The sequence below is a fragment of the Hydra viridissima genome, unplaced genomic scaffold (assembly GCF_058129835.1).
Source record: "Hydra viridissima isolate aposymbiotic clone 2 unplaced genomic scaffold, HvirCarnegie_v1 scaffold_7, whole genome shotgun sequence".
NCBI lineage: Eukaryota > Metazoa > Cnidaria > Hydrozoa > Anthoathecata > Hydridae > Hydra > Hydra viridissima.
Window position 1 is genome coordinate 415,769 of NW_028324306.1, and position 288,358 is coordinate 704,126.

The 288,358-nt window shown below is 29.9% G+C and overlaps 13 protein-coding genes, 5 long non-coding RNA genes and 4 pseudogenes across 54 annotated transcripts in view; 6 read left to right on the forward strand and 16 right to left on the reverse strand.

Moving 5' to 3' along the window:
* Nucleotides 1-16,503: 16,503 nt before the first annotated feature.
* On the reverse strand, nt 16,504-18,009 carry LOC149885496 (uncharacterized). The gene has a single exon (XM_090093310.1). It carries the CDS (start codon nt 18,007-18,009, stop codon nt 16,504-16,506), a length of 1,506 nt encoding a protein of 501 aa, XP_089949436.1.
* An 18,586-nt stretch (nt 18,010-36,595) lies between these two features.
* LOC149885497 (uncharacterized) lies at nt 36,596-37,798 on the reverse strand. Its single transcript, XM_090093318.1, has 2 exons — nt 37,495-37,798; nt 36,596-37,416 (listed from the first exon to the last, which is right to left on the reverse strand). The coding sequence occupies exons 1-2, from the start codon at nt 37,796-37,798 to the stop codon at nt 36,596-36,598; spliced, it is 1,125 nt and encodes a 374-aa protein (XP_089949444.1).
* An 11,265-nt stretch (nt 37,799-49,063) lies between these two features.
* LOC149885498 (uncharacterized) lies at nt 49,064-59,240 on the forward strand. 2 transcript variants are annotated; one of them, XR_016454375.1, is made up of 5 exons: nt 49,064-50,886; nt 51,152-51,571; nt 54,302-54,703; nt 56,034-56,501; nt 56,805-59,240. It is a non-coding gene; the product is annotated as an uncharacterized LOC149885498 (long non-coding RNA). The 2 variants fall into 2 exon arrangements; XR_016454376.1 differs by lacking the exons at nt 49,064-50,886; nt 54,302-54,703; nt 56,034-56,501; nt 56,805-59,240 and adding an exon at nt 50,966-51,067 and having other exon boundaries at nt 51,152-51,937.
* LOC149885499 (uncharacterized) lies at nt 57,619-58,993 on the reverse strand (annotated as a pseudogene).
* An 8,165-nt stretch (nt 59,241-67,405) lies between the features above and the next one.
* LOC149885500 (uncharacterized) lies at nt 67,406-70,621 on the reverse strand (annotated as a pseudogene).
* Nucleotides 70,622-71,839: 1,218 nt separating this feature from the next.
* LOC145184471 (voltage-dependent T-type calcium channel subunit alpha-1H-like) lies at nt 71,840-103,787 on the reverse strand. Of its 5 annotated transcripts, none has more exons than XM_090094081.1 (28): nt 103,739-103,787; nt 103,396-103,650; nt 97,569-97,832; nt 96,782-97,024; nt 96,485-96,579; nt 95,869-96,052; nt 95,368-95,713; nt 95,165-95,257; nt 94,082-94,972; nt 93,711-93,862; nt 93,284-93,575; nt 91,393-91,551; nt 90,545-90,747; nt 90,366-90,441; nt 88,827-88,900; nt 88,602-88,725; nt 87,220-87,288; nt 86,228-86,415; nt 86,006-86,132; nt 82,788-82,910; nt 80,787-80,876; nt 80,526-80,703; nt 80,031-80,179; nt 79,808-79,917; nt 78,359-78,557; nt 73,204-73,282; nt 73,002-73,120; nt 71,840-72,907 (listed from the first exon to the last, which is right to left on the reverse strand). In XM_090094081.1, exons 3-28 carry the CDS (start codon nt 97,715-97,717, stop codon nt 72,200-72,202), a joined length of 5,220 nt encoding a protein of 1,739 aa, XP_089950207.1. In that variant the 5' UTR covers nt 97,718-97,832; nt 103,396-103,650; nt 103,739-103,787; the 3' UTR covers nt 71,840-72,199. The 5 variants fall into 5 exon arrangements, 4 of the variants coding, with proteins under 4 accessions (XP_089950207.1, XP_089950208.1, XP_089950209.1 ...); XM_090094082.1 differs by lacking the exon at nt 103,739-103,787 and adding an exon at nt 101,552-101,851 and having other exon boundaries at nt 103,396-103,419; XM_090094083.1 differs by lacking the exons at nt 95,869-96,052; nt 96,485-96,579; nt 96,782-97,024; ... (1 more) ...; nt 103,396-103,650; nt 103,739-103,787 and having other exon boundaries at nt 95,165-95,272; nt 95,368-95,540.
* Nucleotides 103,788-115,594: 11,807 nt separating this feature from the next.
* LOC149885501 (uncharacterized) lies at nt 115,595-131,842 on the forward strand. Of its 6 annotated transcripts, none has more exons than XR_016453977.1 (4): nt 115,595-115,715; nt 123,897-123,956; nt 129,872-129,968; nt 131,499-131,842. It is a non-coding gene; the product is annotated as an uncharacterized LOC149885501 (long non-coding RNA). The 6 variants fall into 6 exon arrangements; XR_016453973.1 differs by lacking the exon at nt 115,595-115,715 and adding an exon at nt 122,793-122,931; XR_016453975.1 differs by lacking the exon at nt 115,595-115,715 and adding an exon at nt 123,109-123,223.
* Nucleotides 121,447-138,766, reverse strand: LOC145183911 (metabotropic glutamate receptor 3-like). Of its 3 annotated transcripts, none has more exons than XM_090092498.1 (7): nt 138,131-138,766; nt 126,035-126,123; nt 125,260-125,369; nt 124,744-125,040; nt 124,222-124,356; nt 123,555-123,966; nt 121,447-123,447 (listed from the first exon to the last, which is right to left on the reverse strand). In XM_090092498.1, exons 2-7 carry the CDS (start codon nt 126,114-126,116, stop codon nt 121,919-121,921), a joined length of 2,565 nt encoding a protein of 854 aa, XP_089948624.1. In that variant the 5' UTR covers nt 126,117-126,123; nt 138,131-138,766; the 3' UTR covers nt 121,447-121,918. The 3 variants fall into 3 exon arrangements, with proteins under 3 accessions (XP_089948624.1, XP_089948622.1, XP_089948623.1); XM_090092496.1 differs by lacking the exon at nt 138,131-138,766 and adding an exon at nt 136,488-136,607; XM_090092497.1 differs by lacking the exon at nt 138,131-138,766 and adding an exon at nt 136,450-136,592.
* A 2,507-nt stretch (nt 138,767-141,273) lies between these two features.
* On the forward strand, nt 141,274-149,387 carry LOC145195408 (uncharacterized). 4 transcript variants are annotated; one of them, XR_016454458.1, is made up of 4 exons: nt 141,274-141,349; nt 141,463-141,559; nt 145,618-147,304; nt 147,418-149,387. It is a non-coding gene; the product is annotated as an uncharacterized LOC145195408 (long non-coding RNA). The 4 variants fall into 4 exon arrangements; XR_016454456.1 differs by lacking the exon at nt 145,618-147,304 and having other exon boundaries at nt 148,735-148,792; nt 148,947-149,197; XR_016454457.1 differs by lacking the exons at nt 145,618-147,304; nt 147,418-149,387 and adding an exon at nt 143,387-143,639.
* Nucleotides 149,388-153,338: 3,951 nt separating this feature from the next.
* On the reverse strand, nt 153,339-156,860 carry LOC145184272 (THO complex subunit 4-A-like). The gene is made up of 6 exons (XM_080059899.2): nt 156,559-156,860; nt 155,738-155,887; nt 154,565-154,712; nt 154,391-154,460; nt 153,652-153,829; nt 153,339-153,536 (listed from the first exon to the last, which is right to left on the reverse strand). Exons 1-6 carry the CDS (start codon nt 156,760-156,762, stop codon nt 153,525-153,527), a joined length of 762 nt encoding a protein of 253 aa, XP_079916025.2. The 5' UTR covers nt 156,763-156,860; the 3' UTR covers nt 153,339-153,524.
* Nucleotides 156,861-157,139: 279 nt separating this feature from the next.
* LOC145183879 (ubiquitin C-terminal hydrolase 7-like) lies at nt 157,140-176,041 on the forward strand. Its single transcript, XM_090093728.1, has 37 exons — nt 157,140-157,481; nt 158,178-158,355; nt 158,540-158,706; nt 161,853-161,917; nt 162,061-162,149; nt 162,377-162,485; nt 163,186-163,274; nt 163,483-163,579; nt 163,838-163,882; nt 163,987-164,022; nt 164,226-164,266; nt 164,469-164,518; nt 164,780-164,862; nt 165,165-165,274; nt 165,365-165,471; nt 166,155-166,210; nt 166,326-166,358; nt 166,855-166,899; nt 166,999-167,065; nt 169,557-169,626; nt 169,747-169,807; nt 171,467-171,537; nt 171,645-171,708; nt 171,814-172,200; nt 172,329-172,382; nt 172,489-172,532; nt 172,611-172,664; nt 172,793-172,892; nt 172,993-173,060; nt 173,476-173,584; nt 173,782-173,859; nt 174,091-174,288; nt 174,400-174,468; nt 174,589-174,636; nt 174,771-174,842; nt 174,954-175,002; nt 175,528-176,041. The coding sequence occupies exons 1-37, from the start codon at nt 157,433-157,435 to the stop codon at nt 175,668-175,670; spliced, it is 3,255 nt and encodes a 1,084-aa protein (XP_089949854.1). The 5' UTR covers nt 157,140-157,432; the 3' UTR covers nt 175,671-176,041.
* A 2,440-nt stretch (nt 176,042-178,481) lies between these two features.
* Nucleotides 178,482-183,280, reverse strand: LOC145183949 (cAMP-dependent protein kinase type I-beta regulatory subunit-like). Of its 2 annotated transcripts, XM_090093729.1 has the most exons (8): nt 183,015-183,280; nt 182,463-182,603; nt 181,863-181,954; nt 181,550-181,658; nt 180,134-180,232; nt 179,645-179,887; nt 179,394-179,475; nt 178,482-179,225 (listed from the first exon to the last, which is right to left on the reverse strand). In XM_090093729.1, exons 1-8 carry the CDS (start codon nt 183,186-183,188, stop codon nt 179,053-179,055), a joined length of 1,113 nt encoding a protein of 370 aa, XP_089949855.1. In that variant the 5' UTR covers nt 183,189-183,280; the 3' UTR covers nt 178,482-179,052. The 2 variants fall into 2 exon arrangements, with proteins under 2 accessions (XP_089949855.1, XP_089949856.1); XM_090093730.1 differs by lacking the exons at nt 181,550-181,658; nt 181,863-181,954; nt 182,463-182,603; nt 183,015-183,280 and adding an exon at nt 181,148-181,194.
* Nucleotides 183,281-192,753: 9,473 nt separating this feature from the next.
* On the reverse strand, nt 192,754-196,376 carry LOC149885502 (uncharacterized). Of its 2 annotated transcripts, none has more exons than XR_016454425.1 (3): nt 196,267-196,376; nt 193,140-193,179; nt 192,754-192,907 (listed from the first exon to the last, which is right to left on the reverse strand). It is a non-coding gene; the product is annotated as an uncharacterized LOC149885502 (long non-coding RNA). The 2 variants fall into 2 exon arrangements; XR_016454424.1 differs by lacking the exon at nt 196,267-196,376 and adding an exon at nt 193,471-193,666.
* Nucleotides 196,377-203,316: 6,940 nt separating this feature from the next.
* On the reverse strand, nt 203,317-206,338 carry LOC145184262 (creatine kinase B-type-like). 2 transcript variants are annotated; one of them, XM_090093381.1, is made up of 8 exons: nt 206,054-206,338; nt 205,475-205,737; nt 204,943-205,089; nt 204,371-204,617; nt 204,135-204,291; nt 203,907-203,967; nt 203,758-203,816; nt 203,317-203,682 (listed from the first exon to the last, which is right to left on the reverse strand). In XM_090093381.1, exons 1-8 carry the CDS (start codon nt 206,260-206,262, stop codon nt 203,563-203,565), a joined length of 1,263 nt encoding a protein of 420 aa, XP_089949507.1. In that variant the 5' UTR covers nt 206,263-206,338; the 3' UTR covers nt 203,317-203,562. The 2 variants fall into 2 exon arrangements, with proteins under 2 accessions (XP_089949507.1, XP_089949508.1); XM_090093382.1 differs by having other exon boundaries at nt 204,943-205,086; nt 206,054-206,336.
* Nucleotides 206,339-212,592: 6,254 nt separating this feature from the next.
* Nucleotides 212,593-214,454, reverse strand: LOC145184693 (E3 SUMO-protein ligase KIAA1586-like; annotated as a pseudogene).
* Nucleotides 214,455-220,790: 6,336 nt separating this feature from the next.
* LOC149885503 (uncharacterized) lies at nt 220,791-225,295 on the reverse strand (annotated as a pseudogene). Its single transcript, XR_016454183.1, has 11 exons — nt 224,976-225,295; nt 224,713-224,793; nt 224,192-224,278; nt 223,875-223,948; nt 223,441-223,530; nt 223,056-223,196; nt 222,721-222,837; nt 222,401-222,573; nt 221,878-221,942; nt 221,505-221,599; nt 220,791-220,984 (listed from the first exon to the last, which is right to left on the reverse strand). The product of XR_016454183.1 is annotated as an uncharacterized LOC149885503 (transcript).
* Nucleotides 225,296-225,743: 448 nt separating this feature from the next.
* LOC149885504 (uncharacterized) lies at nt 225,744-228,241 on the reverse strand. The gene is made up of 2 exons (XM_090093303.1): nt 228,094-228,241; nt 225,744-227,733 (listed from the first exon to the last, which is right to left on the reverse strand). The coding sequence occupies exon 2, from the start codon at nt 227,722-227,724 to the stop codon at nt 227,020-227,022; it is 705 nt and encodes a 234-aa protein (XP_089949429.1). The 5' UTR covers nt 227,725-227,733; nt 228,094-228,241; the 3' UTR covers nt 225,744-227,019.
* Nucleotides 228,242-229,996: 1,755 nt separating this feature from the next.
* LOC145184266 (tissue alpha-L-fucosidase-like) lies at nt 229,997-239,294 on the forward strand. Of its 2 annotated transcripts, none has more exons than XM_090093469.1 (11): nt 229,997-230,221; nt 234,143-234,248; nt 234,559-234,711; nt 234,879-235,017; nt 235,239-235,345; nt 235,534-235,661; nt 235,807-235,940; nt 236,121-236,218; nt 238,244-238,376; nt 238,468-238,638; nt 238,875-239,294. In XM_090093469.1, the coding sequence occupies exons 1-11, from the start codon at nt 230,204-230,206 to the stop codon at nt 239,110-239,112; spliced, it is 1,425 nt and encodes a 474-aa protein (XP_089949595.1). In that variant the 5' UTR covers nt 229,997-230,203; the 3' UTR covers nt 239,113-239,294. The 2 variants fall into 2 exon arrangements, with proteins under 2 accessions (XP_089949595.1, XP_089949594.1); XM_090093468.1 differs by lacking the exon at nt 229,997-230,221 and adding an exon at nt 233,690-234,012.
* A 3,189-nt stretch (nt 239,295-242,483) lies between these two features.
* LOC145184782 (galactosylceramide sulfotransferase-like) lies at nt 242,484-250,460 on the forward strand. Of its 2 annotated transcripts, XM_090094043.1 has the most exons (5): nt 242,484-243,053; nt 243,224-243,310; nt 243,689-243,823; nt 246,378-246,512; nt 249,234-250,460. In XM_090094043.1, exons 1-5 carry the CDS (start codon nt 242,998-243,000, stop codon nt 250,294-250,296), a joined length of 1,476 nt encoding a protein of 491 aa, XP_089950169.1. In that variant the 5' UTR covers nt 242,484-242,997; the 3' UTR covers nt 250,297-250,460. The 2 variants fall into 2 exon arrangements, with proteins under 2 accessions (XP_089950169.1, XP_089950170.1); XM_090094044.1 differs by lacking the exons at nt 242,484-243,053; nt 243,224-243,310; nt 243,689-243,823; nt 246,378-246,512 and adding an exon at nt 247,644-249,021.
* Nucleotides 250,461-250,739: 279 nt separating this feature from the next.
* On the reverse strand, nt 250,740-274,041 carry LOC145200045 (NACHT, LRR and PYD domains-containing protein 14-like). Of its 16 annotated transcripts, XR_016454120.1 has the most exons (8): nt 273,510-274,028; nt 271,023-272,384; nt 269,429-269,485; nt 269,062-269,088; nt 265,528-265,554; nt 265,306-265,347; nt 263,970-264,029; nt 261,912-262,323 (listed from the first exon to the last, which is right to left on the reverse strand). XR_016454120.1 is itself a non-coding variant. In XM_090093053.1 (7 exons), exons 1-7 carry the CDS (start codon nt 273,766-273,768, stop codon nt 250,852-250,854), a joined length of 2,337 nt encoding a protein of 778 aa, XP_089949179.1. In that variant the 5' UTR covers nt 273,769-274,028; the 3' UTR covers nt 250,740-250,851. The 16 variants fall into 16 exon arrangements, 11 of the variants coding, with proteins under 11 accessions (XP_089949179.1, XP_089949177.1, XP_089949180.1 ...); XR_016454119.1 differs by lacking the exon at nt 261,912-262,323 and adding an exon at nt 250,740-251,411 and having other exon boundaries at nt 269,062-269,485; XM_090093053.1 differs by lacking the exons at nt 261,912-262,323; nt 269,429-269,485 and adding an exon at nt 250,740-251,411.
* Nucleotides 274,042-278,158: 4,117 nt separating this feature from the next.
* On the reverse strand, nt 278,159-279,255 carry LOC145191246 (uncharacterized). The gene is made up of 2 exons (XR_016454599.1): nt 278,919-279,255; nt 278,159-278,743 (listed from the first exon to the last, which is right to left on the reverse strand). It is a non-coding gene; the product is annotated as an uncharacterized LOC145191246 (long non-coding RNA).
* A 3,409-nt stretch (nt 279,256-282,664) lies between these two features.
* Nucleotides 282,665-288,358, reverse strand: part of LOC145200046 (disintegrin and metalloproteinase domain-containing protein 10-like) — a 10,752-nt gene continuing 5,058 nt past the window's right edge. The window contains exons 6-15 of the mRNA XM_090093070.1: nt 286,743-286,869; nt 286,266-286,484; nt 285,741-285,904; nt 285,425-285,593; nt 285,109-285,280; nt 284,507-284,614; nt 284,249-284,333; nt 283,913-284,072; nt 283,626-283,820; nt 282,665-283,478 (exon numbers count right to left, since the gene is read on the reverse strand). Of these exons, the coding sequence (XP_089949196.1) occupies nt 283,231-283,478; nt 283,626-283,820; nt 283,913-284,072; nt 284,249-284,333; nt 284,507-284,614; nt 285,109-285,280; nt 285,425-285,593; nt 285,741-285,904; nt 286,266-286,484; nt 286,743-286,869 (1,647 nt within the window). The 3' untranslated portion in view covers nt 282,665-283,230. The remainder of the gene's footprint in view (nt 283,479-283,625; nt 283,821-283,912; nt 284,073-284,248; nt 284,334-284,506; nt 284,615-285,108; nt 285,281-285,424; nt 285,594-285,740; nt 285,905-286,265; nt 286,485-286,742; nt 286,870-288,358) is intronic.

Sequence of the window (288,358 nt, forward strand, 5' to 3'; positions counted from 1 at the left end):
CTAAGATAACTGTCCGATAAAAAGTTTGGAGGGCCAGTCTGAGGAAATCAATCTTTACAGATTAGGGTTGTTTTGAAACAAAATTTGTAAAAATTTTATAAAAATAGTTGCAGAGGCACAAAAAAAAAATCTCTTTCAACAGTTTTCTAAAAGTGTAATAATTTTTGGCGAGAGAAATATTAGTATATTAACACAATGCCAAATCAAACAAAGATTCAAAATTGAAGGTTTGCGTGTTTGCAATTTCTGAAAAAATGTTTAAGACTGCATACTATTTTCCAAGCAGATTGAATATGCCAACTGTACAAGACCTAGATCAATATCAGTGATTCTCGGGTACCACAAGGACTCTACGAATCTTGCAGAACTACTTTGCGTAGGAAACGAGAGGGGAAAGAAGTTGCACTCCCCCCTTTGTTTGATTACAAGTCAATACAAGTGAGATTTGAAACAATAGGCAGGATGTTTCATTGCCTAATCTGCCAAATTGGTCGTTTAAAGCTGCAAGAAAAATATCCTCTTGAAGAGTAAACCACCATTGAGAAAGTAACAAGTGCGCGCTGAAGCACATCCCTTAGCCCTTTAGGAAAAGATTTGCCACACCAATGCTCTCAAATAAAGTACAGGGAGAACCTCCAATCTTTAGCAGCAAATGATGCCAAAGCAGCCGAACAAATTGCATCTCGAGTTATTTCCAATAAAGATTTATGCCCGTAAGGAACTATTCGACTTGCTGAAGCATCCGGTGGGCCCCCACTTTCAATAACCCACTGTAAATACTTATACTTAAATAATTTTTACATATATGTATTGAAAGAAAGTCTTGACTATTAAGAATTGGGACTAGAAAGTTTTCAGGAAACAAATTTTTGACAAGTTTCTAATCTCTTTAAAAACGAATAATTTAAAAGTTTTACCGAATTTGAACCTTAACTTGAATTTTCTAAGAGCAGGTCGACACTTAAGTGATTTCTTTGCCTGCAATGACTTAAAAATCATAGACGGAAAAGAGGATTCTGGTACAGTTCGGGTTGTTCCTCACTGCAATGATTTATCAAGTCTTGTGGATCATGTTATTCAATCTTGAAAAATTTCTGGTGGCTATTTTTTTAAGCTCGGAATTGATGGTGGCAAAGTTTTATCAAGTTTTGTCTACGCATTGTTGATACTGCGTTGAGGGATGAAACAAGCTCACCGCCACAAAAACAGCCTCTCACTCAAAGGACTGGTAAAGATACTGGAGTCAAGAGACAAATTCTTGTTGTGGTATCAGAAGATTTGCCAGAAACTCACTCCAACATTGAACAAATCTGGTCCCTAGTTAATACAAATGGACTTAAACTAATATCGGCTTGTGATATGAAAGTTGTAAATATAATTTGTGGTCTTCAAACCTATTCAAGTATGCACCCTTGCACATGAAGTGACGTCGAATTAAATGTCTTGCCGTATCTGGAAACTTGTAAACACTGGGCTCAATCAATTTTAGCCTCAAGTCTTTTCAGCAATCTGGCGGGGATGTTGTCAATGCAAAGCTGTTCGGCAATGTCATTCGAAAGCCAATCATCCGCGGGCCTGACAATGTTCTGATTTTGGAAACCATCCCTCCGATGGAAATGCATCTCCCCTTAGGAGTTGTCAATCGTCTTTTCTAGATCCTGAAAACTGTTTGGACAGAGTCTGTTAAGTAGCCAGCTGCTCTCCACATTCAATTTTGCCCATATCATGGAGGCCAGTTGGACGGAATCGAATGCAGAAAGCTTCTTAAAAGTGTTAATGTGCTGCAGCAACTTGCTGATATAAACTTGGGTCCCAATATCTTTCACATACTTGAAGAATCTAACACCTAAAATTCACACTGTCTTCTACCACATCAACGATTTCATCAAACGTAAAGGATCTCCCGTGGCGCCCTATATTGAAGAAACTGTCGAAACCGCTCATCAAGTGTACTAAGGCGGGAAACCAGTTTTTTTCTAAAAAAAAAAAAGCCGATAGCTTTAGTTAAATTCGATTGGTTGTTTCGTTAATAACTTATGGATGCCGCAGTAAGCTTCGGTACCAAGAACTTTATAATTTAAGATTATGCAAACCGTATTTAGCGTCAATAATTTCTTTTGTATATATAAGCAACTTTTAAAAAATAGTTCTGTTGCGAATGACGCGTAAGATAATTTATTTAATAAATTTACCGAATACTACAGCCGAGAATATTGAAGAAATAAAACCGAGTAAAATACAACCGAGACTCATTTTTATTACATTTGTCTTTGGCGCAACCAAACCATAACTTATTTATAATTTTTATTACTTTTTATTGAATGCGAATTGCAAAATTTTCACATAAAGTACGTGACAAACCTTTTCACTCAAGCGTTTGTTATAAAAAAAAGCAAAGTATTCTTATTGTAAAACAGAAAAAATTGGGTTTTTTTTAATTTGTGAGTTGCATGGTAACTTGAAAGACTTTGTCACGATGTGGTTATATGTATGAAAGCTTAACTGATTTTCTGAAATTTAATTTAGGCAAAAATGAGCCATGCCTTTGTGCACGAACATGTTTTGGAGTAAATATTGGCTTTATTCTAACCCTAACTCTGTCCTAGAGGTTGCTTATAAAATATATATTTTAATTGCATCAAAAAGTGCATTGAAAAACCTTTCCAACGATACCAAATATGTTGTTTTTTTTTGTGCTTTTGAACAAAATATCAACTAAAGCATAATTGCAGTTTTCGCTGAAAAAAACCTGGTTTCCCGCCTTAGTACATTTAAGTCATCAAGATTTAATCAACATTGGTCAAGGTAAAGGCGAAATAATAATCATCCAGACTACAAAGAAAGATTGCTGTACTGCATAATTGATCTAAACAGTAAGCATCTCTAAAGAACTGCAAGCATAATTTGAGTTATTAGAGATAAGGAGCAGAAAATCAAAGCTTACGGCTTATAATGAACATTTTAACAAAGTTAATCCTTAAATGCTGTTAATTTAAAAATTATGAATTTGATATTACATTTAAAATGGTATTGTAAGGTATTTGTACTCAAAGAGTATACTGAGCTATTTATTAATAATTTTTTTGTCGAGAAAATCAAAAACATTTCTTAAATTTTTATCAGATGCTATTTAATTCTAATATAATGTAAAAAAAAAAGGGTTTGAATTGTTAATTTTATATTAATTTTTTTCACTTAATTTTGAAAGTAAATGTATTTAAGATGGTTTCAAGAGTCAATAAAAATATGTTTACAGAGACGTATTTTTTTTGTTTTTTGTTTTACCAACTGGTAGTCTTTTGACCAGGTTTTTCAATCTTTTTTAGGGTTTATTTGGACTTTCGCAGTAGTTTATACCTCATGAAAAGCCGAAATTATCACGTTATGCATAAGCCAAGTCAAACGACGTTTTAAATGGCAAACCAATATTTTGGTCTATAAAATGAAAACGGTATATGTAGCAATTAAACAATTTTAACAAAAGTTGTTGGTATAACATAGTAGAACACTCATGTAACCATAACTTTTAAAATAATACCGAATATCACAGTAATCGGTAACGTTTTGAGGTATAAGTTGCAAAAAACTAACAAAATTTAAACTAAAGCTACAATAACTCCGTGGCCCGTGAACCAATCCGACTGAGGTTTTATCCAAAGTTTGGTGTGGTTGTAGGCAACATTTGTGCCTCATTTTATCAAATTATATAGAGTGCTTCTCATTTTACAGGTGTTTTTATTGGCGCACAATGAAGTTAAAATTTGACTCAATTTGAACATTTAAGCTATTTTCCGCGGACAAAATAAAATGATTTCAAAGCTTGCATCACAGGGTACCTTGATGTGTACGCTCTCACCCATATAAGTGGAGTTCTTGGGTCAGCTAGGTTGGCATTGTCGTAATCCATGCAAACCGTGAGTTACAGTCACATATTTCTGCACAATGCTTTATTGAACTTTTTTAAGGTTTAATTTTCTCTTTTCCAATTGACAGAATTTTTTTATAAAATGGTATTGATGCTCTCTGTGCTCTCAAGTTACTTAAAATATATTATATCATAAAGCAATCTTTTTAAGACATAAAGCATGGTTTTTATTTAACAAATTACCGCAGCCCCACATAGAGCATCCCGCCATCGGACTCGGCGGGAATCTCATACGAGATTTACGATATTGCGATAGCGATGCATCGTTTTATACGCAAAATTGCGTATTTGGATTATTTTCTATTGTAAAAATACGTGACCAATGGTCTAAATAAAGTACGTTAATTAACCGGAAAAACCTTTATAGAAGTTTTGGAAAAATAGAAACATCGAAATTCTTACGAAGTTTCTCGAGGTACAATATAATTCGATAATTTATCACGAAATTTCACTGTTAATATATCACGAATTATTTCTATTAATACGAGGTATTTGATTAAATTTTGATGGTAAACTGTAAAAAGAGTGAATAAACAGTAAAAACCGAATTTTCGCAAACTCCCCCCGCAATTAAACACTCCATCTCTCTTTCGGAAATTAATTGGAAATTAATTTCCGAAGGAGAGAGAACTAGTTAAGCTGTAAAAGCTGTAATTTGATTAAAGTTTTTATATTTAGTTCCTAAAAACCTATTAGGGATAGCACTTTTACTTACTTTGATGTTAAAAAGTTACTTTTAAGTAAATATTACTTTACATTGTTTAGATTAAGTAATCAAATATATTTACATTTAAAAGTAATTTATTTTTTAAAAAGTAGCATTGTAAAATAATATATTACATGTAAAAATTACGTAGATAAAGTTAATTTTAAAAATACGTAACTTTTACTTGTTAAAGTAATTTATTATTAGTAATAAAAGTAATTAACATAAAAATGTTATTTACTTTTTCTTTGCCTATGTAAATCAATTTAAAAGTAAGTCATGCGAAAGTAATTTACTTTAAACCTTAAAGGACGGCGGGGTATTTTACTACCCGAGAGGAGTTTATTTTTAACTGCCACATTAAAAATTTTTGACTATTTAAACTGCCACTTCAGAACATCTTTTATTATCATTTAAGGAAGTTGTTAGTGTAAAATGTTTTTGTTTTACTAATCAATTGACATTAATATTGTTTGTTGAAAATTTAGTTACGTTAAAGACGGTTGGGGTATTTTTATACCCCATGCAAGTTTTCTCAATTTTTAGTTAGTGAATCAATAAATAGTTATATAAATTATGCTTAGTTTAACACTTGCTTGTGTTTTAGTTATTTTTTAATAGGTATAGGGTATTACTTATCTTTTTTATGAGTAAATTATACCATATATTCATTATATATATATACAATCACTGTAACAACAATAGTGTGCTCATGTTGCATATATTTTGTTTTTATGTCAAAAATATTTATATAATTGATACAAAATAATAATGCCTAAAATGTTTGTTATATATTTTTCACATACTTGGTTTGATAAACACTTAAACTATTTTTTAGAATAAACATAATTAATATAATGAGTCGCCCAAGAAGAAATGCTGCAGTCGAGGCTAATAATATTATTTTTGGTTTAAATGAGTTATCTTCAAGTGATGACTCAGCTGATGAAAACCTTACAGATAATGAAGAAGATAATATTACAGCTAACGATGAATCAGATGCTATCATATCTGATGAAAGTGATGAAGAAGTTGTTCAGGAAAATCACATTTTAGATCAAAGCATGATCTGAAAGAATGGTGAGGAAATTTGGAGTAAACTTCCACGTGTAGATGCTGCTCAGCCACGTGCACACAATATTATTCGACAACCAACTGGCCCAACAAGGTTTGCGGCCAAAGTGTGGATACTGCCTTTAAACTCTTTATAACCCCAGAAATGATTAGAATTATTGTCAACTGCACTAATGCTGAAGCTCATAGAATAAAACTAGAAGGATGGGTTGACACGATGGTAAATGAGCTTCATGAGTTTATTGGAGTTCTCCTCCTAGCAGGAGTCTTCCATTCTAAAAATCAAAGCATAAAAGAACTTTGGAGTAGATTAGATGGCATACCAATATTTTCAGCATCAATGCAAAGAGATCGATTTGTTAGCTTGCGACGATGCATTCGATATGATGAGAGAGAAACAAGAAATCAAAGACGGTTTGAAGACAAATTTGCACCTTTAAGAAATATAATGGAAATGTTTATTACTAAATGTAAGAGCAACTACAATCCAAGTGCATATCTTACTGTCGATGAGTAACTAGCTACATTTAAAGGACGTTGTCCTTTTAAGATGTTTATATAGTATGCGACAAAAGTGTTTACATGTTTTTGAAAAATATTCTTTTTTAAAATAAATGATTGAAATACATGTTTATATATCAATATATATATACCAAAATAAAGGTAATTCATTGTAGTTTCATGTTTTGAGCCTGAATTTAAATGAATGAGAAGTGCTTATAGCAAAAAATTTATTGAAACAAAATGTCGGATGTAAACAGTTTTGTCGCGATTTATGCTATTATTAATTTTAATGCGAAATTAATACTTTGTGTAGCCTCCACGACTTCTAATGACTGCTGCAATTCTCGCAGGCATGCTACCAATCAACTTCTTGCATTCTTCAACAGTTATCGAACTCCAAACATACTCAACTCGTTCCCATAATTCTTGTCGACTGGCTGCTCTTGTTTCATAATTATAAACTCGATTCTTCACAATAGACCAAAGATTCTCGATCGGGTTAAGATCGGGACTTTGCGCAGGCCACTCTAGAATCTTAAATTTCTTTGAATTTAGGAATTCTAATGTAATTTTTGCCTTGTGCTTTGAATCATTGTCTTGCATAAAAAGTGTCGAACGATTTTGCTTTCGCCATCCTCGTAAACTAGGCAAATAGCCATTGTTTAAAATGTCAATATAATGTTTCGCGTCCATTATTCCATCAATTTTTACGATTTTACCAACACCAGACGAAGAGAAACATCCCCAAAACAACAACTTTCCGCCGCCATATTTTACTGTTGGAATAAAGTCACGATCAGAAATTCCTTCTCCAGCTTTTTTCCATACATATGGAATGCCATCAGAGCCAATCAAGTTAATCTTGCTTTCGTCTGTCCAAATCACCTTACTACACTCAGCAAAAGTCCAGTTTTCATACTTCTTTGCAAGTTCCAATCGTTGTTTACGATGCTTCGGTGTTAGTAGTGGTTTCTTGATCTTCTTTTTTGCCTTGAATCCAATTCTCTTGAGTTCTCTCTGCACTGTTCGAGTACTTACCACTGTACCTTGAGCATTATTTAATTGTTTCTTTACATCGTGTGCTGATTTTGCATTATTTGTCATGATTAATCTAGAAATTGTTCTCTGATCTCGAGTAGTGAAAACTTTCTTGCGTCCATTTTTGTTGCATTTCTCCTCTATATCGTTTCGCTTCTTATTTTTATAGACTAAACAATAAGATATATTAAGTTCTCGTCCTGTCTCACGAAGAGACAATCCTGATTTAAGCTTCTGAACAGCTAAATTTCCAATTTCTTTTGACACTTTCTTTATTCTTTCAATTATAATTTTTCTGTTGTTTACATTACGAATTTTAAGTTTAAATAAACCGTTTATTACTAATTGAGATATGTTTTATTTAAACAAATTTAAAATATAGCCACAAAGTATTAATTTCGCATTAAAATTAATAATAGCATAAATCGCGACAAAACTGTTTACATCTGACATTTTGTTTCAATAAATAATTTGCTATAAACACTTCTCATTCATTTAAATTCAGGCTCAAAACGTGAAACTACAATGAATTACCTTTATTTTGGTATATATATATATTGATATATAAACATGTATTTCAATCATTTATTTCAAAAAAGAATATTTTTCAAAAACATGTAAACACTTTTGTCGCATACTGTACCTACTAAGCCAGGAAAGTATGGAATGAAGATATGGATATTATGTGATGCTGAAACCTCTTACTGCATAAACTTGCAACCATATATTGGTAGAGTAAATGGAGTACATGATGTTGGACAAAGTACACAAGTAGTTCTTGAACTAACAGATCACTTAAATGGAAGTGGTAGACACATAACAGCTGATAATTTTTTTACAAACATTCATCTTGCACGGGCATTGCTAGGACGTAAAATGACATATACTGGCACCATTAAAAAAAATAAAGGAGAAATACCAAAAAAGTTCTTGCCAGCCTTACATCGACCAGTTTACACAAGCATTTTTGGTTTTCAAAATGACTCTATAGTTTCTTTTGTACCTAAGAAAAACAAAGCAGTAATATTATTATCAACCTTCCATCACAGTAATGACATCGTTATGGACCATAATGAAAAACCACGTATTATTCTAGATTACAATAAATATAAAGGTGGAGTTGACACGTTAGACCAGGTTGTCAGGTGCTACTCGAGTCGCCGAAAGAGTAACCGATGGCCATTTACAATATTTTGTAATATTTTGGATATTGCAGCATACAATGCTTTGATTTTATTCTTGTCTATTCACCCAAATTATAAAAATGGGGCTTCTTATAGAAGAAGAGAATTTTTAAAAGAAATATCGAAAAGTCTTATTAAAAAATTTTATGCAAATGATCTTCCACCATTAGTTGCAAATAATAATCTTCGCCAAGTAATTGCACAAAATAACCTATTAAATCAAGGTCATCCAATTCAAGAGCAGCACATAAAAAGATGCTATATGTGTCCTCGTGTTCATGACAGAAAAACCCGTCTGCAATGTGGATCATGTAGTCATTCTGTTTGCAAGGCTCATAGCAAAATTGTTTGCAATAGTTACCTTATTTAGAAGATATATTTTGTTTTTATTTAAATAAATTGTATCAAGTGTCACTTTTATTTAAAAAAAAAATTGAGAAATTTGATTTTTCTGTTAAAAGCATGTATTTTTTATTTAAAAAGTTCAACATATTTTGTATAAAAACCTATATTTTCAGTTGGGATAGTTTAATACCCCAGCCGTCCTTAACGTAACTTTTTTTTCCAGTCCTTTTAGGGTTAAAAAGTAATTTAGATTTAGATGGTTTGCAAAATGTAAATAAAATGTAAAAAAAAGGTTTAATCTTTTTATTTTCAGATATTTTACGATGATTTTGTGGTGGTTTGCAAAATTTTGCTGTAATTTTGCGAAAACCTCGTAATTATAGGTAAATACATCGGAAATATCACAATATTATGAGTTTACACTGTAAATACGATTTATTGTGAATTTACGCAAAAATATCTTACGATAATGCGTAAATCTCGAAATTTATCGGAGAGTGCGTGAAATTCTCCCCATCGGCCTCGGACTGCATCGCACCTCCGATGTTATACTATTTCTCACCATCGTATCACATCGGAATCACCTTTATAAACTTTTTCTCATACCGGAATTTACGCATTTACGCACTTTCCGATGGAGGGATGCTCTAGTCCTATATACTGCATTTAAATCGCGCAAATAACTATAATTGCCTCTAAAACAAATTTTTTAAAGCTTTTTATAAAAAAACTAATAAAGCTAATATTACAAAAACTTCAAGGATTTTGATATTTTTTCCGATCTTTAAAGCCTTGTACGATTAAATTTTCATTTGGATCAATCTTGATTGCGCAAAGAATTGCTTCGAGTTTATTATGGCTCATTAAATTAGTTTATAACAATTATTATAACCAAAACTTTCAAGAAAATCTACATAAATGATAAAGCAAGTAATAAACACATGTGACCTCGGTTTCAAACTTTTTTTTTAAAATAAGCATAACCAAAAACTCTTTCATGCATGTCCTTCATATTCTTGTTTTATAACGAAAGCAAAAAAAGAGACAACAAGTAAAAACCCAGATCCTATGCCCGACTTTTGCAGCTAATTAAACAAGCTAGTACAACCGGCTCACCACATTGGATGCAGAAATGTTCCAGGACATTGAGTTTGCTTATGTTTTTATTAAATTAGTAGGTAAAATGTCACTAAGAATTTTAATTGTGAAGCTTTCAAATAAAGCTGGAGCTGGCTCAGCTCGTTAAAACCAAGATTTTAACAATAAATACATGGTCAAATTAGTTGTAAAAGCTTTTCATAAGTCTTGACACAGCTCAGCTGTTTTTGACCATATACACAAGGACGGGTCATATTTTTTTTTTTTAGAGTTGCTAACCTGGCTATGGTCTAAAAAGTTGCTCTAGGTGCTACTTATTGTAAAAAGGCCAAAAACATTTAAAACAACAGGTCTCTTGTACTTGCAACTTTACCGCAAAGATTTACCCTTTAAAGGCTTACAGTTAAAAATATAAGAAATTTATCAAGCACTAAATATGATACAAAGGCCATATCCATGGCTAGCGCAAAGAAATATTTTTTTGGGGGTGTTATATGCATTTTTTGCTTACTATAAAAAAAAACAAAAAAAAAGATTCACCCCCTTAGTTTCGGCCCTTTCAACGAAAAGGGGGTGTTATCGACGTCGAAACAATGGTGGTGGTGTGAGGTTAGCTGTAGTCAAGTCAATCATATCAACGTAAGTCAAAGCATTGGAGTTTAGCTTGATACTTGACTTATCAAATACACGCACAGAAGAACTTCACGAATTTCTTCTCAAATTAATTATTTTTTCACAACAGAAATGTCGCACAGAATTATCATTGTCACAAACATCAGAAAGAAGAATGTTTTCGGAGTGGGCAAAGTAGTTGTTGTTCTGCAACACAGGCTCAAATATTTTCCAATTTCCTGCTCCAAGCTCATGACACTGCTTCAGCAAGTAAAAAAAGTTCTTTGCATTATCAGCGCAAGAAGGATGACTCTTGATATTGAACCATGAAGGAGCGTAAACATTTACTTTAAAGCGTACAATTTTGTATAGTGATGGGGAACAGACTTCTTTTGACAATCTTAAAATTCTGTTGGCTTTTGTCAGCCACCTAGCCTGGTTTAAATTTCCTGGCATTGGGTTCTGTAAAGACCTAATTTCATCACTATTTGTATAGCCTTGCTGCACTGCTAAGCATGCTCTAAGAGGATATTTTTGATCTGTACTTAGATTGTTCTTAACCTCATCATTAATCTCAACCACTTTTCCTAACATAGCTTTAAACTTTGAAATTGGTAACTCCTTGGGTTCAAAGTCTAGCGCACTCATAATTACACCACTGGAACTACTAGGACCTCTTGTACATCCTCCATCAATAGCAGAAATGTATTTCCAAAATGGTAGTTCATTAGCATGCAACAGGCAAACAAGCTATTGCAGTGGTCTTGCAACGCCTTTCTCTAATTTTCGAATCACACCATTTCGTTTGCCTGTTTACTAGACCACTGTTTCTGCCGCCAAAGACCTCTCTGACGTCTAAGTTTTGCAGGATCTATTGCAGTTTTTGCTGACAATAGCTTCACATCTTTTAACACTGCATTCACTACAAGACAAGCATCTCTGTTACTAATCTTGCATCTGTCCAAGGCTTTGCACAACTCTGAATATTGTTTCATGTTTGTGGGTGCTGCAACACCATCATCAGATTCACCACTGGAAATTTCATGATCAAGAACTTCATCACCCATGTTGAAAATGTATGTATAAGTTGAAGTTCTACGTCCTCACCACCATCATCATCAGCATCATCACTCATGTTGTTATAGATATAGTTTAATTTTGTCTCATATTTTATTTTCTGAATGCGCTCAAATTTTAAACGTTTGACTGCTCTCATTTCATTCTTCAGCAACATACCTGCAACATACCTATATCTATAGCACCTATATACAATTTCCTTTTAGTTTTTTGGTCCAACCAGAAAGACCATTCTGTTGGAGGTATATTATGCGACAGTGGACAAATACATTGCGGATTCTCTTGTATACCGCTGTCAACACATTTACAAGTACATATATCAAATACAGTTTGTAATGATTTCAAATAGTCTTGGTAGTTGATGGATGTCTTCCTAGAACTGGGATATTTAGCAAGACCCTTAACTTTATCAATCAATTTCTTTAAACGGTTGACTACACTCTTTGTGTCAGTTACTGGGATACTCGCAGTGTTGTAGATACTTACAACTTCATGTGCTACAGCTGTCACTCTCTTCTGCATACAATCATATTTATTGTGCTTTAAGTAGTAGTCATACAGTCGGTAAACATCACTAAATGTAGGAAGTTGATTTTTTTTTATAACTGCAGGCTGGCCCAGAACTGAGTGTTTAGTCCAAAGTCTTGTGCTGACGGACGCCATTTATTAATACTCAATACAATGGAAACCAACTTCTCCAAAAAATATCAGATGATAATTAGAAAAGATGATTGAAATAAACCCTGTTGTAGCAAAAATCAATAATCACTTTTTAAAAACAATCTAAAATATAAAACCGAACATGTTAAACGCATATATTATCTTAATATAGGGTTTGATGAGGGTAAATTTACAATATGCTAGAATTACTTTTGGTTAAGTTAAGGTTATGTATGATTAATTTATGGTTACTTAGACTTATCTAATATCATTTCATCTACCAGCGGATGTAATATAAACTAAACGTAGTAAACACAAATAAGAGTATGCCTTTATAAAATTGATATGCGTTTTCACATTATTTCCTCATTTTCAACTACAAGTTGCAAGTACTTACTGAGCTTAATATTTAAAAAATCTTATGGTCCCTAGATTTTGGACTAATAGAACAACTTTTTATGCTATAGCCAAAAAAAAAAAAAAGTATGACCCGCCCTAATATACACCACTATCTAGGTATGGTAAGTTTGTTGTTAAAAAAATTTGAAAAGTCATTAAATGTGTTAACCATTTTAAAACAAACGTAATCCATTTAACTCATCCCGCCTTAAAATGACTTAAGGGCCTCTTAAGGGTCCCCTTGTGGTTCAGGGTATTCTAAGGGCGAGTTTTCGCAAACAACTTTTTTATTAAAACTTCAAAATAATAGCTTACAATTCTTCTCAGCATAAAATTAGTATACTTTTGATTATTTTTTAAAATTAGGGTGTGTTTAGGGCAGACCCTAATAAGGGGTGGGTCAGGGCTAAATTCGGGCTTGCCCGATATCGGCTCCAATTTTCTGGAATTTTAAAACTCGGAAAAAAACGATTATACAAAACAATTTTGCACCCTTCAGAAAGAAACTCCGCAAAGCGTATATTGCCGTCGTTTCTTAAAATATTGTACATACAGTGTTTTTTTTATATAAATTATATCCAAAACTTATGTAGAGGAGAGTTTTTTTAATATAACAGAAAATGAAGAATTGAAACATTGTGTTCGCTGCGAGAAAACTGTATGGTTAGAAAATAGATTTGCGTCAAAGATTTTTGTCCATTCATATAGCTTCTAAGTATTGAGAGATATTAATCATGATGACCGTTTTTTATTAGAATTATTTTTAAGAAATTATTCAATATAATAAAGTTATAATTCAATAATAGCAACAAAATATTTGTTTTATAAACTAAAAATGGCTTCAAGAACTGAAAACGTCGTAATCAAGTTGATATTTTTGTAATACAACAATATAAAGAGGTAGCTGGCGCTACTGCAGTTCCCCCCCCCCCCTTTTTTTTTTATTTTTATGATTGATTATGATAGAGAATTTTATGCTGATTCAGAAAAATATAAAAACATGGACCTGAAAATTAACGAATAGTGCTCTAATTCGAAGTCAAAGTTGTAAAAAAATCCCCTTTCAAACCCAAATATTCGCCATTTTTCAAGATTATTTACGAAAATTAGTTACCGTTACTTTACGCAATAAATAGACCTGGTTTCATCAGAATTTTAAAATGTTATACTGAAATTGAATCAATTGAAAATTTCAAAGAAAGATCGAATTTAGAACGTGAGAATGTGGACAAATCGGTAATTAATGATCGTGTCATACAATGGTTAAGCCGTCGTGTTGTATTTTTAAAATTTTAAATTTGAAAAACCTTTGAAAATTAAATTTTGAAAATTTTTCTAATAGGAAAAAATTAAGCAACAAAATTTGTTAATTTAAAAAAACTTAATTTAAAACTCTTAATTTCTTCTTTGAAAGTTTTTTTTTTTTTTTTACATTTTCATATAACCCCCGTTTTAATATATATATTAAATTCGCAAATACCGACGTAATATTAACACTTTCAAATAGTGATAAAGTACCAAGCAACATGGCTCTTCGAAGACTGATAATGAGCGAGTTTGATTCTCTTTCTCTAACAGAAATTGGAGCAAGATTTAAGTATAACTTAGATTGTACTATTCGCTGGTGCAGAACTCATGGTTTACTGGCCGAAAGCATGAACTGTAGTCTATGTGACGTGCCGTGCAAACAGCAAGTAAAAAACAGCACGATTGATCTAGTAATTTGCAGATGTCCCGTTAAGCGCTGTAAAAGAACTTTTAGCATAAAAAAAGGCAGTTTCTTCGAGAAATCACATTTACATTTATGGCAGATTTTAGGTTTGACATACGTTTGGAGTAGAGGCGCAGTAAAAAGTCGTGGGTTTTTATTAAACGATATAAGGCAAGAACTCAACATTTAATCACACCATTGTTGATTGGAATCAATATTGCAGAGACATTTGCGTCGAATATTTCATCAATAACTTTGACCCAATAAGCGGGCCTGGGTGCATTGTTGAAATTGATGAATCCGTTCTGTAGAAGAAAGAACCACGTTGGTCGCATAATTCCGCAGCAGTGGATATTTGGTGGTTACGAACCTGCTACCAAGAAAGGTTTCTTAATTCCAGTGCAAAATCGCGATGCTGCAACATTGCTTCCAATTATTCAACAGTGGATCCTTCCTGGCACTAGTATCTGGAGCGATATGTGGGCAGTTTGCAAGGGCCTTTATATCAACACGGCACAGTTAACCACTCCTACAACTTCGTAGATCCGCAGACCGGAGTGACCACAAATCACGTGGAAGCTATGTGGTCTAGAGCTAAAGCTAAATTTAAATCTATGATGGGTTCAACTAATCGCGAGATGATTGGAGACTACCTATCAGAATTTATGTGGGCACAAAGATTTAACGATCATCGTTTTTTCATTTTTGGGACCAAGTTGCAACAACATATCCTGTGTGATCAGATTCTTATTGTGTGCATAGAGAACATTACTTGCATTTACAATTTATGCTCTAGTAAACCAAAAAAACGGCTATTTTCATAGCCTCAAATTTGTTTATAACATTTTTACAAAGCACTTAGGTTAGGGAGGGTGAAGTTGGACAGTTTTTAATATTTACCACTCGTATTACCTGCTGACAGTTTCTATATTAGTTAAAAAAAAACAGTTCAAATTAATTTCTAAGTCAGGCATTTAGCCTACAAATCCATCGTTGTTAATACGTAGTATATATTACATAAATCATAATTAAATTTTGATTGCAATAACCGCTGGTTTAAATACCGCAGGTTTAACTTGCGCAAATTGCGCAAGATAAACGTACTTTAACGACTTTTCAACGTAAAAACCATGTTGTCCACGTCCGGTTAAATACGATTCAGAATTTTCAACTTGAGCTTATATTCTTTTTTGGTTGTAAAAATTAAAGTTTTAAAAAGGAAATAAAAAATTTGCAACTTCTTCCTTTACCACTATCAAAACACTAGCGCACTTGATGAAAACATTAAAAAAAGCTGACTTATCACTTTAAAAAATGCTAAAAAACATCTTTTGAAACAACTACTGTAAATAAACAACTATAGCAAATAAACTCGATTTACAGTATGCAATAGATATATGGTTGGTTAATTTAAAGACACAATATGCAATATAGGGTTAAATATGACTAACATTTAATCTGGTTATCTCCAAATATTGTCTTGTGAATATTTCTTTGTTTTTAACTGACTAAGGAAGCTCGACTCAACGCCTTTTTTGTAACTTGTTTATATATATTCTTATTAAGAAAACAGCGTTATTTATACTAAATCTGACATAGTTGACAATTATTCGTAACTAAAAATAAGATAATAATTACCAACTTCATACCATATATTAATTACTGTAAAAATACTTGACGTCAACGCGTGGTTTAACAAATGTTTATGACACACTCCCCCAATTTGTAGAGAATATCTACAAATTCTCATCAAAATGTTCATCAAGGGCTGTTATTTTAATAAGTTCCTTAGCCTTTGAGTTCGCCATTCGTGAAGGTCTTTGTTTCAGAGTTTTTGTTTGCTCTGCTGATATATTTTCGCAAGGTTTAGAATCGTTTAGGAATTCCTCGATCTCAGTAGGATCTTGGCAAATTTCCATCGGATAAAGCATCTGAATCGGTCTTTCCACTACTTGATTATTTCCCGTTCTTAATTTAGCACCGCGGATTATATTATCTTCTCCGCGTACAAGTTTCGTTACCATACCAATTTTCCACTCACCTCTATTGTTTTCTTCTCCTTTAAGTAAGAAAATCTCTCCCACTGCTATGTCCTTTTGATTATAGCCTCCTTTGCGCTGATAATTTTCTCGTAATGATCTTAAGTACTCGTTTGTCCACCTTTTCCACGCTAAGTTCTTGCATTTCGTGATATACCGCATTGCTCGTGTAGTCGATTTGTTGTTAAAATCTTCATCATCGTCATCTTCTGCATTTTCGGAAGGGATCGTAATCTTTCTGAAGTTTCTTTAAATTGTTCGGATTTTTCAAATTCGTATTGAGCAATTTTGATCAGCTTCTGCATTGCGTTGTTCCTTTCAGTAGCTGATAGCACACCTCGACATTTTCTTTTACTTTTGAGATTGATAATGATTCTTAAGATCCATGCCATTATTCTTATAACTTTTGGTAGTTGATACTTGTTCATAAGTTCATCAAAGTAGTTAAACGTCTCTGCTGTGGCAAGGTTATGTATTTTTGTTGGATTAACTTCTTTCATTACTTCATCCATTTGTGTATGAACTATATTGGTTGGCCACTCATTCTTTTTGGTAAGCCATGTTGGACCGTTGAACCATATTTGTGGAATTTTTCCATTTTTAATTCCTCTATTTTCAATATCAGCTGGGTTCTGATTGGTTGGACAGTGACGCCAGATAATCCAACTTCGTTTATTGATTTCTTTGACACGATTTGATACAAACTGCTTCCATTTACGATTGTCATTAAGGATCCAATGAAGTGCTACTAAACTATCAAGCCAGCCGTATATTTCCATAACTGGGTATCCTTCAAGTGCCAATTTAACCTTTGTAAGATCACCAAATCCATGGATTTCAATCTTTTTTATTATATAATTCAAAACAGTTATACTTCTTGGTATTGGTGTAAGGTCTGGTAACGTATATTTCCAAAGCATCCATTCCTTTGATAATTCAGGTGAAAGTTTTTTATCCCAAGCAAATTTTAAATCACAAATTTGTCGATATATAAGTTTTGCTGTTAGTGTTATTGGGGAAATCACACCAAGTGGATCAAAAACTCTAGCCAAACTTTCTAAAATTCCTCTTTTGGTTGTGATGTTTGTTTGGCGAGTTGGTCTGCAATCCACTAATAAAGTGTCATCATTTTTGTCCAACAACAAACCAAGAATTTTTGAATAACGTTTATTTTGTTCATTGATGGTAACTTCATGATTGTTCTCTTTTGAATCATTGGTTTCTAATGCAGGAAAATTCGAGTGCCATTTGTGAAGCTGGAATCCTCCCATTTCGAACAGATGAATTGCTGTTTGTTTCAATTTTTCGACACATTCCAGGTCAACTCCCCCAGTGATTATATCATCAACATATATGCCCCTGTTGATTATCTGAATTTCATTCTTTTTATGCGGATAATGCTTTTCATACGTCATTAAATGTTGCTTGATTACTCCCCCAAGAATAAAGGGACTAGATGCACAGCCAAACGGGATTCGAGTAAATCTTAGAGTTATTACTTCTTTACTTTTCAAGTCCGATATCCAATAAAAACGGAAAACATCACGATCTTTAGTATCAACTCTTATTTGTAGGAACGCTTGTTTAATGTCTCCAGTAAGACAAACAGGTTGCAATTTTTTTTTGTAAAATAACATTGACTAGTAAGGGTTGTAATGGAGGACCAATATGTAAACAGTCGTTAAGTGAGGGTGATCCGTACTCTTTAGCTGACGCGTCAAAAACAATCCTTAGCTTGGTTGTTTCGGAGTCGTCTTTTATCACTGCTCGATGAGGCATGTAGAATATTCTCTTGCCAGTTGGTTTGTTTGGTGCATACTCAATTATCCCATCCTTGAGTTGTTCTTGAATAATGGCGTTATATTTTATGAGATCATTTGGTTTCTTTTCCAGTTTTCTAAGTACACTATGCAACCTTGAGATACTCCCATCTTAATAAGATGCTAGTTTTGAATGTTCTACTTTCCATGGTAATCCAGTGTGATAAGAACCAGTCGAGTCTTGTTGTAGCTGTTCTTTAAATTCTTCATATACTTCATTTTGATTCCCTTCGCTTTGATCTTCTAGACCAAGAACATCCAAGCTATATAGTTCTTTATAACAGTCGTTGGTTGACTTTGTAAAATATAAACAGTCCGAGGTGCTTTGTCCTGGTCCCATAACCGTCCACCCAAATATGGTTTCATCTGCAATAGCTTCTCCATCATTTCCAGTCCTGAAACCTTTCAACTTTATTCTTGCAATATCACCAGCACCAATTATAAGATGAATTTTATGATCATCGTAGTCATCTTCATTATGAAAATGCAATCCCTCTAAGTGTTTGAATTTCTTTTTTAGGACGGATATCCTCGGATTTTGTAGCACTGTAAGCACTTTCCTTTCTAGCTTGTAGAGTTTAATATCAAGGCTGTTAATATCAAGGCTATTCACGTAGAGCTTCAATTAGCTGTTCAAAGCCCCATTCCTACCATTTTGGATCTGTTCGAGTAATATCAGCTTTAACAGGACCCAGTTTGTCGAGAGTTTCACGTACCAGTAGTTCTGCTGCTTCCAATTTGTTTAAAGTTTTCAGTGAGTTTATGCTTACATTTAATTTTCTGTAAAAATGATGTATTTGATCTACGTCGGTATTTTTTATGTAGGGAAGATCCATGATATCACGACCATGCTGGCGTATAATTTCAGAAGTGATTCCATATTTTTGATTTAGAATCATTTTCGCTTTTTCATAACCATTTGCATTAAAAGGGAGTCCAGCAAATTCCTCTTTTGGCGTGTTTGATAGTAGTTCACGTAAGTACAATAATTTAGTTACTGGAGGGTAGCTTCTGTTGTCAATTTCTGTGCTGAATTGTTCCCAGAACCGCACCCAATCCAGAATAGTCCCATCAAATTTTGAAATTTGTAGTCTGGGAAGTTTCGCTTTACAATCATTTGTGTGTGCACTGTGCATGCTTTGAGTTGTTTCTTGTTTTTGTTCATTTAGTTCTTCTTTTATACGAGCAATTTCTTCGTGCATTTTCTTCTTTTTCGTAATTTCTCTTTCTATGCGGTTTCTTCCAGCGAGGAAAGAAGTTCGCTTTGCTGTTTAATTAAGTTGTTCTGTTGTTCGTACCAGTTGTCGATTTCTTCATTGTCGGCGTTTTCTTCGTCTCTTTTTAATTCTTCTATGTTTTGGATTAAGTTAAAAGTCTCCGACAGTTTTGCTTTGATGGTTGGTTCTAATCTATCTAGTGTGTGTATATCTTTATTGTTCAATGATATGCGTACTTCCAGGCCAAGTCGCTCAACTTTTGTTAATGTTAGTTCCAATTTCCTTGATAGTGTAACAATTGGATCTTCGCGCTGCTTCGGAGGCATTTTAAATTCTATTGTAATCTTTGATTCCTTACGTCAGTTGATAGTTTGAAGAGTGTTCCGTAGATTCCAGTGTCCTGGCAGGGTCGCCACTTTGTGTTGTGAATATTTCTTTATTTTTAACTGACTAAGGAAGATCGACTCAACGCCTTTTTTGTAACTTGTTTATATATATTCTTATTAAGAAAACAGCGTTATTTATACTAAATCTGACATAGTTGACAATTATTCGTAACTAAAAATAAGATAATAATTACCAACTTCATACCATATATTAATTACTGTAAAAATAATTGACGTCAACGCGTGGTTTAACAAATGTTTATGACAGTCTTTAACACTTCTAGCTTTACCACTTTCTTGTAAATAAAAAAGTTTTTATTGAAATATCAATCAAGTGAAAAGTAATATATCTAATTTTGTTGATATTTTTGGCTTTTATTGTTATGGTGAGGACCCAGCAAACATTTTACGTCCTTAGACGTCCGGTGGACGTCTATGGACGTTGAAGACGTCCTTAGAGGTGCACTGGACGTCTTAGGACGTTCAATGTTTACTGGCGAGAAAGAATTAAATTAAAAACAACGATCGGAAAAAAAGTACACAAAATGACTCGTCAAATCATCTTATAAATAAATGATAAAGCGAAAAGAATTAAGTTAAAAACAATAGCTATGAAAAGACGTACACACAAAGACTTCCCAGCGGGCTCGGGTATGTTCATTGTACATGCATTGTACGTCCGGACGGAACGTTCAATTTTAGATCAGTTTTGGTTCAGATTGGAAATACTGAATGACCTCGAAATTTGAACGTACAATGTTTATTACTGAAAGACTTCCTAATTAGAACGTGCAATTTACGATCTTTCGGACATATTTCCAATAAGATTGTTCATTGTACGTTTTCGTATATACGAAAAAAAACAGACATTGAGTCTATTTGTAACCAAAATACCAAAGTCAAATTAAACCATTCTTTTATTATATTTTATTTATTATGTTTCTATTGTACTATATTTTGGGTAAAGAACCTTACTTGACTTTTCAATTTTTCCTTTTCTTCACATATGTAAAATGAAACACACAAATAAGAATAAATAAAACAACTCATGTGGGATCATAAAGGTTTATTATGGAAAAAATCTTCCTCTCAAACAACTTTACCACCACCACGACCACCACCATCATTTTTGTCAGGAGCACGTTTCAGGACATTGAATGGTGCACTTCATTTATAGTATACTTCGTCATAGAATCTAAAATATAAAACTATTACAATTTTAAATGAAATTCTACTTTTCTTTAAGATCAGAACAAGTTAACTTGCCTAATTATATAAGACATCAAATATATCCACAGGACCGAGCATATCTTTAAAATATGTTTAAGCTTTATGAAATTGTTAATACTTTCTCAAAATTAAGTACACCCTTATTAATAAAACATTCAAAAATGTGAAAATAACGTACCCATAATTACTCTTATAACGTTTATTTTCTTGAAGGCTTTCTTGTGTTTACCCTCCAAGTTGTAACAAGCCATCAACTTGTTGATCAGAAGCCTATTTTATAAATTTTGTTTTAAGATAAAATTTCTTACTGCATTTGGATAAATTTGACTAAAAATTACCAGTTTTTTCATGTCATTTTATTTTTTAAAAATATGATAAAATGTTGATATCAGTAATGTTCATATCAGTATGTCAGGTTGAATAATTATTCAACCTGCTGTTGAGAATGATAACTACGTAATTATGTAATACAAATTACGTAAGTGCGTTCATGTGGAACGCATTATAAAAAACGTGCATAAAAATAGGAAAGAAGGACTTTAAAAGAGATTAGAATTCGCGTTATATTAAAGTTGTATAAAAATATCATTATTGACTTATCTTAAAATAATATATATAATCAAACATATAAAAGGGTTATATTGCTTAAGCGGATCACAACAATTGGCGACGAAGATAAAAACATGGCAAAAGCAATTAATAATTTACCAGGTATAGAACAATTTATTATAAACGAAAATGATACAACAAATATAGATAAACGCTGGGAAATATGGAGAGAAGATTTTGAGCTATATATATTGGCGACAGGAGTTACGCAAGAGGCGCAAAAAAAGGCATTATTGTTGCACTTAGCTGGAAAAGATATAAAAGAAATATACAAAACTCTAAAAGGAAACGATACTGATCAATACAATGCAATGTGTGAAAAACTCGATCAATATTTTAAACCAAAAAAAAACATTACGTATGAACGATATATTTTTAAGAACATAAAACAAAATGAAGAGGAGAGTACTGTGAGCTTTGTTACTCGGTTAAGAAAACAAGCGGAATATTGTGCGTTTTCAGATGTCGCTGAGGCAGTAAAGGATCAATTTATATCGGAATGTCATTCTGTGAAACTCAAGCAAAAACTTCTCAAGGATAGAGAAATAAACATTGATAAATGTGTTGAAATTGGTCGCAACATGGAAATATCAAAACAACAAGCAAAAGAAATGTCAAATAAGAAAACAAATCAATCCACAGAGGAGATTGACGTGGTAGATCATTTAAAAAAATTAACTATTTCCAGAAGACAAAAACAAGCAACAGATTTAAAATCAGGAAGTAATCAAAGTGAAAATATAGGTAAAAGAGAAAATGACTTGCTATGTTTTCGATGTGGCGAAAAATATTTTATTGGACATCAAAAAGAGTGCAAAGCTAATGGGAAAACATGCTATAAATGTCAAAAGAAAAATCATTTAGCCATTTGTTGCAGAAGTTTTTCAAAAACACCTTACAGGACAATACAGCAAGTTAAAGAGATAAATAATAAAAACAAAAGTGAAAGCAGCTCAGAAAATGAATTAGAGGAAGCGCTTGCCCTAACAATTAGTTCAAAACAAAGAGGGCAATCCTATAAAACAAAATCAATAAATGTGCTGGTAGAAAATGTTATAATAAAAATGGTTATTGACTCAGGTTCTAGTGTGAATTTGATTGACAAAAACACTTTTGAAAGGATTAAAAACCACAATCCAAACTTATTACTAAAAAAATCATCAACAGTAATATTTCCCTATGCTTCAACGCCTCTAAAGTTGATAGGTTGTTTAAAGGCTGAAATTGAAACAAAAAACAAAATAACTACCAACAAAATCTATGTTGTAAATAAAAATAATGCTGGAAATATCATGGGAATTGAAACAGCAAAGGAGCTGAATATTTTAAAAATTGATGAAAATGGAAACTTTATGCTCAACAAAGATAATGGTGTAAATACAGTGGCTAAATCAAATGAAACCAAGCAGCACTTTAATTTGTGTAAAAGTATTGATGATGAAATTAAATCTCCACTAAATCAAAAAGATAATAGTTTGCATTATTTTGATGCAAATTGTAAAGTGACTTTGAAATTCAAAAATGATTTGTTAAAGTTGATTGCAGATTATGAAGATATATTCAAAGGACATGGTAAGCTAAAAAACTTTCAATGCAAACTGCATGTAGATGAAAACATACAACGAATTGCACAAAATTTACGTCGCTATCCTTATCACCTTCGAAAAGATATTCGAGCAGAACTAAGGCGTCTTGAAGAGGCTGACATTATTGAAAAGGTTGAAGGACCGCAAGAATGGATTAGTAATTTTGTAATTGTACCAAAAGCAAATAAAACGGTACGATTATGTCTTGATGCTAGAACCATCAACAAAGCAATTAAACGCGAAAGATACCCAATACCTACATTGGATTCCATAATAGATGAGATGTACGGTTCAAAAACATTTGCTAAGTTAGACATGAAAGAAGCTTATACTCAGTTAGAGTTAGATGCCGAGTCCAGAAAGATCACAAATTTTCAAACAGATGAGGGAGTTTATAGACACAAAAGATTAGTATATGGTATTAACAATTCATTCGAGATTTTTCAAAAAACAATGGAACAAAGTTATGGTAAAATAGATGGAGTAAAGTTTATTAGTGATGATATTATAATATATGCATCAAATGAACAAGATTTGTTAAGGAAGTTAGAATTATTGTTTATCAAAACACGTGCATTAGGTTTAAAGCTAAATAAAAAAAAGTGTATTTTTGCTCAAAAGAAGATAAAATTTTTTGGTATTGAAATATTCAAAAATGGTATTAATCCTGATCCAAACAAATTAGAGGCTATCAAGAATGCAAGACCACCAACAACCTTAAGTGAGCTTCGTAGTTTCCTGGGTTTATGCACATATGTGTCAAGATTTATTAAAGACTTTAGTGAAAAAACAACAGCATTACGTGAACTATTAAAAAAAAATACAAAATTTAAGTGGGTCAAAAAACATAATGATGCTTTCAATATGCTTAAACATGAGTTATCAAGTGAATCAGTGTTGGCTTTTTATGATCCGCACAAAGAAGTACAGTTAATTACTGATGCAAGTAATCATGCTATAGGAGGAATACTCTTACAAAAAGAAGGTATTGGAATTAAACCAATCTGCTACATAAGTAGGTCACTGACAGCAGCTGAGTTAAAATATAGCATTACAGAAAAAGAAGCTCTTGCTTTGGTATGGGCAATTGAAAAATTACATTTGTATCTGTATGGAAAAAACTTTAAGGTCGTAGTGGACCACAAACCGCTCAAGTTTATTTTTTCATCCAGTTCTAAAATAAATGCACGCATTACAAGATGGCAAATCAAATTGCAGGCATATGATTTTGACATAATATATAAGAAGGGAGAAGAGAACATTGCAGACTTTATATCCAGAAACTGTATTCCAAATGAGGTACCCAATGAGTCAGATGAAAATGAAGTGGCGGCTTATGTAAACTTTTTAGTGACAAAAATGACACCCAAATCAATATCAATTGAAGATATAAAAATGGAGACAGCAAGAGACATCAGTTTAGTTGCAGTAAAGAATGTATTAGTGTCTGGTAAATGGCATGACAATCCAATACTGGAACCATATCGTAGATTTCAAAATGAGTTAACTGATCATGAGGGGATTATATTAAGAGAAACAAGAATTGTCTTACCAAAGTCTCTTCAAAAAAGAGCTTTACAAATTGCACATGAAGGACATTTAAGTGTTGAAAAATGCAAAGGATTATTGCGTCAAAAAGTGTATTGGACCACTATGAATAGTGATATTGAATCACATATTGAAAAATGTCTTGGATGTCAGGCCAACTCACGCATGCCAGGTCCTGAACCAATTAAAATGTCAATTTTACCAGAACATGTTTGGGATGAATTAGCTATGGATTTATTTGGACCATTACCATCAGGAGAGTATTTATTTGTTATAGAAGATATATATTCCAGATACCCATTTGTTGACATAATGAAAATCACAACAGCACCAAGTATCATAAATAAACTAGAAAGACTGTTTTCTATATTTGGTTATCCTAACAAAATAAGAAGTGACAATGGTCCACCATTTCAAAGTGAGGCTTTAAAATTGTATTTTGAAAATGCTGATATAAAGCATATTAAAATAACACCGCGATACCCGCAAGCAAACGGTATAGTAGAAAGATTCATGCAAGTAATAGCGAAAACAATAAAAACAACTCACTTTATGGGCAGAAACTGGAGAGAGGAACTTCAATGTATGCTTCGAAATTATAGATGTGCTCCTCATGCTATAACCGGAAAACCACCAGCCACAGTGTTATTCAATAGAAACATCAAAAATAAATTTCCTTCAATAATAGTTGAGAAATCACCATACGATAAAGAAGTGAGAGAAAGTCAAAATAAAAAGTATGCAAAAGTAAAAAAATACTTTGATGAGAAACACAACGCAAAGGAGAGATATGATGTTAAAGTAGGAGACCAGGTTCTCGTAAAACGTCATGAACGTGGAGGAAAACTAGATTCAAAATATCTAAACAAGAAATACATAGTTAAAGAAAGAAGGCAAAGTTTAGTTATTGTAGTAGATGAAGAAGGAAACGAGTTGGCGCGTAACATACAATTTATAAAAAAGATTTTTACGAGTATGTTACGAGTTGGCGCGTAACATACAATTTATAAAAAAGATTTTAAAACCTGATGAGTTTATACAAAAGGAAATGCAAGTTAATGATAACGAAAGAACAAAAGCTGATAGAAAATCGTATCCCAAGCGAAATCATAGACCTGTGAAATTTTATCATTAAGTATCAAGATCTACTAATCTGAAAAGAAAAGTCTTTCCCAAACAGGGGGAACTGTTGAGAATGATAACTACGTAATTATGTAATACAAATTACGTAAGTGCGTTCATGTGGAACGCATTATAAAAAACGTGCATAAAAATAGGAAAGAAGGACTTTAAAAGAGATTAGAATTCGCGTTATATTAAAGTTGTATAAAAAATATCATTATTGACTTATCTTAAAATAATATATATAATCAAACATATGAAAGGGTTATATTGCTTAAGCGGATCACAACACCTGCCATATAAATTAACGATAATGCGGAGAGGAGAAAATTTAAAAACAACGACCGGGAGAAGTCTTATACACGATGATTCATCAACCTATCAAGTAAGTAAATGATAAAACGGAAAGAAGAAAAGTTAATAACAACTAGAAAAAGACGTAAACACGAAGACTCATCAACCTGCAATGTAAATAAATGATTACTAGACATCGCAATGGAAAACAACCAAAAACTATAAAAGCTCAAAAAAAAAGAGTTTTTCGAAAGAGGGAAGACGGAGTTTTAAAAAGAAGTAAGAGAGAGTTTTTAAGAGTATTTTTCAGAAGATTTTTAAAGAGAGTATTTTTGTGATTAAAAAATATTGTGATAAACAAGAAGTTTTATAAGTGAACAAACGAGAAAAAGAAGAAGAAATTTTTGATAATCAGAAGAACTAAAGAATTAGATAGAAATCAGAAGAAATATTGGTTAAAAAAGAATAACCAAAAGTTTCAAATAAAGAATATAGAAAAAGAAGAGCGAAAAGAGAAGTAATTTATAAAAACAGTATCGAACACTAGAAGTAGAGTAAGACAGTATTATTTGTATTTTACAAACCTAATGAATAAAAGAGTGCAAACCATTACACACTAATAGAACGTTTATTGAGCTATATTGTATAACAGAATATACTGAGGACGGTAAACACAACCTTAACCCTTTAATGATTAAACCTTGCCCATTTCTTACCAAACTATCCCCAAACCTTGCCCTTTCCTACCAAGTACTCACTACGCCATCAACCTCAATCCCAACCTCATATACCCTTCCACATAAACCTAGAACTCACACCTCCCTATCCCTAATCCCTTACCATTATCACTTTTTATGTACTTAATAAATTTAATAAATGTTGTACTCTGTTATGAATATCATAACATGTATCATATGCCTATATGCAAGCTTTAAATAGTTTTGGCATTTTTGGAAAATTCTGGCCCATTATGCGTTGAGTTGACAGTGCTCTTTCCTGTCTTGTTGCAAAGTGATGTTTAGACAGTCTACAACGGCTTGGGAGAAGAAGACAAGAAAGATGCAAGTAAAATTGAGCATGTTTTGTTGCAAGCCTTTTCTTTGGATGCCTACGCAGCATATGAGTTGTTTACGAAGCGGAAGATCAGCGATGAGGAACGAGCGAACGTCTTTTTTTCTTTCAAGGTTACCAGATGAGGTGGTGCGACTGGAGCTTGTTGTTGGATTGTCGGAAAAAGTTTCTTCAAGATTTAGGGCTGCGTAAGAGACAATTGATGTGATGTTGAAAAAAGTATGGGCCGCTTTGAATCAAAAGAGCGCCAATGAGTTGAATATAACCGCTGCCACCGTTCACCGGAACATTGTGAGAACGAAGTCACTTAAGGGGCTATCCCCCCTTAAAATTTTAAAATTTAAAAAAAAAAAATTGTTTTTAACTATTTTTACCTGTGTATGATTATAAAAATCATCTCAACGTGATAACCCTAGCAACGCACTCGTTAAACTGTATACACCCTACATTTTACCCTAATTCAACCCAAATCTGTGTTATAATTTTCATGTACAAGCTTGAACAGCTTCTTTATAAATTTTTCAAGAACTTTTGTAAAGGTTGTTACATTAAGTAAGACAATTTAAATCAGTTATAGTGTTGTTTTTAAGTGTCTGCGTATCGTTTCACTTGCGTATTCTTATCATGCAAATATAATAGCGGAAAAAAAAAGTACCATCGGGAATAATTAGGACAAAAAATCGGTAAAAAAATTTTATTCGGTATTGTAGTTAGTCTAAATCTCGGTATATACCGAAACTCTCGTCAATCAGATGACACATTTTTTCCGCTATTATATCGGAATGATAACGATACAGAAATGAAACGATACGCAGACCCTTAGTTATTTTATCAGCGTAATTTTATTAGTGAAAATGGGCAAATTTTGTCGAATGAAGCAACGTACACAAACTTACCGTAAAAGGAAAAGATTTATGGGAAATCTTTTAAAAACTACTGAAATAATTGCAACAGCTGTTTAATTTGTAGCAGAACAAACCATGATAAATGCTGCAAGTAAATTGCAAAAAACATCTTTGGCACCAACTGATATTTGTGTATCTTACGATGGTACATGGCACAAACGAGGATTTTCACCACTCTACTGTTAGTGGCAAAGTGTTAGATGTTGAAGTCATGTCTAGGCCTTCAAAAGTTTAATCCAAATGCTTATATACAATGGAGAAATTCCCATGTTTGCAAGTATAAGTCTTTCTATTGATAATCGCCAGTTAAGATTTATTCAATATTTAGGTGATGGAGACGGTAAAAGTTACATAAATGTTAAAAATACATACCCTGATATAGAAATTGAAAAGCTGGAATGCGTTGGACATTACCTAAAGAAAGTTGGAACGCGGCTGCCGAATTTTAAAAAAAGAGAAAAAAGGCCTAGGTGGTAAAGGGCGTCTTACAGATGCGAAATTGATTGCTTACAAAATTTTGTAGGAGTTGCAACCAGAAAAAATGCAGGTAAGCTAAAGGAAATGAAGGCAGGAGTGTTAGCATCGCTATTTGATGTGGCTTCATCAAAAAATAATAGCTTACATTTTCCACACTGCCCTATTTGTTCAGACAGCAGGTGCAAGTACAATGCCGAATAAAACAACAACATAAAAGCCAGGACCGGGTTTACCAATATACTTTATTATGAAAGTGAGATATATATTTGAAGAGTTAAGTGAAGACAGAGAGTTACAAAAGTGTTTGCATGGCGGAATACATAATGCTAATGAATTGTTTAATAGAATGATTTGGGACCGTTTACCGAATCAAACATTTGTCTTACTTACCCAATTAAAAATTGGTGTATATGATGCTGTTGCTTACTTTAATTTTGGAGCAAAAGCATCACTTTATATTTTTAAGGAACTGGCTTTCATATGATTGAAGGATGCAAAGCATTAAATAATGAAAGAAAAAGAAATGATGAAAATCGAAAAGCCCTGATAATAAGTCAAGACGGCAAATATTATGTGCCAAAAAGTTGAAAAAAATGACAAAATAATTGGAAAAGATGGTGGCTTGCATGTATCTGGTGGATTTTGAAAATTTGGATTACTTTTGTACCTATTCTATGAATAAAATATTTCTGTATTTAAAGTTTTTACTTTAATCGTGTTTTTCTCAGAATAGCAATTTGTAGACGCCAATATATTTGGAGAAAGGTATATTTTTTTATGAAATTTTTAAGAAGTGTTGTCCATATTATACTCAATGATATGAATGAAATGAGTTTTATTTAAATTTAAAAAAGGTTTTTGGTCAATAAAATGATAAAAAATTTGACCCTAAACTTCGGTCGTCCTGTTGTGGTAGTGAGAAAAAGATATGAAAAATCAGTTCCACTCATATCATTCCCCTGCCTTATAACAACATTATGGTACAATATGAAAAGGTGGAAATGAGCCAATTTCTTTGTATTTCTGCCAGCGTAAAGTCATGTTTTGATCATTTTAGGGGTATTGGTTACCACGGCGATAATATGGATTTTCAAAAAAAAAAGTTAATGCATTATTCTTAATTTGATATAAGCATGTTACCAATAATCATTTTTTGTAAAAATGCTTAGATTTAAAATCAGAGGGGGTACCCGCTTACTCTATAGTATGCTATAACTATCGAGGGTTAAATTACATTGCGAAGACCTCCGCAGCCCTCAAGAGGAATGTTCGGTGTTTCAAATGCGAAAGGATGGGATATGTGGCGGCAAAATGTACAAAGCAGCAGGAAAACGAGGAGGAGAGTGATAGGTGGGCACTAGTTCGCTCTCGAATACCCGTAGATTAAGCGCAGTTGTGGTCAATTAAATCAAGGTGAATGGTAGAAATGAGAGAGATAATGTCGATAGTGGATGTTCAACAACGATTATTTTTCAAAAACTGGTTTAAACAAACAACTTGAGCGATCGAATGATGTAAAGGTTATAACATTCGGAGTCAAAGTTCAAATAGGTGTTGGAGCGGCAAAGGTTTCCCTTGACAGTGTCTACGCGCGTGATCGGGTTCTAGTGGCAAGTTTCCGACCTTTTAGATTAGATAAAATGTTTGGAATGAGTTCAATATGATTGCTAGGAGGACTTACCATTCTTCCATCAGGTATAGCAAGGTTTGGGGAGAATGTTTGTGTGATGGCAATCGAAGAAAAAACACGACTTGAAATCAAAAAACAGGACCATGATGCAGTGACCGATGGAGTAGACTGGACAGTTAAGTGGAAATGGAAAAACGGGGAAGACCTGAACTTAGCAGTGAATAAAGTAGCTCATTACGCAGTTTCAGAAGACGTTAAGCAAGAGTATGAGAGCGAGTTACGGGAGTGGATAAAGCAAGGATGGTTATTGGAATATTATGAACAAACGATGGGACCGCCATAGGGCTAGCTGCCACTAATGCCTGTGGTTTAACGCAGTAGAAACAAAGTTCGGCCGGTGCTGGGCTGGAGAGAAACCAATAGGTTCATTGAGACGTTCTCAAGAGATTCGGACGTCAGTGCTGAGAAGTTAGGGCAGTGGAGACGGATGGGTAATGGTTCAGCAATTATTGACCAGCAAATACCATATCTTCAGCAGAATGCGGATAAGATACTATAACCGTATCAAACGGTGATGTTTAAGAGAAATGGATTGTTTGACGCGACTTGGCTTTGGACTTAATGTGGCACCGATGATCATGAAATCAGTAGTGAGCGCCATCGTTGAAAAGATGATAATGTGAAAAAAGAGACATCGACATACGTAGATGATATTTTTGTTGATGAGAATGTGGTTAACATGGAATACGTTAGAAAACATTTTTCTCAATATGGTTTGAAAAGTAAGAATGGCGGAAGGATTGATGGTAGTGGGGCACGAGTGTTCGGATTGGCCGTGAAGAATGTTGGCGAGAATTTAATGTGATTTAGAGGCAATCGACTGAAGGAAATTCCGCGAATCTATCGAGGAGGACGGTATTCTCCATTTGTGGGCAGTTTGTCAGTCACTTCGTCGGTGAGAAATTGGTTGAGGGTGGGAGAAAATGACCCTGCCTGTAGAGAATTGGAAGTGCATAGTGATGAGGGTAAAGTATGGGTTGATGCTAGCTTTTTGACATTAACAGTTCTTGTTCAAACTGGAGGAATCATGACTGATGCAACATGACTGCGTAAGGACCGATCTTAAGTTCACATGGCAGAGCTAGATGCCGTACTACGAGGCGTTAAAATGGTTTTGGCATGGAAGCTCAACGAACTCGAGTTGTTCACAGACTCCATATCGGCTTTTCACTGGATTTCTGATGCTGTAACCGGAAAGTATAGACTAAGATCAAAAGCGTCAGCTAAACTGCTTATACGGTGAAGAGTGAACTTGTTCCGGGAGTTGGTTGACGACTATAACTTGGACGTTAACGTAAATCTGATATCGTCAAAGGACAACTCGGTGAAGCGATCAAATATTTACACATCAGAGGCTATTTATTGGTAGAACGTCTAAATTGACAAAGAGGGAGCCAGTCCGATGAGTAAATTGCATAACCATGCCGGCAGGGTCAAAAGATTGGATGGAAAGGCTGAGTTGTTATACATGTGCCTGAAAACTCACGAGCGTGCCATTACACGGGATGTATTGGAGCAAGTGGTCGAAGTGGACGGGTTGCCGCGCCACGTAAAGCACTTTACACCGAGAAACGGAACGCAGTAACTCGAATAAATAATTTGCCAGATTTGGAAATTAAGGTTGGCAGTAATGGTAAAAGTTGCGGAGAAAACAATGAAACCACGCCAGCAAGCGACGATGCGAATCATCTGGAGACTGGCGATGAGGTCCGGAAAACCGAAGTGCCCCTGCGTAGAAGCGATCGAGAACGACGGATACCTCTTAAATTCTCTGAACATTACTGCTCTTTATTGTGGTCATTAAGGATCGGGGAGGGGTGTAAATGCGTGTAAGCAGTTTCCTTGAAAATTTGTAAATAAAGTTTTTTTATGAGCGGTTTTTTATGAGCTTATTTAAGGTGATTTGTAAAGTATATATTAAATGAGAAATATTTGTAGAGAATATTTCTTTGAATGAATAAAAAGAAAGATTTTAAAATTGCAACGTTGTGCTTTCTGCGAGAAAGCTACATAATTTCCCACAAAACCTTTCGTAATATTTTTCCTAAAACAGTTTTTTGCCATTCTTGAGGGATTAATGTTTGCTTATTGCTCATTTTTGATTTGTAAGTTTGAAATTTACGGTTAGAAATTCAGTGGATTTTTATGCTAGGTAGTTGTTATAACAAATTTCTTGGTTTTAGTTACTTTACTTTTGTTATAGTACTCCATAATATTTTAAAACATTTAATAGAATTACCCAAGACCATGATAATGCAAGTTTTTATTATTCTTTTTTACATAGTAAAATAACTCTCACCCAACCAATCTTCTTTGAATGATTGTAAATTAATAATTCTCGAACTATTGAATGAAACGAAATGTAAAGGAAACGTGGAGAAATAGGAACTCATCATTCAAGAAGGTTTAAGAAGTTTATCAAGTGAAGCTTAATTTGGATTTATCAGACAGTTAAACTTAAAAGAATACGAAGAGCAAAGGTAAGATAATGAAAGTAATGAGTATCAACAAGTAGTACAAACAACACCTACAATAAAAATTCCATGATTTCTTTTAGCAAACTAAAAGCTATGAAAATGAGTTGGTCCCATTTTTTTTATTACAATTTAATAATAATTTTGTTAAAATCTGTTCAAATCTATATTGAAAAAATATGACTATTGTTTGATAAACATGATTTTCTACATAATACTTTTTGTTTATTGTCTGGAATGGGGTAGACTATAAATAAAACATAAGTTGTATCAGAAGTGACTATGTCATTTAAATGAATCTCCCTGAAAGTTCCTTTTGCGGTTATGATTCGCAAAAGATGAGAAATGTTAATGAGATGATAAGAAGTGGCTCAGTTGTTCATCCCTGCCACCTAGAAATTAAGGCTACTGTGTATGCTTTCCTAAAAAAACTACTGGCAGTTTTTTTGGGAAATTGTTGATAACTGTGGTAAGAAAACAGATTTTCAACAAACAATTGAGTTTTTTTCCATTAAAGTGGCTTTTCAATCAGAAGAGGGTGAGCTAAACGTGGATTTAGGTTATAATATAAAATGGCCACTTTAACCTAACACAGACTATTATTTGCTCTTCTTATGAAAATTTGATATTAAAGAAAATAAAGTAGGTAAAGTTCTTTAATACAATTCTTACACTCTGTCTATGTCAGATGACTTTGTACAAAAAACACTCTCCATATGGAAAATCCATTTTGTGCTACAGCTTGATTTAAATTTAAACAATATATCAGTAGTACCTTTGCCTATATAAAGTTTTACAACAAAACCTTATCCTGACTACAAATGGATGTTTATACTGGTCGCTATTTTGATGTTTTATGGAAAGTGCTAAATGTCGGATCTAGTATAAATTTCCAAAACTATTGGTATGATCAAGTTTTTATTTCGAAGAATAAAAACACTGTAAACGGTTTTCTCACTAAAGTTTTTTGAAGAAATGGATCCATGTTCTCTAACAAATCTCATGTTGGAAAAGCAAGACTTAGAATGCCTGAAGATAAGTTACTCTGAACATACTACATAATAGTTTTTGTTGATTATTTAAACTACATTGATCAGCTTAATAGAGTAAACACTCATCAAATAAGCTTGCAGTCGCTTGAAATTAAACTTACTCATCAACCCGATCAACATGTTGTTTTGATATCAACTCCCAAAAAAATATTTTCTGGTAAGCTTTATTTTTGTATCTAATGCGTATATGTACAATATGTACAAAAAGTCTGTTGTACAATTGAAAATCTCTTAAAGGTTGTATATTGCTGAGTTTTATAATGGCATTTTCATTTACTGTTCTGTAAAAAAGGCAGAGCTATGTTTTGTGAATAAAATTTTTTTTATCTATTTCTATTTTTTTCCGAAGTTTTTGGGAAAAGGGTGAGATAAAATTTTGTATTATGCAGGTCAATCAATTGAAATAGTTTGGAAATTTCAAAACCAAGGCTATGGCGTTACATCAGTTTCAAAATGGTTTGATTAATCCAATTGGGTTTCAAATTCTTCATCTAGCTCAAGTCCAATCGTATTTCTTGGTGTTGCCTCACATTCTGGTAAACTGTCTCCTTTTGAAACTTATACCGTAAAGCAACTTTTCGATCTTCCTAAATACATACATGGAACCTTTAAGTCATAGTTCAAACAGATTTGTATAATGATGTGTTTGAGAACTACAATGATGATAACATAAAAGACTCGATAAGTTTTTAGTCTTCTGCCGTTGCGTTTTTTATGCTGATTTTAATTGATAATCTTGAAGCATCAAAAAAGTTGAAGATGCTAAAATGTTATCCCTCACACTTCAAAAAACATGACAGTTTTAAAGCAATTTTAACTGTCCGTTTAAGTTGCTTTAAAACTGTCACATTTCTTGATTTACATAATAATAAATCGCAGTCTAATAAATTAAGATTGAATTATAATTGAGCTAAATAATTAAAGTTTCATCTTTTTTAGGATGTTGTTAACGTAACTTTAACATCGCCTCCTGAATTAGCCGTGAATGTGGTATACATAGAAGAAGATGTTGTTGTCAGCGGAGACATTTAAAGTATTATTTACAGTAATTAATATTGGAAATGGTCAAACATTCCAATATTAATTACTGGTGTTGCATTCTTAATAACCTCTAATTTCTTTGGATCAGGATTAACACCATTTTTGGATATTTCAACACCAAAAAATTTCATTTTCTCTTGAGCAAAATACACTTTTTTAAATTTATTTTCAAACCTACTGCACGTGTTTTGATAAACATTAGTTCTAACCTCCTTAATAAATCTTGCTCATCTGATGCATATATTACAATATCATAACTGATAAATTTTATTACATATATTTTACCATTTAAAGAGGTATTTATCATAAAAACCATTATTACAATAATTCAAAATGCTATTATAACAAATAATATTATAACAACTATGCCATACTGAAGGATATTCTTAATAACCCAAAATATCCCAATAATTTTTCCATAAACTTTATTAAAACACTTAATGGTAAACTCTTCATTTCGCTCTTTCTCATAGGCTTTATATTCAGCAGCTGGAAGTCAAGTTTATCTGAGTAACGACGTACTGTATTTTGGTGTACTTGACTCATATCAAAAATACTCGAGTAAGGTTTGTTTTACAGTTCCACAAAGATTGAAGAGAATACGTAGTTGTTGTGTTTTCTGATGTTTTTGGTACTTTGTTTGAGTTTAACATGAAAGAAAACAAAAACAAGCTAATGAAAAATATAAACATTGTGCAACAATATTCCTGATCTCGTATTGCCTCTTAACTTTTCTCTCAATTCAGATGGTATGAGAGGAATTACAACACTAAATTTAAAAAGCGTTTTTATTGCAAATCTTGGTAAAGCAAGTCTATCTCAGACATTTGCAGATGCTGTGTGTTTAGTTAATTCATATAATCAAAGAGAAATCCCTGGTGAGCGCACCCAAAACATTCTATTAAAAAGAGGCCAGTCTTATGAAGTTAAGGTGGTAGTCTACCTTTAAACCTAAATCCTAGAATTTTGTATAAAAAAACCCAACTTTTGGCTGCAATATAAAAAACCTTACAAAACTAAGGAACTTAAATTTAAATTTTCAAATTTGGTTTTGGAACACTGTTTTTTGGTCCGCGGGACCAAAAAAAGGGCATTTACGCTACGATAAATAACTCAAGAACGATTAAAGATACAGTTCTGGATTTTTTTGTACATCATCTAAAAAGGAAGTTGAATTGGCTGAATTAAGGGAAAAAAATATTATTAAAAAGTTTTTAAATGATAATTCAAAATGGCAGCAAGATTTTGACCCAAAATACAGATTTTGATCCCAATTAACTAAAGAACCAAAAAAGTTAAAATAATTTTTTTTAATTCAGCTAATAGATTATATATAAAAGAATCAATATACCAAATGTCAGGTCCATAGCATTTAATTGAGAAAAGTTATTTATCGCACCGTTTCAAAAAACCTTATTTTGAGAAAAACAGAAAAGAAAAATAAAATCCAACTATTTTAGTCTAATTTAAGCCAAAAACTCACAAATTGCATTAACAAAGCATTATTTTTGAAAAAAAAACTGTTTCAAATCATTATTGGCTTTAGAAATGTATTTTTAAAGACTTCAAAGTTTAAAAACCACTTTAAAAACAAGAAAAGAATAAAAATACATAAAGCAATAAATTAGTAAATTGTAAATTAGTAAAACGCTATATATAATAATGTAGAAAAAATTGTATAATAACGTAGAAAAAAATAATTTAAAAAAGACCAGTCTCATATACTATTCCTTCCATTTCTTCATTGGTATCTGCAAATCCTTTACGCTGAGCTCTTTTTTTATTCCGTTTAAGCTTAACTTTCGGAGTAGACTTAAGATTCATATTAGCGACTCTTACAAAATCTTTATTTGTGCAAAACTCTTGCGTAAATTTTCCATTATACATATTTAGCATAGCAAATACATTTAAAACTCCATTTATTCCCTCATTAAAATTTATGATTGCAGATGAGACACGAATTTCTAATGTGTCTCTAGCAACAAAAATATCCTTCGGACATCTTTTCCAAATAATTCCATTTAACGATTCATTGTTGTTTTGTGTTTGCCCATGCAAACACTTACTTAGTAAATCATCATCACTTAAACTAAGAAAAATTGGTTTTATTATGTCTATTACAACAATGGGTAGTCCTGGTTTTTCTTTATACAGGGCTGTACCATTTATTTTATCAGACTGGTATTTACACCAACTTTCAGGGGTTCTTGGACACATTTGGTGGCGACCATCTAATGTAAGTGCATCTGAGCAATTGTGAAGTAATGCACCAATTGCTTTTTTTAACTGGTAAACTGTTCCACCATTACATTGACGTACTGCAATTCCAAAATAATTTTGAAGTTTAATAATTTCTTTTTCGGTAAGACGATTTTTTCCACCAAGTGGTTTCCCATCAGACAATTTTAGTTTATAAGTGGCTTTAAATTTACGAAGTCTGCTACCAACTCTTTTTTGTATGTGTCCAACACATTCTAACTTTTGGACAATAAGATTTTTGTATGGATTACATTTAGCAACATCTAGATAAGATTTTGAGTCACCGTCACCAATATAATAAGCAAAACGTAAATTTCTGTCTGACTCTTATGATTTAAAACATTCAACAATTCCAGCTGCCTCCATTGCGCCTGATGAGCCCTTATGGTTAATGCTACATTCATGTGTACTAAGAAACTCATCATATTCATCAGTGCCTTTTTTTGTTTCCCGTTTATCACATTGATGGCATACTTTAGATTTAATGCGGTAGTCAATGCATTTTCCAGTATAGCTTGAAATTATAGTTACAACACCATTTAAAGAAGAGAATCCTCGCTTTAGCCAGGTGCCATCACATGAAACTGTAATATCTGTCTTGTTCTCACCAAGACCTTGCTTAATCTCAACAGCTGCTTTATTCATAAAGTTTAGAGCAACTTGCTTGTAAGCCACTAATATATTCCTTTGAAAATCATGAAATTTTTTTTTTATGCATTGGTGGAGGTAAATTCATAAAACCACAAAAGGTTGTTAAAGCAGCATACCCCTTTCCTATTTCCCTCATTGCAATAATGGATCTCATATTTACATCCGATTGATATTGCCCACGAGATTCATCATCAATTTCTTGGCTAGTGTAAACCCTTTTACTCCATGAGCAGACTGAGGCTGTACATAAAAACTCTAATAAAACAGACAGTCCTTTCTTTCTTGGTAAATCTGTAGAAAGTTCAATACTCCTCGATTGACATTCAGGGCACATAGCAATTTCATCTATGATACTTTTTAAAACAAAGCTATCCAACATGATGTAACAGTGTGAAAAATTCGATTTGTTATTAGGTAATGAAGTTCGTTTTGTTGATACTGTTGTTGCTTTATGATTTAATAATGTAAGTTTCTTTGATGAAGTTGAAGCATTTAAATTACTTGTTGAAGGTATGTTATTAACAAGACTGTTTTCCGAGTCAATGTTGGGTTCAGGAGCTTTAAAAAAACTTTTGCCATGAAAACGTCGTTTTTTGAAAATTCTTGATCCTCCTGCCTTTCGTCTTTTTCCAGCATCAAGTTTTTTATTTTCCATACTTATTTTTTTTTTTCTAAATTTGAATAATAATCATAATCATCTAACTGAATACACAAGTAGGACTTCTAGCACGAATCAAATAAATTATAGTAAATTAAGAACTATAATAATATATAAATACAAAATATATCTGCCAGCAGCAAAAGCATGCTTCTATTAAATCTTTTCGAATATATTTCAAGTTATACTTTTGGTTAAACTTTAAAACTACGTGTGGATGTCCTGGATTACTTTTAGATGCTTACCAATGATTAAAACAAGTTCAGGTAGGCTTCGTTTTTTAAATTTTTTTAAAGATCCGATTTTAATTTTTTTTTTTTTGAAATCGCAAAATTTATGCGATTTTTATAAAAAAAAATTATACCACCTATATCTAATAATAAAATCATATAAGTTGTAAATATTTTTTTGAAAAACAAATATTACCATCATTTTCTACGTATATGATATTGGGTAAAACAGTACAATTTGAAATTTTGAAAATTTTCATATTTTAAGGTAGACTACCACCTTAAAATGAATATTTCAATTCCTAGAAAAATGGTACCTTACATTTAGCTAGCTTACTACACTGATTACAATAACAATATATTGGAAATAGAAGAAAATAATAATTATTACATTTCAGACATTATGAAAATATTATGATTGATATTGTAAATTTGCTTACTTTTCGTTTTACTGAATCAGGTTATCTAAGAAAGGATTTTTCTTCTGGAGAAACATTAGTGGTAGTTTTGAACTGCAACAATCAAAATGAATATCCGACTTTGAAAAATTTCACTGACGTAGTTTACATACCAAAGTACGAAGAAGAAATTTTCTTAACGCGACTTTATAATGAAATAATTGAAGGAAACTCGTCTGTTTCAAATGTTGTAGAAGCTCTTATACCAGAGTAGATTTATTGCGAAACATTTATTGTCGTAAAGCTTAACACACAAAAAAACGCTGATAAAAATCGTGTTTTCAATCAGTTTCTACGTTTGCTAACTTAAAACCATATCTGAACTATCATAGTTTATGCTGAACTAAATGACGATTCTCGTTTATTAAATGCTTCTTGGTTCGTAAGAGATATTAGCAACAGCATGCGTAAAATAAAGCCATGGAAAGATTTAGTAGTACTCTCTCCAAATAGTTCAGATCCATTTGCAACCAGGTGGTTAAAGCTGAATTCGTTTGATGCCACCGGTAAGCTGCAAAGTGATCAAAAATATTCTCAGATCCACAAACTCCCAGTTACAGAAAAAATATCTGGATTTTATTACGTGTTTGTGTTAGTCGAAATTGAAAATCAAATTAGTGGAAGTAGCGGAGAAACTAACAACCAAATATCATCACAAAGCATATGGTTATCATAGCCTGTATTTCCAATCTGAGATATTTTAACAATTGATGGTTTAATAATGCTTTCAGTTACCACTGGTCTCATAAGTACCATAACTTATAGCGTAAAAAATACATTAGAACCCACATCAGTTTCATCGTAGACTGAAATAGCATATATATCTACTTAAGCCAGTGAAAGTTTTATTCCAATAACTTCTTATAACCATATTGGAGTTTTGTGTACAAATATGAGTTACACAGTGATTGCCTATACCTTATTACTGATCCCTGGTTGGATCTATTTGATCGTGGATTAGCGACTCAGTTGCAAACCCGTGACATACCATTTAACTCCTCTTATGTTGTTCTTTTTCAACTTAGTTTGCCTTTTACAGTCATGTAAAAATTAATTGCATCAAAATCAAAAACAATAAAAATCCAGGAAAATTTAAGTTTTCTTACTCTAATAAAATAAAAACTCGTACACTAATATTTTGTGTGCCCTCCTAGTGCTGCTATCACCTTCTTCACACGATTTGCCATGGAATCTACCCAATTTTTACAAATATTTTGAATTTCTGTGTCTTCAAACCAAATCTGAAGGATAGTGGTGGTAAGCTTAGTTTTAGTTGCGCAGTCATATTTTCGCAGTCTTTTTTTTTTTACAATTGCCCAGAGATTCTCAATTGGATTAAGATCTGGGGAGTTGCCAGGCCATTTAAGTGTTTTAAGATTATTTTTTACCATGAATTTCTTGACTTTTTTGGATGTATGGCATGTGGCTAAATCCTGCTGTATTATTTCGTCTCCATTTGGAAACACTTTTGACATCTCTGGAATAAAATTTGTTAGCAGAACCATACTGCAAGTGTCAGAGTTCATCATGCCAGTAACTGGGTGCAGTGTTCCTGGTCCAAAAGCAATGAAACAACCCCAAAACATCTACCTTTCTTGATACTTGGCATATTGTTCAATATCTCCGGGTCATATAGGCGCCTTGCACTTCAAAATGTGATTCATCCAAAAATAAAACCTGCAATCAATAAATAAACAAGTTAACTGTTATCAAGTCTTTTCAATTTAATAGCTTCAGTTTTTAAAAATAGGATGATTATATAAATATAGCAAATAAAATAGCTGTAAATTTAACAAATATATTTTATCTTACCATTCTCTATTGTTCTTTAGTCCACCTTTTGTCCACAACAGACGCTTCTTTTTCATGACATCTGTAAGTAAAGGTTTTTTGACAAACCTTCTAACAGCTATCAACCTCCTCCGCACAATATTCAAGCAGATATGGATATCATGCGTAGCGTAATCATTCATTAGTTGGTCACTTGTCTTATTTGTATATTTGATACTCTCCAGTATCATATATCGGTTTTCTCTCTTTGAGGTCTTTCGTTTTCGACCACATTTTCCCTTTCTTGACGGTGATAAACTGTCTGTTGCAATGTAATGCTTCTTTACCCGTCCAACTGTAGATTGGTTTATTGTACATAATGTGGCTATCTCCCGTTGAGATTTATCAGAATATTAAAGTAAAGTTAATGTTTTAGATCTTTTTATTAGGTTTAGTTTCGTTCTTTGTTTTAGAACAACCATGATTTGTTAAGCACAGATGAATGCTTTAACTACAAAAAAAAGGGAAATCACGAACATAAAGTATTTAAAACACCAATAGAACTTCAATAAGGCTTGAATGGATTTTTTTTATAAGATGGAATAGAAATCGTATGCACTTTTGAAAAAGCAATCTGAAAATTTAAAGTTTTTTTAAAGCTTTTCTCGTTCTAATAAATTTAATAGATATCATTTCCTTCACTTATAATAAACTCTACTACAACTTCTTAAATAGAATCTAAAACTAATGATATCATAAAAATAATATTCTTTATTTACATTTTTATAAAGAAAGTCATCATTCAATTACTTTCCAGAGTTCTTAAGTTAAGAACATATGTAAACTGCTATAAAAAAAAGAAGTCTCAAACTCACTTTTAAATTAATCATTCTGCAGTCTCAAATGGTTAATTAGAAGTTATATTTTCTGAAGTTTGATACAAGTGTATTGAAAAACAGCGATTTATTTAATTTCCCAAATTTTTCATTTAAATATATTTTCATATAAATATAAGTTTTCCGATAAACTACTTAACCAATTAGCATTCATAAGTAATGACTTACATACGGGTTAGGGTAGTATTATGGTTCGGTTGTATTATATCGTCAAAAATACATATTCATAGTCATCGCGTTGCATCAACCTAATGAGTTCTATTAGGCCTTCAGTCACGTTTGTCCCAGTAGATTTTGTGCTTTTCGATTTGTTAAACTGGCTGCATTAATTATCAACACGGTCTTTGTAGTTAGAAAAACGTTAAACAGGCGCTTGTGTGATTAAACAGTCCTAACTTAAAGTTTAAAACAAGTATTTCCTCAAATGTTGAATATTTCGGTACACATGCAGGTTTGTTGTTGTACACCCTGTTATTTGCCGCCTTCTTTTTTCCCGAAGGATTGCAAACAGACCGGCTGGTCTCTTACGTTACATAAAACATCTTTTTAGTTAAATTGAACACTTAACGAGCTAAGATTTATAGAGTTAGAACAAAAAGTCGTACCTGGACGCCATTTTGATCATTGACAAGTCTTGCGAATTTTGTGACGTCATCGTGTCTACTGTCTCTATAGTGTACCGAAAGAATCAAAATGAGTGTAATTGTCCTGTTAAGGCATTTGTGGCATAGAAACTAAACCATATGGCTTCCCAAAAAAGCTTAAGTAAATCTCTTCTAAACATTTGGTGCCATACAAACTTAACAGAGGTGAAGGGCACAAACATGTACCATAGCTGGAATATTTAATGCGTTAGCAACGTGTACTAACAACGATTTTTAGTTCAGATTAATTATTTTTCTAAACACAGAGACATCACAAATAAAAATCCATGAAAAAGGAACACTATACTCCTTTTATTCATGTTCAATAAAAAAAATTATTGAAAGCCAAAACTGTGTGTGCAGTCAGCATATTTAAAGTCGTGGATACCAGAAAAAAAGGAGAAACTTAGCAGCTTGAAACTTCTGAACATCACAAAAAAAAAAAGCTTCATTTTTGAAGGTAAAAGCAAAAAAAATGTTTGATCAAATAGCATTGTCACTCGACCATTACAAAATGAAATAAAGGAATGAGCGATGAATGCAGAAAACAAGGCTATTCAGCCCTTTTTCTTTATAGTTTTTGGTCGAGCAAAGCTTGGTATTTTATTTACAACCGTAAAGTCTTGGAAAAGCATGCAGCTTTTATTCAAGCTCGTAAAGGGAGAACTGAAATAGAATATGGTATTTTTAAGAGATGCCCTAAATTTGCCATTTAAGAGATGCCCTAAATTTGCCATTCAAAGTGCAAATTTCGCTTTTGTTTTTAAGTGCTCATAATTATCATTACAAAAAATACATTTTAACAATCATGGAAAGTGAATTTGCGGCTTTTACATGATACAAAGTTATTTACAAAAAATTACACGAAGTATCAGTTATAAGATGTTTACAATTGAAATTATTGCAGATTAATTCCATCTCTCCTAACTCGTTAACAATCTCAGTGAAGTTTTTTAATACTTAATTTTCAAAAAATTTTATTTTTCCCTGCTTTATTATATCATAGCCATTAAGCTTAGCTGCTTTAGCCTGAGGAAAGTCCTAGACATTAGAAAATCACCAGCCGAATTTAATTTTTGCTGAGAGTTGAGGCTAACAAACACAACAGAAATTGCTATCCTGTAAGGAACTTGTTAGTTAGTCAGTTAGTCAGTTAGTCAGTTAGTCAGTTAGTCAGTTAGTCAGTTAGTCAGTTAGTCAGTTAGTCAGTTAGTCAGTTAGTCAGTTAGTCAGTTAGTCAGTTAGTCAGTTAGTCAGTTAGTCAGTTAGTCAGTTAGTCAGTTAGTTAGTCAGTTAGTTAGCCAGTTAGTCAGTTAGTCAGTTAGTCAGTTAGTCAGTTAGTCAGTTAGTCAGTTAGTCAGTTAGTCAGTTAGTCAGTTAGTCAGTTAGTCAGTTAGTCAGTTAGTCAGTTAGTCAGTTAGTCAGTTAGTCAGTTAGTCAGTTAGTCAGTTAGTCAGTTAGTTAGTCAGTTAGTTAGCCAGTTAGTCAGTTAGTCAGTTAGTCAGTTAGTCAGTTAGTCAGTTAGTCAGTTAGTCAGTTAGTCAGTTAGTCAGTTAGTCAGTTAGTCAGTTAGTCAGTTAGTCAGTTAGTCAGTTAGTCAGTTACTCAGTTACTCAGTTAGTCAGTTAGTCAGTTAGTCAGTTAGTCAGTTAGTCAGTTAGTAGGTAGGTAGGTAGGTTAGTACTAAATTAGGCAGGTAGGTAGGTATTTAAGTGGGAAGGTGGGTATTTAAGTAGGTAGTTGAGTAGGTGGGTAGGTCAAATGAGGATAGATGACAATAAATGAGGACAATTATTAAAATCTACTTTGTAAAATCTTATTACTTTAATTAAAATTTAGTACTTTGTTAAAATGGCACGTGAACTAACGCTAACCGCAATTTTTTTAAAGCTTTTTTTTTTTTAGGTTGCAGCAACCCATCCAACGTTGCAAAACACTAACTGCTGTGCATATCAAGGTATTGGCCTATTTCTTGACTGCCGCGTTTTATTTACTTCGGGGTTTCGGGACGGGATCATTTAAAAAACAAAATGCAAAAGAATTAGTCCGCCGTAACTTTGTTATCTGTTGGCTTTAGTGCCCGTCGTAAGTTTGACGTGTTTTAGAGTGTTGTTTAGTTCTAACTTTACGTTGTTTTTTTTCTTTAATTTAAATAAGGGGCTGTCTGCGCATGCTATTATTTTTGGTTCTAATTTGTCAACTGTTATAACTTTGATCAGTTGCATTATTTCGATGTGTCTCAAGAATGTGTCAGCTTGGAGTATCTAAGAGTTATCGACAGTGGACATAACCCCTCTCAACGCCGTTAAAGCATGTTCTGGAATATACACGAATTTTGCGTTTTTATGAAAAGGTTATGTTTCACTGTATTTTTTTAGCCCAAATAATTTTTTTTTCTATTTTTTTTTTTTCTCCTAGCAATTTAGTTTGTCTAAAATTAAACAAAGTTAAATTTTTTTTAAATTAATTAAGTTTAGATATAAAAGTTTGCTTTGTAGTTGATGAAACATATTTTGGTATAAAATGGTGCTGCTTTCAATGAAAATAAAACATTAAATTGAGAAAACAACTTTTTCAAACAAGTTTTAAGTTATATGTTTAATTTCTAACCAGTCATATGTCTGCAAACATATTAAAAGGTCGAAAAAAATTAGTTATTTCAAATTTAAAATCTATTTTTTCCACTTTATATGAAAGTTTTTATTAATATGAGTGTGAAGAGCACACAAACTGACATACGACTCGTTTCACTTTTAAAGTTATTCCTCTTAAGGTTTATTTAAAAGTCTAAGCTCAAAATTTAAACATATCTGTAATATGAACCACCCCTATTTTATAATGCCATAAAACTATTTAACTAAAATTCCGGTCTTTAAGTTACCATAGATTAATGTAAACATGTAAAATAGCGGGCAGAATATAAATTTTTAAAACTGAACTTATCATATTGTTTGTAAACAAATGTTGCAGACCGGAAAAAAAATATGTTTGTTACCACCGAGAACAAACAAGACAAAAAAGTTTGAGAACACGCATAAACGGCGTTGAGCTCTAGTTGGTTTGACACGGCGCACTATGCGTCGCGCTGATAGAAAAAAAGGAAATAGCCTTATAACTAGAGAACTATTTAACATTTTGAAGTAATTTTTTTAACAAAGCATCAATTATGAGATATTGTTTGTTTATACATATATTTATAAAAAAAAGTCCGGTCTTTTTTAAAACCGGTTTCATTCCGGTTTTTTAGTTGGTTTATCCGAACTAATTCGATTTTTGATTAAAAAGATATAAAACCGATAGTTTTTGATATTTTAAACTCTAAATCTGATATATCAATTTATCTTTTTAGGGGTTACAGGCATTTTTAGTCTCCAACTTATATTTTCATGTTAAATAAAAAAGGAAATAGCAGAAATATTTTATTATAAATAAAAGTGAAATAAATACTCCAGAAGTTCCATTCCCCTCAAATGCAGAATCAAGGTTCTGATGCTAAAATAGGTTTTTAACAATATGTGGCTATGAGAATAGCCTTTTTTTAAAAGTTGCTTATCAATTACAGCTGCATGGTTTAATGATGCTTCCTTGATTTCTTTTCTTAATATGAACCATTACTCTTTGACTTCCTAAAATTATTTAACAACAAACACTAAAATTTTAAAAAGTTTTGTTATTGTAAAAAATAGTATAGTTTAAGATATAAACTATTTATTATAGAATTTATCTATCAAATTCTAATTTTAACAATTTTACATTCAAGAAAAAACTGTATTCACTGTAATAAATGTATATAATTGAAATATAATTAAAATTTTCATTCTAAACATGTCTCAGCAATCTTTATGTGGAGCAAATTTAATATCTACAACAAGCCTTCAAGAATTGCACTATGCATCACTAAGTAGAAATAGGACTTTAGACACATCTTTGAGGAAAACAAAAACATGGCAAAATTGAGTCAATTTGAGGCCAATTGATGCAACTTTTCCTCAAACATAAAAGTTTGGGATTCTTATGCTTCAACTTTTCTAACAATTAGTTTTTTGTTTTTTTTTCAAGCATAAAAAAACATGCTGTGTTGATTATGTGAAAAGATCTCAAAAGTATCAGATTGGCTACCACCAGCACCTAAAATGTATCATTAATAAAATTAAACGATAACATTAAATATTTAAATTTAAGATATACATAGCTTTCTCCAATATTTACCTTAAGAACAGTTATCAGTTTAATCTTCTTGCAGTATAGCCTTAATACCTCTTGCATTTTGTTTTTCTTACAGTATAGGTACATATCAGATGTCATAAATAATTAGCTGTATCCCTAGTATTTTCAGCAAAAGAAGTTAAACGTGCATGACGTACTCATGCAGTTTTGTTGGCTTTGTTCCTGGCTTCAATGGCACTCTCAGACAAAGAACCTATTGGATACTTAAAATGTTTAATAAAAGAAACGCCATGAACTACCATTCTATGCAAAGACTGTGACATTGGAATGGTTTTTAAAAACTGATCATTAGAAATGAGACCAAACAGACATTAAGATTTCTGCTTGAAAATTTTCACATCCGGTCTTGCTGTTGTACTATTCATATCAATGAGCAGGTCCCTAAATAGTTTCATCATAGTGGTATTCTTCCAGTCACAGATGGATTATTAAAGAATTTTCGTGCAACATTGCCAGTGTTGGATGTACAACTTCCCTTCCTGACAAAAGATACCCTTATTTTTAATTGTATTTTGAATAAGTGCTGGAGTTTTTTTTTTGTTTTCAATAAATTCTTGGCCATTTTTTGCTGCTATTTTTCTTCCTTGTTTCACTGCTGGAAGTTTGCAAGCAGTATTAAAAAAAAACTAACTCCATGCTGAATATCCACAATTGAAGATTTCAATATATTCCAAGTTTCAATATATTTTTGTCTGCATTTTTATCTTTATTCCAAATGGTTTCCAAATTAAACTCCTTAGGACTTGCTTAACATACATGACAGCACTGAGATGCAATATTTTTTAAAGCATTTTTGATACCACAGCATTAAGTGTTTTACCATCATTCATTGTGGTATAAATAGTTGACAAACTTGAATTTATAACAAAAGTATTGTCATGAAGTATAAGTTTACTTTTAATATTCTCTAAAGACAAAATTTCATTTTGTAAATGTTCAAACTTCTCTTGAATAAAACTAGCAGTCTCTTTGGAAAAACAAAACATAAGATGACGGGTTGCATCTGGACTATTTGGATTACAATTTTTCCATAGTATCTTTTTTCCACTTCTAATCTCCAACAGTACAAACACTTTACTATACACAGTGTAATCATTCACACCTTTCTTCATAGTTACTGCATTCTGAAACTCAGATTGGTCACTCTGACCATCACCACCCACTTTGCAAATAACATGTTATCACGTTCCTCCTGTGCTAAAACTTTAATAGAACTATCTTCATACTCCAAAAGATACTCAAACTCTCTAGAAACTGAATGTTTGATCATATTGAAGAGACTATATTTTACTTCAGTTTCTGAATATTTCACCTGCTTTGGAAATGTATGTGTTAAAAGTTGACGATGAGTGAATCAAGCCATTTTGATAATTTATAAAAACCATCGCAAGGTAAAACTGAATCAAATAAAAACTTACCGTATGTTATTGAACTTCGGAATTTTCATTTACTTCACAGAATTTAGTCGGTTTTTAATAAAACTCACAGTAGTAAAAATGATTTTAAAGCATGAGGTCACAAAGGTCGCCTCAATTTTTTTGCATGGCAGTAAAGTCGATTTGCAGTAGCTATATTTTATTTAAAAAAAACGAGGCGACCTCTGTGACCACATGCTTAAATTAATCAATGTTTAAGAAATCAAAAAATCAGCAAAAAAATGCTATTCAAAAACCTTTTTTTTCTATTTCTTGTTTTACATTCAATTAAATACATTATTATTTTAATTTCGCATAAAAATAATATAGAAATTCTACACTTATCATATATTTTGAAAGGATTTTAACAAAAAAGCGAGTTTTTTAAAACCTTAAAAAAACCCTTAAGATGTCAAAAGTTTAAAAAAACTAAAAATGATTTTTTTTTTATAGAGAATTAAAAATTGAATGCAAAAAGAAAAAACTTAAAAAGTTTAAATATGAAAAATCACTAAAAAATATGTACAAAATCCTATTTCCGCCTAGCGATGCATAGTGCGGCGTTCAATGCATCCGTTCGCTTTTTTTCGTTGACGTTTTTTTTTCGTATGTCAATAAACTAATGACCAAGAGAATGTGCACAGAAAAAAATGACAAGGTAAAAGAAAATCCTGAGGGAACTAATTTCTTAAGGTGGTAGTACACCAATAAAAGTGAAAAAAAATTTTTTTTTTATTTTTTTAATTTAACCAATATAATCATCGTAGATTTCGAATTTTTATTTGATTTAATTAAATAAAAAAAGCTTCACATGTTAAAACTTGTTTATAATATATCGGTATAAAATATTTTTTATCTCCCCCCTAGCAACGCTTTGTTTATTCCGTTGTTATGCGTTTCAGAAACAAGTTAAACCATAAAAAAAGCCATGAAATACTTACCTTGTCAACTCTTTTAAGTGCAAAGTTGTAGACTGCAACGACTTCTTGCTAATTAGTTTAGTATGATGGCTTTATCGACGTAATTCGCTTGTTGTTTCAAGCTGCATTCAAACTTTATTATTTATGCTATGATATATCTTTTATCTTTTTAAAATAAAAATAATATGGGTGAATCAAAGAGAAAACAATTATCAAACAGAATATACAATAATAAAAAAGCAAAATTTCGTGGAAACAGATATACAAAGATTTCTTCTTCAGAAACGAAAACTTTATCTTTTGTTAAATCTGCTACACATTCTGCTTCTTCAAAAAAATTGAATATTGCTGATAGAGATTTTCAAAATTTTCAAAGTACAGATTTTAACTTTGTTATGAACTTTAGTCTGTTGGAAAACGTTATATCGCTACTGAAATGCCCGAATTTATGTGAAGATAATGTTTATTTAATGTTTGATTCCTCCGAAAAGTATGGGTTAAGTATTGGTTTAAAAATATGTTGTAACAGTTGCAATTGGAAAACTGATTTTTTTTATCTGCTACATTTTGTAAAAAAAATTAAATCAAACAATAAGAGCCCAGTAAAAGCAAATGTAGTGGACAAAAACCATTTGATATTAACACACGTGTCATTGTGGCTTTTCGTGAAATGGGTAAAGGGTTATCATAATCAGAAAAATTTTGTTGAATAATGAATATGAAGCCACCTATGAACAAAAAAAGCTACAATAAAACTTTATATAAACTGTTAGATGTTTACCAGAGTTTAGTTGACCAGAACATGAAAAATGCTGCTAATGAATTAATCCCTGCAGGTGAAACATCAAGAGACATTATGTGTAGCTTTGATGGTTCATGGCAAAAGCGTGGTTTTACTTCAGATAATGGAGTTGTTTCTGCAATTTCAGTTTAAAGTGGTAAATGTATTGACTTTCAAATAGAAACAAAAACATGTAAATTATGTTAATTGATAAGCTTAAAATAACAGTAGGTTGCAATCTACATAACTTTTGTCTTATAAATGACTCAAAGCGCATTTCTAAAGCAGAAAAACAATGTACAAGTATAGTGAAATAAGGATGCAAGAAACTAAGAGCTATACAAAAAGGTTTTTGTGATCAAAGCGAAACATTAGAAGGTGCAGTTTATGGAAGTGGGGAGTTTTGAACAATTTTTTTTTGTTTTTATTTTTAAATTGAGTTTTTCTCAAAATCATCTTTTATAGCCTGGCGACGGAGATATTTTTCAAACCGATAACCGATTTGATCTGAAATTTGGCATACTTGTTTGTAACACATGTATTTGCAACCTCTACTAGAATTATGTTTACAGCTAATTGTGTTCTGCTTTTGTGAGTGATTTTGTGTTCTCAAATATCACCAAAACTTCCAAATATGACTAAAATGCATATATTTTGACTTTTTTTGCTCAAAATCCAAAACTTTTAGTGTATGTTGTAATTGCATAAGTAAAGGATCACAAGCCAAAATTTCAGTTCATATTTATTTACGGTTGCTGAAAAAACCCTGTAGCCAGTTATTAATTTTTAGGCTTTTGTCTATCAATAATTATGCGCATAATTAATTTTTTTAAATTTTAAAATTTTTTCTTTTATTTTAATCATATTATATATGTTATGCACTATTAAAGATTGAAAAAAAAGTTGAAATACAAGATTTTTTTTTAATGGTATACTACCACCTTAAGGAGCCTTATTCTTTTTTGTTATTTTCCTCGAGCCAATAAATGGTCGCCAATCTGGGCACGTGCGTGTTCACTTTTAATCAAGTTACCCTGGATCCTTTCAAAACCTGGAATTTTGAACATCCACGTGACCTGCGAGGTAACCGAACTGTTTATTCTCACCATAGTCATAAGAAATATATTGTAAAGTTCGCTGCTCATTTTTTAAACCTGTGCAGGGTGAACGGGCCGAATATCAAAGTTCAAGTTAAAACGGCAAAACAATAGGAACGACCCGTGCTTCCAGACTATGTATTTCTTATGACTATGTTCTCACTCAGGTTATTATTTGAAACATTTCAAAGATGGCGTGTAATAGTAATTTGAAATTTACTTTTTTTAATGTGTTCATTTTTTTTTCGCAGATTTTGTTTGCCTTCATGGGTGTTTCTACAGCGTTTAATTATCATGGCGTTGTCGCTGTTCTCTTTCTTTAGCAGTCTCTTTTTGACTCTACAACTGGGCACCCCTTGGTTGACAGTCAATGCACCTTGTCATACAGCTTGACATCCCAAACAGTTTCACTGCAAAATCCCTTCATCCCCGTACTGTATGCTGCCTCATCTTGACTCCCTATAATTCATTTAACACATTGACCCCACAAAACCCCACCATGTATTATTTGTTTCCTTCTGTGGGATCCTCTAATTTTCCTTCTTTTATAAAATAAAAGCTGCTTTTCCTTGTTTGATTCTCATTTAATGTAATATTTTTTGTATGATTTAGTTATTTTCATTAGTTATTCTGGTTTATGATTAATGAAGTTATTTTCATTTTTACACGAGGTATGTTCATTTAATTTTTTCTCAGAGTTTTTGTGTTTTAAATGTCTTTGTTAAAGTTGTATTATATATTTTTTGTGTTTTGTGTGTTTTTTTAGATTTATTTTTTTGAGGTTTTCAATAATTTACTTTTGCAAATAGATGAAATCTGGTTTATTATTATTTATTATGATGTGTTCTAATTATTTTCTACTTTAACTTTCTGATTCAATATAAATCTTTTCACTTTTATTTCAAATTCTTAACTCAATGTTTTTCTAGTTTTTTGCTTTTTTTTTGGATTCTTAAAGCTACAGGAAGCCAAATTGTATAATGTTTACCATTTATTTTATGTGTATTATTTGTTCAATGTAATATTAGCTAGTTTGTGAAGGTGTTACATTAACATTAAGCCAGGGACTTTGTTTGATCACTTGTTTCAAGCATCTTCATTTTTTTTTTTTTTTAATCATTTTAATTTGGCCACTTAGTTTTTGATTGGAACAATTGTTTTCAAGAAAGCATAATTTAATTTGAAAGTATAAAAGGATGTTCTGTTTCCTATATTATTCTGTTACATGTTCCATCTGATTTTTTTGTATTTGCAGATGTTTTAAAGCAGAGAATCTGAACTTTGTTCTCTTTACCATATCTCTTTAGATTTACCAATTTTTTTTTTTCATTCTACAAAATGTTTTTCTAATTCTGTTATTATTTCCTCTTAATTTACAAGTATTGGAAGTAGTGATTATAGTGCATTTACCATATTGGAAGTTATGACTAGGAGTTTTCAAGACTTTTAAGGCACAAATGTTCAACAAAGATTTATGAACAAATGTCTTTTTGTAATGTTGATAAGAATGAGCTTCCAAAGTGACTGAAGAATGGTGTTTTCTGTTTTTTCCATGGTTAAGTAAATAAATACCACTGGTTCATTAAGCCAGTGGTATTTATTCACTTAACCATGGAAAAATGAATGCAGGAGATCATTTATTTCAGAGTCAGTAGTAAATTTGATTATCACAACTAGTAATAATATTCTCTCATTGTCTATGACCATTTCTGGTGTAGATTCCATAATCCTGTTAATGTCAATAGCTAGACCTATTAGTCCATGAATGTAAAAGCTGCTTTTTATAAAACAAATAAAAACTGTGTGCACTGGCAGAATCACTTACAAACCAATCTTGCAAACAGTTTGGTGCAATTCAAAAAGTCTTGGAATTGAAAACAACTAAAACTAATCAGTAGTGAGAAGATTTAGAGAGCCTTGAAACATTTTATGATTGGTTTTTGATTTACTTTTCTTCCAATTCTTCAACCATGACTAATTGTTTAGTTTATATTTAATAAGTAGGCATTATAATAGATTTGATGAAGATTAAGTAAATGAAGAAAAATACCCAAAAAATTTAACTTAATAGGTAATAATATTCATAAATAGTTTGGGAAAAAGTTCTAAGATGCAAAGTGATTAACAGAACTATAAATCTTTTAAGAAAATTTTACTTTAATCAAAGTTGTTAAAATCTTGTCATTACTGTTAGAAAAACTGTTGATGTTCAAGTTTAGGTTAATTTAATGATCCAGAGAATAATGATGCTGGAGCACTTCTGGAAGCTCAACCCAAAGATTATAAATTTTGCATTTTCATTTTTGTTGACAGTTGAAGAAAAAACTATATTAAAGTCATAAAACTCTAATGATGCAAATTAACTGTGGCAAGTTTCATTTCAATATATCTATATTTACTGGTGGCTCAGGCTGAAATGATTTTATATGTAAATTTATCACAGTAAAATGTCAAATAATTCATATTTTAAAAGAATATTTTATCATTCAACTGTGTTCTAGTTTATCATCTTTACTTCTTTTATTTGTTATTTGGCATAAATGCTCTAACATAATCAGAATTATTGTATTAGCACTTTAGCAGCTGTTAGATTAAAAGTTATTAGCCACTCTGTGTATTTCTCTATCTCATCTTAATTAAGAAAAGACTTGTAAGTGATTAAATTTGATTATGTATAAGTGTAACATCTATTTGCAATTTCAATTACCATTGACTGAGTGATAATAGGACTTCTTAAATGTTTATGTTATTGTCATTATAATCTAATCTTTTACATGATTTAAAATGTATTTGTGATGCACAATATATAATTACATATATTTATGTATTACATGTAATTACATACTTTTATCATTTACAAGTAATGGCAAGAAAACACTTTAAGCTGTTGTTAGAGCTGCAACAAAGTCTCTGTTCACTTTTTCATACCTTCATTAACAGTTAATGTAAATTATTATATAGGATCATGTTTGCTGTTGAATTTTCTTGTAAGACCTTAAAAATGTGTTGAAATGAACTTAAATTTAGCAGGTGGTTTACTACTGCTATATAGTTATGATTTAACTGCAACTATGAAAATCACTTTAGTTTGCAAAGCTAGAAATGTTAATAAAGTGCAAATGTTAGCATTTTGCTAGGTTTTTTTATTTTCTTCAATTTTAGAGTAGTTTGTATTAACCAAAAACAAAATTATACCACTTTCCTTCATTTTAAAAAGATATCTTTCATAATCTGCTATCTATAATGGGAATTAGGGTGGGAATGGTGATGCAAAAATGATTTAGTGCCCAAAATGAATTTAATTATTCGTTATTTCAATAGTTTCAAAATACTGAAAATAAATTAAGATAACTCAATAAATTGCACTTCTGGTTTTATATTGGTTATTTATTTGTTACTAGAGCTTTTGGGCAATCACAGAGAATGCACAATATTGCACAGTTGGCTTTTAAATGCAATTACAATTGGAAAGGTGTTAAAGTGAAATGGAAATATATAATTATTTCTGTAAAATTAGAGTTGAAAGACTTAAATCTCTGGTTTACAAAATATCTGCATTTGATGTCATTCAAGATAATAACTACAAAGTGCAAGATCAAGCAATTGTTCATACATTTCAATGCAATCTGTTTGCAACCAATAGAAAAACTTAAATAAGCTTAAAAATATTTTTCAAGTTGATGAAATAAATACTGAAATTTTAGGAAATCATCCTTAAAATATCAGTTTTTATTTTATCATTGAGAATACAGCAAGCTTATGAAAAGACAAAACAAGAAAGTGTTCAAAAGACAGCTGAAAAGGTATATCCTTTTTTTAAAGATAATCAGCTCTTATTGATTAGTAAATGTTTTTGCTTAAGTTGTTATTTTTCTAAAGTTTATTCTAGAAGGAAATAACTACTTAAGTATGTTGCTATGGCTTTAATTGTTTTATGTAAGCAAGCTCATTTATTTTTTACTCTTTATCTCTTTAAGAATGTTCTTTAGCCAGGAAAATTTTTGGATTGGAGTATGCGTAGTAAATATAAAATATTTACTATGCATGCTCCAATCCAAAAATTTTCAAAACTGCAATCCTATAAAAATGTGTACTTATAGATTGTTCAAATATGCTTTAAGACTGGTAAATTTTACATAATTAGAGTAATTTGAGCTTTTTTTGGCACAAAAGGTAAACAAGAAATATTCTTTGGAGAAAAGTTTTCCTATCATTATTTTGTAAACAAATTTGATTTCATCGTTTCAGAGATTTGTGTACAAAAAGAAAGGTTTTATATTTATATTATATATATATATATATATATATATATATATATATATATATATATATATATATATATATATATATATATATATTATATTATATTCCTTGTTTACCATGGCCCAATCATACAAAGATGAAAAATGCATAATTTATTCAAAAAAAACAGGATTTTTTTTACGCAAAAAAATGCAAATTTAATTTTATGCAAAATTTTAACCAAAGAAAATAGTACAAAGCAGTGCAAAAGGCTCATGATTTTTTTCTTTAAATTAAAGATATCTATTTTTGTAAACAAAAAGATTTGTCCTTGAAATTAAATAATTTATAAAATATCAGTGAATATTAAGTGTTTCAATATTTTTGACATTTTTTTAAAAGTAAGAATTGGATGAGAAGCACTTTTTAACTTTATTTAGAATATTTAAAAATGTATCGAACTTGAAGTAGAAACATTTATCAAAATGGTAAGTTTATACTAGAGCAAACTCTGATTGATTGCAAGACATGAAATTGCATGATTGATTGCAAGACATGAAAGACCTAACAATAGGCATCCATCATTCTACAAATCAAGGGGTTGAAAGCTGTAGTACTTACAAAATGAATGAAAAAATTTAGATTGTGATGTTATAAATAGGGAAACAGCATTTTCTGGAAAAATAGTTTTTTATTGCTTCATTTTAGATAACTTAAGCAATTTAATAATCTTACTAATATTTGTTACAATACTGTAAATTGAAAAATAAATTGCATTACTTCCAAATTGGAAAAAAAGAGCAAAAATAAAATTAATAGTATTGTAACTATGGAATAAACCATGTTTTAACTGGCATTAAAAACACCTAATTTGTAAAGTTTGTCATTTAGCAAAAGAATAGCCTCTTCTCCACTAATGGTGGTTATTTCATAAACTGGCAAATTTTAATGCAAGCACACTAAATTTGATCTGTTTTTATGCACTTGATTAAATCTTCATCATTGCATCATATTCTGAATTTTCTCTAAAGTTCAATAAAGTTTCAATGTTCTAGAAATGACAGCTTATTCGTCAGATGAAGACTTAGAAATATAAAAGGGACTAGAACTAGAATAACAAAAGGGACAGATTTGTCAGTTCAATGAAAAGAAGTTTGATAAAAATATTGATGACAAGACTTTCTGTGAATGCTACAGAATTCCTTGACAAGTTGTAGATATACTGAATGATTGTTTAAAGCCTAAAACTTGTTGAAACAATAGTTTATCAGCCTGAGATGAAATCAAAGCTTTTCTACTTTTTTTTTGGGACCAAAAAAATTGAGACTGTCACAAGATTGGTACTGATACTGTACTCAGGTAAAATGTTAGTTATATACTAAAATTTATGTAATAAAATTATGTTTAAAAATTCAAATTTTAAAAAGACTTTTTGATTTGATATTATTGAGCTTGTATAATAAATTTTATAATTGAGTAGTAAGGTTTACTGGCGAGTGCTAGAACTCCCAGCCATTATGATGGCTTAATAAGATAACTCATCAAAAATATTTACTTGGTGAAATCTCTAAGGATATTTTTTTTTATGAAATTTTTAACCATGTATCAAGTAAAATTTATGATCAACTTTTTCTGATATACAAATAATTTTATTTTTTTCAGGATTGTACGCAAGATTTGTGATGTAATCTTTGACCTTAGAAAAAAATACATTAATTGGCCTGAAAATTTTTGTGGACTGACAGAAATTTTTTGACATTGCAAGGATGCTGAGTGTGTGTGGTTGTGTTGATGGCACTCATGTACTGGTAAATTCTACAAGTGCTGATGAAACCTCTTTTGTGAATAGTCACCATCAGGGTTGCAAAAAAACCTGTTTTTTTAAAAAAAGACAAAAACCATTGGTTTTTTTGGTTTAAATAAAGTTTTTATTTTAAAATGTCATATTTAGTAATCCTATTAAGTTAAAAAAAAAAGCATAATGCATTCTATTTGAATAAACTATATTCTTTATCAATATTACTGTTATATTTCATCAAAGTTATTCAATACATCACTGTTTAATGTTCTATATATAAATGCAAGCTTTGCTGCTTTTTCTACCCCCAATTAGTTTCTTAACTTAGAATGAACAAGGCCAAAAGTTGAAAAAATTCTTTTAATTCCTGCACTAGAAGCTGGTGCATTTAATAAACCTTCAATATCCATTATGTTACAATCCACAATTTTTAGAGGTTTCCACCATTCTATTGGTGATACATTCTTTAAAACAGAGTCACTATACAAATAGCTTTTTTCCAATGGAGCAGATTTGGCTTTTAATTTAAATATTATTAGTAACAAATTCTTGAACTCTTTATCTGTGAAATTCATAGCAGCTTCATTTCCATTTTCAGAAAGATTAGATCCAAAATATCTAGGATCTAGTGTGTTTGCTAGGAAATGAGTATCACTGACAGTCTAAAGATATCTAGATTCAATTTTTTTTTTTTTTTTCGTTTGATAAAAATGATAAACTGTTCATCAAATCTTTATAAATTTCAACAGTGTCACTTATTTTTGTTTGATCTCTTTGCAACTTATCTAGAGCTACTGCAATTGGTTTTAATATTTTTAATAAATCTTCTGTGTTTCGCTTTATCTTTATGTCACTTACTTTTTTACCAATCATGGGATGCAACTCTTTATTTTTTTCAAACATTGTGAAAATGATGCTCCAGTTGTTTACATATTTTTCAAGTGAGTCACATACAGAATTCCAGCGAGTTTTAGTAGGAAGTGGCAATTTTTTTCCCCCCCTTTAATTTATAAATTGCTCCAGCTTGATGATTATTTCTTATATATTTTATTATTTGTGTAACATTTTCTATGTTAAGATCATTTGCTAAAAGATTCAGCATATGAGCAGCACACCCATAAGTTATGATAATGTCTCTTCCAGATGACAGTACCTGTCTCATTGATTTCATATTAGCTGCATTGTCAGTCACAAAGCTTTTTACTGTGCATCCAAATTTATGTCTTACAGAATCTATTGCTTCTCTTGCTAATTGTGTAAGATATTCACCAGCATGTGAATGACCAGAAGTGTTGATTGTTTCTACTAAAATGTTAATTTTATCTGTAATTACAGAAATACAAACTATAGGTTCATTATGTACATTACTCCAGCCATCTAAAGACATGGCTACAATTTTCCCATTTAATACATTACATTTTTCAATTTCTTTTGTGTAAACCCTATCTAATATTTCTCCTACAATTTGATTTCTATTAGGTAGAGTGTATCCTGGATGAAGCATATTGATAAATTTTTTAAATTTTTTGTGTTCAACTGTTCTGAAGCTAGAGTTTGTACTGTATAGAAATCTACCAAGTTGCAGATCAAATAAATCTTTCTCTTTGAGGCTTGTTTGTGTGAAAAACTTATCAATTTTCAAATATCTATCAGCTGATGTTGAATTGGGCTGAGACCTTTTCATTTGTTGTTGTGATGTTGATGGTGAGTTACCTTTAAAATGAAATTGCAGTCTATTGAATTATTCTAAGTTAATATGTCTATACGTGATAGTTATTTAAATATATGTTTATGATTTAGGGAAAGTATAAAATTTTAAATGATAATGCAGTAACTTAATTACCTTGAAGAAGTTGTTGATCTTTGACTCCGTAATTTCATGGGGTTGTAATTGCTTGCACTTTTTTATACGTTCATGCATCCTTTGAATTTGACCTTCCATTTCTTTTCTACACGCATTACAAACTGCTCTACACCCCTTTCTTTCTGGAACAGTCACTCGTGTATATTTTAACCAAATCATATCACATTTGCGCCCAGTTTTTTGAGACATTTTTGTGGTATCAATAAATTATGTTAGAATTGCTTATACTTTTGCTAAACATATAAATTTATATATATCGTTAAGAAAACTTCCTGATGAAATAAGTTCATCAGAAAGCAATGCTTCTTGATGAACCTATTGAAGGAGAAACAGCCTGTAGAAGAAAACAAATAAATAAGTGTTATTACTAATTTATTACTGCTATGTTCTATAAGAACACTGAGGACTCAATTCTATGAAAAAACAAAAACAAAAATCATGGATTTAAAAAAAAATATCTATATTGAAGATTAATTATACTTGTGAACATAACCCTGTTTTAATTTCCTGTTGTAAACTCAAATCTTTTTAAAAAAACATTAATTTGGTTTAAACCAACATTTTTGAAATTGGTTTAAACCAATGGTTTAAACCATTTGGTTAAAACCATGCAACCCTGGTCACTATACACATAGCCTAAATATCATGCCAGTTTGCAGAACAAAATTTTAGTTCTTTTATGTTTCACCCAAGGCACCAGGATGTTGGTATGACTCAAGAGTAAGTAGTATCTATTTCATAGATGTAGTGCTGCCTACTTGCTCAAAGTTGTAATGCCCTGCATTAATATAATGTCCATTATGAAATTCCAAAACTTTTTTTATTTTTTTAAATCAGAATAAATTTGTTTTGGCAAAAAATGACATAAAACATAATTTAACCTTATCTTACAACGTGTTTTTATAAAATAAAAAATAACTTTGCTCTACAGCTGCAAATGTCCAACTTACCATTTTGGAAAGTTTAAAGCTTGCTGATTCCAAATATGTCCGGCATGATCTATGTTGTGCCTTTCTTTTGGAGTGATGGAGCCAAATATATCTCCAAAATGGGGGCTTAACATATATCTTATCTGATATTTGAAATCAGAAGGCTTTAAGTTATCCAAAGAAGTATGTTGGACTTCTGTAGCTGCAATATTCCCAAAGTTATGAGCTTTGAAATTGACAACACCTTTTTTTGTCATTTAAACAAAATTTATTAATCTGTATTTCATTTGTTCAGTTTCATTTATTTTGTTCCACTTCACTTGAAGATAATAAACAAAATAGTCGTTTTTGTTGGCGTAAAATTTATTGATTAAGAATTAAAAGTTTCAAAACATTTTTAAATGAAATAATTAAGACTTTGAAATAGTTCAGCCCCAATAGACACCATCTTTCTGCAAAACATGGAGTTGAAAACCTGAGTGTTTTGTTATCACTATTTTTTATTCATCTTTGAATTTACTTCAGCTTTTCAGCCCCTTGTTTTGTAGAGTGACAGATGCTTATTATAGAACATAGATATATGAAATTGAAAATTCTTCAGTAAACTTATATATTTTAAGAAACTGGGCATGCACCAGTTTTATAACACCATTTTACTCTAATATGGCCATAAAAAGTGTTCTAAAATACTAGCATCATTAAGCATAATGAAAGTGATTGTTAATAAGGATCCCAATACAAATTTGGTGAGGGTTCAATCAAGGTGTCACTTTAGAGTCGACATGAATTTTTTTTTTTTTTCATATATTAATTCAATAAATTTTTCTAATTTTCTACAGAGTAATTTACAGGGATTTTTGAAGAAATATTAACATTTTAGGTGTTTCGAGAATCAACCCTTAGGAATGTCTTTGAATCTGGTGAGCGGCCTTTTCCAGGAAGCATGATTTTAGGGGACAGTAACGATCCTTACACTGATTGGCTAATTTGTCGTTTTCTTGGTGCAGTAAACTTAGTTCCAAAACTTGTTCAATGTGCATTTATTCTTCACAACATGTGTATTGCTGTAGGAGATGATGGTGCTGATTTTAAGGAAGATGAACTTGTTCAGGCCAATGTTTAAGAGGCTCCCGTTCCAATGCCACAGAATGAGAACCGTCGTCAGCAAATCCTACAAACTTTTTTGTAATTCCATTACTTAAATAAGTATTAAATAATTCAAATAGGTGCTACGTCTAAATATTGAAAGACTTGTAAGTGAGTACTAGTATTATGTTTCACTTTATAACAACCATTACTGTATGTAATTTTTACTGTATATGGACAACCAAAATGCCAGCGCTAATTTGTAAGTCTCAAATATCGCAATTATCAAAGTTAATTTTGAATTGGCTTTTTATTCAGTTTCTTGTCTTACTTTTTAATGAGCTCAAGCACAAATTAATAAATTATTTAGTGAAAGTTTCAGACTTTTTTATAATATTTTGTCGAGGCTACATATTTTGTAAGCACTGGCGTTACAGCAACAGTTAACTTCATAAAGACTGTTACGTAACATTTTTACTCTATACCGTCGACCGTAACGCCGGTGCTTAATATTTTTTTAGAATTAGAAATATTTTTAATGATTTTTGAAGCTAGTTATGATACATAAAAGATAAAGCAGTATAAAAAAAATGATTGACAATTGTTAGCAATAGTCAAGAATCCAAAGAATCTAGCATTAAAGTAGATTTCCACTTTCTTAAACTCATAATTTCCAAAAAATATTTTTTAACTTCAAGGTAATAACAAATTACTATTCATAATAAATATTAAGAGATAATGAATTACTTTCACGAATTCTTGTAGTCATGGCTTGATAGAAATCAATTTTTTCTTGCAGAAGCTTGAGTTCGAGTTCTTTATGCTTGGCCATGTGCTTAAGTTCCAATTCTATCTGATCATTCCTAAGACTGAGATTTTTATTCTTCTCAAAAATAAAATAGTCGTTTGTAAAAATTGTTCTACTTTTTTTATTTGATGATGTTGCTGCAGGTGGCTTCTTTTCACAAACACCGGATATGCTTGAATGGGGTGTTCCTACGTAGTTGTCGATCGTTGGTTCTCCTACAATGTTAAACAAAAAATTACTGCTGATGTAATGTTATATACATATACTGGTCATCTGCCAGCAATATTGAACAAATAAAAAAAAGCATCAATGATTTAATCTTACCTGCTTCAATGTTGTTGGCTTCATCAAAAGCAAAAGGGATGGAATGGGCCTCAAAAGCTTGACCACAAACCACTTGAGTCTGTGTTTTGCTTGAGGAAGCCTTTGTTCCAATGCTAACAGCAACATTTGGGACATACAGAGCAACAATATCAATAGAGTCTCGTCCAACAATATCAAGAATAATATCCTCTGCATTGGTGAATGTAAAACCTTGGCTTCCAGTCTTCAGTGACTTAACATACTTTTTCACTGTTGCTCGCTTGAAATTGTCGAAGTCTATTCTTTTTAATGTTTTGTGATCAGTTACAACTGCACCAAGGTCCAACAACTCTCTGTGGATGTTCTTCCAGATTTCATCACGTTTTTTGCAATCGATGCCTGGCCTTAGCTTTCCAAACAGAACACTTTTATTGGCATATACAAGTTCAGCTAGTTTTAGTTTCTGATTATATGTCAACATTTATATGGCTGGAAAAACGAAATAAAGACTGGTTTAATTTCAAAATGGGATGCTTTACATTTATCTTATTTTAGGTTTCAAAGATTTTTTTTAAATACATTTTTTCAATTTTGAAATTTAAATAAACAATTTTAACTTTTTGAATGATCTGCCTACTGCTTACTTACTGCTTACTTACTGCCTAATATGGCTTAATGTTAAAGAACCTTTTTCAGCTAAATAATTTGATTGTCCTTGGAAAAATTTATAGTTGGGAAAATTGGTATTATCACATTTTTATGATTTCTATTTGTCCAAACTGTGATTTCTTCTTTACAAATGATAAATTTACAAATTGAAATGCATCTTATATTTTTACGAATGATAAATTTAAGAGCTGGAATATTCCTGTTATTTTTCACAGATTAGAATTTTACAATTACTATCTTAACGAGTAATAAACTTTTAGTATTAATTCTTGACACTATGTTTTATGAAAGCTTAGGTTAGGTTAGTAATAATATGAATAACTAATTCGTAAAATTATAAAAGGTACATTTCAATTTGTAAATTTATCATCCCTAAAGATAAGACACCCTAAGTTTGTTTTGTACAATATTGTACAAAATTTTTTATTATTATTATTATTATTATCATTATTATTATTATTATCATTATTATTATTATTATTATTATTATTATTATTATTATTATTATTATTATTATTATTATTATTATTATTATTATAATTATTGTTATTATTATTATTATTCATCATCATCATCATCATCATCATCATCATCATCATCATCATCATCATCATCATCATCATCATCATTATTGAATTATTATTATTGTTATTCGTAAAATTAGAATTCATAATGTTTTGACTGATCTAAAAAATTCCTGTACTCAGTAGTCGATAGTGTGCAATTAAAAGAATTTAATACAAAATTACATTCAACCATTCAGCATAAAAATTTTCTATATGAAGCAAACCGTAAGTATAATGCCCCCCCCCCTCCCCCTCTTTGAGACAAAAAAAATTTGTAAATGATCAAGATTGTTTAGAACCCTATAGCTATTAATTTGTTAAGTATGTTAAGATAAGATATTTACTAAAACAAAATCTTCAGAAAAGTTAAATGCCGTTTTACTTCTATCCAAAATTAAATTTTTATTTTATCTCGTTGCGATAAAAAAAAAAAAAAGCTTATATAACATTAATTGTTTACCTTGTGTGCCAAAGAAAACTCAAATTTACTCTTTTTACGTAAAAGTTACTAATTTCAAGGAAAATTTGAAAAATCCTTAAAAACGAATTTTTTTAGAATTGCGGTTTTGAAAATTGCGAAATTACGCAAAATGTTAATTTTCGCAAAAACTTTCCGAAATTACGCATTTTTTACGTTTTGTGAAACAAGCTTTGTAGGATTGGGCCCTTGTGTGCCATAAAAGGGTCTACATTTCTTAAATTTGGAGGTGGAAAAATTCGTGTACTCGGTGATATTTAATGTTCAATTTTTATTTGTTAAAACTAAACGTTATTTATGATGATGACAAACAAATTTCGGTTGATGACTAGTTTACTCATTAGCTTTTTATAATGGACGGTTAACCTAATCTCCACTAATTTTGGAAATGCAATACTTTTCTTTGACTCATTTACTCCTTACATTAAAGTTTACACACTTTTTGATAAAAATCAAAAAGTTGCAGTGTTTGAATTGGGGTTCGTCACTCTACAAAACAAGGGGTTGAATGCTAAAGCGTTTTGTAACAAAAAATTTTCATTCATTTTTGTAAATACTACAGCTTCCAAACCTTTATTTTGTGGAGTGATGGACGCCTATTGCTACGGGAAAGGGAAAGGGATGGGAAAATTAATCACACGAGCATACGCAACTTGTAACTTAGTTTTAAAAATTAATCACTGCGCATGCTCATGTGATTAATTTTCCCATCCCTTTCCCTTTCCGGTAGCTAAAACGGATGAGTGGAAACTCACCTTTATATTGCAATCAATCATAAGTTTTCTCTAGTGTAAACTTACCATTTTGATAAATGTTTCTACTTCAACTTCGACGGATTTTTAAATATCTTAAATAAAGATAAAAAGTGCTTCTCACCGAATTCTTACTTTTAGAAAAATGTCAAAAATATTTCTGAAACACTTAATATTCATTGTTATTTTAAAATTTATGTAACTCAACGTTTTACGAGGACAAATCTTTATGTTTACAAAAATAGACATCTGTGGTTTGAAGAAAAAATCACGAACTTTAGCACTGCACTTTGTACAATCATTCTTTGGTTAAATTTTTGCATAATTATACAAAATTTAGAATTTGCAGCATAAATTACGTTAAAAACAGGATTTTTCTTGCGAAAAAAAAATTTCCGTAAACTGCAATCTTATAAGCAAAATTATGCGTAATTTTTGAGTTAACTTTTTGAGTAAATTATGCGTAATTTTGCTTTTAAGATTGCAGTTAACGGAAATTTTTTTTTGCGCAAGAAAAACCCTGTTTTTTTACTTAATTTCTGCTGCAAATTCTAAATTTTGCGTAATATTACAAAATTTTAACCAAAGAACGATTGTGCAAAACTGGTGCAAAGGTTCATGATTTTTTTCAAACCACAGATGTCTATTTTTGGTAGAAAAAAAAAAAAAGCCCTAAAAAAACGTAGAATTACATAATTTTTAAAAATTTGTTTTTCGCAAAATTTTAATTTAAGCAAAACTTTTCTGATTCAAAATACAAAACAGTTGAATAATTTTATAAAAAGAATGAATCTAGAAAAGCTGCAGTTGTGTTTGGTATCACTAAGAGCAACAGAATAAAAATACAGGAAAATAATCAAAAATCTATAAGTGAAAATGATTCCACAAAGTATTTTTTGACTCAAACATTTACAGAGTTAGTAGAAAAAAGGTTGAAAAATATTTCTTTTTTTCGAAAATGAACTATGGCTTCTCATACCACTAAACTAGAATTATGGCATGTAATTATTGTAATGCTTTGAAATAAATACCCTGAACGATGGGTAGAAGTAAAAAAAAAATGCTGGTGTCTCGATGTATAAAAGGTTTCATATAAAGACAAAGCTCTTTTCTTGCGTCAACCAGATAATTCAAGCTTATCAAGAGTCACCACCCAAAGTGATAATGAATTTGAAAACAATTTTTTCACTAATTTACACCTGATGTATATTTAGCTTAGACGAAACTGGCATGACTGTTGTGCAAATACCTAATCTCAAAGTAAGTGTGTTCAAAAACAAGTTGATGAAAATGTAGCCGAAAGTTCTTTTCCACCTGTGTTTATTTCTCCCAGAGCTAGAGTTCGTTAACATGTGCTCACAGGAGGAATTAACAGGTGTGTTGCTTTTGCTAACAGCTTTAGTAGTAGATGAATGCCAAGAGAATTTTTTATAAAAGCGCTTGAATATTTTTTTTATTTTAAAAGGTGTTTTATTTTTAAAAGAAATACAAGAAGGAACATAGGAAACAAGTTTTTACAAATAATAGATAATCATAACAGCTACTACTGTTAATAGTCATAGAATACTTGATGTTGACGGGTACGGGTACGAGTCAAGTATTAATGCCTGTCAAACGACCATTATCTTATAGGGATTGCCTGTACGTACTTGTGTACGATTAGGTACGGGCAGTGCCCGTATGATTACTTGGGGTAACATAAGCACAGTATGAGCAATATCCGTACGGACATTGCCCGTATCTACACGCACACAAGTACGTACGGGCAATGCCCGTTCAATGTGTAATTTGCCCGAATATGCTTGATAGATTTTAAGTGCATTTTCATTATACTCCCCCTTTAAAAAAACCAAATGCGCCGTGCCTATTATTTACCTAAAATGCAGGATAAATGGCTAATGTTTGTCATGGATTTCTTGACTAAGCTTCCGCTATCAAACTATGCAGGAAGCGCATCAATAACTTTTAAGATGATTTTTAAATTAGTTTTACATAATGTTGATAAAGCTGAAATTTGGAACTATTATTGAGAGAGTGTCTTATATTTTATCGTCTACACCAAAGGAGTAAAATTTAAAATATTTTGATAACTACTTCTTTTGTTGTATTTCAAATGTTTTCCAAAATGCCTAAAACTTGCGAAATCAGTGTTGAGGTACGGAAAATGAGGTATAAAAAAATAATAAGGGTTTAAAAAAAATCGCTGAAAAAGAATTTTGTAATAAATTTTAAAGATTTTACTCATTGAGCTTTTTTTGTTTTTACAAAAAACCAACGAAAAAAGTAAAAAACAAGAAAAATCGGAGTGAAAAGTCAAAGAAAAAAATTTCTTCAGCTCAAAGGGTAAAAGAGTAAGAAAAAAAGGGTAAATATTCTTATAGACGCACTGTCAGTTTTTATACTGAAGTCTATGATTTAGTGAAAAATGCTCGAAAATAAGTATTTTTTAATAATTTGTCTGACCCTCGTATGCTGTAATAGCTTCGGGTTTGCATAGGATTAATTAAATATTTTAGTAGATTGGGATTTAATCCATTCCAAGGTCACGGTTTGTAGATTTGTGGTCCTAATATCAATGAAATACCCTATGGAAACCCTTTTAATGGGTGAAAGTGCATGTCATATGGAACACAAAATGAGTGATTTGAAAATCCTGGATTAAAATCCAACAGACTTATTTAGCTTTGAATGTTTTACTACGAAATACCCATGCATTTAGGCTATGAGTAGCCCAAAAAGTTTGTTGAAAAAAATTTTTTTTGCATTTTTTTTACAAAACACAACATATTAGCCTGTAAAATTCAAACCAATATTCTTTAACTAATTTATTTTCTAAGTGAGTTCGTTTTCAAGTTCTGTTACAACCTTGGATTTACATTAATGGATTACAGAGAAAAGGCATGTTCTGAAGAAAATTTTCTTTTCTAAAAGGAGCTCCATTGGTGGAATAGCCTCAAGGACAAACTTGTTATCTTGAAATTCAATCAAAGGCACATGAATGACATTTTTGAATTCCTTCGACTTTCTTGAATCTCCTCCTGCCGGGATGTATTCAGAATGCTGTCTTCTGATCTGGCCAAAAGTCCGAAGTTGTCCACAATTTTCAAGACCTGGAGATGCAGCATCACACCAACAACAAGGGTGTTTGCGACTGTGAGACTGAATGCCACAAAGAATGTTGGCCAGCTTTAGGTCACATGAGACAACCAAAGAACCTGTTTGGCATTTTTCTTTGACTTGAATGAGGTCGAAAATGGCCTTCACATTCTGGTAACTCTCAGGAGTGTTTTGTGACAGTGCTATCAGCATCTGCTGCTTAACACTCGTTTTTTTGGTTGATGCTGGTGCCATCAGCATGATTGTCTTCTGTACTGGGCTGTGTGGAGGAGTCTCATCTTCTTCCAACACAATGTGAGTGAAACTCACTTTCAGAAATGATCCACCACCATCAATCCCGAGTTTTAAAATGGAAGATTCTGATAGTTTTCGTGATGCTTTGAAAATATCACTAAGATTGCTGAGGCTCTGGCAGTGCACAACTTGACAAGTTTGACCATTCTCTGCCAATCATAAGTTGCTGACCATGAACTGTTCATTAAGTTTCTGGCCGGCTTGAGCAAACTTCAAAGGAAAACTTGGCTCCACCAATCTAATTGGGCTGATTTGATTTAGTGCTGAACCTAGTTTTCGCATGCCATTGTTTGAAAGTCCTGTATTTTGCTGAATTTGAACCATGGTTCTTTGAATAGCTGCTGAGCCGATGACGGACCTTTAAAAACAATAAAATAACATCCATTAGGAAAAAAAATATTTATTCTTGCAATGAGAATGATTTAAAGTAAAATTAGGTTGATGAAATAAAATTGAAGCAGGATAATTAATTAAGAGATGAATTTTCAATAAAAGCAGTTGCAATTAGCATTTTAATTAATATAAAAGCATTCTGATTTCTTTTTCTCATAATTATTACAGGTCATAAATTAAATGTTTGTGAATCAACATTTTGAGTGCCTTTAATTTAGCATAATGATACTATGATAATTAACTAGACAATAGAAGTAATTACCTCTCCTCAATGGCAAAAGTTTTCCACAAGGCTGACTGAGTCTAATAGTGCCATTTGGAGATGAGCTTTAGGATACTAAGACTGCTGCAGCCACTTGCTCTGCACCTACGAGATCATCTGTGGCCAATTTTCTCAGGTTTTCATGGCAAGTTCCAATGGTGAAGTTGTGAGGAAGTCCTCGGCCAACAATTGACAAGCACTTTGTGCAGCGCTTTTCAGAACTCTGAGAAATTTGCTTTGGAACTTTTTCCTCGGATTCTTTGACTTTGTCAAACGGATGCTTTTCCTTTCCTTTGATCTTGGCAATTTGGCATAAAAGGCACTCATAAACTGACGAAACTCTGGTTGTAGGTTTGATAGAAATTGACTTGAAGTCAAAAAAGTTTAGGCACATGTTTGATTTTTCCAGCACAAAGTTTTCCAATTTGAGATCTGCATGAAACACAAGTAGCCAAAGGCACTCTTTCATCACTGAAATCTATGTCTGTTTGAATCAGTTGAAGAATTTTCAACTTAGAGTTTTCAGTCAACTCTTAATTACCCTTTTTCATGCATATAACACAAAAAGGTTTTCTGCAATCTTCATGAGTTTTTGCAAATTTAGGCATCTTTAAATTTATTTAAAAAGCGCTCACTGTGTTTACATTTTGCTTTCTTCTTTGAATAATTACTGCCATTTCCCGAAAAAATTACTGGCCGGTAATTTTTTAACCTAGGGGCAAAGTTCGAACTTGAGAATTTCTCATGATACATCGGAACAGCAATAAGATGCATATTTGGATAAAAGCTTTTAAAATAAAAAAGTTTTGTTTTTATGCATTACATTTTATTATATATATATTGTTTAAACAAAGCATGTCTTGTAGCATTTTAAGCACTTAAATAGATCGCATTATGGTATGCAAAAGCTTATAAACTTCTTGACCAAAATTATGCTTTGGATGTTAATGAGGGATTTCAAAACCCTTTATTTTAGGCTCCCATAGGCATGCACTATCACCCCTTAAAAGGATTTTCATAGGGTATTTCATTGATATTAGGACCCCAAATCTACAAACCGTGAGGTGCTTTCACAGTCTCTTTCAGCTCTTATCTTGTGTTCCATTAGCATAAACTGTTACAGTAAGTATGCCCCGGATATTATTGACGGGATTGCAATCTGGACCACAGAATGGTCATTCCATAAATGTGATGTGTTGCTCTTCAAACCACTCCAAAGATCACTTCGAAACATGAGTTGATGCATTATCTTGCTTGAAAATGAACGCATTTCAACTGTTTTGATCAAGAAAGCTAATAAGAACGTCCTCTAGCAGTTCAATGTAGTCACCAGAGATATTATAATTTCGCTCCAAACCGTACAACCCAGCCACAAATTGTTGCATGCAATGTCTGCATGAGAAGTACATGATTATGTTTCAAGAAAGGATCTTGTTGAATAAAATGAACGAAATGGTTTCCAAATGCAGGCATAAAAACTAAATTCTTCTTTGAAACTTGACACTTGCGACTAAGCCTAAACTTTTTCTTCTTCTTTATTTCTTCTTTCATTTATTTCTTTTTTCTTTTATTTATTCATTTCCTTCTTTCTTTCTTTCTTTCTTTTTTTCTTTTTTTCTTTTCTTTTTTATTTATTTGTTTCTTTCTTTATTGGTTTCCTTTATTTATTTCCTTTCTTATTTATTTCTTTCTTTTTTCTTTTCTTTCTTTATTTCCTTCCTTTCTTTCTCTCTTTTTTTCTTTTCTTTTTTCTTTATTTATTTGTTTCTTTCTTTATTGATTTCCTTTCTTTATTGATTTCCTTTTTTTCTTTTATGACGTCAGAGTACACGACAGTAATTTTGTAACGATTTTTATATTTTTGTATCTCATGGCTGATGATTCCCGTATGTTGTTTCTTCGTTATATATATATATATATATATATATATATATATATATATATATATATATATATATATAAAGAGTGGTTAAATTTTAAGGGCCGATGTTAAATTTGAATAAAACACAAATTATTAAGGAATTTATTGTAACATCTTTTTATTATGATAATATGGTATGATTCAATTATGTATGGAATAAAATATCGGCCAAATGGGCGCCGCGACCTCGGCGGCACACCTCCATCCGATGGTGCAAATTTTCGATGACGCTGAGGCATAATTGAGGTTCTATGCCGTAATGTGACGAATTATCTCATCCTTTAGCTCTTGAATTGTTGCTGGCTTATCAACGTACACCTTTTCTTTTAAATACCCCCAAAGAAAGAAGTCCAACGGTGTCAAATTACATGATCTTGGCGGCCAATTGACATCGCCACCATGTGAGATAACACGGCCATTGAATTTTTCGCGCAAAAGAGCCTTTGTTTCGTTAGCTGTGTGGCAAGTGGCACCGTCCTGTTGAAACCACATATCCTCCACATCCTTATGGTCCAATTCGGGCCATAAAAAGTTCGTTATCATCTCACGATAGCGAACACCATTCACAGTAACTGCCAGACCGGCATCATTTTGGAAAAAATATGGTCCGATGATGCCGCCAGCCCATAAACCACACCAAACAGTCACTCTTTGTGGGTGCATTGGTTTTTCGACAATCACTCTCGGATTAACATTCGCCCAAATGCGGCAACTCTGCTTGTTGACGAAGCCACTAAGGTGAAAATGGGCCTCATCACTGAAGATGATTTTCGTCGGAAATTGATCATCGATGGTTGCCTTTTCTAGCCACCATTCTGACCATTGACGACGTTTGAGATGGTCAGTGGGCTTTAGTTCTTGGGTCAACTGCAACTTGTAAGCGTGTAAATGCAAGTCTTTATGCATAATGTTCATCATCGACGAGCGTGAGAGGTGCAATTGTTGGCTACGACGACGAGTTGATGTAGACGGCTCTTCAGCCACACTGTCGCGAACAGTAGCGATATTTTCGGCAGTACGAGCTGTACGAGCATGCGCTGGTCTTTTCACATCTCCTACAGACCCGGTTTGCTCAAATTTATGCACGATTTTTCCGATTGTACGCACATTTGGACGATTAAATTGACCGAAAAACGTGCACGATATGCATTTTGATTTGAACGCCCATTTTCATAATAGGCCTGAATAACTTTAACGCGTTGCTCGATTGTGTAACTTTCCATGGTTCAAATTGAGTCAGTCTGAAATTGAGAAATGACACATTAAATACAGAAAAATAATTTACGTTTAGGTTTGGTTCACATTCAACATCGGCCCTTAAAATTTAACCACCCTTTATATATATATATATATATATATAGTTTTTTTAAATTAGTGGGACTATATCGCAGGAAACTTTTGAGAAATTTTATATTTAAAGCGTTTAGTATGTTTAGTTTTAGAAAATAGATAATACATTTTTAATAAACATACGAATTTATTTACATCATTTATAAAAAGTATAAAAATATAAAAAAAGTTAATTTTATTCATACGACCAACGTCAAAAAATTATATGACGTCATTTCAAAAATTGTGAAACGATTAGAGAGTCACCAGTCTAAATTGCGAAATGATTAAAGAGTTACCAGTCTAAAACAGACTTTAAACTCAATTTTAAACGACAATCTGTCTAATCTCCCGAGAAAACAGTTAACTGGATGAGAATTTAACCATTTTACCAAATTTTACCAAACTTGGCAATTCACGAAAACAATTTGTGGGCGTAATATCATTTTTAGCTAGTAAGCTTTCATTTGTTCTTGCAACTGCTGAGCTTATTGCAGTACAAGTTCATCTTTTGTTTGCACGGTATCTGTTTTAAAGCTGGTTTTCTGATGGGTTTTGTTCGTGTGAGTTTCGATGTTCTTTTTGCTTGGTTTTCTGCTGGTCTCAATTTTATTTTTACAATTAATTTTATTTTCTGTCTCTGAGTTTTCATGCAACAAGTTGTTAATATGCGAGGCTTCGAGTTCTTTGTTTACTAAATTTTTATTTCTGTTAGAAACTTCCTCAAGAGAAACTCGCTTATGAGAAGAATTGTCACTCTTTTCTTTTTTTGTTTGGATGTATCCATCTTCCGCGATCTCTGATTCAGGAAAATTGAAATATACATTGTTATTAGACGTTTTCTGGCATTGCGAAGATAAACCATTTCTTGCATGCAATAATGACGCGCTTTCATTTTCTGCATTCAGCTCGTGGTCTTCTTCAAAAGCCTTACTTTTATTCTGCATCCCGTCTTCATCCCCATCGCACAACCTTGATCTGTTTGTGGTATCATCTTGAGAACTGACCGAAGGTGATTTCCGATAGCTATTTGTTGAACATACCGACTTAGTGTCCTCCAATTGCTTCATAAGAACAGCCACAACAACGTTTACCAACACAAACTGCGAAGTGAGCACGAAGATTGCAAAGTAAATCGGAGATACATATGGAAGAAACGGGCACTTCTCGACACATAATTTCTCATTAATCGTATCCTAAAAAAAGATGTGAGTTATCAAAGAAATTTTTTTACAAGAAAAAAAAAAAAAAAAAAAAAAAATCTTTTTCGTTGCTTTTGTTTTTATCAACCTTAAGTATGCCACTCCAATTATCACCGGTTGAAATTCGGAACAGTGTAAGTAAGGCGTAATCAAAACTTTTAAAGTGTGCGTGACGACCGATACCGTTGCATTCATCTCTGCTGCAGTCTACAAATTATAGAACATTTTAAAAACTTATGATAGTGTGAATGTCAACCGTTCAGTTGTTTAGTTATAAAAAAAAAAATTACCGAGCTTTCCGAATAACTCAATCCCAAGTGCAGCAAATATGAAGAAAATGAGTGCAAATAACATCGATAAGTTACCGACCTAAATACGCAGTAAAATAATTATTTACAAATTATCCACCCAATGACTGATAATATTTTCACCTAATTCTATTGCATAGCAAACTTTTAAATGAGGTCATTAAAAGAAATGCGATCATAACAAATTTTTACTGAAGAAAATCGAATCGATGAGATTGGTGCCAACAACAAAAATATTTTTGTCAAGTTAAGTGATTTTAAAAAATACTTCCATAAAACTTATATATCATAGAATAATTTTTTTTTTTTATAAACAAATGTTAAAGAATAATTTTTTTTTAAAAAATATTATATGAATATAGCTATCCTTTTTTCATACAAAGTTGATTTTTGGTGTAAAAAATTGGTACAAAGTTGATTTTTGGTGTAAAAAATTCAATTAACTTTAGTTAAAATTCACTTATTTTTGCTGAAAAGGTAATATGGAAAATAAAGAAAGAAAAATATGGAAAATAAAGAAAGAAAAATATGGAAAATAAAGAAAGAAAAATATGGAAAATAAAGAAAGAAAATGCTAAAAGGTCAAGTTGAGAATGGAGAAATGCAGAAACCGTGCATGTAATAGCTTGGCCAGGTTTAAATAACTAAAATGAACAGTCAGTCTGGAAGTGTGAGACATGTATTAAGTATCTCCTATCAAAGTCGAAAGAGCCTCTGTTAGCTCAGGATATCCCAACATAACCATGACAAAAGCTTTGAGCTGGTTTATTCCAGTCGGATAAAAGAAACTACTTAATCATTGTTAACTATTATAGCTTGTGGCCTAGGTTTTTCTGCAAGTAAATACTAAGTCAGTAGATATGATACAAGCATTTAAAGAATCATTTTCTAACAAAACCGTTTCAAAGGAAGTAGTTTCAGATGTTACACAATATACTTTGAAGCGATTTCTTCAATTTTTTCAACAGTGACAATTTAAGCACATAACAAATAGTCCACACTATGCATGGTCAAATGACTAAGCAGAAGTTACAATAAAATTGGTAAAATTTATAATAAAGAAATGTTATTTCAAACAAAGCTAATTATAATGGTATCTTAGCATTACATAATGCTCCAATAAAATGTGGTTTATCTCCATTGAAATAATTTTATGGATGTCAACTTAAACAATTTACCCATATTTCTGAGTCAAAGTAAGAAACATTTGAAGACTTTTACAGTTAAAAAGAAAATTCTATCTAAACAATACCTTAATAAAAAGATTGGTGCTTTTGTACTGTACTGTATTTTATTTTGCACTTCTTCAGACAAGGTCAAAGCGTTGCACAGTGACTCAGAACGATCAAAAAACGGTAAAAATTAAATAAAATTTGAAATAAATCGTAAATCAATAATGTTATATATCAAAATAATAATTTTTGGGTCAAAGATTTCAAATTTATTAATAAATTTTTTTTTTATGCGTAGCTTCGACGCGTATAACACGCGCTTATGCGCGTATACGCGCGTTTAAGGTGACTATACGCGTACAAAAATTTTTTTTTTCAAGTTTTAGAATCTTCAAGACAAACACATTATCTTGATATATTACTCTACTTGATATTTTTATAAAAATGGTTTTTAAAGGAGGTTGATACATAGAGAAAAAAAAACTGAATTTATTACATTCATTTTATTATTTACATTACAATTAATTTAATAACTTCATCTGGTAACGGTTTTCCTCGATAGCTCTTATGTTTTCTAAAAGATATGCTTGATACTTTTGGATCTGATCTTACTAGAAGATAGTGCATCTGATTCATCATTGTATTTAACCTTGAAATTTTTGCCGTGTGCTTAAGTCTAGAATTTCTTATCTGTTTATTTAAACTCTCCAGTGCATCTTCCGAATATACCCCGACTGGTAAAGGTAATTTATGTGATATGGAAGAACTATGAAGCAGCAGTTTATGTACAGTGGGAGGCATAACATACCAGTTGTACAAACTCACTATACGTTTAGCTGTTTCAGTGCAGTATAAATCTAATTCATTGATATTAATAGAATATCCACAAGATATGGTTATGAGAATATTATGCAATCTTTCAATTATATCACAATCAACTTTAGTAATTTCAGAAAAAGCTTTACTATTTTTAAATGCTCTTCTGGCAGTATTGCCGTCATTGGTATTTCCAGACCCAGTTTTAGGCATGTCAACATATAAGCTTAACCGTTCCCTGAAGAGTTCCTGAATCTGTTTTTTTTTTAAGTCTACAGATAATTTTTCCTCAATTGTTTTTGGCTTATACTTTTTAATTTCAATTTTATAACTCAAATGAAGAATAAATTCCAAGCATTTTATCCAGCAATGCAAAGCTGAAATTCCAAGCCCCAAGGCTGACTCATTCTCAGTTTTTGCTTTTAATAAATCAATATTGTTCATTTCGTTGGGTTTAGCATTGCAAACATTGCAGGATTGAGTGGATTTTGTCTCTGTAAGTGCATTAACTACTTTATTATCAAACATTGTAAGATCAACTCTATAGCTGATATTAAAGGTCACCTTTCTTCCTGCAATATCAAAAACTTTGCAAAACGTCTTTAAGGTATTTATTTGATTTTTTAGATCTGATTCTTCTTCTCTGGATAAAATTGGACTCTCTTTTTTATATTGTAGATGAAGAGGTCTACAAAAGTGACAACTTGAAGGATTTGCATTTTTCCAAATTTCGCCATCTTTTACTTTGAGCAATAAAGGCACAAAAGCTGTACTAAAAAGATTTTCTTCACTCTTAAGTTCTATACTTGTGATGCTTGTTTCAAAGTATTTCTGTTTATAAACACTTTGGCTTGATGCTCCATCAAAACCAATCTTTCCATATAAAACTCCAAATATTTCGTTACCTTGACCACAATTAGGCATATCAATCATTTCAGTTATTCTACTCACAGTGTGATCTAACATGCTTTGAAGAGTACACTTTGCAGAAATTTCAGAAAAATGTATATTCTCAGGATAACATTTCAATTTTTCCACCAAAATATCGTGCAAGGTAGGATAAATATGTACATTGTGAACAAAAGCTAAGTTTCTGATCATTTGATATTGTTTATCGCTGAGATCAGTGTTCATTTTTAATGCAAGAGCTTCCTCTACACTCATAATGATGGGAAAGGTTTTATCCAAAGTTTTATCAACTTTTTCTATCTCTAAAAGATTTGAGATATTGTTTTTTAAAAAAGAAGCTTTTTTTTTTTCTCCAGCAGCATTTGCACTTTTTGCAGAAGCTAAAAATAGAGCTTCATGATGTTCAGTGGCTAGTTCTTTTATTTTTTTTCTTTTGCTTTGCTCTCCAAGAACATTCCATTGCTTATGGGGCCTTCCAGAACCAAAATGACAATTTTTATTGTTCATAAGGTTTCTTTGAAGCCAACGATTTTCTTTTTGTATAAATGTAATCATAATTTCGTCCACATTGTGTTAGTTTTCTCTTCACCTTTGAAATAAATATAACTAAAGCAACCTTTACTTTATTTAAGTTTTCTTTGCGAATTTCTTCAGTATTTTTATAAATCCTTCCATAATCTTAATTTATCCACTCCTAGTTCACGTATCTTTGGGATAAGATCTAATCTTTTCATTGTTATTGTTTTTAAGAACCATCAATATAATAAAACTAATAAATCAGAAACATTTTAAATTACATTATATATTTTTTTACTTTACACTGTTTAAAATTTTATTTTGTAATGGCTTTAACAATTGTCACATTGTTACATCCTGTAATAACACTATTTTACTAAGTTAACTTTATATTACAGGAAATACTAAAGTTGTTCAGTCAAGCTTTTTCAAACATGTTGTACCTATCAAATAATAAATACTTTTAAAAATGGCGGAAAACGAGGTTTTTAAGTGTTTATCAACATTTTTATTTCTTTAATAACTTCCAATACCGCAGGAGACCGCAGTAATCCCTTTATAATTTAAAAGTAGAAATGTTAATTAACTAGAAAAAATGTATATATTTTTGGAACTCGGTGGAACATTTTTTTAGCTGATATATAAACAGAAAAAATACAATTACTTGCAACCTTTTTTTTAGAAAAGCCTTTAAATTTTAACAAAAAAATTAGACTTTTTTTTACTTTTGAGTAAAGTTGAAATATATAGAGCCAAAAGATTATCTTTAAAATAAATATGCACTTTTATTTAAATTAAAAATACTCTATTTTAGTTAAATAAAAATCTCACATTTTTCAGATTTCTTTGAAAATAATATCAAATTTTTTTACTTCTTTTAACTATAAAATACAAAATAAAAGTTTTATGAAACAATTATTTATACTTTTGAAATAAAAAATTATTGCAATTTAATATTATTTAAAAAAGGGCACTTAACTTATAGAAAAGTTGTGAGGGGTTTATTACCATTTTTTTGCTGTTTTGAGTCACTGTGCGTTGCTACTCAAAATAAAGTAACATGAGTCTCAGTGGTAAATTAATAAAATGAATTGCCCCTAGATCATTTGAAGTAAAATTAAATCATAATGGACATGTCCTCCATCAAAATAGAACTCTTCTTAAAAAGTTGTATGATATATCTGCGCCATGCACAACTCAGGATAAAGATGCATTAATTCATAGGAGTCATAATGATCTTACTTTGAAAGAGCGTAATAGTAATTCAAATATTCCATGAGAGAGAGAACAAGGTAATTCCAGAAGAAAGCAACTTAACTGAAGAGCAAGATGAGGAGCAAATAGTATGAGTCTTTAACCAACTCATTGGTGAAAAATAAAGATTAGAAAATCACTTGGTTATAATGATTTATGAATTAACAATTTTTTGATTTCCTGGCATTTACATTAATTTTGTTTATCTAGGGCATTTATCATATTTATGTACAGATGAATCCATGGCCTCAACTTACATATCAGGGCCATACTTTGAGAGGTTAAACAATGAACATAACACAGCTAAAAACGTTGCTTATTTAATCAATTTACATGCAGAGTAGTTACAATTGCATTTGATTAAAAAACATACAAACAACATATTACATGAGAAAAACACAAAATACAAGAAAAACATTAAACACAGTACATAAAATGAGAACTTTAAAAAATATATAAAAGTTAAATACCTGAGGAATGGCCTTACTGACACAATTTAGAAGCTTTTGTATACCCCGGGCAGCTTTTAAAATCTTAAGAATACGAGCAATTCTCAGTATGCGCATGACACGAATGATTGTTGGGTTTATGGGTAACTTAGAATTTATTTCTTCAAATATAATCCCAATTATTGACAGGAATACAATGACAATATCCAACTGATTCCATCTTTTAAATAAACCATTTAGATATTTTTAAAAAAGATGAAATAAAATACTTTTTATCAACTTATAAGAAAGTAGTGTTATGGTATACCTTTGTAATTTCTAAACGCTACAAAATTATTTGAATCTAAAGCCAAGTTACAGAGGGTGGAACTGCTTATTTTTCATAAAATTAGCAAAAGCACTTTTTTATGGGGAGGAGCCTTTTCTTAAATTTAGTTTACTGAAGGTTTTAGTTTTGTAAACTTAAACTCAGAATATTAAATTTCATATAACGCCTAACAAATGATGTGCTTATGGTTGCTTCTCAAATTACACTTGAAATTAAAAGATATTGTATGCAACAATCAGAAGATTTTCGTTAAAACACAAGGATCATGGATTAAAAACTTTGCTAATTCAAATTTTGTGTTTACAAAAGAATTTTTGCTCAACTTACAATATTTCTTACAATAGTTCCTCCTGCACACCACCACAGTTACAAGTATTAACTTGATATTGGATTTGATATTGCCATGTGTAAAAATTGTGTAGATGAATTAATAAACAAATGCAAACAAGAACTCAAATATTGCAAGTTTTAATACTTTCAAACTTTTGAAATGTATTCAATTGAAGAAACAGACACCTTTGATATGTTTGAAAAATATAAAACAGTAACTAGTTCTTTGAGCAGACAAAAACTAAACTCACCTCATTAAAAAAGAGGATTAATTGATATTTTTATTCACAAATTTCATTTGCTTTTTTTTTAACAGTTAAGACAGTTTTTTATATTTTTTAAAAAATATGTAATAGTGTTCTGAAAATTTAAGAAAAGAATATTTGATAAGAAAAAGTCAAATGTAAATAAAACCCTTGTGTTACAATCTAAAAAAAATTTATTTTGAAGTTTATCATTTTGCTTGTTGTGTCAAAATGTTTCATATTTGCACTAACTGTTTTAAATGGCCAAAATAAAGAATGTGTAGTCGTAAAAGTGAGTTTTTAATCATAAAAATAAAAAATATCTGTTGCTTCAATTTTTTAAGAAAATATTTTGCCTTAAAAAAGTGAACTTTTGCTAATTTTATGAAAAATTAACAGCAATGGTTTATGTAAGTTGGCTCTATTTTGAGTCCTTAATCTTTTAAAAAATTCTCTTGTATTTTTTGATAATAAATAAAATGTTTAAAAATTGAAAACTTTTTGTGAATTTATATATCAAGCGTTTTCAATGTTGAAAACATTTTTAATACAAATAAAATTATTTACCTTTGTTTAAAAAAGAGTCTGGGACCTAGGCCATATATTTTGAGAAGAGCCTCCACAATAAAAATTGAGGTAAAAATGTAATTCATAATCCTCAAAAACAAAGCAAGTTTCTAAAAAAAAAGTAATAATTATAATCATTACAAAAATTTAATAACAAAAAAAAAATTCACATCTTGCTCTTTTAGCAAATTTAAAAAATAAAAAATTTTTCTAACCATCTTACCGCTGGCATATGGTAATACTCCAATGCCATGAAAAGGACATTTAGACCAATTATAATAGCTATTGCAAAATCAAACTTGTAGTGAGAAACAAAGTAGTAGATCTTTTTTCGGAAAAAACAATATTCATTTAAAGTGTGTGGGACTTCATCTAAATGTAAAACACAACAAGAATTACAACTAAATTACAACTATATAAATGTAAAACACAACAAGAATTGCAACAAGATTACAACTATATAAATTACAATTAGAAAAATTAATACAATTTTTTCTCACATATTATAATGTTGCTTATTTTTTAACATAATTTATCTAACACCATCAGATAGTAAACATCAGACAGTAACACACATAATTAATTCAGCAAAAATATAACAATTTCAAAAGACAGTTATAAATGAAACAAAATTCTCAATTTTTAAAATTTTCTTTCCATTAAAATCATTAACAATTAATTGTAAATGTTTTTAGCACCTTTGAAAATTTAAGCTAACCTTTTGTATCAGATAGATCTTCAGAACCTGAAATATCCATTTCTTCCTCTACAATCTCTCTGCACTTTTGAAAATTGTCTATAATCACTCCGACAACCATGTTTATTACAACAAAACCAGCAATCAATAAAAAAGAAACAAAGTAAAGGAATGCCCATGGGTTGTGATTCCTTTGAGGCTGAAATAAATTAACTAAGATGTTATAATTCAAAATAGAGAATATTTTTTAGTCAACGATTTATGCATTACTTGATTGTTTACCTCCTTATCGATGCCAACTGCATCGATTCCATCATACATCAGAGAAACCCAACCATCTTTTGTTGCAAACACAAATAATGAAAATAATGCCTTAAAATAAAAATGAAAAAAGTTAAACACATTCTAAATATACATTTATATTATATTATATTTAAGAATTTCTTTATTTATTCTTTTTTTTTAAAAAAAAGACTTAATGTTATACTTTTTCATTTTGTATTTATATAAGATATGTAAGTCCTCAAAGCCCAGGGCTGTGACATTGAGGTCTGCAGATTTTAACATAAATTTAAATGAAAAAATATTAAACATTTGAAGAGAAACTTAACATTTAAGACCTTTACTTTGTGGCAGTGACCTTTGCCCTTGAGTGTCAATCCCTTGGCTTTAGGTCTTGCTGTAAATTTTTTAAGCTCAGCCTCAATTTTGAGGGGCAAGTATTTTGGTGCTGCAGGATTGTAGATATTTAGATAACTTTAAAGTCTGATATATTAAATATGTAAGTCTAATATATAATAATCTTTTTAATCAACTTTGTATGGCACATTAGTATAGAGATTTTAAAGTTCCATGTAATATTCTTTTTAACCAAATTTGTATGGCATATTAGTATAGAGATTTTAAAGTTCCATCAGTTATTCCAAATCTTCCTGATTTTTGTGGCATTAGCTCACTTATTGTTCACTCTATGAGCACATAGTTACATTACCTTACATTACAACAAGGGTCAGCAACCTATGTCCCACAGGCCAGAAGTGGTTGTTTTATCTAAAGAATGCGTAGTAGTTATCACTATTAACAAACATTATTTCTATAACTGATGTTTATCAAAAAAATTTTAACCATTTATCAATTCTATAGTTGAAACAAAACACTGAAAAAAAAATGGTCTAAAAATCTGGGTTGCTAACCACTGGATAGCACCAAATTAATTGGAAATGAAAACCAAGCATTGACCCAAGTGTTGGTAAATTATCATTTATGCTACAAAGTCCAATAGTTGCTCTTTAATGAAAAATTACTGAGGTGGATGGAACATCAAGTGGTTTTAAAAGTCAATTAGGGCAACAGCATGAAGTTATATATAAAGCAGTCCAAGGAAATTTGATTTCTCTTACAAAAATTAGTAAACAGGTTGTCACATCTGATACATGCAATTCTTCTAGATAGAAACTTTTTGCTCTAACTATTTTAGAGTAATTATTTAATACAGCTTCATTTTTTTTAGATAAAATAGTTCTTCTGTAAGATTTTTTATGAAGTCGTTGATTCTATACAGAGATTCTTTATTTAAACCTTTGTTAATGATTTCTTCATACACAAATATGCAATAGTGTGCAAAACTTGTAATTAAAGCAACAATTTTTTTCTTCTAGGCTTTTTTCTGTCCTGTTAAAGGGATAGCAAAGGGGGCTTTATATGCTTAATTTGTAAGCTTCTATTTTTTAATAAAACTCTTGGCACCAAGGGCACTAGGTTTAATACACTGGCCATTCTCTTGGATCTTACTCCTTGACCCTCAGTCTTGATTAATGCTGGCCTTAAACTTTATTTAACTTTTTTGTGCCCTAGGTACATGGCCGTGGCTTTAACCTTGCAGTGATGGCCTTCACTTAAGTCCTTGGAATTAGTATCTAATTCTTGATATTGGCCTTGAATGCTGCTGCTCATGGTCTTAACTTTGACTATGTTTAAAATCAATATTTTTGCTTATATTTTTACATAATGTTATTTTATGTTTAATACTTTAATATTTCAACAATTCCAACAAAAATCGTATTTTCTAATAATTTCAACTTTTTGTTTCTTCTAATAATTTCAACTTATCATATCTTCTAATAAGAAAGAGTATCCTATAAACATAGACTTTCAAACAACACACACACACACAAATATTAAATATTGAAAAAAGAAAGAAATGAAAGTTTTGTGAAAACATTCACACATTTGCAAAAAATAATTAAAAAAATCTAAAGCAAGAACCCAAGAAGAATATTGAACCTGGAAAAGATTATCGAAATTGTACTTTTTATTCTCCCATGATCCACCATAAAGTTCGCATTCTTTGGAATTCAACACTGGTTTTTCTGCACCTTTACAGTAGTGAAATTTTCCTTTGAATAACTAATAAAAATTTTAAAAGAATTAGTCATAAAATGAGAAAGAAAGAACTCTATTAAATAAGATTTCTATAAAATTTTAACAATATTCATTAATGTTGAATATAGTTAATATTTTACTATTACTATCATTGTTACATAAAAACTGTTTTAAACCTTTCTGAAGAAATACAAACAAATTTAAGAAAACAGGGGTCTATGCTATAAATGTTAAAATGCCTGTAATATGCAAAGATAGCCCATAATTTTCAGCAATTCTAGAATGTGAGGCCATTGTTACAACCATAAGAAATATTATTAAATGTTTCTGTAAGAAGAACATATACTAAATGTTTTTGTTTAAATGAAATGTATTAATGAAGCATATTTGCTTTTAAAATAACTTTACATTTGTGGCCTAAGTTATACAGTAACCATTGTACCACTAGGTCAATTGTGACAGTGCAAGGTTTGCAACTTTAAATCATCCCACTTATCAAATTAGCATTAGGTCTGTCAAAAAGGATTTGGTCCATAAATAAAGTCTGCCACACTTCTAAACATAAAAGGTTTTATTAGTCAAAATAATCACCTTCACTATCATGAATATCTGCCATCTGCCTTTAAATAATCTATGCCTTTAAATAATCTATGCCTTTAAATAATCTATGCCTTTCTCTCTTAAGTGCATCAGTTACTGTTGTGACTTCTTCATCATGTACAGTCTTGCATTGTTGTGGAGCAGAAAGACCTTCATTCAATTTGGTGAAAATGGTTGAGATTTTAGCAGATATTCATAAATGCATTGGAGCTGTTGCACTAGATTAATTTTTTGTCTACTTTTTAATACCTCATGATGAACAATTTCAAATTTGTTATATTGAATATAAGTGCTTGGCATTGGTATTTTATGAGCACCCAACTTTGCTTGCTAATTCTGAGGTGGTCTGCCTTAAGCACCAAACTCAGCATGTCATTATTGATCCAGAATGATTGACATAAATTTGGCTCATTTGCAAACCATGATCTCCAGCAGGAAATTTCGTAAACAATTAGCAATTGATCTGATGAAAGGATAAAGAAAGTATACCGTTGTATGCATTTTTTATACTTAGAACTACTTCACTTGCATTCTGTTCTTTGTGATGAAAAGGTTTGCAAAGGGAAAAATGGTTTTCAAATTTCATTTCAATAATGGAAAAAATTGCATTCTCTTGTCTATTAGTTTGCAGAAAATTCTAAAAATTGGATTGAAATTAATGCATTCATCAGTTGCAGTTATATTTTTAGATTTCTATTCTTCTTTCATGTTTCTGAATGAGCATAGAATTTATGTTGCTTACACAGCATTTAGTTGAGGTTTTACCAAACATTTGGTAGTCAGTTTTCCAAATACTTTTTAAAAAACCTAGTAATCTAGATTACAGGCAAAAAAAAATGAATGCACTCACTATGCCTCCCTCTTTGCCATTAAATCTGTGTTTTATGAACATCCTGGTAGAATTTTATTTTTACTTACATAGGTATGTCGATGATAGATGCTGGAACAAAATCATTTTGACCAAAAACTTGATTGGTACAAAGTCATACCCCTGTGCAAAAATTGCCATTGGATATTTATTGTAGCAAAGGTGAAACTTTGACAAGTTTATGTAAATCATACACGGTCACTTATTGACACAGATGGTTACATTGATGGTTGACATCATGGTTTATGTAGATGGTTTTGCATCTAAATACTTGCTACAAAACTATTTCTCATTTTGAAAGTTCTCAATGATTTTTAGCTGTAGTTAAAAGATTTTTTACTTTAAATTTCTTAATTAAACACCTAAATGTAGTCTGCTGATCATGTTTTCATTATACTGTTCTTGGTATCATTGTTCAAAGTCCAATATGTCATGGTTGTATTTATTGCCTTGAAACTCTGAGTAAGCCCCCATGTTCTCTTTGATATGTCAAGGTGAGCATCAAAGATATGGACTTTAAGACACATTCTGCATTCTATTTGAACATAATTTTTTATGAGCCTGAAACAATAAACCTCTTGATACCATCTAATTTGATAGTCCTATGCAACATCTACTCACTATATCTCTACTCAGTAATAATAACGCTAAAGTAATAGTCTAAAGCTCCAGTACTTTTACACCTTGACAGATATTATAGAAAAGCTCAAGAAAGCTCTCAAATTGTTTAGAACAAATTGTTCCATAACATTCTGGAAGTTTACTCACCACTAAATGTGAATTACAAAAAATTTAACTTAAAAAACTACTTATAATTAAAAACTAGAAAACAAATATATTTTTAAAATGTATTGTACTGACTACAAAACCAAAGGTACTTTAGATCAATCATAATTTTCTAATTATTTATACAGAAAAAAAAATTTAGTTTTTTTAAGTAATGTTATTACCAACACACAATTATCTTTATTTGGTTTAGCAAATTTAAAAAAACGTTTCATAAACTACTGAAAGTCTTCTTTTGTCCAGCTAATTTGGGGCTATACAAAAATTTTTCATACAAAATAAATTTAAAAAAAAATCAAGGAGCTCTACTGTTATTAATAGCCAAGCAAACTGTAAAATAAGCCCCTTATCCTTTTGAAAGCATTGTAAGAGGGATACCACCCGATTTTATGCTACTTGTGGCAAAAGTATTTTTTGGTTTATAACACCAATGTTGTATGGAAATTCTAACCTTAAAGGAAATATGATCAATCATATAACTTTTGAGGTCAGAATTTCCAACAAAACAGAACTTCAGATAAAGTTTCTTAAAATTTAGTTTTTGATTTGTTCTAATCAAAATTTATCATACAAAATTTGAAAAGAAAGCACAAAACTTGAATGCGTTTTGAATATAAAATGTAATGAATGGAATGTAAAACCTAATTGTAAGCAAATGCTTTAATATCAATTTCACATTTTAAAACTATTTTAAACTGTTGAAACAGAAAAGATAGTATGGCTATTTTGTTAGGAAACTAGTAGGTACATTTGCTTTTTTGTAATTTATCAAGTTATAGTGTGTTATTAAAGATTTATTCCCATGATAAATCTTCAAATTTTTATAGAATTGGCCCCTGAATAAACTTATTAAACAAATTTTTACCTGAACTCCAAGAATTCCAAAAATTGTAAAAAAAACGAATGCAACAACAACTAAATTTCCAATAGGGGCCAAAGAGGCAAGTAAGGTTTCAACAACAATCTTTAAACCAGGAGCACGGCTGATCAATCTTAACATTTAAGAAAAAAGCTAGAGCTTCAATTTTATATAATGAAAAAAAAAAGTAATTAACAATGAAAACTAAAGTGTGATTAGATAATTTACCTTAGAGGACGTAAAGTTCTAAATGCTCGTAACACTTTAAGAACACTAAGAATATGGCTGCGCATATGAACTACATAGGTTATGAAAAGATCAACAAGAGATATTATCACAAGAATGAAGTCAATTCTATTCCATCCACTCCGTAAATATGCTGTATTCTCTCCAAAATAAAATCCTTCAGCAAAAATCTAGACAGTATACATGCAAACCATGAATACTAAAAATTGTTCAAAACCTACTTATTGTAATTAATTCCAGTTAAACACTCGCTTAAAAATATACTAATAACACTTATAAATACATTTATAACAGTTTTATTTAAAATATTAATAATAGTAATAATAGCAATAGCAATAATAACAGTAGCAATAAAAATAATAACAATATCAATAACTATGATGATTGATGATGATGATAATTGATGATGATGATGATGATTGATGATGATGATGATGATGATGATGATGATGATGATGATGATGATGATGATGATGATGATGATGATGATGATGATGATGATGATGATGATGATGATGATGATGATGATGATGATGATGATGATGATGATGATGATGATGATGATGATAATATTAATAAACCCTAATAAGTTTTAAAGGTTAAATCTCAGCTCATTTAAAAAAAGAACATTTATTTAAAAAAAACTTTATTTGTAGTTTCATTTTGCTTCCCTACATTCATCAGTTTGTTTCACTCAGTTTTTTGCTAATTCATTTTTTTAATAAAATATTCATTAACAAACATTCATTAAGCTTTCATTAACATATTCTGCCAATCTAAGTTCTATTATTTTTTTTATGAATGCGAATAAAAAAGAATGGGAAGAAATAATCTTTTTGCTTAAGTAGTAAATTTTCTTTACTTTTACTTGAATTCATAAATATTTTTAAAAATTTTCTTTAAAAATTTCGAAATGAGATGTGCATGAATAGTGTGCATTACTTGATTAGACAAATCCAACTTAAAATTTTTACCTTGGTTATCATTTCAACTGTGAAGACAACAGTGAATGCAATATTAGAATAATCAATTATTGCTCTTTCCTAAAAATGAAGACATGTAATAATAATTCATTAAAATTTACAGTAAAAAAAAGCAAAACAAAAAAAAAAGAAAACATTTGATAACATTTTAAAAATAAAAAATAATGGAAATTATATGATAAACTATGTAATAAACATTACATAGTACATCATGTAATAACTAAAATCCACTATGTATTCTTAAGAAAAGAGTACAAGATAAAGAGTAGATGAAAAGCAGTAAATAGTGACTAGTAAATGATGGAGAACATTTCTGCTAACTTGTCTTGGTTACTTAAAAATATCAGTTAGCATCAATAAAACCTTTCCTAAACGCTAGCATAATCAACTCACTTTCTCTTTTTAATGAAAAAGAATTCATAAAGTAAAAAAATAAAAAGACATTTAATTTAGTTGTTTTTTAATAGTCGGTTTCTAAAAGTAATTCTGCTTTTTTAAATTTTAATATATGTTAAAAAATTGTCAAGAGGACAAAAAATGATTATAAACAGCATAAACATTATTATGAATTAAAGTAAACTAAGTTCAAATTAGCAATAAAAAATGTAATTAAGTTCCAATTAATAGAATATTTAAATCATTATTAAAAACAAAAATCAAAGTGTAAAAACAAACTAGTTTTTTTACACTTTGATCTTTTTACTAAAATCTTTACACTTTGAACTTAAATGATAAAATTATCTCAGCTCTAATAGACCTGCAGATGCACACCATGGTAGTGTTTTGCTAATGATAGTACTATAATTAACAGATCATCATCATATCATATTACTTAATTAAAAACTCAATTACAACCAAATTCAGAAAATTTAGCACCTATTTTTAGTGAAAACTGAGTACCTCAATTAAAAAACTCTTCAACTTGTCACTTCATTAAAGAGTAAAGAAAAAAAAAAGGTCAGGTGATTTTAAAGTGTTATGGTCATTTTTTGACCTGATTTAAAGTGTTAAAGTCCCTTCAAACTTTCTTCAGTTTCTGTTATTGTTGTGGCCATACAAAATATTCACCTAGTTTTGTAGTATTTCAAATAATTATGAAATTTTTGGATTATTACATTAAACTGTATACAGTGCTTTAGAAAAACGTTGGATAAGCAAAGAATATTTAAATTCAATGCGTCATACTTAGGAAAATTAGGTCTCTTCAAAAGCTCTAAAACTTTCATTGAAAGACAGTGTTTTTTTTTAAGATTTTTTTGGATTAAGAGGAGCATGAACACCTTAGTATCATAAATGGAATAATAGATTGATAGTTTTCAAAATCTTGACATTACTAGTAAGGAAAAATATTTTTATCAAAGTAAGAAACTCACTTGTGATGTATCTGAAATACTTGGTCGCTCTAATGCCATTATAATACAATTGCAGGCAATAAAAAATAATATAAAGTAGTCAAACCATGGGTGCTTAATGAGATTTCGAACTTTAGCACGATACCTGTAAACAAAATTCAATTATTTTTAATTTGTTTATAACTTTTATGTTTAGTGATGCAATGTGTAAAAAAGTATTAGGATCTCAATAGTAAGAGAGCAAACCTGCATTCTGGTGAGAAAAGATAAAGGGACCATTTCTTTCTTTTCTCAAAGAATCCAAATCTTTTACTTTTAACCTTATTAAAGTATATATAAAAAAAAAATTAGATGAAAAATAACACAATAATAAAATCTAGACAGTAGAATATAATTTATGTAAGAAATACACATGCTAAGCATTTACTTAGTCACAAAAAAATATAGTTTGAAAAAAAGTGGTGAACAACTAGTAAAATTTTTAATAAAGTACTTCAGCTGTATAATATACTTAAATAAAATTTTGTACTACTTGATATTTATCTGAGCCAAAAAATTGTAGAAAAGAAGGTGAATTTTGAATTTTGAATGAGTGCAACATTAGTCATAATTAGTTTAATTTCTCCATTGTTCTCTGTAATTTTAAAGGACATTTGTCAACAGTAAAAATTTTCTTTAGTAAATTAACAACAGATCTTCATAAAATTTCTCTTACAAAACCAAAACAGAAAATGATAAAATTACTACAAAACAGCATGGTTTATTTTATATAATAGTGGTCATGACTTTTTTGCACAAAACAACTTAAGCAAGTAAGGAATAAGTAATGACAACAATGTTACTAATTGTTAAGTTTTATCTGTATTTATAAAATCTCATAGAATTTAAGAATGTGTTATATCAATTTTGTCACTTTGTCGAAATAATATTTTCCATAGAGGGGAAACTAATTACAAAATACACAACAAAACTATAGTTGAGCAGTTTTGACAATTGTAGTTTTATTGTGTATTTTATAGAATAGAAAAATTTAATAAAAAGAATTGAGTTTATTTTTATTGCGTAAGTTTCTGCTGATTTAAATTTAAGTTTATTCTATGTTTTATCAAAATATAAAATGGAAAAACCAGATTTCTCAAAACTTTCTAAAGTTCTTTATGTTTATATTACAAAAATAATTAAAATTCAATGTGTATTTTTTTTGAAATCAAAAAAAGCTAAAACCTCTCCCATGACTTTATAAAGATTTCATAAATAGTGTGACCAATCATCCTTTTTTTGTAAGTTCTGTCCTCCCTCAATTAGTGTAAGTATATTTACAAAGTAAGAATATTTACAATGTAAAATGTTACAAATGTTTTTATAAGGCATATATCATGCTATGGTAAATTATTTTTGCAAGGAATTAAAACATTTACAGTATTTTTTTTCAATTTATTTCTTCTCCATTTTATAAAAAAGTTGGTTGCCATATAAGGAACTAACATTATTTTAAAATGATTTTATGTACCTTCAAATATAGTTGTAAAATAGTGTTTTTATTGTAAAAAAGTTGTTTAACATATCATAAAGAATCAATATTATTTTTAAATAATTTTATGTACCTACAAATAAAGTCATGAAATACTGTTTTAATACTTTTGCTTTAAGTAAACGAGAAGATGTCCATTATAAAAAAGTTATAATTTTGGTAAATGAAACCTAAAAATTAAATTATTTCTAGATAAAAATGATATCATAAAAACATATTTGAAATGAGAAATTGTTTTTCAGAAAAATAATAACCTTTTCGTCATTTTTCTCTTCAATTTCTGGCTCTATTTTCCCGATCTGAGATTCGGATACAAACTTTTTATGATTACTGAAAGATAAAAAACCAATGCTCAGCACCAAAGATGCATGTTTATAAAGCACAGGGCTCCAAAACATTTTTAAAGCATATAACATCAAAGTATCTGGTTAACCTTGCTACTTTATCTTTATAACTCCATTCACTTGAATCTTCTTGGCTGCATATATTTGGTAATGAATAATATTTTATGTTCTTTGAGTTTGGAATGTAAGCTACTTCCTCATTACTTTTAAGTTTTTCAAGCTTTTCTTGCTTTTCATTGTTAAGTGAAAAATCAGCAGAGTTTTGTTTCAAAGGAGAAGATAAAATCCCATCCTATAAAAAAAAAGGTATTTTCAGAATTATTTCAATAAAGTGTAAAGTCATAAATAGTAATTTAATCAATTTTTTAGAAAAAAACTTTTGTATTTAGAATAAATGATGTAATCTTTAACAATTTTTTTTTTCTTTTTAATGCTAACAAGCTAATTGAAAATTTGATTTGAAAATAGAAATTCATTAAATATACAAATTAAATCTAATAAATCATTATGAAATAAAGTAAGATTTAAAGATTATTAACATAAAAATCTAAGGTAATAAAAGTACATTTAGAATTGGAATAAAAATGTCTATTAGTAAATATAAAACTTTTCATTTAAAAAAGGTGATTAGAACTGTAAATTGTTTTACTTCAGCATGCATTATCAATTTTTAGGTAAAATCTCTTTGAAAATCATTTTCAAACAAATCTAGACAAAAAGTCATGCTTTTGTACTCATTACATAAACTAAATAAATATATTCAAAACCAATTCTTCCCTTCTTTTCCCATATCAAAAAAATTATTATCATGCTAATTAGATTGCCACCAATTCTTCATACAACATTCTTATGTACTTGCTGATTAAACTAAATTAAACTATTGTAAATTTATTGATGTAAAAGCAACTCTTTATGTAAACATCATTTAACATATTACTGTTTCTGTTGAGAAACCTTCCACAAGGATTGCAACGAGGAGATTAAACAAAATGTAATTTCCAAGAACCATTATAAAGATAAAGTAAATGGATGCCCATTTTGTTGTTCCACGAACAGCATCATATAAAACTGCATTCCAGTCTTCTTGTGTCAGAACCTAAAGTTTTAAATTTCTTTAAAATTATAAGCTCTTCAAGATAAATTCAATAGCTGTTTGAAATTAACTAGAACTTAAGCTAAAGGGAGAAATTAAAAAAGATTACTCATTCACTCAAGTCATTAATTTTGGGCTAGTGTTAAGTGAAGATGAAGAGAAGACAGAAAGAAAATTTATTTTGATGTATATTTTTAAAACAATGCTTTTTAAATTTTTAAGAAACAGAAATGTTATAAATTTTGAGTAAAAAAAAATCATTTCATTATTATGAAATGATACTTTTTACTCAAAATTAAATATCACTACAACATATCAAACTTAAGGGTTAATTGTTGAAAATTAACCCTTAAGTTGAAAAATAACAAAGTGTAATGAAAAGTAAAGGTAAAGTATAAATAAAGGGTGTTTTTTTTAGAGGTATAGAACTATAAATTGCAATAAAACAACAATGGATTATTCGATTGACAAGAATTTTTTTTTATTAGAAAGATAATCTTGTTGCATTACATTTTAAATATAATTTCTGGCATATGACCCCCACGGCTGGCTCGGATGTAGTCCAATCTGGACGTCCAATTTTCGATGACTTTTTCCAACATTTGTGGCCGTATATCGGCAATAACATGGCGAATGTTGTCTTCCAAATGGTCAAGCGTTTGTGGCTTATCCGCATAGACCAATGACTTTACATAGCCCCACAGAAAGTAGTCTAGCGGTGTTAAATCACAAGATCTTGGAGGCCAATTCACAGGTCGAAAACGTGAAATTAGGCGGTCACCAAACGTGTCTTTCAATAAATCGATTGTGGCACGAGCTGTGTGACATGTTGCGCCGTCTTGTTGAAACCACAGCTCCTGGACATCATGGTTGTTCAATTCAGGAATGAAAAAGTTTGTAATCATGGCTCTATACCTATCACCATTGACTGTAACGTTCTGGCCATCATCATTTTTGAAGAAGTACGGACCAATGATTCCACCAGCCCATAAAGCGCACCAAACAGTCATTTTTTCTGGATGTAACGGTGTTTTGACATACACTTGAGGATTATCTTCACTCCAAATGCGGCAGTTTTGTTTGTTGACGTAACCATTCAACCAGAAGTGCGCTTCATCGCTAAAGAAAATTCACTTATGAAAATCGGGAACAACGGCAATCTCATTTTGGGTCCATTCGACGAATCTACGCCTTGCTTGATGATCGTTTAGCTTCAATTCTTGCACAAGTTGGATTTTGTAAGCACGCATACCAAGATCCTTCCGCAAAATCTTCCATACAGTGGATGGACACAGATCCAATTCCTATGCTCGATGGCGGATAGACTCATTCGGGTCTTCCACAATGCTACGCTCTACAGTAGCAATAGCTTCTTCTGTACGCACCGTACGGCGTCTCTGGGGATGCGAGTTATCAATAAGAGCAAATGTGGTGCGAAAACGTTCCATGGTTAATTGAATTAACTGCTCTGATGGATGATTTTGTCGAGGATAAAATGGACGTAGAGCGCAATATGTATTCCGCACAGAACCATTATTTTCGAAATAAAATTGAACTATTTGCAAGCGTTGTTCAGGCGTGAGTCTATTCATGATGAATTGCCAAACCAAACTGAGAATAAATCACTTGTCACCTGTTAAATCAGTCGCCATCCTGAACAGTAATGCCAACTTAAAGTTCTATACCTCTAAAAAAAACACCCTTTACTATATCAAAAAATTCAATTCCAAAGCACCTGGAAAACAGTTATTAGGGACCACATTAGGTTATCAAAATTGTGTCTAACTGGACCTTCCTCAAATACCATTTTAGCTCCAAACAGATGCATCCCAAGAATTGATGATGTAAATATAAAAATTGCAAGCAAACCAAGAAATGTCATCACACTGTCAAGAGTTGCCAACATAACTTTTACTTGTTTTTGGAGCATAGGCATAAAGCGTATTAACTTAAAGATTCTCATCAAACGAAATGTTCTCAAAACAGAAAATCCACCTCCTTTGCTAGCACCAATAAATTCTACAAGACTAAAACCATAGTTTACTATTTAAACATTTAAAAATATATTTTTTTGCTTGATTTTAACTTTTATTTAGCAACTAAAAATTTTATTTAACTAACCATAAGTTATCATAATTAAGATGTAGAAATTTGAGGTCTACCTGATTATGACAATGGTTCCATCAAATACATTGAACGGATCTTTGATATAAACATAAAAACCATATCCCAAAAGTTTCATCCCACACTCAATTGTAAAAATAGCAGTAAAGATGATGTTTAAAATTTCCAGTGCTGATGTTAACTTTTCAGGCTGATACAAAAGTACAAATATTTAAGAAACATATGGTGACATTAAGTAATACATAATACACAGTAAAAAAGTATAAAAAGTTAATAAATGAGTAAGTGTATAAAAAAGTAAATAAAGATATTACAAATATCTTTACTTACTTTTTAAATACTTATATTTTTATCAACTAAATTTTAAAAAAATCTTATTTACTTTTTAGTTAGGTAAATCAAAACACACCTGCTTATGATGTTCAGATGCCATTGTTAAAGAGTTCAAAAAAATTGCCATCATAATTGCACTTTTAAATATGTTAGACTCACAACAAAATTTTAACTTTTTGCGAACAAGTGACAAGTAATAGCACTTTTTCTTGTCTGAAGTAACTGAGTTGATATTTTCATTCTCATAACAGCCTGAGTTTTTACACTCTTCTGAATGCTCTTCATCAATATCCTCTTCACTAAGACTTTGATCAACAATACTTTGATAGACAGCACTTACAGAATGATCCACAGAAGAATTTAGGTCAATCTTTGAAACAGAAGGAAACATTGAAATGGTAGTCAGTACAGGTGCAGAAGCAATTAATTTAGATTTACCATGACATATAACTACTGCTTTCTCTGGAATAATTAAAGAAGCAGTATTTCTTGGAAGCAGCATTACTTGATTAAATAAACCATCTTCTGTTAAACTTTCAATACATTTTGATGAGTGATGATTATCAACAGGAAGAGGCTCATCATTTTCATCATTTTTAGTCTTTTTATTGAAACTAGAAATACTTGAACAAAGGTGCAAATGATGGTGATGGTGATGATGGTGGTGATGGTGATGAAAATGAACAGGCCCATCCACTAAACTATTTTGAAATTTGGTTTTTTTAGAATTTCTCCAGGCAATAAATCTTCTATGTAGTTTTCTATATTTATTTCGTATATAGTACTTTGTTAAGCTTAAAACTTGCCGATAACATCCACTGTTTTCATTTTCACTCATGGATGTAAAAGTTCCTGGTCTTGATTTTTTTCTTGCTTCTGCCATTAGAGCAGATTCTCTCTGACGAGTTTCTGAGAACTGAGTAGCAACAACAACAAGGCACAGATTTGTCAACAAATACGAACCAATCTGTTAATGATAAACTTTTATAATTTTAAAATATTTATTTGCTCAAACATTTTGATTTTTGTTTTCACTACTGAGCTATCAACTTTAAAAATAAAAATCACAATCCAACATTTGGGTAAAAAATTTGTTAAAAGATCTCATATTACTAAAATATTTAAAAACTAAACTTTAAAGTTTAAAAAAAAGACATACCACAATGAGAGCTAGAAAGTATATCCAAACCCATGAACTATAAGCATCTTGTAAGAAATACATTATTTCAGACCAACCTTCTAACGTTATGGACTAAAATACAAAATACTAAATCAAAAAGCCAAATTAGGCCCAGTGTCAGCTCTATTATCAGTAAAGGGAGATTTGAGATTAATGAATGGCAGAGATTTAAAGAAACTTACTTGAAAAATAGCAATAAAAGCATCATTAACACTGTCAAAAGATATAACATTATGGTGTGGGTTTGAATCACTTGCTTTGCAATGAGTATATAAAAGGCTCCAGTCAATACAACTAGTTTCATTGTTACTATAGGATAGATTTGATAGAACTAAGGGATTATAAATAAAATCTGATAAAGTATTGTTTGTTGCATTTAGCAGTGAATAAAAGTTTAAACTGCATTTATAATCAAATTTTGAAACAAAATGGGAGTTGCAAGAAACTTGACCACTGTTCAATGCAGATGAGCATATTAAATTCCAATCATCTCCTTCTGGCTCAACATAGTATTGCGATAGAGATATACTAAACAAAATATTTGCAATCAAAATATTTTAATATGTTTCTTCGCAATTTCTCTCTCCTTTTAACTACATAACAGAATTTAAATTAATTATAACTTAAACATAATTTTGTAAGCAATAACATTAAATCTAAATTAGATTTTTAAAAAAACATACTTATTTTTTTCTAGGATATTAGTGACATTTGTTGGTAAATCATGAAAACATCGATTTCGAAGAATTCCTTGCCATAGTTGCACTCCAATTATTGCAAAAACAGCAAGAATTAGCATGAAAAGTATAAAAACATTTCCAAGCATTGGTAGAGTATCAAGCAATAGAGTAACAAGGATTCTAATACCTATATAAATATAAATATAAATATAAATATAAATATAAATATATAAATATAAATATATATATATACATATATATATATATATATATATATATATATATATATATATATATATATATATATATATATATATATATATATATATATATATATATATATATATATATATATATATATATATATATATATATATATATATATATAGTTTGTCATTATTAACTGGACATTCTTAGGATAAATTTTAACTTTTTTTAGACTTACATATATTTTTATATAACATTAAACACAATATTAAGAGTTTACCTGATTTAAAAAAAACAATATAATTAGTGTGTGTCTATGTGTGTGTATATTCTACAAAGCTATAATTAAAACATATGCAATTTTAAGATAAAAGTATATTTGACACAATAGTATTCACACAAATAAACTTACTTGGAACACGATTTATAGCACGAAGTGGCCTCAGAACCCGTATAACTCGTATTGAACTTAGAAACTCTCCATCACCATATGCTAACTCAAAGGTGCTAAAGTTTTTTACAAGTGATTTTTAGTAATAAATATTATAAAAGTAATAAATATTATGGAATAACATTATTTAAAGAATATAAAATTTTCTGATACTTAATGTATGTTCATTTAAATGCTTATGAGTTTGTCAGTATGGGTTTTGTATGTCTGTATGTGATGGAATATAAGACTTTATACATCATAGGCAAATGTTCTTACCCAGCTGTAACAATGAATAAATCAAGCCGATTCCAAGTTTCTGATAAATACCCTTGCTTTCCAAATATACCAAATGCAATCATTTTTACTATCATTTCCAATGCAAAATATGCAAAAATACATGTTTCAAAGACTTCAAGAACTCTGCACTTTTGCCTCTCACATTTCGTGTCGTATGGGTCATATAAACCGAGCGTGATGCAGTTCACAAATATTATAGTCATAGTAAACTTCTCCAAATACCTTTAACTAACGTTGAGGAAGTTTGCTTGCATAATTTTTTTTATTGATACCCCATCTTATATCGAATTATGGTTATATTAATTATTTTAAAAACAAAAACTTTAAAAAAAAGTTTACTCCACGTGCGTTTGTTTTTTCTTTGTTGCTATTAATATTTTGTATGATTGGTTTTGATTAGATAAGCAGTTTAATTTTAACGGTTTGCGGAATAAAAGAATGAATTTACGGCAACAAGAGGAGGAAAGTTGCAGCAGGTATTTCAGAAAAAAAATTACTTTCGAAAGGAAAAATATCTTAAAACAGTGTAGAGCTTTAAATTTAGATGGCTTAAGAAGAACCTCTTTATTTAATATTTTTGATAGAGTTGATCATTGAATAATTCATCCTTCTGAGATGAACACAACTTGTCAAATATCATGAAGATGGCACGAAGGAAGAAATGATAGTATAAAATTAAAAAAATAATAAAAGAAAAACTCTTCGGAAAGATAATAAAATATTGTGAAAGAAAGGAGCATCAAAACATAGGCAGCTGAAAGGATACGGGGACAAAGTTATTTTTATTGCAAAGTGTCTAAGTAGTGTTGTTTTTCTTAAACAGTGAAGCGAATAATCTTGATAAAAATCCAACGGATCGAGTTCTATCTCATCCCGCTGTAATTCACACGGTAGCGTATATGTTGAGCTATCCATTTTGCGTTGACTTTTGAAGTCGATCAAATCAATTGCTAACAATGTTTAGATGTCACCATTCCAAAACCTTTAATCTCCATTAAAAATTAAACCAACAAATTTTTTTATGATTTTTCTAAATAAAAGATTCATTAAAAATACAACCATATATCTTTATTATAAGAATTGGCGCTGGTTGATAAATGCAAAAAAAGTATAAAATTATCTAATTATAATTAACATTTATTTAAGCATTTTTAAATAAAAGTATATGAAAACTTTAATGAACTGCAAAACAAATCAACACACAAGTAAACACGAGTTAACGCACAAGTAAACCTGCACAAATGATTTTCAAAAGTTTGGCTAGTAAAAATGTGAATACCCCCAAAAAAAATAATTTTGGAGCTTTTGTAAACAGCTTGCTTCTAACAGTTTCGTATCAGCTATTTAACCGCTTCAGTTTTATTTTTAATTTTATAGATTGCTCTTCAGCCCAAAAATTCAATGCTACATTTTAAAGAAACTAAAAACAATGACGTTTCAGGTGCTTTAAACAAAAACTTCATTTCAAAATCTTATCTTTAAAAACCAGGGTAGATTTTGTATACAAAAATGAATGACGATTTGATGACGCCAACGTTCTCTGAAATAAAATGCTATTTTGGATATTATTTGCACACAATGAAGAAATATGTTCTTGGCTTTCCATAAAAGAAGAACAAAATGATCATGACTGCCATATGTTGCAACGCAGTTGAAGAAATAAAAATATCACACTTTACTCAAAGAAAACATAACACTTACTAGCAGTAAATACTTCATATAAACTTGTTAATCACAATACGTTTTTCAAATTTCTTTTTATTATTATTTTTTTTCTTTGTTTTTTTTTTCTTTTGTCTCTCGTTTTTTTAAATTTCTTACTTTCTTCTAAACAATTCAAAACAAAAAATAAATAAAAAAAAAACCACCACAACCACAATCTTTACTTGTCAACAGCAACTTTTTTTGTTTTGAAATTTTGTAAATTGCTTTTTTTTTTTTTAGTTTAGGTTTTTATTTTTGTTGATTAATTCCCAAAATAGACCCAAAAATAATAATTCCAAATGTTGCGAGTCTTCAAAATATTTTCAACGTTAAAACGAGCGGCATTTCCCAAGAGATAATAATGGAAATTTATAGAAATGAACAATCAGCAACAATCGCTACCAACACTTTCAAACATCAAGTCACTAAGTAAGCTCTCGTTCATTCAAATAGTTAATCAAAAATAAATACCAATGTCGTTCTCTCTCTAATCAGTTTTTCACGTTTGAGTTAGAACAACACAAACGAAGTCCAAAACGAAAAGTCTGTTCGCTTTTTCAGTTCTTCAATAAAAATGAATCTAAAGATTCTTTAATAATTAACTCAATACTTCTTTAAAAAAACGAAAAAAAAATTATAAATGATTGATTTAATTTTTTCGTTTTTTGATAGATGAAAACTATCTTATCCTAATCGATTTTAAATTTAGTTTATTTTAAAAAGTAGAACTTTTAGAAGTAGTTCCCACAGTGTCAGTTACTGATCTGCAGATTCAATTATTCTAAAAAGTGTCGAGATTGTAATAATCTCTATAAAAATGCAGTGAAAGAAATCAAAACTTTGGGAACGAGTTTAACATGAAAGTCGTTCAACTTTAAATTCATTCCTGAATAAAATCTATTCTTCTATGAATAAAAAAACTTAAGAAATTTCCAAAATATAAGTTCCAACAGGTCCCACAATATGAAAAGCATACACACTAAGTCGTCATATGTGCTTTATAAAAATTAACTTTGATTAAAAAAGCATTAAAATGCATGACGTAGGTAAGTTAATTATCATAAAAATAAAAAATTTATATCTTACTAAACTCGAAGTTTTACAAATTGTATGCAATTTTTATTGTAACTCAAGCTTAAACAACTTTAAACGTGATAATAAACTTTAATGCATATCAATATTTTTATTGTTCAATGATTTTTAAAAGGAAATTTACAAATTTATTTTTATAAAAAGTTGTTGTTGTCGATGGCGTTCTCGTCATTGAAAACAACCTCATCATCAATAAATTTTTTGTCACTATGACGATTTTCATTAATTATTATGGGAGTTGTATGATTTTAACAAACTCTTATAACCCTACTTAACCTATTTAACCCTTTAAAGCCTCGCACCATGTTCTTTTAAAGCACTGTATCTTTGTGAAGTTTTTAAGAAGTTTTCTTTGATAAGAATTCAATTAATAATATGAACTTTTATCTCAGCAATAAGGAATAAATTATAAATTCTTATTAAAGGTTTGCATTTAACATTGTAAAGCGTAGAACAAAACACGAGACAAGAGTTGACTTTCAAACTCTAAATGTTTTTAAAGGTAGTATAATTGATTTTAAAGCTAAAACAAGCGTCCTGAAGAGAAGTTTCCAATTTGTAAAACTCTAAAAATCCTCCTACTTGAAAGTAGATTTAAAGCTACAATTTGTTTGAGACAAAGTTGTCGATTCCTCAATAAAATTAATGGCTTTACATCATTTTGTCAGATTCTCTTATCGATATGTCTGAAATTTCAACTTGGAAAACACCAGTTTTAGTACAGAAACTTTTACCATAAATAATAAGAAGCCTCTGACGTTGTTTTTTTTTAAATGACAGTTACGTAATCTGGTAAAACTATTGACAAATTATTGTCTTTGTCATCTCAATTAACAAAAGCAAAACGCGACATTTGTTTTCCTCAACTCCCAGTCTTTGTAATATTTGCATAATGTGACGAAGGAGGATTTTAAGATTCCGCCTTCATCAAAGTAATGACAACCTCCACTTCACTTTTTGGGTGGACTATAAAATTAATATAACCATCTTCACTTATTTTACTTTTTTCACAATTTATTTCGGGACTTTGGTCAATTTGATTAAATCGAAATTTGTTCTCAGCCTGATGCTTTGCTTATAATATCTTGATTTGTTCAATTTCCGATCAAGTGACCAGGGAACGAAATCTCAAGAGTTTTTTTTGTGAAAGATTATTTTATTTGGGAAAAAAAAAGAATGTTTTGACGGAAATAAGACGATTTTTTTTTTTAAACTCGAAGAAAATAAAAACTTACGGCAGTTTCAATACCTTAAATAATAATAATTAAAATATTTATATAAATAATTTTAAAATAATTTCATCGCTACGGCACGCAAGTTGGGTCTTTATTGCTCTAATGTTCTTTTTATAAATATGTATTTATATACGGAAAAAAAAATCAAAGATATTCCATCATAACAACACATAAAACTTGATTTATGACAATTTATCAGTTGCATGTGTTTAAAAAGCACAGCTGTTAACGTGTAATAATTTAAACAACCATTAAAGAAAAATGTCAAGTCTGCAAAAAATGTCTCATGCTGTGTGATTTAAAACTCATCAAAAACAAACAGTGAATTGATCGACTGTTAAGTGATCGACTACTTATCTTGGTTTAATCTAATCTCTCTCATAAAAATACCGAAAATTGAAGAGGGAGGGTGGGGTAATAACATATCGATTAAGGTGATTAGTTTCTAAATTTAAAACTAGATATAACATCTAGTGATAAAAATGGTAACTTGAATAGTTTATACTAAATGCCTCGAATGTTTTTGGGTTTACCAACTGAATAATTTTGTCATCCATCAGCTAAACAATTTATCACAGGTAAAATAAGAAAAAATGAAATGCAAGGTACAAAGCAATAGTTTTGCACAAATCATGCTTTTTCAATTTTCAAACAATAATAGCGCATCAAAATCTGCTTCAACGAAAAATTGCCGCCTAAATTAACTAACGTTTCATACCAAACAAAATTTCCTCAAATTTACCACTTTTCATCTTTTTAACTCTCAAATCTTTTCATGGATACTCTCATTCTTTTTTCTTTTTTACAAAATGCTTTCAGAAAATCTTCATGAAACTTAAAATCAGCGGATTATTTCATTGTATAAACTGTCTTTGATGCAATGTACCTACATCATATCTGATATTTTTAAGATGTTGAACGGTTGTTTCTATAACACTGATTAGATGCGTAAGTTTAATAAAACAAACATCTTTGAGTGGAACTATTTGCCAACATGGTGAAGATCTTTGCTACTTTTCTGTTAAAACAACAAATTTAAAGTTAAGATGAGAAACTTGACAATCAAGGATTATTCTAGAAATACAAGTAGAAGTTTATTTTGTGCATGGTTAACAAAGGTGATAATTGTCCCTTATGTAAATTAGGTACAATCATCACCTTTGTTAATTCAGGTAATCTGTTACTAAACTAAGTGGATTTTCGTTAATATTCTATATATAACCTCTTAGGTCTCAGCCTATATGTTCTGTTGTTCTACCTGGCTAATAAGATAGAGTGTAATTTGCTTTGATGTCATCTGGATTTTTTGTAGATTTTTACGACATGCCTTGACTTTTCAACCAGCGCACCCAACCCCCTCCTTTTTTCTCCTTTTACGTAATGAAAATTTTGTTTATTTTTTATTCATTACGTAATGGTTTCATTTTCATTAACTATAATAACCATCGTATATTTGCGTGTTTATGTATCCACCTACGTTGATATTTTCAAAGAATATTCTAAAATAGTAAATACATAATTTATTCTATTGATTTTTTTTGAAAAAGACAAAAGTTCATCAGCAAATTTTAAAAATACTGAAAATAATAACAATAATTGCGTCACGCAATACACTTCAATATTGAAATTCGTCGACGTTGAAAGTTTGCAATTCGATAAATTTTCAAAAAATGCTACTTGGGGTGACCTGCGACGGTAAAAGTAAACAAAGTGGACTTAATTTAAAAGTATAAAATTCACTCGGACCAAGAAAAAAGTGTTTTATTGCAACAATCGCGGGTGGCTTTATGGTTAATCGCGATTTACCCGCGTTTTTTACCAATTATTAGCCTCATTTACTTGAATTATGTTAATTTAAATATATATATATATATATATATATATATATATATATATATATATATATATATATGATTTGATATTTATGATTTGATGTTTATGATTTGATAAAGAAAAAAAGGAATTCTTTTTAAAACTTTATCAGAGTATCAATCATACCACACAATAAAACTATTTTCAGGGAGTTTTTTTCTGCTTCTCATTTTCGTTAACTTAAGTGTAACATCCAAACCTGAAAAAGTCATTAAAGTAGTTTAAATTAAGACTTTTATATCTTTTATCTATTACAAAATATTTATGGCTTTTAAATCCGTGATTTTTTTTTTTAAAAAAAAACGCTAATTTTTCATCAAAATTTTCTCATATTAACACATTCTTCGTGAAAATAAAAGATGTTCTGGAACTCATGTCCCTTTGGTTTTTTTTTTTTTTTTTTTTTTTTCAAAAAAAGAACTTATCAAGTTTAAAGCTTTTCTATCAACCAGTACCTTTTTTTCTACAAACGAGTCATTTGCTTAAAGTTGCTTAAAACTGTTAGCTACTGGACGCTTCGCAGATGAAAAGCAATATTTTCAAAGCAAGTAAAAGTCCCAACTTTAAAAGAACAGCCAAAACATCAACATTACCAAAGCAACGAATATGCATTTGGTTTACTTTAACATATATCTATAAAAATCAACAAGAGAAAAAAAAAAAAATTTCAGAAAAAAAATCAATTTTTACCGTATTTCTCACTCCGATCCAATCCTACGCCATCAGAAGTGCGGAAATGTACGAACTAAAACGTTTTTACATCGTAATCCAATGTTTTTAGAACTTTGGTTCATTTTTATTCGGTTTTAGCTTTTCGTTTAAAAACCAACTTCTTTTACAAACAATTTTTCTTTTTTTGTTGTTAAACTTTTATTGTTTTCTTTCTTCTTTAACAATGCAAAGTTTTTTTTTATGAAAATTTCAGACAAACCATTTTTAGACAACCTATTTACAATGAATAATTTATATTATCAATACTTAATAAAGTGTAATTTCAATAGATATAAATATATTAAGATGTTTACTTAAATACCGTAAATTTTTTGTTTGCCTTAGTAACGTGTAGCTGGTCATCTTTCGACCGATTAAACTTTTTTTAACTCTATTTATTTAGACAAGAGATCTTCAAGAAGTGAGTTTTGTTTTATGCTTAGTTTCGCGGGTTTTTTCTACATTATTATTTTAACAAATAGATTCGTTTCACTTTTTTTTCTGCGGCACTCAAGTTGTTTATTGTAAGTAAACAACTGGATAATGGAGGTCTGTTAAAAACAAGTTTTAGACCTGAAACATGTTAAAAGAATGTTTTTTTTTTTTTTTTTTTTACCAAGTCAAGCAGAATAAATTTAAAGCGATGTCTTGGTAACGAAATATGAACAACGGCGCAACGGTGAATCAGGGAGAAACTACACAAACTGTTGAAAGGAAGACCATAATTGAAATAAAAAGATTTAATTTAAAAAATTTATATTTAATTCAAAGCTTGTACCTTGTAAACATACAAATAAGTTTCAAATGATAAATTACAAATAGATAAAAACAAGGACTCCCAGGGGTTTTTAGAAACCACTGCTATATAACAGTTTAACATAAAGAAGCTTTGTATATAGCAAAATAATACATTTTTGTAAGAACCCCTCGTAAACTTAATTGTCTTTGGAGTAGAATTAAACATATATACACTGTTTAGCATGATCCCAAACTATTTCCAGTCCGCAATAAATGTAAATCACATGTGTAGCACAATAAGATAATTTTGATATTAAGTTTACTTTTTTCTTATTTATGTTATAAAAGTTGCAATAACATTTTCGTTTTAATAATCAATCGCCTATTTTTTATGTGTAAAGTGTATCATCTTGGATAGAATCACAACCATCATTTGGCTAGAATCACAATCATCATTTTGAATCAATTGTTCTGCTAAAAAGTCAAATTTCAGAGTAGTCTACACAAAAAATATTTTTGTGTTTCAAATGGAAAATTTGTTATTGTGACCAACTTTTACGCTTCTCTATACTAAAAGAAAATATCTTGTCCTCTGCTTTTGTTAAGAAAAAAAATAAACTTTGAAAGAGTTCAATAAAAGTTTTTAACCAAAACTTGTTTCTAAACTCACCCAGCAAACACAACCATACGGAACCATACGGGACCCAAAAGGGATGTCAAACGGGAACCGTCCGGGATTTGGCAGCGGGATCTACTTAAAAACCATATGGGCAGAATAAAAAAAACGAAAAATCTTTCGGCTGCTTTTTTCTTTTCCCCGTATTGATTTGTTTTACTAAACAAATAATATGGATTATATTATATTATATGTTTGAATATGTGGTAAATTTCATTTTTACTTTTCCCCAGATTTGTTTTACTAAACTGCCCTTAGTTCTTAGTAAACTTAATTCTCTAATACATTTTTTCGAATTGTGATTGGCAGTAGTATATGAAAAAAATTAATATTTTACATAAAGTTATATATATATATATATATATATATATATATATATATATATATATATATATATATATATATATATATATATATATATATATATATATATATATAGCTACAGATTTTTTCTTTACAGCTTACATAAATAATAAAAATTTAAATGGTGATTTAATTTATTTCAAATGAAGCAAAGAAACATTGAGTTTTGATATTTATTTATAATGATTGTTTATAAATTACATTTTTTTAGAGTTTATCAACAAACTCTTAAATCTATTAATCAAATCTATTTAAAACAAATCAGTGAGAAATCTGGGGTCAATACGGGGAAAAGGTATTTCGTTTTTTTTTATTCCGTCCAAATGGTTCCCATGTAGATCCCGCGGCCAAATCCCGTATGGTTCCCGTTTGACATCGCAGATGGTTCCTGTTTGGGTCCCGTATGGTTGTGCCTGCTGGGTAAGACTTGCAGCTAAATATTTCTCATTTTCCGACACAAAAAAAAAATATTCTTTCCCTTTAAAGATTTTAAACTTTGCTTTATTTATTTTTTTTTTTTTGTTCTTTCTTTAAAAAAAAAGTCCTAGGATGTAGCAAGTTTTTATATTGTAATGCCCACACTCTTGAAAAAAGTTCCAGTAAGTTTTTCTGGAACCATTTAGGAAATACGTCTGAGAGTTCACTTCAATTAACTCCGGTTAAATGTTCTACGTCAACCCAACCTCAAAAAGATTGTTTTATATCTGGTTTATGTTGCATCAATTTTGTGAATTTCTATTTCTATAATGTGATTAATTTTTTTCGATGATATTTTGGTACATTCTGCAATAAGAAACATTTTGCGTTTTAATGCTCTTTTTATTGTTTTTAGTTACTTCTTACTCGGTTACTTACAGAGATTAAAGTTGTGGGATAGAGTGTTACATAGGTTTACAGTGTCGGGGATTTCTCTTGGTTTCGTGTAATGCTCTATTCCTTTCTTTTATTCCAAATAACAAAAAAAATTTTTTTTTTAGATAACATTACCAATGATAACAAATTCTAAACGTTAAAATATAATAAAACTATTTTTTACTCTTCTTTCTCTTTCTTTAATGGTCCTCTATCTTAGCTCATTTGATTATAAGTCTCCCAACCCTTACATACCCGTCCGTATGTCTCTAATGACTGTAACTCAACTTCCCCTATTCTAACTCTTTCGTAACCTCCTCGTAACCAGACTCACTCTCGGAAAGCCCCTCCTCCTTCCCCTTTTTCATCTTTATATTTTTTGACTTTTTTAATTGGGTTTTTTGTTTTGTGCATATCTGTCTTTTCGTTTTCGCTAATATATAAACATATAGTAAAAAATTTTATAATATTTTATTAAATATCATAAAAAAATTTTTACTAGTGCTTGATGAGGCTTATTCAAGCCTTCATTAATATATCAACCTGATGAACTGGCAACCATGAGCTTCATAATATACTTATTTAAAGTTTTGCCAGGGTATTAATTAATATTGATTATACAGTGAATATTACATTACTCACATATAAATAACTTAATGAACTTCTCATTTCCGATAAACAATACGCAACAAATCGCATGAGGTTATTTTTTTTGGTTACGCGAAAGTGTTGATCAAGACATTGAAATTGAATCCGCTTATCTCCTGTAAGGTTGTTAAAAGAAATTATATGCATTAAGGTTGCTTTAAGAAATTTAAAACTTAATGCAGCATCGCGTACATTTAGAGAACGTTTTGTAGAAGCTAATTTATTAATAAAGAACTGGGCTAACTTAGCTTCTAGTTAGGATTCAGCTATACTCAGAGCCATCGGAATAAGGTGAAAATACTAGACATTTGCCCAGATCCCCGTGCTTAAGGAGGTCCCAGACCGTCGAGCACATAATGGTAATAAAAGGACAGGGTAATGCTTGCGCCTTGAAGACCAGACTGTCGTGCACATAATTGTATTAAAATGACTGGGTAAAACTTTTGCAGTTACTCCCTATTCCAAAGGGATCCTGTGTGGGCATTTTCTACTATGCGATCTGATTTGGTAAAACATTTTGCACCAAACCAACTGTGTAAGCAAACTTCTGCTAAGCCCAAATGTCTTTCTCGAAACTCTGAAACGAGTGATAGCTAGAGAGTACCTCGTGCGCTTCAGAGAGAATGGCTTTCTTGTCAGACTGATGCTTTAGAAATTGCAGAGGACCTAAGCATAAAGAAAAAGCTTCCTAAAAAAAGGACCAGAAGAACACCAAAACATTTTCATTCTGAGTCAGCAGAGGAAGAAACACTGCACAGTCCAGATGTGGCAACTAGAAAAGAATTTTATCACCCTTTAGTGGACATAACTCTCAGAAATCTCAACAATAGATTTGCAAACTGGAATATTTGTATGGACTGCACAGTTTTCTTATCTCCATGGAAAACACGAGACAAAACGTTAAAGAGAAAAACTTTAAGAGGGTATAGAATGCTTGAAAAACAGGTCAAGACATTAAAACAGACTTAGCTTTGGAAGTCAGTACAGCCATCAACACTTTTCCCGACCATGTCACTTCCTGTCCAAAAGGCATGCTGAACTGCATTTTTAGTGAGCAGCTTCTAGAGCTGTACTGTAATCTCAGCATCGCACTACGTTTCCTCCTTACACTTCCAGTCACAATTGCATCGGGAGAAAGAAGCTCCTCTGCTTTAAAATTGATTAACTCACATATGAGATAATCGATTTCATATGAGAGGCTCAGAGGTCTGGCTCTGATTTCAATTAAAGAAATATTTGCAATTTTTGGACAGGAAAGATCTGCCTTTGTCCATGCTAAAGTTCGCAAGCTTCTATAAAACTGGTGCTTGAGAAAAAACAGCTGTGTTCACAGTTGTTGATTAATTTTGGTTAGGTTTGCTTGTGTTAATTTTTCAAATGGAATATGGTCCTGATGTGTATTTTTTAAAACTTTTTTGTTAATCAGTTATTTTCTGAAGCGCTAAATGCTTTGCAAAGCTTGATAGTCACATCATATGGTTCCATAACAATAATTATGTATACTTATAATAATTATATATATCCATATTATATGTTTGTATATGTTGTAAATTTCATTTTCTTTTTGTTTTAAACTGTTTATTTATAAACTTTTTCCTATGTTATAGACTGTTTTTATTTTTTTTATTTATATGAAGCCCATCTTGAGATCGGAGCTGAAAATTAACTCAGGTTATAATTTTTAGTAAGGTTGTAAAAGTTTTTGTTTACAGCTTTGTAAATAATTGTGACTTGTCACTATACAAATAAACAATAGTTTTAAATTTCATCTAAAACTATTGTTTATTTTTATAGAGACATGTTTTGAAACATTTTGCGGCAAAAAACACATAACCTGTAATTTAATAATAGGGATAAAACAACAAAAACGAAATTAGTTGCTGTTTATATTAAAACATTTTTTCAGGACTCTGATTAATTTGTCAGTTCAGAGTATGATGTTGTGCATATAGAGCCCCAGTTGTCCCTTTCATGGTACCTAGAAACATCTCTGGCTAAATTAAGACTATAGTTAATATATTGTCACCTACTGTAGATGGTTAAATTAAACTTAAAACATTTTATGTTATACACTAAACCAAAATTTTTTAACATTTGTCTTAAATAAAATTTTTTCTTCAAATCATTTTTCGGATAATATTTTTTTAAACTAATGTTTAGTAACATTTATTTACAAATGCAAACCAAATGCAAAATACATTTTAAGCAAATTTCATTGCTTGATACTTCATAAATTTTGACTCTATGTTTAATTCAGCACCATTGTTGATAGAGAAAGAAAAAAAAAGTGACATTTCCTGTCAAAAAAAATTACTTCTAGATCAAACATAAACATGCTTAGCTGTCTCTTTTATTCGACATCTGTACAAACTAAGTATAAGTGTTCCTCAAACGTATGATTGGCATGGGATGGGTGTCTACAACATTGTCCTGGGAAATAAATTAAAAATTAGAAAAAACTTAACTCATCTTGCCATCATCAATGAGTAGCTTTGAGCACAGAGCCGGGGCATATGCTTCTGACATTTCAAGTTAAAATCACCAGCTATTACATTCAGGCAAGTCAAGTGCCATCAAAAGCTGGATTGACAGGAATCCAATCAGGTCAATAAGAAAGATAGCAAAAGATTTAAACTTTTCAGAGGCAACAGTGAGAAGAATTGTCAAAAAAAACATTGGCCAGAACTAAAACGTTTCTCCTTACTAAACATTAAAAGGTTCTCACACTTGAACATTCTAAAAGCTCCTTTATATGTTGAAAAAAAAACCGCCACCTGTTTTGTTTTTAGCCGAAAAGTGTTTGACTAATTATCCAGTCACAAAAAGCTCAAATGACGGTTTCATCATCGAGAAGTATGTTGAGGAAGTCGCTAGTACCTTTAGATTTGTCCAAAAGTACTTACATGGTCAGAAATAGGATTATACTAGAAAATATAAGTATTTTTCTTTAATTTTTAGTTTTTTTTATAGTGGACAAACAAAAAAAATTCAGAACAACTGTTTTTACGGTACGAAATTTTTTTAAAACAATTGTCATTTTTTGTGATGCAATCTATTGTTTACTGCAAAAAATTATAAATCTAAAAAGTTACTACGCCACAAAATTTAATATATATTCTCTCCTCTCCCGCTCCCCTCCCCCCCCCCCCCCCCTTTCGTAATAAATTATCTCAAAAATCACCCTAATTCACTCTCTTCCTCCATCTCACAGGCTTTTCTCACCTTCTAGACTTCCCTATAATCTACCTTCTAGTATTTATATGAAAAATATGAGCAAATTATTTTAGTTATAAAGTAACAAAGATTCTTAAACGTGTTATTACACGGTATCATAATGCTGTATATAAGTCAGGTAAATATTCAATATTATATTGTTATAATTATATATGTAGTTAATGGCAGTTAAAGATAATTCTGTTAGAAGTATCTAGCCCACGGCACTTCGCGGATTAAATGGTTAAATTGTAACCATGCCTTTATGGTTGCTTACATGATTACAATATAAAAGTTTGATTATTCTATTGCAATCACAATAAATGGTTAAATTGTATCCATGTGACAATGGTTTCTTATATGGTTTAATATTTTTTTAAGTTTTTAAATAATAAGATGAGTATATTTGTATGTGATTGTTTCTTAAAAATTAAATGAACAATCAAATATATTTTAGTAGAGTAGGTTATATAAATAAACCAATAATTTTTCACGATAGTTGTAATAAAAAAATCAAAATACAATGGTATGCGTATCATTAACTTATCATAAAATGTATTTTCGGTAAATTGCGCATACTTATTAAAACCCCTAGAATACATTACAAACTTAATACAAAGTGATATAAAATAATAAACATCGTAAAATAACTTTTATAGACAATGTAAATAGCAAATCTAACATTGTATTGAATAATAATTTTAAAAAGTTGTAAAGCCAAACACAATGCTTTTAGAAACAAACTTTTCTTGCCTTAACTTTAGCAAAGTCTTTTAGAAATGAATCGGTTTCAATTGTACTCAGAACCTGGTGTTCAATTGCTAATGTGGCCATCCCACTAAGGCGGTCCTGAGAAAGAGTCGATCGAAGGTAATTTTTGATAATTTTCAATTTAGAAAAACCTCATTCTCCACTGGCCACTGGTACGGGGAGGGTGAGCAAAATTCTCAGTGCTACATACACATTGGGAAAGATGTCAAATTGACATCTTTATCAATTGACATCTTTAAAACTTAAAAAAAAAAACGAAAAAAAAAAAAAAACGTTAGTTACGCCAGCGCGGCGCCCCAGAAAAGCTGGCGTCCTATGCAACCGCATAATTCGCATAGCCCTTGCACCGGCCCTGATGGTCAATCAAAAAAGGTAGTGAGCCAGCTCCCTTGTATGTATGTATGTATGTATGTATGTATGTATGTATGTATGTATGTATGTATGTATGTATGTATGTATGTATGTATGTATGTATGTATGTATGTATGTATGTATGTATGTATGTATGTATGTATGTATGTATGTATGTATGTATGTATGTATGTATGTATGTATGTATGTATGTATGTATGTATGTATGTATGTATGTATGTATGTATGTATGTATGTATGTATGTATGTGTGTATGTATGTATGTATGTATTCGCATAGTGGATTTAATGTAAAAAACTTTAAGCAAAAGTAAGTTGTGAGATAATCTAAGAGCAAACTTTAAGTTTTTAAATTTTTTTAGTTTTAAAATGCAAACCTTTGTTTTAAAATATTTTTAAACGGAAACTTTAAGCTAAGCCCAAACTTTAAAGTTTTAAATTTACTTGCTTTTTTGGAATATTTTGGACTCTCAAAGTATTTTCAGATGCGTTTGATCCTAGTTATCGTCTGAAACTATCTTGACCAGATGACAATTGTGAAGATGGTATTTATTTATGTTGCCTTGCCCTACATGTGTTGCCTTGCCCTACGTGTGTTTTCGTTCGTGCAAGTGTGTGCGTGTGCGCGCGCGTGTATCTATTTAATTTATGAATTTTTAGTATTTTATTGTTACTGTTGGTCGTTCTCACTCCTAAAGCACTCAAAAAATATTTTAAAGCTTTTAACACAATTATAATCTTTTATACCAATAATATATTTTACATAAATATATATATTAAATAGTAAATTTTTTCAAAAACCTGTTCTTAAATTCTTTTAAACTCTTGCCGAAAATGTGCAATTTTGTTCCCAAAAATTCATTTTCAAATAAAATTTTTCAAAATTTTGTTCTAAGTACAACAAAAACTAATCGTTTTCCATCTCGACATCAAAACTCTTCTTCTTCTGACTTCGCATCTGAGTCATGCTTCTTTGAATAACCTTAGCCACTTAGCATTTGATTTATTTAAACGTGTCTCTGGTCTCGACTCGTTAGTAAATACAATATTGTTGCGAACCATAAAACTGAAGCATTATCATCTTATTGATCTAAACATTGTATTTCTTGTTGTTATTGCGAAATCAAACTTCAGCTTGGTGACTTTCTTTCTATTGTCTGACTGTCTTCTTTCATGCCGTTGTAAAGCTGCGCCCACCTTGATTTTTAGTTGTCTTGCGTTTTTTATAATTTGATGAGTAATAATATAAATTTTCCGCCGATGTAAATATGTTTACATCGTGGGAAAGTTATAAACTTATTTTTGTAACTTCTTTCGTTACCTTTTCTCACACAACACGTGGTTTTACGCTTTTACTTTTACATCCGTTTGTTTGTCAATTAATTTTAAAAAATATATTGCTCTAAAACCTCTAATACACTTCTACAAGATGAGCTGTTGAAAATTAAGTTAACATGTTAAGTAAATGCTAAAAAACGTTGGAGATCGACAGTTTGTAACATTGGCTCAGCTTCTTAAGTCTAGCGCAATGTCTTTTTTGCAGTTGACTCATAAGAAAGCTGGGTAATCGAGTCCAAACCTGTATTTCAACAAGTATTAAGTATGTTTTTTAAGCTTTTTTTGGCTTCAAATTGTTAGAAAGATAGTAAATATTTTGCCGTATAAAGCAAAAAACCCTTTGTATCTAATTTCTTAATTCTGTTTTTCCAAAAAAAGTTTAATAATGCGCAAACAGAGATTCACAAATAACTCTTGTCGAATTAAAAATTCCACAAATAACATTTTTGCCAAAATATAAGTCGAACGAAATGCAGGCAAGTCTATTTCAAAAATAAAACTCAGTTGCAAAGTGTAAACAAAAATAAAAATAAGTATAATAACTAGAAACATCTACTATCTAGAAAAAATGTACATTTATGATTTATTTGAAAATTATCTACCAAACAAACCGTTTAAAAAAAAACAAAGCGAAGAAAAATTCCTTTTAAAACGTTTTTATTAGTTTTAAGTGTGCGAACAAATAGCCATGAAAACGTGCGTTTTTCTTTTGTTTCAACTTCGAAAGAAAAAAAATTGCATACTTTCTAACAGTAAGGTTTTTTTAAGAGAAGAAATAAACGGGAAAAAAAAATCGGTGACTATTTAAATTTAAAATTTCGCTTATATATTCACGAAATAGGTCTGACTTTTTAACAAGTACATTTTATCACAGTGCTGTTAATTCTAGGCTTAACATCAAAAGATACTGGGCCAAGGCCCAATTTGTAATGGTTTATAGGCCCCTTCTAATTCTGTAGATAGCTCCTTTCTAATTTTTTTGGTTGATAGCACTTTCATTAAACATAGTTGGATTATTACGTGATTGCGTTTTATCAGTGAAATACCATTTGCGATGACCTGTGTTTTTTGTAACATCCTTATTAATCTGAAATATTTATTGCTAATCACTTTTTATGGAATATGTGTAGCCCTTCTTACTGTTATGCCCTGGGCAAACAACTTCAATTCCCCCCCCCCCCCTTTTCTCGGCACTTCTCTTAAGAAACACTAAGAAAATAAACTCATCTTTTGTTGAGGCAATTTCGAGAAAATCGACTTTAAAGAATAGTTAATAGAACATTGTATTACGCATACAGATAACAATGTTACTGTAATAACCTCGTTTTTTACCATTATCACTATCTTCGTTTAAATGTCTCTTTACTTGCGTTGTCTCTTGTTTTTTGCTTCGCTGAGACGAATCACGATTGGTTTCTTTTCAATAAGGTCATGAGTTAAGATAAAAGCTTTTTCTGGAGCTATTAACTGAATTTTGTGTGCTGATTGACACCGAAAGAAAAGTGAATTTTTTAATCATTTTTAAAAAAAAATGGTTGTCTCAATCCAGACTTTTTTTGATTATGCGATCTGTTTGCTTTATTCAATGCAACGTAAAACTTCATTTTGAAGCTGGAACAAAGATTTTTTTTTTTTTTTTTTTTTTACATAAGCATATGCTAACAATGAAAACGTATGTGCCTATTAATCTTCACTTGATATAAAACGATAGATTTCTTTAACCTCTTAAAAATGAAGACATCATAGCCCGTTGTAAGAAATGCAAAACATGTTAGCACTCCACATAAATCAATCTATAAAAAAAGTTTGAGCACTTGACAATCCAAATTACACCAATCGCCATACCTTCTACTAGAAACAATTTTTTTGTTATATTTCTGCAAACTTCTAGAGCAATTTAAAAATGGGGGAATATTAGGAAAAAGTAACCCATTATGATGCATTATAAAACAGGAAAAGCATTCGTAGTTAACAACTTTTGATTCTGGGTGCAGATTATATATATTTAGTATAAAAGTGTAGAAAACTCAAATGAAAGATTTGAATAAAATGAGAAACAACTTTATAGTAAATGACAATTCTTCTTTTTTTTGAGGCGCTTGAAGAATATATGGAAAAAAAAGGTAGAGCAATTCTGTAATTATTAATTTGCTTCAGTATAAAAATTCATGTGATGTATGAATGAAAAAAAAAAGCTTAAATATTCACAACATGCTAACATACAGGTGCCAAAGCATGAATTAAATAGTTTAATGCAATCTTCGAAACATTACAACAAAACAATTACAACCTTGAACAGGAGGTCACCTTAATCACTATATTAGTTTCTAGAACAAAGCGCCAACGTATTTCTTTCTCCCTTTTAGTTTCTTAGTCGTTAGCATTAACAAAAGATATAGCTAAGTCTGACAATATATTTAACAATAAATTTGACAATACTTTACGGACAAAAATTGCTATCTTTAATTAATTATCGAATTTAGTGTCCATCAAAAATCCCAGCTTTTAGATCTCCATACTAAAACATAGAAATATTTTGAAAACTCAAATCATCTTCTTCATCAAATGCTTTCACAAACAGTTTCACCAGCTCTAACACAATCTTTAAGTTTTACTCGACACAAACATATGATGTATTCTATCGAAGAAAAGTGCGAGACAATTGAATCACCAGATGGACCCATGTACAAATGCACGAAAAGTAAATCAATCACACTAATAAATTTTAAAAAACGTTTTTGCAAAAACGACCAGAAATTCAATTATAACTACACTGATAAAATGAAAAAAGTTCATTAAATAAGGTTTGCAACAATTCTGTAACTATCTTATGATTTTTACAAACAAGTCAAGACCAGTGACAAACCGTCAAGACAAATGCTAATCAAAAGCTAACTGGTAAAAACTGTTATAGAGAACCATGGCTAAGGGGTCAAAACAAAAAACACTAAGCGAACTTAAAAAAGTTCATATTTTAAAACAACACCTGATACAAGAAACATCTGTGAACCTTAAAAAAAGGTTGAGAATTTTGCACGACTTTTTCAAAAATTTTATGGAAGATTGATAGAAGATTATATGAGAGGTTTAATAGGTGATTTTTTGGGAGGTTTTTTAAATGAGTTTTTTTTGGGAAAAAGAGAAAAGAAGTTTTGAACGAAGAGGCAAAGAAGTAAAGGGATATTTTTCAAAGAGAAAAAGAAAAAATTTTAAAGTGAGAAAATTTAAAGTGAGTTCTAATAGAGATATTTCGGTCACGAGTCATTAAAAGAATAAACTTGAGTTAAATAACTGAGAGTTTTTGTTCAGTGATGCGAAAAGGACCGTTAGTAAGTATAGTTATCATTTATATTTTGATAGAGAAATTATTATATTATTATTAGTTGTATTAAGATTTTGTTTTAAAGCTTTACGTAGGTATTAAGTGTAAGAAGTCTAGAAGTCTACCGTTACACAAACCATATACAAACCATACAAAAACAATACACAAGCCATAAACACCCACACACCCTAACGTAACCAAGCAAAACGAATAAACATTCCAATTGTCTAAATACTTCCACGCATATAAATCTCCGCCCTCACAAATCGACGCCTTTACACATTTATTTTTTCTATCTCCGCTATCTTAGTTAAAAAGAAAATATAGTACTGCTACCTTTAAGTTTAAGCAACTTCTTGCAAGGACTAAAAGATAGTTGTACCATATTTCTCTCCTTCACAAATCCATAAGGACATTGCAGTTATTTTTGTATTAAACTAAGTTTGGTTGCTTATCCAAAATTTGCACTAACTCTTCATCACGTGAATCTATAGAAGGTATATTTTGCACTACGTAGAAGGTTTCTTTCTTTGACACAAGATGCCAAGATTTCAACATATTGTTTGGAAAAACTTAGATTCCTTATTAAATCACTTAGCTGTTCTTGGTTAAATAATACTGGTTGCTAAGAAACACATACGGAATCACCTTCGTTCTCAGTAACTCCAATGCTATGAAATCTTTTTAAATGATGATTAAACAGGGGTATCAGGCAGCTCCTTAAATACAGGAATAATAAAGTTTTAACTGCGAGGTTTAAATTGCTGAGATTTGGGTTTTTGATTTTGCTTTGATTTTGTTTTTTTGATATTATTCCCATGTACACACATTGAACAATGAGGGAGCCTGGACTCGTCTTTATCTCCAAGTTTAATTCCGAAATACGCTAAACAGGCGTTTTCAATGAGTACTATTATTGGTTTTCTGTAGCTTTGTAATTATATTCAAAAAGAGTCCGGGTGATTCCAGCACGATCTGCACGATCTGCACGATCTGCAAGATTTTTAGTAAAACAAAAACATCACGATGTTTTTGTTTTTACTAAAAATAGAAACACGTGTATGAAGAATAACTTTAATTTAAAAAACCTTTAAATAAGCTCTCATTTTTAACCACGTCATATCAGATTGGTTGTATGACAAAAAAAGTTTTTAATATGCAGTTTTATTTCTTTCTGTTATTAAGCCTTATCTCCTTTTATACTTCAAACTTCTTTAAACCTGCGTCATGGATTTTTTTTTCTTTTCATAAAGCCTTGATGTGTGATTTATCTTTTTATAAAGCCTTGATGTGTGAAGTTTACTGTACACCGAAAAAACTGCAACTAATCAAAGAAAATGAATATGAGTTTCTTATTCAGCGTCCCAAAAAATACAAATAAACAGCTTTTAAAAAATACAAATAAACACTTTTAAGTTTAAATATTTTCTTTAAAATTTGACTTTAGAAGTTAAATGGCTCGCAATATGAAAATAAATTTTCTTTTATGTAGATCAGTTAGGTTTGTACCGACAGAACCCAGTGGGCACAGAAACGTTTTGCAAACGTTTAGTAAACGTTTAATGGTCGGTTGAACGTCGAATATATTGATAAAACGTTTTAAAAACGTTTGATAAACGTTTTAATAAGACTTTTTTTTATTACTTTTGCGGGACCAAAGACAAACCTTTAAAAAACGCTTTTTGAAAACTGTAAAACGCCTAACTGCGCATGCGTATTATTAGACAAAATTGAACAACAAAGATAAGCATATAAGCAAAGGTAATTTTTAGCATATAAGCAAAGGTAAGCATATAAGCAAAGTTAATTTTTGAGGTTTCTCACACACACACACACACACGCACACACACACACAGATATATATATATATATATATATATATATATATATATATATATATATATATATATATATATATATATATATATATATATATATATATATATATATATATATATATATATATATATATATATATATTATGTATGTATGTATGTATGTATGTATGTATGTATGTATGTATGTATGTATGTATGTATGTATGTATGTATGTATGTATGTATGTATGTATGTATGTATGTATGTATGTATGTATGTATGTATATACTAATCTGCCATAACTAAAGTTAAACCACCATCCTCAAATATAAGCAATAAGGAAGCAATTGTAGTTACACAGAAATAGTCAAAACCTATTACAAGGTAAGTTTGAATTATAAAAAAAAAATTTTTTTAATTTTTATTTTTAATGTATGTAGCTATTTCTAGGAGGACTGTTCTACTCCAGCTAGAAACAGTTTTACAACCTATGTACAAGTAAAAACACTTTTTTTCCATAATGACATTCATAGGATAATATTTCTATAAAATTATTGAGCAATTACATGTTTTTAGCTAAGTAAAAATTCTTTATTACGCAGTATCAATTATTGAAGATTTAAAATTTAAAAAATGACTGTAAATTTAGTAGACTTTTTAGACTATTTAGATTATAGTAGACTATTTAGTTGACAAAAAATAATCTTCTTTTTTTGCATTTGTTTGAATGTAATGATTTGGCATATCACATTTGTTTGCACATAAGAGAAGCAAGTCCATATATTACAGTATAAAAAGTTGTTGAATATAAATTTGTCAAAAAAAGGGTTAATTGTTATTTTTCTGTTTTTTATTCAACATTTTATTTTGATTAAGTTAAAAAATATTTATGTGTTTTTAATAAGTTAAAGATAATATATTTTTAATTTTTTTTTACAATTTAAAAAAGACTACCTAAAAAGCTGGAATTTAAGACTTTTAAAGTAATAACATTTTTTATTTTTTTCAAAATTAAACTTTTTCAAGTTTTGTAATTAATTATAATTACTTTTGTAAAATTATTAATATAATGTTTAAAGTGTGATTTTTCCCTCAATAAATTACTTTTATAAATGTGTGTATATGTAACACCCTTTACACGAGCAAGTTAAACGAAGTTTATAAAAAATTTATGTAGAATTTTTTGTTGTTACTGTTAAAGTTTCAAAAACAATAAAATATAGTTTGGTGTATAAGTTGATAGGAAATCATTTAAATTGAGCTCCTAATAGGATGCATGAAATATAATGAAAAAAAAAATAGAGTACAGAACATGGATGTTTCCTATGGACACAGGAATGTTTGATGTTTGCCCAAGTAACAATTTTATAATTAAATCCTTAAAAAAACATTTTAAAAACTTCTGAAATGAATAATAATTTTTACTTCACATACAATTTTTGCAGGACCTATAAAAATGGTTTCACAACCCTTATCTTACAAACTGTAATCATGGTATTACACATGTGTACGCTTTACAAGAACATGGAATGCCTTCATATAAATGCTCTACAAGTTTTTTTAATAAAACTTTTTTCAATATAACTGGTGTACACTTTATGATTTTTTATATGGCCATATAAAATTATTTTTATATAATATTATAATATTACTAAAGTAAATTATTATAGTAGAATTATTAATCTATGAATTTGTATTAGGTATTATATAGCTATAATAAAGTACATAGATAACTGCGTAGCCTATATAGTTCTTTTGTGATTGTTGTATTTTGATATAAATGTATATATATATATATACACTCACACTAGAGTGCTATTAGGTGTACTTTTTCTACTTTAACGGTTTTTTTTCGACCGAAAACAACAATTACCATCAAATGTTAAATTTAAATAAAAAAGAAATTAATTTAGAAGATTAGAAACAGTTTAAAAACTATAAGTAAATTGATGCTTATTGTGCACTTATATATATATGTATATATATATATATATATATATATATATATATATATATATATATATATATATATATATATATATATATATATATATATATATATATATATATATATATATATATATATATATATAAGCAGTTTCTTTGTTTTTTTATTGTTTAATGTATGAAATTTTACATTTTTAGTTTTTGTTATACACATTTTATTATAAAAAGTATTTAAATAAAATTATTCAATTTTAACAATTAAGTGCATTTCTATTAATTTCTAATTTTTATATTTTTTACTGTTATAGATATAATGTAATACTAAGATTTTTGTGCATATGTTCTCAGTAATGAGTAGCAAAGAAATAGTTGCAAGAAAACAATCTCAACCAAATTCAAGTTATTTTTAAAGAGCATTTTTTAAAATATAATTAATTTTTTTAAATGAAACTACATATATATATATATATATATATATATATATATATATATATATATATATATATATATATATATATATATATATATGTAGTTTTTCGTGAGACCCTTAAAAAACGTTCAAAAAACGTTTTTAGGAAAACGTCCGGTCACCGTTTCATATGAACGTTCAAAAAACCATTAAAAAACGTTTTCGTGAGACGCCTAGAAAACGTTCAAAAAACGTTTTTAGGAAAACGTCCGGTCACCGTTTCATATAAACGTTCAAAAAACCATTAAAAAACGTTTCACGGGACCTTTAAAAAACGTTTGCAAAACGTTCTTGTGCCCACTGGGAATGTAGATAACTAAAATTTTAAAGCTTTGGTGTACTTAAGCTTCTGAAAAATATATTAAATGGATTTGTTCAGCATTAACGGGCTGATATGATTGAAAAGTAATTATTTTATTGAAAGTATTAAACAAAAAAAAAACTCCCATGGGCAGTAATTGATGTATAGCCCACCAATATAGATTATCAGCATCGAAATACATAATCCAAATATTGTGAATTGAAGCCATCAGTTTTCAAGTATATATCGTGGTAATCACCATGCGTTTAGCACTTGAATACATTCCAAATATTTTGCCCATGTGTGCTTCGCAGAGCTTAATTAAGCTCTGCAAAAGTGCTAATTAAGCACTGAAAACCGAAAAACACGACCACAAAAAGTTGCATGCTATACCGTTATGAGAAATCCATGATAATAATGTTTCAACGAGGAAACTTTTTGAATGAAAAGAAAGAAATGTTTCCAAATGCAAACATGAAAAAAATTTCTTCTTTCGCTATTTGACATTGGCGACCTAAACTCTTTCTTTCTTTCAGAGCACACACACATCTATTTTTATAGATATATAGATATACATGTGTATACTCTTACACACACACACATACACACACCAGGTGTTTCTGCCATCTACACTGCAGCTGTTGTCAGCAGTATTATTTTCGTTAACGAAAACGAAATAAAAGCGAAAATAAAACATTTTCGTTCAACGAAAACGAACTAAAAACGAAGGCATTTTTAAAAAACGGAATCGAAATAAGAAATTAAACTTTATGTAAAAAGACGAAATAAAAACGAAAAAGGTTTTTTTTTATTATTATTAGAAAAGATAGTTTAAGATAATCTTCATACTATTTGGGATACCACATGTAGTACTTACAAATAAGTAAGAAGTCTAAAGTATTATTATCAAAATTTTTTTGCGGTAAATTTTTAGCTAAAAACCTAAGCAAAATATTTCAAAAACATAAGTTAGGCCCAGTGATAATTTCGTTTTATGATTTTAAATCAGCACCTATAACAAAGATGTTATGAAAACTAAAATGTTTGAGCGGTAGATGACAGTTCTAGTAGAAAATAATCTTCTAAACAAAACGTCAGAAAGATCTTCTTTTACGACAATATGATTCGCGAAATTTCTTAAAATTTAAAGAATGTCTATCTCTTTAAAATTGATTTGAAAAAAAACAAAAAAAAACAATGATGTTCCTTGACCATCTCTCATCGTCCGGGCGTTTATTGATCATGAACATGTAGACAATAAATAATTACAGTATAGTTATAAAGTATTGTAACCTGCATAACCGTAATCGTATACTACAAAGAGCGGCTAAATATACAAAAAAATATACAAAATGAATCGCCCTTAAAGACAAGATTAGTTAAAATTTGATGATGAGAGAGCTCAAAAAACTTCATGAGACAGCTCAAAAGTTCATAAAATCTAACTAATCATGAGAATCATGCTGAACTCTATAAACAAAGCTACAAATATAAACATTTTACAAAATTCTCTGTTTTTCAAACAAACAAAAAAAAAAAAAAAAAAACGAACTAAAATCAAAAAAAAAAAAGGTAGTTTTTTTCAACATTTTCACAGGCGAGTCTTAATCTTTCCCTGAGAAAAAAGATCATCTCGAATCATTTCGAATCCTTAAGAAACTGATGAGTAAATCAGTTATTTTATCTCTAAATGATGAGATTCATTAGAGTGACTGAATGACCACATTTGTTGGTTATTTAAATCCTCATCAGACGGTCTGGGGCATAACAGCAGCCTCACCTTTTGTCCAAACAAACCAAAAAGCGTTACATACCCTATGATAATACAGAGAGCGCTAATTATATACTCTCTGAAAAACAATCCCTTATCCTGACTAAGGTAGTAGGTTGGTAGAAATACAGCCCATATTACACATGTGATATATAATGTAACGCCTATAAACTTTGCCTCATTGTAGTTTTTAGGAAAATGTCGTGTTTTAAATGCAAGAATAGTACAAAAAATCATAAAGACAACGCTTAAAGAAAGATTGATTAACATCGACACAGCGCTAGCATCGCCGGTGCACTGAACAGTTATGAATTCTCTTTTCGGTAAGATAATAAAATCAGGTGCAGGAGTTTTTGATGCAAACCACACGCTGGCAAGTAGAATTTGAACACAAACAATCCCAAGGACGACAAAAATCTGTGACTGTGGACTTATTAATGCTGGCCGAGAGACAGACGTTTTTGCATGCACAAAAATTCTGTATATTCGACTAGCCCGAAGGAACAAAGGTGCGTAGCACATTAGAAAAGCCATACCCGGTAGAGCACCTCTAAAAACACATGCTAGCATTGATGGTCGAATAACGTATGCAACAGGGCAGAAAAATAGCATTGCTAAACCGATTAGGATCATGTAACACAAATCCCGTCCAGAGCATCGCACGATGCGATTGCCATTGAAATAAATAAACAAACCAGTAACAAACAAAACTAATCCTAGACCAATCACAATCAGTATAACATAGATAACCAACAGTTTATCAACATTTGCACCAGTTAAAGAAGCGACTATTTCTGGCAACGCTTTACACTTATTAAACTCTACCATTTCTGTTCTGTCGCATGGAATACAAGAGTCATTTACTGAAATACTGTTTGTTGGGCATTTTTGACAATTCCAGCAACACTTTGATTTTAGTAAGTTAATATCTTTAATTCTGATGTAACCCATAGGACAAGGATCACTGCACAGCACTAACGGTACTAAATTATGGCGATCAACGGAATCATTTACGAAAATAAAGTTTGGATGAGCATTTTTAAGAACATCTTCAGGTAGTGTAAACAAACTTGGTCTACGTAACTCCCAACTTGCGCGAAGAATATTCTCATATTTACCATCATTAAATACAAACTGATGAATGTGATACTTTATTGTTCTGTTAATTCTAGGAAATGGAGTTTTAAAATCGTCTAACATACCATCACTGTAAGACATTTTGTTGAGCATGCTGTGAATATGATGAGAATAACTTTTACGATCTAAGGCATTTATTATACAAGTGGTTTTATTTTTCATCCAGTCTCTAGATTCATCACAAACACGCCTAATAAAAAGTTCAAGTGCATCAGCAATAGCATATACAGCATAAATGACGGTATGCACTGGAGTTTGTGGATAATAACCCAATTCTTCAGAAAACTGTTCGTCTCCTATGCAGAAGAAACACCAGTGTAAAATACTTAAGAATATTAAGCTACTTATTTTAAAGCTCACACTAATTAAATCAACAACTAAATGTAAACATCATAAATCTTACCTGTGCATGGCTTCTCTGCTATTTTATTTCCTGGTAGTGTGCAATTGAAAAATGATTCCCAAACCATCTTAAACACTTCATCAGAATCTTTATTTGGTCTCAGATTTAAGTAATATTCTTTAAATCCTGGTATGTGATCATAAGCAATGTCAAGACTCAATGTTCCATTTAGTATGTCTTCTTTTCCTTTGGTGATTTCAACAAAACTAGTACATCCATAAATACAAAATATAGCCAGGTGATTGTGATAACCATGAGTTTTTATAATTGAAAAAATCCCAGATGTATCGTTCTTGTTAGTAAACAAAATAAGTCCTTTTAGACGGTTTTTTTTTTTTTCAGGATCATCTGCAAAAAGTTTCTCAAACGCAACTGCATAATCTGATTTAGAGGCCCCAGATGGTAAGTCAATCTAAAAATACAGTTAGTTTTCAGTTTGACTTAGCAAAATATTTGATTATATAAAAATACTTTGTTTAACTAATATAATTTAAACAATTTAAGCTATTCATACTATTCAATACCCTTTTGTTGCTTTTTTCATACAAAGTTTACAACTTTAACTTATATGAAATTCAATTAAAATAGCTTTCATTTTCACATGGCCTTAAGACAGTTAATGAAGAAAAAATTGCAGTCAATGCTTTATAACCAAGTAAAAATGAACCTGAATAGCAAGGCAGACGCCTATTGCTGATAACTTTGTGATAAAATGTCGTGAGTCATCTTGTCCATCATGACCATAAGAGCTGATCACAACTACATAGTTCCATTTTAATGATTTTAACATATCCAGAGCAACCTGAAGTTTATACAACAAATACATGTTGACATGTGTTTTAAAAAAATACATGTTAACATGTGCAGATAAAATTTTCAGGATGTTAAATGTTTTCAAACAAGGTTATTTTTTTCAGTGTTGTTTTTTTAAACATTTATTGATGTTTATTTAAGAACAATACATGTCACAGACTTGAAGGAATGGATTTTTTAAATAAGGGGTGTGAATTGAAAAATGAAATTTGTCAAGTATGAGAGCTGGAGGAATTGGTGATTAAAAATTAAATCAAGAATAAAGACATGACTAAAGTCTGCATTATCTTTCTTCAAATATTAGAAAAATAGATAAGTGATTAGTAGATATATATTTCTTTAGAAATACAAAAATACAAAAAACATTTTGAAATACCTGAATTCGAAATTTACCAGATGAAACGGTCCTCAACATATTTTCTGCTTTATGATCAATTTCATCAAAATCACTATGTGTTGCGCTGTAACTGATTGCAATTTGACTAAATGTGCCTGTTAATATGCTTGCCAAAAAAGAGGCTTCTGCAGAGTATGGACCAATTAAGAAAGGAATTCTGTCCATAAATGTTTTTAAAATTTTTGTCTGGACATGTGAGTTAGCATTAACATCAAACACTTCGCTAATGGCAAGTTTGTAGCCATGTAAAAAATTTTTTCCATTTGCATTATTAACCTAAAACAATTTAAAAAGTTAAACATTAACTTGAATACTAGTACAAGCAATCTACAAACACCTTAAATGCAAGTTGTTTTGTGAGTTAATTTAATGATGATGCACTAACTGTATAAGTAATATATTGTCACCTGCTGTAGATGGTTCAATTAAATTCAAAACATTTTATGTCATACACTAAACCAAAATTTAATAACACTTTTGAAAATGTAAACCAACCACTTTAATAGCAAATTTCAGTGCTTGATACATCATAAATCCTGACTGCATGTTTAATTCCTCACCATTACTGATAGAAAAGATACCATTAAGATAGAAAGTGCCATTTCCTGTCAAAATACAAAGAAAAAATTATAATTTTAATTCTTTAGCTGATCAATAAGTAACTAAAATTGAAAGATAAAGAACAAAACTGAATGAAAGATGGTTGTTTAAGTAAATTTAATCAATCTTTTGATCTGAAGGAATTTTCTCATCTAAATAGAATAACAATTTTGTACAATTATTATCCTCATGTTATTAGTATGAGATAAAGCTATATTTTGTTTTGTGAGTAATTTTAATGATAATCACTAATTGCTTTAGGTTGATAATGCAAATGGTGCTCATAATTTACAGATTATTTTATAGCCCTAGCTAAGATATTACATAAAAATAACTTTCTATTTTATTAAAAATGTAAAAAACAACTATTATTCAATCTGATAATTTACCTGAACAATGTTCTACCTCTAATAAGAAGTTTTAATGTTGTTTGAAGATATTAATTTTCAAAATAACATAGTGTCTATGTAAAAAATATGAGCAAATATATTTAATAATTTTGTTTAATTAAGTTACAGTTTACTATTTCCATTTACAAGCCATGTATCTAATCAATTACTTTCATACATAGTCAAGCTACATTACATACTTTATAAAAACGTTATAATAAAGCTAATACAATTGTTATAATATACAATATATCAAAAAATTTGCTATTAATTTAAGATACCTTTTACTATATTCCATTTCTGAGTAGAAACTGGATATAAAGATAGGATCACAAACAAGATCAACAACTTTAAAAACTTCATCTTTTCACTAAATATATTTATAATTGCCTATATAGGTAATGTATTATTACATTCAACTTATATACATAAAATTTATGTATGTATGTATGTATGCATGCATGCATGCATGTATGTATGTATGTATGTATTTATGCATACATGTATGCTTGTATATAATTACTTGCATAGATAAATATATACATAATGGTAAGTTCTTTTTTTTAAGTCTGTATTTAAATTTCTTAGATTTTTTGCACATACTATTTATTTGTTTACTAAACTAACTACCATATTATCATAAAACTGTTGAATTTTCTCTAAATATAGCATATTAAACAGGTGGCATAAGTTATTTAATTTTTAATCAATCTAAATTTATCTGGATGAGGAAGCATTGCATTCCAACTTGTAGCTTATTGCTATTAAGAAAAAGAAAATGTTGTTGGAAACAACTACAGGCAGGGATGATGGATATCTGACACTGGTGAGTATCAAAAATTCAAAAAGAGACAAGTGACGAACTGATTAATGATTTAGCTACACAATATACATTTATACTCAAGTACAATGTGGAGGAAGTTGTTAGTTGCTGGAAGTTCTGCCTAAAAATCTTTTAAGAGACAGTTACTAACAAATTTTATAAAGAAGAAGCATCTTTTGTGGGCAAAGGAAACAAAAAGCTGGAGAAAAATACAATGAAGAAAGGTGAGATACAGTGTATAGCTCTTACTTATATACAGTATTTGAAAGTATAACCTATAACTTTAATGGCTATGACGCTAACTAAGTGAAGAATTGACTAGATACTAACCATCAAATTAGTTATTTATCAATTGCAGGTAATATTCTTAGATGAGTCATATTTTGGAGTACAAGGTCAATGATTCCACTTTGTTGCTCTGTTAGCAAGCCAATATGAACTAGAGACATTGAATAGCATGTTAAGCATCCTGAAAAAAACATGCTTCTATACTGCTTACATGACCTGGTAACTCCTTAGATATCAATTCAATTAAGAATATATGGGGAATAGTGAAGAGGAGCCTGCAAAAACTATCCTTCAAAACTGTTTTCAGGACTTAGAAATCTGAAAAGTTTGTGAAACTTTAGATTCCATATCAAAAAGTGTGTAGGTTGCCTTAACAACACAAGAAGGACACATAAAGTACAAGAGTAGAGGAAAAGTTGTTTTTTTTTCTCATATTTCTAACTTTGATGCAATTAATTTGCACAAGACTTACAATTTAAGGTGAAAAACTTCTTTTTGTTTGTATGAAAAAATTGAAACCTGGAGATTTTGATTTTGAACATCAAATAATTTTTAATCATGGAAAAAAAAGGAAAGACAATATTTTCCTTATTCAATTAAATTGTACTCTGATTGCTAAATTCCTTTTTTTAAAATTAGTCTAAATAAGTTGTTGTTCTCACAAAACATGAGCAGGAAATGGATAGACGAGTGCTTTTTTTAAAAAAATAAAATGTTCAATGGAATCAAATTTTTCAAAAAACAAACCTCTTCAAGTTATGCTTGAAGTTGTGTGTGTTTTTCAATATTTTATGATTATCTTTTGATTATTTTTTCTAGTTTGTTTACAGATTTTTATAATTTCTTTTTACAAAATTTTATTTTAATAATTGGGCGATGTTGTAACAATGGATTTAGTTAGAATTATTGAGATTTTTTTTTTAATTAAAAAACTTTAACAACAGCTAACATAATATTTAATAACAGCTAGTGGAAGTACAGAAATTTTAATCAGAACCAAAAATAACTCCATAACTTTCCAGCAGATTATATCCTATATTATACAGTCTATAGTTTCCTACTCAAGATAAGAAAAAAATAATTTTAAGGTGCTAGAGATAGTCATTTGATTTTCGGTGTTAATTCTAGTTTCCCTGTTTCAGAATAAAAGAAAGCCATAATACAATTGTAAAAATGTTTTTTTCTGTTTTGTTTTTGAGTTCAAATTGTCAATGTTTTTATGCTTTGATTCAGCAATAGTGCGTCGAAATTTTAACATTCAATTCCGTTTTGTATCTTTTCTCTGTTACCTTAATGTCTTGGTGAAATTAGTCCCCCTAATTATTGCTAAAATGACCTAAGATTTCTGGAAATGTCTAAACTGTGAAGAAATTGATACTTATTCTTGCACCAGGTCATTGAATCTTTCTTAAAACGCTATTTACAATCAGTTTGCAATTCTTCAATTTTACTTTTTTGAGTAAAAAGAGGCCATGTGACTTATTCTTGAAACTTGAAAAGTTTCAGATCCTTTTTGAATGTAACATCATCTAAAAGCTTTTAAAAACTTTTTGATTGATTCCACTTTAATGAAGATATGTCATTAACATTTTATTTGGTACCAATGATAAAATCTCTTTCTCCAACCATCAAATATTCATTCCCTAACTGGCCATTTTGATTTCAATGGTACTTTGTATCTTTGATATCTCAACAAATGGTAGTAATATAATTTAAGTTCTTATAAGTTAATTTATATAAGTAAATTATAAGTCATTTTATAATATTAGTATTTAATTAGTAGTTAATTACAATATAAGTGTAAATAAATTTATGTAAGTTAAGTTAATATAATTTATATAATTTAAGCTCATACTTACAACTTTGTTTATATTTAAAATGTTTATTTATTTTATTTTTTTTTAACTAAGTTAGTAGTTTTCTTTTAGTGTCATTGAGTGTCTGATGAAAATTGGACAATACATATTTACAATATTCAACAATCCAAGTTAATTGCTTTGTTAACAGTTGGTAACAAACAATTTAAATTTATTATTAATTTTCTCTATTCTAATCTAAATTAATTAATAAATTTAAATCTAAATCAGCAATATAAAGTTGACCACTCAACTTTGAGAGAACATTTTTGTAGAAAACTAGCTCATCCTTTTCATCAAACAATTCTTCATCTCTTTTGCAATAAAGGGATTTTTGTTCTTGGTTGCAGGATGTTTAGACGATTAAAAAATAACAGTCAGTTGCATGTTGATGAGATTTCCTAATAATCATAAGAGTACCAAATTTCATGGGTTTAATTGTTCTAAATGTCCAACGTGTGGTGCAAATGTTGAAGCCAACATTTAAAAATATTTCAAGGGGATCTGGATTTATCTTGATCATCTAGTTTCATTTCAATGTGTGTGTATTAAGCTTTTGTGTTAGAAATTCATTAATAGGTCTTACTATCTATATGCTAAAATTCACCACATAAACAACAAAAGTGGCTAGGTTAGTTACTACATCTTCTCTATGACATTTAATTTTTACTGAAATTAACAAAGCAACATGAATCTATAAATTGAATGAAAATTGGCCAAATGCAAAAAATCAATAAATCAGAAAAAATAGTTAGCGAGTTGACAGTAGATTTCTAAAATCTTTAATTTAATGTAAACAAAATAAAAATTGAAAGCTTCATAACCTAATACTTATTTTAAGTTTTAGTTTTGAGAAAAATAATCCTAAACATAATCTGTTGTAAAAGCTTTTGTAGTTTAATATCTGAAGGAAAACATCACACATTTGATTTAAATATGATAACTTATATTTTGATAATGGACAGAAATTAATGTGTAATCTTTTGTAATAAGCTGTGAGCTTTATTCATTATGCAAAAATGTTTTTGGCCACATGCAATGTCTTCATTTTTTCTTACTTTTGAAATAACCAAGTAATCAAATTTGCATTTGTTATAATCTAATTGTTTTCTTTAAAATATAAACAACTGTTAGTAAAATTATTGTTTTAGACTCTAGGACATCCATGACGTACCATTTTGATGGAAAAAAATACTTGGCTAACCAATAGTATGACATCTTGCTTTACACCAATATGATGACTTACAGGTAATGATATAATAGCTGAGAATAACTACTATATATATTCCTCAAGAAACTATTTTGGCAGGTGGTCATACCAGTGTTCAGGGTCTAGAAATTATATTTTTTTAAATCAACCATGTTCATTTGCTGGGGAATTTTGTTTCAAAAGCTAAAATCAGTTGATAAATATGGTGATTTTCAGTTTCTTTTATTTTTTATGACAATAAACTGAAAACAAATAAGGTATGATTCTGAAAAACTGTGAAAATAGTTTCAAGTTTTATTTTCTAATTATGAAACGTAAATTACCATTTAAGTTTTATTGAAAAATGCAATTCTATCGATGTCTACAGTCTCAATGCTTTTTTATTGGTAGTTTATTTGGTATATTATTAGAAGTTTTTTTACTGCTTCAGTCAAAAACACAGTTATGAATCGACTTTCCATAATTTAGATGGGCTGGATTGTTTTTGTATCTTTTTTCGAATTTAAATAAATACGTTATACGTTGCTATAGTTATACGTTGCTTTACAATACGTTGCTAGCTCAATGAATCATCCAAGTGATGCTTTCTTTCTTTTGAGGTGTGAAACTATTAAAATAAGGCATGTGGCTTAGGAGTGATGTACTGAATGACATAGAGAAGAGCTCGTTAATTTTTTACTCGGGGAAGTTTTGTCTAAAGATACTCCAAAATATCTGGAAACAACAATATTGAATTTCCTGAGTGTTTTAACTTCTAAAACTTGAAGAGCTCTAATTCTTTCAGCCATTTGTTGAAAGACATTAACATTTTGAAAAAAGCTTGTGCCAATTGTTTCCTCCATAATGAGCACCATTTTTGGTTGCTTCTTAATTTGAAAAATTTTGGGTTGATCTTTAGATTGTAGTCAGACTGATTGTATTTGCTGAAATAGATGATTGTTTCAGACGTCAGACGAAGCTCCATCGGGAAATAATGTTAATGACCAATTTTAATCCAGGCATTTTCAGGGAACAGAAGCAAACAGCATTGTTAAATGACTTTTGAAATGATCTTGAGCTTCCTGTGAATCTGACTACACTAACTCAAGAATCTTTTGGTGTTGATTCCAATTGTACTGCTACTCTCCTTTCCTCTCTGAACAACAGAGAGGGCTGAAACATTTTTTGAAGAGAAAGCTTTTCAAACTATGGACAAACGTACGTTAAATATTGTCATTTTGATAATTTGTTGAGTTTTCAATTTTACGTTTGTCAATGGCTGGAAAAAACATAAAGTTTTATGAGAATATAGTGGACCATTCAAATCTCATAGTGATGATATTTTAAAAATTGCTTTATATTTAAAACCTGAATACATCTCACTTTCAAGAAATAAGCTTTTTAAATCTTGAGCACTTATAAAATCAACCCCCCAAATACGGTTTCTTGGAAACGCGTTTTATGCTAGTAGACATTCTTAACACTTTGTCCCGTTATCAATATGTTTTCAAATTGTAACAGATGAATTGTGGTGATTGTAAAATATTATTTTCGTAATTTTTATTTGAACAAAAAGTTATTATTTTTAGGATAAACTCAAAATTGGAATAACGAAAAGAACTCGAAGAACGAAAAATAAAACTGCGGACGACAACACAACCAAATGTTTTGAAACTATTGCTCACTTCTCAGTTAAGGGAAATCCAAGTAAAAGATGTCTGAGTTGTCTTAATGTTAAATATCAATACAAAGATGTCTTAATGTTCAAATATCAACACAAGCTGTTGGAAATGAAAGCAAGCGGTTATCATGGGCATATTTCATGTAGAAAACCCTTGGTCAGTACGACAGATGAAATTTATATAATGTTAAAAATCATAAAAATAACCCGCGATCATTTTTGAATAAAGTAATTTGGTCAGATGAAAGCAAATTAGAGGTATTTCCTTCAAAACGTCGTGCCCAAGCTAGGTACAGCACTTGAGCTAAATATGTAACTCAACATGCCCCAATATTTTTCAAAATTTTATATATTCGATTGTATAAATTATCTTTCAAATTTATATTACTCGAATAAGATTTTTTATTGAAATCGCCTGTAAGCTCTGTAATAACTCAGTATATACTTTTACAAATTGTTATGAACCAGAGAATCATGTGATCACTCTTAACTTTAATCTAATGTGATTGGTTATTTTTCTAAAAAAAGCTAAGAATTAACATCTAAGTCTTTCCTTTGTTATTCATCCTGTTCGTAGTGAAATCTATTCAAATCCTACAGCACTAAAATTGTAAGAATTAAATGAAAATGAAAAAATTGATCTCATGGGCTGCCAGAAAACCTAGACCATAACTTAACTGAACTTGTCACGGATCTTGATTTTCTCAGAATAATAGCAGAACTCCAGACTGAAAAACACCCTAGTTTCATCATTTCTTTATACATAATAGGAGTTGAATGTTGGATTTTTTCTACAAGGATTAATTTTGCTCTAGCATCATGAAGTGATGATAGTGTTTTGCTAACCAAAACTTTTCAAATGAACTCAACTTATTTACAACCTCATCAAAACTAAGCTTCAAAGCCTACTAACCAATAGTTCTTATTGTATGTTTACTCCATATTGTTTCCGCCAGTACAACAGTGTTACGTCTCAAAAATTATCATTTTTAAATGTGTTTGTGAACAATAAGGACATGACCTTTTCCAGTGCAACACTGCAATACATCAGAATAATTTGTCTTTCGTGGCTTTTTAACATGTGTTTAATTATGGCCCTTTGTTTCAAAGACATTCTTTGGGTTTTAAAACTTAAACGGCTTTTTTCACAAAATGTCTAGTTTTTAGATGACAAAACGTTGAACTGGGCAGCGATATGATGGAAACTTACAAAAACATGAAGATTACTTTAAATGAGATAAACCAGCAGATTACAGGGTGCAGTGGCGATTCGCGGACTGTTTCTTAATGGTAGACTTTTAGAGTCAAAAATAGACATTTCTGAGTAATATTTACAAAAAAAAAAAGGTTCGAGATAAATGCCTTACACATCTTAAGATTCCACTGGATCTCCATTTTTTTTCAATGACAGCCTCTAGACGTGGACTGAAGGCCTGACAAGTACAGATGAAGTATTTAATTGACAAAGAGTTTTAAGCTCTTGTAATAGATTGAGAGACCTGAGACTTGAGTTGGGCTTTTTGCTTGCCTCGCTTTCCACAGCAATCCATACTGATTAATCAAGTAGATTCAAATTTGAGCTGGAAGGAAGGTTATACTGTTGAAACACATAGTTCCTATCTGGGAAGGTCTTCTTGAGCCATGCTACCATATGCTTTTTTAAAAGGCTGATATAAATCTCTGTATTCACTTTTTCTTTCTGTTTAATATAGGTAGGTAGACAATTTTCATTATTTGAAGCAACAAAAACTAGCATTATTATTGACTGATGATGGTTTGTATGACATACAGGTGTGGGATCGTCACTTTTTTGATGACCCAGTGATCGATAAATAGCTTCTCATCTGAGAAGATTTTGACCATTGATGGGCTGTAGTTCTTTAAACGATATAGAAACTTTTTTAATCGCTCTAAATCTCATACCTTTGAGTCTTTCTATAAAAAGTTGACTGGTAGGCGAGACAACTCCACTCCAGATATTCTAATCATTTCACTTGAAGAAATACTTGCGTATGTCAAATTAAATTAGTCCGCGAATCGCTTCCTTACCCTCTAAATGGGTTTTAAATTGCACGAGTGGATATTCCAATTTTTATTAAAGAGAAAAAATTCAGATAAAAACTAAAAAATATATATTTTGTTTGCTATCCTTCCTAAAAAGTGAAAGATAAAAATCATCAATTGTAAAAAATTACTTTTTAGATAAGCAGGCATTTTGTTTTTCACTTTCTCCTTGTTTCATTTATTGTTTTTTTGAAGATTGGAAAACAAATAAAAGTAAAAGCTGTCAATGAGCATGTTATTGTTAAGGTTCGTGAGCGTACGTGTATCGTACGTGTATCTTACGCGTATCGTAAGTGTATGTATATTGTGTTTTCGCGAAGAAAATAAAAATTCATAAAATAAAAAAAGAATTTTACAAAAATTAATTGACAAAGAATAATAGTTGATTTATCACGCTCCATATTCTTATTTTCAGTTTTATTTATTATTATCTAGTTTTATTTTCAGTTTTATTTAGTTTTTAGCGCTTTTTTTTTTTTTTTTTTTTGGATAAGAGTTAAAATACAAACTGACAATATAAAAGTTTGTTAAAAAATAAAAAAATTTTATTTTCGTTATCATCTATCTTCATCGATAGATTCTCCACCTAATTCTATCTTCTATTTTTAAAATTGGAAATTTCGTGCTTCTTATAGATATTCCCATAATCGGTGGCAAATCTTGTGCTATCAATTCTTGTGCTATCGATTCTTGTACTATCGATTCTTGTGCTATCGATTCTTGTGCTAGCCGATAATTTTCTTCTTGACTTAAAAAATCCTTTAAATGGTCTGTTGTAGGTGGCTCAGGTAATTTAGGTGACCAGGTCGTTAAATGATTCTTGCATGTATGAAAAGGACCATAATTTTGTTGAAAAATCAAAGTCTTAGCGACAATTCTTAATTCAGTTGAGTTTTCTTGAAGAAGTTGTTCTTCTTCTACTCACTAAATAACAAACTCTTTCTCAAGCAAAATATCAAACTTCATCCATGTTTTCATAGTGATATGCATTTTTTTTTTTTTTAATTAATGCATGCGCCTGGTTGACAGCGCACAACATTCATTTCTTTATCCTAAAAATCGTAAATTTGGTTTATCAGTCCGCAAAATATTTCGCTCTTTTTAATATTCATGTGCACATGCAAGTCATTTTCAATTATAGATTGCCTCAAGGAATTCTTTTTGCTTTTTTGTTTTTTTTTTGTTTGTTTTTTTTTTAAAGTAAAACGCCTCATAATCGGGTTTTTACAGTAAAACGCCTCTTAATCGGATTTTCACTGATATTACTCACATTTAATTCTCACGTCTTTTTTTCAGTTTGCAGATTAATTTTTGTTGTTGCTGTAAACAGTCAATCATGCCGCTGGTTAGAACAATGAAGCCAATCTTTAGTGCTGGTGGTTGAATTCGGTCGACAGTTTTTTTTTGTCTGATAGTTTACCAGTTTGTTTCTTTCTATCGCAAAGCTTACTGGGAGAAAAATTTTGTAAACGATTTTGCGTTCAGTATGTCCTTCTTTGAGTAACGTGCAAATGGTGGTTTTCAATGTTTATTTGCTTTCCCTTTGCATTTCGTAAACTTCAGTTATTACACACAAAAAAATACAAAATAAGTTTTCCTTTTTTAGTTTTTACTCAGTGAATTTCAAAAGAAGAAAAATGTTTTAGAAGAGCTTGGAGTTTTATTTATGAAACTAAAAGACATTTAATGAAATACTAACAATTAATAGTTCAGTCAGAAACTAAATTTTATTTACTGTAAATTGAACTTTATTTTCAAACATTCGATGGTGAAAATATCTCGTTTCTTTTGGATTCACTCCGTACGGTTTCATATGAATTAGCCTAATAGTTTTGGTTTATAAATTTTATATTTTATTTTATAGTTTTTAGATTTTAGCTTTAAAAACACATAAGAACCAATCAAAACATCATCGCAAACCATCAGACAACCAATCGAAGCATACTTTTTTAAAATGATAATAAAATATAAATACAAAAACAAAACAAAGATTCAAATTTTCAGAGGCAACAGGTGCAGCATTTAGATTCTAGGTGTTGTTTTTCCCCCTCTGCTAACTTTAACTTTGATACTCAGTGCTCTTCCAATTTATTACAGTTTAATTAAACACAATATCGAATATAAATGTTCTTTTTCCTCGCAATTGTAAAAAAAGTCGAGAATAACATAAAATATGCTTTGTGGGACATTATATTTCCTTTTTTTTTTTTTTATTGGTGCTATCTTTCTTCCCTTTTTTTTTTTTTATTTTTATTTTTGAGGTTGTTCTTTTTTTTTTTTTCGTTTTTGGAAATTTACTTCAAAATATAAATCATAAAACAGGGGTCTGGTGATGAGGTAGGAATATTTGAGAAAAATCATAGAAAAAGTAGGAATATTTGAGACAAATCGAGGATTTTTTTTCAGTTAATTACTCTTCTTTCATACAATGGTTTGAAAAACACCTTTAGGAAAACTGATTTTTTAGATGTTTATTGCTTCAGGAAAGCTTTTTTAAGAAGAATGAGTTTTGATAGAATATCAGCTAAAAACGTTCACTTTTTTTTCTTATGTCCTTTTTTATGTCATATAGTAACACACAAAATGTAATGTCGTTAAATTTTGTAGTTTTATGTAAAAATGAAAACAAGAAAATTAAAATGCAAGATTAGAACTTCCATAAGATAATCTTCTTCATTTTCAATAGGAAATAACGACCGGGAAGATTTGTACGGCATCAAATTCGAGTTTAAAAGACAACAACAAAAAAATTTTATCTAATGGAGATAAATAAATAAAACAAAAGAAAAAATTACCAGAATTTTATTTCACAAATAAAAACTCCAACGTTTACCTCAACTGTAACATAGTTGGAAAAAAAATCTTAAACGCTATTTTTATTGCGAGTGTACGATTACATGTTCATACGCCGCTGTTGTTTTTTTGAAAATTAATGAAAGGTTTGGAATGAATTGAGTCGATAAGTAGCATAAGGCTTCCATTACATATTAAGATATGTCATTCATGCTGATATTAATATATGCATAGAGTTTTAGAAATAAGCATTGGTTGATGTCATTACTCGATTCCTATACACTGACGTAACGCTTTTTTAGTGTGTGCGTGACGTGAAATCAAAAAACCCTTTTTTTGATTTATTTCCCTGCCCCACTTACCCCTTCCGGTTATAAAATGGAAGCTCGGTGAAATAAAACTCAGGTCTGTTTTTTTTTAAGAGTTTTGTTTTCATTATCTTAAAGCATGTGAAAAATTTTTTATCACTGATTTTAAAATAGTTCATTTAAAGAGCGGTTTTCTATACGAACCTTTTTTTTATCTTACAGATTTCCCGTGTTTTAAAGAGATGTTTCAACAGCAATATTTTTAAAGTCAGGTTCTTTAAATTATTCCCTGTTCCAAGATAATTTTTAGGTAAAAATACCCAAAAAAAAAAAAAAAAAAAAAAAATTCCATCAAGCGTGAAAAAAGTTTTCATTATTTTGAAAATCTACGAGAAAAAAAACTTAAATTATCAACTTGATAAAATTTTAATCAACGCTGCGAAACTTCTTTTGTATATCTTAATATGAGGTTATCCTACATTTGCATCCTATTCTAGTTTTAAAAAAAACATCGATTAAAAATTTGTACGACGATAAGCACCAAAAAATGAAAATGATCAATTGATGTTAAAGAGCCAACAAAGAGTTGTGAAACTTAAAACCTCAAACTTTATGCAATTACTTTGAAATTGTGGGCAACTCGTTTACAATAAAAAGCCGGATGAATACGGTAAAGACAAACAAGCAGATCAATGCCTTTCAATAAACGTTGCGGTTTATCGGAGATTTTGAGTTTTGATTTTATAATTATTATATATTGTAGTTTTAAAATAACATTATTAATATTACTAACAAATCTATTTACATTATCTATTATTTATTTTTTTTAATGCTCTTTTATTAATCACTATTATAATTGCTTTAATAATTTAAAATGCGCGATGGATGCTACGCGTCCATAAATACGCGATGGATGCTACACGTTCATAAATAGCAATACAATACCGAAAAACACGTTGCACTAACTTGATAAGAAAAACTTTAAAAAATGAAAATTGTTTAGCGGCCCAAAAAATCTGAGAAGCGTTTCATTTGTCAATAGCGATAACCAAACCCTTAATTGAAGAAAGCAAAATAGAAAGAAGCTGCACATGACTAAGTGTAAGTTATGCATATACATAATTTACAATAAATCTGATACAAATATTTTTGCTTATTTATAATTACAATGTTTCTTTGATGATTCAGAAACAGCAATTATAATTGAATAAAACATGAGACAAAACAATTGAGACAAACTGATTTTGCAAAACATGAAACACGCTGCGCTACCCTCGCAACCCCCCCTTCCCCACTACACACCTTATTTTTTTAAAAAAGTTTGGTATATAAAAAAGTAAACAAAATTCGAAAGAAATATCAAACAATTATTTACCTGCTTCGTTATTCTCTTTTCTTTCCCGCACCGTCTTTAAATTTTTACGCTAAAATTTCTTCATAAAAAATGTTTTACTCCGCTTTTCGTTTCTGCAACAAAAAACCGTTTTATAAAATTTCTTCGTAAATATCGAAGAGTGCAGTAAATGCGTCCCTAAAAGTAATCTTCTGACCTTTGGTGAAGAGTTATTAAATTATAAAAAGATGTCAAGAAGCATTTTTTTTTTTTTTTGCACTGGTATTATCTTTTTAATGTCGAGATTTTTAACGCAATATCTTGAATAAAGAAATTAAAGTTGAAATATTTTAAATTAATTTTGAAATTGTTCGTATGTGAAATAAAATGTTTGCATATTTATTTGCTAACCAAGTGGATCATGCACACGGATAAATGTTGTTTCGGCACAAATCTTTTTACGGGTACTCAAAAAAATGTTCTCAGCTTAAACTTTAGTTTGAAAAGAACGCGGACCGGTTGTATTTGCTTTAATATTTCTCAACGAACCTGAAAAATTCAAACATCTGAAATATTTGGTTTAAAATGTTTCTTCATTTCATAAATAAAATTAAAAACCTAAACTTCACCAGAAGACACAACTTTGTCAAACTTCTATTTATGAATTTTAAAATCAACAAATACAAGCCACACCTGGCATCATGCGCATAAGTTTCTGTTCCATAACTTAATTATTTAACACTGAGTTGAAATTATTTTAAATTATTCGAAAGTATGTGAAGTTATTTAAAATTCTTCACCATAAATTTTTGAGATTCTGAGCAAATTTGAAATGTAAAGCTTGAGACTCATTTGCTAATTATAAGAAAATTTCAGAATATAAAAATCTGTGTAATCGAATGACATTGTAAAAAAATAATAAAAATAAAGAATAAAAATGAAGAAAACATAAAATTTTGTTAAAAATTCGACTAATTCGTGCACAAGTCTGCAAAACGGCATTATATTATATATGATAATGATAATGATAATAATAATAATAATAATAATAATAATAATAATAATAATAATAATAATAATAATAATAATAATAATAATAATAATAATAATAATAATAATAATAATAATAATAATAATAATAATAATAATAATAATAATAATAGTAATAATAATAATAATAATAATAGTAATAATAATAATAATAGTAATAATAATAATAATAATAATAATAATAATAATAATAATAATAATAATAATAATAATAATAATAATAATAGTAATAATAATAATAATAGTAATAATAATAATAATAATAATAATAATAATAATAATAATAATAATAATAATAATAATAATAATAATAATAATATTAATAATAATAATAATAGTAATAATAATAATAGTAATAATAATAATAATAATAATAATAATAATTATAATAATAATAATATTAATAATAATAATAATAGTAATAATAATAATAGTAATAATAATAATAATAAGAATAATAATAAGAAGAATAATAATAATAATAATAATAATAATAATAATAATAATAATAATAATAGTAGTAGTAGTAGTAATAAAAATAATAATAATAGTAATAATGCGTTAGATGTATTTTGGACCCAACTTTAAAAGAGGGGTACGGTTACCAATAAAATATACTTTAAGAGCTTGTTAAATTATAAAGTTGTTCAACAAATTTTAGGAGAAGCGCTCTTAGCAATTCAATGGAACATGAGCAAGATTGACTTTTCTTTCAATCAAATATTTTCCAAAAAATTAGCTTGAATGTTCCTTTAATATTTAATGATGGTAAGTCTTTAGAGATTATTTTAAATTTTGTTATAAATAAATGAATATGGCGAGCAAAGTTTGCTTTATTTTAAACATTCAAATATTCGCGCTTTTTACACATAATATTAATTCAAGGGTTCGCAGATTGCGCATATTGCGTTACACTTGTGTCACGTGATCAAGTTTAAACAAATTCAGACAAATTTTGTGCTATGCAGCATTTACGCTTGAAATATTAGAACAGTTCAAAATTCATACTCGGGTAGTAAATAACTCTTGGAAGATAATTATCTATAGATTTCGTTCGTCTGGTTTAGAATAATGATTTCAGTTTACATTACAGGAAAACTAGGTTGGCCTGTAAACAAAATGTAAATACGTTTTAAATCTATCAACCGTTAAAATGGATCATTGATCTTAAAAGAATAGATCGTAAGCCAATGCGGTACATTCCAGCATCAGTCCATATAGGTTTCATATAGGTCAATGAAGCAAATGAAAAACATTTTTTGAGGAATGGAAATTTCTACTTCTTCAAATACATTTTATTTAAATGTCATTTTTTATTGTTACCTCCAAAAAGTTTTGTTGTGTCATGTAAAAATCAAAACACAATTGTTTGTTTAGAGAATTCTCAAAAATTACACTAAAATTTTTTTCTTTTTTTTCAACTTAATTTTTTGTTGGAGGATCAAAGAACTTTATTACCTACTGTTGCGATCACGTGTTGCGATCACGTGTTATAAAATATCAAATCGACTTCCTTAAAAACCACCGTCGGAGGAAATCCCAAGTGATTGACGATGTAAAGTAAGGCTCAAGTTAAACATTCGGAGTAAGCTATGCATCAATAAGGTTTGCATATATCCTTGTTTTTCTGCCTTCAGATATTTTCTTAATCTAGTATTCCATTAAAAGCAATGATTTTAAAGGTCCAACATTCATCGTTTCTCACTTTCAGAAATCGATCATCAGGATCATCATCAGGATGAGGAAATTTTATATCTAAGGATAATTATAGATTTACATTTTAAAATTTTTTCGTTTCCTTTCGTTACGTTTGAAACTTTTATTTAAATGCTGCAGCCATAAGTTTGTAAAGAGGGCTTCAAACTTGCCTACAAAATTACCCACTCATTAAATTTCATTGACAAAAATATCAAGTAGCAGAAACGTTTTTATTTTGATAGTTTAATTGAACTCTTAATGGATTTAGGTCACCTGCTCGCATGCACCATTAAGTTCGTTAGAGTAATTGATTTTTGACTTTACAAACAAACATCTTTTTACAAAAAAATACAAAGTGTCAGGTAACAAGCTGTAATTGGTGAATCAGTGGAATATTTAATACGTTTTAAAATTGCTACTTGGGGAGGGGAGGGGGTGGCTTTGCTGATAAAACACCGATGAAAAATCAGAGCTGAGTCATCAGTTGTTACATAAAATTTGCATATATTTGTGGTAAGCATTGGTTTTAATGCAGATTTAAAACATGTTAAATCAACTCTAAAGAACTGATTAAGTTTTGAAACTGAACCAATTTGTTCAATACAATTTTTTTAAAATCCTTTCAGAAAAAAATGTTTCCAGATCTAAAGGAACATGATCATGACCACCCTGACAATAGAACGTTCATCCATGAAAAATACAACCAGGATATTTTACAAAAAGGTAACCATCAGTCCACTAAACTTATTTTGTTTAAAATTGAAAGTTTGATTGGTTTCTGGGTTTCTTTGATCGGTTTTAATTTCGTTTAGTGGTTTTTATAGATGATATGTGAATTGGGACATTTATAAGAGGAAAATGCGACTATACATGTTCTGTATAAAGAAAATTTACTGTTAATTAAACTTTTATATATAATTTTTTATAAATTTAAGATGTTATTTAGATTATTGGATTTAAATTTAAGTTATACTGGCTTTTGGGGTGACGTGGGGTAACGTTGATCTATGTCACAGTTTTACCTTAGAGTCTGAAAATACTAAAAAAGGAAATCTATGATTGAAATTCTGAGATGCCATATCAAAGTGGATGATTAAGAATTAAAAAACAACTTAAAATTGATAAATTCTTATTCAACATTTGAAAAAACAGCGAACGAAACACACAAAATTTTTTTATACAGTCTTTTAAATATTTATACGTGCATGCATTCATTTATTCATGTATATATACACATACATACTAACATCTTCATCGTATTCTATAACTCTATTTGACAGAGCGACCATAAGAATCTCCTCTGCATCAGCCACAAACGGATATTATTCAACCTTGTTTATGAGCAGATTTTTTTTTTTTTTTTTTTCAGTATTGCGTAACCATGAAAATCAATTAATTCTTCTCCACTTCTGGTAATGTCAAGGTGCAGAATTACTTGCTGCAATTTCTTGGTGATTTCCATATATCCTTAAAAATTTCTCTTCGCAAATTTTACTTAGGATTCGCCTCAAGATTCTGTCTCTATTGTGAAAAATGATCAAAAAGCCACAGCAAATTATTAAATTCCCATTCAAACAATACGTTGTTTTTATATATTATATAAAAAAAACAGCAATCATTAACCGATCATTATATATGTTGATTGAAATATTGTTTAAATAGGAAATCAGACATTTTATTCAAAAAAATTTAACATTACTCGGATGTTAAAAACGTTTGCATTCCTCAGAAATGGATTTTAGATCTTTTCCTCTTTAAGTTTGACACAGCTCTTTAAGTTTGACACAGCTCTTTAAGTTTGACACAGCTCTTTAAGTTTAACACTCTTTAAGTTTGACACAGTTCTTTAAGTTTGACACTCTTTATGTTTGACACAGCTTTGATCGTATTGTATATTAGGTGACTTCTATGAACATCATGCACTGTCTTCTAATCATTTCATTCCACAACTGGTATAGTGTTTGAAATTAGATATAATATTTGGCTTAATCATATGTATTTTCTAACTGAAGCACCTATGCCTTTCAGATGTTAGTTTGAACTAAAAAAAAAATGTTTCTATTTGTTTCTTCATTGCTATATCTTACTTTTTTTATTTTCCCGTAATTACAATCCATTTAGTTTCGCAATTCAACAATACCATTGTTGAATCGCAAAACAAAATTAGGATTGAGGACAAATCTACTGTAGTTGACGTGACAACATGCAGTTGGTGTCATGAAACATAAGACGAATAAAAAAAGTTATTTGAGATATTTATTGGATTAAAATTTTTAGTGATGATGTAAAAGATACGCCAGAGAAAAAAATGATGCCCTTTTAGAAAAAGAACCTCCGGTTGCCTACAGAAGTAAGAGAGAAATTCTTAATACCAGATAATGAGGCAAACGAAATGACACCATTTAATCTATTTTGAAATGTTTAGAAGTGATAATTTGATGGAAAATACGGTAAAAAACAAAAAAAAAAAAAAAAAAAAAAAAAAAAAAACAAGATAGTAACGAAAGGAAACGAAAGAATTTCAAAATATAAATCTATAATTATCCTTAGATATAAACTTTCCTCATCCTGATGATGATCTTGATAATGATCCTGATGATGATCCTGATGATCGATTTCTAAAAGTGAGAAACGATGAATGTTGTTTTTAACGGAACACTCGATGAAGAAAATATCTGAAGGCAGAAAAACAAGGATATAGAATGCTAGGATATTTTTATGTTAGGAACGGTTCTAACACAAGTTAAAATTTTCAGCAAGAATCCAAAGTATGTTAAAAGAATTTTGAATAAAATTTGATTGTTGGGTGTTATTTGTATTATATGATATTAGTTGCGTTAAGAATTTCTTCTTGAAGCTTGGTCTGGTAATTATGTTGGGCGCATTACTGACCTACACACCTCCTTTTAATGTTCTTACTTTACTTAAAACTCTGTACTTCACATCAATATATTGTACTCGGCTCAAATTGATCATTAAACAATTAAACCTATAGAGTTGTATGAAAAAAAAAAACACTCACAAGAAAAATTGTTTTTCGCAATAAATTGTAAGGAAAATAAGTTAAAAGCAGCAATTTGGATAAGGCGTCACATAAGAACGTACAACGGGAGACTTATTTATCCTGCCACATAAATAAATAATAAGTAGACATAGGAAAAAAAAACAAACACTAATTAAGGAAATTAGAAAACTTTAAGAAGCACAAAAATGGATATGGAGATATATATTCTCTCACTTTTTAAGGGAGAGTATATATATATATATATATATATATATATATATATATATATATATATATATATATATATATATATATATATATATATACATACATATATATATACATATATATATATATATATATATATATATATATATATATATATATATATATATATATTAACTGTGAAAAGCAACTTTAAATCATTTTATAAGTTTGGTCATAAAGAGAGAAAGGTATTTAGAAATGAGCAAATCGATAGCGTTGTGGTCAAGCGCAGGATTCGCAATCGGGTATATTATCTGAAAATATATCAACTGAAAATGCCAAAGAGAAATATTTATTTATAATTTTATTGATTTAAACCGAGAAAGACCTTCACAAGGGGAAAAAAAAAACCTGTCTAAGAGGCAATAAGTAATCCTTTTGATTAAATCTTTTATAAGTACCTCTGCATCATTTTTTAATGATAATGACAATGATGATTGTAATGGCATTGACGGTGATCATGATAATCGTGATGATGATTATTATTGTGATGGTGATTGTTATAATAATTATGATTGAAATGATCAAAATCGCAATAATGATCATGATGATGATCATGATAACAATCATAGTATTAACGTGATGATGATTATCATGATAGTGATGATTATGATAATGATCGTCATAATAATCATCCAAATGATTTTGTTCTAAATGACTTAATTAAGTAGTTATTTAATGTTATGAAACCATAAAATATTACTTGTAATGTTATGAAACCATAAAATATTACTTATTACTTGTTACTCTTCAGGGACCTTTTTTGACCAAATGTTCTGCTTTCTCACAGTTTTACATAGACACAATATTTTTGATTGATAGTAGTGCCGTTCGACTCCAAGTACGTAAAATCTTCGTACTTTTTAATAAGTAGATGCTTACAAGGGTTCAGATTCCCACCATCATGCAGTCGAGCAGAGAGTAATCATATCGAATTACTTTTAAAAACTGCATTATCAACCTTAAAAGGTTGCTTTTTTCGATTTTTTATCGAAAACGTTGTTTTCCTAAAAAAATTTAATCTAATTTTTCAATGACTTTCCAATCTAAAAAAAAACTTTCTTTCATTGCAAGTTTTTATCTTCTTATTATTTTTAACTTTATCCTAAAGTTATTCATACCAATGAATTTTTTTTGGGAAGAGCTAACGAATCTTTGTATCGTGTCCGAGATAACAGCTGAAGAAAAAGCTTGCTTACCCCACAAGTTTACAACTTGTGGGGTAAGCAAGCTTTTACGTCAAACGTTTTTTGATAAACAGCTTTTATGTCAGCTGATAGCTTTAAACCGATCGCTTTCATCAGATGGAGCGGTACGCAGAAGGGGAGTATTTTACAACGCTCAGCTAAACTTCATGGCGTGGATTAACTTCAATGAACATCTGCGTCTAATGTTTTGCAGTGATGAATCAAATATCGAATCTTACAAAATGTAAGAGCCTGTGCACATGCGCGATATAAAGTTGCTCGTGGTAGTTGATAAACACTTTTAAAAACGTTTTTCTTTGCAGATTTCAATCAGTTATGAACGAATTTGAAACAATTTTGTTGGAAAATCAGTTAACATTTGCTGAGCATTGTGATTACGGATACTTGTTGCCGTATCCGAGTGATATCGGAAGTGCATTACGAGTCGAGGTGTCAGTAAATTTCTTAAGAACAATCAGGGTAAATATGCTCGTTTTTAAATTACAAAATGATTTTTTAACTGTTAATAAAAAGTACATAAAAATGAAAAATAAAAAGAGAAAATTTACTGGTACCAGACGAATGATGGCATAATTACAAATATCGATAAATGATATTAGTAATTATGCCATTTCATTTCACATTTAATAGCACGAGGATTTCAATGAGGTGGCAAAAAACTTACGCTTGCATCTCGGAGCAAAGGATTGAGGTGATCTTTAAGTTCACTTTATTCGGATATTTGTCATAAACATTCCGTCCTTTTTAAATCACCATTTAGTACAAAATAAGCATCAGCGTTACCGCACCGGCGGTAAAAAAATTTCGGTAAAATGCGGTAAAAGCGTTATTACGCATTTTTACGCTTTCTTATTAAAGAAGTGTAAGAAGTAAAGAAGTGTATAAAAATGCGTAAAAACGGTAAAACTGCGTAAAAGCGGTAAAAATAGGTAATTCCTGTAAATTGTGGTAAAAGTTAGTAAAAGTGGTAATTATTATGGTAAAATAGCGTAAAAAAATTACTCTGTTTTTTCTGTATGTCTATTTGGAATTATTTTACCAAGCTTGTCAGAGAAGAGGATAACATCTCTGGCTCTGGCAGGAAGCCAGGATTTGCTGAGTGTAATATGTGCAAAAAAGTGAATAAGATAGCACCAGTGATTCTAAGTAATCGCAGCATGATTGAAGTTGCACAATTTCTGAGAAGTGAGGCAGGACAGAAAAGTGTGGAATCTGCTTTCAATATTAAACTGATTGTGAACAACGAGAAATGATTGGAAAATTATTCAATTTTGATAAACTTCCATTGGTATTAGAATTAAATGAAAGCAAAAAGTAAACTATTCCCCAAAAAATTTTTTTTTGATAGCTTGATTGCAATCTGTATCATTCGTTTTGATTTTTCATGGATGTATAGTTGGTAGAAAAAGATACTCCTATTTTGTATTGCAATGAAATTGAAGAGCTTGTAGTAATGGTATTTCATCACAGAAGTCAAGGAACAAATGATGTTGATATCAAATTAGGTGTAGATGGAGGGCACGGAGTCCTTAAAACTACTTTGCCCTTAAAACCAGAGTAAGAAAATATTAAAATTCCAGAGAAACTGAGCAAGTGTGACGGATATGCGTGCAAAGATTTTAAAGATTCAAGTGTCTACAAAACTATGATATTGGCCATTATGCCTTCATTTAACGAAAAATACCATAATTTGCGATTAATTTTGGATAAGTTGAATATTTCATCCTTTGATTACACTGTATCAGAAGATCTAAAGGTTTTGCTTCAATTGGTTGGAAAACAAACTGCAACATTAAAGCACCTTTGTCCGTATTGGATGAGTTCACTAGTTTGTTACCCAATATCTGTCTAAAATAAACATCTGCAGAGTGTCCTACCAAGAGCAGCATCGTTTGGAAGGCAATGTTTGCAGTAAGTTGCTAACATAGAAAGCTTTGAAAGGTTTTTTAGGAGTCTAGTCTTGGAGTTTCCGTTGCCAAATACATTAAGGTACTTAGAGATTTTGAAAAAATAGTCCATGGTTGTTTTGGAAAATCATTAAGCTCCACATATATTAAAGATTTAGAGGAGTTCTCTAAGAGCTATACAGCTATTCACGAAAGTTTAAATCAAATGGCAAGTTATTTGTATGGCGCGGACAAAAAATCACACAGACGTTCAAATAGGCAAAATACTTAACATTTCTGAATATTGCGTTAGAAAAACCATCAAAACCTGGGAACTTACCAAGGACGTCTCCGACATGCCGCGTACTGGGAGACCATCCAAACTCAGCAACCGTAACAAAAGTGGTATACTCAGAATGAGCAGAGAAAACCCCAGACTCAGCTACAAAAAGCTATCATAAATCTTCAACGAGTCAAAAGATAATCCAAAAGTTAGCAGAGAGCTCGTAAGACGAACATTGTTGGACAAAGGTATTGAAATGTACTTAGCTGCTAGAAAACCTATTCTTTCAATCACGGATAAACGCAAACGACAAGTGTGGTCAAAAGAAAGGCTGGACTGGTCTGTAGAACAGTGGACTAAAGTTATTTGGAGTGATGAAGCTAATTTTCAAGTTGTAAACCGCAAGGGAATGAATCAAATGTCAAATGATTTGCAACTGAGAAATATTCAGACAGGTTTTTGCAACTTTGTTGACAAGGCGGTGGAGGTTCGGTTGACATCTGGAGATGTTTTTCTCACAAAGGTATAGGCTTCTGTGAGCTGTACGAAGGCCGAATTAATCAATACACCTACAAGAACACATTGGAAACGTGTTTAGTTCCATCAATCAGACACTTGTATGGCAGAAGCAAGCAATTCATCTTTCAACAAGACGGGGCTTCAGCTCATACAGCACACTCAATCAAAGAATATTTTTTTAAAAAAAAAGTTCAATGTGATGCCCTGGTGCCCTAGATCACTAGATCTCAACCCAATCGAAAATATTTGGTCTTGGATCGACAATCAACTGACATACCATGAAATTCAATCAACTCAGCATTTAAAGCAACTTTTGAATGATTACTGGCTGAAGGTACCTCGCATGATGTGCATGAAATTAGTTGAATCAATGCATAAGCGAGTTTATCTTTGCTATAAAAACAAAGGAGGACACTTCAAATATTAATTTGGCCTTTTTTTTCATTTTTTGTTCGAATGTTGCAATTCGTTTAAACTTTTGTGCTTATTATTTTTCCTATAAGATTTTTTGTAATAGCTTTTTTCTAACTAAATATTAAAATTTTTATAACATGTTCATATTCATTTTAAAGCTAATTACTTTTTCTTTAATAAATAAAAAAAATTAAGTCGATATCATTTTACAGTTTTTCTTTATTAAACAAAAACCAAACATACTTGATAAAAATTCTTCAATCGTTTAAACTTTCGTGAATAGCTATAGAAATCTAAGGGCTTTAATTCCTTTGAAGGTACACATACTTGAGCAACATATAATTGAATTCATTGACATGAAAGGTGGAAACTTCGGTATGATAAATAACTTTTAAATTTGATAAAAACGATATATAATATAACTAATTAAATACTCTAATTCGACAGTTGAATCGTAAAATTTGTATAAATTACGACAAATATTTGTTAAATAAACTTGTATTTCCTTGGTACTTCTTATATTCTATAGGCTTAGGTTACTGGACCGAACAAGCTCTCAAATCCATTCATCAGGATTTCAATCAGTTTTGGCGAATGAGAAAAGTTGGAGAGCTCAGCCCAAACTATATTGAGGCGCTAAAAAACGCAGTTGTTTCTTACAACTACAACCACTATTAAAGTATCTTTCTATTTGCAGGAATAAAGTTTGCAAAAATTAAAATATTAAACCTCCTATGAAAAACGTTTGGTATGATTTTGAAATGCAAAATATCAATCATAATCTAACCGTAAGGACCAAAATTTTTTTACTTTTTTTGCGGTAATAAATGAATATAGCAAACCCTACTTGACCCCTAATAGGGCCCCTCCCCAGGGTATGGTTCCTAAAAACCCTTTTCAATTTTTTTTTGGTGTATATTAAACTAGATCAAAATCCATCGACAGATTTCAAATTATATATAAAAAAAAATTTTGTTTAAAAATTAAGACCATTTAAAGTCATTTCAAGGGGTAATTGGAGGTAATTTCAAGCTTCGCATGGTTATAAATCTTAAACGAAAAGAGATTTTTTTTGATGAAATTTGAGAGCTGTTAATGTATTTCAATCTAGTTTATAATAGAACAAAAAAAAAACAACTACTTATGATTAAAGGAAAAGTAGTTAAAGGGGGCAGTTAGGGGTCGGTGCGGGGTTGATTTAGCTCTAATTACCCTAATTTTTTGCAAGCCACCCTCATACGACACCAGTATCAACGTGCTAGAAATTTGAGTACGCCCCATGTCTCTTAGTTACCTATCTTGAACAACAAAACTCCTGAGCACTCCCCTATAATATATGATTTCTCCCCAAGCCCCCACTAAAAAAAGTTGTCTTTTACATTTTTTGAATGAGGAAATGTTTTTTGATGATAATCAAAAAAATTGTGGGGATGTGTTGCAAGGTCTTAGAGCATGTTCCTAAGCAGCGTGGACATATGAAATATCTGACGATTAATTTTTTATCAATAATTTGATTGTTTAAAACTGTAAATTTAATATTTACCAATAGAAATACAAAAAGCAATTTAAAATATATTTTTTTAGTTTTTCGGTAATCAACAAAAAAAAGTGCTAAAATGTGATAAAAACGGTAAAACGTGATAAAAACGGTAAAACGTGATAAAAACGGTAAAACGTGATAAAAACGGTAAAACGTGATAAAAACGGTAAAATGTGATAAAAACGGTAAAACGTGATAAAAACGGTAAAACGTGATAAAAACGGTAAAACGTGATAAAAACGGTAAAACGTGATAAATGCAGTAAATTTGTGCATACCGTATTTTTACGCGAAATTACCGCGGTTATTACGCATTTTTACGTTTTTTACGCAGATTTACGAATTTATATGCAAATTTATGCATTTTACGCAAGTTTACCACTGATCTCAATAATAACTGGATAGCGCAACTCCGAGCAAAACTTCTTATTTTTTGACGCCAAAATCGCCATTTGGGGAAAGCCCCAAAAATTTTAATCCCGTAAGCTTTAAGTTCTGTTTTTCGGCTTATCGCTTTATCGCTTTATCGCACATATCAGATTTCATTGTTCTGGGGCTTTCCAATATGGCGATTTTGGCGTGAATTTTGATATTAGAGATGCGCTATCCAGTTATTATAGAGATCAATGTTTTTACGCCAAGTTTTGTGTGCTTAACGACTATTATGCGACAACCTCATCAATATCTATTTTATCAAGAATGGCCTTTTCACAATCTAAAATTAATTTAATCGCTCAAAAGCCATTAAGAACATAAGGCTGGGTGAATAAAAATGAGCAATTGCTTTTACTCAGTAATTGGTCAGCTTTACGTGAATAAAAACTTCAGCAGTTTTCCTCATACTTTTATTTACGTAAAGGAAAGCTATTTACTCAGTAATTGCTCAATTTTACGTGAATAAAAATTTAAGAAAAGATGTTGAAGTTTTTATTCACGTAAAGCTGACAAATTACTGAGTAAAAGCAATTGCTCATTTTTATTCACCCGGCCTATTGTCTTTACAAAACTTTTACTCATCGTTGCCATCATTGGAATTTACGGATAATTCTGGTTGACAAAAAAAAAACAAAAAAACAATCGTGACAGCTTGCTTGAATAAAAAACCTGCTTGCGGTTCATATTTCGCAAACACGTCAATAGCATTCGTTGGTGTCGACTGCTACTGATTGATGTTACATATTCGGGGGGGGGGGGGGGACTGTTGACAGCAATGATATATTATATACACTAGATGTCTAATTTCGATCCGAAAAGTGAAGCCGTGAAAGCCATTTTTAATTCGGGCAAAAAGCTTATCTACCTATATGACATTTTAAAAGTTAACATTAAAATATTCATGAGCTGCGTATGGTTGTTCTAAAAGATATATGAAAGGAAGTGACATTTTTTCACAGTTTTCCAGTTCTTAACTAAGAATTTTCCAAAAAGTGGACAATCGCATTAAAACGTGAGAAGTTTACTACATTAAAGCACTCGGTTCTTTGCAGCAATTACTTTTTTTACTTATTTAAGTCATTATTAAAACGAGTTTTCAAAGTATCTTTAAGTTATTGAGAAATTTAGATGCTCTCAACATTCATTTTTACTTTTATTTCGCACGTCAGATATAGCTCTTGCCCTTATTACAAATGGCGGATTAAATTTGTAAACAAAAAAAGCGGCTTCACTTTTCGTCCAATAAAATCCCGCAAGTTAGACATTTAGTATATATAATATATCATTGGTTGACAGTTCTTAAACGTTAAGTACCGATCTTTTGGACGTATATCGAAGGTTTCAAAAGTTAAGGGCCGTTATGGACCTGAATTTCAGATTTGAACGTCAAAAGCACATATCCAGTTATTATTGATGTTTAGTTCGTTGTTTTTTTTATTGTTGCGCTTATTCCAGGTTATAGTAAATTTAGATTTTTCTCTTATTTTTTTTCTATAACAAACTGTAATATACTTTAATATTTTTAATATATTTACAATTTTAAATACATTGGCAATTTTAAATATATTAAAAATTTGCCTCCATGAGCCTTAAAAAATGTTCCTAATTTTTGTAGTGGTGATTTAGAAAAATCCATTTTTGATCAACGAATGTCATTTCTTGACATTCTTTTGTATAAAGTTTTACAACCTAAAAGTTGAGAAACAACGAGAAACTCATAAAAGCTATAAATTACTTTATCAAACTTATAGAATAGTAAAAGAAAGAAAAAGAATTTAAGTATCATAATCCTTTCATAACATAAAAATCAACAAGGAAACATTTAAATAAAAGATAAAAATGCGAACTCTTGTTAGTTGAGTATTTTGTTACTCTTCCCTTTTTTTCCGCCATTAGGAAAGTAATATTTGAAATGCTGCTTGCCAATTTTTTAGAGTAACAAACGTTTGAACTTATTAGCCTCTTAAAAATTGGACAAAACAAGGATACCCAATTTCATTCGCATTACTTTAAAGTTAGCACATTTTTTCGTCAACAGTAGTATGTAAACAATCTAATGTACGCTCTAATTGAGAGCAATGATGGGTATACACTCGTGGTAGGTTCTTAAATTTAACTACCACGCCGCTTACTTTAGGAAACTGCTACAATTCAAAACCACTTACTGGTTGATACAACAGGTGTTTTTGAATGATACTTAAAGTTCCTCGGTCGACGGGTCTTTTTTACTTCGATAGTAAAGCGTAGCTTCATCCTTCGCAGTCGGTAACTTTAAGAGTTGTCTGGGAAATTATACCCGCTTTTGAGATTTTTTGGGCCAAATATACCGATGTGATCCACTTTCAGACTGGATTAGCAATCAAACAGAACACAGGTGCGAAGTTGGTCACGTGTTACCCTTTGTTATTGAGGCACTTACTTTCAATCTGCTCTGAAGTTTACAGATAGTTTTAAAATTTATATCAAGTATTGTTGCAAATAAGATCACTCATATCTGTTTCAATTTGCCAATAGTTTAGCCAATCTGTTACATGTAGGTAAACAGAAAAGATATGCTATAGTGTATATTTAAATATTATGAAACCGTTTTTTTAAATAAAGCCGTATACAACCTTTAATGTCATTATTGCTTTAAGTTAACTGAACTCCTATTTATATTTGGGTATGTATCAAAGATTGGCTAATCACTGTTACCGATTGATTTAAGAAAATTTAAACTGCGTTTAAAAACCTTGTTGATAAAAAAGATAATTATATCCTATTGGTATGTTAAAGAAAAAATATAAAAAAGTTCAGGTTCATCAGAAGGAAAATTAAATCCATTAAAAAACTTCAACAGTTAAAAAATGAGGCTTTTTATGACAAAAACTATAAAAGAAAAGTTACCAGGATTAAATGTTTATAAGTAATTTAAAAAATATTTTCACAAGTCAAGAAAAGACGCAAGAAAAAGAGGACTATTTCTCATTTAAAATGACAAGTCTTAAAATAAACCAATTTATGAAGAATTTCATTGACATATTAACATAACATCTCAAGAAAATGATACTAGCTGGTTAGGTTGGTTAAAAACAGATTATCTTCAATCACATAGGACAGGTTTATTTACAGTAGATACCAATGATGCCACGAATTATAATTCAGCCTGAAAAATTATGAAAAAAATAAAAAAGGCCTCGTAATAAAAACAAGTAAAAGATTTTAAAACATCAAAAGAAAAAAAAAAACAAAAAAAAAAAAAAAAAATTAATGTGACATACCTTTTCTACTATATAGCTATCTAATTCCTTGTCAAGTTGGTCTTTGCTAGGTGGAGCTTCACGCCCACCTCTACCCCGTCGCCCTCTTCCACCTCCACCTCCACCCCTATTTATTGCACCAGATCGAAAGTTGCCACGTCTATTTTGCTGAAAGTTGCCACGAAAGCCACCGCCACGTCTAAATAAAAAACTTAGTATTTTCCAATGAAAAAGAACATGCACACTTTATATTTGGACAACTTAATATAATTATATAATAATACTGAATATGCATGAATTTTCATAAGCAAAACAAGTTATTTTTACATGCAAAATAGAAACATTCCAACAATAACATCATGCAACTTGATGAACACGTTGTTTTAAAAGCGATTAAAACTTTGAATTTGTGTGAGCAAGTGGGAATCATGTAGACAAAGTGCTATCCCAGTGAGAGCAGAAAATCTTTGCTTTAGGTCATTGAGTTAGAAAACAAATAACGTCTTACCATTTATTACAAAATGTTACAAAAGCTTGGTTGAGCGAGCTAATGGAGACGGAACTTGCCAACTCCATAAACCACTGCTTCCCGAAGCAAATAGCACGTTTCGTTTAATATGAAGCATAGAATCTTACAACAGGTTTAATGTTAGTTTCACAAATTTCCATGTGAAAGCTATTGGAATAGGTTCAACAGCTGCGATGGCATTTTGCCACATAAAAAACACCTATAATGACTGTGTTTGCCAGTCAAATTTACCTTCCCGGGCTTGTAAAAGGTTTTTCAAATGATGCTCCTGTTGTAACTGCCACAATTTTCATTGGACGACCTTTATAAAATTATTTTAAAGATAAAATCACTCAAATATATAAAAAAAAAAAAAAAAAAAAAAAAAAAAAAAAAAAAAAGAATATCAAATAATAAGTAATTTACCATCCAGAGGCACATCATTATATGTTTTAAGTGCCTTTAAAGCGTCTGGTTTTCGCTCAAAAAAAACATCAGCTGTACCATGGGACCTTCCTGATTCATCGTAGTTAATTCGCACTTTTTTTAAATTTCCAAACTCACTGAAGAGTTCCTTAAAAGCCAATGATATTTTTATTTCATAAATGTATAGAAAGTATTTAACAAGATATCTAACCATAAAAGTACAACTAATGATATAATGGCATAAAAATTGTTAGCTGTTTATACATTTTGTTATACATTTAAAGAGCTTTTTTATTTAATAATAAAAGTATTTATTTGCAACAGCTTGGCCACGGCTCTTAAAATGTTTTGAGAACATTTCAAAACCATTTGCCAAGCCGTGGGCAAGTTGTCGCAACTAAATATTGTATGTGTGGTCAAGATTAGAGTGCGATTGCACGCCTTTACCGATCAAGCCTGATTTAAAGAGCTTTTTTTTCTTAATTATTTCATTATCAAATTACAAAAGAATCTTAAGAAATACGTATTTATTTCTTGATAACGTTATTTATATATACAGATTTCAGGTGCTTTAATGCTATTTTGATAACCTCATAAAATCATAAAATATTTATTAGAGGTAATAAGAAAACAACAAAAAACTTTTTTAAACTAAATCTTGAAAAATATGCATTTAGCATTAAACTAATTCAATATTTTAATAAGTAAAAAATTTGGTATTTTTTAAAAAACACTTTAAATAAAAAATGGTTAGTAGCATGACTATTTTTTTTATTAATGAGAAAAGGTTTTTTTTTTAAAAAAAAAAACTCAAGGAAGATGAAAATTCAAATAATTAACTTCAATTTTTAAACTGGGAGCTGGATATTTAGTAACTATTTAGTAAAATCTTTATTCTTAAATGCAGTAAATGCTGTAAAAGTAGGGAAATTTACAATTGCTAATTCCATTACAAATTAAAAATGAAATAGAATCTGCAACAAATTATAGAAATGAAAGTTCTGAAGTTTATTTTATGAGCCTAGAAGAATTGTTTTGTTTACAAATGAAATTACTGATCCTTTCCCAAAACAGACATTAAAACCATTACAATTCTTGAGTTAAGTTTTAATAATTTAGTTAAGTACAAAACTTTTGAAAACAAGTTATTGTTTTTATTAAAAAAAAACTTACTCTAATATCAGATTCAGTCACACCAAAGTCAAGATTTGATATTTGTAAATGTGAACCTGTTGAAAGATCAGAAGAGCCACCGGTTGGTCTTCCACGTGAAGATGAGCCATCAAACATGTCATGTTCCCAACGTTCAGGAATAGACTTTGGCTGAAAAAGAGTTGTTATTAAATTTGTTCTGTTTTGTTTGTTTTTTTTACATCATAAAAACTTTGGTATTTATATGCTCAGTTTTATATAAACTTAAAAAGGTACCTAAAATCATGTAGTATTTAGAGTTTAAACTTAACTAAAGTATAAGAATATCATATCTGATAGTAATATTTACTGAACATTTTACAGGTAAGTTACAATCAAATCTTTTTTTCCCTTTTTCAATCCAATAAATTATGATTAAAAAAAAATTGTAAAATTATCTTATTTATAAGTAATGGTCTAACTATCTTAAAAGGATATGAGAGTTTTCTCATTCACAAAAATTAAGGTATTATGAAAATTATTATGATTATCATTTTTACAAAAAGAAACATTAAAGTTAGAGCTAAGCTTTAAGTCCTTCAAAATCATAAATTTAATTGTACTCTCATCTTGTTGACTGAATATACATAGCAAACTATCTGTAAAAAAAACCCTAACTGGATAATCTTTATAGTAACAATTTACAGAAGATTTCTATCTTACTTTTCAAAACACATCAAAAGAACTAATTTACTTTAGAAAGAACTAATTGATAATTTGAGATAGGAGAGCATTTTTAGTAAAATGCTTATTAAATTAAATTTGATTCATATTAAAAAAAAAAAGATGACAGAAACACTTACTCGACTATATGGAGCAGTTCTTACACGGCCACCACGAGAATTCCTCATAGGACCACCGCCGCCACCATTACCTCCAGCTCCAGCACGACGACTTGTACCACCACGACCACCTCTTAGTCCTCTTCCTCTACCTCTTCCACCTCTTGATTTTTTATTGGATGCAATTATTTCATCCAAAGATAGATCTACTTTATCAGCCACCATCGCAGAATATTTAATTTCCTTCTTAAAGAAATGGAAGACGACAGCGTACTGTACCAAAGCGAATGAAGAGAATGATTAGTTGCGTCAACTTGGCAAGAAAAAAAGAAAAAAGTTCACTAGGCTGGTTAAAGGCTTTTTGAAAATAGGCGGTTTTAACTAATATTTAAAAATATGGTTATAACTTCAACATCCTTACTTTTAAATAAAATCAAGTACTCATATCAACCATAATCAAAAATTATTATTAATAATTTGATAAAAAATTTAATGAAATGAAAGATAATTTTAAAGACTTTTGTAAGACCAAATCAAGTTTCTGAAAAAAAAATCAAGGCTAGTTAAAACTGGAAATGAATGTTAAAGCGCATGCGTTATTCGCAATGAAAAATGGTAGATAAGATGCGGTGTTGGCTAATGTAATGTAAATGAAAAACTCTTCCAATATTTGTCAGTAACAAGAAATGCAATTACTCGACTTCTTTTTTTTATTGAAGGCAACTCATATCCAACCGCATTTTAGCGGATTCTTTTTAAATTGGGTTTTGTAGCCAGTAAAAACGCGCAGGTGCTAACAAACACACTGGGTGCCTCAAATAGTCTTCATCAACAGCAAAATTCTATTGTTGGTAGTCTAAAAAGACTTGGTAAATCAGCGAAGTCTGTACGTAAGATGAAAGAAAAAGATGATGAAAGTGAAGACAACTCTACGTTGATTCCTGGTAAATTTAAGCTAAAGTGTAGATTTGCTTTCTATATTACTGCTAGACTTTAAATAACTGCGTAATGTTAATAAATATTTTCCCTAGATTTTTAATAATATTGTGTTATATACAAGAAATTCTTTAAAAAATCTCTTCAAGAGGTTTATGCAATCCTGAATTTAAATAATAGTGTTGATGTTCTTTTTTGTTTATGTTATTAAATTTGCAAGATAAAATTGTAATTTCTATCTTTGTATGCTGGCCTGCTTCTAATCTCTCTATATGTATTTGTTTGTGCGTCTTTCCATGCTTGTATTTTGGTTATCTCTGTTTTTCATAACTAGGTAAGTTTAAAATCAAGTCCAATTTTTTTTAACAACATAAACAAAAAACATTTTTTAAAAAGCTTTTAAATCTATATTTTTGATATATGTTGTATAATATATATTTATTTATGTGAGATACATGAGTGTATATTTAAAGCAAAAAAAAATGTTTTTAGCTCATTAAAATAAGACAATCATAGTCAAACTATTTGGATTGTTATTGTTAATGAAACTAAGAATTAAATATTATAAAAAAATTTTGTTGAATGGTTTTTTTATATATTTATTTTTATATATTCCAATCCACCTGCCTTTATTTTAAATACTTCATTTTAATTTTTATATAAAGCGATATTCAAAATATTTTTGTTTTTTGTTTTTGATATAGGCGCTATTGAATCTGCACAAGGAAATGATACTACTATTGAAAATAATAAAGATGTAGAAATGAAAGAAGTCGAGGATCATTGCCGAGCAGAAGGTCTCATTAGATTTGAAGTTCACAATGTCAGTAAAATTAAAGAAACTGTGCTTAGTGAACCTGAAATGATTCGAAATCTACCTTGGTAAGATTTTATTTTAAAAAGAGAGCTACTAAAGTTACATTTAGTTAATAAATTAACCTGAGTGTGGTTAGTTTTTTAAGTTGCTAAAATGTCTAAAAATCTGGTATAAAACATGTGAATGTTATAAAATAAAAAGTTTCATAGTAATTTTTTGAGACATGTTTTCACCTCTAAAACTCTTTAGGCGAATTATGCTTATGCCTCGATACAATACAAATCAAAACAATGAGCGTTTGAAAAGTGCTGGAATATTTGTTCAATGTGATCCTGATAGTGAAGTAACGTCATGGTCTTGTCAAGCACATGCAAAAATAACATTGAAATCGCACAAAGGAGAAGATTTAACTAAAAGTAAGTTTCTTATTACTTCACCTTAGGTATTTTATTTTATTTTGTAATTTAATTTGAAAAGTCAGATGGAATTTTATGAAGTTTATTGTTTTCTAGTTACTTTTGCCTTTGTTAAAGTAAACAGATAAATTAGATTCATTTATATGACAATTTAGGTAGTTAATGCTCACTTTTTATAAAGGATTGGAGCACAACATCCACACAAAGTTTATATTATTTTTGCCTTGTTTCAAAATTACTATATGTAACACTCTATATATATATATATTTATTAAGCTTAGAGTTTCTAGTTTTCAAAAAACACAAAAAGAATTTGTATTAAATATTTAAAATTGAAGGTGAACAAAAAAAATGAAGATGAGCAGCAAAACATGAATTTTGGAAAAACATACATGGTAATACAATTCCAAGCTAAAAATATACCAAGAACAACAATTTATGACATAAGTAAACATGCTGAAAACAAATTTGGATATGAAAGAAAGGCTGGAAATGGTCATTTAGCTGTAAAAATGCTAAAAAGTTAGATTACCAAGCTAAAAACCATTTTTGATCATCATGATGGTAAGGCAAGTAGCTTGTAAATTCAGTATTTTGCAATCATATGTGAATAAATTACTTAAAAATAAACCTACTATCAAATGCTATAAAAAACAAAAAATTCTGAAGTGAGTTGATCAAATGATACAAAAGAAACCAAACATGCTGCAATAGACTTTACCAAAATTACCAGGACTTTGAATGGATCATTAATGATGAATTGTATTTCACTTTAGATCATAGTTCAATTAATGGAAAAACCATTTTTTACTCAAGTAATAATCTGTTCACTCCATCAAATCTTAAGTACAGTCAAAAAGAAAAGTTTACAGAAAAATTACTAGTCTAAATTGCAATTATGTCCAAAGATATCTCTAAACTGTATTTTCGAGAATTTGGCAATGTTATCAACCAATTTATATACTTGGAGCATTGTATTCAAAAGAGACTCATCCCGTTTATAGAAGAGCATCATTATAGTGACAAATTTGTGTTCTGGCCAGATCTTGTATCTCATTTTGCTAAATGAAATTAAAATTGAAATTGTACAAAAACAAAGATAATCCTCCAAATTTACCAGAATTCAGGCCAATTAAAAATTTTTGGTTACTTAAAGGACTTTGTACAAGAATAATTGAAAAGCAAAAACACTCCAACAACTGAAAGAAAAAATTAAGTATTGTTTGATCAAAAGCAAAAGTGCTCAGGCAATAAATTCTTCTTTTTTCTGATGCATTTATAATCATATCTTAATCCCATATACAACTTTCACTATCCATCAGGCTTGTATACTTGGTATCAGTCACTTGAAAATGGACACCTTGTTTAGGAGTGTTTCCATGAAAGATAACATAATTCTGGAAATTATGATGGTCATCTTGTAGCTGCTTTACTTTTAAGTGAAACTTGCAAGCTGAATGATATCATCTAGAGATAATGCTACCAAAAGCAATTTGATAATGCTTTTGGTAGTATAATCAAAATTATTAAAAAGTCATTCTGCTGGTTCATCTGTTAAAACTGGTTGAAAATTCTTACAATCAATAAATTCCAAGTGCTTTTAAATCATTTACAGAGCAAAGTTTCAGGACCAGATGCATCACTTGTTGTCCTGATTGCAGCACCAACCACTAACTCATTATTTGAAAGCAACAACCCAAGAATGCTAAATCTCAGCCAAATTTTTGCTCAATTATACAGTTAGCATCTGAACGTGAACTAGTGTTAGACACTGTAGTGTCAAAGCCTAACACTACAGCTTAATAACACTCTGCTTAAAATATCCAACACTATTCATATTAGTAATGAAATGCGTAAAAGTGGATGCAACTTCATTCAAAATATAGGTGGCATTTCTGGATGACTTTTTTTCATTTGTATGCAGACGACAGTCTTGACAGTTGCTGTATTGTTTAACATGCTCTCTTTGAGATTGTAGCACTGGTCCAAACACTTACAAATGCAAGAGGATCAAAATCTTTTTCAGCACTAGGTAATGGCAAGAAATCAGATTTAAGTGCAACCTGGTTGGTCAATGTTTCTACATCTGCTTGTAGTTGTGCATTGAAATTCAGCATGTGAATTTCAATGCACAATCAGCAGTCGAGCAGAATTGCAGTTTAGGGGTTCAAGCCAAGTTTGAACCATGTTCACAGCTCTCATCAACCCTGATTGGTCTTTTTACTACAAGAAGATCCTTCTCTTCTGGAATGGTGATCAGTGTAAGAGTATCTTTTTGAGCTATATCAAGCAGGTTGTAGAATTGTTCTACAAAGAATGCTGTTTACTGTAAACCCAAATTTCAGCTTTACTCTGCTTTAATAACAGGTTTGAAATGGCGCCAAGTGTGCTGGCTGCATTACAAAATTTGTTTTTAAAACACAAAAATTAGTAAAGAACATTGCAAATCAATTGCCACGTTATTTGCTGTATTTTTGTTGTTTTTAGTTACAGAAGAAATTTATCAGCAACAATTTTTTCAATTGTTATTTGTTTAACAAATTGATTCGGCAAAACCTTCTTCAATTGATTTACACAGTTAACTCAGAGTTTTCTTCACTCTGCTGTTATTTGATTGTAAATCCTCTTAGCAAGGTTGTAATGGTCTTTTGAGATATCTGATATCTTTTGAATATTACTGTTTTTCTATTTTTCTAATGTTTTGTACTGTGCTTGTTTCATAAGGCAGAAAAATGCTATATCATAAATCAAGTCATGAATTGAAGCAGGTGGCAAGTACAACATGTTGTTAAAAGATATTTTACAAATGTTATTTACATTTTTGGCAATTTTTAATGACAAATGAGAGCTCAAATTGTCCCCAGTCATCAATTTTTTTTCTCAAATAAGATAAGATAACAATGCTAAAGGTATAAAGCAGAGATTAAATACAGCAATTTAAAACACCCAGAACTACCCAGATTAAACCTTTTTTTTTTTTTTGTGCTAGGGTTTTTAAGCTCTGTTTAAGACCCTTTTAGGCTCACCAAACTTTCCCACAACTTTTTTAGCAGCTCAGACTGCTTGTTATAGACTTTTTTGCTATATTAAGTTTTTCTTTTGGTCAGTTTTCGTTTAGGTAATATTATTTTGTTATGTTTTTTTAGAAATCTCTCATTTATTTTTTGCAAAGGAAAATGATTGGGGTTACAGCTCCTTTATATCATGGAATGTAAGATTTCAGTTTGATTAAGTTTTAAATAATCCCATGGTTTTATTCATTTTTGTTGTATATTTTGAAGATTTACAAAAGTAGTTCTGCTTTGAAGTTTTCCATTTTGATTCTATCTTTCTTTTTTGTGAATTAACCAATAGGATTTGATTGATACTCACAAAGGATATTGCAAAAATGATGTCATTGTTCTAGAAGCTTTTGTTCAAGCAGAAGCTCCTCATGGTGTCTTGTAAGTAATTTTCAATCTCCTTAATATTATCTTAATAACTTATGCTCACAGATAACGCATAGATTTCTTTTTTTTTTTTTTTTTTTTTTTGCAAGTTTGAAAGATTTCTTAAATTCAAAGAAAATTTTAAAAGTTCTTTAAAGTTTTCTATTCAAACTCCAAAGTCCAACAACAAAGTAGTTTTTTTTTGTGTTCTTCATGCTCTTTTTTAGTATATTTATTTTTAGTTGGGATTCGAAAAAGCTAACAGGATATGTTGGATTAAAAAACCAAGGTGCAACATGCTATATGAACTCACTCCTGCAAACCTTGTTTTTCACAAATCAGTTGCGCAAGGTATCAGTTTAAATTTTGTTTGTATTTGAATTTTTTTTATGACTGCATATAGTAAAAAAGCTTTAGATTCTGCATTATATTTGCTATAATTTTAGTGTTGAATTTAAATTCTGTATTAAATGCTCAAATGTCTTAATTTTTACATTAAAGAGAAAATAATTAGCTTTTTACTTTTAAATTTATTAATAGAGGTTGTTATGAAATTAAAATTTTTTTTTTTTGTTTTTTTTTGTTTTTGTTATACTCTTATAATAATTTGATAGGAAAAATCAAATTATTTAGAAACAGTTTGAATTTCGGCACCGCTCTTAGAATTGCTTTAATGCATAATTTTAAATTAAAAAAAGTTTTACTTTAACAATGTGACCATCAGTAAAAAAAAATTCTGGTAATTTACAAATCCACTCATTAAGCATTTATTAAGTGCACTCGATAAAAAATATGCAACAAAACAAATTCACTCATTTTTCTTCATATACATGTATGTGTGGATTTTTGCAAGTACTTTTGTTACTTAAAACATATTTTAGAATGTTTATATCAACAAATGTTGTTCATTTAAACCTTAAATGATGCTTAAACATCTTCAACACAAATCATAGAAAGCTGAAAAGTTATGTTAAAAGCAATATCAAGATAATAAGTAAACAAGTTTGTTATTTAAATAAAAACATTTTATATAAACCATGTTTTGTTTTAGGCCGTGTACCAAATGCCTACAGAAAATGATGATATCAACAAAAGTGTGGCACTTGCATTACAAAGAGTATTTTATGATCTCCAACACAGGTTTTTTTTAGGTTCTTCTTAACATTTTGTAATTTTCTTCTATTTTGAAACAAAAAGGGAGTTTGTGATTTTTTAAGCTGCGAATTCACTAAATTTGTGTGCTTAATTCTAAAACTTAACGTCATTTTTACATGTCTTGCATGTTGTATTTTCTTTTTACATGGTGTCAATGTGGCATGTTTAATTTATTGCTTGTTTTTTTGTACAGTGATAAACCTGTTGCTACCAAAAAGCTAACTAAATCATTTGGTTGGGAAACATTAGATAGTTTCATGCAGCATGATGCCCAAGAGTTATGTAGAGTGGTATGTATTTGTATTTAACAAGTGCGTGCTTATGTTCAAACTGCAAATTTTTTTTTACTTTGCTATGATCAATGAAACAGTAAAATATTTATTAAAGTTAGTAGTATTAAGGAGATGTAATATTGTTACTTAAGTAATATTAAGGAGATGTAATATTTTTACTTATGTAATATTAAGGAGATTGGATTCCTTCTTACTTTATTTTTAAGAGAGTTTATATTTAAACTATTATATTACAGATTTAAATCTGTTTTCTAGCTTCTTGATAATATGGAAATGAAAATGAAATCTACTGTTGTTGAGGTTGTTATTATGTTCAAATGCTTTATGTGACGACTTGTCTTTTGCTTTAAAAATCTAAACTGTTTAGATTGGTTGTGATTTTTTTTTTTTTCATTTATTGTTAGGGCATCATTCCAAAGCTTTTGGAAGGAAAAATGAATGTATGAATATAATACTTGATAAAAATATTGTTCTTCACTTTTCCACCCTTTTTTTTTCTTTTTTTTTTTAAGTTTTAATAAGACAAAATTTAATTAGAATAAGACCTGTTCAGGTTTTTAATTTATTTTAGCACTCATTTATATACCATATATCACAGCATATTTATTCTAGCTAAAAAAATAGTCTTATTACTTTGGTTTAGTCATATATTCAATGCTCTAATGTTGACTACTATTCATCAAGGTGATATTTTTTTAATGTTCTTAAATCTTTTTTAATGTTTGTAAAATTTGTTATCGCTTTACAATGTTTTATTATTATAAAATTTATTTTCATAAAATGTATCATTTGTTTTTTTACTTCTCTTGAGTTCAGTGCACTCTTTAACTCTTAAAACTCTATTTTTACTAAAATTTTTATCTAAAAAATTTCTGTTTTAACTTAGAGAAGAGCCATTCTATGACATTCAACTGAACATTAAAGGAAAAACAGATGGTAAGTTGTATCTTTCTTTAAAGATTATCAAATTTTCTTAAAATTCTGCATTTATAATTCATTTTTAGGTTAATATAGACAGATTTGAACAGAGTAGTAGAATGGTTTAGAGTACATCAATCCATCTAAATTTATATTTTTTTTATTTAATGTTTTTAATATATTTATTTCTTTAAATTTTACTCATTTTTTAAATTTCACGAAAAACTGATAAAAATATATAATTAAATAAGTTAAAATATGATCTAATTTTATTTTCAGTTATTGATTCATTTACGGAATACATTAAAGCCGAAATGCTTGATGGGGATAATAAGTATGATGCTGGTCAACATGGATTACAGGTCTAATACTATAAGTTTCTTTTTTTTTTTTCCTTTTTTATTCTTTGTATGGCTCTAGTAACTTTCTCTATTCACAAAACTTGCTCTTGTTTCAATCTCTTGTATATATAGGCAACATGTTGTTAAAGATTGAAGACTTGCAGTTATTGATAATTTTAATTTAAAAAAAAATTTTGTATTGTTTTTGTATCATACATAAACAATATTAAAAGCGAAATTGTTACAAAAGCTTTCATTTATAAGCTGATTAGTATTGAATTTTGGGTAATTTTTGTTTGCACCAAATTAAATTTATTTTTTAGGATGCAAAAAAAGGTGTGATTTTCAGGCACTTTCCTCCTGTCCTTCATTTGCATTTGCTGCGCTTTCAATATGACCCTCAAACAGATACTAACTATAAAATAAATGATAGGTAAATGTTTTTATAATGCTTATGTTCAATTCTCATAGTTATTACTTTTTTAGTGATCAATAACCTAATTTTTGTTTAATTCATTGGTAGGTATGCGTTTCCAGAATCTTTAAATCTTGAAAAGTTTCTTGAACCTGAATTCCGAGCAAATGCACCACCTCCAATATACACATTGCATGCAGTCCTTGTTCATAGTGGTAAATATTTTTTCTTAACCGTCCATAATAGAGTTTTTATTAATTTTGTTTATAACAATGTTTTCACAATTCTGTTATTAATATTTTTAATAATTTTATACGCACTTAAATGCACTGACTCCATTATACATGTTGTTTAATTTTTAAGCCCATAAGAGTATAGAACTCTTAAGAGCTCTGCATGCAATCATGCTGGGATGAAAGTGTTTAAAAAAATTTTAATCAACTTTTTTTTTTGAGAAGTAGTCAACAGAAAGCATTTGATTGTTTAATTTCTTTTCATGTGATGTTATTTCACTTATAAAATACGAAAGAATTTGAAATAATTTGTTAAATGTAATTTTAAAGTTTATTGGAGTGTTTTTGCAATTTTTTCATATTTTTATATGTAAATGAAAAGTGAAGGAAAATTTTTTTCATATTTTTATATGTAAATGAAAAATGTAAATGAAAGTGATAGGTAGCAGAAAAAGGGAAACCTCATAACAGTATTTAAAGTTTATTTGGAACTAGAAAAATAATAAAAATAAATTGATATCTAATGATTGCTTTTTCATAAATTTTTTTGTTTGATAAATAAAAATAATTTCGATAAATAGCTATTGAAGTATGATTAATTGTTAAATTATAATTAACAATTAAGTAACAGTGAATAAATTTTTATACTTTGTCTTTTTTATCAGGTGACAATCATGGTGGCCATTATGTTGTTTACATCAATCCTCGTGGTGATGGAAAGGTGCAGTCTTTTGGAAATTAGAACATTCTTTTAAATGATTGTTACTATATTACATCAATAATTTTATTGTTGTCATTTGTTTTTTATTTTTATAGTAATTTTATTTCTAATTTAGTGGTACAAATTTGATGATGATGTGGTTTCCCAGGTTTGTTTGTTTATTTGGTTTTTGGTTTTATTAAAATATTTAGCAATGTTTTTGATGCACATAAGTTGATGATATTTCCTTTATCCATTTAAATGTTAAATGCCATTAAGATACATCACATTAAATTAAGCAGAATCAACTTAAGTGACAATATTCGGAGTTAAATTTTGTTATTATTGAACATATTTAGAAGAGTAAAGGATTAGTGAATGAATGAAAAGGCAAGTGAAGATACTAAGGTTGATAATTTAAAATTGTAAGAAATTGTTGAAATTATTAAGTAGTTGTACTAAAAGTCTCTAAGCAGCATTAGTATCATAAGATTTCCAATTTTGCTATAAGTGGAAAAATTCAATCCTCGTATAGCTTTTGGAATTGTGGAAAAGCAAAATTTTACATAGGCAATATAACCAATAGAGTTATAACTCATCTTTGCAGAATGGCTATCTAACTCAACTTTATAGAATGTTTACTTTTTGTTTTCCTAATTTTTTAGGCAACAAAAAAGGAAGCTATTGAAAACAATTTTGGGGGTTTTGAGGTTTTAATTTATTTGTTGTTAATTATAATGTAATAGATTACTTATTAATTTTTTAAAGTTTTCTTGTCTTCAAATGTTGTCTTACGTTTTTAAATTAAGGATGATGTAGTACTGCGTCATTGCACAAATGCATACATGTTGTCTTACTTGAGAACATCTGACTTGAGTGAGTTTTTAGTTTTGTATGTTGTCTTAACAAAAAATATTTTTCCAGAAGCTTTAATGTATTATGTAAAAATGCTTGAATGTGTGTTTAAATAAGTATTTGTGTAAATTTGCTTAAACAGAAAAGTATCTTAGTATAATTATTTATCTTACATTAAATTGATGACTCTTTTTGATTATAAATATAATTCAATTTTCTAGCAATATTAGATAAGTGCAATTGTCTAACAAAAATTAACTTAAAAAGTGTTTACTGAGAATATGAAATTAAACCTTTGCATGAAAATTATGGTTATAAAACATGTCAAAAGTTTTATTAACCCTCTATCCGGCACATTATGGTCAGAAACAAACTTTCAAATGACATAAAAGATTCACCAAGAGTGGGCAGGCTCCCAAAGCTTAATTCTAGGGATCAAAGCTTATTGTATCGAAGGGTAAGGAAAGATCCCAAAATTAGCAACCGAGAACTGTCAGTTGAGTTTAGTAATAAGGCTGGTTACATTAGTGTTAGTTATAGCACAGTTAGGTGTCTTAATAAAAAAGTACTGATTGTTATGTTGCTGTCAGAAAACTGCTTTTAAGGGTGAGAGATAGGATTAAAAGATATAAGTGGTGTAAGGAAAGACTTCACTGGTCAGTATAAGATTGGTCTAAGGTTATCTTTAGTGATGAATCAAATTTTGAGGTGGTTAATTGTAAATCAAGATTTACTTTTAAAAGCCTCAGAGAAGTATAAGGAAAGATTTTGTGTACCAAGAGTATAAGGCAGTGGTGGTTTGATAGGTGTATGGGGATGCGTTTTTCATCAGGGGATAGGATTTCAAAATATTTATACAGGAAAAATGAACCAGTAGAATTACAAAGAGACCTTGGAAAATAAGCTTTTACCTACTGCTAGATCATTTTTCGGAAGGCGTAAAAATCGGATCTTCCAACAGGATGGGGCAATCGCACATACTACAATCTTGGTGAAAGAGATTGCAGTATGTGCCGTTGCCCCATTTCAAAGGCAACATATTACACTTATGCCATGGTCAGCACAATTTCTAGATCTGAACCTAATCAAAAATATTTGGTCATGGATGGACAAAAAATTATCAAGAGAGAATGTGGAAAGCGTTGTGCAATTGAAACTTGCACTGGAAAAAATCTGGAAAAAAATATTCATCTGATTGAATCTATGCCAAAATGTATTCAAACCTGCATAAAAGCATGTGGTGGTCATTCAAAATAGTAAATTAAAGCCTGACCTTATATTTTTTTATTATAGTTTTTTGACCTGATTTTCTTTTTTCATTGATTTTGGTACCAAAATAAAATTTTTTTTTTTAATTTTTTATTTTGGTTATACAATGTATTCCAAATAAAAATGTTTAAAAAAATCTCCCTTTTTTTTTTTTTTTCTTTTTTTTTTATAAAATGCATAGAAATAATTTAATCACTAAAAAAATTTTTAAAATTGATCTTTTATTTTTGAAAACCTCTCATATATATTTAGGCATAAATAAATATTCATAAAAAATCTGAGTAAACAGACTTAGAGGCCAATTAAAGGGAATTTTATTAAACTTTGCACTTTCACAAATATAAGAAGTTTCATAAAAAAGTTTCATAAAAGTGAATCAATCGGCCTGGGTAGACAATCTTTTTATACATAAAGAAGATTTTGATATCTTAAACCAAGGTTCTGAGGTCAGATTATTGTTGTCAATTACGTGGCCTCAATTTATATTTGAGTGAGTTCTCAAACAACCCTCTTCCCTTGTTTTTATTCCCCATTTCATGCCAAGAAAATAACAACAGTATTATATACAACAACAATATTTTTAAGCCACATGTATATATATATATTTCTAAATCAATTTCAAGCTCTGTCTCATTCCCGCATTCATCTGATTCCACTGAGTCTGATAACTCAGAATCAGAATCCTGTTCGATTACGTAGTTCAAGTACGTAATTGTTTCTTGTGCAGTAAAATTTCAAATTCTGTAAGTTTTATAGATGGAAACCAGAGAAGTTATAAAGCAAAAATGGTTATTTAAATACCTTGATACAACAATGTGTGCTCATTTGCAACAAATGAATTAGGAGGTCTATCTAACAATATTTTATGTTCATTTTGGTTTATAATCACACTGATACAAAACACTTCAATCTTTTAGTAGATATCAATTTTAAATATTTAAACATCAGCTTAAGTTTTCCTATATGCAAAGATGAGCATCAAATTTACTAAAACTTACCAAAAACAGCACTTCTCTCATAAACTGCCAAAAAAAGAAAGATTTAAAATACTTATTTCAAAACACCTAATGTTGTGGATAAGTTTTGTAACCAAAATGTTTATTAACAGATCATTTGTTGTAAATATGCAACACAAAAAAAGGTTAAATTTAAGTTTATTTTGATTTGCTGCAGCAAAACAAGTAAATCCTTGTTTCCATTTTGGATAGAAGTTATTTTTAAATATCTTTACATTTTTTTTTAGAGAACATTTTGATGGATGTGGGTGAAGATTGCATTCCTGATCATTTGGAGAACAAATTCTGTGAAGAAAAGTAATTTCTCAGCAGTTCATTCTAATAAATGTTGAATAGAATATGTTTTTGAGGTTTATCTCTAACCACCAATAAAATATTCTGAGGTTGTCAAAGTATTTTATTTATTTTTTCACTTAGGCGACTGGAAGTTCAAAGGCGTAAAGAAAGAAGTGAAGCACACTTATACATGGATGTACATGTGTGTTGGTTTTGTTTTTTATTGTATTATAGTCTGTTGACTTTTTTATTAAATTAAATATGATGATGATCATTATCAAGATAATCTTCATCATCATGGTGATAAAAAAGATGACATAATGATAAATGTGAGGTTTGATGATAAGGATGAAGATTGGTGATAAAGATAGATAAGTATAAGGATGAGGATTGATCATAATTGATGATGCTGATGATTGATGAGATGCATAAGGAGTTTTAACTAAAATTTCCTCTGAGATAAAAGGCTTCAATGAAAATTGTTTTTAAAAAGTCAAATCTTTTTAAAAAACCCAAGTTGCAAAACTTCAATTTTTTTTAAAAAAAAAAGTTTTGCCTTAAATTTACTCTGTTTAATTATAGTATAATTAAAGATGATACACGAAAATGTCCTTAAAACTCTTTTTATGAAACTTTTCAAAGAAAGTTTTGATAAAAAAATGTTCTCAAAGTAATTTGACTTGCTTTGAGTCACTTTTAATGCACTGTCTTTAAATCTGCAAACTGTTTGTCTCTATCAGGTTGGGATCTTTCAAAAAGCATAACTGAAGTTTTTAAAAAATGCACACAGTATTTACATATCTTTCTTACCAGTTATGTAAGCTTGAATTCCTATTGTTATAATTTGCAGTAGACCTTTGTTGGTTAATGGAGTGTGGTGTATTGCAGTGAAAATGATGCTGTTTTGTTAAACTAATGTTGACTGCCAGGTTACATTTTTATGTCTGAAATGCATACAACTGGTATTCCACACCTTTACATAATTTTCTTGTCTGCTGTTGTTCTCCCATTTTACATAGGAAGCAACAAAAAATTAAAATACCCCCTCTGCGCACCCACAAGAATTGCAATCCCATTTAGGTCTTGGATCGAAATAAAGTTCATTAGCTTTCTTTAACAATGGTTTGAAGGTTTTCTGGTGAATACAGTTTGTAAAATATCTGCAAATCTAACAGTAAAGATCAACCAAAATTCAACAACTTTTAGAAGCCATATTTTAAATATCTGATGTAATTAATATTAACAGATTTCAAATTTGAAATAACTGCAGAAAATTGACCTAACACTTATCCTAATATAAGAAAGAAATTTGTTGTTAGTCAGTGTCATCTTAAGTTATTGTATCATGGATTTCATAAAACCATAAGTGTTATCATTCAACAAACTGAATAAAATGGGGTTTTTGTTCAGAAATTTTTTGAATAATAGTTTTTATTGTAAAATTAGTGTGACAATGTCATTTTAATTCCAATTATATTTTTCAGATTTAAATTGATTTAAACTGTTGAAATATGGTGTTTAGATTAGCTTTCTACATCCCCATTCACTTCCTATAATTTTTCTATAAATTTTTTTGTTTTAATGAAAAGCACTTGTATAATACTTCAGTTTTTGTAGAAGTTTTCAAGTCTTTCGATATTTATGCAAAAACAAAGTCAAAAAGTAAAAAAAAAAGAAACAGTTTTCTCTTTATGAAAATTTATTTTTTGTTTGAATGCTCTTTCCTTGAGGAGGTTTCTTCTTCAAGGAGTTCAAATAAAAGATATGAATGCTGTTCAACTTCAGTTTTGCTTCACCTTGTAGATCAAAGTTGGAAAAATTATTAACATAATAATGTTGAAGATTCTATGGTGATCTTTAGATTTTAACTGAAGATTCGTTTTACAAGTGGTCAGGAAATGATCTTTTTGACTTGGATAATCATAAAACTGTGTAAGACATTTTTTGTGTCTTTTTTTCTTTTTTTCTTTTTTTTTTTTTCTTTCAATCTTCTTAGAGTATGCTTCATTCATTTCATTTTCTTGATGTGAAAATTTTAGGAACTTCAAAATACAAAAAAAGGAGAAGTTGCGTGATGCAACCAAAATTATTGCTGAGGCGTTTGTATGTGTTTTGATTTTTTTTAAGAACTCTTAGTAACTTAAAAACAAGTTAAAAATGCTGTTTTTTTAAAAATTTTAAATTAAATAATATATACAACTTGCACAGGGTTACACAGCTTCTCAGTGTCGTTTATGGCCAATTCAAAAACGTGCTAATAGTACAACACGCCCTGCTATGGTAGAGGTGCGTAACGAAGACAAGCGTCGTTTTGAGACTCCTGATGACATTGAATTATTTTATGCAAATGACCAGGACCCGCTAATGTTAGCTTTTTTAGAAATGCTTCCGCCTGATAGTGGTTGCACTAGTCTTCCTGACTTTGATTCTTCTAATGAAATTATTTTATTTTTTAAATACTATAATCCAAGATACAAAACAATGTCATATTGTGGTCACCATTATGTTAATCTTCAGTCTACACCATCCTCTTTGTTTCCTATATTATGTGAGCGTGCTGGCTTGCCACAAGGCACTAAACTTCTTTTTTATGAGGTAACTTATTTTTTCTAATTATATATTAAACAATGAAGTACATTGCCTTGCTTTGTTATAATTGTTGGTCAAAAATCTAATAGGAAACATACTTATAATGTGTAATGTTTAATGTTTTGATTGTTAAGGAGTTAAAAGCAGGCCAAACAGAATGTACTGAAACAGACAAGAGATTTGATGAGGTATCTTTTCTTTTTATTTTAGGATTTTATGATATTTTTAGCTATTCGACTGAGTCTCTAAAACTACACATACAAATTTTAAGTGTTTTTTGTTTTGTTTTATTAGGTGGTGCATGATTTGATGGATGGTGATATTATATGCTTTCAAGCGTAAGTGTGCCTCTTACAGCTTCTTGTGTGTTTTTAAAGAATATATCATTTTAAAATATTTTTTTAAAATGCTTTTAGAGTGGAACAAGATTTGTCCATTTATGAATTGCCAACACCTGTAGAGTATTTTAAGTATGCTTTTTAAAATTTATTTGAATATGGGAGTTAAGATAATCAATTAGTTCTTTAAAGTTGTTGATTTTGATTAATTTTTAAGTAGAGACTTATTTTTTCTAAAAAATGAGTTGTTATGTGTTTAGAGATCTCCTTCACCAAGTCCAAATCTTATTCTGTGATAAAAACAGCACTTCAGATAATGGCTTTATAGAAACTCTGAATCTCAAGATGAATTATACTCAAGTAATTTTTATTTATTTTTTTTTTCAACTGTTTTAAGCTGAACTGACTTTTCTTGTTTCCCTTATTCAAATTTTTTTTTTTTTTTTTTTAAATTTTATAGATTGCAAAAGCTGCTGCTTCAACACTTGGAGTTGACCCACTAAAAATACAATTTTTTAAACCACAAATGTATGCTACTTGTTTTGTTTGGTTACTTTCAATATATGTAATAATAGGTATTAAAATATGCATAATAATAGATATTAAAATTTAAATGCTCATAATTGAAAATTAACTTTGTGATTTCTTTTTATTAAAATGAAAATTTGTCGAAATGTTGAGCAAAATCCTCAAATTTTTGTAAACAAAAATAGTAATTAAAGACCAGACTCCAAAACTGAATAATAAAAGTTTATATTTTTAAAAAGCCTTTTGTACTTCTGATTATCTTATGATAAAAATGTAAAGGTTTGTTGGTTGATTCTGTTGAATCATTAAACCTGCTATTAGTGTTGACTTATCTAAGAGTTAGTAAGTTTGTGTGATTAAGTTGAAGACGATATTTTGAAATTTGATATTTTTCTATGATTTAAAATAATTTTAGTTATAGAGATCATCCAGGAAACCCTGTTAAATGTTCATTTGATGGACATTTAAAAGATCTGGTTACAAGTGGTGGTAGGAAGGGCCCAAAAAAAATTTATTACCAAGTAGTAGGTTATTTATAATGCATATTAGTTTTTGTTATATAAAATTTAATCTTGTGGCCATTATAAAACTTTTACATTATTTTGTGACATTTTCTTCATTAATATAAAACTCACTGATTGGTGATCATGATGATTTGTGATGATTTATGAAAACATTTGTAAAACTTTTGATGAATATGGTTTTGTTTTGTTGGTTTCAGTTAACTATGCCAGTCAGTGAACTAGAGAACAAAGTACAGTTTAAATGTTCGTTTATAAATGCAGAGTTGAAAGGCGAAGTATGTTATTCTTTATTTTGTTTTGCGTTAGTTTAAACTCTTGATTTTTAAAAAGTGTATTTTATATTGTAATAAAAGTATACTATTTTATTAAATACAATATTTTTGCAATAGCAAAAATATTGTTTTAAAAAAGCATCAAACATAGACAGGTGGTAAGCTATGTTCTCATTTTTAATATACAAAAAGCCACATTTAAGCAAAATAAAGATCAGTACCCATTGTTTTTAGAAGGAACTTGTAGTTCTTGTAGATAAGAATGGTTGTGTACAGAATCTGCTGACAGAGGCTGCTAAAATTGTTGAAACTATCGACACAAACACTTTGCGTTTGGTCGAGATATCAGCGAGTAAAATTCAAAGGATCGTACCACCTACTACATTATTGGATTGTTTGGTCCAACAGAGTCAAAAGAATTATCGTGTAGAGGTATTATATGTGTAAAAAAAAAAAAAGTTCTAATGCAAGTGACGTTTGAAAGTTATTAATCCCTATTTGAACATATGAAGAAGGATTTTTAGTTTTCAATCCTTGTTACAGGAAATTCCCAAGGAAGAACTGTTAGATGACAGTCGTTCACTTCTTGTACCTGTAATGCATTTTCAAAAGGTATATTGAATGAGTGTAAACATAACATTTTACTAGTTGTCATATTTGCTATTTGAACTGAATATAAATTGTTTTTAAGCTGAGTTTTTTTTCTGTAACCTTTTTTTGTTAAATGCTTAGGAGGCGTACACATCATTTGGGACTCCATTTTATATCAAAATAACTGAGGTTAGGATTTAAATTTTTAATGTCTTTTTTCATTGAACATTAATTCTTTGAACGAATTTGTTTTGTTTTAAGAGACTTATTTTTGGAATACAAACTTTTTTCCCATGTAATAATATAAGTGCATTGCTTTTTAGGGGGAGACAATAGGCTCTCTACAAGATCGCGTTCGAAAGAAAATAAACATGCCAGAAAAAGAATTTGATAAAGTAGACTAATATTATTTTAGTTTTATCAATAGTATATTTCCACAATTTCAATTTTTTATGTAACATTTTAAAAAACTTTTCGCTCGAAAAAAATGACTTTCTGATTTTTAGATGAAATTCTCACTCGTAAAGATGGGCAAAGTTACCTATTTCCCTGAAGGTTTGTTTATCTTGATTCTATTTATATTTCCCTAAAAGTTTGTTTGTCTTGATGCACTGCACATGTTCTACTGTTTGTATGATGAGTTCTTTTCAATGTGTATTTCTTGAGTTTAATTATATAAATATATTGATTGCAGTAGCAATCAATATATTTATATAATTAAACTCAAATCAAAATGAATGTTGCGGTGGTATCTTAAATTGGTTCTTATAATCGTTGTTTCGTTTTATTTTGCAATTAAATACGATGACGTAACAACGCGCGTATTCTAAAAGTTATAACTAGTTATTTTTAAGTTTGTCTCAAAACAACAGTTTTTCTAATGTCGAAACAGGTCTTGCAAGCAACTATACACTAAAAAAAAAATCTTTTTTTTTTTTTTTGCTGTAATTTGAATTTTGTTGTTTTGTTTTGTTTTTTAAGTTTTAAAGTTATATTTAATTTGTTTTTAGGATGGAAAATTTTCACATTAAGTTTTTGTTAACGTTAAATTTTTATCGATAGCTTTTGCAATCTTTCTAGATCCTTCTATGTGTTTAACGCTGTCGGATTTTCAAAGTAACTCTTCCAATCAACTAAACTGGCTCGGCCTTGACCATGTAAATAAAGCCCCGAAGCGAACGCGGTATGCTTACACTGAAAAAGCTATCAAAATACTAAACTAAGTTTTTAAGTGGTATGCTGTCAGGATTTAGGCTCTCCTGTTAAAGGATGCAGGTGATAGTTTAGGTCTTAAGACTGCATGCAACAGACGAAGTTAGACCTTTGTAAAAAAAAAAAGTCAATATGTTAAATTGTTAGACGTTGATGCTATAAACGTTTATCGCACGAAATTGAAACGATTTGTTGCGCATCGTAGTTTTCTATGGCTGCTTATTTTATATTTAAAAAAAAAAAAGAACTTGTTTAAAAACAAAAAACATAACCTTTAAGTTATCGAAAGGTTTTAATTTATAAAATGTATTTAGAAAGTATAAAACACCTTAGGAATATGCAAATGTAATTGCGACTGAAATGATTACATAATTTCGAACTCGTTGATGATTTTTAAATCGGTTTACCGGTTTTGTGTGTTTCATTCACAATAATTCTTCGTATTTTTTAAATGTGTAGTAAAACGAGTTCCTACTTTTTTTTTTATGTGTGTGGTTTTTGTTCTTCAATGATCATGGCATCGTTTTGTGTGTTTTTTGTATATCAGTTAGATATTAAATTTATTGTTTACCTTTCTTTTCTTCGCCAGGTGAATTTTTTGCAAATGAGAGCAAAACGGTTTTCAGGCCTGTTCTTTTAAAGTTAATTGCAGTTTTTCAATTATTAGTTTGCAATAAATATGTGCGTATTAATCGAATAATAATAATCAAGTTGGTAGTGGCAATGACAGAATTTACCCCAAGCTTTTTGGCTTCGGAAACCTTTTCGAAGACGAAAATGAATTTGACCTTTTTATACAGGCTCGGCCATCTATACTCCTTACCTTTTCTAGAAGACTAGAGATTTTAGTCTTTTTGACCAGATTTTGTCTGCTCTATAATTAGTTTTAAATGTTGGGGAAATATCTTTGTACTTAACCGGCTCCAGTTTACTTGCAATACTTAATTACGATCATGCTACAGTGGTAGGCATTCAACTGAAATAGGTTGCCAAAAATATTGTTGAATTGATGTGGATACGACACCTTAAGATAGACCCATCGTGGGCTTTGTAAGGGAAGGGCAAATGTTCAACTACCCCTTCCCTTGAATTAAAAAAACAAATCACCCCTAATCACTTTCTGTCTTAGTCTTACATTCTTCGATTATATTTTCTATTTAATAAAATCACATCGTAAATCAATGACTATACAAGTTGTATATCATAGACAGTATAGAATTTTATTCATCATCAGCACTATTAGAATTCTCATTTACATCTAATTCTAAATTTTCGTCAACATCAACATTTAAATATAATTCTTTTGAGTCATTAACTTTATCTGATTTCATGTACTGCTAACGAATTTTTAAATTTATCTGGTGAGCTCAAAGGTTTCCTGCTTTTCAATCTTCTCGTTAATGAGATTGAACTAGTCAGGGGGTCTGAAGCTCAAATGTATAGTATAAAATAATAGCTTAACTAAAAAAACCTAAAATAAGTTTCTTTACTTTTTTTCTCCAAGTAAAACCAAGTGAATTAATTATGATAATTTTGCCAGTATGTTTTAATACTTTGTGAATTGAAGCAGAGACTTTGAACCAAACATCCCTTTAACAGTTTCTTTTCTGGTTATGGGTTTCTTTTCAGCACTCACTTTGATCACTTGGGTCTTTGCAATTGATTGCAATTAGAATGCTATGTAACCTGGTAAAGATTTTCTCATCAATTTTAAAAAGGTGAAAAATTGATCTTTTTTTTTTCTTTTTTTTCAATTTTCTTTTTAACTTTTGATATCGCTTCTTTGAAAACCTTTTTCCTTGAAAGAACTTTTTTTATGCTCGGCTCGATTAAAAATTTGTCTCATCGACATTGTAAAAAGTATCTGGAAGATCAAGGATATAAAGCAAACCTTTTTGCTTTTCTAAAAAGCTTGAAAATGCTTTATAAAAGTCTCTTGACTCAGCTGGCTAGAATCATAACTACTGCTCTACTAATAGATTAAGGCCGACTGATTAGGTTTTTTCGGAAACGTTTTTGGAAAGCAACCTTTAGAGAAAGAACTTCATGTTTCTTATACTTTTGGGATACAGTGGCAATTGTTGTTTCTTCTTCAAAACTGTCGCGACTTTTCATGGTTACACTACTAACTCCATGACAACAGTATAAATTCATTTAAATTACTTCAATCAAAAATTTTTATGCAAATAATAAATTTTGTTGTTAAAATACCGCAAAATTTAAAAGATTCATTGTTTCCATTGCTTTAAAGTCGCTTATTACTTGAATTACCAATATAAACCCCCATTGACAAATCAAGAATGTTAAAGACAATTTTGTTTTCTCAAGTATTGTCATCTTGTAAAATAATATCTTTAAAATGTTGAAAAAAATGATAATCTTGATTAATCGCAAATTTCGTTTAATGGTTCAGATCTCGTAATGAAGTCCTGCGAGCATCTTAAAACAGACATTTTTAACAAAAATTGAATCGGGTAAAATCTATCGTCATGTCACGCCATTCAACATGAAACTCTCCCAGTGAAAATTTATGTCATTAAAAAATTATTTTTAACTTTAATGTGTATTCACGTGTTGAGAACTTTAAAGTATTACGTTGATGTAAAAGTGAAAAACCCGACGATCTGACAAAGTGGAATTGAAGATCGGTTGTATTATGCACTTCATTAAATATTCTTTTATGGATGCATAGTAGAAAGTCCGAACTGGTTTGATATTTAGGCAACATGTACAGAATTCATTTACATTTTACAATGCATGGTAGTTGGAAGTTCCATCGTGCTTCCTTTTAACGCGTAGACATTTTTTAATGCGTAGTCATATTTCTAAACTGTTGGATGGATATGTATTTCTAGCGCCAAAAATTAATACACAAAAAAATCTAACTACAATATTTTAACACGGAGTTTAAAATATTACATTAAAAATCTCTGTAAAGATTTATAAAGTTTTCTTTATCTTGTAAAGAGATTTCAAAATGTTAAAGTTATAGAAATCACAAGATTTTTAACACCAATAAAATAAAAGTGAAGGTAAAATGAATAAAAATAAAAAATTTAAAAAAAATTAAATTAACGATTCGTGTTGCCATAGGTTACACTGAGTTTGAAATAAAACGACTTTTTTTACAGTGCTGTACAATATACATTCATCACTTGGAATAAAATAAACCATGTCTATACTTTTATTTATAAATAGCTACAATCAGTTACTGTACATATTTTAAGAATTCAAAAAAGCAAATAATATAACCCTGCACACTCGATTAGCCAAACTCCCAGCTTATAAGTAGCAAGTTAAACGAGGTTTCCTCTTTTAAAAAAACATTTAAGATATAAACCGACTCCACGTGAATGAACAATACACACGATAAATAACCACAAAAAGTACCCATTACACAACTAAAGAGACGAAACTGTTGTATTGCTGAATGTTTCTTCGTAAGATATCTGTGCAAGGACCTAAAACACGCTCAAAGCGTTCTCTATCTAACTTCACGCATTTAATTGCTCCACGCGCTACAACCGTGGCGGCCCTCGGACGATTAAGAACCAGCGCGATTTCACCTAAAACATTAATTGTAACAAATATTAATACATAAGCATGTCCTTACTAAAAATGAAAACATTGACAACTCATTCACAAACACACAGATTGAAAATATGCGGTAACAGGTTTTTTAAACGCAGAGTTAATTTTAACTAAATGATTAAAAGAATGAGAAAAAGCCTCACCAAAGTAATCTGACACACCCAATCGACTAACTTCAATTGGCTCTTCATTTGGATTTCTACGCTGAAGCACAGATGCTTGACCCTGGCAATCACAAGAAACAAGTTTAAAGGAAAAAAAACTTTTTGTTGTGTAAAACAAAATATAAAAATTTTTTTCTCAGTAAATTAAAAAAAAAAAAAAAAAAAAGTAGAAATGAAAAGAAAAATACAACAGCAACACAAATTTTATATTTGAAAGAAACAATCCCTACTTCTGCAATAATATAGAAGTCATCTCCTGGTTCACCTTGAACAACTATTTCATCTCCATCATTAAAACTGCAAGGTTCTAATGCATCACAAATTGTTAGACGTTCCCATTTATCTAGAGACTCTAAGATTGAAACCTTCTCTAAGAACTGCTCATACATTTTTCGCTTCCTCATGGTACTACCCATAAGAATTCGGCGGTATGTCACACGATCTATTGCCCACAACTTTACATCAGTTTTTGCCTAAAAATGGCAAACACAAATTTGACATAATAAAATTTGACAACCATAAAAGAACATTTAGTTGAAACAAATAGTAATTTATAAAAAACCATTGTTTATAAAAAAAATCTAAAATATAGCAGAGTCATTACATACATACATACATACATACATACATACATACATACATACATACATACATACATACATACATACATACATACATACATACATACATACATAACAAATAAAATTTTATAAAATTACTTTCACTGTAGCTGCTCTTGGTGTTCCATAAATTAAAGCTAACTCTCCAAAACTTCCACCAGCACTGATTGATACCATCAACTGTTCATTCACAAACACCTAAAAAAACATATTATTAAAATCTAAATTGGTTTTATAACACTAGATAAAATCATTTAGTTTAATCTAAAGTACAGCACTTTCTTTTCACATTTTCATTTAAAAATCACAAAAAAGTTCTCCTAAAATTTTAGCAGAAAAAAAAAATACAAATGTTGACACAGAATATTACTATTTTGTGCTATTTTATTTGTAAAAAGCTAAAAAAAGAAATTCTCTACAAAGTAAGTACCTCTATATATAGTGAAAAGATTTCTATTCTAATGAAGTTTAGAAAACTGAATCTACATACTTAAATTCAACAAATATAATATTTAGTTTACTGATAAGTACTAAATAAATGTAAAAAAATTAACAAAATAGAAATACATTGACCTATGAAGCGAAATTCTTATTTTTAGTCATTACTAACTGTTTTTTGCATTTATGTACATATCTCAACAAAAGGCCAAACAATTCTATCAAGTTTTAGTTAAGTTACTTTTTTAAATTCGTAATGTAAAATATAAAAACAATATTAAAATGCTTCGAAATACTAAAAATTCTCAAGTATGTTGAAAAAAAAAAAAAAAAAAAAAAAAGATAATAGGACAGTTGTACATTTAGTTGACCTAAAAACAGAAAATTAACTTTTGTTAAATGCATCATATTTAAAAATTTATTGTAAAAAAACAAAAATAGTATATATATTTTTTTAACATACTTTCTGTAACAATTTTTGGCTGTGAGTAAATAGTTTCTAAGAATGAGAACTATTTTCATATATCTCATTTAAATAAAATTGACAATTACTGCATTAAGAAAGTGGATTATTAAGGCAAACCTTCTTTATAAAATGCATTTAAAAAAGTGGAGTTATAATATGCAAAAAAGTGGAGCTTATACTATGCAAAAAACAAGAGGAACAAGGATTACCCTTAAAAATGTTGTGACATCTGCACAAGAAAATTTTTTATGCTTTCATTATAAAACTAAATAATGAATTTTTCAGTCTATTAACTCAATACATTTTTTTTCTCCTTCAATTATTCAGTTTATGAAAACACAATCATAGCTTTTATTTGGCCAATCAGTTGAAGCTAAGAATTTTAATTTTCACAAATCCTTCTCATACTTCATATTAGCAACATTTGTGTTTTTACATTTGTAATTGTGTTTTTACATACTTCAAAAGAAAAAAAAATGAATTTAACAAGCAATTAGCAATTTCAAAAAACTCCTCTAACAACTTTATTGCTTGAATTTATATAGATTATAAATAACAGTAATTAAAAAGATATGTGACATATAGAAATAGTGATTAGAAAATAATTATACTTCGGCTTCTCCAGTGTCAATAAAATAAAAGTTATCTCCTTCATCTCCTTGCAAAATTATAACTTCACCAGCAGAGTGCTTAACCATGAACATGGCATCAAATATATCACTAAAAATATTAAATACTACCAAAAATTAAAATTAAAAAAAAAACAACCTTTAATAAATAATTAAAGCAATAGACGTTTAACAATGGTTCACTCAGAAATTCAGAAAAATACTTACATTTAACATATAATAAAAATCGCACATACAAGTAATGTAAATTAATAAGTTCATATCAAAATAGGTTGCATATCCAAAAGTCAAATACCTTCTTTCAGAGTCATCGAGATGGCAGAACAAAATATTTTTCTCAATGGCTTTTGACAATGCAGCCATTGTTTTATAGTCTTTTGGTATCACCTAAACAAAAGCATGATTGTATTTGATTGAATTTGTATTAATAAGTCCATTGTATATGTGTATATATATATATATATATATATATATATATATATATATATATATATATATATATATATATATATATATATATATATATATATATATATATACATGAGATTTAATTTTCATACATGCATTTATATATACAACAGATTATAGTAATAAAAAAAATTGATTTAATTTGCAGTAGCTTTGAAACTTTGTAAAGTTCATCAAGAATCATTTTATGTTTATTAAATATACTCATAAGTCCATAAATCTAAAACATATGGTAAAAATTAAAGCATTTTTTTCCTGCAACATCCACTTCAAAGTATTTACATTTAAAAAAAACTTTGAGAATGTGCTATGTTTTAATCTATACAAGCTTTTTTGTACTTGCATGTCACTTCAAGAAATTTAAACATAATACATATTTAATTTGTTATTTTTTTATTTTAACACATTTTTTTGAAAAATATATAACCTTTTTGACATAAGATGCTGCATCTTCTTCAGAAATAACTGCAGCACTAACTGCTCCTCTTCTTCTCTTTGTAGTACAAGAAAGAGGTGGGGGCTCAGAAGGAAGAATTTCAGGTTCGTGCTGAGGAGTTTGAAGAGCTTCCTTTAAAACATATAAACAAGTATTAAGACAATCAGCTGCATACAAAAGTTAAAAAGTTACAATATTTAAAAGGAAACTCAATTGTTTAAAAAAAATCTTTTTAAATATCAATTTCAACAAAAACAAAATTCCTTAATACATATTTCTTTACTAAACATGACATACAAACTAAAAAGAGAGATGAACATAAATAAATGAAATTGGAGTGGCAGCTTCACATTATACATGCCATATGAAAAATAGCAAGTATTTGAAATGGTTAATAACTGTGCATTTCAAGCTTTAAAATGAAAACTATATATCTCTTATATCTTAATACTGTAAAGGTGTCAAGTACAAAGTATTATAGACCTTAATTCTTGTACAGATACAGGTAGTAGTAGGTCATGATTTGGCACATAACAACCTCACCTTTTCAAGTTTATCAAAATGATCGCGTAAAAATCTATATGGATTTTCAGGTTTATTTATACACAGCTCAACAATAGCATCTTTTAAAACCATTTGAATTTTGTGCTTTTTTACATACTCCTCGCATTCTTGTATCATTTCGGCATCACCTTCTTGATCGGACGCCATTTTCATGCTTAAATGATTATATAAACTTCAAAACAAGAACACTATTTCCCGATCTCGGAATATTATCTTAATAACTTATCCAATCAAAATTGTCGACAACTTTATCTACAAAGAGCAGATGTTCGAGAAACCCAGGGTTGTAATTCGCCTTGTTGCTAGGCGAGTTTTGCTTCTTCCGTTTTTATAAGATAAAGGTACATCCGTTCCCTCCTTTATATAATTACATTATAAAAATATTTTTTTAATGATATGTCAAATGTATTATTGTATATATATCTTATGTTTGAAACATTTGTGTGAGTCAAAAAAGAATATAAGTTTTATGAATAAGTGTTTTAGGTATCAATAAGAAATAAGAAAACTGTAGAGACACAAGCTAGATCTAACATATTTCAACAATAACAAACGTTTTTTTGTAAAAAACCATTATTATCAGAGTGGGGAAATTTTATGCGACCTTTTTTTGTTCCTTGATTTGAGCAAATGTTGCAACGTTATCGCAGTTTCTGCTTATCCCAGTATCGAAAACGGTAGCCTTTAAATACCAACAACTTTTGAAATTCTTCTGCAATTCTGAGAAAAGTAAAATAACACTTCTGGGAATGAACGCAAAGAATTTAATTTAAGCCTAAATCCTGAGGGGTAAACTTTAAAATCTCCAATCTCCAAGTTATAATCAGTAACATTTTTGAAAATTGATTTGAAACATTTTAAACACTTTTTTTAAATAAAAAATGAGCTGATGCGTTTCATCACACAACTTCATTACGTGCTATAATTCCTAGATCGATACCAGAGAACAACAAGAAAAACGAAGGTTTTCTAGATAAGTTAGTAAAGTTATAAAAATCTGCGCAACAAAAAGCCGTGCACGGATTTTCAGGAGAAAAAGTATTTAACAAAAAAATGTCTTAACTGACATGCGTGAAAGTTTTAAGTGTTTTTTCTTATCTTTTTTTTTTTTTTTTTTTTTTAGTAAACTAAATGCTAGAAGTTTTATTAGAGAGGAGATCTCGATGATCTTGAGCATCAAAACGATGTCATCGTTTATAAGATTTTTATCAAATTTCATCATAAATTGTCTATGCAGTTAGTTACTTTATTTGAAGTTTCATGATAGAACTGGTTCTTCGTGAGAATTTACACGAAGCTTCTTATTAGGATTCGTTCTTCGTGAGAATTTCGATAAAAATAAAAAATTAATAAAATATGAAAATGTACATAAAAATAACTTAATTTCTTTTAAAACTGTTTTCTGTGATGACCACTTCATTTTTTCACACAAATATTTAGGCATCGCCGTTTAGTTTTCAGGTTTTTAACAAATAATAACAAAATAGCGACAAGCTTTTTTCTAAATGAATAAAATGTTTTAAATTCTTTGTATGTTGTATTTGAAGTATTTTATATATTCAGACATACAGAGCTACAAGATTCCAGAAAGAAAAAAAGCCATACCAAACATCATAGTGTTACATTGTTTCAACACTTCAAGTCGTTGGGCAAAATTCTTAATCGACTAAATCTTTGAACTTATTTTTAAAACAAGCTTTAAATAAGAAGTTTATGTATGAATCTAAACTTGCCACACTAAAAGCGTTGCTGATTTAAAACTCATATGGAGTTTTTTTTTAAAAAAAACAAACTTTAGAAAAGTCGATTTATCTTAAAAGACCAGTATAGAAATTAGCTATTCTTGGTTATTTTTCTTTAAAAACCGATAAACCAAACGCTTATGCTTTTAAATAACTTTCAGAGTTGAAAGTGAGTTGAAAAACATTAGTACTTAATTATAAGGTAAGGTAATATATTTTGAAATATATTTAAATATATTTTAAACCTATTTTGAAATTTTTTTGATCACGAAAAAATATTGAGAACACTTGCAGCTTTCCAAGATCCATCATGTAAAAAACGCTTTAAGCGGGGCCAAAATAAGGGCCGATTGGGCCTGAGGTTGGAAATTTGGCGTGCATCTTAATAACAAGTTCTTAGCCCTAATGCATTAATTTGGAAAATATTTTACAATATGTAGTTAGCGTTGCTTTAAAAAGAGTTACCTTTAAGCAAAAGATTAGAATTGAAAATAAAGCAAACGAAGAAATCTATACAATAAGCTGCCAAATTATTAATATTATTGCAGTTATTTTTTTAACAGTACGCTTTTTTAACGAGATTTCAGACTTTGTACTCGCTAGCTTTTCCAGTAAGTTCTTCAAACACAAAATCTAAACGAAGTTGCTGAAAATTTAAGCATTTTATGTAATTTTTAAACTCGTGTCTGACGCTTGCCCGTTTTTTTTGCATTAAGACTTAATCATAACTGAGTAATTTTAACTGTCTCAAGCAGCAAAGTTCATTTATAAACAACTATATTCTCCACTCGCCTTGCCACTCAATCAACACCCTCCACCTCTCCTTGCAGCTTTTTGAGGATATGCTTAAAAGAAATGCTTCAATTAGGAATCGATTTTTCATTTGAATCGATAAGACGATAACCGATATATCGATAACCGATATTTTTCATTTGAACCTAAAGTCTTAAACCAAAGGAAAAGCTGAATGTTTGCTGGAAGTATCAGTATAATCCAAAGCAGAAACCTGAGCTGATGGATACTAGAAATATCAAAAATAGTTGATACAATATCTATCTTAAGGATACATTTGAAGCATCTTTAAGAAAATGTTACCTTAAATGCCTTACATACTAAATCATAAGTTTCATTCAATTTGTTTATATTTAATTACTAACAACTTTATTCTGACTGAAAAATTTAATTAGCGTAATACTAATTCTAGATAAGGAATCAGTATTAAGGATGTTCTCTAACTTGAATTCAGAACATGGGTAAAGTTATTTCAGTGTGATGCCAATAGCAAGTTCGTAATAGGGGTGTGGCTACCGATTTTGCAGTGAGAGCTAGAAGGGTCCCAAGATGTGTTAGCAAAAAATCGTGAGATGTTTTCTACCTATTAGTAAAATTAAAGAATAAAACTAAGTTGATGCTTGATTTAAAAATTCATAAGCTTACTTTAACAAGACTGAAAAAAATTATTGTTCGTACTTCTAAGTCATATTGATAAAAGTCCAGCCCTAATGCAATGAATAATAAAATACTCTTCCAAGGTTTTAAATTTTCTTTTTTTTAAGCGCTTGAAAGTGATTGAAAAGTGATGAAAATAAACTGTTTAATCGATCGTCTTAAAATCTATTGATTGTTGCTTTTGTTATTTTCAAAAATACTTTATTTATGAGTGTTTTCGTTTATTTTCAGAAAAAGAACCCCCCAAGAAATTTTGATACAGGGTCCACTCAGAACTTCGATGCTCCACTGTGGCAAATTCATGTTCTTTTTATTCACCAAAGGCAAGGCCCACTGTGCCCATCTGAAACTGCCACGGGAAATCTTGGTTTATTCTAAATTTCTTTGTTAAGTTATAATTCTTGGGTTTATGGAAAAATGTTTTAAACCCATTTTTAAAAATCTAAACTTTTAAAGATCTTTTTTTAGATAAATTAATTTATTCTATAACCTTTTGTAACATGATGATGCAAGGAGGATGTAGTAGCAATCAGAGCACTTACCTCTAGGCCAAAGGTCACCTATTTATATCTCCTCTTTTTATTTTTTTTAAGTGTCCAGTTTTAAACAAAAGGTAACCTTTCAACATTAAAAAGAATCTTTTAGGCTAGAAATTTTGACCTTGTCTTTGGTTTAAGTTAATATTGTAGATATAAAAACATTAATATATTTTTAAACAATTATTAATAACCTGTATTTAGGCAGATATTTAATGCATAAATATAGTGCAAAGTATAACATTTTTAAAAACATACTTTTAAAAAGGGCTGTGACCAATAAAGAGTTTAAAACATAACTCTGTATACAATAAAACTAATGAATAAAAAAAAAAAGGAAAAAGGAAAACTATGATAAAGTTTGTATTATAAAAAACTAATAATACTATAAAAAGAATTTAATAAATAAAGACTAATTTGTTTGTTCCAAACTCAATCAAACTTTTCTTTAGCTTTTTTTTGCTCCAAACAACACTTGCATTGCTTCCACACTTGATAGTGGTAGTGATAAGCACCTTCTCCAGCCTGTTCGGCATATACACCAAGAACATACTGGCTATGTTGAAGAAAGGGAACAAGATGAAATTTCTTATCGCATTGAAAACAAATAATCAAGAGCTTGGCCTTGAAATCCTCCACTAGTAAGTCTACCATAAGAAGAAATAGCAAGAAAATTAAAAGTGACTTTCACAGAGCTGAAATATTTTTATATTCAAAAGACAGCGCTGCCCTTTGTATTTCACGGAGCTGTGAAATTAAACTAGAGTCAATCCTATAAAATTTTTACGATTAATGTAAAAAATTGTTTTACGAAAACTTTTTTTACAAAAATTTAAAATTTTCGTAACCATGAGAATCACAGAAATCTTATAAATCACAGAATCTTATAAAAGAAAAGTTAATTTTTGGTTTTACGATATAAAAAAATTTCCGTAGAATTATTGGTTATAGACTCATTTGTGGTTTAAAAGTGATAGATGCCTGTGAATTTTAAACAAATATTTTGTGATATTTTCGATGAAAATATTTTTTTGTGCTGTTGCAATAAAAATTTTCAAAACTAAATATTTTTTCACTTAACATTTATTTTATCAATAAAATTTATTTAATCCATTCATTCATGATAAAATTTATTTAATCCATTCATTCATGATAACTTTATCAAATGTGATGTTGATTTTGGTCTGGAGCAGAAACTTTTAAAAGTAAATGGCTCAGTGCAAAAATTTGACTTTGTTACCGTTTTTTTTGCCAACTTTTCTATAATTTTGAAATTTTTGTTGCAGCACTCATAGGCTCCAGAAAATTTTTTTTTAATAAAATAATTATTCCTTTTTAAACTTCGAAGTTCTTTGTTTATCGAAATGTTATACGGATTTCTATGAAGTTTTTTTGAAGTGTACGGATCGCTTTTTTACGGTTGAAAATCTAAATAAAAACGTTTTCGTACCGTGGTGTGACCTAACAAAGTCCTATGCTTTAAGAAAGTCCTAATTTAAGAAATGACAAATTTCTTATACATAAAATAAACATTTAGAGAAATAAATTTAGTTATTTTATCTAATTAGATATCTAGTTAAAACAACAAAGTTATTTTCCGCAAATTTTTATTTTATATATATGAAATTTGCCATTTCTTAAATTAGGGCTTTTTTAAAGCATAGGACTTTGCCAGATCTCACACCACGGTAAGTGACGAAAAAAAAACCGTTAAATATATTTTAAAGGATTGCCTGTTGCGAAAGTTTGAATTTTTCCTAATACCTTTTTTTTTTTTTTTTTTTTTATTTATTTTTTTATTTTATTAATTACAAAAAATTAATATTTTATGGGATTGACCCCAAGCTTGCACTGCCCGTGTACGTCACGGAATCCAACGAGAAGCGTTTAAAAAGCTTTTCCGTCAAATGCTTTAATTAAATTCCGTGCTAGAATTTCGTGTGCCCAAAAAACGCCTTTGAATTCTTAATCACTGCGTTCTAAAAAAATGACAGAAAATGCTTTACTGTTGGCAAGAAAAATTATTGCAAATCATCGTTAAGCTTAGTTTTAATCATTTTTTAGATTTGTGTGCGTGTTTTAACTTTGAAATCAGGAAACTCGTATTAATTGATAAGTGTTAAGAAAATATTGGTTATGCAATTTTAAGTTTGTAAAACAGCAAGAAAAAATTATAACCACAAGTTATGTTCTGACACGTCGAAACATTTAAATTTGAATATGTATTTTTATCTTTATTTTAATTTTTAAAATTATTACTTGATTGCAGATGGTTTATTTTAATGGTTTATTCATTTCTTCCTCCTGAAAATAAAGAAAAAAACTGCACGAAAAGAATTGTTATCTTATAAATGTTTTCAAGTAAGGCGTGCGTTTTTTTAAAAAACTGTGTGTTTGAATTTGGATTTAGTAATAAACCAGCTAGGCGTACTAATGGCGTAAAACTGCAAGCTGTGAATTTTTGTGAATGACCACGCTCATTTTTTCACCTCTCGTTTTCTGGTCATTATTCAAGATCGGTTATCAAAGTGATTTTGAAGAACATGCAAAAGACCACGTTAAACCAAAAACACGTAAAAATGACACAACGATCGCTAGAAAATTTAAAGTTTGAATTGGCAAGGTATTTTTTTATGTATATAAAAGCTGGTATGCAGTTTTTTCACAAGATGTTTTTGGTTTCAGAGAGTTTATTTTTATCAGATGGTCATAAAGCTGAAGTATGGATTCGCTTGTGGGCAAAAATAAGATCATGATAAAATGACAATTATCATTTTACGAACTACGCATGACAACTTTTTCCTTGGATTGTGTTTCTCGATACAATATTTTTTTTCAATGCCAATTTTTCGCGGTTTTTAAACTGGTTTTTGGAATGAATAAGCGGAATTGAACCTTATCGTTTAAAATTAATACTTCGATCGTCCGTGGATGAGAAAATATGACATCACGAGCGTTTTAATACTTGCTTTCATTCGAGGATAAAATATTTTTACGATTATACACGAGACATTTTAACGATTATACACGTGACACCCTGCTTTGATGAATTTCTACTGTTAAGATGAATTCTCAGTGAAATACTTTTTTAATATCCGATCTCCACGTTAAAATAAACTGTATTTTCATTCAATGACAACTTTTTTTTTGCTTCTATGAATTTCTTGATGAAATATTTTTCAATCGTCCACGATTGAGTTGTTGAACAACTTTGAAACTCGTTTTTGAAAAGATTTGAGTTTATTAGAATGAACAAGATTCAATATCGAGCGAGATGAGTTTCAAGAAATTTTTTTTCTTCATTCACCTGGACTCTTGCGTCAATAAATTTCTCAATGAAATATTTTTCCAATATCATTAACTCACCATCATCAAAAAAAATTGATTCTAATGGAATGAGTAATTAGGATCCGATATAGTCTGAGATTAATGCTTCGATCGTCCTTGCACAAGAAAATAAGTCCCCGGCGGTATTCCGACTCCGACATTATAAAAAACGTCAAGGAAAAGTTTGCGCAAGCAATTATTAAATTTGGAATATTCACATAAGAAAATGGCTGATACAACTGTCATAATGTAGGTTACTTTCGAAGTTTGAGTTTTATTGTAGCCACTCAACAAAGTGGTCCAGGTAGCCGTCACTGCCACGGAGCATTTTCCATAGATTTAAGATCACCCTCCTCCAGTTGTCATGAATGTACACCAATCGTTCGACCTGCGATGGGTCAAGGCTCTGTCTTTGACTAGTAACAATCTTTTGACTAATAACAACGTTGGTGAGACAAAAATATCTGTGGTTGGTTATCTTTCGGCGTTGCACTACAGTTTATCTGCAGATCAACTTTAATTTATTTTCACTTTGATGATTAATCTCACACTTTAAAACATCGAAGGATTTCAAATGCGCTATTTCAAGTCCGTTCGGGTTTTTCGGTTCGATTATTCGAATTTAATTAAGTAGCAACTCGATATTGACCAGTTGTTTAATAGGCATTTTATTAGCGAAGCAAAAATTAAAATTTTTATATTAATACTTAATTTTACTTGGTGGTACCGTGTTAGTCAAATGAATACCGCCGGGGCTTACTAGAAAATAGGATTTTATGAACGTTTGTTGATCACGTTTTAATAGACTTTTTTGTTGTTGCTGCTTCGATAAAAGATTTCTTCAGTGCTGTCATCATGAACTTTTGTTGAACACGTGATTTTTTGTTGAACACGTGATTTTTTTTATGAAAGATAAAACATTTTCATGAACATTAAGACGAGAAAACATGTTTTCCTGCTTCGAAGAATTTCTTCACGAAATATTTGGCATAAAGTCTTCGGAATTTACCAATATTTTTTTATTACATAATAATGTAGTTTCCATCACGCTTTATGACATTTTTACCTTAATCATACAAACGTTTTAGTTCCATTTTAAATCGATCAGCTGGTAGTGACCTTAATCACTGCAGCGTGGCCTCCTTAATTTCTTCTTCACACATAAAATCGTGTTAAACACGTTGATCGATTTGAAAGGGAACTAAAACGTTTGTATGATTATTGTTAAGATGCCATGACATGTGATGGAGATTACTTTGCAAGGAAATAACACGCTTTCTAATGTTATTAAAATGTAAATATAATATTGCCAAAAAATAGCAAACGCTTTTCCAATGCCCGATCGTTTTTCTTGGGTACACGCTGGGAATCTCTCGTTTTTACAACATTCGCTACAAACTGTCGGTGGTGATGAAAAACCAGTTTTGGAGTTACATGCTTCAGGAAATCGTTAGAAAATAAAAAGATGTTATCCAATCAATCTTATCAAATGTTCTTCATTACGATCCAGCAGAGCAAGACGTGTTTCAAAGAATATTGTTAATGAGAAAGAATATTCGAAAGCAATAAAAAAAAATTTTTTACTGGAAATTTTTTTTTGAAAATGGTTTTGATATTATTATTTGTTAAGTAATGATCTATAAGGAAAATATTTTAAACAATATATAATTAGAAATTAATATTGTACAATACATATGTTTTGTATTTTTATTGAAAATTAAGATTTGAATTATCTTTTTAAAGATATAGAAGTATGGTAAAAAATATTCGCTTGTGAAGCAATTGCGGTTATATGCAGTGAGTTGTCACTTCCCGAATAGATTTAGTAGAAAGCGATATAAATTGAATTAAAGTTTTCTTTATCTAAAAAAATGTTTTTAACTTTGATTATTTGCTTGAACAAAAAGAAAGTGTTGCCTGCGTAACGTCCTCCTCTGTCTATTCTCTATCATTAACACCAAACGTTTCTTAAGTAACTTTTGAAACTTGTGTTTATGAGAAATAATTCGGTATTCAATAGAAATAAAACTTTACGAGTTAGGTTTATTTCTAACTAGAAGCTAAAGAAGTTAGCTAGACTTTTTTCAATCATTCGTATAAGGATTTTTATCGCCGAGATTTTATTAAGATTTTTGATTTCTAATTAGAGTTCAGATTAAGAAAGTTAATGAATTAAATTCAAACGTGACGACGGTAGAATTGCGTCAAAATTGTAACGGAAAGTAAAAAATTGTTTAAATAACAGATTAAGTTTTATTGTTGACGCTCTGTCTCAGATATTATTTGTAAGCTCCCTCTCTATTGTAAAGGTTTTTATCAAATTGGGTTGTGCATAAGGACTGGCAGTCTCGTATTTAATATCAACTGGCTGTTTCATATTTAATGTCAAATACTTTCCGTTGCTGTGTGCTTGATTAAATTTTTTCCAGTTCTAATATTCCAGTGGAATCCTCGAGGTTTATTTATTTAAGTCATAAAAGCTGGTTTTAGAAACTACGAAAATAAACTTAAAGATCGTTTGCGTCTATCGATATTTAACGCTCAATAAAAGTGTTGCTATAAAGGTCACTTTACGCAACACAAATCTTTTTCTTTCTTAAGACTTAGTCTCTAAGCAAATAAAGAATGAAAATAAATATCTGATAATATTTAATAATACTCTCCTAATTTATCTAAAATGAACAGCACCTCTCTCGCAAGTTTAGATAATTTCTTTTGTTCGTGAACTTTTTCTTTATAAAAGTTGTTGTTCTTTAAACATAAAATTACTTTTAAACTTTTATTTGAACCGTTCGGTGCCGAAAATCGATTAACTCAACTAAACAAAAAGTTAAGAAATGCAATCAAATAATGTTTATTGCTTTTTAAAATTCCTTTCATAATATAAAAAAAATGTCATCATTTAATTGAATTAATCTTTATTTTTCAGGAAAGTCATTATAAATATAAAATGTTTTGACTTTTAAGTGCTTTGAAACTTAAATTTAAGATTTTTCAAAAAGAACTTAATTTGTGCTCTGAACTACTCAATTAGTGCGACATATTCTTACCAAATATTCTCCTATTTTCTACGTCAAGTGGGTTGTTTACCTAACAGAAAAAAATATATAAATAGGAAAACCTAATTTATTGTAAACTACAAACAATATATATTTATTATGTATAAATATATTTATAGTAATATATCAATAACTATATTTCTTAGAAATCGATCCAAAAAATTTAAATTATAAAACCATATATATATATATATATATATATATATATATATATATATATATATATATATATATATATATATATATATATATATATATATATATATATATATATATATATATACACATACATACATATACATACATATACATACACACACACCTAATTAAGTGGTTAGTTTGTCAAATTATTTTTCCTTTTAAAATGAGGAAATTTGTGAATTTAAATCTTTGCAGAATGAGAATGAGATTATATCTCACATTATATCTCATAAATTATCTCACATTAAATCTCACAATATATTTGTGAAACTCATCATGCATTGAACCAAGTTTTAAGTATTATGCTAGTTAGAAGGTGTTACTACGATTTTGTATTTTTGTTTTTAAAAAAATTGCAACACATGATGTAAATAAACAAATCAGTGCGATTTCGTTGTAACCTATATTAATCAGTAGTTTATGATTTATTTATACATCTCCCCTGACATCTCCCTGACTGGGAGTTGCATTATTTATATTATTTGCTTAGATTTCTTCTGTTTGTTTTTAGAGCGGCGAACTCATCGCACCACGAAAATTCTTTTTTTATGGGTAAAATAAGAAATGCTTTAAACTCAATAAGAAAAATCTCTTTTTTAGAATGAATTAAAAAGAAACCCTACGTCTTTCGAACGGCCTAAGCTAAAAATAAACAAAGCTAAATGCACTATTACTTTTAATAAAACTGAATAAAAAAATTTTTTCTAATGAACTCGCTTCAATAAATTTCATTTATAAGTCTTCATGCTATAATTGCTGATATTATTGTTAAAATAGAAAGGGAACACCTTTTTGATGAAAATAAAAAAAACTGAATTTAATCGACAACTTGTTTATAGAAATTTTTTTTCTCACGGCAACTTTAGGTTTGTTGCACGTGACTAATCGCGATATTATTTTTCACTTTTAGAAGGGGGATTGCAAGGTCTTCGCGATTAATCAAAACAAAACAAAAAACGCACTTTAAATTTAACAATAGTACTGATTGAGCTACATTTCTTCTTAAAAAGTCAAAGAGGAAAATAAAATGGTAAGAAGTTCCTATAATGAGATTTGACAAACTTCTAAATAATTTTCAAAGTATTTTGAGATTAAATGACGTTGCTGAAAAACAGGTGGGGAAGAAGACATAACCTCTAATGGTTTTCAGGTCCCCTCCCCCAGTTCTCGCGTTTGTATTTATTTACAACTGGAAAACATGAGCATTGTAAATACAGTTGCCCCATTATGTTTAGACGCCCGCATACATTCATAAAATATTGATTTTTATGGTAAAATTAAAATTGAGATTTTTTTTTTTTTTATTGATCAGCAAAACTTAACAATCATTCATTTGAGTGAACAGTTAATGATCGATTGAATTAAAATATAAATGATTAATTTGACTTGAACAATGGTACCAAGTTTTTTGCAATCAATTAAAAATGATTAACCGTTTTAATCATTTTGTCTAAGAGGTATAATAATTTTAACTATCACGAGCCAGAAAGTATAAACGTTTTTATCATAAAAAATCATTTTCACCATTTCCGATTACAATAAATTATTTTTATTTCAAAAAAATCATAAAAGTTGGATTTATTTCTAAATCTTTTAAGAATATACATAAATAATGAGGTAATAATGAAGTAATAGCTCAATACATGTTGAAACAAACATGGTCAATAAAATCAATCCATCAATAATCAAGCATGTTTTTTTTTTCTTTATGGCTGTCAAGTGGGTTGACCAATATTGTTAGGCTGTATGGTGATTTCACGTGTTTTTTGGATTCATTCTGGGGAAGTCTAATTAAAGTTGAATAAAAACAAGGCTCTGAATCAGGGATTGCATCCTGGCTCTCCAAGGGAACATCATCTTTATTTAACTATTACTTTACTTTAACCAGGCTGCTTCGAATGTTGTAGCTTTTGCTAATGAAAATCATTTTCTCAGGTGTTTCTGGTTTTAAATTATAAATGCTTGCTGTAGAAAAAGCCCTTTCAGACTGAAGTTAGAGGTATAGCCAAACTCCTCTAGCTATTTTTGCCAGCGGTGGAATTTTTCTTTATCTCTCTACCATTCCAAAACTTTTTTGTATGCCAAACTTTGGCATACACACATACTCATTAAACACGACTCAATATCCATTTCAAGAAAAGATTGACTTCAATGGACCTTTAAAGTATCATTTAGCAATTCAGCCATGTTTTCTTCACAAGGATCACCACTTGACGATTTTTGGATATGCTGTGTTGTTATCTCTATAGATATCTCTATAGTTGTTATCTCTATAGTTTTTCCATTTCTGAATTCTTGAGTTAATTCGTGTTTTCCTATCAGCTCGTTAAAAAGTTCTTCCTTGATATTTTTAGGTAAAATTGCTCTTTTTACAAAAGCATTAAATAAATGTCCTAAAGCGGGCTGGGAGTTTTTCTAGGAACTTTTCAATAAGAAGAGAAATTGACTTCGTCAGAAGGTTTTTGTACGCGCTTTTGTCAGAATCATTTTTACTTTTTTACAAACTTACTATCTTAGCAGTCTAGTTGGCTACAGTTGTTTTAATCCTACATTCTGGCTATGACTGCGGCAACTAATAGATGCTTATGTTGTACCGAAGGTCAGTATTTGGTAGAAGATGATTCATATTTAAAACACTTTTTTAAAGATATATACTACGAATTCTGTACTGTTATTTCATATTTATGCGGTATAGCGTTTGTAATAATTCTAAATATATTTTTAAAAAATAAATTGCATATTTACTCAAAAATGATTAAGTTTTATTCGCATTTTTTTAAATTGAAGATATATTAATACAAATTTTAAACTAGAACCAAACAAGGTTTTGAGCAATCGAAAAAAAAAAAAAAAAATAAACTAACCAAATAAGATTACTTAGCAACGATATTTTTAAAAAAATCTTTGAAAAATTTACCAGCAACTCCTTCAGGTTGGAATTATTTTGTTATTTACTTTCTTCCGACGTTTATAATCTCGCATTATAAACATCGGAGAAATGTTTTTGATTATTTTCTAAAAGCAAAGATTACTTCAAGCTTTAACATTACTTTTAAATTAATTACTTATATTTAAAATAATTAGTATTTAAAAAGTATACAGAAAAAATATAAAAAAAACAAACTGTATTTTAGAAGAATTCTATACCGTTCAAATATAATAACTCATTTTAACTCAACGTTTAAAATGAAAGATAGAATGCAACAACTCTAACCTGACGAGCTATCTAAATTAAAATCTGTCTGATGGATTCAAATTTTAATTAAATATTTCGAAATCTTTTTGTCTTGCATTTCTACTTCAATTATGTTACTAAGTAACATTTAATACTATTGCTTTTTAACTTAAACCAAGCATCAATCATCTTAACCTAAAATATCCGACATTTTTTCGAACAAGAGCCCTTACAGCCTAAACTAGTCTCACATGAATTGTCAACAACAAGTCATTTTTATTTAGTTGTTTTTTTAAAAATACACTCCCTTTGAAATATACCTAGATAAATAAAGGCTGCATAAAATATAAGAGACGTTATCTAATAAACATTTGTAAACAAAGATCACTTTAAAATGTTTAAAGGAAAAAAAGTGATTAGAAAACAAAAAGTGATTTATGTCAGAACATGCAGTGGAAAATCTAAAAAATTCATTTAGGGACGACAGGATGTGGACAATTTTGTGTATGTGTGAGACTTAATGAAAACATTTTCTCCTTTTTAATTTCATTAGTTAACAGATTTAGACAAAAAAAAAAAACAAAAACAAGGTATTTTAGTTTGTGTTTAATAACTGCATGTTTGTTCTGGACATCGGCAAAAGGAAAAGTCTCTTTTTATGCTTTCAAATCAAAACACAAGAAACAAAACTTTTGCAGTTGAATAATTTTGCGAAGCATAGTTCGCGAATAGCCTTTATTTTACGATTCACTGCTTAAGAACCACTGCATTATGTTTGTCCAAAAATGCGATACGAATTTCCAAAAGCTTTTTATTATATATTTTTACAACTTAATAAATGAATTTAGATTTGTGACTCTCGAATTTATCTTCTCAGATAAAAAAAAGAGAAAAGAAAACTATTACCAGTTGTTCATTCGTTTTTGATGGAGTATAGAATTGACGAAGAAGAACTTTTCGACATGAGTTCCAAGGTGTCACTAAACAGTTCAGCAAAATACTGACACTTTGCATTTTCATAACAATATTTTATGCTAACGGAATACTTGTTACAAATAAACTTTGGTAACCCAAAGCTGATTATTGCGAAGTTGCAATGAAACCAGGGCTGTTGGAGCTCATTTTGCCTGGAGTCAGAGTCGGAGTCGGAAAAATTGTACCGACTCCGACTCCGGTTTAAAAAAAATCTTTCAAAATTTCATAATTTCCATAAGGATTTTATAGATGTTATTCATTAAAATACTTTATGTTCTGTCAGTCTAAAGCACAAGTATCAAACTCCAGCCCTCCAGTTGTTACAAAACTACTAGTCCCAGGATGCTCTGAAAGCTGTAGGATATCCAGACACAATCGGAATTGTAGTTTGCAACAACTGGAGGACAAAGAGTTTGACGTGTTATTTTTAGGCCTTTAAAACAGTGATAAGCAATGGGTATTTTGCTGCTTATCACTGAGAATCATAAATCACCTCACTTGCGCTCTCCTCTACCTTCCCTTAAACTAGATAACTTCATGATCCACCAACTCCCGACTTAAATTGTCTGGCACTGTGCTACATATTCTTAGTAGAAAGCTAGGCGTGCCACCACCAAGCACCAAAGAGCTGCTCCACAAACAGAAAGACTGTAAGTATTCAGTTAACTTTGTTTCTCTGGAGAGAGAGAGCATTAGAAAATTAGTGATTGAAGAAGCTGTTAAACAAAAAGATGAACTTAATGAATCTCTCAAGGGACGCTTTGTGTTTCTTAACATAGTGAACTATTTTGAAATCAATGTCTAATTTTTTAAAAAAAAAAATGAAGTAGTTACCAAGACATTGGCAGTAAAAGACACCAAAGCTAATCACACCAGCGAATTTCTTCAGGTCTTAGTAAAAAAGATTCTTAAAGAATATGAACTTAAAGAAGCACAAGTTTTTTTCTGTCCAACTGACAAATTTTTAAACATGATTTTGACAAATTCATAATGTTTGTAGCGACTGCATAAGAGTTTATTGCATAACAAGAGTTAAGAAAAGTTTTTTGTTTAGAAATTGTTTTCTGATAAATATTGTTTAAAGCACTAAGCGTTTGGATTATTTGTATCATAGTGATGAAATAGCCGATGTGAACATTTTACTACAGTATATGTGTTGTTACAAATTGGTTACTTATGAAGGAGTCGGAGTCGGAGTCGGGAGTCGGAGTCGGTCCATGATAAAATCAAGGAGTCGGAGTCGGAGTAAGAACAGAAGCTCACTGACTCCGCAGCCCTGATTGAAACAGCTTTAAAACAATTCAATAAATGAAATAACAAAATCAAAATATTACTAAGAAAAAATAACAATAAGTTTATCATTATTAAGTATCTTAGTTACTCAAGCCATTGTGAACAAAGCCGTGCTGAATATGCCATTATGAACCAGCCATAATGAAGAAAACCGTGTTTAAAGTTTATTGGTTCTTTTATATCAAACTGTTTTATATCAAATTGAAATTAAAAAACTAAAAATAAGGTAAGCCTTTTACAATAACAGTGGGTCTGGTTTCGTTGAAATAAACGGCTCAACTAGTGTTCAACCTAAACAAAATGTCCAGTATAAAAAAATTAAAACAATCGATTGGAGTAATGTGGATTTAGGCATGTGTTACCAAAAGATTCTGTCTCGTATTTTAAAACATCGCGAAAAACGTTTTCCAATTTTTTGACATTATTTTAGAATAGCAGCTTTAAACCAACACAGATAAAAACAGCCTGTCACAAAGATTCTTTGTAAAAAACTCAATTGAACCTAAAACTAATTGCCGGATTCTTAATGCAGATGTTTGAATTTCTTGCTTTCTTCACTCGTTAAACAAAACATACAAAAATTTCCTGAAAAATTCCGCTGCGCCGATTTATCTGTTCGCAGTTTCAAAAAAAAAGAGAAATCTTAAAACCGAACCTCACACGCTCACTATTCCCATGACCAAAAAACAAATCAATATAGTACAAATGACTTATTTCAGAGTTTTACTTAAGACAATCAGAAACCGCTTCTTTAGCGCCAATCAGAATGCTGGTTTAAGTCGTGGTAAAGTGTAAAAATGTCATCAAAATGTGCTATATTTCAGAACGTTAAAGCTTAAACATAAACTGGTAACACTCTTACTTAAAGTAAATAAATTCTGTTTAGTAAAGAAATTTAACAACAACAACAACAACAACAACAACAACAACAACAGCAACAATAATAATAGTAATAATTATGATGATAATAATAATAATAATAATAATAATAATAATAATAATAATAATAATAATAATAATAATAATAATAATAATAATAATAATAATAATAATAATAATAATAATAATAATAATAATAATAATAATAATAATAATAATAATAATAATAATAATAATAATAATAATAATAATAATAATAATGATAATAATAATAATAATAATAATAATAATAATAATAATAATAATAATAATAATAATAATAATAATAATAATAATAATAATAATAATAATAATAATAATAATGATAATAATAATAATAATAATAATAATAATAATAATAATAATAATAATAATAATAATAATAATAATAATAATAATAATAATAATAATAACAATAATAATAATAACAATAATAATAACAATAATAATAATAACAATAATAATAATAATAATAATAATAATAATAATAATAATAATAATAATAATAATAGTAATAATAATAATAATAATAATGATAATGATGATGATAATAATAATAATAATAATAATAATAATAATAATAATAATAATAATAATAATAATAATAATAATAATAATAATAATAATAATAATAATAATAATAATAATAATAATAATAATAATAATAATAATAATAATAATAGTAATAATAATAATAACAATAATAATAATAATAATAATAATAATAATAATAATAATAATAATAATAATAATAATAATAATAGTAATAATAATAATAATAGTAATAATAATAATAATAATAATAATAACCATAATAATAATAATAATAACAATAATAATAATAACAATAATAATAATAATAATAATAACAACAACAATAATAATAATAATAATAATAACAACAACAATAATAATAATAATAATAATAATAATAATAATAATAATAATAATAATAATAATAATAATAATAATAATAATAGTAATAACAATAATAAAAAAAATAATAGTAATAACAATAATAATAATAAAAATAATGATGATAATTATTATTATTAAGATATTTTGTTAAAAAGAATCTTATGCTTTCATTAATCTTCTGTTAAAATAAATTTTAGTGACCATTAAATCTTTCTCACCATTAAAATTTTAGTAACCATAAAATCTTTCAATTTCGAAATGTGAAAGTTCGAAAACAAGACAGTGAAAAGTTCGAAAGTTCGAAAAGCAACTTTAAATTTGGTAAACTTTGTCCTTAAGCATGAAAAATATCTGGAAAAGAACAAATTGATAGCGTTTTGTACAAGCCTAGGATTTGTATTTGGGTAGATTCAACAGGGAATCGCTGGAATCCGTAATCAGATAAAGACAACAGAGAATAGCTGGAATGTTTCAAACAGGTCGTTACCAAAAACAACAAAGTTTACACTGCAAACGAAAACTGTGCAGATTTAATAGGCAGTAAGTAATCTTTTTGATTAAATGTTTTATATCGCTAATACACGTGCGTAATACACGTGCGTATGGTCATCTCATGAAAAAATAAATTTTGCTTTTTTAGCAGCAAATGAATGTTATCGTCAAAATTTTTATCTGTTTTAAAAGTTAAGAATAAAATATTTAATCATGAGATCAAAAAGCTATTCTTCCAACAACTAAATTTAAAAAGTTATGTTTGCTCTGATATTGTCTTTATTGTTTAATTGTTTGTAGATCTTTGATGACTCGTCATTTGACGAAAGAAACGTACTACAAGTTATACAACCTTTAAACTCCGTTTGGTTTCACAATTAATCAAGTCATTCAAATTGTCTTAAAAAACCCTGAAAAAAGTAATTGTGGGATATTAGCCGGCGACGAAAACTTTCTTTCGTCGCCGGCAAATATCCCGCAATTATTTTTGTTATTAGCGATCGCCATGGAGGATTCACCCACAGTTACGGAATTTCAAGAAAACCCTTTAGAACTCATTCAGATGAAGGTTGTTCTTTCTGAATTATATCTGCATCATTTTTTAATGATAATGCCAATGATGATTGTGATGGTATCGACGGTGATCATGATATCATGATGATGATGATTGCTATGATGGTGATCGTTATAATGATTATAATTTTGATGATCAAAATCGCAATGATGATCACGATGGTGATCATGATAATAATCATAGTATTAACGTGATAATGATTATCATGATAGTGATGGTTATGATAATGATCGTCATAATCGCCATCAAAATGATTTTGTTCTAATCACTTAACTAAATAGTTGTTTAATCTTAAAATATGATTAAAATATTTATGAAACCTTAAAATATTACTCGTAAAACTCTTTAGGGACCTTTTTTGACCAAAAGCTCTGCTTTCTTTCAGTTTAACAAGTACAATTTTTTTGATTGATAGTCGCGTCGTTCGACTTCATGTACGTAAAATCTTTTTTGATGACTTTGCAATTTAAAAAAAGACTTTTATTGCAAGTTTGTATCTTTTCATAGGTTTTTTAGGTAACCGTGTTCACTGCTACTTTCCTCCTTCCCAACTCGCTTTGTTTGTTTTTGTGGGTGGGCATACATGGTAGACCTTAAAATCTAAATTTCATTTTTTTTTATTCCTAATTATTTGCCAAAGAATTAAATAAAAAAATTTTTATGCATTTTAAAGGCAAATATCGTTATATATGTGACTACCACCTGAGTGTCGACTCAGTTATTTTCACTTTAGCGCTTTACTGCTTTTTGTGTTTCACTTTACAATAAATTAACTTCAATTAGTAATAATTACAATAAAATATCAATAATATCGATCTCTTTCGTCATATCTCATTAAAGAAAGCAAAATAATGTATTTCAACTTATTTTGATAATATCGCTTTGAAACGATAACAGACGCTTAGTTTAAAGGATAAAGGGAGAATCAGTGACATTTTTTTCATTATCACTGATTTATTTCTTCAAAAGAACACTTTTTTTACTTACATAAACGTGAGTGAGAATAATGTTGGGAGTTCGATAATCAGTATTTTAAGTTGGCATGTTTGAAAACTGTCCTTGGTCCCCGAATATATAAGTATCAATCAGTAGCAGTCGACACCAACGAATGCTATTGATGTGTTTGCGAAATATGAACCGCAAGCAGGTTTTTTATTCAAGCAAGCTGTCATGACTGTTTTTAATATTTTTTTTTGTCAACCAGAATTATCCGTAAATTCCAATGATGGCAACGATTAATATAAGTTTTGCAAAGACTATGTTCTCAATGACTTTTGAGCGATTAAATTAATTTTAGATTGTGAAAAGGCCGTTCTTGATTAAATAGATATTGATGAGGTTGTCGCATAATAGTCGTTAAGCACACAAAACAAGGCGTAGAAAGCATAAACTTTGTTTGCAGTTAATAAAATTTTTTTTAGTCAAAAAATTGCTCAAAGTTTGTTTTTGCAATTAAACTGAAACTAAGGTTTTGTACTAAATGGTTATTTAAAAAGGGCGGATTGCTTTTGACAAATAAAACGTCACTCTTTGTTTAGGAACCTGTTTGAAACGGGATTGAAACAATTTTCTCTTAATTAGCCATAAAATTTACGAAATTTTTTTTCAGAATGATTACAACATTTCATGCATAATGAAATTTATTTTAAAACAAGGTTAAATTTTCTAAGCTGACAAGTTTTAAGATGTTTTTCAATTCCTCGATAGATAAATACTGGGGTCGTCCCTACGCACAGCTACTGCTTCTCTAAACATTTTAACTTCTGTTTTAAAATGAAATTTAGGCATCATAACATCTCAGTGATTAAAACTCAAAGAAAACCGATTAACTTTTCAGAACGAAAATGTAGAAAGAAATGATAAAGACGTCATCGATCAAAAATGCTTCTGTAAGACCGTACGTCAGAGAGCGAAATGCCATCTTCCAACTTCTTTTCGATTTCGCACAGCTTGTTTACAGCGTCAGCGACTTGGTGGAGCAACTCAGCCTAAAAATGAAACAGTGTTTTTTAAAAAAATGTTGGTGCTCTGTACCGGTTGCGTTTGCTGGATACTCTTATTACCTCCGTGAATCCAAGACGATCTTTGTTGTAAACGTCTACCCATCCTCTTTTCAATGCATCTGTACAAATAAAAAAACGTCTTGATTTTAAGTAAAATATCAACAACATTGTGAACCATAGAATACGAATATGGCAGACGTAAAGATTACCTCGATCCTCTGCTCCGAGATGCAAGCGTAAGTTTATTGCCACCTCATTGAAACTCTCGTGCTAATAAAAGTGAAATGAAATGTGTGCATTTATCAATATTTGTAATTATGCCGTCACTCGTCTGGAACCAGTAAGTTTTCTCTTATTATTTTTCATTTTTATGAACTTTTTTTTAACAGTTAAAAAATGTTCAAATGATTTTGTAATTTACAAACGAGCATATTTACCCTGATTGTTCTTGGGAGATTTACCGACACCGCGACTCGTAATGCACTTCCTATACCACTCGGGCAAGGCAACAAGTATCCGTAATCGCAATGCTCAGCAAACGTTAACTGATTTTCCAACAAAATTGTTTCAAATTCGTTCATAACTGATTGAAATCTGCAAAGAAAAACGTTTTTAAAAGTGTTTATCAACTACTACGAGCAACTTTATATCGCGCATGTGCACAGGCTCTTACTTTTTGTAAGATTCAATGATATTTGATTCATCGCTGCAAAACATTAGACGCAGATGTTCATTGAAGTTAATCCACGCCATGAAGTTTAGTTGAGCGTTGTAAAATACTCCCCTTCCGCGTGCCGGTCCATCTGATGACAGCGATCTGTTAATGGCTATCATGGAGGCCGTTTGCAACTTGCTGGGTAAGCAAGCTTTTACGTCAGCTGTTATCTCGGACAAACTGACGTAATTTCCTGCATAACATCCTGAAAAAATTTGTTTAACTTTAAATGAAACATCGTTTAATTTAAAAATTTAAACGTAAACTAGTTTTAGCAGCGAAAAAAAAAGTGAAAGTCACAATGCAAAGATTCGTTAGCTCTTTCCTAGAGAAATTCTTAGCTAATAATAACAAAATTAGCTAAAAATAAAAAAATTCATAGGTATGAATAACATTAGGATACAGTAATAAAAAGAATAAAATTGCAATAAAAATAAGTCTTTTTTTTTAGATTGGAAAGTCATCAAAAAATTAGATTAAATTTTTTTCTTGGAAAACAACGTTTTCGATTAATAAAAGAAAAAAACAACCTTTTAAGGATAATAACGCAGTTTTTAAAAGTAACTCGATATGACTACTCTCTGCTCGACTGCATGATGGTGGGAATCTGAACCCTTGTAAGCATCTGCTTATTAAAAAGTACGAAGATTTTACGTACTTGGAGTCGAACGGCACTACTATCAATCAAAAATATCGTATTTATGTTAAACTGAAAGAAAGCAGAACATTTGGTCAAAAAGGTCCCTAAAGAGTTTTACAAGTGATATTTTAAGGTTCATAATATTAAATAAGTATTTCGTTAAGTAATTAGAACAAAATCATTTTGATGACAATTATGACGATCATTATCATGATCGTCATAATCATGATAATCATCACGTCGTAAATATTATGATTATTATCATGATCATTATTGTGATTTTGGTCATTACAATTATAATCATAACAAAGATCACCATCATAACAATTATCATCATTATGATATCATGATCATCGTCAATGTCATCACAATCATTGTCATGATCATTAAAAAAGATGGAAATGTACTCCAAAAAGAAAAACCTTCATTTGAAAGAGTTCTAAGAGGTTTTGTTTTTATGCCGTAACTGCGGGTGAATCCTCCATGGCGATCGCTAATCACAGGATCAAAAAGTGACGAAAAATGATCATAGCAAAATTCGTCACCGGCAATAATGCCACAACTATTTCTTTCATGGTTCTCCAAGCCAATTTGAATGGCTTGATCAATTGTGAAACCAAACGGAGTTTTAACGTTGTATAACTGAGAGTACGTTTCTTTCGTCAAATGACGAGCCATCAAAGATCTACAAACAATCAAACAATTAAGACAATATTATATATTTATTATATATAATGTTATATGTAATATAACATATAAATCAAAATATATAACCATAGTATCAGAACAAATAAAACTTTTAAAATTTGGTTGTTGGAAGAACTTTTTGATTTCATGATTAAATATTTAACTTTTAAACTTTTAAACATAAAAAAAATTGACAATAAAGCTCATTTGCCTATTGCTTCGAAAAAACAAAAGTTTTTTTTTATGAAATGACCATACGCACGTGTATTACGCACGTGTGTTAGCGACACAAAGCATTTAATTAAAAGTATTACTTATTGCCACTTAAATCTGGATAGTTTTCGTTTGCTGGGTAAAAGGTTTTGTTTTTCGTAACGACGACCTTTTCGACACATTTTGGCGATTCCGTGTCTTTATCAGTTTCAATGGTGACATCTCTTCGGCATTTTCGATTTAAATATTTGCAGGTCATGTAACCTAAAACGAATCCTGCGCTGGACCACAACGCTATCGATTTGATCATTGCAAAAATCTTTCTCACTTTAAGACAAAATTCATCAAATGATTTTAAGTTGCAATTCGAACTTACACTGTTAAAATAAAATTTGACGTCATCGAAATATCATATTTTTCACATTTCGAAATTAAAAGATTTTGAAGTGATTGCTAAAATTCAGTTTAACTGAAAATTAATGAAAATATAAGATTTTTAAAAAAATCTCAATTATTTTTATCACTATTCTTACTAATATTGCTAATATTATAATTATTGTTATTATTATTATTGTCAATATCATTATTTGTATTATTATTATAGTTATTATTATTTTTATTATTATTATTATTATTAATATTGTTATTATTGTTGTTAATATCATTATTATTATTATTGCTAATACTATTATTTTTTTTTGTTAGTATCATTGTTATTATTACTATTTTTATTAATATTATTATTTTTGTTAATATTATTATTTTTATTAATATTATTATTTTTGTTAATATTATTATTTTTATTAATATTATTATTTTTATTGTTATTACTTTTATTGTTATTATTATTATTGTTATTATTATTATTATTATTATTATTGTTTTTATTATTATTATTGTTATCCCTATTATTACTATTATTATTATTATTATTATTATTATTATTATTATTATTATTATTATTATTATTATTATTATTATTATTATTATTATTATTATTATTATTATTATTATTATTGTTATTGTTATTATTGTTATTATTTTTATTGTTATTATTATTATTATTATTACTAATATTTTTATTATTATTATTATTGTTATTGTTATTATTGTTATTATTATTATTGTTATTACTATTATTATTATTATTGTTAATACTATTATTATTTTTTTGTTAATATTATTATTACTATTATTATTATAATTATTATTGTTCTTATTGTTATTATTATTATTTTTATTGTTCTTCTTATTAGTATTACTTTTATTGTTTTTGTTATTATATCAATCTTTTTTTTAATAATTATTACAATATATATATATATATATATATATATATATATATATATATATATATATATATATATATATATATATATATATATATATATATATATATATATATATATATGTATATATTTTGCCAATAAACAATTAATTTTAACTAATTTGAAAATAATAATAAATTAATCTTTTTTAAAATGTCTAATATCCGAATAATTACATGTCTCGCTCTTACGTTTCTAATATTGTCAGCGTTTTGTTGATCAAGCAACCCAAAATTTCAAGTGAGTTTCTTTACAAAATAGAACTTATATACTTTTTATGTAAGAGCGTTACTAGTTTATGTTTAAGCTTTGACGTTCTGGAATATAACCTATTTTGATAACATTTTTACACTTTGCCACGGCTAAATTTCAAATTAATATAGAAGAAGCAATACGTAGCAAACTTTAAACACGGCCTTGTTCATACCCAGCCGGCACAATAACGTCTAAAAGACGTATTTAAGAGGTATTTTTTTGGTTATTAAAATGTCGCCGTAGGCGTCTAAAACGTGAGACGGTAAGACGCCTTTTTACAGATATCTGAAAGAGGTATTTTGATTGCGTCTTTTAGACCTCGAAGCTGGTGATCGGCCGAAAATCGGTTCGGTACCGGTTCCGGTTTCGGATATATTTAAGATTTCGTTTCCGACCGAATTTTCGTTTCAAAATGCTACGGAATAAGATATCATAAGCTTTATTTAGCATTATAGCGCTATTATCATTTTGATAAAGATGATTTAAATAATTTTTTTTTTAATTAAGTGTTAATTCTGAGAGTAAATGGAAGTAGGACTTTGCTTTGTTTGAAAATTTATTATTTTTCTTGTTTAAATTCATTGTAAATTAATGTCCTTATCTTGTTTTTTCCATTATTAGTTGAAAGACAATATTTTTGTTATGCGTATAATTTTTTTATAAATAGATATATATTAAATATTAAAACTAACAATGTAATCTATAAAGTATTAAAATATTCGTTATTTCTATTGAACCAACTCACTGTTATCATGAAATCCAATATTGCCAACCTAGCTGACCCAAGAATGCCACTTATATGGGGTGATAGTGTACACATCCCAGGGTCACCTGGTGCAAATTTTGAAATCTTTTAGGTACGTCTGCGGGAAAAAAGTGACTTTGAAGTTACAAAAATGGAAAAAATTTACCTTCTTTTTTGACATAGCAAAACCGCTATAAAATCCATACTATTAATCATAGACCAATAAAATTTGGTGGCAATGTAGCCTATGCCAATACCAAGATTTGGGTTAAATTTTATCCCAATCCCTGCAGTATAACAAAAGTTATGGTAGTTTTAGTGTTGATTTTTTGTTGATTTTTTCACTTCCAGTGCAAAACTTTACTAATTACTGCTTATTACAAGCCCCCAGGCCATAATGTGGGTAACACATGTGCTCTAGTTGAATATACCAACAACATTGTAAAATAAGGATTTTGATGTTCTTATCAAAATTTTTGGTTTCGGGAGTCAAAACTGTTGTTCTTGAATGAGCCCTATTTACACCATATGGACCTTTTTCTATATAAAACCTTATATGACAGTACTATTAGTGCCCCATAAGCTTTCTTTTAACTAAACTACTACCTTAGAAGTTAGTTGAGACATTTTAACAGGTTTTTTGATGAAAATTATAAAAAATCTTGACATTTTTTACTCTAGTAAAATGGCGCTTATTCTACACATGGATTTAGCCCTGAGGATTTGTGAGCAAAGCAAAGAAATGTGTTGAAAACCTTTTGCATGTGATTTTTAACTGGTCAACATGTATTGTGTGTTGAAAAACCCATTTCATACATAAAATCAGCTAAAAATGCCTAGAATTTCCTTAGTGTTTTGTTTTCAAAATCATTATCAAATGTACAAATTGTAAAGTTCAATAAATTTACACTAACAGTGAATTAATTTCTAAAATTTATTTAACTCTATTCTTTTCTTGTGATATCTTCACACTCTTTAACTTATTTGACATGACATTTAAAGCACTGGTCAGCTTACTATTCTCAAAATGAACATTTTTTCTACTCCATCATAAGATGTGCTTAAATTTAGTTTCAAAGTTTTAAGTGTTTTAATTTTAGTCTTGTTCCATTTTTGTTTTTACAATGATTAGAATAATAAAAGGGTTTTGCATAAGAGGAATTAACAATATCAACCCATCATCAGTTGAATAAGAGCGTACATGATTAATTTGATTTTTGCTTTGATTTTGTACGCTGTGACGTACATATCGTAAAAAGTTAAAATCATAACATGACTTTGTTTTTGTGGCACTGAACTGAAACGTTTGCAGAAATATCTAAAATTATTAAACCTTTCACTTGAAAATCGTTATTTGTGGTAAAAAATTTTATTTTTCATTTTTTATAATATACAAATTGTTAGGCTGAAGTAATTGGATTGATTTAGGTAAATATGTAGCTCTAAATATAGCAATATGTTATTTATTTGAAATACACCTACCTCAAGGTGACGTATATGTTATTGTATTAAATTCACATTATCAAAGATGGCAGGATTCTAAAGATTATCATTATCTTGAACTCCAATCAAAATAAATCTAGGCATCTCTCATGATGATATTATAGAGAATCCTATAGTAATGTTAATAATGAAATAACATTGCCAGAATTCTTAATCTTTGTCTATCATATTCTTCAATTTCATATTATAGTTCAATTTGTTTAGGTACACAGCTACAATCCACTGACTCCTTAAGATGCCAAATCTGGCAAGAAACCATGAGCAGAACAGAAAGTGTATCTGCATGCTCTGCCTTCAAAAATGTGGCCGACAGATGACTGCTTTTCAGGCTGAACGAGTTTGTCGTATTTACCAGACAAATCTTGATGGGTGTGACTCTTGTGTGCGTCAAGGTCTTTGTGAATCATGCAGAATTGCCTTAAGACGAAAAGAGGAAGAAAAGGATGTTGCTTTGCCAAAGTTGTTTGATTTCAAATCTATCCGAGTCAGAGCTAAAACACGTAGTCATGCGTGTGACTGCTTGATTTGCAAAATGGACAGTCTAGGTTTCCAGAAAAAGCTGAACCTAATGAAAAAATGAAAGTGAATCAAATACCAGCTGTGAGATGCAGTAACTACCTCAGCCTATTAGGTAAGGGATTTCCACATCATTGTTCTCAGTTAAAGTTCAGGGAAAATATACAAAAATTGGCTTCATTAGATCCCAAAGATGCAGAACAGATAGCATACAATGTGATTGAAAATAAAGTAGCATCTCCAAAAGCCACAATTCGTTTAGCAAAAGCATCTGGAGGTCATCCACTCCCTGTTACTCCAGGTACAATGTCAGCAAAAGTTAGTTATAATATTATAACTTTGTAAGTGATTAATTATAAAATGATTGTTTTTGTAATTTTTGTTTGCTAAAGGTAATATATGCAAATTTTCTATAGGGTCAAGTGCAGCAAGATCACATTCTGCCACATCAACATTGACAACCCAAAACCTCATCAATGTACAAATTAACACTGGCCTCTCCAAGAATGGGATCAAAAAATTAGTGAAAACTGTTCATCAGTCATCAGACAAGAAGATGGCTGAGCCCAACTTTTATGCCAATTTTCAAATGGCTGGTCAACAACTGAAGGAGTTTTTTACTTTTACAGACTTAAAAACCACAGATTCCAAAGGTTGTGACACAACCCATGATGTTGTTCATTGCAAAGATTTGTCTGTTCTGGTTAGTCAAGTCATTCAATCTAGAAAAACTTCAGGTGGCTACTTTGTCAAATTAGGTATTGATGGAGGGAAAGGTTTCCTCAAGTTTTGTGTCAGTGTTATTGAGAGTTCCACAGAACAAGATAAATCGAACTCACCACCTCAAAATCAACTTTTGAGTTCCAGAGCGGCAAAACAACAAGTGTGAAAAGACAAATTCTTGTAGCAGTCTCTGAAGATTTGCCAGAAACTCATTCTAATATTCAAAAGGTCTGGTCATTCATCAATGCAGATGCTCTGAAGTTGATTATTGCGTGTGACATGAAAGTTGCCAACATTATTTGTTGACTTCAAACACACTCAAGCATGCACCCTTGTTGTTGGTGTGATATTGACTCAAAGAACCTTGCTTGCAGAGGCAGTTTAAGAACACTTGGCTCAGTCAAAAGAAATCTCAAGTCTTTTGAAAAATCGGGTGGAATGTTGGCCAAGGCCAAAAGGTTTGGCAATTTTGTTCACAAGTCAATTATCAATGGACCTAAAGATACACTGATTCTAGACATCATTCCACCAATGGAGTTACACCTTCTTTTGGACACAGTCACTCAGCTCTTCAAAATTCTCAAAACTGTGTGGTCTGATGCTGAAAAGTGGCCAGCCATGCTTCACATTCACCAAAGCCCGTATTATGGCGGACACTTTGAAGGCAATGAATGAAGAAAGTTGTTGAAAAATGTTGATGTTTTACAATGTCTTGCTGAAGAAACTTCCAACACCCAAGTTCTTGCTATCATTAGAGCTTTCAAAAAGTTTAATTTGGTTGTGAATTCATGCTTTGGAAATGTACTAGAAAAGGATTTTTCTGTCAAGATTGATCAATTTAAAGCTACATATTTGGCAATCCAACTTGGAACCATCACGCCCAAAATCCACACAGTATTCCATCACATCAAGGATTTTGTAAACATAAAACAATTGCCCTTAGGACAATTCAGTGAACAGGCTGTTGAGACTGCACATCAAGATTTTCACCAGCATTGGTCAAGATACAAAAGAGATAAAACCCACCCTGAATACAAAGAAAAGCTGTTCGGTTTTCTTGTGGATTTGAATAGTAAACACCTTTAGAAAATAATGAAAAGTTTTCATCCGTTCAGTTTCATTTTAATGGATTAATTTTACTTGTTAGAAGAGAATTTAAGCTCATAAGAATCCCATTATAATGAATTATGGTCAATTTCAAATAAAATATTTAAAACTTGTCCCAATCTTATGACAAACTTTAATGCCGATTGAGAATAGTAAGCTGACCAGTGCTTTAAATGCCATGTCAAATAAGTTAAAGAGTGTGAAGATATCACAAGAAAAGAATAGAGTTGAATAAATTTTAGAAATTAATTCACTGTTAGTCAGTGCTCGAAGTGGGAAAAAAAAGGTAGCGGGATGGTTTTTAATATTTTCTAATCACCATCCCACGTATCCTAAAATTATTGATTTCGTATTTTGTGTAGATTAAATAAAGGAATTATAAATCCCTAGAGTATTCCTATAGTAAAAAACCTATATTAAAAAAACAACTCGAGGTCCGTTATATTCTTAAGAGGCAGTCACCGTAAAATATTGAGTTGAGTTTCACATCAAACGTCATTAAGCAATCAAAAAACAATGGTATATTTAAACATTTTATTTTTAAACAAGTCTTATTTTTTTGTATTTACCAATTTTTAAATAATTGAAAAAAAAATTCGGTCAGAATATCTTCCAAAATATATCACTTTCATTTATAGACTTTAATGCCGGCGCTTCACAATTCCTAAAATTAGCATCGCGATGTCCTTTCCCAAACCACTTAATGACATAATCCTTTGGATCGAAATGCGTAATTGGTGGACCTACTAATGAAATGAACATTAAACTCGACACAGTTTTTATTAATAAAGAGTTTCGCAAGGAAGATAAGATTATATTCATAGTAGAAAAAGAACGCTCACATTCAGCTGTTGAAACAATCAAGGCATTTATAACAGTTCTCAGAGGCTGAAGATCATTAGGGGTTTTATTACAGTCACCAGTGGAAATGTATTCACAAAACCCTTGGACTGCCGTAATTTCACAAATATTTAACGTTTTTGCTAATTGTCTAATATCGTTATCTCCAAAGCATGGATCTTGGTCTGCAAACCATTGTGGCTTATCAAAAGTTTGTAAATTTTTTATTAAATTATCGTATTTTTGTTTGTTTGGATCATTTTCTTTGTCTTTTAAAGATTTATGCGCAGCTCTAGTTGTAAACATTCTAGAATCAGAAATTTCACTTAGTTTACTAAAAAATTCATTTTGATTAATTTTAGAAACTTTTCCGATCTGTAGTTTGACGCCTTTAAATTCAAACTTTTCTGCTGCAAGCTGCATTTGCGAATAATATTCACCTGAATTATTTCTCATTGATTGAAATATATGGTATTTTAAGGTGATAAGCCGATGTGCATCAGGTAAAGAAGTTTGCCTCTCTTGTAATTTTTTAGAATGATGTTCTAGTTCTATTAAAGCATCTAGCATTAGTCCCATGTTAAGTATGAAATTGATATCACATAATTTATTTTTAAGACCTGCATATTGGGCTCTATCTCCTCCATTACGCCTAAAATCCAATGAAGATTCATGAAAGTGTTGATACAATGCTGCATAATTATTCCAAACAGCCATCAGAGATCGAGCGCTAGACAACACCCATCTAGTCCCTAGAATTCGTCCAATGGAATTTAGTTTTACACTTAAAGCCATAGCAACAGTTTCCAGCTCTTTTTTGTTTTTAGGAGATGCACTGTAAATGGAATATAATTTATCAAAAAAGCTTTTCATGTGACAAATTGGTAAGATATCGCACACAACATCATTTACTGCTAACTCTAATCGGTGATTGCTACAATGCCATAAAATCAAATTAGGAAACTGATTCAAAAGTAACTGGGCCACGCCTGCCTTTTTGCCAAGCATATTAGAAGCACCATCTTATGCAAAAGACACCCAATTACGTAATAAAAAATTTTTGTCAAAACCAAAATCGTGTAAAGCACATATAAAAGAGTTTGCAATAGACGAGGCTTCTGTATTTCTTAATTCGATAAGATCAAAATAAATACTATTGACAATATTTATTTCTGGAATGTTCACTCTCAAGCAGATTGGCAGAGCAGACTTTTTGCTCATCGTGGTAGATTCATCTATCATAAACCCTACTTTACTATCGTTATAAAGAATATATTTTACAAGCTTAGTGCGCATTTCATTTGCAATGTCATAAACAATATTAGCGCATGCGTGATCAGATTGTAAAATACGTCCCATGTCTAAACCATTTTCTACCTGTAATAATATTAGTTCTTTCAAATCAGAAAATGGACGATTCCTTTTTGCAATGTGATAAACAGTGCGAAATATGCGGTAGGTAGTTTTGTGCTGATTGATCTGCATTTTTGAACTAAACATCTCTATGGTGTTTTTTTTGGACTGAGAAATAATTTTACAAGCTTTTTCGTGTGCAACTGATAGTTTATGGCTTGAAAGCTTTTTCCTCATTGATTGTTGTTTTTTTTCTTTTGTTTCGCCATACTCCTTAACGTTGCCAAGCATCCACTCGCTAGCCAATTTTATTCCTTGAGATTTTTATAATAAGTAAATTTTTTTTAAATCATAGCATTTAATGTTGAGTAAATCTACTATGTACTATATTTTATTTCACCAAAAAAAAACTCTAATGATACTTTAACGAAAAAAAAAGCCAATGTCGCTTTTTGTTGTTTGGTAACTTTTTATTTAAAATACAAAAGAAAAGACGCAATGTTTTATAATTATCGATTTAGTTTTTGAACTTTCTACCGCAAATTTTTAAATAACAGCTGAGACTTTAGTTCATAAAATTCGCATATTGCCGCAAACTTTAAAATTGTTTTTACAAGTTTATTTATAGGAGGAAAATAAAATAAAATTTCCATTAACTTATTATGTACCAGGATGGCATCCCACCCCAAAATATGCATTAAAAAAGGAGTGGGATGGTTTTCAACATTTAAAAAGGTAACGGGATGGCATCCCGCCCCATCCCGCCTCACTTCGAGCACTGCTGTTAGTGTAAATTTATTGAACTTTACAATTTGTACATTTGATAATGATTTTGAAAACAAAACACTAAGGAAATTCTAGGCATTTTTAGCTGATTTTATGTATGAAATGGGTTTTTCAACACACAATACATGTTGACCAGTTAAAAATCACATGCAAAAGGTTTTCAACACATTTCTTTGCTTTGCTCACAAATCCTCAGGGCTAAATCCATGTGTAGAATAAGCGCCATTTTACTAGAGTAAAAAATGTCAAGATTTTTTATAATTTTCATCAAAAAACCTGTTAAAATGTCTCAACTAACTTCTAAGGTAGTAGTTTAGTTAAAAGAAAGCTTATGGGGCACTAATAGTACTGTCATATAAGGTTTTATATAGAAAAAGGTCCATATGGTGTAAATAGGGCTCATTCAAGAACAACAGTTTTGACTCCCGAAACCAAAAATTTTGATAAGAACATCAAAATCCTTATTTTACAATGTTGTTGGTATATTCAACTAGAGCACATGTGTTACCCACATTATGGCCTGGGGGCTTGTAATAAGCAGTAATTAGTAAAGTTTTGCACTGGAAGTGAAAAAATCAACAAAAAATCAACACTAAAACTACCATAACTTTTGTTATACTGCAGGGATTGGGATAAAATTTAACCCAAATCTTGGTATTGGCATAGGCTACATTGCCACCAAATTTTATTGGTCTATGATTAATAGTATGGATTTTATAGCGGTTTTGCTATGTCAAAAAAGAAGGTAAATTTTTTCCATTTTTGTAACTTCAAAGTCACTTTTTTCCCGCAGACGTACCTAAAAGATTTCAAAATTTGCACCAGGTGACCCTGGGATGTGTACACTATCACCCCATATAAGTGGCATTCTTGGGTCAGCTAGGTTGGCAATATTGGATTTCATGATAACAGTGAACTCTTTGTAAGTCTAGCGCTACGGCTTTTAATTGCATTCACACGAGAATTTCTCCTTGCGAAACTAATATCATTGGGAATTGTGCTGTTGAAATCGTTAATATTTGTCAAAAGAGGAAATCTTTGATGATTGTCAAAAGGGAATTTTTTGTCTAGCAATTGTTACATATCTTAACAATGAATGCTTATCAATTTTATTTTTAACATTTGTTCTTGACTCAAAACTGCAACATTGAAAACCTGTCTGATGCTTCACTCTAATAAAATGGATTCAAAAAGAAAAACTAGTTTAGTTTGCAAATACTTCATAATTGAAGCAAACAATCCAAGAATGGTTCAGTGCAAAATCTGCAACGGCAAAGTTTCCAGAGGATCTGAAGACCGAAAAAAACAAGGATTGTTTGGACTCACGTCACACTTGATAAAACATCATCCTGACATCAAACTTACGCCAGAAAGTTCAGGAAATCCAAAAGCAAATAAAAAACCTGAACTAAATTTAAACAAAAGAAAGATAGTTCCAATCTTCAACATCGAAAAAACAAAGAACTGACATGTTAAAATCTACAATTCCAAACGTGCCGGTCCATCTGATGACAGCGATCGGTTTATGGCTATCATGGAGGCCGTTTGCAACTTGCAGGGTAAGCAAACTTTTACGTCAGCTGTTATCTCGGACAAACTGACGTAATTTCCTGCATAACATTCTGAAAGCTTTATTTAACTTTAAATGAAACATCGTTTAATTTAAAAATTTAAACGTAAACTAGTTTTAGCAGCGAAAAAAAAAGTGAAAGTCACGATGCAAAGATTCCTTAGCTCTTTCCTAGAGAAATTCTTCGCTAATAATAACATTAGGATACAGTTACAAATTATAAAAAGATAAAAACTTGCAATGAAAGTAAGTTTTTTTTTTAGATTGGAAAGTCATCAAAAAATTAGATGAATTTTTTTTCTTTGGAAAACAACGTTTTCGATTAAAACACGAAAAAAGCAACCTTTTAAGGATAATAACGCAGTTTTTAAAAATAATACGAAAAAAGTACGAAGATTTTACGTACTTAAAGTCGAACAGCACAACTATCAATCAAAAAAATCGTGTCTATGTAAAACTGTCAGAACTGTAAAAAAAGTTCCCTAATAAGTTATAAGAGTAATATTTTATGGTTTCACAATATCAAATAACTATTTAATTAAGCCATTTAGAACAAAATCATTTTGATGACAATTATGACGATCATTATCATGATCATCACTATCATGATAATCACCATCACGTTAATATTATGATTATTATCATGATAATTATTGTGATTTTGGTAATTACAATTATAACACTGGTAAACAGCTGTTTTGGTGCCAGGATATTTTTATCTGATTCTATATGAATTTCATGCCCTGAATTCAGATATAACATTAGTTTTTTTCTAGGAGCTCTAGTTTTTGAGATATAACGGTTTAATCATTTACATGATATACTAACATTAGTTGAATCAATGTAACATAATTAAATGTTTAAAATTATTTTTATTAAAAATATTTCCACTTTTTATATACAAATATTCACAAAAATGTTGAGCTGTAACAATAATTATATTATTATAACAATAAATTAATGAACATTTAAAATTTTTTTTCTCTTTGCCATCCTTGAATACATTTTGGAGCAGTCTTTTTCCAAACTCCTACAGTAATCTGCCATCATATGCATATCACATCTTCCTTGATAGCGATTTTTTAGGGTTTTAATGTCCTGATGAAATCTTTCCCCTTGTTCTTCACTGAAGTCACCCAAATTTTTAGGAAAACATTCCAAGTGGCTGTGTAAATAGTGCACCTTGATGCTCATGTTACACCCCAGAGATTCAAAACTGTTGAGCATTTCATTTACCACTTCCATATAATTTTCTGATTTGTGATTGCCAAGAAAATTTTCTATTACTGCTACAAATGAAGTCTAAGCTTTAAGTTCAACCTCATTCATTGATTGTAAGAAGGTAGTATCATTAATTAGTTGTCTTATTTGTGGGCCATCAAATATTCCTGCTTTTATTTTTTCTATACTCAACTAAGGCATATTTTCTACTAAATTCAAAAAACATGATCCATTTTTATCTAAAGCTTTCACAAACTGCTTCATTAGACCTAGCTTGATGTGCAGTGGAGGAAATATTACTTTTTCTCTGTCAACTAGAGGTTCATTAGAGATATTGTTTTTCCCAACGTCCATGCTTTCTCTGTTTGGCCGATATCTTTTTATCCAGTGGTTTGATCTATCTCTGCTATCCCAAAGACACAAAAAGCAAGGAAACTTGGTGTAACCACTTTGCTGTCCAAGTAGAAAATTTACCATTTTTAAATCCACACATATGACCTAATGATGCTCATGGTATTTTATCTTTTCCAACAACAAAGATATTGTGTTATAGTTCTCTTTCATTTTTGTTGAATGGGCTATTGGCATTGAGTCTAATTTGTTCCCATTATGTAGAAGAATCCATTTTAAACTGAGCTTTGAGCTGCCAATAAACAAACGCCAATCATGTGGAAAATATTCTGTTAAACCCATTTTTCCCAGAAGTCCTCTTATTTTGTGACAATATACAAGATAGTTTTCTTGAGAGAAGAAAGGTAAAAGATTCTTTTCTCTCGTACGGTTATAAGTAATTTTCGTTCCTCTTTCCAGCAAGTTTTTGTTATTCAATTTGGAAGCAAGTAATTCAGAAGCTGCTTTTGACAAGTTGAGGTTTCTAACCAAATTATTTAATTCTTCCTGTCTGAAACGTTGAGGTACTGATGAAATTCCTTCATAATCACCATCCCCTTCATTTAAATTGTTATCAGAATACCGATCAGATGAACAATGTCCATCTTCGAGTTCTGGTAGTTGGTGAAACGTTGGTATTGGCACTTCATGTGAATGAGGACTCGGGCTTCTAGCAGAAGGTGGATCGGGATAAGTCCACTTGCTACGGTTATTTCGATTTATTCCAGTAACATTTACCATGCAAAAATAACAGTCATCAACGTGATTTTTGAGTTCTCTCCACACCATCGGGATACCAAATTTCAAATTCTTTCTTTTTCCGGTAGTCCACTGTCGTAAATGTTCGGTACTTGTTTTACAAACCTGGTGGGGCACCCAGTTTTTATTTTGGTCACCAAGTTTAACACCGAAGTAGCCGAGGTAAGCTTTTTTTTATAAAATTCCTAAGAGTTTTTTGGTTTTCCTTGAATGTGTATTCGCCACATATATAGCAAAAACTGTCAGGATTATTTAAACAGCTTCTTCTACCTGAACTTATTTTATTTTATTTCTGAAAATCCCAAACATAACATTAAAAAAACTATGTTTCTACTTCAGAACTCAACTGCTTCAGAACTAATAAAGTATTAGTTTGCCGCCAAACGATAAAAAACAATACAATATGGAGTGTGAACCGAAAGTTAAAAGTAAACTTATCTAAAAAAGTAGAGCTGCTATAAAAAAACTGATTTCATATTTGAATTCAACATACCAAATATAACTAAAATCAGTTTTCAAATTCTTGGCACCAAAAAAAAATTTTTTTTCTGTTAACCAGTGTAATCATTATAACAATCATAATAATGATCATCATCACGATCATCGTCAATGACATCACAATCATCATTATCATCATCATTAAAAAAATGATGCAGATGTACTTTAGAAAGAACAACCTTCATCTGAATGAGTTTTAAAAGGTTTTCTTGAAATGATGTAAATGCAGGTGAACCCTCCATGGCGATCGCTAATAACAGGATCAAAAAGTGACGAAAAATGATTCAAAAAAATTTTCGTCGCCGGCTACTATCCCGCAACTATTTTATTCAGGTTTCTTTAAGCCAATTTGAATGGTTTAGAGAGCCCTGAAAAATTGTTGCGGGAGTATTGCGGAGTATTGAGATGGTATAACTGAGAGTACGTTTCTTTCGTCAGATGACGAGCCATCAAAGATCTACAAACAATGAAACAATCAAAACAATATTATGTATATTACATATAACGTTACATATAATAACATATATAATACAATATATATATATATATATATATATATATATATATATATATATATATATATATATATATATATATATATATATATATATATATATATATATATATAACAATAATATTAGAACAAACATAGCTTTTAAAATTTAGTTGTGGGAAGAACAACTTTTTGATCTCATGATTAAATATTTAGTTCTGAAACTTTTAAATATATAAAAATATTGACGATAAATCTCGTTTGCCTATTGCTACTAAAAAACAATAATATTTTTTCATGAGATGAACATACTCACGTGTATCAGCGATAGAAAACATATCAAAAAGATTACTTATTGCCTCTTAGGTCAGGGTAGCTTTCGTTTGTAGTGTAAACGTCATTTTTTTTTGCGACAACCTGTTCCAAACAATCCACCCAGCAAACACACGAACGTCAGAAGGACGTCGCGAGGACGTCCTACTCTGACGGTCTGTTTATAGTCGCAAAGTGTAATCCCGCTTGACGTCAATTAAAGACGTCGTAATGACGTCGCGTTTGTGACTATAAACCGACCGTCTAGATGTAGATGTGAAAATTAACTTAAATAACATTAATGTTTTTATTTAAAAGAAGCAAACAAACTGCTTTTTCTTAGGTCTAATATGTTGTAAAAAAAAATTTATACTAGCATTGCATGGAGTGATTATTTTATCTCAGAAAGATCCAATTTCGGGGAAATAAAAGACAAGAATAAAGATAAAAATTCTATTTCAACAAAAAAAACCTTTATTATAAAAGAACATAAAGGTTCATTTCTTGATCTTTAATTGTTTTCATTTCGTTGATTTTTCTTACCACCTTTTCGCAAAGGAGCGTGTTTCAAAATAACACCAATGCTATTTTCGACATCTTTTTCTGTATATTTTTTCGACTTCGCAACAGTTGCTAAAAAAAGAAAAAAAAAATTAAACTTTTTTTTAAATAATAATTTTATAACCTGTTTTTATATATCTTAAAACTAGTTGGCATAAAGAATTATTTCCAAGTTTGTTATACGTCTAGGCTTTAGCCACAAAGCTCGCCATTTGGAATCAAATTTAGACAAACTGAATTGCCATTATGCAGCTATTACCTATATGAGTGATTGTCTCCTACGACCATTTTATATATAATCTTAAATCGGATGTCCACTCAAAAACCAGCAGACACCCTGTATATTTTTCTAATTTTAACTAATACTGTTTTTTCAAAAATTAAAAAGAAATATTTTTTTATTGTAAAATGGCTAAATAAAAATAAATCTATCTATTTACCTACCTCTGTCTGCTGCGTCAAATTTTAACAATGCATTATTTTCCATATTTTAGAATTGAAATAAAGTGTTATGCAATTTTTCTGTAATTTGTAATAATAATTTAACTTAGTAATAAATAATCTAGTTTTGACATAAATATAAATAACTTACCAACTATTAACTTCATTGTATTTGTTTTTCGAAAAGACAGCTTATTCAACTTCCCATTCAAATTGTATTCGCTCATGACGCCATTTGACATAACCCTCAAAAGTAACACATGTGATTTATTACCTCAAACAAATGAACTTAAAAAAACAATCATCAAAAATGGGGAAGATTTCCAGGGCCCAAAATAAAGATATTTTAATATTTTCTTTTATAAATTTCCCCAGACTAAAGGTACAATTAATGATTCTTGTGGGGGCCATGGTAATATTATATGGTAATACAATAATAATTATCAATCATTTCTATATGGCAAAAACTATATTTTTTAAATATATGAAAAAAATCAAAAATAAGATATCTGTAACCAACTTACTTGTTCATAATATTCCTAACATATTCATGGCATGTTGCTCCCCCACAGTTTTCAAAGCGACTAAGCTAAACAAAAACAAAGTAGAAGTTTCTTAGTGTTTATAAATTTATCTGCAAATAACACGCAGCCCGAGTGCTTATTTATTCTAACTTTATTTTTAAATGTTGGGAGAAAATATTAAATGACCTTCTAAAGGTAGCAATACATTTGAAACTTTAATAATAACTATCTAAAATGTTATTTGAAAATAAATACAAATTTACTAAATATTTATAAGCAAAAAAACTATTTAAAATAAAAAAAAGTTAAAAAACTATTTTATTTTATCTTTCAGATATTAACTTTGAAACATTCTTTTAACATTTTAAAAGGGAGTTAGAATAAATAAGTACTCAGGTCACGAACAGTTCTAATTATTTAGTTGCTCTGGGATTTTAAAAAAAAGACAATTTTCAAATTTGTGGACATAGTATTTAAATGAAAAGCAATAAAAATGATTTTCTGAAACAAAATTGAAACTCACAAAGCACATTTTTTTATCATTTTCACTTAGAGTTTCATCAAACTCTTTAAATTTTTCGATTTCAGTAAATTGTTCAATAAAGAAAGGTGAATCATCCTTTTCATATCGCTGACCAAGTGACTTAATCATTTCTTTTAAAACGATAAAGTTCTCAAAAACTTTTGATTGGAATCCTAAAATATAATAACTTGTTTAGCCTACTTTGAGATTCCAAATTATTATTGTTAAATAGTATCCATGTTGATTAATGTCAACCATTTCACATAATTATTTAGAGAAACTTCATTAGAAAAAAAGATCCAAACAAAAAACATACTTACTTTGAAATGATGCAACAGATATACTCATAGTATCTGTATTATTATTCAAAAGGACCTGATTCCTTACAGGTGACAACAGTTTAGGGCTACTTCTACTACTGAAATCCACTGGTGATGCTAAAAATATTTGATGATATGGATTTTTAAAGTCAACTTTATATAATATTACTTAAATTGGGCTCAAAAGATTCAAGATGTACTTCGAAAGTTATCAAAATTGTCATATGAAAAAAAATTTAGCACAAAAACTAGCATAAAACAAGTTTAAACGACATATTTAGAAATAATCAAAGATGGAAAGTATACTAATAAAATGTGCTCTACGCAAAACATACGTAATTGATGTGATCTACGAATTAAAGCATCCTCTAATACCAACTTCCTTTTCTTTTTATCTGGGGAACTGCATTTAGGATCCTCCACTATCAACTTCCTTTTGCTTATATCTGGGGAACTGGATTTAGGAATGTTGAACTCTATCAGTAAATATATCATTAATGACTTTTGTTTATTATTAAAGGAATTTATTACCATAAACTGTTAATTATAAAAAACAATAATAAATAATCGATATCTGGAACTAAAAATATAAAAAGATATTTTTATTAGTATTTACATATTACTTATCATTACTCCAATATATCAATGAAATGATATAAATATCCTGTAGATTAGAGCAGAAATTAAATAAGTTAAAATAAAAAAGTTTTGTTTCTTTACCTTTTCTGCTAGTTTTTCTTTTATCTGGTAAATGTGGTGGAGGTGGCGTTGTAATGTAACTTTTATGACCAGGCACTTTAGGTTCTAAAACTAAAGAAAGTAATTAACCAGGCCAAATACATGAAAATGTACCAAACACATAACTTAGCATGATTTAAAATTTTCTGATAATTCAATTGTTTTCTAAAAACTGCTTCCTACAAAAATATTCTCTTGTAAACTATATGGTAACTAAATTTATTAAAGTGTAAACATTTATTGTTTTTTATTTGATACTTCCTTTATTAAAACTCTGCTGAAAACTTAATTTATAAAGACTTTTTTGCAACAAATATTTATTATAATTTTTAAAAATAGTATTGCTTATTAAAATAGTAACTCGTATCAGCCATCCTGTACTATATTTTAAAAGTAAAAAAAAACAACACATTTACCTTCTTTGTTATTTGTAGGTGAGTTACAATCATCTGTGAAAGTAAAAATAAATTCTCACAAGTATGGAGGTCATCTGATATAAAAACTAAGTAAACATAGCATCAACAAAGTAATACACGTTGCATCCTTGCATTTGTTCAGTAACTTTTTTTTTAATGTCATGAATACATTTTAAAAAAATATGAATAATGATATACATTTCAGAAAAATTCTTCTCAAAAAATGCATCTATATGCATTTTTTGATAAGAATTTGTATGCAGATTTGTATGCAGCTAAAATGAAGTAAGTAGAAATAAAATAATGTTTATTTTTACCTTTATGGCTGTTCCTTCTTTTAACTGATGAATGTGGAAGAGATGGTATTTTTATTTTATATTTATAACCAGTAACTTTATTAGGCTCTAAAATTAGAGATTGTAATAATTCAATTTGTATACTTACATACAAAAAAAAAAAAAGAATAGTAAAATAAAAAATTAACTGTTAAGATAAATACACAAAAACACATCAACATAACAGTTTTATTGCTAAAATAAATACCAAAAACAGCAAAATTTGAATTTTTTGGACAAGACAATTTTTTTTTTCAAAATAGCCACCTAGATTTTCTCTTAAACTTTTTGGGAACTAGATGTACTTAACTGTTAACATTAGAACTAGAAGTTCTTTGATAATTATCAATTTTAATTTAATGATTTTAGAAACTCAATTCACAATGTAATTTAATAAGGCTCTTATAGAATACCTAATTATTTGAGAAGAAAAAAAGAAAAGTATTCAACTTGTTTCAGTTATCCTAAACTACAGTTCATAAGTCACAAAAATACAAATTTACCATGTTTATATTTTGGAGGTGAGTTACTATCATCTGCATCTGTGGTAGTAAAGTTGAAATCTTCACAAGTATGACGATCATCTTAAAAGAAAAATGAAATAATATCATCAAAAAAGTAATGCATCATTTTTTACATTTAATTTGCATAGCTTAGGAAACAAAAAAAAAATAAATTAAATACTGCTAAATTAAATGTCTTCTCAAAAAATAAGTACAATATAAATCTTATCAAATACAATTAAAACATAGAATATGAGTCTTACTTGAACTACATTTTAGTTTAACAAGATCAAATTTCAACCAATTTTTGTTAGGGGATCTACCTTCTGATAAAGCTCTTAATGCATTAATTTTAACAGGCCATCTAACAATTTCACCCTGAACCCATTTAGTAAGGATAGTACCTTCCTCCTCCTCGTCCCCTTCCATCCAAACTGCTCTTGTCCATTTAAACTCTTCAGCTTGGCTCATACTAGTTAAATCAAAGCTAAATATATAATTCCTGAACTGCAGGGGCCTGTTGGGGCCAGGTGAAGCTCCTTAGCCATGACAAAATAATGCTTTTAGGACTGAGAAGAAACAACTGAAGAGAAAAGACTGAGAAGAAAAACTCTGATATAAAACGTCTGTTGTGTCACAACAATAAAAAAGGTAACGGAAATATAATGTGGGGCCAGATATTATGTTATAGTTATTTATATAACTATCAAATATCTAGCCACAATATTCAGCAACATTAAAACCAATAAATTTACTGAAACAAATTATTAGTGTGACATCAAACTAACTGTTTGCTTCTTATGTTATCTAAATATAGAGACTAAAAAAATATTAAATACCATTCATAATCAAAACTTATACTTAGACTTAAATTCCTTGCTAAAATTTTAAATGCAAAAAGCCATGCATATGCATAATATATCAGATACATTTTTATATAGCAATTTATACATTTTAGAGATTATCAGATTATTCTATTAGTACATGTCTAAAATAAAATCCAAGAAGATAAAAATCAGAATAAACAATTATTAAATAAGAAATTTTTAAATACTTTCATAATCCAAAATTTAAAAAAAATTTAAAAGTAATAATACAGGCAAATAGATACACAAATAAAATAAATGTGCATAATCTAGAATCGATGCAAGAGTGGAAAAATAGCATGCCCACGCTGTTCAGGAATACAAACACATTTATTTATCAAATTCTTTCTTTCTAAAACTTTAGATTTATAGTTCTTGTTTAAGTTATTAATTAAGTATATGTTGAATAACTTCGACTCTGCAGGTTCTATATAAACATTTTGCATGTTACAGGGTTTGAACACTTTACACTGTATTTTATCTTGTACAATTCTGTCAACAATTGCCACATCTCCATTTTGTAACATAAAACATCCATCTTTTAAGTTAGGGGAAATCTTATTTACATTTTTTTTTTTTGGTAAAGACATGAGTACATTGTCATACTCGTGTTCCCGCTTACATACTTGTATGATAGGGCTTTTTGCATTGCGTACTTCTTTTTTAAGTCGTTGCATGTGATTCTCGTATGGGAAGCAACAAATATCATTTAAAGAGCACTTGTGATTTCAACATCTTCCACTAAATGTAATAAATTATGTACATTATACACAACAAAACATTCACCATACAAACTTGGTGATTTGCTAACAAAATAATTTATTAGCTCTCTAGCATAGTTGATATACTGAGAACGTATATCAATGTTATCTGTAAGTAAAATGGAAATGGCAATGCTTAATGAGAGAAAATGTTTATACTGTTCATTTGACAAAACTCTTTTTAAAACTACAGGTCCGGTGTACAACAAAAAGAAGCGAAACTCTGTAGCTTTCCATCTGTCAACATCATTTACTTGCCTTGGTTGCCTTGCAAATTCAGTAGGCAAACACCCATTTAAAGCACCATGCAGGTTCGATAAGTGAGTCCTTTGCTGCATGGAAATGCGTCCTTTTTTTCCACTTTTCAAAAATCTAATTAATCTCCTCACAACACCGAGACAAACTAAGTGCATATAGTCTAAAACAAATGCTTTGATGCATGAAATTCCAGCCTCTACTAAAGGTGTTTGATCTTTTTGATGATTGGGATAGCCGAAGTTATTAAAAACCAATTCATCTCTTTTAACCATATTTTCTTCTGGAAGAAATACTACACGGCCATTGACATATGTACCAACAATTTCACATCGCTCGCATGAGTTGAATCCTGAGTGAAGCACAATTGACTTCATAAAAGCTCTGGCTGGAGCATCACAGAGAAAAGAACTTATGGAAACAAATTATTTTTTTTTATTGAAGATTAATCCATTGGTATGCAAGTCTTTATAGTCATTCAAAAAATCATACAAAAAATTATTTAAAGAATTGGGCTTACTGACACCACAAAACATTGAACAAATGAATATATCACTAGTAGAAAACTGGCATAATATTGGCCATAATTGGCAACTTGAAGATTTAAACAATGGAAGTCCATCAACATTAACATTCAATTTAATTTCAGTGCACTCTGGAATTTGAGAAAGAACTTTCAAAATTCCATTTCTCAAACCAAAATTGACATAATCTCCTCCACATTTTGAAACAACAGATGTTTGACGAGGTGTGTGCAGCAATGTCCGGTAATCTTTGGGAACCTGCAAGCCTTCACCTTGTAAAATCTCCAAAATCTCATTTATTGATGCAGAGGACCATTGATGCTTAATTGCACATATAGCAAGTTTCTCCTTTAATGACAATGATTTACTTTCAACTATATCAGAATTTGATAAGGAACTCTCATCAGAAGATCTAATTGGGTCATCGTCTTTATAAGTAGTGCTTTTAATTTCATCAAAACTAAGTTTGTTTTTTGAAGAGCACAGTATTGGATTTAAAGAAGATATTTTTTCATTAAACACATTTGCATCATCATCACTACTATAAACTAACATTTCTTGTAACTTTTTTTTCCTTTTTCTATACTGCTTCATATATTGTGCCATTCTTTAAAACTAAAAATCAAAAGAGCAATTAAAACAAATTCTCCAATAAGTTATTTCCTTATTATAAATGTTTAGTTGTTTAGTTCCAATTAATGTTTAGTTCCTTAAGTAAGGCCTTACTTGCGCAAAGTCTTTGCACAAGTACAGAACTAAACATTAATTGGAACTAAACAACAAAATTTAACTAAACATTTATAATTCTTCTTTGCCAAAGAAGAAGCCTCCCATGATTTTTTAAAAATCAATATAATTATATCGATTTTAAAAAAAATCAAGAGAGGTTTCTTCCTTGCACAAGTAAGGGACTAAACATTTACTACAAATCTGAATAATGGAATCCGAACAAAAATCACAAACACACAAACAAACCTTATAAACCTAGGATGGATTGGTCTTTGATAAAGCCCTTTTAACTAAAAGTGATAATTAAATTTAAACTAAAATCTTTAAAGATTTGTTCTATACTACCTCAAGGTTATATATATGCGGCTTAATTAATCCGCATGGCAAATTCTATATAGATTTGTAAGAATCGGACGTCTAAGGAACGTCTTTTTGAGGTCAGATTTTGACGTCGCAGCAAGGTCAGACTTTTGACTGTCACATTTAAGTTGCGTTTTGGTCATTTGACCGACCGACCATTATAGGACGTCAAGCGGACGTCCCCCTGACGTCTTGTGTTTGCTGGGCAGCGATTCCTTGTCTTTCTCGGTTTCAATTATAATTTTTAGAAATGAACAAATCGATAGCGTTTTGGAGGCTATCGATTTAATCATTTCTTAATATCTTTCTCACTTTATGAAAAAAATTTATCAAAGGGTTTCAAGTTGCTTTTCGAACTTTCGAACTTTCGAAATTTTCACTGTCCTGTTTTCGAACAATCATATTTCGAAATTGAAAGATTTTGAAATGGTCACTAAAACTTATTTTTACTGAGAATAAATCAAAGTATAAGATTCTTATTAACAAAATGTCACAATAATAATAATAATAAAAATAATAATAATAATAATAATAATAATAATAATAATAATAATAATAATAATAATAATAATAATAATAATAATAATAATAATAATAATAATAATAATAATAATAATAATAATAATAACAATAATAATAATAACAATAATAATAATAATAACAATAAAAATAATAATAATAAAAATAATAATAATAATAATAATAATAATAATAATAATAATAATAATAATAAAAATAATAACAATAATAATAATAATAATAATAATAATAATAATAATAATAAAAAGAATAATAACAATAATAGCATTTAAAAAAAAATGTTTATAAAAAAGATTATAATAGTTGTTAAGCACTGTTTTTATCTTCAGTTTATAATTGATAATAACGTACAAACATCTATATCGGTTATTTGAAATAAATCGAATATCATAATTGCTATTTAAGACCTACAAAGTTATGAGACTCTAGAAAAAATTTGCGATACCTCCACACGCATTTTTTTTTTTTTTTTTTTTTTTTTGTTTCAACCTTTCAAGACATTGTACAGAACTTCAATTCAATTAAGCCCGTTAAAAATACTTTTCAAAAATAAATTACGTACGAGTAAATTTTAATAATCTTCAGAAAATTCAATTTTTATTTGAAACTGAATTAAAAATTTGTTCTTTATTCGTTATTATTCTTTACTATTCGTTACAAACGCAAAAACTAAGAGCGATGCTTGATGGCTGTCAATCCATATAAACTAAAAACTTCTTACTTCTTAACCAATATTTGAAAAAATGCGTTCGTTAAAATCAATTCTATCAGAATAGCGAGAAAAACCTGTTATTACCAAGTTTTAGGGGGTGTCGCGTTTACGTGTACGCCTTGAATTTAAATTTTGATGAAATTTTCATCATAATTTATCATAAATATTAGAATTAAAAAAAGTAAACGAAATAAAAGTGGTTTCTTGTATCTTTAGTAAAAAGTTTTAGGAGAAAAATCAATGTTGTCCGGTTCGATTTTTAAATAATATCCAGTTAGATTTTTGAAAGCGTATCAACATGATTTTTACATCTTGAGTCTTTAAAGGCTTTTCTCTATTTATTTTAACTCAATCGTTAATAATTTCAATCGTTAAAGCCTAAAGATCGAAAAGAGTATTTCGATAGAATAAGGATATAATTTAGATGAAGACATAGATACTATGCAGAACTATGTATATTGATGAATACATATATTATGCAGAACTATGAAACAAACCTGTTTAAATAATCATTCAAGCATTACTAAGTTTTGTTTTAAATGAACACGGCAACTTTTTGAACCCAAAAAATAGTATTGCTGTAAATATAATTTAAACCATTCTGCACTCAATCAGCATGCTCTCTACACATAGAAACCACCGATGAAGAGCCTAAAACTGTATAGAAACCACTATCAATAGTTGATCAAAGTTTCATCATAAACACGATCAGTTTACTTCACTCAATGTTGCGGATATTCGGAAATGAACTTCGTCACCACGGTAACGATTTTTTTTACAAATCATTTGTTGTGTTTAAATAATTTGTGCACAAAAAATGAGGGCAGAAAAAAATCAAAATGAAAATAAAGAAGAACTTTAAAAATGACTATATATTGTGTGCAATTTATATATATGTACACTATTATTTCTTTCCACTGTAGATCTTAAACAATTTTTAATAAGCTTATATTTACTAAAACTTCATTTGGAAGATGCCCCACCATCATAAACGCCATCATAAACGCCATCATAAACGCCATCATAAACGCCATCATAAACGCCATCATAAACGCAATCATAAACACCATCATTAACGCTTTTATCAAAAATCGTTTCACTTTATTATTCTCTTATTTGAAAAGTCCCCTTCAATTCAAATTTGGATAGTAAAATAATTCGGTTTTTTTTATTCTCATCGCTAAATTGACCAATGAGATTAACTTATTTTGAATTTGAAGAGGAGGAGGAAAGTATGAGGTTAAAACATCTTTTGCTTTTACCAAAGCAACGCGAACAGGAAGCTGAGATTGAAAAAATTCCAGATTTGACCATTTGTTTAAAGTCAGATATCTGAAAAAATTTATAGTTTTTTTTGATGATTTTTTTTTTTTTTTTAAATAAGGTAAATTATTTTGTTGAATTTAATTTTAAATTTTGACTCGATTTCAAGTTTGATTCTTTTTTAATTACACCTGCATTCGACATAACATATGGGGCAAGATGACGAGCGTTTTGAAAAGCACTTTTATCTTCGTCAGCAACTGTTTAAATAAGTAAAACATTATCAAAAAGTGAAAAAGATTATTTATGTGTCACTTAAGTATCAAAAAAAAACCTTATGAAAATTGAAAATATCCTGGAAAATACTCATTAGCCAATGTTACCTCAAATTGTTATCTTACCCCGTATGCGGGGCAAGATGGCAACTTTAAAGAAAGTAAATTCTATGATGCCATTGCCTTCTCCAATAACACGGTATTATAAATTCTGTTTGATAAGATAGTAGTATAAATGGTTATGTAATTTTTAAAACAACTATCTTATATATAAAAAAATGTCTACTAATCAGTTCATAGCCAATTTCAACACAAAAAAATGAATTAAATATCAAACATCTCTTGTTTTCTCAGCTAAATATTGCTTTTACAACTAAAATTTTCATACTAAAGGTCAATGTTAAGTTTCTAGTGAAAATTTGCTCTAAATTTTGGGAAAAACTGCATTAAACAATCACTTTTCAGGGCTTTTTCACTTTTTCATTGAGTGGATTTAATGTTTCGAATTTTATTGTATAACCTAATATAAATCTAATATATATTGTAATATATAAAAAGTGTAATATAATCCCAGTATGATATAAAACTTCTTCCAAATGATTTATAGACCAAACCAAAAATTAATTTGCTTAAGCATTGTTAAGATGCACATCCATTTTAAGGCACCTGTTATCAATAATTACGCTACCAGTAATTTTCAACCGGTCAATTCTATCGACGAAATGTAATTTTTTTAACCGGCCAACTCTACTTAGCGAAGTATAATATTTACAAAATTTGGGATTTCGCAATTCAAGAGATCACATTTCTATTTACATTATATACTACTTTTAAGCATTAAAAACTTGGATATAAACACAGGTGGTACTGGCACATTTTATGTGTAAATCTATTGTTTTGTTTTGACTTTGAGTAAAATAAATATGATCCCGCCCTGCAGATTAGAAAATATAATTTATGCATTTACTTGGTTTATTGTCAATTTATTTGATGATATCCTAACGTGCTAAAAAAAACCGAGAAAGTTTTTTTAATTCAACTGTCTTCCAAAATGACTGTTTTACTAGTTGAAATTCAACGGGAAAACGTTTTTAATTAAAACTCACTTGAAGAATAACTTTTTTCTACTTAAGTATATGAAGGACTCAAATGATAATTCAACAATAATTCTCGATAATTCAACGATAACTCAACGATAATTCAACGATAATTCAACGATAATTCAACGATAATTCAAATGATAATTCTCCGAGAAAACTCAGTTAAGTAGTAATTAAACATAGCGGAGAAAAATCAATTAAAAGGAAAATAGCATATAAAATGTAAGTATGCTTAAAACTTATTACAGTTTTCCGTCAATTTTTATATTTTATAATTTGTGATAATATTGTGTACGTATATACTAATTTAATTTATTGTTGAAATGTAATTATAAAAGATGGCTCAGCTATTGTGTCCACAAACCGCGTCACACCAACATTCCGCAGTTGTTGGAGATCATCAACATAATGAGCGGCGGGTACAAATCTTTTACCATCGTAATAAAACTGAAACTACGGGATTGACACCCTCTCGATCCTCTCAATCAATCCTACGATGCGTTTGTTTTGTACAATCCACCGCAAGTTTAGTAATCAAACTACAGGTTGTTAACCAAGCAGAACAAATAATACAATTATGAATTGAGGGAAAAAAATATCGACAACCAACCGTTAAGTTCAATTTTTCAAAAGAAAAGTGCATTTAGAGCACCTAGGAGAATTTCAAAATAACTTTAGGAAAGGTGGTAAAAAAAAAATGTTAAAACTAAAAAATAAGTTCAAATAATGTAAGTTTGATTAAAATTATTTAGATTTCAAACTGTAGATAATGATTTTACTAATTTTTAGTTATGACCACCTTTGTTTTTAATAAAACCTTTGAGCCTTTTACTTACACTTTTGTAAAGATTTAAAATAAATGTGTTGGGAATATTGTACCATTCTTCTTGTAGAATGCTCCTCATTCTACAAGAAGAATGCTCATATAAGTTCCTTGGAAACGTTTTCACCATCTTTCTGTCTAAGTAATTCCAAATATGTTCGGTTATGTTCATATCTGAAATCTGAGGGGGCCATAGGATGGTTTGAAGCGCCCCCTTTCGTTTTCAGATTTGAGAAACATTTATTTCTGTTATCTAATTTGCAAGTGTATTTAGGATCATCATGCTGCTGTAGAATAAAGTCATTCCCAATTATTTGTCGTCCCGAAGGCAGAACATGATTTTGTAAAATATTTTTCCCCTGTGAGTTTTTCCTGTATTCTGATAATATCCCCTTCTACTTTAACTGAAACGCATTCCCTAGCTTAATATTTTCCCCATCATGTTTCACTGTTGACCTTAGACAAGGCTCCATTAATGCTTCTCTTTTTTTCTTCTACTTACATACTTACGTCTATTCATTCCAAATAGTTAAAAAAATTGGTTCGTTTCTTGTTTTTTTGTTTTGTACAAAGATCATAGCTCAGTACATGGATTCAAAATAGTTCAGCTGAGAAAACAAGATTTAAATCCTATTGCTTTTCATTTTTTTGGTTTTTGTTATTACTTAGCAACGAAAAGTTCTATTTTTCGCGTTGTTTAAAAACTAGATTAAACATTTTTTATGTTTATTTAAGTTCTTTTTGCTCTCTTGATTCTCATGTATCGCTCATGCATTACAAAGAAAATAGAAATAAAAGTTCAATGGTTCAAGAGATTGGGAAGAGATTGGCTATAACTTTCAATAAATCAGCAAGTTTTGGTGAATTTTGCAATTTCTGTTAAAGCCTAAAAACTTGAAATATATTTTGACACCGAATAAGAGTAATATGGCGATTTGGCCGACAATAGACTCATTATAAAACAACTATTAATAAATTAAATTTAATGACTTCCCAAAGCTATAAAAAGTCGATAATTAAAATAAAAACTTACTTTCATATAAATATTGAAGGGGTAGAGCAAAAATGTGGTTGCTTCAACTTTTAGTGATGGTGAGTAATGTAATAATAAATTACATAAGATTGCAATGCATAGAATTCTGCATATTAAAAAAATAAGCGTGTATTCTTTAAGTAAAAAAAAATATGTGTGTTTTTAAAACGGAAATTTTTAATTTTCTAGAGTCTCTTGTTAACGTGCTTTGTAATGGTTAAGAGTGGAGCAGACACCAACTTCAACAGTGAGGCTGCAGAAACAGTTGTATTAGCAGATGAAAGAGACAAAATAGGTTAAAATTATTAATTTCCCTAAAGCATGCTGCCAATCATCAAAAGAGATAAAAGGTGTTTAAAAAATTACAACAGAGCATTTTCTGTTAATGGCCATCTAATCAAGACGGTTTTAGTGATAAACGGCAATAAAATAGTTATTTGCTGTTCCTGAACTTGTAAAATTGACAGCCTGTAAAATTGACGACTCTTTCAAAAAACATTTCTTAAAAGCCGAAATTTTATGGACATCTTTTTCCTTGTAGAAATATGTTAAGATAATATCCTCAAAATTATGTTCAAAGTTTTTATTTTCGTTTTTTTTCCCAGTAAAACCTAAAAAATTTGAACCACGTTGGCATTCGCTTGATCAAAGAAAACTCCCAACGTGGTATGACGATGCAAAATTCGGAATCTTCATTCATTGGGGAGTATATTCTGTAACTGCATTCAAATCAGAATGGTTCTGGTGGCACTGGAAAGGTTTGTGCAGATGTTCAAAGTATTAGGTTTCTTGTTTTGTTAAACACTCCTATTTTTTTTCTTTTTATAAATTGAAATTAAAATTTATAGTTCCCAGATCCCAAATAACTCTAAGACAAGAAGTGCTTTTTTAAGATGTTTTTTAATCGTCATCTTGTATTTCCCAGGAGAAAATAAACGCGAATATAGTGCATACATGCGCAACAATTTTCCTTCTCAATCGTATCAAGACCTTGCACCTAAACTCACCGGAAGTAATTTTAATGCAGACGAATGGGCTGAGCTTGTCCAGGATTCTGGTGCTAAGTAATTTCTATTTTTGCAAATAATTTTCTAAATTGATATTAAACTATGATTAGTTAATTAACTTTTGCTAATAAACTCCGAATATCTTGCAAAAAAATTGTTAATAATTTGAAGAGTTAAAAAACAAGTCTCCCGCAAGTTTTTATTTGTTATATTTGTTGTAGTTGTTATAGTTGTTATACTTGTTATATTTTTTATAATTGTTATAATTTGTTTTATAGATACTTTGTATTTACGAGTAAACACCACGAAGGTTTCACTCACTGGAAATCAGATGAGTCATGGAACTGGAATTCAGTTGACATTGGTCCAAAAAGAGATGTTTTAGGTCAGATTTCATTTTAATTTTCAATGCTAACAAAATTAATTTATCAATTTTAAGTTTGGTATTTAAAAAAAAAAAAAATTTCAACGTTGCATTACAAATGGTCGTTTTGTTGTTCTTTCTCTGAAAATCGTCTAAAAAAATTTTCATCTCATGGGTTACAACGATTTTCTAAATTTTCTCTCTTTTAGATGAACTGAAGAGAGCCTTCAGTAACACAAACGTAACGTTTGGATTGTACTATTCCTTATATGAGTGGTTTAACCCCTGGTATAATCAGGATAAAAAAAACGACTTTAAAAGTCAAGAGTTTGTAAAGGTGAGTAACGACGCGAACGATTAACGTGTACATAGGAAAGAATTGAAAACGGTGTAAATGACAATGATATTTCTGTAACTATGTATTGTTTTTATGGCAAAAGATAAAAATGATGAAAATTAGCGAATTAGATTCTTATTTCTAGAGAAAGATTAAGCCTCAGCTTTACGATTTGGTCCGTAAGTATGAGCCTCTTTACATTTGGTCTGATGGAGATTGGGAGGCAAAGAGTGATTACTGGAACAGCACCAATTTTCTCGCATGGTTATACAATGAAAGGTATTTTCCAGTATCAGCTGAAAGTTACTTAGGTGTTCTCTTATGTCTATTTGTTGTTTCGCTTGTTTTTTTAGTTTTGTAATGTCGTTTCATTTGGTCGTTTTTTTCTTATTATCGTTTTGATTTGTTTTGTATTTTCGATTGTCGTGAAAACGTTTTATCAATGATGCTGATTTTTAGCCCCGTAAAAGACGACGTAGTTGTGAATGATCGCTGGGGAAAAGATGCAAATTGTATCCATGGTGATATTAAAACATGTAAAGATCGATACAATCCAGGTAAATTCTTTAAGAATAAAATGGAGAAAAATTGAATTCATTTTTTATCTGATACAAAAAAGCTAACATATTCTACATTTGCTGAATGTATAGCATAAAAGCTAACATATTCTGCACTCGCTGAATGTATAAAGAAAGAAAGGTTTTCGGTTTCTTAATTCAAAAGTTTAGTAAAGCTCTCTTAATAATTTTTTAAGCAACTTAGGTCCCAGATTTTTATGAAAATCTACAAAACGGCACGAAATGTAACCTTTTTTTGAGTACGATATTATCCAGTAGGCACTGGACATCCTTAAACGTCTTTAGACGTCCACCGGACGTCTAAGGACGTCCAATGCCTACTACGTATTAGCATATTAAAAAACTGCTGAATATGTTTTTAATGAAATGGAAACTTCTAACTCTTTAGAATCTATGAAGTCTGAGAAAATACAGTTTTTGTTTTCTCAGACTAGCCTGAGAAAACACAAGATGAGTTTTCTCATTTGAAACAAAGCAAGAGTTTCCGATTGATGTTTGGTGGAATTTGTCATCCAACGTAATTGATGCAGGGCACCAGGCATTTGGGTTGCGTACCTTCTTTCAAAATCAACAGCAGAAGCTGCCAGAAACAGATACTCACAAAAAACTTCTTTTGTGTAGTTGATTTGACAGAGGTCTGTAATGAGTTCTTTCAATTTTTTGGCCCATCGATCATCTAAGACTGACGTTGTTTTGCTTATGGAGGTTAATTTTGGAACATTTATCACGGAATTTTTTAAATATGAGAAAAACTGGTGTAGTAGAAGGCCATCCTAGACGGAAAATAAAGGCATCCGCCAATAGCACTTCAAATATTTGGTGATGGCAAGCCATCCATAGAAGTTCTAGCCGATGGATGACTCGAGAGAGTTTACCTGTATCAGAAGTCAATTTTGTAACCGCTAGCTTTGTGCTATAACCATTTACTGAAGTTGGACTGATAGTAAGCTTGCTTTGATTTTTTCTGCATCACTTTTCGGCTTTGATGCATTAAATGTAAATTCACTGTCATCATCGGACTGTTGTTCACTAACTGATGTGTCATTGACCTCTGTAGCTGATGATTTTCTTACGATTTTCTTTAGCAGCGGCAGCATTAATATAATTGATTAATCTGCATTTCCGTTCAGTAGATCGCTTTTCTTTTTTAAAAAGTGTCATGTCTACACAACCGATCTGCTAGTTCATAATTCTTGCTGCATCATTAACAATTTCTTGTCCTCTTCATTTGATATCATCTGATTGGAATTGGCGTGGCTAACGTCATACAGTTTATTGATTTTTTCAGTATACAGTTGTAAATACTTTTCATTATTTCTAGACGTGTTAATCCGACTTGTTCGCCATAAAATTCTTTAATCATCTTTATGACGTGATATTTCTATATAACGGATAATCTCATTTTGTATTTAATGGAAGGACTTAGGAAAGTTTTTCTGTTGGTGATGAAACACAAAGATTTTCACAACCAGGAAGACGGGGGTCTTAACTCCGGGTAAATTTGGATTCTGAAACTTTTTTTGCAAATTGATTTAAAAACTTTTTAACGTATAAAGCATTATAATGTATTCTTCGTAGATTAAGTAATTTACTAGTTTTTTAATTGTTTTTCAGTGTGTTTACTCATTTACGTGACTCTATTCATTATCACTAAGTTACTAATTATGCAATAATAATCTAGCCTGTTTATAATTTATGCATTAAACCAAACCACTTTAAATATTGAATGTAAATTATAACGAACTTTTAGAAAGTTTTATTCATAACCCACCTTTCATCCAAAATCTATGATTAATTTTTCTAAAAATTAAAAAAAACTTTAAATGCCTGTAAACTCGTGGCTTTTAGCAGTTGCATGGTCACTTGACATATGAAGCATTAGTATAACTACTGCAAACTTAGTTGTAAATTGATTTTACCAAAGCCAGGAATTTTGTCGCATAGCTTTAAAGATTTTTATAAAAATGTTTAGACTGAGATTTTGATTTATATATGCATCAATAGGTAAAAAGTTGCCTTTCAAATGGGAGAACGCCATGACCATTGACAAACTATCATGGGGTTACAGACAAGAAGCCAAGCTTGACAGCTACATTAGTACGAGTAAACTTATTGAAAACCTCATTGAGACGGTGAGGTATGTTAGTTACAAAGTAATTGTTTTTTATTGCTCGAGAGAGATATTTTACAATTACCAACTCCATTTTTACAACAAATATTTTCTTTAGTTGTGGTGGAAACTTACTTCTTAATGTTGGACCAACCGCAGATGGTCGAATTACTCCAATTTACGAAGAACGGCTTCGTGATATTGGCAAATGGCTACGAGTAAATGGGGAAGCAATCTATGGAACTAGACCATGGCGAGTCCAAAAAGAGCCGCATAGCTGGAAAGTTTGGTAGGAGTTGCTTACTAAAATTTTAAACAAAAAACTACTTCTTTTTATCGAGAGTTTTTTATACCGAAAATTTTTTTTTATGTAAAATGTTCAGTTAGTGAAAATCGGTGAGAAATATCGATTTCTCTAACTTAACGTTTGTGCGTTATACATTTACTGTATAAAATCATTATACACAATTCGCCTTCGAAACACTATTGTATTGTTTATATTATTCTTTCGATGTCATTATATAGGTATACTGAAAAATCCGATCGAGTGTATGCACTAATGTGTGGCTGGCCGAAATCAAAATACCTCCACTTAGGGTCACCAGAAACAAATTCATTAACAAGTGTAAAACTACTAGGTCATCCAGGTGATGTAAGCTGGACGAAATTACACCAGGGAATTCAAATAGACTTGTACCAAATTCCTAGAACTAGTTCTTCAGATGAATTTGCGTGGGCGTTTGTTTTAGAAAACGTTAAATAGCAAAACCTTTTGGAAAGAAACTTTTTTACTTAAGACTGGTAACTAACCGTAGACTGGTAACTAACCGTAAGACGCTGAATAATAATGACCCTTGTGTTACATTGAGTATTGAAGTGTAAGTGGTTTGAATAGCGCTTCCATTTATTGTATAAATATTAATCAAAGAAATTTTACTTTTTTTATTATTTCCTAATAAAATTGAATATCTATCCCCTTAATACCAGATCTTCCTATTTATCCCCTTAATACCAGATCTATCCCCTATCTATCTTCCTATTTATCCCCTTAATACCAGATCTATCCCCTTTCTATCTTCCTATTTATCCCCTTAATACCAGATCTATCCCCTTAATACCAGATCCCCTTAATACCTGTCTTCATACCACTCTACTCAATGCAAAACCTCTTATTGGTGTATTAATCTAGTTTCTAAAAAGAAAAAAGCATGTAACAAGATCTTGGATTCCAAAATGATTGGATCCTTTCATTCTAAAATCTAAAACTAATCGCGACAAAAAAAAAGTTATTTGCATTAAAAAGTGTTCATCGGTGTTTAAAACGTCATAAAAAACTATAAAAAAATAGTTATTATGACATTTTAAACACATTTTGGCTGTTTTGAAAATATCGATCTTTATTGAAATAAATAAACAAGACATTACTTGACCGTACCAAAACGAATTCCCGCAGTGCTGTGCACAGACTTTTTGCTAGTGTTCATGCTTGTGGGCAGAAAATTGCTCTTCATTCCAGCGAGCACACAAGAATCATTGTTTAATCACCGCAAGTGATCTTAAACCAAGGTTCAATCCAAAGAAGTCATTGGCCCTTCATTTTGATGGTTGATGATGGAATTAACTGGCGATAAAAAAATGACCGTTTTCCAATTGTGCAGGACAATCAGGTATTGTCGTTCTTGTCTCAACTGCCCACCATCGCTCCAGCTAATAGTCTGAGACTTCTGCATCAATGAATGGCTGATTCATTAATTCAAACTGATCCAGAAAAATCAATAACCAACCAAGGCGATATGAAGGCTGACGAAATAGTATGCACTCTGCGGGCAACATATGACGCTGCAAAGTATTGCCATGATAAAGGAGTACCGTTGCCAAATTGGCTAAAAATGACGAGTAAATAGTTTCTTTTACAAGTTATTGCTGAGCATCGAAAGCTTTTTCCAGAAAATAACCAGGTAGCTGTACTTCATGGATTTTCTGCATCTACAACCATATCATTTGCAGAATGACTGGTATCGTGTTTGCAAGAATTGAAAGGTATTAGTATAGTTAGACATCAGCTAAAAACTTTGATTTATTTAACTTTTAGTTAAAAATAAAGGTAATGGTTGTGACAACTTGATATTTTGTGAGAAGTAAATCTGCGACAAAAACAGCAGCCATGTAGTGGCTGATGGCTATATTTTAATTAAAAACCTGTTACCTAAAAATTACGCTTTCGCGAAAAAATTTAATTTTTCTGTAAGCTTGAACACACCGTAAGTGTCAACTGAACTCAATAAATTTTTAATCAATTCTTTCATTTAAAATGGAGATTTGATTGAGAGGGTGAAAGGTTTAAAATACCAAAGTTGAAGTTTACGTGTCAACCGTGGTTATGACAAAACTTTTATAGTGCGCTTTCGACTGCAACATCGTGCACTCATTCGTTAGCTTTTTCCTAAAATCTTATATTAATTAACTTAGTTTGTAACTCAGTTTTTTTATATTGTTTCTAATTGAGATATGGAAATTTTGTCCATAATGGTATTCATAATGAATAAGTAAACATAATGATTATTAGCGTAGCCAACGGCAAAATGGCGACATCGAAATAATGTTGAATTTAAATGAAATCTTTTTTTGTTCTTATTTAAGTTATATTGATGTTGACCGTAACATATACAATACAATCAAGGGGCTGCAGTTTGTGGCTGCAATAAGTTGGAAAAGAACAAAATGATACACCGTTTTCTTCGAAGAAGTTTAAAGCTTCTATTGAGAGGTGAGTTGAGAGGTGAAGTGAGAGGTGGGGTGAGAGGTGGAGTGAGAGGTGGGGTGAGAGGTGGGGTGAGAGGTGGAGTGAGAGGTGGGAGTAATGATTGTGTAATAGTAACAAGACAGGCCTTTCTTTTGAGCTTTTCATAAATTTTCATAATTTACATAAAAAATTTTCATAAATTTTCATCTATACATAAAAAAAAGTTTAATCTTACCGGTCTAGATTTCATGTAATCTCGTATTTGCTTGGATTCTTCTTGTTGTTTTTTTCCAGTATCGGGACAGGTTTTTGCAAGAATGTTAAAGTCTTTTGTTGTCTTTCGAATAGGTCTTCCTTTTGTTAAAATAGCATCAACAGCATTTTTTATAACATTTTGAGGAGTTTTAGACCTGTGTGTTTTTCTTTTGTAATTACGTATGTCTGTAGGTCTTCACGATTATATAATGTGAATTTAGCGAATTTAAGATTAATATGAATAGGAGTAAGTTGGCACATGTTGCTAATTATCCCCGCGATCATTGTTCCAAGTAACCCCAAAGATATTGGTTCACAAAACGGCCTACAGATGGCCAAAAACACGAAATATTGAAAAATACAAAATATGACAGGCTGCATCTATTCGATGTGCTTTTTTAAAATTGAAAAAGTAATGCAGTTACAATTAGTAAAAAAAACAAAAAAAAAATGGCTTTAATTTCTATGCGCGTGCGCTAACTGCGTTGATGCTATATCGAAAGATGAATTATTTAGGTAAGAAGGTTCCATTTAGGTTCTAAAAATTTCTGTTGAAAAAACTCTAAAGATAAACACAGTGTACCAACTTTCCTCTGAAACTAATCAACCCCGGTCTCCCCTATCAAAAAATATTTTTGTTATTATCTAGATTTTTTGCTTGTTATTTTTTTTTTTTTTTTTTTTTTTCCCGCATGGTAAAATATTTATCAACAAATAATGGCATTAAGAAGTTTTATCATTTTTACAAAGTGCATGTAGAAAAATCTTTATATAGGAAATGGCTATTTTAAAAAATTAAAGAAAAAAAAAAAAAAAAGCGTACAAAGCTTTAAAATAGATTTCCGCTTTATTTTCTTACAAAGTTTCTTAACAATTTTACCAATTTTTAGCTCGAACATTCTCTATGAAAAAGTTGCGGAAAACGGAAGTACAAAGTTGCATAAAAACAAAACAAAGTCAACAACATCATCCAGGTCCCAGAAAGTCAAAACAATGATAATAATAAGCGATAGTACAGTCTTATATTTTGTCAAATAAAAGCCAATCCAAGATTAAGCTACCGTCAATCAACCCCCGTCAACGAAAAAAGTGAAAAAAGTGTTTCTTCAAAAAAAAAAACTTAAAAAAAGTGAATTTTTTTACTTCAGAAATGTAAAGATAAACATCAAGAAATTCAGTAAGAACTATTAACGTTAAATGACTCATAAGCTGATTGTAAATTGGTAGCAATTTTAATCATGCGTTAAATCCGAAAAAATGAGTTGAACGCTTACTAATTACATGAGCTTGAGTTAAGTTAATAAATTGTGTTGATGTGCTGGGTGACCGAATTTGTAATAAATTTGTCAGATGCGCAAGTATTTGCAGAAATAAGGTAAAAAAAAGGTTATCTAAGAAAACACACATGTAACGAAATTTGACCATATTTAAAAAAATTCAATTGCAAGCGGCTAATACATGTACATTTATTTACTTCAATCAAATTCTGTAGTGATATATGAACTAAACGTCATAGTTAGCAACTACACAACGCAGTATAAAAAGATTTCAGCTTTGAATTTAAAATTAAAACAGAACTAAAGTCGTGAGATATCATAAAATGTAAACAGCAACAAAACAACTTAAACAGCTCGACAAAGCAACTTAAAAATGTCCTGTCAAGCCTTATTATGCGCTATATGGAGAAATAGAAAACAGAGGATTCGGTAAGATCGCATTTTTTTAACGCTGCGTTAAATTGCACAGACTGGAAGATCGTTTGATGCTATTGATTACAAATGATCTATTTGTCATCATTTATTTTTTTAAATATTTAAAATAAAGAAATAGTGAAATAAAGAAGAGGTTTATAATCTATATTTTTTACTCTGTGTAGGATATATTTGGCAATATTAACTTTTTGGTGCATCACTATTTCGATCATCTACAGCCGAGTAAATTCTCTTACTGACTATCTAAACAGGTATCAAATGCTTCTCAGTTGATCGAATTTTCTCAGCCTAAAATAAGTGACTAATTTGGTGGGATTTAAACTGTGAGTTAGAGAACCTAGTTAAGACTTTACCCTCTCTGTAACGGGAAAGGAGGGGGATGGATGGGTAAATTGGGATATTTAGTCTGAATTAGACTCATCTATTTAAAAATTGGTGTTTAGGACATCAAAAGTATTTTGGCTTAAAACTACTTTCAAAATAAGAAATAAACTTTGGGTAGATTTGTCCGACCCGTTACAGACCGAAAAAGCATATACGTTTTTGCATAAATAGTTGCGGAATTTTTGAGGAATTTTTGTGAGTTTTTTGTTCAATTATTATTCACGTTTACGGTTTTTTCATTTAAGAGATCAAAATGAAAATCAGGTTTTTGAACAAAAGCTTGAGGAAAAAAACATTGCTGGAAATCAGGGTGTTGAAGATTTAACAATTTTAAAAACAGACGCTTACTTGATCTCCGCAAGAGTATCTATAAAGGATAGGTAGGTAAACACAATAAAATTCTCCAATATTAATTGTAACTCTATTAATTTTGGTAGATTTACTCAACCCGGTGTAGCGGGAATTAAGACCCCAGGAGCTTAGAAAGTCTTGGTTTCCCGGTAAATTTTGACATCGCGGTTCATAATTTCCCGGGAAATTATGATCAAAGCGGTAAATTAAGACTCTAAAAAGTATGATTCACAAGTCACAAATGAAAAATTTACAAAGAAGTTATTCTATTATAAATTAAAGTCGATTCGAACGCGAAAGCACGTGAAAATATTAATTGAAAAAATAAACATATAAATATTTAGATATATAGCTTGCGTCAAATAAGCACCCGCGTGCTGCATCATGGTGAAGATAAGAAGGCATTTTGATTTTGATAAAATAGAAGAATACCTTAGAAATAAAGCATAACCTGCACGGGATGATGGATTTAAATCCAATTTTCGAAGAGCAAGAAATTTTTACGAAAAGAAAGATGGCAATTTTTTTAGTAAGAAAAGAATGGTTATCAAAGACTAAGAACGTCAAATGGAGATTATCAGAGACGTGCACCGAGGTATCGGAAATTCTGAACACATTAAGGCAATGGTTTTACATGGATGAAAAAATACTACGTATGACAAGATTTCCCAAAGATTTTTCTGGCATAATATTTCTGCTGACATCAGTGAATATGTTAAAAGAGTTGCGAACAGCGCCAAAAACAAGGTGACCTAAAGTCTCCGAAAGTAGAGTTGAAGTCAATACCAGTACCATTAAATGTTATGAAACAAGTTGGAGCGACATCGATGGTAACTTTATGTCATCGTTTTGATTGACTATTTTTCAAAATTGTCGGAAGCGAAACCAACCAAGGACAAGTCAGCTCAAACTGCTCAATTTTTGTACAAACTGATGTGTTGGTCAACATTTTTCTAATTATTCTCCATTCGTGATGATGTATAATCGTGAGCCAGTTTTGCTTACTGGTGTGAAGCATAACCTAGACAAAGATAAAAGCAATGAACGAGAACATAGCGAAGGAGATGGATAGGAAAAATAACCACTTAATCTCGACTTTTTTATGTCATTTTTTCATCAGGAACTAAAGTCCAAACAACAACTGCAGATAATGCAGTTGTAAATATTAAAGCAACCCAGAAATAACAAAAACGAGATTAAAAGCGAGATTAGAAGCTAGATTATGATCATAGATAATTTTTGAAAAGGGAAAATAAGGTGGATGATGTTGTGTTATTGAAAAACAACAAACGATTTGATCGGAAGGGTAGATAATTTTTACAAAGATGGCTCGGTCCTTACACTGCTGTGCAGTTGAGTCTTCATGGCTCAAGAATGAACTGCATGAACTCACAGAGGCAGATAGGGAAATCACAGAGGCAGATAGGGAAAATTCTAAAAAGGAAAGATGGCTGGTTGAACGGTAACCTTATGGGCGCTGGACAAAAGTTAATTTGAAAGGCTCTAGGTAGCCTTTAAACCTACCAATCGGTATTAAACCTAATACCGATTTCGTAAATATTTTTGAAATCGCTCTTTCAACATTTTGTGAAAAAAGGCAACCTTGAAGTAACATTTGCCGTTGATAAGCATACCAAAAGTTTCAATTGTTGTGTCTTTGCTCGAGGAAACCGCTGATGTTTCAAGAAACCAAATTTTTTGATTGATAAACAATTGTTTAAGTGTTTTGATTCAAAAAAAAGATTTTTCATTTTTATAATTTACTTTGGTGCTTACTTTAGTTCAATTTTTTGTTTCGTGATGCTTATAATTTATTTTTTTCTTTTTCATGGAGACTTTTTTCATGGATATTTTTCAGAAAACTCCAACAAGTGTTTTTACATGTTTTTTGTTTTTTCATTTTTTACAAAATTGTAAACTTGAAATTTTCTGTGTTCCATAAAGGTTCTGTAGTAATGTGACTTGATTTCATTTTGTATATTTTTTCCATGTTTTTAGTACTTTTTTTTTTTTTTGTATTTCCTTTGAGTTAAGTTTCAAATGTTTATGAAAGAAAATATTTGCTTTGAATTCAAAATAAGAAAAACGCCGAGTGCAATTTATTTGTCCTTTGTTGAAAAAAAAGCAACTTTAAAAAAAGCTTTAAAGAAAAGCAACATTCCATTCCATTCAACACCCCAACTGTGCTATATTAATATAGTTATCTGGTTATCAATTTGAAAAAATATCCCTTACAAAATTTTCGCTATTGGAAAGTGTTCCGCCGAACTTTTTGGGTGTTCTATAGAAGTTCTAATTCCCTGGGAAATTTCGGCATGCAGCGAAATGATCTTTCAATTTAAAGAGATTATTGGAGTCTTAATTTAACGATTCACTTTTGATTTCTTAGTAAAGTTAAACTCAAAAGGTTCTTATCTTCCGGCAAAACTAGACTCAAGAGTCTTAATTTCGCGGGAACTATTTTGTTCAAGTCCAGCGAGATAAAGTTTAAACATTTTTTGCATAAATAAAACTGACAAATAAAATTTTTATGAGTTTTTTTGTTCAACCATTATTCACATATTTGTTTTTTTTTCATTTAAGTGATCAATATGAAAATGAGGTTCTTGAACCAAAGCTTGGGGAAAAAGACGTTGCTGGAAATCAGATTGTTAAAGATTCAACTATTTTAAAAACAGACGCTTACGTGATCTCCACAAGAGAATCTGAAAAAGATAGGTAGGTAAACACAATAGAGCTTAAACTGTTCCAATATTAGTTGTAAATGTAATACAGTAAATTAACGAAGAGATTTAACAATAAATTCTTAATGCAAGTAATAACAAATTTACTAACCACAAGGCAACATTCCAAAATATGCATAGGGGTCTTAAATGTTTTGGTGCACAACTAAACGTATTTTGAGGAGGGAAAATCATAAAAATTATACACATCATCTTTAAATTTAACTTGATTCAAACATGTGATGTATCTTAACGATGAAAAGAGCGAGACAGCCAAAGCACCATGTGGACACATGTACAATTACATGAAAAGTAAATCAGTCTCACCATTAAAGTTTAAAACTGTCCCAAAGTTAATTATAAATGTAAAATGCTGTAGATTGATTTATGACGCGAAAAAATTCTTACAAGAAAAATTTATGCTACTTTTTCTTGTAAAAACTTTTTGGCGTCAGATGTTTACGATCATGGAATGTGACTGGCACTAAAACCACGTTGTAGTAGCTGGTCTAAAAAATTGTGCTATGGAAAGAAGCGATATCTTTCGAACCGTACGAATCGTAATTTTGAGTATCATACAGTGAAGTTGTTAGAGGGCACTGATGGAATAATAAACTGTTCAAAATCCGTCCGTCCACGCGTCGTAAGAACGCCACAAGCCATTAGGACGATGAATGCTCGAATTGACCAAAAACCATTGTGGAATCATAGAGTCTTGTCGCGGGAGATAAACATCAAAGCAATACTAATGGTGTGCTTGTATTTAACTGATACTTTTCTTTTTTTTCTCGCCCGCTTTTCAAAGGGGAGGAACACTCAGAGTCGAACATGTAAATATTTAGATATATAGCTTGTCTTTTTCATCTGATGAGCAAAAAAACCGTGCACCAAAACATTTAACACTACTAGATATAAAGTATTAAACTTTCTATATTTTGTCGTATTGTGAGTAATTCATCAATATACCAGGGAAAAAAGTTTTAAAGCTTGATGAGATTACAGATTTTACCATAAAAATCAATTAAAAAAGGATTGCATTGTTAAATCTATCATCGGCCGATACTCTCGTAGGTTTATTTATTTCCGTTTTCAATTTGCTTTACTTCTGACCTTATTAAATTGATAGATTCTTTCTAAAGCATAAATTTTATGCGGCGACATATGGTTGAAGATGGAGGAGAGTTCTCCTACGTAACAGTTTTTCACTCATCAATATTGTGATGCATTTGCAAGGGTATCGTTGAAATGCTAAGTAATTTTGCGTCGGTGTAATGTTCTTCAAAGGTTTCTGTTTGTATCTTTTTTTTTGTTGATCTTTTGCAGCCCCATTTTATAATACTATAACTAATGCTTCTGTATAAAACGGTACAATTTTGCAAATTTTGTAAATACTTTTGATTTTAAATATTCGTCTACGATCACAAACTCAAAGAGAATAGTGCAATTTTTAGGAATTTTGAAGAGAGAATGCAGAATAATTTTGCTAAATTGTACATATATCCTTTCACTCCAGAATGCTTGTCCTACATTGAAGTGCAGGAGACCGCTAATAGCTTACTCTCTAGACTTTTTCCAGAAAATCCAAATAAACTGAAATTTAATTAAGAAGTGCCTGGTTCAGAAAATCTAAGTCTAGACGAGAGTCCACTTTTTTAAAGACGACCTATAGGAAACAGTTAAGATTTCCGCCAAAAAAACAACTAAAATTCAGACGTAAAGTTCAAAGGAAATGTTGGTGTATAAACCAACCGGAAATAAAACTGCAAATCTTAAACACAAAAAAGAGACCATCTTCCTCAATTAATCTAAAGTTCAAAATGTTTGAGTACTTGTCATCTATTTAGATTTAGTTTTTTTGTCCTTGATTTTATTGTTTTGAATGTCAATGTGGTTTAAGTAGGTGACTGTTTACACTAAAAAAATCAAAACCTTTTTTCAAACAAAGTTTCTGTTTTTTGTTCATAAATTGATGGCCTTAATTGAGCGATTGCCATAAATAGATGATCATAAGTAGCAAGTTTTGTTTCTTACAAGTATGGAACGCTTTTTCTTTTGGATGACATAGCAAATATTTTCTAATAATCTATTTAATTTTTTAGGATTACTTTTTTTTCTTTGACACTACACTTTCTAAGAAAACTCGATTTCGTTGTTTTTAACTCGCAGTTGAATGATTAAAAGTGGTTTGCATAATAAAGTTAGCTTGAAATGTGCTTGTAGCATTTCATCTTGCTGTGTGATTGATAAGTGGAGTTGTTCGATTTAATACTATATTAAGGAAGTTCAAGATATTAATACTGCATGGTGATATTTAATGTTGCTAACTCAAGGGTTGCTTTTAAAAACGAGTTGCAGAAGTCTCACAGTGAAAGAGACGTCCAGCAAGTCATTTGTACGTGTAACGCAACAATACGCGGACGAAATATTGAGAATATAAGGGATGAGATTAAGAAAATATACAAATACTTTTATTATCAGTTTAAAAGTGTAAAATAAAAACAAAGGTAATTTGTACCATAAATACATTCTTAGATAGTTAAATAACACAATAATTTAATTAGTTTTTTTACTTAATTACACATAATTACATAAATTACATATAATTACATAAATACTTAATTACTTGATTGTTTAAACTTAGATCTTAAAATTCAGTGAAATAATTTTTTCATTTTTTTCCTTTTAAAACTAATAAAATTAAAAAAATTTTATTTAGACTTGATGCCATCCAACTGACGAATCTACAAACAATGGTAAATAACCTGCCCTATAACATAATTTTTCTGAAAACGCACGAAACAGGGTCTTCTGCAGTGACTAACGTAATGCAAAGATTCGCAAAAACAAAAAGTCTTAAAGCAGCTCTTCCCCGTTGTGATCATGGATTTTGTTATCCAAAAAAATTTGACAATACACTCTTGTATCTTCACACAGAATCAAATTCTTATAACATTTTATTTAATCATGCTGTTTTTCATAAAGAGAATATGCTAAAAATAATGGAGAGCAAAAAAGCCACGAAGATAATTACAATTATTAGAGAACCGTACTCGCAGTTTGATTCTATTGTTCAAAATATCGATTTTATAAATTTTTTCAAACTCAACGCTAACGCTTCTTTATTAGACAGTTTTTTTAAAGACTCAGATGAAATCCTAAAAAACTTTATACAATCTTCTAGGCCTTCAGAAGAAATGAGTGAGGCATATTTTTTGTCCAAAAACCCCAATGCTTTTGATATGGGTTTTAACGTATGGAACGAAAGCCCTGAGTATATAAAAGAGGTATTAGATTCCATAAAGCAAGACTTCCATCTTGTTATGATAATGGAGCACATGGAAGAGTCATTAGTACTATTAAAAAATGAGCTTCGATGTAAATTAGAAGATGTCGTTTTCTATTTACATAACGAAAGAAAAGAAAAAAACGCAGCTGATAGTCAGAGAATGAGAAAAAGAGTTTCAAGTTGGAACAAGATGGATGCTACTATCTACAGTTATTTTAACAAAACATTTTGGGACAAGATCAAAAACCTTGATGCGAGTTTTCACAGCGATGTGAAAAAGCTACGTGAGTACAATCAACATTTAACCGATCACTGCAAGTTATCTAAAATGACGGAACTCTCAGTTTCGTTAATGCGAGAGTATCAAAAAAAAACCGGAACAACTTTTTGTTTTGATTTTTTAGCGGAAGATTTATTGTTTACAAATCGGTTCAAAAATACGTTGCTATGGGAAAAGATGTCTGCTAATGCAACTCAAAATAAGCTTATCTAAGATTTTATTGTCTCATTAGAAATTAGATGCATAATTTCTTAAGCAGATAACTAAATAAAATATTGAAAACTTGATTGACGTGTAAACCAAAAATCCAATGAAAGTTTACATTTAAATAAAAGATGTCACAGCATTATCTAACACAAATATAATAATCGCCATTATTGAATTTTTTTTTTCTGAGTTTTATAAAGAAAATTAAAGTAAGAATAAGGCAGAGTTCAGTGTCCAATTGGAGCATTCAATTTTTTAAAATGGTTACACGAAGTCGATTCTTTTTAAATGAAAGCTTTTTTAGGATTTCCATGTCAATTAAAACATTAATTTTAGGACATTGATTCTTTGCTCTTTTTATCAACATCAAAAACGATTTAATTAGAGAGATCTCTATTTCAGTTATTATAATAACTGAAATGGAGGTTAAACTGAAATTAAAAAGCATATTTTCTTCACTTTATACTCAAATTGAAAATATGCCATAAATAAAAAGATGTTAATTATAATTTTAATATAAATTTTTTTTTTTTTACAAAACAACATCAAACAAAATTTCTTTCAATTTCTCAGTTCATTTATTTCGTTTTCTAAACTATTGGTGTCCTGAAAATGTTTTCCGCGGTACATTATTTTCAATCTCTCAATATTTAAACAAGAACGAATCCATCGACAAATGTCTTCGATAAACTCGGTTCGGTCGTGAAGGCGAAGATCTAGTTGTTTACAAAGTTGAAACCATGGAATGACGTAACATTTAAAATCAACTTTAGAAACGTAACTTCCGTCGATCAATATCCATATTCGTTCAACAGAATGAATCGGTGTCCATCCTTCGATAATAAGTGGCCACCAAAAGATGACATCACAAACGTTTGTTAAACAAGTAACGAATAGTTCTTTCTCGGCAGAAGATAAAGAATTTTTAAGAACTCGCAACTGATTCAACTTCATTCCCGCTTGAATAAATTTCTCGTAGAAATATTTTTGTTGCTCAATTTTTAACGGATTTCCATCGCAAATTTCAAGCGCCCACCATCGATCTTCCATCATTCTCTTCAATCCGTCGGTGACGGTTGCTTGCGCTTCATAGAAGCAATCCACGAAAAATTCATCAAATCCTAAACAGCAAAGAGAAAAAAAATAAATAAATAAGAAAAATTTTTTCATCAACATCTACATAATGAGTGGCGGATAGTGTAAAGACAGTCATTTTTTATATTTTCCTCATAAATTTTTAATAAAACATCCGATTGATCATCAAATTTTCAGGGATTATAGCTTAATGCGTCATATCTTTTTTCAACAAGTTTTTAGGTTTTTTCTAAAATTTAATTCAAAAAATATTTTTTTGAAAAGTGCGCCGGAAAGTTTAAGGAATGTAGTCGTCACCTCTGCAATTATTGTTTTTTACAATCTAATTATTTTGTGATTTATTATTATTATTACTATTATTTATATTATTATTATTATTATTATTATTATTTTTATTATTATTATTATTATTATTATTATTATTATTATTATTATTATTATTATTATTATTATTATTATTATTATTATTATTATTATTATTATTATTATTATTATTATTATTATTATTATTATCATCATTATTAATACCTTTTTTTAAAAATTTAACTGAAGTTTAAGATTTTTATTACTTAAATACAAATATTAAATGGGTAAAGCAAGAAATTATTTCTCCAGTGAAAAAGTTCATATTATTGGGGCCATTTTAAATAAATATCGTAAGACGGCGAGAACTAAGAACAAACGACGATCAGGCATCCAAGAATAACAAGTGAAAGAGAAGATGTTCGTGAAACCATGTTGTAATAATCCAAGGAAGAATGCTGTCGAATACGGAAATGTCAAAGAACTATAGTGTAAAATGTTCTGTTACATCAACGAGAGAACGACTTGAGAGTGTAAAACTGTTTGACCAATAATTTTCAACGGATTAAAGAAATCATAGGGTTCGGTGAAGAACCGTAAAGTCCGAATAAAGTTTATAAAAGAACATTTAAATTGGACTCCACAGCACAGCGGTGGTCAAAAGTTTTATGGAGTGACGAACCAAGTTCATGATCTTCCGTTCAGATGATATTAGGTATATTCGTCATTCGTCTAATGGAGAAAAGCTAGATAAGAAGCTATGAGAGAGTAAGCACTTACAATATCTGTATCGAAATGGAATATATTGATAAGTTTTTTTATTTTCATAACACCTGAGTTATTCAACTTAGTTTTTTTTTTATTATTTTTTTTTTAACGTCATTACAAAGAAATATGAAGATTTTCTTGAGTTTTTAAAATTGCTACCACGTTTGTCGTTCACCAGGTGAAAGATTCAATTCTAAGTATTAACTGCCAACTGTTGTGGCGGTGGTAATATAATGGTGTAGCACATAATGGTGTAGGGATGTTTTACTCGAGATGGAATCACTCCTATTCATCGTATTATTGGAGCTATGGATCAGTATGGATACAAGGACACTATTGAGAAGGTAATTCTGATACATGCAAAAGCTAAGAGACGAGGATGATGAGGATGGATTCAGTGATATTTTGATTAACGTGAAGTAAAATTAGAAGTAAAAATAATTAATTTCGTTAATGCGAATAAAAATTTTAAATTAGGATATATCTGAAGAACGAAAACTGAAATAGAATTGAATATAAGCATTAAAAAACGAAAATAGGAATAGAATTAGGAATTATTACCGAACGAAAACTATTAAATATTTAAAAAATTTCGATACACTAATTAGTTTTTTTTGACAATTAATTTACAAGTTTTACATACTTGCTTTAAAATTGGCGCACATGTTTGACCATAACGATGATATTTGGAATGATTTTAGAATGTATAAATGGACCACAAAACTGGTCACGTGCTTGTCATAACGTTAAGTATAAATTCAATGCGTTCAATCTTTTGTTGTAAAATAAAATAAACATCTAAAGATTCTTAAGAGTTGCAAATCAATCAGTAACAGAATAATGAGTTTATCTAGGTTGTTGGCTGGTAGGAAGCGTGACAGTCCTGTATGGAAATTCTTCGTTTACGATGAAAAAACTGACAAATCCACGTGTCTAGTACAGGACGTAAATAATGAGAGTGCGTGTGGCGCATCTCTTGCCGGAAAAAATTCCAGTAGCTTGGTAGCGCACATTCAGAGAATACATAAATAGAGCTTCCCGCCATCGAAAATTGCGTAAATGCGTAAATTCCGATGTGATACCGTTCCTCACCATCGTATCACATCGGAGGTGCGATGTACTCCGAGGCCGATGCGGAGAATTTCACGCACTCTCCGATATATTTCGAGATTTACGCATCGTCGTACGATATTTTCGCGTAATTTCACAACAAATCGTATTTACAGTGTAAACTCGTAATATTGTGGTATTTCCGATGTATTTATCTATAATTACGAGGTTTTCGCAAAATTACAGCAAAATTTTGCAAGCCACTACAAACCGTCGTAAAATATCAAAAAATAAAAAGATTAAGGGTGGAATGCAAGAACCGAACTTGAGTCAAGTTCGACTTGAAATCTCAAGTTCGACTTCGTCAAGTCAGACTTGAAAAATTGACTTGAGCGAATGCGTAAACAAGACTTGAAAATTTCAAGTTCGTGCTTGAGAAAGTCGAACTTGAAAAATAGTCGAGGCGTTGAATTTAGGGCGTTTATCGGAAAATGCACTTCGCAACCAATAGCGGTAATGGATTTTTTTTACGGGAAAAACCTTTTACTGAAACAAATTCCGTGTAATGATATTTGTATAATATACGATTAAATAAAAAGTTAATGACAGTAAAAAAAAAAAAGTTCTTGCTATGTATTTTACATCAGAAAAATAAATTCATCTTGGCACTTTCAGTTCCAAATCCTAAGTTGTTGGTAAACAACGGTTGGTCATATGTACCACTTAAGTGATCAAGACAATTTCTCTTGATTTCTCCATTTTAACAGATTCCATTTGAATTAAAATACATGGAAATGTTCTAGAAAATGCAGAATCTTATTTTGACGCTTTTTGGGGATGATACTATACAACAATGTTTTTTTATTTATCTTTTTACTAATACTTTAATGAAAATAATGGTTTTTTTTAAAAATACTGAGAAAATTACTTTAAACAAAATTAGTTTTCTCAATACTAATACTACATAATACTATGTGTGTATATATATATATATATATATATATATATATATATATATATATATATATATACCATTTACATATGTAAGTATACCATTTACATATGTAAGTCAATAGAGATCACATATGGAGACAGGTCTTCTGAAATTATTGGGCAACTTATAGAAACAGAAAAGAAAACTTTTAAAAACTATTGATAGCATCTTGCTCATTAACACATGAAAAAGAACAAAGTTTAACGTTAAACAAAAATCTCTTAATAAAAAAAAATACAAAAAAGCAATATAATGAAATTCATGATCTTGATAAAGAACTAATGCAAAAACAAATAGAAATAGATGATATAAAAAAAAACTCTCTCCAGAAAAAGCAACAATACAAACAAAACTTTGTGAAAATTTTCACAGTTAAAATTTTCACAAAGTTTTAAAAAAGCAACACAACAGAATTATTCTATGTGAGGATTATTATTTTCTAACAATATCAGATCCAAATTGTTTTTGGAATGTTTTAATTTATCACTTTTTTTTTTTAGTGAAATTGTTTTTTTCATATATAATACTATTTTGAAATATAAAATGTAATTCTTTTGAAATAATATGTAGTATAAATATTTGAAAATAATGTTTTTGCTATTAGACCCTTTATCCATTATCAGACACAAATTTTTTTTAAAAAAAATAAGTCTGAAATTTGACTTTTGCTTTGTTTCTGCAAAAATATCTTTAGTGAATGCTTTAGCACCACATTCTTCATTGCTATTTTGTATTTCTTTGCCTCCATGTTGTTTTCTCGCAGCGAACACAACGTTTCAGTTCTACATTTTCTTTTCTCCTTAATAACTCCCCCCTTTACAAAAAGTTTTCCTTCAATTTATACTATACAAAGAACCTCAAATATGCTCATAAAATAAACCGCTTAAACTATATTTACAACATATCAAATAAACTACGTCAATCAAATCCGCCGTAAATAGTTTCTTCACGCAATTCAATTACACTCCACAATAATCATTTTGTAGAAGGGCAATGTTGTGAAGCGCAAAACAGGATATTATTATAGCTATGGAATTTTGCAGTTTTGTTCCTAAGGGAATGTTAATGCAAGGGATTGTTTTTTTTTGATATACCAAAACAATATTCAACAACAACATTCAACATGTGTGTACTTCTCAAGTTGTAATTGTATCTGATTTTATTTTCATTTTTGGGTTAGAAAAAGGTGTCATTAAATATTGTTTATAAGGATAGCCAGAATCACCTGAAACATGAACATGTTGGCGAGCTTCTAAAACTTGTTTAATAGCTGAGTTAGCAAAAACAAATGAATCCTGAACAATTCCAGGCCATTGAACACAAGCAGATAAAATTTCATTTGAAGCACCTGCAATGACCTGGCAATTAAAAAAAAAATCCCTTTTTGTTTCAATAAATTTCTGCGCTTTCTCCACAAGGAATTATTATAGGAAGATGTGTTCATTAATTGCTTCTATACATCCTGGGAATCCTTGAATTTGGTAAAATCTAAATAATGGTTGATAAATATAAATATTTTCTTTATCTAAGAAAAGTTTGAAGTTTGTATGAAATAGCAAAATCAGATATCCATGAAAACTTATAATCACTTTTGCTGAATTATCAAAGAATCAGCTTCTGTTGGAAACTTTATGTACTGATATCTTTTGTTAGCCATTTGAATTGAAATGTTCTAAACCACTGGACAAACAGTTGAGTTTCAGCTCTTCCAAATCTCCTATTATTCTCTAAAAGAGTTTATTTATTGTTATAATCATTTGTTGGTATAAAATGTTGTTATTTAAAAACGTAATGTAAAATCTACAATAAGAAGGTGCCATTTTCTGATACCGTTTTTTGAATATCTACTCACTTGGAATGAACCAGTAGCATAAAACCGAAATGCAATAGCCAGTTGTTGTACAGTTGAAAGAGGGCACCCTCGATTGTTAACATTGTTGTTAATAATGTCATTAGCTAATATTAAAAAGGTTTTTATTGGAAAATCTGTAGCACCTTTTAAATTCTATACCGTGGTAAACTTCTAAAGGATTAGCTCTGTCAATAATAAACCTTGGTATGTGACTTGGCATATTTCTTCTTCTTCTTCTTCTAAAATTCAGCTCATACCGATTCATTTTTGAACATTTAAAAAAAAGTTTTTTTTAATACTTCATGTAATTGTAACTACTTCTCATGAACTCTCTTTTACTCCTTTTACACGTATCACCTCTTTGTATAACTGCAACTATTTATTACTAAATGGAATTTACTTTTATACTGTATCACAAAAATGTGCCTTAATCAACAGCCTTTTATAATGCTAGGATGTTCGACATTTCAAAAAGCTAATAAACATTTCTAATGGCATCAAAATATGACATGTTGAATCATTACATACGAGTTACAGGATGTTTTAAAAGACACACGTTTTCGCAATGTTAATATTCAGTTTTCTGTAATGAATTCATTTAAAAATATACTTTCACAATGTAACCTTCTAAATTAATTAGGTCAATATGCCCAAGTAACTACTTTTGCTTGTTAAAAACTCATTTTCATACTTGCAAAGGTTGTAATAAGTTATATAGTAATAGTAAAGTTTTGTTACGCATCAGCAAAATGATAATGGCGGTCTGTTTTTTTTTTCAAGTTTGGTTTCAAGATTGGTCTGGAGCAGACTTGAAAAAATGACTTGAAAATTCAAAAATTCTCGTTTTTCAAGTCTGACTTCAGTTCAAGTTCGCTTCTTGCATTCCGTTCAAGTCAGACTTGAGATTTGAAGTCTGACTTGAAATTTCAAGTTGGGTTCTTGCATTCGGAAGGAATTTTTGCTCTCTCAAGTCTGGTTTGAAGTCAGACTTGAAAAAGGTCTATTTTTAGCGGTTTTCAAGTCTGACTTGAGTTGAAGTTCGCTTTGTGCATTCGCTCAAGTCGCACTTTAGGTTTGAAGTTCGACTTCAAATTTGAAGTTCGGTTCTTGCATTCCACCCTTAATCATGTAAGCATGCGCAGTGATTAATTTTCAAAATTAAATTACAAATTGCGCATGCTCATGTGATTAATTTTCCCATCCCTTTCCCTTTCCCGTAGCTAAAACGGATGAGTGGAAACTCACCTTTACTTTTAAATTGATTTACATAGACAAAGAAAAAGTAAATAACATTTTTATGTTAATTACTTTTACTAGTAATAATAAATTACTTTAACAAGTAAAAGTTACACATTTTTAAAATTAACTTTATGTAAGTTATTTTTACATGTAATTATTTTACTATGCTACTTTTTAAAAAACGAATTATATAATTTTACTATGCTACTTTTTAAAAAATGAATTACTTTTAAATGTAAATATATTTGATAATTTAATCTAAGTTATGGTAAAGTAATATTTGTTTAAAAGTAACTTTTTAACATCAAAGTAAATAAAAGTGCCATCCCTCGTAGGTTTGTAGGAACTAAATATAAAAACTTTAATCAAATTACAGCTTTTACAGTTTTTCGTCATTCGGAAATTAATTTCCAATTAATTTCCGATGGAGTGTTTAATTGTGGAGGGAATTTGCGAAAATCTAAATCGGTTTTTACAGTTAATTCACACTTTTTTTTTTAGATTACCATCGCAATTTAATCAAATACCTCGTATTATTAGAAATACTTCGTATTTACAGTGAAATCTCGTGATAAATCATCGAATTACATCGTACCTCGAGAAACCTCGTAAGAATTTCGATGTTTTTATTTTTCCAAAATTTCTATAAAGGTTTTTCCGATAAATTACCGTACTTTATTTTGACCATCGGTCGCGTATTTTTACGATGGAAAAAAATCCAAATTCGCACTTTTGCGTATAAACCAATGGATCGCTATCGTAAATCTCGTAAATCTCGTACGAGATTCGCGCCGAGTCCGATGGCGGGATGCTCTATACATAAAGACACACAAAAATGTTACACGGATGAAAAGAAAAACGAAATGCAGAAAAAATATTTTTGAAACGTAAAATTGATGACATCAATTCTACATCTTCCCGAAATAGTAGAAAGACAAAAACTCAGACAATAAGAGAGTGCTTTGAACACCGAATCACCGCGTGGGCAACGGAATCAAATGAATATTAAGTGCGTCAGGATAGCGTGATTGAAATGATTGTTAATACCAGCTATCCAATGGTTTTGCTAGATCAGCCGTCGTTTCGAAAGATGATAAAAACGCTTGACACAAAATTTAAATTGCCAGGTAATAATTAACACAACTAAATTTTTAAATTATTGTTTTAAATTCATTCAATGCTAAACAATTTTTAAATGTTTACCTGTAATTATAGTATCATTAATGTAACACTATAGTAACTAACTACACAAACTGATGTGCATTAAATTTTAACTGATTTAAATTTTATGTTGCAGGGTCGGCAACACTGAACAAGCGGATAAACAAGCGCTTTCTTCTACAATCTGCACAACTGAAAGACTTGATAAATCGTACACGCAAAGTAACAATTTGTCTTGATGGTTGGACGAAGAATGGTCTCACAGCATCGTTCCTTGGAATATCTGCTTGTTTCTATGACACCACCATTGATAAAGCCCGACATGCTTTCCTAAATTTGATGGAACTCCAACATCCCCCACGGGTGAGATGCTTGCCGAATGTTTAAAGAAATATCTTGACCAGTGGGGTATTAGAGAAAATCAAGTTATGTTGATTGTTTCAGACAACGGGTCTAATATGGTTAAAGCTATCAGGCTCTTACATGAAGTGCATGCAGCTAAGAAATCAGACGAATCTGAATCTTATGAGTTTGAATCTGACGAGTTTGAACATGAAACTGATGAGGAAGAGATCTAGTCTCAGTCAGAATAAACTAATTTATTTCTGCCAGATCCTTTTCCATATCGTCGAATGCCCTGTATGGCTCACACACTCCAGCTTCTCATAAAACCAGTTTATGAACATTATAGTGCAACCATCTTAGAAACGAGACAAGTTGTATCAAGAATTAGGAAATCAAGTGTGGCAATTGAGAAACTTATTGACAAGTGTGGGAAGTCTGTGATAACTGACTGCACCTCAAGATGAAACAGTACATATCAGATGATTGACTGGCTGTTGAAAATAAAGACATCGGTGAATGAAGTTCTTACAGAAATTGGTACATATCATTTTATTATTTATGTTATTAGTGTATATAAAATGTTTTCGGAATTTTATTAAATCTACAAAATTGTGTCTTACCTTATTTAAACTAAAAAAAAGAAAATAGCAATAAATTGTAAGAATTTCATTAGTCATTATCATTAAGAAACAATACAGGGTGTATAGTCTTTAAATTAGGTTTACTAATAACACGGAAATACTTTACCCTGCCTTTTAAATCACATCACAACAGCATGGAAAAAAGAGACGTATATCAATGACAATTATTAGTTATTACAATTGTTATTAGTAAACTTTAATTACAGATGGTTTACTTAAATTTAGGAATCGACACATTCAAAGCAAGTGAATGGGTTCGTCTTCAAAACATTTCTTCACTTTTGGAACCCTTTGCAGTACAAACAGATATCCTTCAGACCGATGCCCAGTCTCTTTCACAGGTTCTACCATCTATACTCAATTTGGAATGCCATTTGCAAGAATATCCTACCAACAAGTCTTTGACAGCGAATCTTCTTATAGATCTACGTCAACGGTTTCAATCAATTCTGCAGCCGGACTCAGATACGTTTAATCCTCTTCCGTCTGTTACATGTTTGTTAGATCCAACCGTTGCTGTCTTTATCCTCACACTGGAAATGGGCACCTTGCTCCATGCAGCAAAGATGTATATAATAAAAGTTTGTGGAGTAGAACAAGAATTACAAGCTGCTGCTGAGTCAAATGGATCTGAATGTGAGTTTGCTGCCATAAAGCGCTTTAAGTTCTTGTCAAATAAAATCTTTACAAAAGAAGGAAAAATTTATAACCAAGACAATCTCACTGTTGCAAGTCAACTGTCAAGGTATTTGGTAGACATAGCCGGTGATGTAGCGCTGCCAAGCAAGAACCTGCTCTTTTGGAAACAAAACAAAAGCAAGTATAGCAAGATTGCAATTTAGGCTGAAGATTTACTGTCCGCCCCAGCATCATAGGCGTTTGTAGAAAGGATATTTTCACTTTGTGGAATTTTAACCGTTGGTCGCCGCAATCGAATGAAAAAAATCATTAGAGATGAGAATTTTTACGAAACTGAACAAAAACTTGTAATTATAATTCAACCAGATGTTTTCTTTCAATTTCGAAAAAAAAATCTTATTATAACTCAATTGAATGATTGAATGACTATTTTATGACTATTTGTGTGGTTATTTAGATGTTTATTACTAAGTTAAAAAATTGTTGAAATATTTTTCTTGAAATTTATGCATTACATTATTTCTTGAAATAATGATAGGGGAGACCGGGGCTAGTTGTCAGCAGGGGTAAGTTGACGAATTGCGTTTATCTGCAGAGTCTTTTATCAAAAAGTATCAGAAATTTCAGGGAACTTTCCTAATTGACAATTTCATCTTGAGTCCTATGAATAAAACTACTACAAATATTCCAGTCACAATTGATTTACTATTATCAGTCAGGTTGTTTTAGTAGTTGTCGTTTTTCAGGATCTTTAGGCAGCTTTGAAAAGCTTTTGGGTTTGAAATATTATTCAATATTTCTATGAGCTAGTAGCAGTTAGTAGTTTGAATATGAAGCCAAAACAACACCCCACCTTTGTTCCTGGTAACAAATCCCCTAAAAAAATTTTTTGTAAAAAATAATCATTTTAGTTCTTATTTCTTATTTATTGGCAAAACTGCATCATCAACAGCCTACAATTTTGCAGCAGTAGTTGTTGTGCTCATGACATTTGGCAACTGTATAGGTGCAACAAGAGACAAATTAGGCAATTCACTATATTGCTGACAGATTTCCAATGACTCAGCTTCATTAGTGAGCAAAGCTGCGTCAAAAGCTTCATCGTTAAAAATAAGGTCATTTATTGGGTAAAAACCAGAGCATCTTTTCATTGGCAAAATTTTTACAGGGGAAGCTGGAAAACAAAAATATCTTTATAAAATTAATTTTTTTTTAAATTTTTATTTCTAAGAATATTTAAAAAATTTATTTTTACAAAAAAAATATTTTTGAATTTATTTTTTACAAAAAATTTTTTTAGGGGATTTTGTTACCAGGAACAAAGGTGGGGTGTTGTTTTGGCTTCATATTCAAACTACTAACTGCTACTAGCTCATAGAAATATTAAATAATTTTTATACATTTTTACTCAATAATACGTTAATAATCTTTTTTATAGCTTGCGCCAACTTACCCCGGGGTGGGGCAAGTTTTTCTTTTTTTAAGGCCTCGGAAGGAGCCATAAGATTTTTTTTTTTAAAATGAATGCAACTAGTACAAGTTACCCAAATTCATACACTTCAAGACTACACTTTAATTTTTTCAAAAAAATGTGCCGTTAGGACTACTAATTGCTGTAAAATTTGATAGAAGTAAAATATGAACTGATTTAGTAACTGAAATAAGAACTAAAATGATTAAAATCATAAGAACTGAACAGAAATTAATTTCATCAGAACTGATTCAAAAGAAGTAAAACTAAAATTATAAATTAAATCAATGCTACATGAACGAAGTAAAAATGGAAATTGAAATTATATTTAGAACTTAAATATCACTGGATGGATTCTTTATCGAGACAAAAATCCAAACTATACATCAGATTCCATCAAATCTTGATTGATCGCAACAAAATTCGAGTTATTGATTAGCCAATCCAAAGTCCTGATTTCAATCCGATTGAGAATCTAAGGGAACACGTTTACAGGCAGTTAACTAATCGAAAACCAACAAAATGCGAATAAATTACTCAAAATGATCCAAGAAGAATGGCAAAAAATTCTACTCGATGTACTCATCAAATTAGTAGACTTAAAGCATCGCAGATGCTAAGCAGTGATTAATTTTAAGGATTACCCTGCAAAGTACTGAGATAACAGCATCATTTGAAAAAAATTCTTTTAATTTTTTGTCCGTAACTTAATAAAAATAGGAGATAAAATCAAGTCCCCTTAAACTTTCTGGCGCACTGCTTTTTAATAAAATACTTTTTTGCTTTTTATTTTTAGATACGTCACATATTAAGCCATGATTCCTGAAAATTAGGTGATAATCAGATGTTTTATTAAAAAGTTACAGGAAAGATTAAAAAAATGAAAGTGGCTTAATCTTTCCGGTCCTTAAACTGTACAAAAATCATTTTTAATCATGAAAAACGTTTTTCATGATTAAAAGCAAAAAAGTATTTTATTAAAAAGCAAGTATCGTAGATTTAAAAAAAAAAAAAAAAAAAAAAAAAGCTTTCAGAGAAATTATTTTCAAATTATTATAAAACAAAGTGCTATAAGTTTAAACCAGATTAATTAAGGGATTTTTGAGATAAAGAAATGGATAAGAAAAACTCGTTTTGGACAAATAATGCATATATAAAGCAAGCAACTTCAAATTAAACCAAAGTGAACTGCAATCTTAAAACAAGCATCCATAAGAAATCTAGCAGTAATGCAATTATATACCAACTATGAAAGGGAACTGGTCCTTAAGATCATGTCTATCAAACCCTCGGTGCTTCGTTCGTGAAAAAACTACTCGACTTGAGACACATTGAGAACACACATGTGATGAAATACTCCAGCAGAAGCAATGAGCAATTAAGTATGATAGCTTACATCAAATGTGTCTTTAGTCAGACGTCAATTATACATTTTAAAGAATTGGAAGATTGTCAAAAAAGCTAATCCATGAAAAATCGATGTTCGAAATAAGAAAAATCGCTCGTGAGACCGGCATCAATGGTGAATCAGTTTGTCAAGCCATCCCAATTCCAAAAACTTCAATTGCTTACCGATAAAAACAACTGCGGCTCTAAAAATGCCTCCAACAACTTGGTTAGGCCATAAACCAGCGGTGGTGGCGTGTCTTATTCACAATGAGAAACTGTTCATTGTGGAACAAGTTCACATCCGCCAAAATGAGAATCTGGTGCCGGCACAAAACCCATCGTCAAACACCGCCAAAAGCCCCAGTTCATCATGGTCTGAGGGTGGAATCCAATGAGCTATGATGAGTGTAGTCGATTTTGGACCTATGCTAAGACCCACACAAATTTAGAGGAAGCAATCCTTGCACCTTAAATGGGATCAAAACACATTTGAGGTTCTTGATCGTCACTTAAGGTACTCATTTCGAAACCACTTAAATACATTGTCACCAAAGGTCCGTATCATTATTATTCATTGCTGTGGTAAACTTGTTTCTTTATTTATTTTGTTTTACATTAAAAAATGTTTCAGCCAGTAATTTTTTTGTTACCCTGTATTATTATGAATTAGAACTGTAATGATTATGATCACGAAATCAACCGAAAGAAAAAAAAATCTTAATAAAACTAAACCTTGTAAAATTGCAGGCTTTCTAAAAACTGATCTTGTCATGCAGTAAAATTGATTCAAGCCTTAAAAAAAAAAAACAATTTTCATAAATTTTCATAAATTATTTTCCGTTGGGAATGTTTAAACGTGTGAAAATTCTTGTAACAAATTCACAATTAAAGCTACATATGAACCATGGTATGTATTTGCATCATGGTATATGTATGAACCATGGGATGTAAATGATTCAGAAAAAACTAAAGGAACAGTTGTAAATAGTAAATTAAAAAAAACTAAAGCCAAGGCTCAGCAGTGCACATATGACCCTGAAGTTTTCCATGGGTTACACTAAACACACACAAGAAACTAAATATAATTTTTTTTTTTTTTTTTTTTTTTGAACGACCCAACGGAAACACGTATTATGAATTAAAGCAAAAATTTAAGAAAAACTTGAAGAAAAATCATTAAAAAAGACAAATTTTGGACAGAAATTCTAAAAAATTCTAAAAAAAAAAACATTTGCTATGCAAAAATACATAAATATATAAAAAGATATACTTTATGAATATAAAAAACGAATTTCGAGAAACTTTAAAAAAATAAATCCAGATGCTTTTTTTGTTGGCCATTTTCTTGTTTAGATTTTAGATGCATCATCACCAACATTTGTTAATTATATAGTTGCTTCACTTAGACACTCACACGCACATGTATATTAATATATATTAATATATATAAATATATATTAATGTATATTAATATAATGTATATAAATACTGAATAGTTTTTTATTCAATTGAAGTTAAAACTATTTAAATATTGTCTTTTTTTTATGATTAGCAAAACTTGTTAAATTAGCTACAAGATGATGATGAATAGATGATGTATCCCTTTATAAAAATTTGCAAACTTGAACATAACTTAAATAACAATGTGCGTTTGTAAAGTAAAGATACATTTCTTCAAAGCCTGAAATTTAGTTTAGACACATTTTGATTTTATGTAAAAAAATGTTAAACTTTAATTTACTTTTAACAAAATATTATTGAGTAAAACCTTTATTCACTATTTTTTATCTATCAGGATTTGCCAACTCCAATTTTTTTTATTAAAAAAAAATTGAGCTGACAAATCCTGATAAATAAAAGTAGTGAATTAAACTGTAAAAATGTGTTAAAATGCTGTACCAGACAAAGTACAGTGGTAAATATTTGGTTTACTAATAATGAATAGCCCAGAAGTTGAGCTGCCAAAACTAATACAACTATTTAAATGTATATTTATATATTTGTATTAACACAGAAATAATTTTGATAGTGAAAGTGAATAAACAACATAAACTTAAAAAAGACAAACCTTGGAATCCAATTATCCTTCTAAAATACAAGCCTATTAGCCCTAAATTTAGAACAAGAATTTTTCTATAATATCCTCATTAAATTTTATAATTAAGAAATATACTACCCTCATGAATTAATAGTAAAAATGTAAAATTAGGAGAAAAGATCTTTAAATGAAAATTCTAAAGTTAAAAGATTTTACTTATGTAAAGATATAACACAAAAATAAACAGCAGACCAGAATATGATCGCATTCTTTGTGAATCTAAAAAAAAAAAAATCTCTGTTTTTCTTCTTCTTTTCTAAACACTAAATGTTTACAATGAATACATCTTCATAAAATATTCTTGTGTATTCAATGCTAACATTTAATTTTCAGAAAAGTATGAAATATATTCTTATACAGCTATTCACGAAAGTTTAAACGATTGCAGAGTTTTTGTCGATTATGTTTGCTATTTGTTTAATAAAAAAAAACCAAAAAGTGATATCGAATTAATTGTTTTTATTCATTGAAGAAAAAGTAATTACCATTAAAATAAATATGAGCATATTATAAAAATTTTAATATTTAGTTAGAAAAAAACAATTACAAAAAATCTTATAGGAAAAATAATAAGCACAAAAGATTAAACGAATTGCAACATTCGAACAAAAAATGAAAAAAAAAAAGCAAAATTAATATTTAAAGTGTCCTCCTTTGTTTTTATAGCAAAGATAAACTCGTTTATGCATTAATTCAACTAATTTCATGCACATCATGCGAGGTACCTTCAGCTAGTACTCATTCAAAAGTTGCTTCAAATCCTCAGTTGATTGAATTTCATGGTATGTCAGTTGATTGTTGATCCAAGATTGAAAGAATAGGTTTTCTAGTAGCTATGTACGTTCCAATACCTTTGTCCAACAATGTCCGTCTTACGAGCTCTCTGCTAACTTTTGGATTATCTTTTGACTCGTTAAAGATTTATGATTAGCTTTTTGTAGCTGAGTCTGGGGTTTTCTCTGCTCATTCTGAATATACCACTTTTGTCACAGTTGCTGAGTTTATATGGTCTCCCAGTACGCGGCATGTCGGAGACGTCATTGGTTAGTTCCCAGGTTTTGATAGTTTTTCGAACCCAAGATTCAAAAACGTGAAGTATTTTGCCTATTTGAACGTTTATGTGATTTTTTGTCCTCGCCATACAAATAACTTGCCACTTGATCTCATTTGAAACTGATTTTCAACCCATTTGCACGCAATTGAAAATAATTTGAAATTTACAATATTTAAAGTTAATTTTTAATGAATTAAAAGCTGCCTGATGATGTTGTGATGAATTTTTTGATTGTAAACTACTCATTTTAACTTTATTTAAAAATAAAAAAGTTTTCGCACCGGATTTATCAATTAATTACCAAATTATTGATCCTAAATAAAATCGTTTAAACTTTTGTGACACCACTTAATTTGCATCACCCACCTTTTCATGAAATTTCTGAATAAACACTCATGAGTGGAAACCTACTTTTTTTTTATTCTATTAACAAGTAACCTATTTACCAAATTGGAAAAAAAAATTATTTTGATATCTATTTCCGTTAGATTTTTATTCAAGAAAAACCAAAGGTTAGATCTTCAAGTTCTGTAATCGTTTAAACTTTTGTGAATAGCTGTATTATCATCCCAGCAAGTACAACCATACGAGACCTAAATGGGAACTATCTGGGATGTCGAACGGGAACTGTACAGGATTTGGCCACAGGATCTACATGGGAACCATATGGGCAAATAAAAAAAACAAAAAATCTTTCAGCTGATTTTTTCTTTTCTCCGTACTGACTCCAGATTTCTCACAGATATGTTTTAAATAGATCTAATTTATGGTTTTTTTTTCTAAATTTGGTTATTTATAATTTATATGTTTAAGGTTTTGTTAACAAACTCTAAAAAAATATAATTAATTATTATGTAAAAACATTAAAATTTTAATATTTACTTGTTTCATTTAATATGCTAGGCACAAAAGTTTAATCGAGATGATAACTTTAATCAAACTTTTCAGAGTTTTTTCAACTAAAAAAAATAAGGAAAATGAATTTAATCAATTTTTTTTATTTTTAAAAGAACAATCAATCAGCTAAACAATAACCATTAATAAGAAAAGATAGTTTTAAAAAATGATTTAAAAAAATTGATTAATTATGTAATCATTAAATGAGTTGCATAAAATTTTAATCGAGTTAAGGTTTAGAACATAAAAAATTTTAAAAAAATACAAATTTAATGTTTAAAGTATCCTCCTTTGGCTCATTCAGAAGTTGCTTCAAATGCTCAGTTTAAAGTGTCCTCGTTTAAAGTCCCCTCCTTTGGCTCATTCAGAAGTTGCTTCAAATGCTCAGTTGATAGAATTTGATGTTTTTACCAATTGAGTGTCACTCCATGAGCAAATAATAATAATAATAATCTCAAATTTCTCCCAGATGTGTTTTAAATAGATTAGATCTATTTAAAAGACATCCAGAAGAAATCTGGGATCAATACAGGGAAAAGAAGAAAGCAGCCGAAAGATTTTTTTGTTTTTTTTAATTTTGCTCATGAGGTTCCTGTGTAGATCCCTTAGCCAAATTCCATACAGTTCCCATTTGTTCCCATTTAGGTTGTGTTTGCTGGGATAACACAGAACCATCTAATTTTAAATAATCTTAACATAGAACCATCTATTTTTACATAATCTTAACATAGAACCATCTATTCTTATATAAACATAACACAGAACCACTGTACATATCCTATACTAGAATGTCTCAAATCTACTTTTCAACTTTTACTTGATTTTATCTTTAACTCTTATAAAACTATTTTACACAAACAATTTTATGATTTACACTTTAAATACTCTATTTTTATATTCAAATGAAAAATCAAATGAAACTTTTGGTCAATATGAAAACTGTTTTTGTGAAACTCGGTGAAAATTAGAAGCTCACATAATGTAGAGATTTTCTCAAGTATCAAACATTCATCAAACAGCAAAAATCAGTGGTCTTTTCTAATAAACTTTTTTTGAACTTCTAAATCCCAGCCAAACCAAGAAATTTCAATAAGACAGAACATATGATATTTGTTCAATGCTATTTGGATAAGTTGTGGTCAGTATTTTACATCTTAATTTCAATTTCAAATAGATAAAGAAAATTACAAGGAAAAATAAAACTGCAAAACTTTTTCTTAAAAAGGGCCTGGACTATAGGACCCAAACTGATGCTTTTAATCCAGGTGGATACTCAAAACTTAGGAGAGAGTAATTAACTCTTTAAAGTGGGGTTTTTTTTATATGAAACCCCCTAAATCTCTAAGATTGACAGTGATTTTCTATTAAGTCAGTTGTGACCACAACTTAGGTTATTGATGAATTAAATGTGGATATATTTGCCAATAAAGAAAGATTTATAGAAATTAAATATTCTATTGCTACCCTCTATATTTGTAAAAAAAACCTTTTAGCTTTGGACCTTCTGAATGAAAATAAAAACATGTGTATGTTGAAAGTTTTGAGAGGCAATTATCAATGAAAACAAATAAATATTATTTGCCAATCAATAAAGAAAATTGTCATTGCTTGGCTTACTGATACCTAAAAAAGTTAATGATAATAAATGCTCCTTATAATTTTTTGAACTACTTTTTTAAATTTAGTGATTAGCAGACTGTCAACGATACCTATTTACATTTTAGACTGAACTAGAACTCTAACTAATAATCTGATAATGAGAAGAAAGATCATACCGGTATTTGATTGCTTTTTTAATGAATCTAAAAAGAAAACAGCTTTTTTGAGATTCTCTTCATCTATTGTTCAATGCTTGAAAAATCAGTGAATTTGTTTTCAAAAGCTGAGAATAAAGTCATCATAAACTGACATGTAAAATAGTAACATGAGAACAAATAGTACAGGGTTTGTGCAAACTCCAATAACCAACTTATTCAAATCTGAATCTTCATTTGTATTTAATTCCTGAATTTCTCATGTAAGGAAAAGATTAACAAATTATTATCTGTATAAACAAAAGAAAAGAGAGAAAAAAACAAAAAGAAAAGAAAAAACAACCAATAAAAACAATAGTTTCACACAAGAGTGGGTAACCAGATTAACCTGTTATACTTTAATAATCTTCTTCCAAAATCTTGTCTCCTTGCAGTCATACAAAATCTAAACAGAAACCTTCACTATTTAATCTGTTTGCAGAAGCACCAGTTTAAAGTCCTCCATGATTGATGTGCAGACCCGATGTCATTAAGTTGATGTAAAGATTCTCTCTTCTTTTTTTTTTTTTTTTTTTTTATTATTATTACTTCTTCAAAGAGTTTATGATTTACTCTAGGATCATCCATTAAAAGTAAAATGTGAACTGAAATGTGCCAGCTTCTTTGAAATTGTTGTATTGAAGAATGTCCAAACTCTCAGAATGCTTTAAATGCTTTTTCCTAGGTGAATTGGGAGCAAGAGCTTATATGTGAATACTTGAAAGGTTAAAAGTTTTTTTGGCATCGCTTGTATCTTGCATCATATTTTGTGTTGTTTTTTTAACCCACCTAGACAATTCTGGTTTATTTAACCAATCATCTAAAAAGTAAAACTGCTCTTTTTCTTTCATTTTGTTTGATGAATGTGAAATAAAATTTTTAATGCAGAAAATTTTTTTAAGTTTCATAGCAACAAAACTTTAAAGTTTGTTTTTATACCAGTTGTTGACTTTTTTTAAATTAATAACTTTAAAATTTTTTCCGAATTTTAACATTCATAAAAGAAATGTTTATTTCCTATAGGATTATAATTGACTGAAAAATTTATTTAGCAAACTCTGAATAATAAAATGAAGTCCATTTAAATGATTCTTCTTTTCAGCTCAATATTAACATTATGAATAAGAGAGCTTTTTGGTCTTCCAATCAGTATTATCTAAGTTTAAAAAAAAATCTGTGTATGTATAAAAAAACATTACTTTTCCAAATAGTCTGGGACTCAAGCTATCCAATGAGTATGAGTCCTAGACTATTTGACATGCCATGCCATAATTTCAAATACTTTTATGATCAAAGTTTGTAGAAGAATTAAACAAAAAAAACTTGAAAAAATTAAACTTTTTATTGAAGAGGCAAAAAATTCTTGAGTTTTCCTGGTTTTCTGTAAACTTTTCAAAAACATCCCTAGTTTCAAGGTTCCATGAGAGCTATGTAGTAGAAAGAACATTTGCCAATGAAGCAAAGTTTAAAACGTGCTTCTAATAAATAATATTAGAAACACATTTTAATAAGTTTTAATGATATAAGTCCTTTAATCACTTTCAATATGGTAATATATTGAAAATAATTAACGGACTTAAATTATTTAAAATCATTCTAAATATTGTAATAATAATTAAGATTATAAATATTAGAATATTTTAGAATACTTTCAATATTTTGGTACTTAAGTGTCAAAAAGAAGAGTAAATGAAAAAAAAAGAAAGTAACTATAAAGTCAACAATTTTTTTCATTTAATTATAAAAATCACCTTTTTTTTAATCTAATATAGCACTCTAACTAACATAAAATACAAACTTTATGAGACAAACAATAAAAAGATTGATTGAACTTAAATGTTTTTATAAAATACACAATAGAACTTTTAAAATATGTAAGAAATACTTAAAAATATAAAATACAAAATAGTTAAAAATGTAAAATACAAAATACGTAAACTTACATATATTTTCCAACCATTTGTAAACATCAATTTCTGAGTTTGGGTTTAACAAATCAATAAAAATAGGATCAGCTTTGTACAATCCACATACCATTGGTAAACAACTTCTGAGATGTTTGTTCTCCCACACCTCTTTAAATGTATCAACGCCATTTAGAAAAATATGAACTGCACTGCAGAACTCCATCAAAGAGAGGTGATAAAACTGATACATTTTACCTCTCTGTGTTTCAAAACCTTCAATGAAACATTGTGATTCAAATATTTTTAGATCTTTATCTATATTTAAACTTTTAAATTTTTTTTTACTTAGTATTGCTTTTCCATCTTTTAAGTAATTATATGACAACTTGCATATATTCCTAATGTAGTCTTTAGTTTTAAGCGATTTTATAAACTTGTACAATACATTTACTTTAGAAGCTTTTTGAGCATGACGTTGCAAAAAATATAAGAATACTATTGCATATAACTGTGTTATAGTTTGAAATGAAATATTGTTTGATTCAGGACTGGAAGAGACTAGGATTGAACAAATCACTGATAAAAAAAAAGGCACTGAAGCCATTGTTTTTGCAATTCTTGATTTTTCAAGAAACTCTTTTACAATCCTTTGATCTGCTTTAGACTTCAAAAATTTACAAATATAGTTTTCAATACTGTCATTACTAAAACCCATGATTTGAACAAACTTAATTTCTCTATGAATTTTGTTCTTTTTTCTGTAAGCCATAACAGCCCCAACTCTACCAGCAACCACACATTTCTTGGTACTCAGTATTTGCTCTAAAGCAATAACTATAGGATGAACGCTGGGGTTATTATCCTCATCACTATTTAGCAAATCATCTAAATAAACAAACTCTTCCAAACCATCCACTACAAACAAAGTGGATTTATTTGCAAGAATTTCCTTATCATTTAACACATCTTTATAAAATTCTTGAAGAAGAGAGTTAACAGTCTTTAACTGTTTATATTGATTCAACCTTCTGCATTCAAGGTAAAAAACATAGTCATAAGTATTCCATATCAAATCATTTGCCCAATCAAGAACACACTTTTGAAGAAAGCATGTTTTACCTATACCAGCACCACCAGCAATCAAAAGTAAGTCAAAATCTGTTGAAAGTACTCTATTACAATTAACAAAGTTTTGTTTAATTGATGAATACTTTTGGATATAGTAATTTTTTTCATCAAAACAAATAACATCACTTGCAATTTCATTAGCATCAACCATGTTCAACTCAATGAAGTTCTCTGTTTGATTTACAGCTGCCGGATAAGAGCAATTATGAAGAAGTTGCTCTCTATTCTTGTACAAAGAAAGATATAGTTTCTTCAGTGATTTAGACATATCTGAAAAAAAAAAAAAAAAAAAAATCAAAGCATGAAAAACAGTAACTATGATGCTAACATGTATTTAAGCAATTAAATTTATTTCAAGTGTTTCTAAGTTTAAAATGTTAAATTCTATTTTTAGTACGCAAAATTAATACTTTTTATTTAATATACCACAGATATATAGAATACTATAGTATATAAATATGTATAATAATCCTTAAATTACCTTTAGGCCTACAAAAAGACATAGATTATAGGCAGTTTTCCTCAAAATTAAAAACCTAATTCTTAAAAAAGCTAATTTTAAAACCTAAAAATTAAAAAGCTTGTTGCTAAATAAAATACATTTTAAGCTATAAACAAGCTATGTCAAGTTACTGTAAGTAAATAACTTCAAGTAATTATAACTCAAGTTACAAATCACTTCAACTTATTGATTGCTTTACTACAAAGTTCATGCATAAAAACTATGTACATATGCTATGCTAAAAGAGCTGCATGACTTCTCTCTAATAAAAATGAAATGAAGAAAGTATATAGCCGAGAATCAATTATATTTTACTGTGATATAAACTAGCCATCGCAGCAATAATTCGATCCTCATTACATTAACTTATTTAGATTCATACTTTTAAATTCATACTTTTAAATTATTATATATTATAAATTTACTTACTGGCTTCTTATTTTCAGAAATTAAATGCAAAAACTAGTTAGTGATGTTAAGTAGCCCTTAAGCCAATTAATCAGAAATAACAGGAAGTCATCAAATCATGTCAAACTACGATTAATACAACTTGATGTAAGTTAATTAAAACTATTCACAGCTAAGGTCTTTCTTGTCAGAAATTCAAAATTATGTTAATTAACTGATCATTCTTTAAATTACAATCATCTTAATTCAATTAACTTTTTTGATTAAAAAAAAAAAAAGAAGAAACACAGCTTTCAAAAAAAACACATATTGGTCAAATATATAAATTTGAAATTCAATTAGTCAGTATATTTTTTGCAGATCTAATTAAAAATGGTAGACTGGTGAATCTTAATTGTTTAGTTATTGCTTTTCAGACTTAGTCATGTTCTTACAAATATTACAAGTTCAATAAGGAATAGAAAAGAAAGAATGTGCTAACTAACCAAATCCCAAATCTTTAAGCAAGTCATTTCTTGGCATTTTCTTTAATGATTCCTCAATAAGATTCATGTAATCAACAGGATGGTGGTGATAAAGTTTCATAAGAAACCTTTCCATTTTAAACTTTTCTTCCGTTATATCAGGATCATAGTCAATTTCATCAATAATGCTATCCACATCTCTTAAATGAGTCATCCGTGCAAATCTTTTCCATTCAGAAGACACCTTTTCTACCAGAACATTTATCGTATTTTGATTCATTTATTTGACAAATGTGATTGTTTTACTTTTTACACTGAACAAAACTTAAGACGTGTGAAAACTTCTTTCAATCTTTTTTTAATAGAAATATATACACAATGACCCCACTGGTTAAGTTATTCCGTGTTTTTCTTTTGTTTTTTCTTTTTCTTATTTAGGGCATTGCATTTTATCAGTGAATCACTATTTGCAATGACCTGTGTTTTTTGTAACACTCTTATTAACAGAAAATATATATTGATTTCCAAATTTTTTCCGAGAAACAGTGTACTTAGGAACCAATCACTTAACAGTTTTTTTAGGGCCGTTTCGGTATTACCCGAATTTAAATATTCGGGTAATACCGAAAGCTATAAATTAATCGTTTTTTTTTTAATCGGGTAATACCCAATTGTCTTTAATACCCCATGCTTGATACCCGTAGAAAATACTCATAGAAATACCCGAAGAAGAAAAAATACAACTCAATTCATTTATTTCATTGAACTTCAAATAACAAAAAAAATTGAAATATGAATATTTGCACTGAAGGAGTTCAAATTTCAGCATAAGCAAAATTAAAAGTAGCCTGGCCATTTTAAATCTGAAATTTCATCCAGTAATTTACTGTTCTCTTTCATGAACACTAGCTGCTCCATTTTGCTTAAACTTAAATTTGTTCTCCTTACGGTGCAAATGTTCCCTGCATTTGAAAACACTCTTTCAGAAGTGTGAGATGATGACAATGCAGGCAAATGCTTGCCAGGCAGATTCTAGCTGGGATAGCTAGAATCTGCCTGGCAAGCATTTGCCTGCATTGACCCTCCAAAAGTCCAAATTGTCCACTGTTTTTTCGGCTGGTGCATCTCCAAGGTATTTATCTACCTCTTTTATTACGTTTTCTTTTGCAGCTGATTTCCTTCCTTTGTACGTATATGTTGCTCCATACCTTCGTGTGAGGTGACTGTCCAACAAAGTAGCCATCAAACTGTCGGCATCCAAAAAGTCTGCGGCCTTTTTGTTTTGGGATGAGGTTTCAGGTGGTGTGGGTTGTAGTGTGGGGTCTCTGTCAACAAGGTCCTTCAGAGTGTTCACAAGGGTGATCCTCGCAAGGTCAAAATGGTCTAGTCTTTCTGTCATTGCTCCTTTTGCTTGGGGATCTAAGAAATGGGCCACAGTGTACTCTATCTGTACACTTCTACAATGTGGGAATCTTCTATCGATCTCCTCAAAAATTAGTTTGTAACTTCTTGAATTACTTCTCGGGTAATTTGATTAGGGGAGGGCGGGGCTAGTTAAGCAATTCTTACTAAATCTAATAGATCTCTTGAACGGTGCGTCGGTATTTACATCATTTTTTCACTATTAGAAAGATAATTTTATCTGCTAAAAGTTGCTTAAGAAAAAAAAAGATTTTAATTTTTATCTGTTTACATAAAATAAAAGTTTGTTGTTTCAAAAACTTGTAATATATGACAAAAGTATTTTAATAATAAACATTTCATTTGTAAAATAAGTTGTATGATATGTGTGTGTGTGTGTCATACAACTTATTTTACAAATGAAATGTTTATGTGTGGAAAAATATATATAATTTATATTAATAAATTATATAATTTATATTAATTTAATTTACTTTTTTTACATTAGATGACATTATTTTGTAAGAAATTTTTTTGATAAAATTGTATATTATAAGAAATTCGCTGTGTCCTTACTAGAATTTATTTGTGATCCGCCAGCTTTGTCTTTTTTAAAATCCTTAAAGAGCTATACTGGTTGCAATTCTTGTGAAAAATGTCAAATAAAAGGTAGGTGTAGTGACAACTGTAATTTCTGTAATGACAACGAAGCTATCTGTATAATTCTAAGTATAATTGAAAGTTAAATAAATGGGTAAAATATCAACACTTAAGTGATGCCAGACAAATGTTTTTTAAGAATCTAAAAGAAAAATAGCAAAAAATTTTTTTTACTTTTTTGGTCCAAAATCGAAAAAGTGCCTGTGCATCTCACTTGACGGTGTTCCAACAATAATTTGATGCGCATTGTATTACCATTATATATACCTATCTTTCGTCCATTAGATGTTTTGTCATTTGGTGCGTAGTTGTTAGATAATTTAGTTGCCTAGCTTGCCCCTATGCTTAACTTGCCCCGCCCTACCCTAACCTACCTTATTTTAGTTAGGTTAGGGTAGGGCGGGGCTCGGGTAGTTTAAAACGGGTAATACCAGACCCGAAGGCTTGGATATCGGGTAACTAAAGTTAAAATTTCGCGTCTACGGGTACACGCGGGTAATCGGGTTGGGTTTTTGCTCCCTAAGTTTTTTGCGTTACAATTATAAGAAAACGAAACAATTCACTTTCAATATACCGTGGTGTGACCTAACAAAGTCCTATGCTTTAAGAAAGCCCTAATTTAAGAAATAATAAAATTTCCTATATGTAAGATAAACACTTGGGGAAAATGACTATTTTAATTAGATATTTAGTTAGTTAAAATAATTAAATTTTTTTCTTTAAAAGTTTATTTCATATATACGAAATTTGTTATTTTTTAAATTAGGGCTTTCTTAAAGCATTGGACTTTGTTAGGTCACACCACAGTAGTTTACATTCAAACTTTAAAATTAATTGCAGTCCTGTAAAAACAAAATATTTACAAAATTTAATTTTTTCTTTTTTTAAGTTTCTTTATTGCATATTTGGCTTTTATAATGCATGTAACAAATTGGCAAAACATCTTGTTAACTTGTTCTGCATAATGCTAGGGTTGTACAATATTCTTTTCTACTTTTGTTGTTAGAGTTTTTATGCTTTTGTAAAAAGTATAAAATTTCTATGACGTAATTTTATGGGTAACGAACCAATAAATTGAATCATTTTTAATTGATATCACCAGAAGCCAAGAATTCATTGTTTATTAGTTAATTTTCAAAGGTTCTCAAACTTTTACCCCATTTCCTGAGACTTATTTCACAAAGCAGCAAAAAAAAATTTTTTATCATGATTTCTTTACTACTTTTTACTAAACTTGTTATTAGTTCTGGTTTTAGGCTTCAGTATTGGAAATAGCAATTCTATATGTAAATCTCTACAAATTTTCACTTTCAAATTGGTTTTTAGAAATTTATACTTAAACTTTGTAGATTGTGGCAGAAAAACAACATAAAAGTTTGGCAGATGAAATCTGCTTTGTTTATAGTTATAATATCAGTCTCAAAACTCTGCATAGCATATAGAATGTACTTTAGAATACCCTTTGGTGACCAAGATAAGCCTTGAGCCCCTTACATATTAAGGGGAAGCTGTTGATCTAGTCTAGAAGGATTATTAAGAGACACAAAAAGAACTCTAAACTTTTATTCCCATAATATGAAGAGAACCAAGAAACCACTTTAATGATTGCTACTTTTGCGTGATTGATATTGTAAAGTACATGAAGGTTAGAAGAAGACACCCTCTTCAGTATCCGAACATTTTGTCTTCTATAGCGCCGGTTCCTCACAACTCTAACCTACCAATACCACAGCCTCAGATCAGTTTTACTTCATAATTTAAACCAATTCTGTCATTACCTTAGGCACACGCTTTGCAAAAGAAAGAAGACAACAAAAATGTTTAAAAAGTTACTCGACAAACTATCAAGGTGCTTAATTTTTTGTTTGCCCACAGGGTGGACACACAAAATGCTCATGTTTTCTTGTTGTATGGGATAGCAGGGCAAATGATGAATATTACCATAAAGTTTAGCGGTCGCCGAGGAGGGAACTATAGATAGGAAAGTTTAATTATCAGACTGCAAGTTAAGATGACATTGTAATCAGAAACTGTTGGATGAGAAAGGAGCGAAATTAAAAGGAAGGCTATTTATGGAATCACAAAGATCCGAGCTATAAAAACGTTGTGAAAAAGCTTATTCAAAGCTAAAATAACATGGGTTTAATTTATACAACTTTTTAAAAAAAGTCATGCTAAAATAGATAATGATAACACAGGGCTGCGTTTAAAAAAAAAATTTCTGTTCCTGGGGGTTTCTTAGGTAATTCCTAATGAAATTGGCCTCCTAAACCCGAATATCACATTCATTTTGCTCAATTAGGTCAGGTTATTGAAACAACTGTCATAGGCATAAGAAGTAAGGGTATTTGTGTACCCCCCTTGCATCCAAAGTAGAAAGCACACAGCATGAAAAGAAAAGATTTATTAATAGAAAATCAAATCTTAGTAAGTTGAAATATATTTCAATTTCTTTCTAAAAAATTACTCACAGGTGTTAAAGTATTTTCAAAGGAAAGCTTTATGTTGATAAGAAAACTAATAAGTATTTTACGTTAAGGTCACCACATGTTAGCCAATTGCGGTTGGAGTATTTGATTAAATCAATCAATATTTTCATGTTCTTGTAGCTTTCTGTCAACTGAACTGAATGTCCAATAGGTACAGATGCCATATTATTGCCAATGTCTAGGAGTACTGCCTTTAGGCTTCTGCTAAAGGAATCAATAAAGAGCCTCCGTTTTCTTGGTTGTAAGGAACGCCAAGTGCCTCTATTAAGCCTTTTACATCATTGCAATATGCCAACGAGCTAGAAAAATCAACTTCAAAGAACCTTTGAAACTTTTCTTCTCTGTTTCTATACCAATTCAAGATAGTTTCTTTGGAGACGAGAACCAAGAAGTTCTATACCAATTCAAGGTAGTTTCTTTGAAGACGGGAACCAAGAAGTTGTGCATTCTCTTTAGAAAGACCAAGATCTCTGGTCAAGTCATTTAATTGACTTTGAGTGAGTGGTCTTGGCAAAGTCATGTTAGACATTGGTTCATATGTCACAGATATGTCAGTGTCTTCCACTTTTACACGTTCCATACCTTCTTCTAGTTCGCCTTTCTCAGGTGGAGAAGGAACTGGAACTCCTGGACCATGTGGTACTGGCTTAATGGCAGAAGGAATATCAGGATAGACCACCATGTGTTTGTTTTTCTTATTGACACCTGAAAAAACTCACACATTTATTTTCAGATTTTTATCCACATTTCTATAAAATTTAAAGAATTTTTTTGTTGAATTTCAACACAATTTTTGTAAACGATTCAAACTTCATTAGACTATAAAAAAATTAATATGTTTGGATTAGTTAAATATTTTTTTTTTAAGAAATTATCTTACCTTAAAGATTGGTCACACAAAAATAGCAGTCTATAATATGGTCCTTCCCTTCTCTCCATACCATCGGTACACCAAATGACATACAGTTTGCTGTGCCCTCATTCCAACGCGTTAAGGCTATGACACAGGTTTTGCAGCATATATGTGAGACAAAGCTTTTGTCTTGATTCCCAAGCCTAATTCCGAAATATGCACTGTAAAGGGACTTTACTAACGTAGTTATGGTGCATTGCTGATCACTAAAAATTACCTTCCCACACACATAGCAGAATCTCTCGGGACTGGTTTTACATTTTCTCTTCATTTTTATGAAATAAATTTTATTTATCTTATATATTAGCCTGTAAAAAAATTGACAATGATTAATAAAACTTTATAAATATACTTTAGATGCTGTTTATAGATATGTTAATAAACAACTGTCACCTGGGTATTGCAATAAAATGGACACTCAGCTGTTATATGCGGTATACAGCCCTAAGTCTGTGTCTTAAAAACTAGACCTGATTGACAAATTTGAATCCTAGATTCGGATTTAGAAGGCAATTTTCATTGAGAATCACCTAAGAAAACCCTAGGAACATTTTTGACGCAGACCAGTATAATTAGCAAAACTTAAAAAGCTAAAAATTGCATAACTAGACGGGCTGCTGCCTGAATTAAACGTTTGAAGTTACAACTTCTGTACATAATAACGAACAATAGTTTACTGTTGACATTCATCACGAAAAGATCATATTTTGACTCTATAATTCATGAGTTAGGAATTAGTTATCATAATTTACTTAAGACTATTTTACTTGAGTTAATTGACGGAAGGTCTAAACTATGAAAGTATTGACAAACTTGAAATGATAAACACCAAGAAAACTCAGTATTTGCATGTAAATTCAAATCTAAATTGCAAAAACATTCAAGAACCTGTTATAAAGAAATAACATTCAACAGAAAATAAACCTGGATAAACAAATAACATTTAACAGAATAGATGTTAGAGCAGGTCCAGGTAGAAAGAACAATGGGCTGGGAAGATCACCCAGTTGCAAGTGGATCAACTGGGAAGAACTAACCGAAAGAAGCAGATGATCTTAGGTAATTATAAATCAAATGAATCCAAATCAGTTTAAAAAGTGGTTTACTCACTTAAATATTATTATGTTTAAGGTCTAAGCGAAGTTGGCTTAACGACCTCATTATATAAGAACAGGACTCTGATACAGTATCAACTCATTAGTTTCTTGGACAGCTCAAGTTTAAAATATAAATATTTTTAAAGAATTCTTCTAAAATATTTCAGATGGTATGGAAACTACTGACAAACTTGTGCTGTCAAAGAAATAAAATTCAATACTGGAAGCAGCCGAGACCTATAATATTAACAAACCAACTTTAGAAAAGCATTTAAATGCTCGTCAATTGTTACAACGACACAGGTTTTGCAGCATATATGTGAGACAAAGCTTTTGTCTTGATTCCCAAGCCTAATTCCGAAATATGCACTGTAAAGGGACTTTACTAACGTAGTTATGGTGCATTGCTGATCATTAAAAGTTACCTGACGTTGTTCCTATGTTGCTGTAACTGCAACATAGGAACAACGTCATTATTTGGCAAACTTTGCAGTGGCATGCTGGCTAGTGTGGCTGCATTACTTGTAGATGTGCATGAACCTATTAAAATAGCTTCTGTGCTTGCAATTTTATGCAATCCTTCTTGGTTAAAACGGCGCTGCAGTTCTGCAACTGAGTGATCAATGACTTTGAAGTGAACTTTCAGATAATATCTGTAGTTAATTGTTCTACATTACGGCTTTGAGCTCCATGCAAGAAACGAGCAGGAGCATTAACTGTGGAACTACGCTGTGCCTTAGGCAGCTTGAGATTCAGTGTAGTAGCTTTCTCGATGGCCTTCCTGTGTAATTCTGAAGCAAATTCATCACTACGCAAGTCTTGAAGTTGAGCCAGAAGGAGTTGAACACATTTTTCAGCGACTGATGCACTCAGTGATGGGCTCTGTAAAGCTTTGGCTACCAATTCAAATTTGGAAAACAGAGCATCGCATAATAGGACTCCATAAAAGGTTTGTGCCTTAGAAACTTGTTTGGCTAAGCCTGAGATTTTAGCCCTTGCATTAACACGTACTGACCTGTCGCCTGCTAGCTGAGACAATGTTTCATAAACTTCTCCATAAGTTGTCATAATTCTACTAATGGCTTTTGCCCTAATGCACCATCGAGTTGGACATAAGATGACCAAGTTCAAAACAACATCATCTGAACCATCATCTGAGGGATGGGGGGGCAGAAGATACCCCTGCCCCCGGTGCAGAAATGTTGGGTGGGCAGTTGCCCAACCTGCACCCTGTGTTCCAGCGTCTATGTCCATAACATAATGACTAAACAAGAAAACTTAAAATGGAGGAAGCTAGCACTTTTATTGGTATCTGTTATTTGTCTTGGAGGGAGATGATGATTTATCTATTGAAACGAAGAAAAGTATCTTGAACCGAGTATTGAGTAAAATATTCCTTTACTTCTGAAAGTACAGAACTAGCCAAACTAGTTAATGAGAAGATAACTATGTTGGCAAGAAAGACATTGAAAGTTGGGTGATAAAGATCTGTCTAATAACACTTAATTCCAAGATTTCTTCAAAATGCTTAGAAACTTTATAGTGGTCAACGATGGAGCGGAACGGAACATAAAGTTAACCCAAGACTTTGTTACTGCTACAAGAGAAGATCACTTTCAAAAATGTACTTTTTGTTTCACGGAAAAACCGAAATGTTTTTCCAAATTAAATGACCGAAGAAAAGTTGAATAAATCTTAAAGTTATTCTGTTATAAGGTTGTTAAAAATGCAAAGGTTAATTTCAAAATAGAAAAATTTTTCGCATTTCACACAGACACTAAAGGGAGGAGAGTGGAAGGGAGCAGTGAGTTATCCATGCTTTACTAATTTTTTGGGGTGGGTGTCCATTGTGGAGAGTTAAAGTAGAGCATACGACTTTAACTTTGTTTTTTTTTAAAAAAGTTTTTAGTTTTAATACAGCTATGCATACTTAAAAATGAAAACGTCAAAGCCGAAGTTTACATCTATCACTTCAAATCATCCCACAAACCTCAGGGTTAATTTCTGAGCCTAATTTTTTTTAAGTTGATATTCTGGACACTCAAGTATACAACCGTAACACATGTTACATTCTTATGAGGATGACGTAAAAATAAAAAATTTTTTAGAAGCAACTGAATAACCTTAACCGTTACACTATGCCTAAATAATAAACAATATATCAACTTAGATTACTAATACTTTATGCTATAGTTAAGATTGCAACATCAACCGAAAAGTAACCAAATTGTAAAAAATTCGAAATCAAACTATATGATCATAAAGATTTGTCCATTTGTAATGAAGCAAATGACAGTAAGTACCTTAAATATGAATTTTGTTTCTAAACGAATTTCCCATTGAAAATTGAGCAACTAGCTTCGCAGATACTATCCTCAGGATACCAGATATCATCTTTAGGAAGAATGGTTTTGATTTAATTGTTATAAAAGTCACCAAAAACTATTTCTAAAGAAAAATTACGAAATTGGAATTTCAACCGTCTCTCAGGTTTTTAATCTCCCAGGATAATTAAGTAAACACTTTGTAAGGCTTTAAAATTACTCTTCGCTTTGATTGCAAAATGTTTTACAATAAAAAACAAAGAATAATTAAGAGAAAAAAAAAACAATTAACTTTTTCCCCTAGAATATTTTAGCACCAAATGAAAAATATCAAACATTTAAGATTTACATAAATTTACAACAGGATCGCAAACAAAATAAAATGGCGAATAAAATATTGATAACAAGTTTGCTACTAAAAGTCGTTATTCTTTAAATTTCCTAGAGAACGCACATCATCTGCCATTTACAAAACTTAAACAGACTAAGCTCACTTTAATGAAACATAATAAATAATCTGGACACGATAACATAGATAAACCTTGTTTAAAAAAAACATAACAAAAAATGAATACAACAAAAAATGACTGGAAAAGAGATGAAAAGAATTATTACGCATGAAATAAAAAAGACGCTCCTAAAAATTATAGCAACTGGTTAAAAAATGTTAAAGCGCTTTAGGGCTTGTCAATGTATGCTTTGCAAATGTATAAAGTTGGATAATTATAAAACGTTAAAAAAAATAACGCACAGTGTTGTTGAAAATATCTGGAAAGTTGAGGAATGTGAATATGCTTGTTAGTTTAAACCTCTTATCTCGACAACTCCCGTTTAATCTATGATGTGTTATCTTTAAAGTCACATCATTTCAACTGATTCATTGTAGCGAGGAGGTCTATTTTTATCACGCACAGCTGTATTGTAACCAGGTAAAGAGTCTTCAGCGTTGTTTGGAGGTCCGCGATGCCTTGGTTGACTACTCTCGGCAGGAGGGGCAGAAGGTGGGTTACGGCGCCTCGACAAGCTTCTGGGTAGAGTCATTTGACGAGCAGGCGGTTTATTAGGATTGCTACTAGGTGTGTGGACGCTGCAGCATGCTATAAAACCTAAAAAAAAAAAAAAAAAAAAAAAAAAAGGTTTAACAAAAAAGAATGCAGTTACAAATATGCTTTGAGTATTACGAATGCTCAGATCGTTTAAAGTTAAATTTTCTTTTTTTTAGCAAAAAGGCATTTTTAAATGCTTGTTATTACCTGCCATAAACAACACCAAACCTAACCCAATCAGCACACAGGCCCACCAGTATGTTTTCATCCAATCAAGTATAGTGTCAAACGTTTGTGAACTAAACAGCCACTTTTTTAATCTCGATAGAGGGCCCTCAGCATCAACTTTTCGACATTTATTCAGAATATCACAATACCCAGAGTACTTGTTACAGGGGGAGCCTGAAATATAAACCTGTGTTCTAAAACATATCAACATTATGGACAAAATTCAATGCGTTGTATAGCAAACTTGTTTTTAAAAATCTTTGTACCAGGAGCAAGCAGTTTTCTGCCAGAGGTTTCTTTCAATGACTTGCATGTAGAACTATCATTCTTATATTGACAGCAGACATCACAGAGCTCTTCCTCATTTGTACATTGACACTCGTTTGTTTTATTATTTTCTATCAGACATAATGAGCCAGTGCATTCCTTAAACAACAAACAATAAACGTCCGATTGACTAAAAAGCTATTATGGGTAAATGCAAACGGCAAGTTGTCATGCATGTCCCCGTTTGTGTATATTAATTCAAATAAACCGATTTTAAAAAACAAACCAAATAAAAAAACAACAAACAAACAAAAAAAAGCAATCCTAAAACTTACACCGTTGATGCAAACACGAGTGTTGTTATTGCATAATTCCTTATCATTAACAGGCTGAGGAGTGGGGCATGTGTAGTTTGTTTCACTAAGTCTTATTAAGGAACACTACTTCTTATTAACAGGACAAAAAAAGATATTGCATATTTCCATTGGTGTCATCAACACTGTCAGCATTTTTTATAGTTCTATCCTGTAAGTGAAAATGCTTTCCAAATACTACAACACTAACAGAAAACAAAGTGAAGTTTGAAAAGATACAGGCAAAATGAGGCTTGTGCACAGTCAGTTTTTGACAGACATGGTCTTTTTGTTGATGTTGGAAATGGTGAGCAAGTGTCTGGATTGCAGCAAAAACCAAGAGAAGGGCTGTAAAAAAATCAAGTTATCTAAGAAAAATATGAGCAAACATCTTCAACTTCAGATGGAGTTTATTTAAAAGGAACTTTGTAGTACCTTGAATATATCTATACACATGCTATATGCTATTATTACATCTTATATGTTATTATTGCATGTTATATGTTATTATTGCATGCATGCATATGCTGTAATATGACATTTAAGGAAAAACAAATGATTGTTGAATTTTTAACTTTCTTGTGAACAAGAGGATGAGAAGATTTTCATTAAAAAATCTTTCTTTAGTGCACTATAGATCACCTCAAAAATTTTTGGATTTCATACATTTTATTGGGGGATAAAAACTTATTTCATCTTAAAAAAAAAAACAAGCTCTCTTTGATAATCATATCGCCTAAATTGAAAATATGACAAACCTACTCAAGTAAGAACAAAAAGGATAACAAGCAAACAGAAAAACTTGTTATACAAAGGTTAACCAGCAAATTAAATGGAGATACCTGCACTTTATTCCCTTCACAGCATTTGCCCTATCAGAAAATTTGCAGCCTGTTTTGCCATCAGATGGTGTGCAACATGTATCATTTTTGCAAGAATCGTCGCCTAAATAACCGCAATCGCACTCTTCTCCTGCTTCAACAACACGATTTCCACAGATAGGAGCACCTTGTTCTACAAAAGTAGTAATCAAATGAACTGCATTGCAATGTTTCAGAACAAAAAGCTGAAAAAAATCAACACCAAGTGAACAGCACTAAGTAAACAAAACATTTAGTGCAAAAGAAAGTCAATTTGACACCCTCAATTATTACATACCCTTAAAGCACTTTGCAGACTTTGCATTCAAGACAGGCCATATGTAATTTCGACTGCATGTTGAAAAGTCAATGTTGTTTGGCTCTGATCCTGATGTTGCTCTGGGAAACATTATGAAATTTCCACCACTCCCACCTGGTGAACATTCTCCAGCTGTTGCTGGATCATGCTAGTATATAGCACAATAGAAAGAAAGTCAATATAAAAACCTGTACACATAATTGCTACACCATAAAAGTTACAGATTGCTAAAAAGAATACGCAAATAAAAGTTTTATTATTCTCTACCATAAACAAAATGAAACGACAAACAAACCTGTGAACCGAAATTGTGCCCAATCTCATGAGCTAATGTAATGTCAGTCACTTTTAGAGCAACAGTTTTCCCATAATTTAGATTTGTTAGAATGCCAGAATTTAGACTCTTCATCACTGAATTAATCATTTGATACTTGTCACAAATTCCACCAGCTCCACCCGCTAAAAAGTTACAACAACTTAAAAATGGAAACAGCTAAGAAACTAACCATGTCAATATTAGCAAAACAACTTATAAAATTGAAGTTTTTACCCATCAAAAAAACCATTTCACCAGATTTATACCTAGCTACTTTTTTGCTTACATGATTATTGTTTATGATATTTTAAGAACATTCTGACTTTTTCTATAAACTATAATCAAATCAATAAAAAACTGCTATGTAAATAAATCAGAAATTAGTATTTGTAAAAACATCTCCATTAAAATATTCATTTTCATAAAAATACTTTTTTTACAAAAACAAATGATTCAATAATACCTTTAGTTATAAAAAAAAAAACAATTTAGAGAAACACTCACTGTCCCCAATCCAAGCCAGACCCAAGACACCATCTGAGAACTCTCGATGAGAAAACACATACGATAGACAAAATTCATCGTGGTTATCTAAAGAAGCAAGATCTAAAAACTTCTCAACACCAATGTTTGGATCTGCAAACTTGCATCTAGTCTCTGTAGAACTTGAAGTACACCCATCCTTCGACATAACAGCTATCTTCTGAATTTTAAGTGTGTATCCTGAAAATCAAAGTTTGTCCTAATATCAACTCCAATCGATATACAATTAACTTTGACATTTTTTTTTTTATGATCAGTAGAGTACATAGTTCATTTCATTTTGTGTAAATTTAATTCTAACAAACTGTTTACAATAACGTATGGATATTGCTGTATAATTTATCTCCTTGATCTAAAATCTTGAAAAAGCAAGCAAATCAATCTCCCAATACCATACAAAATATTATAATTGAACAACTCATTTGTAAGTCACTTTACCTTCAGAGTTCCCATCTTTATTAAAGTCTGTCTTTGAGTAAATATGGCTGACAGACACCAGGTGTTGTGTCATAATATACATTGCACGCTCATCAGAACCAGCATGATCTCGGAAAGTCCAATCAGCCTAGAAAAATCCAACGCATGTAATAACATTTGTAGTTGTAGTAGTAGTAGTAGTAGTAGTAGTAGTAGTAGTAGTAGTAGTAGTAGTAGTAGTAGTAGTAAAAGTAGTAGTAGTAGTAGTAGTAGTAGTAGTAGTAGTAGTAGTAGTAGTAGTAGTAGTAGTAGTAGTAGTAGTAGTAGTAGTAGTAGTAGTAGTAGTAGCAGTAGTAATAGTAATAGTAGCAGTATTAGTAGTAGTAATAGTAGCAGTAGTAGTAGCGGCAGCACCAGTAGTAATATTAGTTGTTGTTGTTGTTGTTGTTGTTGTAGTATTAGTAGTTATAATATTAGTAGTTGTATTAGTATTAAAGGGTGGCACAAAAACTTTTACACAATAAAAAATTCAGCTTCATTTCATTAATGAAAGCGTCTCTGTAAACAGTGATTATTATATTTAATTTTACAAGTTTATAAAGAAGCCATGAGTAATAAAAATTTTATTCCCTGTAACTAAAAATGCAATTTCGATGCAAGACGGTGCAAAGTCCCATACATCAAAAACTGCTATGGAATAGAATAATAGGAACCTCACAAATGTTTGGAGAAATTGGCCAGGAAACTCTCCAGACCAAAATCCTCTGGAAAATTCCAGGTCTTATTTAAAGGATAAGATATATAAAGAACCTGGAGTTCAAACAAAAGACCAGCTAATTCCCAGGATTAAAAATGAATGGGAGAACATACCTGCTCAATATATCCAAAACTGGTGTGAAAGTTTTTGTCTGAGAATTTTTGACTGCTTAGTGATGAAAATTTTCAGAGTTTTTATTTCAAGACACAAGTGTGTAGAAACTTTTGCAGCACCTTGTAGTAGCAGTTTGTACCCAGAATCAACGTTTTGTGACCATTTAAATTATGTGTATTGCCCCATATTTACAGTCTGCGTCCTCATGTTACCAAGATGCTTTTTAACTTGTTTGTTTGAAGCGTAATTATTGTACACAAATTTTAAATTTGTGTACTATAATTATTTAAAACAATAGTGCTGAAAAAAATTTTATTTTCAGTTTTCAATTTTGTAAAACATTTATGCACTCCTGCAAGACTCTTTGTTCTGCATTTTCTTTGGTTCACTACTAATAATGGATTTTACATTTTTTAAAAATATTTTAATAGAGTTTTATTTTAACTTTTTATGTGTTTTTATAAACAAGGTTCTGGTTTAAATGCTGTTACCTAGGCTGGAGGATCTTTACAGCAACTATATTAAGTCTAGATTATGTATGAATAGTATAATAAATGTTCTTTCTTTTTATGTATGTGTGTTTGTATATTTCATTTTTTATAAGCTTTTCTTATTCTCTATGAAATATATTAATATATAGTCGTATTTAAGTTTCTTAAAATTTTTTGATTATCCCTGTCTTCCCTATTTCTTGTAAATTTTTTTAAAATTTTTTAAATTTTTTTTATCTTATTGTTAATAAACACATTAAAAAAGTGAAACTATT

Excerpts from the sequence above, each read along its gene's own strand:
- LOC149885496 (XM_090093310.1), bottom strand. The coding sequence starts at position 18,009 with ATGTTATTTTACAAAAAAAAATTGCAACCTGTTTGTCTTACTGGAGAC.
- LOC149885497 (XM_090093318.1), bottom strand. The coding sequence starts at position 37,798 with ATGAATAAAGCAGCTGTTGAGATTAAGCAAGGTCTTGGTGAGAACAAG. Across the intron at positions 37,417-37,494 it reads GGCAGCTGGAATTGTTGAAT|ATGTTGCTAAATGTAATCCA; the intron begins GTTTTAAATCAT and ends AATCTTATCTAG.
- LOC145184471 (XM_090094081.1), bottom strand. The coding sequence starts at position 97,717 with ATGGATAGCTCAACATATACGCTACCGTGTGAATTACAGCGGGATGAG. Across the intron at positions 90,442-90,544 it reads TATAAAGATAAAGTAGCAAG|TAATCATAAAAAGTTTGTAT; the intron begins GTTAACCAGATA and ends TTTATCTTTCAG. Across the intron at positions 80,877-82,787 it reads ATTTCGATAATCTTTTCCAG|GCATTATTTTCATTATTTGT; the intron begins GTTCAATATTCT and ends TTTTATTTTAAG.
- LOC145183911 (XM_090092496.1), bottom strand. Across the intron at positions 123,967-124,221 it reads GCGTCTGCCTTGCTATTCAG|ATTGACTTACCATCTGGGGC; the intron begins GTTCATTTTTAC and ends CTGTATTTTTAG. Across the intron at positions 123,448-123,554 it reads AGCAGAGAAGCCATGCACAG|GAGACGAACAGTTTTCTGAA; the intron begins GTAAGATTTATG and ends TCTTCTGCATAG.
- LOC145184272 (XM_080059899.2), bottom strand. The coding sequence starts at position 156,762 with ATGGTGGCTGATAAAGTAGATCTATCTTTGGATGAAATAATTGCATCC. Across the intron at positions 155,888-156,558 it reads GAACTGCTCCATATAGTCGA|CCAAAGTCTATTCCTGAACG; the intron begins GTAAGTGTTTCT and ends ACTCTTTTTCAG. Across the intron at positions 153,830-154,390 it reads CCTTTTACAAGCCCGGGAAG|ACGTGGCGGTGGCTTTCGTG; the intron begins GTAAATTTGACT and ends TTTTTTATTTAG.
- LOC145183879 (XM_090093728.1), top strand. The coding sequence starts at position 157,433 with ATGAAAGAAAAAGATGATGAAAGTGAAGACAACTCTACGTTGATTCCT. Across the intron at positions 164,863-165,164 it reads CTGGTCAACATGGATTACAG|GATGCAAAAAAAGGTGTGAT; the intron begins GTCTAATACTAT and ends TTTATTTTTTAG. Across the intron at positions 175,003-175,527 it reads AGTTACCTATTTCCCTGAAG|ATCCTTCTATGTGTTTAACG; the intron begins GTTTGTTTATCT and ends CAATCTTTCTAG.
- LOC145183949 (XM_090093729.1), bottom strand. The coding sequence starts at position 183,188 with ATGAAAATGGCGTCCGATCAAGAAGGTGATGCCGAAATGATACAAGAA. Across the intron at positions 182,604-183,014 it reads ATTTTGATAAACTTGAAAAG|GAAGCTCTTCAAACTCCTCA; the intron begins GTGAGGTTGTTA and ends TATGTTTTAAAG. Across the intron at positions 179,476-179,644 it reads ACTTCTATATTATTGCAGAA|GGTCAAGCATCTGTGCTTCA; the intron begins GTAGGGATTGTT and ends TGTGATTGCCAG.
- LOC145184262 (XM_090093381.1), bottom strand. The coding sequence starts at position 206,262 with ATGATCAAATCGATAGCGTTGTGGTCCAGCGCAGGATTCGTTTTAGGT. Across the intron at positions 205,738-206,053 it reads CCAGATTTAAGTGGCAATAA|ATCTTTGATGGCTCGTCATT; the intron begins GTAATACTTTTA and ends GATTGTTTGTAG. Across the intron at positions 204,292-204,370 it reads ATCATTGAATCTTACAAAAA|ATTTCAATCAGTTATGAACG; the intron begins GTAAGAGCCTGT and ends TTTTCTTTGCAG.
- LOC149885504 (XM_090093303.1), bottom strand. The coding sequence starts at position 227,724 with ATGGCACAATATATGAAGCAGTATAGAAAAAGGAAAAAAAAGTTACAA.
- LOC145184266 (XM_090093468.1), top strand. The coding sequence starts at position 233,986 with ATGTGGTTGCTTCAACTTTTAGTGATG. Across the intron at positions 234,712-234,878 it reads GTTCTGGTGGCACTGGAAAG|GAGAAAATAAACGCGAATAT; the intron begins GTTTGTGCAGAT and ends TGTATTTCCCAG. Across the intron at positions 235,941-236,120 it reads GCATGGTTATACAATGAAAG|CCCCGTAAAAGACGACGTAG; the intron begins GTATTTTCCAGT and ends GCTGATTTTTAG.
- LOC145184782 (XM_090094043.1), top strand. The coding sequence starts at position 242,998 with ATGTCCTGTCAAGCCTTATTATGCGCTATATGGAGAAATAGAAAACAG. Across the intron at positions 243,054-243,223 it reads AATAGAAAACAGAGGATTCG|GATATATTTGGCAATATTAA; the intron begins GTAAGATCGCAT and ends TACTCTGTGTAG. Across the intron at positions 246,513-249,233 it reads AGAGAATCTGAAAAAGATAG|ACTTGATGCCATCCAACTGA; the intron begins GTAGGTAAACAC and ends AATTTTATTTAG.
- LOC145200045 (XM_090093051.1), bottom strand. The coding sequence starts at position 273,768 with ATGAATCAAAATACGATAAATGTTCTGGTAGAAAAGGTGTCTTCTGAA. Across the intron at positions 272,385-273,509 it reads GCTTAAAGATTTGGGATTTG|ATATGTCTAAATCACTGAAG; the intron begins GTTAGTTAGCAC and ends TTTTTTTTTCAG. Across the intron at positions 265,555-269,061 it reads AAAAAAGCAATCAAATACCG|ATTCACAAAGAATGCGATCA; the intron begins GTATGATCTTTC and ends TTTTTTTTTTAG.